At 48.5% G+C, this 224,870-nt stretch overlaps 1 protein-coding gene, 4 long non-coding RNA genes and 2 other non-coding genes across 11 annotated transcripts; 1 reads left to right on the top strand and 6 right to left on the bottom strand.

The window, feature by feature from the left end:
* Positions 1 to 38,347: 38,347 nt before the first annotated feature.
* LOC106558781 lies at positions 38,348 to 41,638 on the bottom strand. The gene is made up of 3 exons (XR_005358825.1): positions 41,578 to 41,638; positions 39,916 to 40,050; positions 38,348 to 39,014 (listed from the first exon to the last, which is right to left on the bottom strand). It is a non-coding gene; the product is annotated as an uncharacterized LOC106558781 (long non-coding RNA).
* Positions 41,639 to 53,249: 11,611 nt separating this feature from the next.
* LOC102152937 lies at positions 53,250 to 55,063 on the bottom strand. 2 transcript variants are annotated; one of them, XR_005358823.1, is made up of 5 exons: positions 54,794 to 55,063; positions 54,398 to 54,503; positions 54,004 to 54,155; positions 53,426 to 53,585; positions 53,250 to 53,321 (listed from the first exon to the last, which is right to left on the bottom strand). It is a non-coding gene; the product is annotated as an uncharacterized LOC102152937 (long non-coding RNA). The 2 variants fall into 2 exon arrangements; XR_005358824.1 differs by lacking the exons at positions 53,250 to 53,321; positions 53,426 to 53,585 and having other exon boundaries at positions 53,898 to 54,155; positions 54,794 to 55,059.
* A 10,579-nt stretch (positions 55,064 to 65,642) lies between these two features.
* LOC111095785 lies at positions 65,643 to 87,801 on the bottom strand. The gene is made up of 2 exons (XR_005359055.1): positions 86,135 to 87,801; positions 65,643 to 67,172 (listed from the first exon to the last, which is right to left on the bottom strand). It is a non-coding gene; the product is annotated as a WAS/WASL-interacting protein family member 1-like (transcript).
* Positions 78,809 to 201,564, top strand: FLI1 (Fli-1 proto-oncogene, ETS transcription factor). 4 transcript variants are annotated; one of them, XM_038535664.1, is made up of 10 exons: positions 78,809 to 79,045; positions 80,320 to 80,399; positions 149,453 to 149,664; positions 159,228 to 159,382; positions 163,357 to 163,560; positions 172,025 to 172,090; positions 194,408 to 194,470; positions 196,348 to 196,407; positions 198,283 to 198,330; positions 199,544 to 201,564. In XM_038535664.1, the coding sequence occupies exons 2-10, from the start codon at positions 80,361 to 80,363 to the stop codon at positions 200,071 to 200,073; spliced, it is 1,377 nt and encodes a 458-aa protein (XP_038391592.1). In that variant the 5' UTR covers positions 78,809 to 79,045; positions 80,320 to 80,360; the 3' UTR covers positions 200,074 to 201,564. The 4 variants fall into 4 exon arrangements, with proteins under 4 accessions (XP_038391592.1, XP_038391590.1, XP_038391593.1 ...); XM_038535662.1 differs by lacking the exons at positions 78,809 to 79,045; positions 80,320 to 80,399 and adding exons at positions 87,453 to 87,822; positions 140,345 to 140,398; XM_038535665.1 differs by lacking the exons at positions 78,809 to 79,045; positions 80,320 to 80,399 and adding an exon at positions 87,454 to 87,822.
* On the bottom strand, positions 158,176 to 158,248 carry TRNAK-CUU. Its single transcript has one exon. It is a non-coding gene; the product is annotated as a tRNA-Lys (tRNA).
* Positions 159,871 to 162,224, bottom strand: LOC119871782. Its single transcript, XR_005359057.1, has 4 exons — positions 161,934 to 162,224; positions 161,616 to 161,690; positions 161,152 to 161,441; positions 159,871 to 160,103 (listed from the first exon to the last, which is right to left on the bottom strand). It is a non-coding gene; the product is annotated as an uncharacterized LOC119871782 (long non-coding RNA).
* On the bottom strand, positions 179,347 to 193,814 carry LOC111095784. Its single transcript, XR_005359056.1, has 5 exons — positions 193,723 to 193,814; positions 190,330 to 191,135; positions 184,586 to 184,724; positions 182,363 to 182,854; positions 179,347 to 181,674 (listed from the first exon to the last, which is right to left on the bottom strand). It is a non-coding gene; the product is annotated as an uncharacterized LOC111095784 (long non-coding RNA).
* Positions 201,565 to 224,870: the final 23,306 nt, after the last annotated feature.

Below are 224,870 nucleotides of genomic sequence, written 5' to 3'. Positions count from 1 at the left end.
CACCACTCCCTACTGCTGCCTAGGCTCCTAGCAGGTCTTTTCTCATTGAGATGTTGAAAAATAAAATGAGATAATAGAGACAGAAAATGCTTTGAAAGTCAAATGCTTTGCATATGAAAGGGATTAGAGATTTTGTTTATGATAACTCTGATGAATCCTGCCTTGTCTCATTGCAGCAGTCTGTTATAATATTTCATTGTTAGAACTGAAATTGCCCCATAATAGACAAGTGTCATAGAACTTGAATCAGTAGATAAACATTAAGGGAAGCATATTTCAGATCAAAATGATGAAGTGCTTTTGAACATTTAGAGAGCTTTTGAACATTTGGAGCCATTCAAAAAAGAAATGAGTGCCTGGAAAAGCACTGGATAAGTTGATATAGAGCTGTAGAACCAACCAGCAGGGATGCTGTAGAGAAGTTTCTTGCATTGTACCAGACAGCTAACGTTCCATCCGGCTCAGAGAATCTATGAAGCCACTATTTTGATATTGGCTATCTCTACTGCTATTTTTAAATATGTAAAGGGCTGTAATAGAGAAGAGGGAGTGTTTTGCTTCAGGAACATCAAGCTAAGGCCTGATTGATAGAAGTTAAAAGAAGCTGAGCTTTGGCACAACAGAGAAACAATATCCAAGCATTTGTAGGTAATTAATTGATTCAAAATTGAGTAGCTGTGACTATGGACAAGTCGTCTGACCAAAGCTAACCCCCCAGTTCTGGCTCACAAACTCCTGATGTTTAGCTCAGCTCTGGGTTCCTGTCTCACACCTCCTCTAGTCCAAAACTACAATACTTGGAAATCTCGTATTTTAAAAATCAGAGGATAGCCATGTGTTGGTGACCACTACGCTAAGAGTCCTTTCATGGTCCTGCTGCCTTATAACCCCTTCCTCTCTTAGAATCTCCCTCTCTCCAAGGGAATAATTAAGTTAATGTGCTTGTGCTACTTTCAGACCTCCAGAAACTAGATTTAACTAAGTAAAAACTCTTGATGGGAATTTTCTATTTGTTGTTAGGTGTTTGTGTGGTAACTACCATTTGAAATGCCCCCATAACACAATCATTTGATTGTCAACTCCTCTTCTCTCTGAATCTTCCCTGCCTGACTTTACCTTCTCACCACAGCAGCACTGTGGGATCAGGTATTCACATTCTCAATTCACATTTTCAATTTCTTTGTACATAAATCCAATGTATTTGCTGCCTTACACATTAGTTATTTGTTTACATCCAGGGCAAGGATGGTGACTTATCTATCTTTGTGTCTCCAGCATCTCACCTGGTGCTTGGCCCTCAGGAGCCTCTCAGTATTAGCTTAATTGGTTGAAAATATTCACAGGTTTTAATTTATATTAGAGCCTAGGAGGTTAGTAGCAAATGGATCCTGTGGCAGCCTCCAAAGCAACAAAATATGAGTATCTTAAAATTTTAGATATAGTTAGGAATCTCCCAAAATGCCTTTTTGATCCACTATAGAAAGAGCAAGAAAATTGCTACCTCAGCACCCTTTCCACTTGTTCTTTCTGCTACAGTTCTATGTAGCTGCTCCTGCGACTACATACATGTCACATGGCAATATTAACTTATCAGTGAAGTCTTGCTTGATTATCCTATATAAAATAAAACCAACTAGGATGCCTGGGTGGCTCAGTGGTAGAGTGTCTGCCTTTGGCTCAGGACATGATCCTGGAGTCCCAGGATTGAGTCCCACATCGGGCTTCCTGAGTGGAGCCTGCTTCTCCCTCTGCCTGTGTCTCTGCCTCCGTCTCTCTCTCTCTCTCTGTGTGTGTCTCTCATGAATAAATAAATAAATCTTTAAAAAATAAAATAAATAAAATAATAAAATAAAATAAAACAGAACCAACTATTCCCATCCTCAGTACTCATCATCCACCTTACTCTTTTTTTTCTTCATAGCACTTATTTATTCTGTATCTACTCATTCATTTGTTAATTGTTTGCCTCTTTTCTCATCAAAAGGATACATGCTTTGTAGGTTTTGTTCATTGCTGTATCCCATAGAAGAATGCTTGCTCAGTATGTGTTTACTAAACAAGTGAATGATGAATGAATGAATGAATGAGCTGTTGAAAATTTAAAAAAATATATGATTTCCCAATAAAAATGTAACAACATGCCTGGAAAAAAAGTCCAAGAGCTCTCTTGGAACAAAGAGCAAAATGTAAAGAGATGCAAAATTTTGAATAATATAAGTTTAGAGACATGGAAGATCAATCCAGGATATCCATCATTCACCTCAAGAGGTTTCCCAAAAGAGAAGAGAAAAAATAAAGGATAGAATATATCAGAAGAGAATTTATGAGAGCTGAAGAAAGTCACAATCTCTTTTCTTTAATTTTAATTTTTACTTATTTTTTAAATAATCTCTACACCCAACATGGAGCTCAAAGAGATCAAGAGTCGCATGCTCAACTGACTGATCTAGCCAGGTGCTCTGAAAGTCACCAATCTTAAAACTGAAGTTCCATTCAAGGATAAGATAAGAGTCAAAAAGCTTTTAGAAAGAAAGTAGCAAGTCATTTACAAAAGAATGAGAGTAAGATTGGCATCAGGCTTCAAATTACCAACAGGATGCTAAAGGATAATAAAGTCATGTCTTCAAGGTTTTGAAGAAAAATTATTCTGAAACTGAAAGTCTATATCTAAACTATCAAGCAAGTATTATAACAAAATAAAATGTTTCAGGCATACGAAGAATTTGAAAAGTTACCTTCCATAAAGCTTTTCTGAAATTAAAAATAAGATGTACTTTAGCAAAATAAAAATAGAAACACAGAAAGAGGTGAAAATAAGATCCAAGAAACAGTGGACCTTATCCAGGAGACAGGTTTACGGTAGATTTTCAAAGCAATCATAGAACAGGAAAATGTCTTTAAAAGAAGATAGATTCCTTTGGAACATACAATTAATAAAAAGTTGGGTGAGAGGTGAAAACATAAACTGCTTTAATTAAGAGGGAAGAAAAGCAATCAGAAACAGCAGGAAAAACAAAAAGCTATGTAACAAAGTCACATGATGAAAAATAGAATGTGATCTGATTTTAACGGATTTATGGAATCTAAGAAGAAGAATTCATTTGATCTTAAAATTTGGCATGTGGCATTGGCACACATGTGTATGACATGGGATTATACCTCATTCTATAAAGTCTAATTACACAGTTTGGTTCTGTGGTGAACCATCTTAATACAAATACATTTTAATTTTTAGAATCAATGTGCAGACAAAGCATGACTGACTTAATTGTGGTTACAAAATTGAATGCAAATGTAACTTTGATGATATGAGGAGGTGGAAAGTATATAGAAAGGGAGAGAGAAACAAGAGTTCTAATTTCCTCATTTCAAATGACATGACATCAGAGATGTTTTCTAAATATGATGCATCAAGAAATAAAAATTTACAATGATAACTAAAAAAAACCCTAAAAACTGAAAAATCACTTAAAGATTAGGAAGCTGATGGGGTTGGGTATAGTGTAAGCCAGTTACATATTTCATGTTTTGTATTGATGGTTAATTAGCATGGATTAAAGTGATTAAGTCAAGAAATAACAGAATTATATTGCAAAAAATATGGAATTAACTACCAAAATATTAAAAATAGAAATAGCTCAAGTGGTACCTTTTGGGAGTGTGACTCGCTGTGAAATGGGAATGTCGACTTTCTCTTCTCGTTTCATAATGTCTGTTCTGTTTGACTTTTCATTATCTCATAAATATATGTCATATATTTAAAAACTCTGCTTTTTAAAAGAGACCATTTGTATTGGAAGATACTGGCCTGTAATCTTTTCACTTACGACATTTGCTGTGTCCGCATGAGATAAGCCTGACCAAGAAAATCCTAAAAATATTTTATTTTACTTCTGATTTGGTTTACAAATGCTATGAGGGCCTTTGGAAAGACAATAGAATTTAGTATATATAAAAAAAAAAAACAGGAATCTTAGACACATCTCTTTTTTTTATTTTTTTAATTTATTTTTTTTAAGACACATCTCTTAATAAATTTCTATGTCTTCATCTTCTCATCCTTCAATGGAGTCCTTGCTGATGTTTTTTTACTCCTCTATTCAGTGTTCCAAGGAGATGAGAAGTTCAAATCCTAAACTCTAGGAAGCACTGCTTGTGGTTGTTTTCAGACTATGTGAACCACGAATTGTGGAAAAGAGCAGTGCAGTTTTTACGAATTTTCAGCATGCAAATGAATGTGCCAAATGTTGTTTAAATTACTCCGTATGATTTCTAAGTCAACAGCTTCCATGCTCCCTGTGGCATAATCAAATTTCTACATGAAGAGAGCTGACTTACTGAACATCCTGCAGCCAGCCACCCACCCAACTCACAGCACATCTCAAAAACTCTCAGGTGGGGTGGGGTGGTGGATGGAGAATGTTCTTCACAGAGACCTGCAGCCGGCCTCATCCTCCTATCTCAAAGACCTGGATTTTTGACATTTTTCAACAGACTCTGGATAACCATCCATTCTACTGCATCAGGCTCCGATAGGACAGTGGAAGGTGCCCTGCAAAATTCCTCTCTCCCCTGCTCACATGCATGGCTTTCCTTTCTCTTAAACAAAGGGCTCTCCAGTTACTCTTTCCACAGTGGTGGTGTTTCCAAGGGGTACATTGGGTTGGGGTGGGGGTGGACAGGAAATCTACAGAAAATAGAAAACAAAAATGATTTGTGCAAATTCTCATCTGGGAAGCCGGCATTCCTGGTTGCCTGCATTTATAATATTAAGGGGGAAATTACAAATAAGGCAGTCAATGAGTTAGTATGAATCAGATCTTTGTTCTTTGGCAAACCCTGCCTGGAAAGCTGAGTTCAGGCTTCTCATTGACTTGCAGCATCAATATTATAGAAATGGCTTCAAAATGTGCCCAACGCCCATTCTCCTCCCACCAGGCCAGAAAGAGTAGGAGAGGGTGGCCACACAGCTGGATCTCCTGTGGTCTGGCTTATGAAAGGGGCAAACTCTATGCAGTGCCTATGTACTCCTCAAAAATTTGGAAAGGAGATGAGAAAATGGTCCCATGGAGGGACCTAAGAACAGAGAAAGGGAGCCAATAAGACTAATAATTCTCCTGGCTCAGTTATGTGCCACCCACATCCATGGGCTAGAACTTTCTCTGAATGCCAAAACTGCCCTTCCCAGTCAACCTGCCGCCAAAATGTTGCTTGAGAAGGCAGCCAGAAAATGCTACAACCCAGGCAAGCAAAAGAGTTTGACTATGTACAAGACCGGGGGTTGAAAGAGAGAAAGGTAAATCATTTCATACATGTGTAGATCCCTTTTGAAGTTCAAAATGCTTGCACTTTTAACTCATTTGTCCTCCAGATAAATTTGTGGGGCAAGTTGATTTTCCCCATTTAATAAATATTGAAATCGAAGCCCAGACCTGATTTGGATCATAGCCATCCCGCGCAGAGAGGACTACTCTTTTCCTTGACCTTGTTGTTTTATGGTCTTTTTCCCAGAGCATATTACCAGTAGATGTCATTATCTGACCAGCAGATACGTGCTTGCCAATAGAAATGCTAGCCACTTCGTAGGAAGGTAACTTTGCTAGAACTGGAGAGGTTTGAGACCTTCCTTCTTCTCTAAACAGAGCTGGAAGACTAGATCTCATATGATCTCCCAACACCTTCTTATTTCTCTTCCTTCCTTCCTTTCTTTCTTTCTTTCTTTCTTTCTTTCTTTCTTTCTTTCTTTCTTTCTTCTTTCTTTCTTCCCTTTTTTACAGACACTCAGTGACACCTCAGTGACACTCAGATCTCCTATCTTGTTGAAGCCCCGCTACCACAAAAATAGACGTGTTGGCCCACATGTTTTCCCTCCAGATATAAGATATAATTCCAAGGGGTTTATTTTTATGTTGTTGTTACTTATCCTCTCTGGTCATGAGTCCTAGAACAGGTGGGTTCGTATATCTTCCATTCTAATTTTAATTTCTACATGAACGGAATAAACATGGCTGCCTTGATATCTCATTTTCCTGTGCTGATGGAAATTAAAATTCAGCCTTTCTCTCACTGGACAGCTTGCTGTTTTGATGCTCCTGCCATTATTAACATGGCAGCTGTCATAGCAGTTAGCCATGGAAAGACCCATTAGCTCATCTGATCCCATCTCCCTGCCAGCACAGGATATAGGCCCTAAAAATGCTTCCTGGTCTAATGACTGCTTCAGGGTTTATTTATCCTAGGTTACAGCAAACATGGCTTCAAAAAACAGGAAATAAAGTCTCATCTTAGTTAATTATGATACCAGTTATAACAACATAGTGGAGGCTTTCTGGAAGCAAAACTTGCACTTCCATACAAGGCTGTGCTGCAACGTCGGCTACTATCAGAGAGCTGGAGTGTGCAGCTGTGATAACTCTAATAGGACCTTGGGAATATTGCATATTCCTACTGTTACATTTCAGAGGGCATCAGAAATAAAGAAAATTATATCTGTCTGTGAAATTCTGAAATTGGTCCTAATTTACTGAGCTCCCTGTGGGTAAATTAAATGTCTCCTTTGCCTCTGATTGTGGCCAACACTTAAGAAATGCTCAATAAAATTTTAGTTGGTTAAGACTGATTGAAAAGTAGCCCAGGTTTATCAGAGAAGAGGAGAAAGAGAAAGTGCACAAGATCCTGGGTTCCTTTGTATGGGAGAAGCCTGGGTGGATAATAGCTCAAAACCAAGAATCATCTTCCCTACTTACCACTACATTGTTAACAAGAAAATGAATAAACCCTTACTGCATACTTATTGTCCAGCACTGAACTAAACATGTGACATGTATTATCTCAGTTAACAACCCTAAAGGGAGGCAGTATTATTATTTTTATTTTGCTGAAAGAAAAGAAAATAAGGCCACAAGAAGTTAAATCATTTGCCTGAAGTCACATACAAGTAAATCTGAATTCAAGTTCAAGTCGATCTGACTGTTGAAGCCCATATTAGTGACCACAGTGTCATACTACCTTTCTGCTCTTGGTTTATTTTTGGACAGCCCATGCTTTCAGAGAAGAGAAGTGAGAGGCCATACCTTTGTTGTTATTCATGAGATAATTTTAACTCTTCCTCCATTTCTGAGAGGAGGTTGTTTACATTTTCTACCCTTCTTGGTCCCCAACTGATACTCACTATGTCTCCCATTGCTCTACTTTTCCACTTTCTCCTTTTTGCCTCTGTCCTATTACAACCCTACATGATAGGTAAACTAGGAAGCTCAGTCATGGTCAATAACCTTGGCTAACTCCACTTTCTTTCCATTTGTGCCTCAAGCTCGGGAGAGGAAACCATCTCTTGGGTGCCACCTTCCATGATTGAGGGTCTAGTAACAAATAATTTTTGTTCATCCAGCACCTCAGCTCTCAATTGTCTTATTTAATGTGCAAGACAACATATGAATTGGGTCAGGCAGGATTATTAACCTATTTTACAGATAACCAAACTGAAGCTCAGAAATCCAACTGTGTCAAATCTAATTTCAAATTTCATCTCTTTGCCCGAAAACTATTCTCTAATGAGAACCAAGGCTGCCTGTTCATGCCGTCCTAAGAAATGATCTGCTCAATCTGGGACTTCAAGGTCCAACCCAGGAAGCACTGATGTCCTTCATGTAGGCAAGGTTTTCTTGGTAAATAAAGGTTTTCTATGAGATCTCACTTTATGTTGGGCATTGTATCACTCTTCTCCTTGCACATAAATCACATTAATTTGATTTCCTTTAGTTGTTTCCATGTTGCTTTAAACATTGTCTTGATATAAAGGGAAAAATATAAAGTCTTAGGTATCAGTACAAAGCTTATCAGCATGTCTAAAAGGAAATATGCTCCTCATTGCAGAGCATAAAGGGCAGTGAAATATGAGTCAAAAGACCTGGATTCTAGCATAGATGAATTCTATGAAGACATCGGGAGGGTCCCTCAGGCTCTCCAAAACTCAATTTCTGCAAAGGTAAAAACAATGATGGGATCAAGGATTCATATTGAGCCTTGGCATTAAAAAAAAAAATCTATGTTTTTAGGATTCTTGGCCGTGCTGACCCTGATCTAAGCAGGGGAAGTGTATTCGTTCTCAACATTGCTATTGTAGAAGACCAGGGTGTTTCCTTTATGAAGTGGCCAGGCCAAAAAAGGTACAGACGAGATATCCAAGAAACAGAACACGTGCTGAGCCAGAGTGGGCTGGTCTGTCGGGGGAGAACAGAAGTGTTGAGACCCTTCACTGAGGGGAGTGCTTTGAGCCCAGTCCATGATGCTGGTGACTCTCCATGGGTGGTCTGCAAACTCTCTTTCTTCTAAGAAACCTGTTACAAAATGGGCTTAGCAGGATTAACTCATCCAAACAACGTGTAATAAGCCCTTCTGTGTTCCAGATATTTGATAAGAGCTAAAAATAAAAGATAAAGCAATATCTGTTCTTAGAGCTTACAGTTTATCAGGGAACAAGTAACTGAGATGATCTACATTTTTAGTGGAGGCTTCTTAAGTGTTAGATGAGGGAAGAGTTAGGGAAACTAAATCTGATGATCTCTGAGGATCCTTTCATCTCCAAAATTTGTGTAATTACTCTTTCTATTTGAACATCACACTATCTAGGGCATTTTTTGCAGATGAGATTCTCCTCACTTGCCTCCTCACAGCTTGAAACACTGTATTTGAAATCCTACTATTCCTTTCTTTGTGGTTCAACGGGACACATTATTTTATAGCAACTCACCCTGTTCTTCTACCACTGGATGTATGGCAAGTCTTCATTCCCCATCTATATAAACAACTCCTTGAGAGCAGGATCAGGACTCTTGTTTATTTTGTTTGTTCCACAATGCCTAACCCAATAGTAAGCACATCAAATCTGTTCTCCTTCCCCAGTCTGGGCATGTGATAGAATCTCACTTCCCTGTGCCCTTGAAATTGGGAGTAGAATTAGGACTTGCTTTCACTGATGAAATTAGAGCAGTTCTAGCAGAAGCTTGGAGAGCCCATGCACAGTTTCAACCATTCTGTTTTTCTCTCTGGCATGTGTCAGGTGACAGCTGCTTATCAATCCTGGGGCCCAGAGTCACTTGGATGCTATTGAACCTAACTCCCTCACCACCACCACCACCACCACCATCACCCTGTGATGTTCACGTCGCGATGCTGATGAGTAAGAAGTGTTGCTTCAAGCCACTGAGGTTTGGCGTTTGTCTCCACAGCATAACTGAGTTCAGACTGACTGGCCCAGAAGTGCTCAGCAAATATTTGCTGAGCTCTGTACCACTGGCTTCATTGTAGCAGATAAGTAAGAGGTAAATAAATCATGTTGGCAATGTCCTGGGGAAAAGCCCCCCTCCATTGGAAACCATTCTGCTAGCTCTCTCTAATATGCTGTTGCTTTTGTTTCTAGAAAAGTATTGACAGTTCATATCTCTTGACATTTCTTTCATTTTGAGTCCACTTCACCTTAGCAGGAAATGTCTGTCTTTGCCTCTGAGACGTTCACTTAATCTGTCTGCCCTTTACAGTTTCCTCATCTGGAAGCCAAGGGTAAGCCTAGAACTCCGTTCTTAGGGTTACTGAGGATATAAAAAGCTAATGTTCCTTAATAATAAGGAAGCTTCTTTATATCATGTGCTTCTAAAATAGCTTAAAGATAAGTGAGATCGTTTTCTCAGGCACTTAGCACGGTAACTGCAACATAATAAGTCTCCAAAAAGAAAGATAACTCTAAGAAAATAAAAGGATATGGAAGCATTTACTAAGGGCGATGGAACATAAAAGGGAACTCTGCCTGGGTTCAGCTTCCAGGAAACTCTAAAGTGCTTGCCCAGAGCTCAGTGATGCAGCCATTGGCCCTCACCCACCCCATGATGATTCATTCTCCAGATAGCAGAACTTGCCTAAACCTCAGCCAGTTAAAAGTGCTCTCTGAAAAGTGCTCAAGTATGTTCTTGAGAAGCCCAGGAGACCATGAAGTGTGAGCGATCAAATGAAGCGAGAACTTCATTTTTCCTGGGTTGGGTTGCAGGGATATTCAGAATGTTGGAGGTGATTGGCTTTTGTTGTCCTCACCTTACTTTGGGACACTGGCCAGAGGCCCCAGGACAAGAAAGAACACAGAAGGTCTGTGGTCCATCTTCAATGGGGGTGACCACCCTTGTCGTCTTATTGTTCCAAGATGTGGCCTCAAGAAAAGTGGTGAAGGATGAAAGGCTTGCTCCCAGGGTCCCCCACCTCCATCCTTCTGGGCCCTCTCCCTCACCAGGGCTTTTACTTCGGCCCGCACACCCAATGCTTCCTTAACTTTCTGCCCCTGAGAAAACTATTCTCCCTGGCAGACTAAAGAAAACAAAAGTTTTGGAATAAAATACCTGAAGCTGAATGCTCTCACATCAACTTCTTAAGATTTTATTTATTTATTCATGAGAGACACAGAGAGAGAGGCAGAGACACAGGCAGAGGGAGAAGCAGGCTCCATGTACGGAGCCCAATGCGGAACCCGATCCCGGGACCCTGAGCCAAAGGCAGATGCTCAACCACTGAGCCACCCAGGCGTCCCATTCTCACATCAACTTTTAAGTATTGTCTCAAATAACCATCACTTTATTATCTTCTAGCAGAACAGATTTGGGGTAGATTCGAACAGCAGAGACAGAGACAGATTCATTTCTGCTCTTGCAGGTGGAGTAAAATTTAGCTGGATAAAAGTCCCTAACCTGCCTGTTCCACTGATTTTTCCTCAACCCTTTCACTCAATACATTGATTCTGTGCCAACAACTGTACTAAACAGCACTAGTAAGGATCACGAAAAGGTCCTTAACGCAGAGTCCCCAACCTCATCGTGTTTAAGACCTAAGGAAGGGGCCAGCGGCAGAAATAGACTGTGAGGCAAAGCAGCAAATGCAACATTTGAAATATGGCCAGTGTATTTACAAAGGAAGAGCACCAATTCACTCTAGAGAATTCAGGGAAGGCTTCGTGGGGGAGGAGATGCCCGAGCCCGAGCGTGAACCGTGGCCAAGAGGGCTACAGGGAAAAGAGGCAGGAGGCAAGGCCAGCAGGGATGGGGTTAGCGGGGCACAGGTTAATTCAGGCAAAGAGAGGCAAGAAAGGGAGGTGGGCAAGGAGACAAAGCACTTCCCTTTTGCAGCAACATTTAGTAGGAGGTGGAGAATCAGGAAAAATAGAGATGTTCCTTTGCACCCGGCAAACTTTCATTTTAGAAAGGAAATTCTAAAGCGAAGGCCTCCTCCCTGGAGCCACCTCTACATCCTGTCCTCCTCAGATTCCCAGGTACATTTAATCCACACTGAAAATGGAAAGAAGAACAAAGTGCCATCATCGAAATGTTCAGAGCTTCCTCCAAGTCTCTCTCTCTCTCTCTGTCTCTCTCCCTCCTTCCTTCTCCCTCCCTCCCTCCTCCCTCTCCTGTTTTTTGTCCCTTTTGTGAGCACCAAACCTCCAATGGTAGGAAGCATTTGTCTAAAAATAGCCCTTCTAAAAGACCCAATCTTTTCTGAGTTTCATAAAACATCTGCTGAACAGTTTCCTATAACTGTTTTTGGCCATTAAATCAAAGCCCGGAGAAACAATGTTCTGTTTCTGCCTTTAAAGCAAAGAATTGCCATCAGACCTTCCTCTCAGCCCCCAACGACAATGGGGCCCGAAATAGCCACGGGAGGCTTTGAAACACCTTGAGGCCCCCGGGGCCAAGAAGCGGGGTTACTAGTGTCTTGTTTTTCTTTCTTTTTAAAGAGGCTGTTCATCTCCCAAGAGCAGAAAAGAAACTTGGATAGGCAAAACCTCACGGGAGAGGCCAGCCTCCCCCATGCAAATCCGCACCTGCAGGGCCGCGGCGGGGGGAGCGTGAGCTGCGGGCACCGGGCCACACCTGTGCCCGTCCTCACCCTCGGTTCTGGGCTGCTCCTGCATCCTCGGGGGGCACCCACGGCTCGGGAGGTACCAGTTTGCACCCACCAGAAAGCATCTGCCACAACCGATGATGCTGACCTTGCTCAACCCTGGGAAAGCTTGTGACCAGAGGGACTGGCTGATTGTCTAGCAAAACGAACTCCTCATTAGTTGCCTCTTGCAATGGCATCACCGCCCGCCTCTGGCCAGGGCACACACGATCCCGTTATGTTTGCTGGTCTACGGGGAAAGCTCGCAGACCCAAGGTCTAGAGACCGAGTGGGTACTGTGCAGTCTCTGCTTCCAGCCAGCTGAGGGCCACTGGCAAGGTGTCCCCCTTCCCTGCCCCTGGGAACCCCGCGAGCCGCAGGCCGCCCTGCTGCAAGTGAACTCTGCACGCAAATCGCTGGGCCTCGCCACCAAGGTGGATGGCAGCAGGAGGACGTGGGGTGATGCAGCCTGGAAAGCTGCCCGGGGCCAGGCTTGGCGCTGCCCAGCATCAGAGAGGTCAGTGCGGTGCTAAACGGCGGCCGAGGGGCCGATGTGGGCAGAGCCAGCGTCAGCAGCAGCGCTGGGAGCTGAGACATCACGTACAAGACCCAGTCAGGGGCTGGGCATCCACAAATGCTGGGTCCAGTCCCCCAGAAGGCGTCCCAGGGCTTCTCTAGGACTTGCCTTCAGTCTGTGTGGCTGACTTGAAGGTTAGGTGAAAAAAAGTTAAGACACGAGAGAGTGACACATGACACCAAGACACGAGAGAGTGACACATGACACCAAGATCACATGACACCAAGATCACAAAGGACTCCTGCACGGCTGGTATCAAAGGCCCTACACGACACATGATTTAGGCCTCAAGAGAGTGTTATCTTAAAAGGGGTAATGAAGGGACAGCCTGGGTGGCTCAGTGGTTGAGCATCTGCCTTCCACCCAGGGCATGATCCCGGGGTCCTGGGATCGAGTCCCACATTGGGCTCCCTGCACGGAGCCTGCTTCTCCCTCTGCCTATGTCTCTGCCTCTCTCTCTCTCCCTCTGTCTCTCATGAATAAATGAATAAAATCTTTTTTTTTTTAAAAAAGGGGGTGAGGGATCCCTGGGTGACGCAGCGGTTTAGCGCCTGCCTTTGGCCCAGGGCGCAATCCTGGAGACCCGGGATCGAATCCCACGTCGGGCTCCCGGTGCATGGAGCCTGCTTCTCCCTCTGCCTATGTCTCTGCCTCTCTCTCTCTCTGTGTGTGACCATCATAAATAAATAAAAATTAAAAAAATAAATAAAAAATGAAAAAAGGGGGTGATGAAGCCAAATTCACAACATACTATGTGCCATCATCAGGCAGAGGGGGGCCCCAGGACCCACAGGTGTGAACAGGGGACATGGGTAAACAATAGTGCAAGGCTGACACAGAGCTGGACCTAATGAGCAACCCTCTCTCTGATGCTCTGTGGTGTCTCTCTGTTTGTAAAAATGACCCTGGCAGGTTCTGGTGGAAACGGTTTCCATGGTCCATGTCCATGGGGTCCATGATAATCTGTGATTGAATCAGAAGGCTACAGAGGCTAGCCCATCTAATCTGTGGGCACAGTTGGGGGATCCCATCTGTGATCGTGAGGGCGGAACCAGAAGTGAGAGCTGGTGGGTGCTCTCCGTTGTTCATTGTCTTGCCCTGAACACAGACAATCAGGATGGTCATGCTGGGAGAGACATGGGGTCACTGCCTTTCTGGCTCCTTCCTCTTCCCTCCCTTCCTCTTTTCCTCCCTCCCTCCCTCCCTCCCTTCCTTCCTTCCTTCCTTCCTTCCTTCCTTCCTTCCTTCCTTCCTTCCTTCCTTCCCCCTCTCTCTTTTCCTCCCTCTCTCTGTCTAGATGCCAGGTGGTATTTGTAGTGCTCTAAGAAGTATTTAATAATAATAAAGAAAAGATATAGAGTCATAGTTTAAGAAAAACAATGAAACCAAAACCATTTAAGATGAAGGAACAATCCTAATACAGTTATGAAACCCTCCCCCAAATCTGCCCGAAAGCCCACAATCCAGGAGATACCTACAACATCCAAGCAAATGATGCAGAGCAAGCCAACTTTTTAGCACATTTATAAAATCATTTCTGTACACTTGCCACTTTTTGAAGCAGAATGCAAAAGTCTATTTATAGATCTGCATCTACTTGATGGAATAGCAACAGCATCGAATGGGCTGCTTTAGGGTTTGCCTGTTGCAAATTGTGTGTGTGTGTATGTGTGTGTGTGTGCATGTGTGTGTGTGTGCACGCCAAGCTGGGAAGCACTGAGGAATGGCTCAGGCTGTGCTCACGGCTCCCCAGTCCCCAGGCCACCCTCACTGGTTCCCAGCCACCGCACACAGAAGCCCAGTCCTGGGGCTCGGCCCTCTGTACCGTTGCCAGTGAGCAAAGTGTGCCTCCTGCTAGTGAAACAAAACCACACGCAAATAGAAACAGGAAAGTAGCCGAACCCCAGTGGGTCATGACGGTCGTGTCTGATACTATAACTGTGGATAAAAGCATCATAGATAATTTTTTTAATGATTCCACTCTATTTTCCATCTTAGTCTTAGCCTGCCTGCCCGGGGAGGCCAACGATAAGCCCTCTGCTTCCGTAACCCGGGCAGGGCTCCCGCGGTGGGACAGCGGCCCGCAGGTCCCCAGGAGTGCTGTCGCAGCCCGGCCCCTGGAGCCCGTGTGCGCAGCATCACAGACATGGTCCCTCACAGGGGACCTGCTTGGAGCCATCCCTGACCTCGCAGGGGGCAGGCCAGAGCCGCTCTGGGGGTGCTGCCAGCTACGCGGCTAGAACAGGGTCACACTCAGGCACCAGGTGAGGAGCTGGCCCTCCCTTGCCCGTCCCCATCAGCGAGCTCAGGGCATACTCCAGCCCCCTCCAGGGGCTCAGAAGCGTGGCCCCTATTTCTCGCCTTCTGCTTTTATTTATTTATTTATTTATTTAAAGATTTTATTTATTTATTCATGAGAGATACAGAGAGAGAGAGAAGCAGAGACCCAGACAGAGGGAGAAGCAGGCTCCATGAAGGGAGCCCAACATGGGACTCGATCCCAGGACTCCAGGATCACACCCTGGGCCGAAGGCAGGCGCTAAATCACTGAGCCACCCAGGGATCCCCTCGCCTTCTGCTTTTAAAGAGCACCTTGTTTTGCTTCCTCTTTCCCCTTCCCTTCCTGCAGAAAAACCCAGCATATTCCTCGTGGGATGCAGATGTGAGCACAACACCTGCTCTGGGTGGGAGCGACGTGGGAACCGCTGGGCCCCTTCAGCTGTGCCCACAGCAGGCAGGCGGTACTGAGCAGGCCGGTGCAGGTGGCTCCTGCCGGGTGGTGGCATCTGGACACGCGTGATCCTGTGCTCGGAGGGGGTTCCGGGGGCTGCCCAGCAGTGTGCAGAATTGCCCAAGGCCGTGCGCTCTGTGCCCACAGAGACAGCACTTTGGGGCCCCTTGTTCCCCAAGAAGCCACGGACTTGGTAGGCAGTCAGGGGACCTCACAGTGCTGGGCCGTGGGGCTCAGAGGAGGTTTCTTGAGGATGAAGAGGCTTCAAGAGTAGAGGGGCCTCTTACGGCAGCATTTAATGTGACGAGGTGACAGAGATTGCAGCTGGGACAGCCGCCCATACAGAGGGAGCAGCTGCCTGCACAGGCCAATACTGGAAAGAGAACGTGGATCCAGATACACTCGTGCACACACACATGCACATACATACATCCATACGACCTAGGTTCAAGGTCGGCTCCCCCTCCTAGCTTTGTGTCTATGTGCCAATTATTCAACCTCCCTGAGCCTCAAATCCTTTGTGCAAGATAGATAGATAGACAGACAGATAGACAGATATTGTAATAATTAAGCGTGTACACTCTGTAGGCCTCTGCCAGATAAGAGGAACGCCATGGAAAACAAAGCAAACACACTGTTGATGTGGCTACAGTCCAGGGAGAGACAGATCACAAACAAGCAAAGACCCAAGTAAATATGCATTTGCAAATTGGGAGGATCCTGACAGAGAGCAACAGGGAGGGGTGGAGGCCCCCATTCTATCTGGGATGGTGTTGAGGCCACAGTCCAAGGGTGAGAAGAAACCAACCTGCAAGCACGCTGATGCTCTGTCCATTTCAGAGCACCTGTGAGGTGTCACCGGGCTCTTGGGACACAAAGACAAAGGTCTCTGCCCTCGTGGAGCTTACAGCTGGTGAAGGAAGCCAGCTGGGAAACAGAGAGCCTAAGAAATAATGACATGAGCACCATGGGGCCGAACAAAACCGGGCCATAGGGTGGGGTGGAGGGGGTGTTGTTCATAAAGAATGCTCAGAGCAGAATCGATGGCAGAAGGGAAGTTCGGCTAGCCCTGAGGAAGGTGGGGGAAGAAGAGAACCGTGGCCTGTGCACTCTGGCTCCTCGTGAGGCAAACTGCCAATAGGTCAGCACAGACAGGGTGCGGGGACCGGGGAGGAAGCCATTGCGAAGCTCCAGCGAGACATGACGTGGCTCCAACTGGGTGGGTGGCAATGCAGGGGACAGGAAGCAGCTGGATACTGGATATAGTTTAAAAGTAGAGCCAACAGGATTTGTCGACAGGCTGGATGCGGTTGTAAGAAACAGAGGCGTCAAGCACCACTCCAAGGATCTGGGCCTCAGAAACTGGAAGCGAGGAAGCACAGTGGCGGGGACAAGGCTGGCATTAGGCGACCCGTTGTGGCCATGTGAATTCCAATGTGTCTGCTCTGCGGGTGCCCCATGTGTGTCTGGAGTCAGAAGGGAGTTTGGGCTGGAGATGCAAGCACAAGGTTGACCTCCTACATCCCCGCCTCCTGAAGCCACAAGACTGGATGAGTTCACCAGTGAGGAAAGAATAACGCAGAACCCAGAGCCAAGGACTCTCCAGGGTTGAGGTAGTGGGAAAGCGAGGGGCCAACAGAAGGGGTCACATGGAGACCGGGGAGTAGGGGCAAAGCCCAAAAGAGGGCCTTCCAGAAGGCTGGACTCGGAAAGCCTCACAAGGAGGGAGGGATGATTGTGTCCCCTGCTGCTTGAGAGGGAAACTAACCCAAGGACAGACGATTAACAATCTTACCTCTGAGTGACCTGAAGGAGTGTCCAAGGCCTCATCCCCCCAGACAGTTTCCCTTCCTGCCCCCAGCCTGGACCCCGGCCTAGAATGCCCCCTGGGGACAGAGCAACAAAGGCCAAGGCATCCTCTAGTCTGGGGCAGGGGGGTCGCCACAGCAGAACGGTCTGTTCCCCAAGCAGCAACCAGCCTAACCCACAGATTCATAAGTACCTGAGTGGGAGGAACAGACGGGTGGGTCTAGGCACCGAACCCTGACAGAAGGCCGATGACAAAGGGCTCTTCTGGTAGGAATGATGTGGTGAACGGAGACTACGGACCGCTCTCAATATTCACACTCCCTGAACACTTTTGAAATTTCCCCCCGATCCCTAAGCCCCTCTCCGCTGAAAGCGTGGGCAGCTAGAGGCAGCTGGACACAAGGGGTGGCCCTGCTGCAGCATCTGAGGTCAGTGGGGGCGACGAGGGACAGCGCCAGGGCAGCCTCATCTGCAGGCCCCGGAGCAACCTTCCCGTCCCCTACTCAGCGGTGTTTATGGATAGGAAGGCAGCAGGGCTGGGCCACAGAGAGGAAAGCCAAAGCCCTGGTCTGCTTGCTGCTGATAAGTGATTCTACAAGACAAGCAGAAGGAATCCAGACAGAGATCTAAGAACATCCAGATGCTCGGCACAGCGGCCGGTTCCTGAGGTATGACAGGCTTTCATGTGCGCCCAGCTCCTGGGGAGAGGGGCCTGGCTGCTGGCCTCTTCGATCTCCAGCCCAGACCCAGGCCCCCCAGGCAGGGGAGGGGACCAGGTCTGTAAGCAGATCTCCCCGCTGCTTCTTCCCTGCACCCCCTAAAGGCAAGGTCCAGGCTCTGTGCAAATGAGGTGTTTGGCCTGTGCTTGATAATGGAAATGAGAAGTGTGCATCCGGCACCGTGCCAGGTCCTTTAGATATTTTAATAGACTCAATCCTCACAGATGATCTAGGAAGTAATTATTATTTTGTCTCCACTTGACAAAGGAGAAAATGAGGCTCAGAAAGATGAAGTGACTTCCCCAAGATCGCACAGCTAATAAATGGTCATGCTGTGGCTCACAGTCACCCCGTGTAATTCCCATGGTAGGTCTGTGCTTGAGAACTTAGCAGGCCACTGAGCCCAGCTTCCTTGATGATCAGAGGTGAAAGACCACTCATATCCGACATGTACTTTTTCTACTCCTAGGGTATCTGACATCAGGAAAGAAAGGGAAGGAGGGAGGATTTAATGAAAGCTAGGTACCCTGTACCCGACACTCCTGGGTCCTCCCTTCTCCAGAAAAGGAAAAGTAAATAGCCTAGTTCCTTTTCCCCTGAGTTTCACAGAACAAAGAAACATAGGACAAAAGCAGGGAAGAATGAGATGACAGGCATAAAATTGTGGCCAATCGACTTGGCCCATATCAAAAGACGGTAATTGAAACAAGATCTTTCTATGTGGTTGGGGAAAAGGATGAGCTGACCTCAGAGAGAGGCTCTCCTTCCTACCTTCTGATCACTTGCCATCCTGCCAGACTGATGGGATAAAAACACCAGGAAGGAGGGCAGAACTGGAGAGAAGAAGGGGCAATGGTGAAGAAGGGAAAAGACATAATCAATGTGACAGACAGATGGATCTAGAAAGAGCCAGAAGACCAAAGGACTGGGCACAATTACTTTTAAGGTCCAAGTCTGTGAGATCTGGTGGTTTGCGGGGATGACCCAGAACCTGAGCCTTCAGAGTCTCCACTGGAAAAAGCCAAGCACAAAAGAAGAGGAAAACTCTTAGACTGTCAAAGCTCACAATAATCAGAAACCAAAGATCGACAAGGACCAGCAGAGAGAGAACACAGAAAGCAAACAGGGATGTAAAAAATGAGAGTGGAGTCAAGCTGAGTAAAGAAAGAAAAGTCATTGAGTGGGAGAGTCAGGCTGGGGTTAGACAAGGAGTTCCCATAGAGGACTGGGAAATTTTTTTGTTTGTTTGTTTGTTTGTTTTTTTGTTTTTGAGGACTGGGAAATTTAAGCCAGAGATTGATTTTTTTTTTTTAATTGCAAGGAATGGAAGAAAATGCGGTAGGGCAGGGATGTCCTCTCCAGGCTGACCATGGGCTTAACACAAAATGAAAACATGAACAACTTCCACAGGGTGTTTGGGAGGTAGACTCCTTGGGTTCTGTACCAACTGGCTTCTAACTCCAAGTCAGATCCAAAGTCTGTCTTCTACAAACATATCCCGCCGCGAGCCAAGCAACTGTGTAATACTCAGTGTCAGGAACAAAGCAGAAAATAATACATACTAGATCGCTCTCCAAATGGGAGGGACACCTGGGCCACTGCAGAAAGTGTGTCAGTAAGGCACTAACGGTATGATTCCAGGTGCAATAAGCACCATGAAAGAAAAGCATGAGAGCCCATTATAGGCCAATCCATTTCAGTCAGGAAAGTGTCCCCTTATAAAGTGACACTTAGTGTCCCCCTAGGAAGTGAAAGAGGAGTAGGAGCGATTCTGTTAAAGATGGTGGAAAGGGATAGCAATTATGGAAGCCCTGGTTGGAAATAGCCTGTCATGTTTCAGGGACAAAGAGGCCAGGATAGCCGCAGTGCAGTGGAGAAGAATGTGTCCAGGTCACTCCACAGAGGATGGGAAAATAGGAAGTTTGGGGACACTACATTCTTGCTTGTAGAGTCAAGGCTCCAAATACTGACAGTCTTACAAAGCAATAGATTGGCCTATCTGTAAAGTCCAGGCCTGTACCCACCTGAGAGACTTGTGGCTCAAGGACAAGGTGAGTCTGCCTAAGAGGCCCTTAGGGGGTTGGGCACAACAGACTCAGGTGGGGGAGGGGCACTTTTAATTGAAGACTTTTTTTTTATTTTTGGAGGAGGGGAGGGGCAGAGGGAGAAAGAGGATCTCAAGCAGACTCTGCCGCCAGCTCGGAGCCCGATGTGGAGCTTGATCTCATGACCCTGAGATCATGACCTGAGCTGAAATCAAGAGTCAGACTTGAGCCCCCCACCCCGCAGTGCCCCTAATTGGGGACATTTTAAATTTTGGCAAAGATGGGTTCAACCTAAAAGTCAACGGTTGTCCAGTGTAGTTTAAGCAGCAAACAAAATCTTAGGAGGAACCTCACACGTACGGTAGACTGCAAGGGAGATGCTCTGGTGTACAAGTAGGCTTGCCTGGAGCCCGGCGCTCAGCACCCCTCCACTCGCCTCTCAGGTCCTCGGGGCTCCTCGGGATTGGATGGGAAGCCCACTGCTATGGAAGGTTGAAGATACTGGCCAAACTCGGATGAGAGATTAGAGTCAGAGATGAAGGTTTGGGGTTCCCAGTATAGACCTGATAAGTGGAGACATTCACGGCACCTCTCAGGAGGAGAGAGCAGGGGGGTCGCCCTCGGGTAGGGACAGGGAGAGCAGCTGGTGACCTTGGACCAAGCCTCCAGACCATCTCTGCTATTTCAAATATTAAATTCCCGCTCGTAGTCATGTGTGCAATAGAGACGTCTCCTCTCCAGGACTCTCCTTCCTCTGTCTCTTTGGTCCTGCATCAAGGCATGTCTCTGGCCCAACGTCCATTCCCCTCCCCCCTTTTCTCCTCTTCCCCCCACCCCGGCTCTCCATCCTCCAGCTCCCCTGGCATCCTTCCGTCTCCTGTCTCCCTGCCCTCGGCTCTCTCAAGTTCTTCTTCACCCCCCACCCCACCGCTCCTCACTGGGGTCTGTTCGGTCATGGTTTATTTTTAGCCCCCGTGCCATCCTGAGGATGTGAACAATATTCCTGAGTCATGGTTTTACAAGGAAGCAGAAACAGCTCCCTCAACATCTCTCAAGATCACTTATCAACCTCTGGCCAGGCCTGCAGCGGAGAGAGCATAGCCGGCCAGTTCCTCTTCTGGAAGGAACCCCCCCACCTCAGCGTCTTAGAGAAGCAGCTGCTTCTGCTGGTCGCAGAGAAGCAACCTGAGCTCATCTCATTACGTCCACATCACATCCTCCGCAAAGCCCGTTTCGGGAGCAAGGACCGTGCTGCAGCCTCTGCTGTCTGCGTGATTGAAAGCAGAGAAGAAGCCTGTTCAGAAAAGGTGCAGGTGAAATCAACTCCAAAGAGCCCTGAATTTGAGTCCAGAGACGTGAGTGTTAGGGCCCTGCAGAGCTTGGCAAGTCTACTCATCTAGTGTTTACAGAGTCCCTCCCCCTGAGAAGAGTCAGTCTGCTTTCTAGATTCTCCCGACAAAACTAGAGAATCACACTACATCATAAGAAGGGCTTCTATCGGGGCGCCTGGGTGGCTCAGTCTGTTGGGCGTCTGCCTTCGGCTCCGGTCATGGTCTCGGGATCCTGGGTTCCAACCCCAGGTCGGGCTCCCTGCTCAGTGGGAGCTTCTCCCTCCCCCTCTGTCCCTGCCTATGCTCCCTCTTGCTATCTCTCACTCCCTCAAGCAAACAAATAAAAAGAAGAAGAAGAAGGAAGAGGAGGAGGAGTTTCTATCTTTCGAACAATGACCATATGCAGTGCTGTATATGAGATCCTCAGTCACTCTGACCCATAGGGAGAAGCTGAATCTCAAAGGACTTTTTTTAAGAAAAAGATTTTATTTATTTATTTGAGGGTGTGAGAGAAAGAGAGTGCACAAGCGTGGGGGGGGGGTGGAGAGGGACAATTCTATAATCCAGACATCTATAATGTTCACGCAATATCAAATGCAGCAGAATTATTAATTATAATATTACAATAGTAAGCCTTAGAGACCTGGCTTCTCCCTGGCCATTTTCTTTCCACATTCTTCTGTCTCTGTCTCTGTCTCTGTCTCTGTCTCTGTCTCTGTCTCTGTCTCCATCTGTGTGTGTGTGTGTGTCTTTCCCTTTTTCATTCTCTCTCTCTCCTTTCTTTGCAACCCTCCTCTCCTCCCAACCCAACACACACATACCTTTGGCTGCAGCTTGAGTATCACTGCTTGCCTTTTAGACGCTTTGGGATTTCCCAAAAGAAAATGTAAAACGATGTGTAAATCGCAGGCTGGGTGAGAGGTGGGAAGAGAAATAAGCCCTGAACCAGACTCAGAAGCAAGTTTCTTCCAGATGGACATGAACATTCCCAGGGGTGCTGCTCAAAGGGGGGCTGGGCTGCTGACCCCGCTGCAAGTCCTGGGACCCAAACGATCCCTGTAGGATATTAGTCACTCTATAAAACCTCTAGGCCAGTTTCCCAGGCTGTGGGGCCCTATAGGCGATCTCCCATAGGGTCTCAGAGCCTGAGAACCTATGCATCTCACTGCTTGGCGGAAGGTTCACGTTGCATCGGATGTGATTTCTTTTAAAACATGACTTAGCAAATGTCCCAAGACAAAGCTGTAAACTTTCTCGACTTCTCTCGCAGAGGGAGCTCTGAGACCCACAAGGTCACCCTCCTGGCACTGAGCTTTTCGGAGCCTGGGGGAATCCAGAGTCCTTGCCACATGTGTTTCCAACAAGACACAGACTGGGAGTCCCAGAGATGGTCTTGGGACAGACGAGGTGGCCGCTAAGAGCTGGGAGAAGAAAGTCCGCTCCCCAGGATACCTCGGAGAAGCACAGGAAGCCCAGATGCTGGTGGCAGCCCTCAAAGACGACCCAGCATGAATCCTCCCACAACATCCCATTCTTAGATTTGTTTGCATCTTGGCTCAGGCTTCTCTCCCCCCTCCCCGGCAACCAATTTCATTTCTGGATTCCTTTCAATGTTACTACATTTTTTTTTTCTGTCGCTGATGATCAAATAAAGCAGTAGCAGAGATTTCTCACCAGTGACAGAGCACATTCATTCATTCCCTGCTCCATCTCTCAGGCCGGGGCAGGGGGGCGGGGGTGGTGTCTCATGTCCACAGAAAGAATTCAGACTTAGGAGAGGAAACAAGATCAGAATGAGCAAACACTGGGAGACGAGAGGAAGGAGTAGGGGATGTGGCTGGATGACCGACAAGGAGGGCGGAGGTATCCCAGGTGGATGTTGGGGTGCGCAGGGAGGTAGCTCGGGCCTGGCTCCCATGCCTGACGTAGGTGTTCAGCACATCCAGATGCCCTGCAGGAATGATTCCCGAGCCACACTCCTTTCTTTCTGCCCCACTCCCCAGCCACCTGAGTACCTGCATCTGTGTCTTATCTACCCCAAAATGACGCTAGCCGCTTAAGATGAAGCCCAAAGCGTTCCTCTGAAAAAGCAAAAGTGCTATTCTATGGTATTTTCACTCTAGATGATGACATACATGAATGCACCGCTTCGGCCATAAGGGCCATAGCATCAACCCAATAACAGGGAAACCACAGCAGATTCCAGAATCCAAGGCCTCATCCTTTATTCCAACCCGCACGCGCAACTGCCCACCTGCAGAGCACACGTGCTCGTCCGGGCCGTGGGAGGGCTCTGCAGACCCACCACCGTCCTTCCTTCAAAGTCTCGCCCAAGAAGCAAGAATCTGAACCCCAAGCTGAGGGGGAGGGAGGGCAGTAAGAGAAATCTGGAAGCCTGGAAGAGGACAAAAGGGCAGTGGCTGGGCCCTGGAGAGGCCTAACTTGCCAAGTCTTGAAGTGACTTTCTGAGCACTAATGAAATCCAAACCCCTGGGTGTGGGGGCTGATTTACACTGGCCCGAGGTGATTTCCTGTTTTTGAAGAAAAGAGGTGGGAAGGAGCTCAGAGACGTGTCCTGGGCACCAGGCAGCTTTGACAAAACAGTCCTCTCCTGCCTTGAGCATTACGGGGGCAGATAGGGCAAGATAGAGTTACTCCCTGCGCCAGAAGTTTTACAAACCAGCCGGGCGGGCTCCATTCTTGGGAGAGGGGAAGATGCCAGCTTGGGGGCCGGGCTCTGGGGGCCTGAGAGGGGCGGGCATCGGCACCTAATGAGCTCGCAGGCTGCCTTGTCTCCGCACCAAACAAAGCGAGCAGCCACGAGAGTGACAAGAGAGCCAGAGACAAGTGCCAGCTGCTGCTGCTGCTGGGGCCTGGCTTTCCCGCTCCCTATCCCTTGTTTACTCCCCGGGAAAAGCCTAACGGTGCGGAGGCAGCTGAGCAGGTGCCACGGGGCCCGAGTGCACCAGCAGGTCAGTAGAACCACAGCCCGCCCGGGATTTTCCGGGCGAGGCTCGGTTTCACGTCGCCGATCCAAAGGTGTCGGTAAGTAGAACCTAGCTGTCAGGCCACGTGCCCTCCTGCAGCAGCGCATCAGGGTCACTGTAACCAGGGACCTGGCCTGGGATCGGGCATGTCCCCTGTTCGCCGAGACCTTCCCTGACCGCCCTGCACGAGGCAGCTTGCCGGCTCCAGCATCGTTCCCTCCACCTCGAGCTCTTGTTCGGGGTAACAGCGACCGTCACCACCTGACATGTCCTTTGTTCCCTGGCCTTCCCCCATCTCACCCTCAAAACATAGTGAAGCAGTTGATAAGTCGTGTTTTTATTTTTTTTAATTTTTATTTATTTATGATAGTCACACAGAGAGAGAGAGAGGCAGAGACACAGGAGGAGGGAGAAGCAGGCTCCATGCACCGGGAGCTTGACGTGGGATTTGATCCCGGGTCTCCAGGATCGCACCCTGGGCCAAAGGCAGGTGCCAAACCGCTGCACCACCCAGGGATCCCCGATAGCGATAAGTCGTGTTTAAAAGAGCGAGCACCTGAGGGATCTCTCATGCATCCCTTCTCAGCCTGAGCTTCCTAGGAACAGGGCTGTGTCTTACAGTTCTGCACCTCTGTAGGGCCTCGTGAAGAGCAGGTGCTCCCATAAACGTACACTGACCAGTTCTAGTGGATTCCATCTCTGGAAGAAAGGACAGAAGGCTAGAGGGTGGGAGGCCTGACAACGGGCTCTGCTGAGGACCATCCAGAATGCACACGTCGTCGGAGCCTACATCTTGGGTGCTCACTCAGCAGCCCCTGCCTGGGTCTCCTCTTGCTCCAGCCCTCGGCCTGCTGCACCCTGATATGCCCCCTCCCCTCCCCTGTGGGTTTCCATTGTCCTCTAAAGCCCTGTTTACGTAGTCTTTCCACCCTACCACTCAGTGTTACCTGGTCACTCAGGGTCTCTAAACATCTCTATACCCAAACCAACCAGACCCATCTCTGCCTGACTCCAGTTTTAAAGACAAAAAAATCCCTGGTCTTACCTAGCAACCCAGAATCATGACAGCTGACTTTCCCCAGGGATGAATTTCTCTGGCCAGGAAAGCACAGTAAATTCAGGATGGGATAGGAAATAAGAGCAGGGAAGGGTGTAAAACTCTTTGTTACCTTCCTTTTTTTTATTTGGAATGCCTGCTAATTGCAGACAATTTACTATGAACCTATTGCACTTAGCAGCCACCTGGAGGATGGCATTTAGCACTTCTATTTCCACCTTATACACAGATAAGGGAGGTGGAAAAAAGTCAGGCGCTCACAGGGAGCTTCAGGGAGAACCAAATTCTGGGCCCAGGTCCTCTGGCCCTGCATGCACACACCCAGCCACCGTGCAGGTGCTTAGGGGTGACACAAAAGAGCCCAGGCTGCGGGGCCAGAGGGGCCGGAGCACGAATAATACCATTTGCTAGCAGTGTGACCTTGAGAAAAACAACTGGAATTCATTGAGCCTCAGTCTATGTCACGTGAAGATGATAACATCGCATTTAACTCACTGGGTGGTGTGCTACGTAAGTAAGACAGCAGACATAAGGTACCCGGTCAGCGTCCAGGTATAAATGTGATAAGCCCAAAATTAGCAAGCGAACCTTTTATTTTGGGGAGAATTCCAGGTACCATACAGGCCCAGCAGCGATTTCAGAAATAATATTGTCAAAAAAAAAAAAAAGAAATAATATTACCAGCTACTTAGAAAGCAGAGAAAGAGATGGGAGAGGAGAAGGAAGACAGGAAGAGGGACAAGAAGAATTAAGAGTGGTTAGCACTCTTCCAAAGAGTGGAAGTAATAATGACAGTAATAGTGAGCCAGCAGCAGCTATTTGGATGGCAGAAGGGGGCCCATTTGAGACGGGGGGAGACTCTTCATATAGGATGGCCTCACACAGTCAAAATGAACAAGAAGATCCAACAGGGAGGCAGAAAGGCATTTCAGGCAGAAGGAATCACAGTGCTAAAGCACCCAGGTGAAAGCCGGCCCCCTGGAGGCTACGCCATGGAGCGCACAGGGGAAGCAACAAGAAATGAGACCAAAGAGGCAGACGAGGCCAGACTGGGAAGGCCTCAGTTTGCCCGACTGGGTAGTGGGACTTTATCTGAGTCCCCCAGGATGTCTGCGGGAGGTGGTGCTGGAGACGTGTCCAGATTTGCTTCAGAAAGTTGACCCAGGTGGCTGTGTGTGTGTTGGGGGTGGTGGTGTCACAGATGAAGAGAAGCTGGACCAGGGAGACCCTTAGTAGGCGCCCCTAATAGGAAAGCATACACCCCAAAGATGGCCCCATCTGGCAAAGCACTATAACCTCCAAAGCCAAAGGTGAAGTCCAGAGTCACTAAAATCGAAAATGTGAGTTTGGGTTGCTCAGCGTGGTCTGTTTCTCCCGCTCTGTGTGAAAGTCACTATAAACCCTATCTCTGCTTCCCAGCTGCTTCGTCATCCCAGAGATAAAGGTGAGTAATCCAAAGGAAAGGGCCCCCAAAACCAAAGGGAATATTTATTTTAAGGAGTTTGACGTCTGTAGGAAGGGGAAAAAAAAAAAAAAAAAACCCTGCCAAGGCCTGAATGGAGAAGCATGACATTCACATAGCCCTGCCATTGTATAAAGAGAAAAAGTCCTCAAGATCGTGTTTGTCCAAGAAATCAGACAGTTTACGGTCCCTGAGTCAAAACACTCAAGGATTGGAAGCCAGAGTTTCCTGGGCTGAACCCAGTTACTAAATAAAATGAAAAGGAAAGAGCAATTAGATGCCATGAATTGTTGTTAGGCGGGCAGGGTAGGTTGCCAAGGCTCTAATCCAACAGATGCGACAGAAAAAAATCCAGGAACAAGGCACTTGGGTTTGCCAACCCCCCGCCCCCACCTCCCCTCAGCCCGCCTCCCCAGCCCAACTGGTGCTGCTGGTGCTGCTGGTGCTGCTGGTGCTGCTGGTGCGCCATGGGGAGACCTACTGGGATCTGGAAATGCCCTGGGACCCAGTGGAGGCTGCGAGCCTGGTCATGGCTCAAAGGCCAGCCGGCCTAGCACCCGGCCCATCCCAGAAATCAAAAGAAATTTCGGCCCTTCTTGCTAATTGAGTAGCAGCCTTCACTAGTGTCCGGCAAGGAATGACTCCCAGGAGTCTCCTGTCCTCCTTTAACCTGATTGAAAAAGCTCTGGGTGGGGGGGGGGGGGGGCTTTATCACCTCTGGGGGGAGGGGTTAGCAAGGAAAGCCACCCACAAGGGAGTAGTGAGAAGGAAAGAGGGGGGAAGGAGAGAGAAGTGTGAACTGGGGAGGGAGGCTGCCCCAGAACGTTCTGGAGCCTACCCACTTCCGCCTGCAGCCCCTCTCCCCTGCAGCCCCCACTGGACACGCAGGCTGTAAGGGAAGAGCTCTCTATTGGCAACCGAGCTCTTATCAGGACCACCCTGGCTGAGCACTCAGGGAAGAACGAGGGACAGTGATGAGGAAAGAGTGTGCTTGACATTGTAATGCCTCATCTGCGCTGCAAGTCACTGAAAGCGACCTGTTTGTCCTAAGTTAGAATCCAGCTGCCTCCTGCCTGGGGAGAAAAATACACCAGGCACTTCTGGCCAGGCTGTGTGTGTTTGGGGTTGCCCAGTGACCCTGGACATTGCTCAGATGTCTCACACATGGTCACACCTCCGTGGCCCACAGAGGGGTATGCTTTCCGAATCGGGGTCGCCGGTGGAGTGCAAACTGCTGCTGGAAGATTCTCCGGGACTGAAGTCCTAATGATTGCATTTGATGAGAGATCCTTCAGCCCGGGCATCCCGAGTCATGACGCAGTCGGAGGGAGGTGTGAAAGCTCTCCTAGGCGAAGAGCAGAAACATTTCATAAACACATGGAAGAGGGAAAACCCCCAGCCAAAGTCTGTAAACTGTGAACCGTATCTTGGTTTATCTCAAAAAAGTTAGGTGGACTGGACTTGCTTGTAAAAAAATAATAAAATAAATAAAATAAAATAAAATAAAATAAAAAAATAAAATGAAAAAAGTAAAGGGATAATTTTTTTTTTCTTTAAAGTCTTTTTTTAGGGAAACTCCATGTCTTTTCTGGGAACAGGACTGGGTGTTTCCTGGAGGGGAGGCTGGTCCTGCCAGCATCATCAAGGTGTGCGGGGATCAGCCACACGGCGTGGCAGGGACGGCCCGGCCGACCCACCGCACACAGGCCATCAGAGCGTGGGGAGGGCCTACAGTTCATACCCGTCTCAGGTCTCCACCTTCCTCTGTGGAGCTCTGCTTACTTGGGTGGGTGTGGAGGGTGGGACCCGTGTTTTGAAACCAGCAGCAACACCCTGGCACCTCATTTTATCCAGGGTGGTGTCAGAACCCTGCACTCAGGCCCGGGCGGGGTCCTGCAAGGCAGCAGCACCTCGTCCCTTCTTCTTTTTTTTTTTTTTCCCCTAACTCTCCTGCTTCTGCTCCCACTCCTAGGGGTTTTTTTCTTTATCTTTTTATCTTTTCTCTTCTCTTCTCTTCTCTTCTTGCTTTGCTTTGCTTTGCTTTGTTTTTTTTTCTTTTCTTTTCTTTTTTTCTGCCAAAGAAAGGAGCTGTAAACTAGATCATAGTCAGACATTAGGGACTAAATTAGGCATCCCTAAGAGAGGTGTTTGTGTTTTACACAGCAGAAGGTTCTGGAGCGGAGCTGCGGAGGGGATGGTGAACACTGAGCCAGGAAGATCAGAATGGGGGGCGCCGCGGTGGGACGGGGGTGTCTGGCAAAGCCTTCTGAGTACACCTTCAAGGCCACCACATTGGCCCTGACAGTCAGGCCAGAAGTAAAGACCTTTCTTGATAAAGATGACCTTTAGAGACTCGGCCTGGGGGCTGGGTGGGGGAGGGGGAGACAGAGCAAAAGGTGATCTTATCGCACTCCCCTGGGCAGCCCTGCAGACTGCAGCCAGGGAGGGGACAGGGCCAGCAGGGCGGGGTGGATTTGATCATCAGGCCGGCTGCCACTCGGCCAAAGCTGAGGATCTGGTCGTTGAAAGGCCGGGGGACTGACATCAAAAGAGCCGGGACCTCCGCAAAGCCCCTCTGAGTAGCCGTGTGACATTGAGGCCACTTTCCTGCTCGGTCTCCTGTAAGACACAGAGCATCCCCGGAGAGGGCTGGTGGGGAAAGGGGCCTATCCCCTTGCAGATGCCTCCAGTTAGGGCCGCGTTGCCAAATGCGCTACAGAAGCCCTAGAATTGGAGGCTCCTTCTCCCTCCCGCACCCCGCGTCGGCCCCGGGGAAGGAGCATCCTTGAGCGCGCACGGTGGGCGGTGGACGGGACCAGGCGCAGGTGTCCGGGGGCGCAGGTGCCCCGGGGGCGCGGCCCCGAGTGAGCGCAGGGAGCCCAGGGGACGTCGGGGCAGGGCCGGGGCAGCGGACATCGGGCCCTTGCGCTTCCCTGCTGAGAGCTTTCGGGGAAGCCACCCACTTTGGAGCCTCAGATGTGGCACATAAGCAAAGGGAACACGGGTCCCCTAATCCAGACGCAGACATCTGGGTTGCTGGGTGCAAGGGCAGCCCGGCTGCAGCGCGGCCAGGCGGGGAGGGGAGGGGAGGGCGCACCGGGTCGGGTCGGCGGTGCCGCGGCCTCCAGGTGCGCGTGCCCGGGTCAAGGCAGCTTTGGGGGTCCCTTTCTCAAGTAAGGGGAGCAAAGAAAGAAACAGCACACGTTGCCCTCACCTTGGCTTCTGAGAAGTTCTCCCATTCCTGCTGGGCAGCAAATTTTTTTAAAAATTTTTTAAGAGCTGTTTCTGCGTAAGGACAAAAGTTTTTAGCAGTTTGGATTTCAGCTTTTGGGGTTTTTCTTTTCCTTTCCCTGGTATGAAATTTCAAAACGCCTGAACTTGGTGAATACGGCTCAATGGCGCCCCCCGAAGGCCCAAGGGGAGGGATGCAGGGGAAGAGGATGCGGACAGGGATCTGGAGGCCCGTCCCCTCCCCGCCCTGGACGGTCCAGCTCTGACACCAACAAGCTGTTTACACCTGTGCCCACCCAGAGGAACAGAGACTGAGCTTCGGCCTAAAACAGGCCTCCGGTTGCATTCCAGCCAAGATGAGCTCTTGTGTCCCTCTGACTTGGTTTCCCTTTCCGTAGGATACGGAACACAGAGCGACATTTTTTGGTTGCTGACTGAGTGGCAGGCCCTGTTCTGAGTGCTTACTTAGCCCGTGGGAACCCATTTAATGCTCACAAACACCCCATGACTTATGTGCTGTTATCCGTGCTATGCAAAAGAGGAAACTGAGGCACAGAGGGGGTTACAAGCCCTCCCGGCTGGCCCTTGGGCAGAACCAGGTTTGCAACCTCGTGGTGTGATCAGGAGCCCGGACTCATCAGGCATCTCCTGGCCTCCTGGACCTCTCCCGCTGGGCCCCTGGAGGATGGAGAAGAGAACGGCCACAAAAGAAATGCTCAACAAACAGTAGCTCTAATCAGATTCTCTTTCTCAGTCAACCACTTCCAAATGCATGACTGGAGGCAAAATAGTGTCACTTCTCTGTGCTTTAGTTTTCCCATATGGGTAATAGGTCTGTGGACATGTCCTCCAGGTGCTGTTGAGAAGATATTTCATGCTAACCTATGAGTCTCAGAGAATTTACCAGATAAATCAGTCACTTCACCCCTCAGGACATTTCTTCGTCCATGGATAGAAGTGGTCAGTGATCCTTCAGAGCACCAGTGGTGTCACTGGACCCCATCCTGGTTCAAAGACTGTGAAGCCATTCCTGTTAACCATTGAGAGAGACCAAGAATGTTGTGGACTGTAGGCATGAGAGCCAAGACCCGTGGGATCCCGCTCAGCTCTATGACAGAAAGGCTGGCTGAGTCTTTACAGTGTGATCAGCAAACAGGCTTGGGGGCAGAGAGAGAGACCGAAGGCTCTCTGGTGTTGCGACGCACCCTTTGGGCTCATTGTCCACCCAGTGACACAACGTGCATGACCTCTACCTCGCTCAATTAGAAACAGCGCAAGAAGAAAGGATGCATGTGGGGTACAATGGGGCTCTAATTCGCTGTGCTGAGTTCTACTCCCCACTGTCAGGTGGGAGAGAATCCAAAAGGGTCTAGCACCTAGCAGCAAAAATCACCATCCGTGCAGGGAACTGGTTAAAAGAGACAACTAAGAGGATGCTTGTTGTATTTTAAAACTCGATTAGATCTCACGTTTCTGCCTCATTTCACCCCGTGTAACGTCCTCCAGGTTCATCCATGTTGTCACATATCACAGAATTTCCCTCTTTTTGGAGGCTGAACGATTCTCCATCGTATATCTGTATAAGCCTCCTTTTCTTCGTCCATTCATCTGCCAGTGGACACGGAGGTTGTTTCCAGATCTTGGCTACTGAGGCCAGTGCTGCCGTGAATGTGGGAGCGCAGCTATCTCTCAAAGGTCCTGATATCAATTCTTTTGCATAAATGCTTAGAAGTGGGATTGCTGGCCCCCGGGGGTAATTATTCTATTTTTAATTTTTTGAGGTGCCTTCGCACTGTTTTCCATGGCAGCTGCACCCTTTTGCGTTCCCACCAACAGTGTGCGAGGGTTCCCAGTTTCTCCAGGTCCTCGCCGATGTTGCTGCCTTTTTTTTTTTCATAAGAGCCATCCTGACAGATGTGAGGTGATACCTCATTGTGCGGACAACAGGGAAATGCGTTGTCACACTAGTGGGTAAAGAAACCAGTAAGTACCACAGGGGACGTAGGCACACCACGTCAGAAAATCAATTACGTACCTATCAAATCGTCCAATTAACTCTCACTTTAAATTCTAAGTCTTCGCATTGTTATTAATTTCTGACGATAGAAAGATTGAGCTCAGGGATGACTTCCCAATTATTTCTGTTACACGCACAGCACACGTGCACACGCACATGCACAAGCACACAATGTTATTATGCAAAGAAACTCCTTGTCTGCATTTCTAAGGAAAAGGACGCATGAATCTAGAGGTAAGAGGGGGGAAGAGAGAAGCTGTGTCCTACAGGGAGGGGAGCCCAAGCTTAGGGGTATTTCTTTGGAGAACGAAGGACTGAGTCTCTCCCAATACAAGCCTGAGCCGGATTTCAAGGGAGTCTGGCTTCTGTCCCTAGAAGATGCCCTTCTCAGCGCTTCCCTGGCCTGCAGCGTGGGGGACCTGGGCTCTGCGACTAGAGAGACCCCTTCTGCTCAAAGGCTGCTGGTGCAAGGCTGGTGCAAGACTAGGAGACCTCATAGGAGCTGCGGGGGAGCAGGAGCTGCCCCAACCCGCCTGCACTCTGCACCCCCCAGTCAGAGCACCCCCCTGCCCCTCGCCGAGCACCCCCACCCCCAGGGCCCGTGTCATCCAGCCAGCTCTTCCCGCTCCCGTGCCGGAGGCCAGGCCCTGCGCTGACGGCTGGGAGGGACAGAGGTGAGGCACTCTGAGCCCGCTGCAGGAGAGAGCTGGCACTAGAATGTGGTGGAGGGTCTTTAATGTGGGTGGAGGGTCTTTACTACCTCAGGAGAGAGCTGGCACTATAATGTGGGTGCAGCAAGGCAGCGGTGACCCTTTTGTAGGAACACACAGAACCTTCTCAGAGGCCTGGCACTGTGGGACCCCCGGGGTTGTTTTTTTTTTTTTCCCCAGGGCTGGGGCATGCAGTGGGCGGTGGGGGGGGGGGGGGGCGGTGCAGCAGGAGAAAGCCAATGCTGGAAAGGAAGGATGAGGGGTTGGGGAAGGATCCTGTGTGTCCCACTGAGGGTTTATGATTTGTCCTATAAGCAATGTGTGACCTTTTAGGATGTTAGTGGATGCTGAAGGTTTAGAAGGGAAACCGGGGACTCTTCCAGGATGCACACCTGGCTTGGGCTGGGAATGACACAGGGATGAAGTGACAGGACAGTGGCCCCCCAAGGAGCCAAAGACATCTTCCCTCACTTAGCTCAGTTTTTCAGCCTAAATGTCATTATCACCTCTTTCCTAAGGACAGTATGATGCATGGATGACCAGAGGGGTTGGCTACGGAGGCGCACACCAATTCCTAATTTAAAGCACATAAGCACAACAACAAAAAAAGCCCCTATCCCTCCATGGGGCTTCCGAGCAACTAGATCCTAACTTAGAGGAAGTTTGCAATAAAGCAGGGGTAAAGGGGCCCCTGGGTGGCTCAGCTGGTTGGGCATCTGCCTTCAGCTCAGGTCATGATCCCCGGGTCCTAGGATCGAGCCCAGCATCAGGCTCTCTGCTCGGCGGGGAGCCTGCTTCTCCTTCTCCCTCTGCCTGCCCTTCACCTGCATGTTCTCTCTCTCTCTCTCTCTCTCTCTCTCTCTCATTCAAATAAGTAAATAAGTCTTTTAATAAGGTAAATAAAGTAAATAAGTAAATAAAGTCTTTAAAAGTAAATAAAGTCTTAAAAAAAAGTAAAGCCAGGGTAAAGAGATGAAAAAATATCTGTAAAAAATATATAAGAAAGAAAGGCATCACTAAATTCAGTTTTAGAGTGCATGAGTTTTTTAAGAAAGATAAATCTTGTCACTGGATGACCCTGGTGATGGGAGAGGTTAGTAAGGAAATAATTCGTGTCCCAAATGGCCCAGACCTCTAGGATCTCTGCAAATTTTTTTAAATGCCCCTAAAGACAATGATCCCTACAAGGCCCAAGGAGAATAACTGACCAGAAGCCAGAAGCCTGAATTGCTCTTCAAGGAGAGCCTGGCCCTAGGTGGCTCCCGGGTCAGACACCTGGGGCTGCCCTGGGTTCTGGGCTCCACCTCCTGCCGCTGGGAGTGGGGGGTTGTCCTGGGTACAGAGAGGTGAGAAGTCCACTTGGCAACAAGGAGTAAACGGAGGGATTGCGCTGTGGATCCAGAGAGCAGCACCGGTCTCCTGGAGCCCCTGAGGCTTCTGAACAGATCCCAGGCCCAGGGCCCATCCCAAAGCCTAGGGCTTGGCCCGAAAACTCATCAAGCGTCCTGTCCCCAAGGCCGCAGCGCAGTGATGGGCTCCCCAACTCCTATTACCAACCCGGGGGTGGGGGGCAAGTCAGGGAACACGATCCCCCTCTGGGGCCCACCCCAGGGCTTTCTTACAACCCTGCTGCCCAGGGCACACAGACTCAAGAGCTGCTGACAGTCATCCTTGGGGAAAGGAGCAAGAAGTGGGGCTCCCTGAGATCCTGGAGGCGTCCCTCCTCCGACCGCAGAGACTGGCAGCTTCACGGCGGCCCCCAGGGTGAGAGAAGTCCAGGGCAGGGGCCCGCCTTGTGGATCCCTAGCCGTCCTGCCCCGCACACTTGAAGGCATTCAACAGGTGCTCAATCATTGTTTGCCGAGCGCCCTGGTTGGCAGCTGAACTCGGTCTCCTTCATCCCCCGCTTCCCCATCATCACTGCTGTCACCCACAGGGCAGCACAACAGCCGCAGTAGCGCTTCCGGCCTCCCCACCTACGTGTCCAGTGACCCCATGAGCTGGACACCATCATCGTCCCATTTCCCAGATTGGGGGGGGGGGCACCAGCAGTGCTGGGTGCCCCCCAGGCCTGGCCCACAGCACCTGCGCAGGTCGCTGCCCCTCAGAGACACCTTCTCCTTGTGGGTCTCCAGCCCCCAGAGGCCCTGAGACAGCACCCCAAGAACGGCCTCCTTCCCAGACAAGGGGGTGACAGCCAGAAGGGCATTTCTCCCCATTTGCAGCCCTGGGAAATCACGTTGGCATTGTCGTCTTTTCCAGCTTCGTCTTGTATTCACTCAGCACAGAATTTTCGGGTCCCTGCAGTGTGGTCCACTAGGCAGGTGAGGCAAACAGTGACCAGGACACCGGTGGGTCTGTGTGGGTGAGCGTGTGTCCCAGTGAGGCCAGTGCGGGGTGAGGACGGAAGGCGGGGATGAGTGGGAGTTACAACAAGCAGAAATCCTCTGCATCTGGTCTCCCTGCCTCTGTCTTCTGCTTTCACAACCGACACTCACCGCCCCCCCCAAAAGCCTGCCTTTCTAGAAGGCACCTGCTGTCAGCCCCTCCCTGCTGGCATTGAGCTATGGGGAAAGCATAGATGTTAGAACAAATATTATTTTTTTAAAGATACTTATTTATTAGAGAGAGAGAATGAGGACGAGCAGCAGAGAAGGGCAGAGGCAGAGGGAGAAGCAGACTCCCCGCTGAGCAGGGAGCAATGCCGGACTCGATCCCAGGACCCTGGGGTCCTGACCTGAGCTGAAGGCAGACACTTAGCCAACTGAGCCACCCGGGCGCCCTGATATTAGAACAAATAAAACCTAAGTCTGAATTTCACTTTCACCGCTCCCTCACGGATGACTCTGTTGAGACTCGGTTCACAGCTGTAAGATAATTTTCCCTTCGGGGCTCCTGGGCCGGGTGGCACCAGTTGGGGCAAGATCCGTTTGGGATGCGGGGCCAGGGAGTAAATGTCAGGTGGGGCAATGGGGACAGCAAATGAAAACTTGCTCTGGGGAAGTTTGCCCGGAGAGAGAAAGAGAAATGTGGTGGTAGGTGGGAGTGGGAGTGTGGCTGAGAGAGGCGGGTTTAAGGATGCAAGGAGTGCCACACCTTTGTAAGCTTAGGAGAGCAAGTCACAGAGAGAGGCTGAGACCCAGGGAGAGGAAGTGTGACTCGGGAGATTCAGGAACCAGCAGGCCGACAGCGGGGAGGTTAGGGGGGAGTGGGTTGGCCCCTCTGCTCAGCGCCAAGTGGGAGGAGGGAGGTACAGGTGTAGACAGGTATAGAGAAGCACGTAAATAGCCAGTGGACACATGGGAATGGTAATTCCTCATGGTGTCCCCCTTTTATTCTATGAAATTGGTGTAAGAAAAAGAAAAAGAAATTGGTGTAAGAGCCTCTGTGAGGACCAAGGAGTGAAAGATTTAAATGAAGCCTGAGATGAGAGAGGGAGATCTGAGGTTTGAACCCCAAATTATGGGGTCATGGAAAGGAGGTGATTAAAAGCAAGTAAGAGCTGATAGGAAAGTCTGAGTTCTAGCTGAGGTAGGAAACCACTAAGTTTAGTTGTAAAATTACACTTAAAAATAAAATGTGGTTTAAAAATGGGAGAGGATGATGAAAAGTCATCCGGAGAGCTCCTGGGGCTGCACCGGGTGTCGGGAGGAAGGTAGGGGGAGCAGGGAAGTGATGGGACAAGAGGGAAAATGGGCAGAGGGGCAGGGAGGGGTGCCCTTGCGATGACCCAGTGCCATGGGCGTCGGCAGCATGGCTGGATGTCGCTGATCTCAAATACCTGAACCTCGGTCCAAACTGGTTTGGAGCCAAAACTGACCTCAGATCCAAGACAAAATTCAGCCCGGCCTCGGGGAAGCAAGAGTCAGTCACTCGGGAACGTTCTCCCATTTTGCACAAGCTCTATCTCCTAGGATCTGTCCCTGATGAGCTAGCTCCCTGTTGGGAGCCGCAGTGAGGGACCAGGGCAGGGGCTGGGCAAGCCAGGTGCCCAGGGCATAAAGGACAAGGAGTACACACTCTGGGTGGTGCGCAAGGTGGGTTATTGCGGGCCACTACCCTGCAAAAATGACCGCCCTCAGCTTGGCTGCGCACCACGGTGCAAAAAGAATAAAAAAAACATACATGCTGCCCAATCCCGAACTTGCAGGCTAGCTTTGGGAGCATTTTAGAAACAGGCAAAAAAAAGAAAGAAAGAAAGAAAGAAGAAAGAAGAAAGAAGAAGAAAGAAAGAAAGAAAGAAAGAAAGAAAGAAAGAAAGAAAGAAAGAAAAAGGCAAAAAAAACCAACCAAACTCTTTAAAAAAATAAATAATTAAACAGAATTAGCACGGTGCAAACGTCCTGTTTTTGCAAGGGGATCCCTTATGAGTCCAGGACATTCACATCCATCCACCCTCAGCTGGGGGAGGGGGGTCAGGATCTATTCTAGAATCTGCTCCCAACACCACTGACATGCAGGTGCCGAACACGCCCGGGGGGGGGCCAGGCAGCGTAATCCATCCAGGGTCCAGGGTTTCTGGAAGGTTTCCGTTGGGCGGGTGGAGCCCGGGCAGCCCAGCAGCCTGGGCCTCGGCCTGTCGCCCGGGAGCCCGCCGCCTGGTGGCCGCCGGCTCGCCCGCACCGCGCAGAGCTGTCACCCAGGGAGCCCGCGGCGCCCCTCCCACGCTGCTCCCCTTCCTTTCTGCTTCTGCCCACCTGCTTCCACCGATTAGAAGCCACTGCCCTGTACAAGTCGATAAACTACAGATCCTAGCAGGGACGACCAAAGAAGCCGAGAGAGCCACTGCGCGGCCCCTTGGCCTTCCTGGCCACCTGAGCAGCCAGGCAGCTTGGAATCTCACCCTGGAGGGGCCCAAAGCAGCAGGAGCCGCCGACCACAAATACGTGGACTTCTCCCCCTCCCTTTCCCGCTGGATGATTTTCCCATCACCTCCAGCTTTCAGGGGTATTTGCAGGGGGCGCCTGGCAAGCAGGGCCTGCTGGCCACTCCGGAGATCCACAGGCCTGGGCCACACTCCCACACGCCTCAAGTAGGCCCATGGAAGACCCTCCGGGTTCTCTCATTAAAAAAAAAAAATCTATGGTGTCTTAAGGAAAATGGGACAGGGAAGGACGAGCCCCCCAGATGGGCCTCGGCACCCTCTGCAGCTCTGGCCACTGGAAGGACCTCTCGGCTCCCTAAGGAGGCTAAGACTGCTACAGGCAGCCGATGGGAAAGGAGGCTCTGGCAAGTGATGATTTCATTCCACCATTGTCAAAGCCAAACAGGAAAATCCAAGAGAAATAAAGTGTGAGGGGGATCCCTGGGTGGCTCAGCGGTTTAGTGTCTGCCTTTGGCCCAGGGGGTGACCCCGGAGTCCAGGGATCGAGTCCCACGTCGGGCTCCCTGCATGGAACCTGCTTCTCCCTCTGCCTGTGTCTCTGCCTCTCTTTCTCTGTCTCTCATGAATAAATAAAATCTTAAAAAAAAAAAAAAAGAAATAAAGTGTGAGTTACTGGATCTGGGTTTTAATGATCAAGTTGACTACGTGTTCCCTATTTGTCATGTTTTCACTCTATGCATTGCTAGGTTCGCATAGCCACAGGCTGGAAGGACAGGTGCTCAGCAGAGGGAGGAGGGAGGGATGGAGGGAGGAAGAAAGGAAGGGAGGGAGGGAGGGAGGGAGGAAGGAAGGAAGGAAGGAAGGAAGGAAGGAAGGAAGGAAGGAAGGAAGGAAGGAGGAAAGAGGGAGGAAGGGAGGGAGGGAGGGAATTGGGCTGACTCCATTTTCAGATAGGGAAAGCCCACGTCAGCTCCCTACCGTGGCACATAACGCTCTACCCCCCACTCTCCAGGTTTCTTAGCTCCTATAAAAGTCACATGTCTGGGGGCTCCTGCCTGTAGGACGCCTGGGGGAGCAGAGAGGCTAATGCATACTGCGGTACCAAAGAGGAATAGCTACCTCCTCTCATCTAACCTTTGGAGTTCCAGCAGCCTTTATTGCCCTGACCCCGGTGCATGAGGGTTATGAAACGGCGATGGCTCTCCCGGGGGATGTATTTGTAGGGCAGAAAGGAGAGTTGAGAGCTCTTTAATTACCTACAGATTTTATACTGCTCGTGTGACTGGGCCAACGTCAGGGCTTTACCCGGAGCCGAAGGAGGCCCATGAGGGTCCTGCTCAAACACAGGCCCCCGAGCTCCCGGCCTCTGAAATCATCCTTTGGAATCTACAGAGGAAGTCTGAGGATTTGGAGCAAGAGGGGACTGGAGCAGAGATAAGAGAAAAGAAGGAAGCCAGTGAAAAGGGGGAAAAGAGAACTCCTTTGGGAAGCATTCGATGCGATTTGACTCTCCTGGTGCACACGCTTCATCCATGAGCCGGAAGTCTCCACAGGATGTGTTGGTTCTGATGGAAACAGGAAACTTGTGAAGAAGTATCTAGAAGAGGAAGACATGTTTCAAAAGATAAATCAATACCCTGTAAACCCAGTGATGGTGGTCGTTCGGACGCAAGCTAAGACAAACAGGACACCAAATGATCCTTAAAACAGAGAGCCTGGCAGCTCACAAATGGGGACCCCAAGGCTGTGGTCTGGATGGCTGTTGCCACCAGTCAGGAATGCTGACCCCCTCCACCCACAATTGCTTTTCCTTAAATACCTGGGATTTCAAGCAAACACCATCTAATGCCATCATAACCTCAGTGGATCTTGATTCCTCACTTCCCTTTATGAGCATAAAGCGTTTCTATCAGTCTCGACTCCACTTTTTTAGGAAATAATTTCGGACTGCCCAACACTGGGGCAGAGATCTCTCCTGCATGTCCCCAGTTTCCAGAACCATGTTATAAAATAAGCTGTTCTGTGATTACCTGATTGCTTACCCGAACCCCTTTCCGTATAACCAAAGAAGGCAGTGACTCAGTCCTCTTGACTCTGACATTCACAGTTAAGCACAATGCCTGGCACGTGATCGACCCACATGTGGCCTCCATCAGCCAGGCACAGGCCAGATCCTCACTTAATGTAGAATCGAATCTCACGGTAGCCCCTCCTTAATAAGAGGAGCACATGTCTATCTAGCACCTGCTGATCTGTATACTTTGAACGTATTAACCCATTTAACTTATCATACCCCTCTGAGGTACGTGCTAGTATTCTCCAGATCAGAGAACTGACACCCAAGGAAATGAAGTTTCTGCCCTGGGACACCCAGGAACTCCATGTCACAACAAGGCTCTGGACCCAAGGCAGTCTGTCTCCGGAACCCCTGCTCTCTCCACTGCACGACACTGCCTCTGGCCACACTTAGGGGAACTTTCAATTCAACGAACACTTACTTGACATCAACTACTCCACACCTGGAGGTAGAGAGACGAGCAAACCATGATGCCGGTCAGGAACTGACAGGAACATCTCACGTTAAGCAGGGTCAGGGTTACTCCAAATCATTTGTCAGCGAACCTTCTCAAACACTGGAAAGAGCATGTTGAGTAATGTGCTAGCAAAAAGGCTCTGTGGACATGAAGGGCCACGGTGATTCCTCATTAATTCAGATTTTCCCCCACTATTTAAGGGTTTCTCCTTTTTCCAACTTTGTGCTGAAACTTTTCTTTTCACAATGGGAAGAAATGAACAGTATAAATATAATCTCCATGTTACAGGAGCAAAATGATTCCTACCATGTCAAGAATGCAGATATATATTATAATCCTTTACCACGGGAATTACTAATAGGTTTCAATTAAAAAATGCTCACTTAAACAGGTTCCCTCTGACATAATACTAAAAGCACAGTGGCAGCTAAGCTCTGAGCAACGGGTCCAGGTCAAATGTGGAAGCCAACATAGCATAGGCCTAAATATTTAAAAGTTTAAATATTTAAAGGGACGCCTGGGTGGCTCAGTGGTTGAGCCAGTGGTTGAGCATCTGCCTTTGGCTCAGGTCGTGATCCAGGGGTCCTGGGATCGAATCCCACATTGGGCTCCCTGCAGGGAACCTGCTTCTCCCTCTGCCTGTGTGTGTGTGTGTGTGTGTGTGTGTGTGTGTCTCATGAATAAATAAATGAAATCTTTGAAAAAAATAAGTAAAAGTTTAACTCAGGCTTATATACTGGTAAATATATATGTTCTATCCTCCTGGCTTGATAAATAAAACTTTACAGTGACAACATGTTTTTTTTTTTTTTTAAATGTGTAAAGCTATGATCTTTTTTGTTTTTTTTTTAAGATTTTATTCATTTATTTATTTGAGAGCAAGAGTGAGAGAGAGAGAGAGAGAAGGAGCACCAGCGGGGGGGTGGGCAGAGGGAGAGGGAGGAGCAGACCACCCACTGAACAGGGAGCCCAGTATGATGTGGAGCTTGATCTTAGGACCCTGGGATCATGACCTGGGTGGAAGGCAAACACCTAGCCAACTGAGCCACGCAGGTGCCCCAAGCTATGGTCTTTATAATACTGAAAGTCAGCAAAATATCAAAGACATCTGAATTTAGTTATTATTTCAAAGGCTTGACTGATGAAATGAAACAACAATGTTTGGGTGAGAATAAAATCAAGACATATAAATAATAAATTGTTCTGTATTTACTCCATAAACTTTGCTACTCATAGCTACATTTTGGTCGAATTATTAATTATATTGTTATAATTAGAATTTTCTTTTTTCTTTTTTATTTTTTTAATAATAAATTTATTTTTTATTGGTGTTCAATTTGCCAACATACAGAATAACACCCAGTGCTCATCCCGTCAAGTGCCTGCCTCCCAGTCACCCCTATCCCCTGCCCTCTTCTCTTTCCACCACCCCTAGTTCGTTTCCCAGAGTTAAGAGTCTTCCATCTTCTGTTTCCCTTTCTGGTATTTCCCACTTATTTTTTCTCCTTTACCGTTTATTCCCTTTCACTATTATTTATATTCCCCAAATGAATGAGACCATATAATGTTTTCAAATAATTTATGTCCTACCTACAATGCTAACCTAAAGAAAAAAGGTAGTTGTACCTAAGGCACCTGGGTGGTTCAGTTGGTAAGCACCTGACTTTCGATCTCAGCTCAGGTCTTGGTCTCAGAGACATGAGTTCAAGCCCCACTTTGGGCTCTCCACACCCAGCATGGAGCCTACTTTAAAAAAAAAAAAAAAAAAAAGGTAATTGTACTCACAGCGTAAACATTTTGAATGTAGCTTATCAAAACCCTAAATTAAAGTGAATGCTAAAAGGAGAAAGTCAATTAGTGTTTTTCTTTTCCCAGCACCCTCATCTGGCATCTTTGTCATCATATCAGTCAAAACACCAACAATTTCTCTTGCCAACATGGCCTTTTCCCCTACTTCTCTCCAAGTTCCCATATGGGATATTTGAAACATTTTCCTTCCCCTTACTCCTCTTTACCCCAAAAGTTATTTTTATGATGTTTTTCCTTCCCCATTTTACCAGCTCATTTTGTTAAGATTTAGTTTCAGGATGTTGTTAAAATGCACCTTGCAATCAGTATGATCTATACTTTCTTTTCTGAATCCTTATTTAGCATGTACTGTACATGACCAGAAAGAAGACTTTTAATCCAGGTGGGTTCTGCTCAGATTTGTTATTGTTGGGTTATTTGACCACCTCCTAAGGTCCGTTGGTATAGATAAGAAGTCAGATGTGAGTCTGATTGCTTCTCACTTAATGTATAATGTGTTCTTTTCATTTGGAAATCAATACATTTTCTCCTTTACTTTGAAGTTCTGTAATTTTAATTTTACCTAATTTTATAATTAGGTGCTGAGCACCTAATATTTATTGAGCACCTACTATATGCTGGGCACTAATCTAAACAGCTTTCATGTATTAAATCATTTAATACTTACAACAACATTTTGAAGTAAATGTTATTGTTATTTCCATTTTACATATGGGAAAATTGAGGCCCAGTGATGAAGTGGATGGCCTAAATTCAAACATCACATAAATGGTGGAGCCAGACTTCAAAGGCAAATAAACAATCTGGCTGTAGAACTGCTCAACGCATGTGTGCCTTTTTTAAGGTACTTGGAGGAACCTGGTGGCTCAGTTGGTTGAGCGGCTGACTCTTGGTTTCAGCTCAGGTCATGATCTCAGGGTCATGGGATTGAGCTCCATATCGGGCTCCGTGCTTGGTGGGAAGTCTGCTTGAGATTCTTTCTCTCCCTCTCCCTCTGCCCTTACCCACTGCTTGCTCTCTTTCTCATAAATAAATAAATAAATAAATAATAAATAAATAAATAGTTAAAAAAATTTAACTTGAGTGGATCTGGGTGCCTCCTTTGATTTTGCAGATTTAGGGCTTCTTTCAACTCAAGAATATATTCTTCAATAATAGAACTTTTAAAAGTATCAACTCTCTCCTATGTGTGCTTTTCTCTTTCTAGAGTTTATGCATCACTTTTTTCAGCAATTTACTGAGATTAATTCAACAGTCCCCTCCTGGGGACTGCAGGTTGCTTAAGGGCAGAGAATGTATCATGTTGACTGTTGTATCCCCAATACCTATTTCAGTGCCTGATACATGGTAGGTTCTCAGTAAATATTGGCTACTATTAAATCAATGGAATAGGCTCTGACTTCTAAATACTCTTGGTGTTTCTCGCAAATATTCTGGCAAGACCTCCAGGCAACTCCCTTCTGTTGATCCATAGGTATTTCTAACAGGGAGCCAGCAAAGCCTATGCAATGTCTGGAAGGCACCCATTTGTCTTATTCAGGCACACCCAAGGGTCTCAGTCTGCCAGCACCCTCTCTTCTAACTTCTTCCCACACAATTAGATGCTGCTGCACTCCTTTTTTTCTTTCTTTCTTTCTTTCTTTCTTTCTTTCTTTCTTTCTTTCTTTCTTTCTTTCTTTCTTTTCTTCTTTCCTTCTTCTTTCTTTCTTTCTTTTCCTTTCTTTCCTTCTTTTATTAGTTTCAAAGGTAAAGCTTAGTGATTCATCAGTTGCATACAACACCCAATGCTCAACACATTCCTTAATGTCCATCACCCAGTGACCCCCATTCCCCCACCCCCACCCCTCCAGGAACCCTCAGTTTGTTTCCTAGAGTTAAGAGACTTTTATAGTTTGTCTCCCTCTCTGATTTCCTTTTATTTTATTTTTCCCTCCCTGCCCCTGTGTTCATCCATTTTATTTCTTAAATTCCACATATGAGTGAAATCATATGGTATTTGTCTTTCTTTGACTGACTCATTCTGCTTAGCATAATACCCTTTTGCTCCAACCACATTGTAGCAAACGGTAACACTTCATTCTCTTTGATATATATATCACATCTTCTTTATCCATCCATCTGTCGATGGACATCTGGGCTCTTCCCACAGCTTGGCTCTTATGGACATTGCTGCTGTAAACACTGGGGTACAGGTGCCCCTTCATATCACTACATTTGTATCTTTGGGGTAAATACCCAGCAGTGCAATTACTGGGTCATATGGTAGCTCTACTTTCAACTTTTTGGAGAACCTCTATACCATTTTCCAGAGTGGTTGCAGCATTCATATGTCGATGGACATCTGGGCTCCTTCCATAGTGTGGCTATTGTGGACTTGCTGCTATAAACACTGGGCTGTAACACTCATTTCTAAGCATTCTACTAGAAGGAATGGAATAGTTTTAGGAGATGGACGAGGTCTCAGAATCCCCCAGAAAGGAGAGATCTACAGTCTAAGAGGTGCAAGAGAGTCTGGAATAGTACGTCCTTCAGAGTGCAGCAAAAAGAAATGTTGATCCCATGCTGAGGGGCACAGTCCACAAGCCACCTGCTGCATATCATCAGGCTGGCTCTCACCATGTCCTCACCTTTGCCCAAAGCTTTCATCTTACTTGATTAAGATTTATTTCTATGGTACCACCACTCAAATTGTAAAAGAAAAGTACAAAATGACATCTGGCCTCAATTTAAGTCCCTCAATGAAAACTTTGCCAGCCTCCCATTTAACATTCATATTAAGAGAGAAAAAGACAAAAATTCACGATACCAACATTTAAGACTATTGATCAATCTGAAGAGACCCACTGTCTACAGACCCTATAGAACTCGGCTGATGAAAGCAGTCCACAGGGCGGGGAACAAGTCAAATCCATCTGCTCATCACTCCACTTTGCTTCAGGGTTACAAGATCAGGATCAGTAGGGAAGCCAGTGAGCTGCCCCCCTCTGTCATGCAGCACTTTCCTCCCTAAGTGTGTCACTTCCCCAGCTCCCCCCCCACACACACACTCAAGGACTTGCTTACACAACTACTTAGAGGTTGCAAATCTGAAAAAAATAAAAAAAAAGGTGACAAGCTGGGTGTGAGGACTAGAAGCAGCCCATTGCCTTCTGTGAGACCTGAGCCTCAGAAGAAAAGCCCAGTGAGGGAACATAGACAAGCAAAGCGAGCCCCCATGGCCTCACCTGCTGGACCTTAAAGGGGTTCACACAGCCTCTGTGTTCAGCTTGGCAGAGAAAAGTAAACTATGGGCACTGGAAGATGCTCTCTCATGCCAGTTAAGGAAGCTGGCTGAGGAACTAGCAGACATTGAGTCTATACCAGCCTGACACATATACCTGTTGAAATAAACAGGGAATTGAACACATGCCTAAGGATACAAAGGGCATACACAGGCAATCTGCATACTGAATATTGGCAAACATTTTGTTTGGTTAGCCACGGGTCTTGTGGGGGGGAAAAAAGTTACAGAGCACAAGAAAAGGTACACCATCATAAAGGCTCTGAAACATTGCAAACCTCTAACATGGTGGCTTCAGTAGAATGCCAGAAGATACAGTCTCTTTGACAGAGTAACAGTGCACCCAAGGAGAGACAACAAATGATTTTGGAACGAAAACAAAAAGATTAAGAGGACATGATTCAGAATACAGAAGATTGCAAACTAATGAAAAATATAGTCTCAGAATTACATTGAAGGCAAGAAAATGGAGAGTGGAAATTACAGGAAAAAGAATTAGTAACTGGAGAATGAACTTGAAAAGTTCTTTCAGACTGCTAAGGAAAATGGTCAACTGAAAACAGAGAAAAAATAAGAGACGCAGATGACAAAGGGTGATGACTGTGTCTAAGGCTGACAGTGACCCCCAAGGAATAAACCCAAACTGCTGGAATGAGAGTTGGAATTGGAATTGGAATCTTGACTAAAGAACACTTTTTTTTTTTTTTTAGGAGGTTCAAATGTCCTTGAAACCAAAAGTGTTCACCATGTCCCAAGCAAAATCTACAAAAAAGAGACATGTCCTGGGAATTTATTATAAACATAAGATAACAGGAAAACACTCTGTAGGTACATATAGGTAGAAAACCAAGCTACCTAGAGTGGAACAGTAAACAATATTGGCAGAGTATTTGTGGAGAATGTTGAAATACAAAAATCCCATGCTCACTGCTGTTGTCTTTCACTTGTGAAGGTAATAAGAAATATTTTCAGTTATTCAAGAGTTCAGAAAATACCATGCTGTATGCCTTTTTTAAAACAAACATACCAAATGAGGGAGGGATTTCAAAACCCAGGAGTGGGGATGTCATAAAAGCATCACACCAGCACGCAGCATTTTAACAAACTACATATAGAGTTAACTCTAAACAATTGCCTTAAACCACGGTTGCAGAACTAAATGCAAATGTCAGAAGAGGTTTTTAAAAAGGAACGTGCAGGATGTAAAAAAAATAATGATTTTGCAACCATTATTTGGCTTAAAAACTCAGGAAAAGGAAGAAAAGGTGTATGGAAAATGCTTAGCTGCATTATTTCCTATAGGAAGTGCTTCAGAAAGCAACTTTACTCTTGACTTTGGGTAATTAAAGAAATGCAGATTAAAATATTTTTCTAAATGTCAAGGTAACCAATGGTGCAGTTAAAAGCATAACACATTCCACTGTGGCCGTGTTTCTTTCCCCTGCAGCTCAGGATTACACACACAACGGTGCCTTCTCTTCCCTCCCACCTGGACCCCTCCTATCAACAATTAAGCACGTTCGAGTCCCTGCAAATCCTTAAAATAGATTTGTATATCATTTCAACCCCACAACTCCTTTTAACCTGGTAATTGCCAATTTGGGTTGCACATTAGAGCCACCTGGGAGCTTTATGAACTGTCCCAGTGCTTGGGTCCAACTCCCAGAGATTCCAGTTTAGTTGGTCTGGAGAATGACCTTGGCATTGGGGTTTTTAAAAGCATTTCACATAATTCTAGTGTACAGGCAAGGCTGAGAACCACATTAGCCCTAACTCTCCGCTCCACTTCTCAGTAAAATTACTAAGAAGTTTTTCATGAAATGTGCTTCCATTCCTTTTTCTCCTAACCTTTTCTCAAATCACAACCAGGCTTCTGCCCCCATAATGTCCCTGAAATAGGTCTTGCTAAAGTCACTAAAAGCCCAAATGCCACAATATCCAACAGCATGTTTCAGTACGCATCTCTGCCGACCTCTCTGCTACTCTAGGTGTTTATTAGGACCTTGCATCTCTTGACACACTCTCTTCCTTTCAATACCGAGACTCCGCACTGTTCAGCTTATTCTTGGACTTCTCTGCTGCTTCTTGGAGATTTATCCTCCCCATCCAGCCATCAAAAGTTGATGTTCTTGAGCAACCCAAGCGTCCACTGATAGATAAGTGAACAAAATGAGTACGTGCGTGCGCACGTGCACACACACACACACACACACACACACAGGAATATTACTCAGCCATAAAAAAGTTTGAGATCTTACCACTTGTTACAATGTGGATGAACCTAGAGGATATTCTGCTAAGTAAATTAAGTCAGACAAAGATAAACCAATGCCATGAGTTTGTTTATATGTGGAATCAAAAAACAAAACCAACAAAACCAAAACAGAAAACAGACTTGTAAATACAGAGAACAAATTGGTGGATGTCACAGAGGGAGCAGCTGGGAAGGGGAATGGGTGAAACAGATGAAGGAGATACAAACTCCCAGTTATAAAATCAGTAAGTCATTGGGATGAAAAGTAATATAGTGACAAGTCAGTTACACCATAATAACTGTTTGGTGACAGATGGTAACTACACTTACCATGGCGATACTTTTGTAATGTGTATAAATGTTGGATCACTATGTTGTATACCTGAAACTAATATTGTATGTCAGCTATACTTCAGTTAAAAAAAAAAAAAAAGTTGGTGCTACTGAAGACCTACCTTAAACCATTTTGTGATTAGGAATCTCACTTACATTCTCCTTCATAAAAGACAATCTCCTCCATGCCCATGATTGCAATTTCGATCTTGTTTTTGATGATTTACAATGTGTTTCTCCAGCCTAGACCTTTCTAGAGCTACAAGCCACACGGCCCATGATAGCTCCACTGCCTCAGCCTCTTCTGGTCCACACTATACTTGTGACCTTCTCTCTTAGTGCACCCCTCCATCCATTTCCATGAACCCAGAAACAAGGTGTCTCTTCCACTCATCACATCCACCTGTCACCAGGCCCTCTCCATAAGAATCAACATCTCCTACCCACAACTTCTCCTCCACCACTTGCCCAAACCAGCAGCTACATCTCTCTCAAAGGTGGTAGAGCTCACCACCAGTAACCTCCCACCTACCGTGTCATCAATAAGCTTTGCAAGCCCCATATCAATACTATCAGTTCCCCACAAAAGTCTTTGAAGACTCCCGCTTGTCTCAGTCAGGATAAAACAAAATAAAATTAATTTTTTTTTATTTTTTAAAAAAGATTTTATTTATTTACTTAAGAGAGAGAGAGTGAGACTGAGTGGGAGAGAGCATAAGTGAGGGGAGGAGCAGAGGGAGGGGGAGAAGCAGGCTCCTCAGTGAGCAGGAAGCCCAATGCGGGGCTCCATCCCAGGACCCCTGGGATCATGACCTGAGCTGAAGGCAGACACCTAACCAACTGAGCCATCCATGTGCCCCAGAAAAAAAAATTAAGAGAAAAGAGAAGGTCCTTCCTGGTCGGGTCCCTGCCCTCCTATCAACTTCTCTTCCACTCTTCCTCTCAGCCTCACCCTCCCCATATACCTCCTCTCGGCCTCACCCCCATCCTCCCTTATCAGCCTCACCACCACTTTCCCTTCTCAGCCTTACCTCATTCTTCTCTCTCAGCCTCACCCTCCTCTCCCATCCCTACATTTCAACGATCTTGACCTTCCTGTTCCTCAAATGTGCTTACCTACCTCCTGACACATGACCTTTACCCACTGTGTTTTCCTCTGTGGAGAAGAGTCTCCCCTATCCCATTCCCCTCCCTCATTCTAGCTTTCTTTGCCTAATCCACTCAACCTGATTTCAGCCTGGAGCACTTCCCTTCACTTCACACCCCTCCTTCTTCTCTATCCACAGGCCTACCTGTATTCTACACCATTCTAACATCATGCACATTTCCTCTCCTTTAACATAAGCCTCACTGTGTAATAATGAATTTATCTTTGTGGTTTCTGATAGATGCCTGCCTCCCCGCCACTCTGACGGTGAGCCCTATGAGGGCAGGAATTAGCCCCACAGCCTATCCCTGGCATGTAGTAAGTGTCCAATAAATGATTGTGTAATGAAAACTAAATCTATCTTATATAACACAAGTGAGAAAAAGTGAAATTGAGGACATTACAAAGGAGTATGCAAAACTAAGTTCCGTTTCAACAACTTTGAAAAATTATATCAATGGTTGGAATATGATGCCATTTAAAAAAAATTTGTAATGATTACATAGGATTGTGTAAATTTTCATGTAATGTTTGGGAAAAAAATAAGCAATAAAGCTTTTCTGTATAATAATCTTAATTTCTAATTTCTTCTCAATAAAAACTGAAAAGAAATCCCCAAAATGTTAATAATAATTGTTCTGGGTTGTGCAATTAGGGTGATTTTTATTTTCTTCCTTATATTTTTCAGAATTTTCTGAATTATTTGTAAGAAAAATATATTAATCAGCAAAAGTTGTGTCAGTCAATTATGCTCTGTGTTATAGGTGACAGAAAACCTAAAAGTGGTTCCGAAATGACAGGAATCTATGAGTAACATAACTGAGAATGTTTGATTATGGTTTAACGAAGGCCTTGGCTTCATTTCCTGCAAGCATTTTGTGTTTGGTCTATTTCTCTGTTTAGCTTCCTCCCCAGATTGACTTCCCTCATGATGGTGAAATGACTGCAGTGACAATCACAAATTTAGGGCCATTGGAAATGGACAAAGAGGGAATGAACAGTTGATGGACATGTCTGTTGTAAACATTTAAAAATGAAATACTTGCTTACCTAATTTAAAAGATTAAAAGGCACTACAATGCAGGGAAAGGGGCATTGAGGCAAGACAAGGATGTTCCCTTCTCACCACTTCTTTGCAACATCATACTGGATACAATACTCATGCAATAAAAAAGGAAAAGGTATAAGATTGGGAAGCAAGACATAAAACTATCTTTGTTCCTAGATGACATGCTTGTCTATGTAGAATATCCAAAAGAATCAAGGGGAAAACTCCTGGAACTAATAAGAGATTAGATAGCAAGATTGTAGGATACACGGTTATTATACAAAAGTCAATTGTTTTCCTGTATACCAACAACAAACAAGTTGGATTTAAATTAGAAACACCAATCATTTACACTCGCACCCAATGAACTAAAACACTTTGGTATAAGTCTGACATATATATTAGATATCTATGAGGAAAACTACAAAACTCTGATGAATAAAGCCAAAGAACAAAATAAATGGAGAAATATCCGTGAATAGGAAGACTCAGCATTGCCAAGATGTCAAACCTTCCTAACTTGACCTCTAGATTCAAGGCAATCCCAATCAAAATCTCAGCAGGTTATTTTATAGATATCAACCGATTGATTCCCAGGGAGAGGCAAAAGACCCAGAATAGCCAACATAATATGGAAGGAAAAGAACAAAGTTAGAAAGAAGACTGACATTGCTCAACTTTAAGACTTACTATAAAGCTACAGTAATCAAAACAGTGTGGTAATGGCAAAAGAATAGACAAATCATCAATGGGACAGAATAGCCCAAAAATAAACCCATAGAAGTATAATGATGTAAACTTCGACAAAGGCACAAAGGGAATACAATGGGGCAAAAACAGTCTTGCCAACAATGGTGCTAGAACAAGTGGTTATCCACACGTCAAACAGCGAATCTAGACACAGACTTCGCACCCTTCACAAAAATTAACTCAAAATGGATCATAGGCTTAAATGCAAAACTATAAACATGTAGAAAATAACACAGGAAAAAAAAAATAAAATAACACAGGAGAAAACCTAAACGACCTTGGGTATGGTGATGCCTTTTTAGATACAGCACAATGGTGTAATGTATGAAAGAGATAATTGGTAACCTGGGCTTCATTAAAATTAAAACTTTCTGCTCTGTGAAAGCCCGTATCAAAAGAATGAGAAGACAAGTGCCAGACTGGGAGAAAATATTGGCAAAAGACACACCTGATAAAGGACTATTATCTAATATCTACAAATAACTCTTAAAACTCAACAAGGAGAAAACAAACAGCCTGATTTTAAAAATGGGCCAAAGACTCTAACAGACACCTCACCAAAGAAGACATGCAGATGGCAAATATGCATATGAAGAGATGCTCCACTTCATAAGTCATCAGAGAAATGCAAATGAAAAAAAAAACAAAAAAATAAAAATAAAAAACGATACAACTACAGACCTGTTAGAATGACCAGATCAAGAACACTGACAAAACCTAATGCTGCCAAGGATGTGGACTAAATAGGAACTCTCATTAATTGCTAATGGGGAAAAAAATTGCTAATGGGTATGCAAAATAGTACAGAACTTTGGAAGATACTTGGGCAGTTTCTAACAAAACCAAATGTACTCTTACCATGCAGTCCAGCAGTTGTGCTCTTTGGTATTTACCCAAAAAAGTTGAAAACCTGTGTCCACACAACAACCTGCCCAGATGTTTGTAGTAGCTTTGTCATAATTACTAAGCTTGGAAGCAACCAAGATACCCTTCAGTAGATGGACAGATAAACTGCGATATATCCAGACAATGGAACATCATTTAGCTCTAAAAAGAAATGACTGTAGGCAATGGAAAGACACAAAGGAACCTTAAATGTATATTTCTAGGTGAAAGAAGCCAATCCGAGAAGGCCACATACCGTGATTCCAACTATATGACATCTGAAAAAGGCAAAACTATGGAGACAATAAAAGATCAGTGGTTGCCTGAAAGTGGAGGTGGAGATGAATTAGGCAGAGCACAGAGGATTTTCAGGGCAATGATAATAGTCTATAGAACATTATAACAATAGATACATGTTATTATATGTTAGTCCCAACACAATGAATATACAATATCAAGAATGAGCCCTTAGGTAAATTATGGACTCTGAGTGATTACGTGTCAATGAAGGTTCATCTTTGCCTTTAAAAAAAAAAATAAAATTACCATTTGGTAAGTGATGCCAATAATTGTGGGAGCAGGAGCCATATGGGAAATCATTTTACCTTTCTCTCAATTTATTATAAATCTAAAACTGTTCTTAAAAAAATAAAGTCTATTAAAAAATGAAAGGAGGGAGAAGTGCACTGAGACCAAAAATCAGGCGATGTGAGTTCAAATCCTACCACCACCTTTTACTTCCTATAAGATATTCGACAGTTCTCCAGGTCATTCCACACGTTTCCTGCCCTGTAAAATAGCTACTTAAAGACTTGTCATAAGAAGGAAGAGGGGTGACATGGAGGCAGATATAGGATGCAGATTTGGTGGCAGGAAGTGAAAGGTGTTCCCAGCTTGATGGCTTCCATTGTCTCGGTGGAAAGAGATATAGATCACCTATAGAGCAGGAGGTGATGTGGGGGCACTAGAAGTGCAGGAGGGGCAGACAAGGCTTAAAATCATTATGGCAAAAGCGGGAGAGGAACGTAGTAAGATCATCCTCACAAGCTAGTAACTCAGTAAATATCTCCAAATGAAGCAAGAACAGCTTTAAAAATTGTAAATCCGCTTTCTGTGATGAAAACAAAAGTGAGCTATGAGAATGAATGCGCTATTCAAATATAAAACAAGATTACGATTGAAGTTAGTGGCTAATGAAAGAAGTCACTTCCCAGACATTTGCTTCGGATTTTCTCAAATACAGATGTTCTATTTCGGTAAGACCTCTTCAGAGGACTAAACTCTGTAAGTATTCTCACATGGATTACCACTCTTCTAGACAATTTGGACTCATGGCTGGGTAGCGTGGTAATTCAGCTAACTTGACCATCATCAGGACTAAGCGATTGCTACATTTAACTCAACCTGGAAAAGGTGAGAGAAGTTATAAAAAAAAAAAAAAAAAAAAGGCAAGGTGGCATTTTCCTGGAGTCAACAAGGGAGACTGTAAGACAATGACACCGGGAGGGAAAATGCAATTACGGACAGTTTATGTTCTGTTTATGTCATGTAGGGGTCCTAAGGGAGGGAGCTCTCTGCATAGGATGTAGGCAAGCCTATTGCTAAATCCTCTTTTGTCCCTAAGACCAGGCAGGGCAGGGCTAGGTGAGGTGCCATCAGGCTTTCCTTCAAAGGCTCCGAGAGCTCACCCTCTTGGGCCCTCATCTTCATCCCAGTGACAACTGTGCCTGGCATCCCAGCATCAGGGGAATTAACCTTAGGGGAAAAAAAAAAATAATTTCTTACTTCTTACCCCAACTCTCAACAAGAATACCGTCGCTGTTTCTTGTGAGCCTTGCAGTCTTGTTTGACAATATAATGAGATCTGGTGAAACAGATGAAAAATGCCTTAACCTGACTGTTTATCTCAACCCTGCCAAAGCTTTCAGCCCCCCAGGCACTCCCTTCTCTGCAGAGAGGGTCAAGAACCTTTAGTTGCAGCCCATGGCTCTGAGCTGGCGTCTTGCTACACCAAGCCACTTTTGCAATAGCAGAAGGCCGGGGTTTCTGTCAGTTTGAATTTCCTGAAGTGTACTGGCCTGTGTCATGATCTCAATGGTGTCTGAAGGCAGTTTGCTCTGTCAAGTTTCTGGAGTAGAATGGGAAGGGAAAGGAGAAAGCGAGCGTTAGAAGCGGCTGAAAAGCAGGTTGGTAAGTGACACTCAACAGTGCTCGGCCAGGGCCAGGCTGGGTGTGGGGGGGCTGGGACCCCACAAATGAATAAACCCAAGAAAGCACCCTCTCAAGGTTCTAGAAGACCAAGTACATAGCCCAGAAGGGGTCTGTAATCCAGCTGACTCACTGATCACCGTTTTAAAGCCAAGTCTATGAAGAAGAAAGTAGTGAAGAGGTATTGAGAAATTTTCCAATTATTGTAAGTAAATTATGCAGCCAATCAAGATAGTTTTGAATGAGAATGCAATTTATTGTTTGAATAATTAGTGTGAGAATTTCTCTGACCTATCGGATGATGGTCACCCACCCACCTTGGGGTTTTGCGCCCTAACCTGATGGTTCTCTCCTGCTAGTCTCTAGCACGGATCCTGAACACCACCGTGCTGTCCTGGTGTATTTACGTGGATTTCCTCCACCTGCCGGAGCTCCTCAAAAGCAAGGGATTGTTTTCTCCCCTCACATCTTCATTCCTAGAAGGTGCTCTCTAAACAGACAGTAGTAGAATTAACCAATTAATGAATGAATAAAATAAGGTCGTAAGAGAAAGAACATACACACACACACACACACACACACACACACACAATGCCTTGAGGGTAACACTGTGGGTCTCTGGGAGCCAGATTACCACAGACCTTTACCCTTACCCACCATCCTCCAAGTGAAGGGATTATCTTTCATCTCAATACCATCGCCCCAGCTGCCTCAGAGAGAAATCAGCCTCACCTCCACTTCCTGTTCTAGTGCTGGGCAGCACTGCCATTCAGCCACCCATGCTTGCACCATGGAGACTTGATTTTCACGAACGATCAAGTGATTTCCAGAAAGTCTCCTGAAGGGATAGAAAGATATCAATACATCTAGATATCCAAGAATTTCGTAGGATATTTAGGCAAGTTATCTTTACCTGGAATTTCTTTTTTTTTGCAGTGGTTCACTTTATTTTTTTATTATATTTATAATATTTATATATTATGCTGTAGTCTGATCTAGGCTACTATTGATTTCCATGTGGACTCTAAGCTCCTTGAAGACAAGGAAGGGCCTTGACTTTTTACCTACCACGTGCTTGGCCCATGGTCATTACTCAATATTTGAAGAATAAAGAAATTAAAAACTTACTTGAGAATGAGCCCAAAGGGATCCAAGATATAGCTCTCATTGACATCTGGCTTTGCCTCCCTTGGAGGGGGATACTGTTGCTCTCTCTTACTCTTGATGATGCCGAGCATCGTAATTTAGACGTAGAGGAAAACCATAGGCCCTTCGTGCCTTGTGTGAAGTTCTTGTGTGTATCTATTTGGGGGTTTTACTTTCTCTTTTAAGGCTGTGTAAGTGAAATGAACACCAAGTAGTCTGCATTGCACAAACCGCCTACCCCAAATGGTAGTTTGCCCAACACCCAAGGAAGTCAGATCTTAAAAAGAAAAGGAAAGCCCACAGTGGGGAACGTGATGCCGTAAGGAGAGAAGGGAGACCGAACAGTGGAGCCGAGCGGGGCAAAAGGCAAAGCTGGCAGGAACAAAGGAGGTGTTGTCACCGTTTTCCCCTTCGGATTGTTTCCACAAGGTTAGAACCGAAATAAAGCGGCATGTTCCTCAGAAAATTAAGATGTCCCTTTTAAAAATGATCTCTCCAGTTATCATCAGGGCAGCCTGTGTCCTGAGGGTCGTTAACCTTCTGCCCTCCATCCCTAACCCTAGGGCGCTGGGGGTATCTGTCTAAGAGACCGGCTTCTAGAGGGGGTCAGTATTCCCTCTGAAGAGCCCCCCCTCCCCCGAGCAAATGACTGAACAGATTAGGACGGATTAGACAAACAACAACTCAGACCCTTTTACAAGCACATTTTTCACTCGACACTCAAATTCCCTTCTGTGCCCCACAGTGTCACACAACCCAACGACTGGATAGTATTACTGAAATATCTTTGCGCCAGCCGAGTGCGTGGAACTGTGCAAAGCCAGATGTTCCTGTAACCGTGTTTTACTGAGTTATTTATATCCATATAATATTTGACATTTCCTGTGTTGTTAAAGAGTTGGGGGCCTTGACGTATTTTTAAGAGAACAGTGCCGACTTTTTATTTTTTTCTTTGATGCCCAGCACCAGAAATAAGTAATAGAGAAGAAGGACTGAATTAAACAGATGCTTAGCTATCTAAAGTCTACCTTATTTTAATGCCTTTCATCTTAAATGATCTTCATGAACGGCAAGATCCTAGAGTCATCTAGACTGAGCGTATGAATTAAGCCTACCATGCAATAAAAGCACATGCCCATGGACTTAAAATAAGTCAGCCCATAGACAAAAAATTTTAATAAATATTGAAAATATAATCCACATTTCTAGGACTAGACTTTATGGCGTATTGATACATGAATTATATCATCCCTTTGAACTTGATAGATATGGAAAGGGCTAGTTAAAATATTTTCAGGCTTAGTAAAATATTAGCTGGCAGATTTCTCTGGTTAAGTGAAATAATGGAAACTTTACAGAGCTGAAAGTATTTGGTTGATTCTAAGTGGTAAGAATATTTAAACTGTACATGAAATTTTATATCACAAAAGATAATCATTCTGCTTTCTTTATTTATTGTAAAGATTCACTCGCAAATTATTGTTTATTTTTAAGATTTCCAAATTTGAAAAAAAAAAGCCTTTCCCTCTATAGGATGACAAAAGTAGGGGTCCTGGTTTACAGTCCATATTTGATATCTCTGGCTGAGACACTGAAAGTAAGGATTTTGGAAAAACAAATAAGATGCAAATTATTTATGGAAATTTTGCTCTTCAGAGTTGCTCCATAAACTTTTTCTTTTTTCTATTTTTTTAAGATTTTATTTATTTATTCATGAGACACAGAGAGAGAGAGAGAGAGAGAATGGCAGAGACACAGGCAGAGGAAGAAGCAGGCTCCATGCGGGGAGCCTGACGTGGGACTCAATCCCGGGTCTCCAGGATCACGCCCTGGGCTGAAGGCAGCGCTAAACCACTGAGCCACCCGGGCTGCCCAACTTTTTCTTTTTAAAATTTATTTATTTGAGAGACAGAGAGTGGAGTGGTGGGCAGAGGGGGAGCAAAGGGAGAGAGAGAGAGAGAGAGAATCCCAAGCAGTTTCCCCACCGGGCACAGAGCCTGATGTGGGGCTCGATCCCACAACCCTGAGATCATGACCTGAGTCAGAATCACGAGCCCAGCGCTCAGCCGACTGAGCCATCTAGGTGTCCTATTTCATAAACTTTTTCAAAACTCCTTATGCTAATTTTTTTCCTTAAGATAAGTTTCTTTTCCCAAAAACAGAAGAGGTATGCTCACGACATTGTACAGAGAAATTTCCAGGCTTCCACCGTCTGCCTTATTCCTATTCATTCCACTCTATATCCCTTCCCATTCTCTGAAGCTGAGGACCCTCCTGACAAATCAAATCCTTCCCCTTAGTTTAAGAAAAGATGTCACGGCCCAGTGGTGCCCATCTGAGCACAGTAAGCCTGCCCACTCCATCCAGCCGTCAAATCCCTTGCAAATCCTCTAAGCTGTGATAAGTCTCCAGTCTTCAAATAACGGAGATATCCTCTTAGAGCATAGAGGTCAGGAGAGCCCCCAGGACACAGGCTCCTTTGTACCACCAATTCCCCAGCCTTTTATCACTGATCGTAATCAGATTCTGCACTGAATCGTGCCAGAGTTGCTCCACTGTAACAATTGGGATGGGGGGTAGTATCTGGAAGGCCAGCAGAATCCGAACCACTGACAAGGGTTTTTTTCTGGATCTGCATCTCCCAGATTTTTCCAGACCCTCGCTAAACCACTGGCCTCTGGCCCCTGAGTCAAGATTTTTTCCTATCTCCTGAAACTTAAGACTTTTCCTTCTACTAATATTCAACCCCCTACTCTTTCCTTTGAAAGACTAGATTTTCGTTTCCCTCGACATTTGTCATCCAACTTTGCTTCTTTCCTATTGACCTCAGAACTTTCTCGCTACTCCCACTAACAATGTCGGTCTAACACCAGATAATCTCCCATCAGGAGCCCCCTATAGTTTCCTGTGACAATTGTCCCACAGTATTTGGGAAGAAATAGAATTCTGTTCACAATCTTCTTCCACCGGCCTTCATTTTTTTTTAAAGATTTTATTTATTTATTTATTCATGAGAGACACACAGAGAGAGGTAGAGACACAGGAAGAGGGAGAAGCAGGCTCCCTGTGGGGAGTCTGATATGGGGCTTGATCCCAAGACCCCAGGATCACGCCCTGAGCCAAAGGCAGATGCTCAACCGCTGAGCCACCCAGGTGCCCCTTCCACCAGCCTTCAAATACACACACCCAGTATATTCTCATGGCAGCATTTCCTTTCCTGAAGTATAAATTTACACACCAAATACAAAGACTCGAGTCCAAAAGATATTTCCTCTGAAAGATCTGGCCCTTTCTTCAAAAATATCAATTGATTCACCTAGCCAGTCTGGAGTGTATGAAGCAAAGGTCCCACGTTTTGACTTTGGGGTGGGCAAGTTCATTTCACATAAAGACTTTCACAGTCACTGGTAATACCATTAACCCAGCAGAACTGGACTAATGGATGTGGATACATTAAGACAATCCATTGACACCACATGGACAATGAACAAACAAAAAATATTCTACTGGCTTGGGTAACATAAAATTCCCAAATGTGAGAACTGTACATTGAAGTCTAAAGAATGATATCCACCTCAAAAAAAAATGGAGACAAAGAATGTTGAAAAGTCTAGAAGAGTTAGGGAGCCATTTCTACCAGACATCACAGATTCTAGCTTCTGAAAACTGAATATTAATAAGAAAACATAAGCAGAGCATCTAGTACAGTGCCTGTTGTATAATAGGCACTCTGTACATTATTGCTACAATCATTATGGTTATTATACTAGGGATGGATAGAGTCCTGTCTTCAAAATAAAAAAAAAAAAAATAGAGGCACAGAGGGGGAAGAGCTACCTTCCACCAGGCCAAACCTACCTCTCCTGCCCCTAATCTCCATGCTCAAAGCAAATGCTGCCTATTAGAGTGGCCAGAGCAGCCACCGTTCTATTCCTGATTCCCATCTTCTGAGCCTAACATTCAGAAACACTTAGAAAACAAACATCTAGTCACCAGATGTCCCTAACATCTGGCTAAACCCATAAAACTATCCTCTACCACCACCGCCGCCTTCCTAAACTCCAAAGGGTAAGCGGGGGGGGGGGGGGGTAAGAACCTTATGAAATCTCTGATGTAGTGAAATAAGATCTTGACATGTTCATCATTGTGACTTTTTTCTTTCTTTGTTGCATGGCCCTAACTCTCTCCTCCGTTATGCAGAGGCATCCACGTGGCCTCAAGGAAAAGTCGGACTTCTATAGCAAGAGGATTAAAAGAAGAGAAATTCTAACGTTCTATTCTTTGTCAAGTTCTAACCTAAGCTCTTGTATACCCAAAGGGAAGGTCATAAGTGCAACTGGAAATCATGTGTATGCGAAGGCAAAGAAGACAGAGTAAAGGAGGAGAGGAAAATGATCATACCCTCCAGCCTACAGAGACCTGATCATGGTGACCAGGGCTGGCAGTAGAGGGGCAAACGTGCTGAGGTCAAGATTACAAGATGTCAGGGGCTGAGACAAAATAAGGAAACCTGAGCAGCTTCATTGGAAAGAAAGGAGTCCACCCAGAGACAGCCAAGCGGCCCATGAGCTCACTGCACCAGGGGCCCGGTAGAAGCAAGACGCCTGAAGAACCTTGCACATTGTTCGAGAGGTATACCAGCTGACCTCAGTTCTTTCAGGTAGAGTCTTCTGGCATCTGTTTCTGGCAAGAAACCTGTAGCTTCTCCAACAGAAGGACATCCCAGCCAAGCTCCAAGATGTCACTGAGTCTCAGTGTGGGTGTCAATCTGTGAGCATTCCAGGACCCTCACTCCAACCCCTTAGAACAAGATGGGTTGCCTGACTTCTAGCCAAACAGAATGATATAGAAAGGAAGGCTCAGCACCAGACCTTGGATAGTTTGGATCAAGATCTTTCTTTCTTTCTTTTTTTTTTTTTTTTTTTTAAGATTTTACTTATTTATTCATGAGACACACGGAGAGAGAGAGACAGAGACAGATACATAGGCAGAGAGAGAAGCAGGTTCCCTGTGGGGACTCTGATGCAGAACTCAATCCCAGGACCCCAGGATCACGACCTGAGTCGAAGGCAGATGCTCAACCACTGAGCCACCCAGGCGTCCCAGGACCGAGATCTTTCAACCTCGACCCTACTTTCATTTGGAGCTGGCTACTCCTGTGTTGTGAGGGCTGTCCTGCGTAGCGGAAGATACTTACTTAGTAGCATCCCTGGACGACAGCCACTAGGTGCCAACAGCACACCACTACTTCTTAGTTGTGACAACCAAAACATCTCCAGATGCACCTGCAGGGGGGCGGGGTGTGAACCTGTCCCCATGTGAGAACTACCGGTGTAGCCAGGAGGGAGACCCTTCCTACTTATGGTGAATCTGTCCCCTCCTTCAATATTCCAGTACAAGGTATTGCATCAGCGATATCCACTTAGAGCTGCAATCTGTGACCAGTGAGCCACTATCTCAGACGCTACCCCAATAAGTGCATTTCTTTTAATAGTCTCAAAATATTTAAAGCACTCACCACTACTATTAATATCCCAACACACTATTCTCACAACTCACACACACACACACAAACTTTCAGAAGTCTGGTGTAAACCAACGCCAACGGAAACGATTTCTTTTCCGAGGGCAATAACTAAGTTGAGTAGTTCATTCTGAAGGGGGAATTTTTATTGGCTTAAGGACTTAGGGAGCAAATGAAAGGAAGCTAGATGATGATGGCATGAGTGGTAAAACATCAAAAATGGGAACAAGTCTAATACAGAACTTGGGGCTGGTGGTAATTGCTGTGCACTGGGCATTGTTCACGTAATTGATACTATACTCAAATATAGATCACTAGATGTATAATATTGGTAAACGACGTTAATTTTTCTAATGCTTTTTATTCATCTGCCAAAAGGGCATATAATAACATACTATATGGGATTGCAATACGGATTAAATGAACTCAGTCAATAAAGTCATCAGCACAGGGCCAGATATTTAATAATGTCTTCATAGAGTTAGGCACTATTATTTTCATCATAACAGAATAACAAATGGACCTGGCAAATGGTGCTAAGAACAACGTTTGCCATGTTTTGAAGCTCTGACTTATCTGATCCTTACTCAGTCTTGTGACACAGACACAGGGATCATTACACCCCTTTGACACAGAAATCAAGGGCCGCAGGTCACGCAGACTTGCCTCCAGACACATCACAAGTACAAGGTATAGCTTAAGACTCTAGGCTAGATGCTCCCGTCCTTACCTGAGTTCTCTTACACCATGCTGAGAGTCAAAACCCTTAGGTCAGGATGATTTCAGCTGACTCAGATGGCTTAAAATTCCTTCTAATAAGGAAATTCATTTTATCATATAACTGGACATCCAGAGGTTGGGCAGATTCTAAGAACACGCACTCAGGACTCTGGCTGCATTTCCCTGAGATGCTCTCAAGCTGCCCCCACTCTGAGTATCTACTTTGTTCTCAAGGCACCTTCCATAAAACGGCCACCAGAGGAAACTGAGATGGAGAGAGAGAAAGTGCCTATTTACTGCTCCTCTTAAAAGTGAGAAAGAACATTCCCAGAAGTCTCTGCACACTTTGCCCCAAGCAGAATAAGACCACATGGCCACTCTTGAACTAAATATGCACAAGGAGAATGGCACTGCCCTGATTTATGTTGTCGAATCGTAGCCCATCCCTGGAGCCGAGGGTGGCTGAGGCATCCCTGAGAAACTGGGCAGGGCCTGAGGAGGCATGCACTGTGCCAAGATGCGCTCGGGAGGGAAGGTAGGCAGGTAGGCCGCCATCAAACCCACTGGTGTTTAGGACTTACAACTCCTAATGAGGGCATTGTCCAGCTTCCACATTTTGTGTGTGTGTGATGATCATCCAAAAAAAGAGTTCTAGATGAATCTCATAATGCCCTCAACAAGGAAGTGAGACTTAAGGAGCCTTGGAGAGAATGGGGCAGAGGGGGAGAGGGGGCTCGTACAGACCAGGAATCCTCTCAGAGGCATTTATATCTAAAACAGGAGAAGCAGCAGGTCTGAATGAAGAGAAGCTCAAGGCATGAAATCCTCAAAAAGATGAAAATCCCATGTAGTTTCATTCCAAAGCCTCAGACATCCCACCAACTGCTTCACGGTCTTCCCTGACATTTCATTTGCTCTGAGTAACAAAAAGCAGCTCTACACCTTCGGTTTGTTATTTAACACATTGCAGAGAAGTTGGCTTGTCAGCTTTTTATGAACAGTTCCTCCTCTGAAACATCATAAATCCCTAGCAGTTCAAGTGTTGGGTTCGCTCTGTGTTTCCAGATCTGAGCAGCAGCTGATTCATAGATACTGCCTCGTGCTGGCCTGAAGACGTCCCCGGAGGACAGGGATGAAGAGCTGAGAAAGCCTGGAGAACATGACTACCAGGATATGCTTTCCTCATGGGCTTGGGGCTCCTGCCCAATCCTGAGGCGCCAACCACTGCTCTGTGCATCTTGGTGGAGGCCCCAGAGGAGGGCATCCAGCGGAAGCCAGAGGCGAGCCAGCGTTCCTATAGGTCAGAGAAGAGAGAGGAAGGGAGACACACGGAATGGGTGGGGGTAGTGCTCTTGCACGACTTCCTGAGGGGTGCCCAGCTCCCTGCCCAGACCCCACGCTGGGGTGGGAAGGGATGGCTGCAAGCACAGCGGGAACCTCCCAGTCCCACCACGAGGCCCAGACCTTGGCCCTGCGTGCACCCAGTTCCCCTGCAACGTCCACCCTCGCCTTCATCCCAGCACGAGATCCCCAAGCCCTCCCGCCCTCCCAGGTGAGTCCTAAGAAAGCCACGTCACTCAGACAAGCACAGAAGCCTGAGAAGGCTGATCTCACAGCTCTGATAAGTCAGCGGCCCCTTCAATTCTACCCAAACATTCCCAAAGGACTGGCCACCACCACCCCTGCAGGCACACCCACACTTTCCAGCACCAGGTTAAGACCCATTTAACCCACATATCTGGAGCTGCAATGTCCAGAAACCCCATCACCAACTCAAAGCTCCATGAGCAGCAAAACCAAAGTTGGGGGACAGGGGAGGACAAGACCTCAAAAGAACAAAACCAAGAGCACTTGCTTGTGAGATTTCTTTTCCAAGTCAACTCTTTTTTGGGGGGGATTAGGGGAGGTGGCTGCACAGTGGGTCTGGGATCTTGGGCCGGGGCTGAGGTATGGTGATCCGTCTGCCCAAGACATGGCCCGGCCTTCAGAGCAGAGCACTCCTCCTTGCTCTACACATGTGCTCCCTGACTTATGCGACTCCAGCCTTCTGTTTCTGTTTATTTGTCTTGCGTTGTGTTGTTTTATTAACCAGAAACTTGAAAAGGAGGCTTTCTTTGTTGTATTGCCATTTGGCAGAAGACTAGAGGTTACAGTAGCAAGCGGAGCCTAAACATTTTTTTTTTTTAATCTCGATGAAAGTTTCTTCCAGAGAGAAAAACTATATCCGATTCCCTGTCTCCCATTGAACCTCTGAAGGACTTCCCACACCTTACCTTCAAATAACAGAACCCTGGCCAACGAAAATGGAAAAACATAAATTTGTGCACGTAAAATGAAAAATCAGAGGGTGCCGACAGGCCTGTGTCAACAGGGTATTTTTAGCTATCAGTGGATTTTTAGAATCAAGTTTTAAGGCATGGTTCTTTGCACATGGACATGGGATGTGTATTTTTAGGACCTCCGCTACCCTGGCTATCCTCACCTCATTTTTATCCTCATTAGGTAGAGAGTGTCCCCACTTAAAAGACTAGGAAAACAGAGGCGCAGGGCAGGGTAGGATGACTGGCTGAAGGGTAGGATTCCTGGTGACTGAGAGGCCCAGATGAATGTCTACAAGGGACAACCCCTTGGGAACTACACCTCTCCTTCCATCATGCCTCGATCTCCATTTCTCGATGTGCACTCGCTGGCCCCCTCCCTAGGATTAAATAGTGCCCTTTTATCGTGCATGACTTTCATCTCTCTCCACTACAGACTCAGCTCCTCATCTCTAAGCTCAAAGGAAAAAAAAAAAAAATTAAGCGCAGAAGGAGCTCTCCTGCAAGATTCTGCAAGATTCAGAATCTCTGTCCCAAATCCTCACCGAATGGTATTAACACAAAGGGTGACAGTGAGTGACGAGCTCTGGCTGGGGTTCAGTTACCTCGGGCCCAGCCCCTGGTGCCAGAGGAGGAGATGCAGGCAGCAGCTCAATTTTCCCTCTATTTCCCTCCACAGTCACGGGTGGCTAAGTCTCAACGATCAAGCTGTGGCCGTTAGAGGCAGGAAATGGAATCGGAGAAGAGAGACTCGAAGTCACCCACCATGGAGAGCCCAGGGTGCTATGCGTCTTCCAGGTCCCTGAGCTCCCAGCCCGGGAGCACCTGGACAAATCCTCTAGGGCTCCGATGGCCCATCGCCTTTCCTGAACTCCTGGTGAATCTGTGTCTCGGTCCCCACTGGTGGCTGTTGCTCTGTGGCTTTTGAGGAGCTGTCCTGAACTTCCTGAAAAACTGGCTCAATAGGGTCAAGTCGTGCACAACTGTCTGGGCTGAGAATCAGGTGGGGTGGCCCAATCCTTGCTCCTGAACCAAATGGAAAAATCGGATTGGAAACCGCTTCCCTTTGTCCTCAGTTTCCAGAAACTGTGACCGATCATGGATCTAAAAGTAGGATCTAGAAGTAGGACATGGTCCTCTGGAGGTGGTGATGGGGACCTCTTTTGCCAACACCTTGCATAGGGTCTTTTCTGTGGCTGCTTCTGATCAAATATCACCCGGGTCTGTATGCTCATCTACCTAAATGATGAAAATTAGGAGCATGATAGAGGCAGCTTCTCCTACAGTCATGCAGAAACAGTGAGAGAGTAGAGGATTTTTTTTTTTTAAGTAACTGTACAGGATTGTTTATAAACTGAACCAGATGAATTCCTAAAGCCAAATGTGTCTCACTTTTCAACCCACCACAAGGTGCAGGTAGGTGTGTGTGCCTACAAACTGAAGAGAGCCTTCTTACCTTGAAATTAGTTCAAGAATATTATAGATTGGGGCACCTGACTTGCTCACTTGGTGAAGTGTCTGCCTTCGGCTCAGGTCATGATCTCAGGGTCCTGGGATCGCGCCCCACATTGGGCTCCCTGCTCAGCGGGGAGTCTGCTTCTCCCTTGACCCCTCTCTGCTGCTTATGCATGCTCTCTCTCTCTCTCTCTCTCACACACACACACACACATAAATAAATAAATAAAATCTTTAAAAAGGAAAAAGAATATTCTAGACTATCAGGCTGCCTGGTTCTGTTTAAAAATCAGTCACTGATACTTTCAATTTTTCTAAAAAACAATTTTTTAAAAGATTTTATTTATTTATTCATGAGAGACACAGAGAGAGGCAGAGGGAGAAGCAGGCTCCATGCAGGGAACCCGATGTGGGACTCAATCCCAGGTCTCCAGGATCAGGCCCTGGGCTGAAGGCGGCGCTAAACCACTGAGCCACCCGGGCTGCCCTGAAAAACAATTTATGAATTTATCCCTTGTATGTAGACTGATTTCAATGGAAATAATTCAGGTATTTTTTTATTTGAAGTTTTTCTGGAGATGTTACTACATTTCAGAATAGATATACTTTTTTAAAAAGCTTTATTTATTTAAGTAATCTCTACACCCCCTGTGGGGTTTGAACTCATGACCCCAAGATCTAGAGTCACATGCCCTTCTGACTGAGCCAGCCAGGTGCCCCCAGAATAGGTACACTTTAGGATCTGTAGCTTCTGAATTCTTTAGAGTTTGGTGTAACCAAATTTCATCAGTGATAATAAAAAATATTTGAAACATTTAAGATAAAAAGCCATTTATTAGTATAGTCAGTATTTATTGGGAATCAAGTTCCAGACATTGTGCTGAGTACTTTAATACAAAAAATAAGTTGGTATTTATTAGGACTTTTTGACATATTAGAACTCTTTGTTAATGAGGAGCCATTACACAAACCTAGGTCTATTTGACCCAAAGCTGGAATCTTACCCGCTACACTATATTGCTTCATAGTACGGTTAGTGGTGGAAATCTAATTGTAATTGTGAAATCATTCTTGACAGCTCTGTTAGTCAATCAAATTTCTGAGCCCTTAATAGGTACTCAAATTTCTACATATTTGGTCTTTTCAAGGAGTTTTCCAGTAGTTAAAAAAAGAAAGTTTCTTTTTAATTGCAAATATAATAAAACTATAGGCACAAGTAAGTCTTTGTGTATGTATAGCATTGCATGATTTTTTGGAGAATTATTAGCCTAATCCCTTAATAATCAAGGGTATATTTATGTTTATATGTTTCAGTACTGAAGCATTTATGTAATGTTAAATACTGATATTTGTGGCTAATCTTAGCCACTAGTGACAAAGTTGAGCAAAAATAGTACAATCAGGTCAGATGGAGCAATGAACACCAATGTCATATAAATTCCTTAGAAAATACTTGCAAATTTCACGTTTCTTGATATTGTTAAAATGTCAGTTCCCTCTGTTTTACTATAGGTTCATCACAATCCCCAACATAACCCCAGTAGTCTTATGGAGTTCAACAAGGTGATTCTAAAATTTATTTGGAAAGACAAAGGTACTAGAGTCGCCGGAACAAACCTGCAAAAGAACAAAGTCACAGGACTCACGTTACCCATTCACACTATGATTTCCAGACTCAGTACAAAGCTACCATAGTCAAGGCAATATGGTATTGACATATAGATCAATAGAACAGAATAGAGAACTCATAAACACACAAATATAGTCAACTGATTTTTGAGACAGGTACAAACGAAATTCAATAAAGAAAAGATAGTCTTTTCAACAAACAACTCTGGAACAGTTAGATGTTTGTATGTAAAATATTAAGTAATTAAATAATGAACCATTACAAATATTGCACATCTTATACAAAAATTATTTCAAAATACGTCAGAGGCTGAAATGTAAAGTTCAAGGCTATCCAAGGTCTAAAAGATAACATAGGCGAATACCTGCTTGACTTTAGGTATGGTAAAGAGTTTTTAGATATGACAGCCAAAGCAAGACTCATAAAAGAAAAAATATAAACTAGACTTTATCAAAATTTAAAACTTTTGCTCAGAGAAAGACACGGTTAAGAGAATCAGAAGACAAGACACAAAATGGAAAAAAATATTTCCAAAGATAAATGTGACAACAGATGTGTTTCCAGAATATATGAAGAACTCCCAAAACTCAACAAGAATAAGGGGCACCTGGATGGCACAGTTGGTTAAGCGGCCAACTCTTGGTCTCACTTCAGGTCTTGGTCTCAGGGCCGTGGGTACGGGCCCCACATTGGGTCCATGCTGGGTGGAGCCTCCTTAAACAACAACAACAACAAAAAAATTAGTAAGAACTAAACAATAAAATCCTAGACAAAAGGCTTGAAACAACACTGCATCAAGGCAGATGTATATGCAAGCACACACATGGAAAGATATTCAAAATGGTTAGTTATCAGGGAAGTGCACATTACACCAAGTGCTCATGTGCTCAGAAGTATTAAAAGCAAGGGGAGCTCTCTAACTTACTGATAAGAATGCAAGTGGCACAACCACTTGGGAGAAGAGTTTGGCAGTTTCTTATAAGCTAGATGTTCATTTACTATAAAGACCAAAAATCCCACTCCTATATATTCACCCAAGCAAACTGAAAACTTACATACAACCAAAACCTTGTACACAAATATTTATAGCTTTATTCATAGTCACCAAAAATTGGAAATGGCCTAGATGTCTTTCAGTAGGTGAATGGATCACTAAAACATGGCACATCCATACAATGAGTACTACCAACAATGGAATACTACTCAGCCACAAAAAGGAACACACTACTAGGTCATACACCAACATGAATAAATCTTAAATACACTTTGCCAAGTGAAGGAAGCCAGACCTAAAGGTTACATATTGTGTGATTCCACTTATATGAGATTATGAAACAGGCAAGACTCTGGGGATGGAAAGCAAATCCCAGTGCTTGTCAGGGATTGGGGGTATAAGGAAGGGCAGGACAAGAGAATTTGGGGGTGGTGATGTGATACATCTCTCAGAATCATAGAACTATATGCCACAAAGAGTGAATTTTACAGTATGTAAATTTAAAAACTCAACCCCAGTTTCAGGAGAACCCCAGGTGGAATTCAGACCATGACAATTGAACATAACTGCATTAAAATGGTTGATATAACTATACCAAAAGGTTGAGTAAGAAAGGGGACCTAGTAACTTTGGGAAACAGTGTGTTGACCAAATACTGTAAAGCTAAAAATAAAAAGAACCATATATAAAGAGAAGCAAACCACTACATTTTAGTTGGGTGAATCTGTTTCTCCCAAGGGTATGGATTAGGAATTCCGAAGGGCTTTGTAGGTACACTATGGTTGAACAAATCAGTAAATATCCTGTAGATAATAAGTGCCACATTTCTCATTGTTGGAGACAGAGATTATAAATAAGCAAAGAGGAAATTCCGGGATGAACCCTGTGGCATTGGGTTGGCATTGGAGGTAATGGCATTAACTCAGAGTAAAATATAGAAACAGATTGTTATGGACCATATAATTCATATGTTGAAGTTGTAACCCGGAATGTGACTGTATTTGGAGAAAGGGCCTTTAAGAAGGTAACTGAAGTTAAATGAATCATAAGGATGGGGCCTTCATATAAGATGACTGTATTCTTATAGGAAAAGAGAGAGAAAGAGAGACCATGGCTGTGTGAGGCCATGGACACCTGCCACCCAGGGAGAGAAGCCTCAGAAGAAACCAACCCAGTCAACATCTTAATCCTGTACTTGCAGCTTCCAGAACTGTAAGAAATTTCTGTGTTAAGCCACCCTTTCTGTGCTATTCCATTATGACAGCACTAGCGGACTAGGGCACAGATAGATAAAGAAATATGGATATGTGTGTATATTCCCTTGTTTTGTCTGCTGAGAGGGACTAGAAGCTGTAGCCCCCAGTAGCAAATAGAGCAACTAATCCTCTAATCTTGGTTTCTAAATACATTGTCAATCCAAGGAACTGGGGATCCTTGGGGAAGCAGATAATTCCAGGGCTGGGGTGGGGAAAACAACAAGATAATCCTGAAGCATTGTGTGGTGCCTGAAAGTAAGGAGATGCTAAAGGAAAAAATTCAGACCAGGTGGGTATGGCAAAAAGGATATGGAAGTCAACTTGAAAGAGCTCCCAATGGCCCAGGTCAAACCAGTTGAAATTTGAGCTACAAAATAAATTATAGTAATAGATGGCAATTCAAATAATAAAATAAATATATGTGAGTTCATACTAATTAAAGAAAGGAGAAAGAAAGTAACAGAGAGGGAAGGAGGAAGAAGAGAGGGAGGGAGGGAGGAAGAGAGAGAGAAAGGCGAAGGAACAACTATTTTTTAAAAAAGAATTCCAATTAATAAATGTAGAAGGGATGAGTGCAATCACCATTAGAACACCACAGTAATTACTGCTTAGGGTGAATTCCACCCTAAATTAATGAGCAAAAGGGTAAGGAAAAATAAGATATTTGCATGATCTCGAAGTATTCATCAAAGAATATACTTGTTAATGACAAATATCTTCCCCACCATCAAATTCTAGTTAACTGTGAAAAGAAAAAAATGGTAACATTGTAGTGGCGTAACAGGGCCAACACCACTTCGAGCAGTGCTCAAGGACAACATTGCCAGTAATAAGGCATCAATGTCATGGACCCTCCAGGATGACACGCTGTAGAAGGCATGTCACCTCAATGGTATTATCCCCCAAAACACATAACTCTATTTAATCATGGTAAGACTTCAGATAAACCCAAATTGAGAGGCAGCCTACATCATGCCTTACCAATGCTCTTCAAAAATGTCAAAGTCATGCAATGGAAGTAAAGACCAAAGAACTACTGCAGATGGGAAGAGGCTAGGGACCCCTGACAATAAAACACATCATAGGGTCTGGACTGGACCCTGGAACAGAATAAGGATATTGCAGGAAAACCAAGGATGTATGAATAGTCTGAAGTTTAGTTAAGAGTATTGTACTAATGCTAAGTTTTCTCGTTTTTTTATAGAAAATTTTCTTCAGATTTTATTTATTTATTTATTCTTGAGAGACACAGAGAGAAAGGCAGAGACACAGGCAGAGGGAGAAACAGGCTCCCTGTCAGGTACTCAATGCCATACCTCTGGGATCACGACTTGAACGGAAAGCAGATGCTCAACCACTGAGCCACCCAGGCGTCCTCTAATGCTAGGTTTTGATAATGGTACCATGGTTCTGTAATATAGTAACATTAGGAAAGTGGGGTGCATAGGCACGAACTATCTCTCCTATCTTTGCAAGCCTTCCTCCTGGGATGAAAGAAAGGGAAATAGAAAGTAACACTAGGTGTTTTCAACATGGAAGGAGGGGGTACCTAGGGCTCAGCAAGGTTAAATACCTGCCTTCAAGTCACATCATGATCCCAGGATCATGTGATCGAGCCCTGAATCAAGCCTCACATTGGGCTCCCTGCTCTTTGGGGAGCCTGCTTCTACCTCTCTCTCTCTCCCTCTTCCCCTCCCCACTGCTCATGCTCTTTCTCTCTCTCTCTCAAAGAAATAAGTCTTTAAAACATATATAAACATAGAAGAAGAGAGAAGTGAGTCATTAAAAATCAGGGAATTGGGACTGATGTGGAGCAACCCCACCATCACTGAAAGGAGATAGAAATTTCAGGAGCCATACTGATAGAAACTCAACAGGGAAATAGAGGATTAGAAGTGCAAAGACTTGAGTCCTAGCCAGGCCCCATGGCTCCCCCTGCAAAGTTTGACCAATTATTTATATAATCATAGATAATGTCTAAAACATGTTACTTAGATAATACATGAGATGATTCTTGACAGATTCAGGTTTCTCATACATGATTCAGTTTCACCATGGAAACGATGGCGATAACAGTAATCACGTTGCTTGATGAAATAACACATTTAAATGTTGCCATGAAAAAAGAAATGATTTCTGTTTCAGATTCTGTTTCTTCATCTGGAAATTGAGCATGGATTTCCCTAGGGTCCGTCCAATCACATGTGACTGTAAGCACCACATGAAATACGTTATACAAATGTTATAATAGCAGAACGAGATGGAGCTTTCTACACACAGTCCTATCTTTCTTTGACAGAAGCAATATGAGAAATTTTTCATTAGCACAAGCAATCTTTTCAACAGCACATGTATGAAAAATGGAATAAAATTCACCCTAACGATAAATGCAAGAGGCGGGGAGAGGCGCCTCTTTACAAAAGCATTATTTGTTTATGGAATGTTTCAAAGGTGACACTGTGGAGCCTACAGGAATGCTCCCCTGCTGCATCGAAATGGAACATAGTTTTAATTTTAATATAACCGGTTTAATGGTAGTTGGTCCAGAGAGTATCGCTTTCATCACAGCAGGTCAGCTGAGCATCCACGCAACAGGCATATGCAGAAGGTGTACTTGTGTACGTGTGTTCAAACAAGCAACAACGGGTGGTTTCTGCTCTAGGTTTAGGTGTCAGAAAGCTGTATGAAAAGTGTATCAAAAAAAAAAAAAAACCCAATGACCTCCTTCGCCCTAACCCACACCCTGTCTGATCTTCCCCCTGCCCCCCGCTCCCCACAGCAGCAGCAGCAGCAGCTGCGAGGCTGAAATGAGGAAACCTGACATTAGCAGTGTGTTCCCTCCATCCCTGTCCCCAGTGGGGCAGGCAGGAAATGCCAGCCTCCTCACAGGAAAGCCTGTTGTGGTGAGATTTCCCGATTTACTTTATAAATGCAAGAAGGCCAGATACAGCAGGAGATAAGCGCTCAAGATTGCAAATGCTTATCATCGCTCAGGGTTCTGGGCCTCACAGCCATGACCAGTTTCTTCTCTAGAGATGGAAGCCAAAATTCAGTTTGCTTCCAAATCGAAAAGCCTCCCCAACTGAAACATCTGACCATCTGCCCTTGTCGGCCCTTGCGAGAAAACCATTTCAGACAGCTTGCTCAAGTTTGACCATGAGTGATGTTCTCGCCCCAGGAAGGCCTAAATAAAGAGAATCATCTAGGGGTGCAGTAAAAAAAAAAAAAAAAAAAAAAAAAAAAAAAAAAGATTGGGGTAGCTGGTTCCCCAAGCTAGTAGCTGAAGACGTGGTACCCATTGGACTCTGGTCTCAGCTGACCCAAGAAATTTCCAGTGAGAACTGCTTTTGCACTGCTGGTGCCACTTCTATACAAGGCCTAGCAGAATGAAAAGGACAGAGATCTCAGAAGCACAAGACAGCTAGCTAGCTCAGTGGCTAGCTGAGTCAGAGAAGGGACTGACGGTTCCATCTGAAAGTCAGGCATGCTCCGGTCGCCACACAGGCCGGCCCCTTCTGGGGTCAGAATTTGGAGGGAAGAGTGATAAGGATTGGAAGGGGCATTACACACTTCTTAACTATTTCTTCAAGATCCACTTCATTCCACCCCTCCCTCCCCTACTAGTCTTTTTTTTTTTTTTTCAATAGAACCAAAGCCATCACCCCCAGAAGCAGCAAGTAGGCCTCACAGAGTGGGGAACATAATTCCTTTTCCTGTTGTCCCCACATTACCAATCACGCTGAAGCAATGAGAACCTCACAGTCCAATCCTCTGCTCGTCCCTCGTGGCACTCACGGAGCTGATCTTTTAAAAAGAGAAAGGAAGATTCGGGACAGACCTATGTTCCACTTGCCCCCAGCCAAAAACCTAGGAGACACCTTCCTTCACAAAGTCTGATGTGAAAACGTGTACCGAGAAAATGAAAACACACCCTCCCTCCACTTTTGATCTCTTATCTAGGGAAAGCAGGTTCCCTGAGAGGAACTCACAAGGCCGTGAGTCCCCAGTGTTTGTTGTGTTAAGTGGGGGACATTGTTTTATGTTCAGCTATGACGTGCATTGAAGTAATAGTGAGAGACCAAGCTCTCTCTAGGACCCCACTGCGCCCGTCTATCAAAGTTGAGAGTCACCAAAATAAAAATAATAATGACACCTCAGACCAGTATCTCATCAGACCAGTATGGACACAGCATCTCTTCCATCTAGAGGCTGGAAGCACTTGGTCAAAAGCATCTCAATTCTCAAAAAAAACTATCCTTAGGGGTATTACTGGTATCCGTCCTCATTCAAACATGGCCCACACCTCACCCTGCAACTACCACCTCCATTTAAAAAATATACCCCAAAGACCTTTGTGTGGAAGCTAATTGGCATTGGCCCCGCCCCAACTTTTGTCCAGTTTTTTTTTTCCCCCTTTTTTCTTTTTAAAATTGAGGCTATGAAGGCAGGCAGGGGGCAATGAATAAAGCATCTACACTCCATATAACACGCTGCGGTGTCCTTGGTAGCCAGAGTAAGCGTACTTTTACTTCTGTGGCATTTTTCTCAACAGCAACCCAAAGAGTTATTTTGTTTTCAGCGAATACCATCATCCTCCACCTCAAAGCTGAAGCAGACACACTGTCGTCCCACTCCACACAATTATGTTTTGAATCCTTTAAGATCCCGGACTCATTGCCCCCAACACCGCGGTGGTTGTACAGGCAGCTTTGAACGTGATGGATAACATAGTCTTTGCGAACCTTTGCCTTCTCAGAGATAGCAAAGTGATGTTACTCAGGTCCTTCCCAAGACCCACCCTCCTGCCCCCGGCAAATGAATGAATGAATGAATGAATGAATACGTGAATGAATGATTCCATTCTACCAGAAAAAGCATCACCCAACTTGGAACCATACTGGAATTATTTATGAAGGATTGGCATTGGCCAACTTCGACTTCTGTCTAGGTTTTTTTCTTCTCACTTTTAAACAGGAGCAAGGAAGAACAATGTCTCCCAATAACCTAAAAAAATATATAACCGTAGATGAGACTAGTAATATGCTCTTTAAAATTACTAAAATTTAAGCCGGAACGGGGCTCAGGGATTATCTAACAAAATTAATTAATTGATATTCATGAAAAGATAACTTAAGGAAGAGAAAAACTAGCTAAGGGAGTTGAAGGAAAGAATATAATGTATATAAAAATCTTTGGTCTTAAGAGCTCCTCTTTGCCTTAATGCTCAGTCTTATTCATTCTCCAGTAACCTTACCTCTTCATCCACAGTCCTGGGATTTTTTTTTTCCTTCAGAAAGAGAGAGCACTTGAGTGGGGTAGTGGGGTGAGGAGTGGAGAGGGGCAGAGGGAGGGAGAGAATCCCAAGCAGACTCCATACTAAGCACAGGACTTGATCCCAGGATCCTGAGAGCATAACCAGAGCTGAAATCAAGAGTCAGACACTTAGCCAACTGAGCCACCCAGGCGCCCCAGTCCAAGGAAACTTTACATATGTTTGATCTGCAGGTGGAGGTGAGGGATGAATCTGTTAGCTTAGGAGAGGCCCTTTCTCATGCACCTGCTCAGATCACAGATCTCTCCATCCAGCAGTTCTCCATCCTTGCTCTGAATGCTCCTTAGTTTGAACCCCATGCTCCTGCATCCTAAGAGCCTCTGCTACATCAAGAATATGCATGAATGAGTGTGTGTGTGTGTGTGTGTGTGTGTGTGTGTGTTGGTATGTGATGGGAATCAAAGGACCAGCCCGCTCACACACGTCAGAACCCAAAGTGCCCCAGTCTGACATCTCTTCTCATGGACCCTGTTCTACTCACTGCTTCCATTTCCTGGACTTATCTCCCTGAGCAGATTTCCCACTTCTTCTCTCCTTGTAATTTCCAGGAGCTCAGTCTAGGTTTGCAGCCTGTCAAGGGCTACAAGAGGACACAAATAATGAGAGATAAGGAGCGTGACATCTTGTTGGCTACCCTTTAAAATCTGAAATTGCTTGTTGGAAGAGCAGGAAGCAACTTCCTTCCTTCCTGTCATTAAAAGCAAAAGGGATAGGAAATGTAGAGGACGTTGAAACTCAATGTGATTTAAGTCTTTACTTGGGGTGGAAAGACCAGAAGACTGCTTTATACACAAGGCTACACAGGGCGAAAAATATTGTGGATGTGCAACGAATAGATCTTGATCATCCCAGAGGGTTCCAGAAAAGTTAAATCAAGTGTTTCAGCATTGTCAAGTCTTTTACTCACTTGAGGAAACCAAATCACAGCAAAACACTATTTCCCAGTTGTATTAGTTTGCTAGGGCTGCCAAAATAAATACCAAAGTATTAGTGGCTTAAACAACAGAAATTTATTTTCTTGCTGCTCTAGAAATGAGAAATCCAAGATCGAGGTCCCAGCTGGTGTGCTCGCTCCCGAGGCCTCTCTCTTTGGCTTGCAGTTGGTAGCCTCACTGTGCCCACACGTGGTCTGTCTTCTGGGCGCCCACACTCCTGTATACTACTCTCCTGTTCTTATAAGGACACCAGTCCTACTGGATTAAGCCCCCCCCCCCACCCCATTTCACCTTATTTACCTCTTTAAAGGCCTCTTCACATGATGCATTAATGTTCTGAATTACTGTTGGGTAGGGCTTTAGCATCAGGGGGACACAGTTCAGCTCATAACACTACTCACCAGGAGCAGAACTAAAACCGGAACCCAAAGTTCCTAACTCTAGAACATTAATTTTCCATTGATCCACATCCTTTCCCAGGTTCCATACTCTCACAGAATTATGGCATATGCTTGTCAGAAGGCATCTCAGGATGATCTAACTGTAGCTCTCTCATTAGCTGGATAAGGAAGCTGGGCCCTAATGGTCTTGCTTGGGAATCATAGAACCCGTGGTGGCACCACCCAGATAAGGACCCAGTCTTCCCCACTGGGAGCCTTGCTTGGATTCCAATCTCCAGCTCTCCTCAACTCAACACCTGAGTCACGTGCTAATGACCAGGCTCTGGATTGCAAATCTATGGCCCGAGGAAGCAGCCTGGTACAGGCTGGCAAGGGAGCAATACCCTAGAGTAAGAAAGCCCCCTCCCCTTCTCCTTTGGAAGCAGTTAGAAGGATAAGCTGGCTTTAATGAGTCTTCCTGCCCCGTCCCCTTCATTCTCTCCTCTCTTAGGCTCCTCCTTATGGCAGCTGTTACCAATTTCAGCAATTTTCTCCTGGCAAATTGAAGGCTCCAGGTGACAAAGGGAGTTGGCTAATATCCTTCTAGAGGATGAGAGAGCCTGGGTCCTAATCCCATCCCACCCCTGCTCCCAGACACGGTGGTTAGGGCTGTAGGCACTCCCTGGGTGGGCATCCACAAGCCTCCCAGTGCCCTCGTGTGCACACAAACACGTCCAGCCCTGAGACCCTAGCTGAAAGGGAGTCCAGATCGGGCCTCACTGCATTCTCAGCTCCTCTGCTTTTTCCAGGACCACCAAGATTTTATTATGTGCATGATCCTTGGCGTGAATACCCCTTCTGGGTCTTAAAATTACAGGAAGAGGAAGAAATAAGGAGGCATACATGCATATGTGTGCACAGACACTGAAGAGTTTGGTACAAAACTAGCAGAGGACCCCTCCATCAGCCGACCACACCCACGGTGCTTGGGGAAGGGGATGATCTCTTGATCCCCAGTTAAACTATTTATGTAAAAAGGAAACCTATAGGTGAGCACTGATTTCCTCCAACCCTGCAAAGCAGAAAATGAATTAGTACCTGCAGGTGAAATGTTCCTGTCAGTTTTCCCTTAGTAACAACATGATGGCTTGGTTTAGTATCATAGTCCCCTCCTTCCTCATTGTTCAGAAAGAAGAGGCGGAGTTAAATAATTGTCGCACACCGCTACGTGTCTATCTGTATGGACACTGGGTGTCCAGCAGTGGGCAAAACAACCTCAACACCTGCCTTCAGGGAGCTGACACTCTAATGAAGGGAGGCAAATCTTGGGTAGATAGGTCTGCAAATAAGGATGTGATAACTCTGAAACAGAAGAAAGGGTTTGAAATCAGAAGCAGGTACTCAGAGCGATCTCCTAGAAGTCCCCTTCAAGAAGAGAAAAGAGACAGGGGGGTGAAAAGAAAACAATTTCAAATCTCCAACTATCCTGGAAAGAACCCCTCTTTTTTTTTTTTTAAGATTTTATTTATTCATGAGAGCGGCAGAGGGAGAAGTAGGCTCCCTGCGGGGAGCCTGATGCAGGACTCATCCCAGGACCCCGGGATCACACCCTGAGCCAAAGGCAGACCCACCCAGGTGTCCCAGAACTTCTCTTTTGAAAAGCATGACATGTGGGTAGGATGTATTGCCCGACAGAGGGGCACCGTCTGTTTTATTTGTGGTTGTTTGGAATAGCGTGTGTTCCCTTTGGGAGGGAAGACGATCTCTCCCCAGTCCCAGGAACAAAACCAAGGGGGCACTGGCTCCTGTACTTCAGACCCCACCCCTCCCCAAGCTGCCTTGTTTTCCTAAGCAGTGGTCAGGAATGCGCTAGGCGGGGGCGCCTGGCCGGCAGCCCCGAGCCCAGGCAGCCCCAGTCACGGTCCCAGGCTGGCCTTTCACCTCCGAGCTCTCCCGGCTGCTCTTATTAAGCAGCAAAATGTTTCAATATGTTGAGCTTTGGGGGAGGGACGGAGAGAAAAATCGGGATATTGTTGAGAAGGAAATAATGAATAACCCCGCCGCCAGTCTTCATACCCCCCACGTGGGGAGATCTGGGTGATAAGTGTGCTTTCCCCAGAAATGGAATCCTAGCAATTGCTTTTGCTCAGAAATTTCCAGAGCCGGTTGAGGGGTCGGGAGTAGGGGAGGCGGAGAAGAGGGAACAGGTACCACATTAATTTTCTAAGTGTCCAGAACCAAAGCAGTCAGGGGTCTGGGTACCCAAAAAGGAAGGACCAGGAGGGGGAAGCATGAGAAACTGAGGCAATGGGGATCCCCTGGTGGCTCAGCGGTTTAGCGCTTGTCTTGGGCCCAGGGCGTGATCCTGGAGTCCCGGGATCAAGTACCACGTCGGGCCCCCCACAGGGAGCCTGCTTCTCCCTCTGCCTGTGTTTCTGCCTCTCTCTCTCTCTCTCTCTGTCTCTCATGAATAATAAATAAATAAAATCTTTTCAAAAAAAGAAATTGAGGCAATGAATTCTCAGAGGTAACACAGCTGTGGTTTTGTTCTGATGAACTGACACATTCTCTACCCTTACCTGTCACCCCCACTTCCCCCCCAACCCAACCCAACACACTCGAGGGCTCTGGACAGGGGCCTGGTGAGCAGCCCTGGTTACAGGAGACTTGGGAGCAGGGAAGTCAAGGGTGTGAAAACCACCCGCCAGCCAGGGAGAGAGCACACAGGCAGCTCATCCGCAAGGCAAGGCAAGGCCCTGCTGTTATGTGCAGAACAGCCCTAGGATTGGGCAACTAAAACAGCAAATGTGGGCACGTTCACAGAAATCTGAGCCCCATTCGAGACTAGGTCTTGCATTGAAGAAATGAGCCAGGATTCCAAAATTTAAAACAAAACAAAACACAAACTCGAGGACCCAGAAAGGACTCTGAATGAGGGTGTTGTTAAATGTGTTTTAAAATTGAAATTCCATGACAGGGCCGCTTCTCTGACCTTTGCAAATCCCCTTGCTCTTAGAGATGCTGCCTAGAAAACATGGGTCCGAAAAGGATGTATGCCAAGGAAAGTCCAAATAAGGGAAAAAGTCACCTTTAAGTAAGATGAACCTAAGGACTTGCAAAATCAATGAGGACTTCTGTCACAGTGTTTAAGTCTGAGAAATAATTATTTGCATGGCAATCATGTAAACCTCATCAAATAAAAGAAGGCCTGGGTCTCAGTGTCTCCTCTTGGCTTCCCATTTGCGATACGTGTGTGGTTCCCTGGGTTCCTTGACATTTCCCAGCAACACCGTGAGGTTTCTGGAAAAGCAGCTAGGGGCAGATGGGTGGCTGTCTATTAGAACAATTCATCAGACGGCAGTTGAAATATTGATAAGAAAACGGAAATCAAATTAAAAGACGGGAAAAGAGAGAGGAAGGGGGAGTGGGATGAAGAGAGGCGTCACGGAGGAAAGCTGCAGGGCGCGCAGACCAACGAGTGGTTTCTACAGCCCCCCAGCTCCTGCAGGGACTGAGGCTGGCTGTCTGGATGCGCGCTGCAAAGAAAGGCACACTCGGACTCTGGGCAGCCAGCAGGTTTAATTCGGCTTCACGGATCGGATCGGGGGCTCCGGGCACAGAGAATTAGCACCCAGTGCTCCAAGATCCTGGAGCCAGCTCCTGCTGGCTGAGCAGGAAAGGGTGTCTAAGGTGAGCGCGCGAGCCGAGCGAGCGTGGGGAACCTCTGGGGGAATGCAGGGTGGTGGCAGCGCCTTTCTCTCCCCTGCCGGGCTGCCTGTTCCAGTTGCAGCCGGGAAATGCTTTCTGGGGCTCTTTCTTTCTCTCATTCTCCCCCTGGAGCTTTCTTTTCTCTCCTTTTTTTTTTTTCTTTTATCCTCTCTCTCTCACTTTCCTGGCAAAGTGCACTCCAACTTTCAAAGAAAATGGGGGACAGTCTCAGCAAGGACCTGGGGATAGAGGCAGGGCACAGGAATCTAGGAGCCCAAAGGAGCATACCTGGTCCCTGAACTCGTGGATGTGTGTTGTGGCTTCAGGAGCCAAAAAGCTGGAATTTGTTAGTGGGGAGAAAAGTGCTTTATCAGAAACACATTGGCTGCCGGAGAAGCTGCACGCTGCCACGTTAAAGATGGTTTAAAAAGAAGGAAGGGAAGAGGGGAGAGACAGCCGCCAGACTTGGCAGGGCAGGGAGAGGCTCACGCAGAGGCACCTGGCGTCCTAGGGTGGTTTTTGCACCCGCCAGCCCAAATATTCAGACTTCAGACACCATCTCCTCTGCCACTCGAAATGAGACTGCGTCATTCATTGTCTTTGTCTCTGCCATAAAACTATTTTCTTGAAGAAGCAGGGGCTGAGGGAAAGGGCCTCCCTAGATCTCCAGAACCTTCAGCCAGTCTTCTTCCCCAGGCAGTCCACCAGCAGGGAAGAGGGGGGGCAGCTGGACACTGGTGGGTTCCAGGGGTAGCAGAAGAGCCAGGCAGATCTGTGTCCTGAGAGCCTGAGCTGCAAAATATCTGTTCCCTGGGGCCTGGGGCCTGGGGCCTGGGGCTGCCTCCCAGGGGAGACCTACCTCTATCCCGGCAGCCGGCAGGGGCAGCGTTCTCTCTTCTGGCTGCGACGACCCCAGTGTCCGCAGGTGTGAAACTACCCCGGCCTGGGGGAAATGGGTGTCTCCCCCTGTGGAGAGGGGAGGGTTGCAGGTCTGTGGGAAGGAGACCCAATGACGTGAGCTGGCTCTCAACCTTCACCATCTCCTAGCCTGCGGTCTGGAGGCAGAGGCGCAGGGCGGGTGTCCAGCACCTAAACCATTCGGATCCTCCTTGCAGACCCAGGCGGAGCCCAGCCTCGCAACTCCCCGAGTCTTCTCCCTTTGAATTTCTCCTTCATCACCAACCCCCACCCCGACCCCCCACCGGCTCACCGGTGTGGGGAGGTACCGTCGGGTCACTGAGGTTTCTCCTACCCAGGTTGGTTTCGCGGCCTTCCCGACCTTCCTCACCAACCGAGGATGTTTCAGACAGTCCCCGACACATCGTCTTACGTCAAGGTAAGACATGACAGCGCCTTTAAACAGGTAATGACCCCCAGCCCCCTCTGCCATCGGGGCCTACGGGCCCTCCCCGGGGGAAAGGACGTGGAGGGTCCGCGGGCGTGTCCGGAGCCTGGGGCGCTCCCGATGGGTCGTAGGAGGGTGGCACGCAGACCCTCGGGCATCCTTGGTTGAGGAGGACCGTTTGGGAGACTGAAGGTGGGCAGGGCGCCCAGACGCCAGGCCCGGGACCGCGCGCCAGGGTGGGACTCCAGGGGCCCTGCGCTCGCGCCGCTGGCGCACGGCGGGTCTCAGGGTGGGGGCCTGTGCGCGGGTGTGCGCGGGTGTGCGCGGGTGTGCGCGGGTGTGAGCACGCCCCGCGCTTCTCCCACCGCTTCCAGGCCCCGTGCGTCCTCAGGCCCACCTTCCCTGGCCCCACCCGCCCCTCCCGAGCGCAGAGCGCGATCTCTGCCGACGGATCGGACGTGTTCTTCACTCACAACAGTTCCCAAGAATGTAAACAAGCCGGGGCCGGGACATCTGGGTTACACGTTCAAATGAAAAGCAACCCCAGGGGGCGGGGCTGGGGGTGCCCGGGGTAGGGACCCGGCGCGACCTCCCTCCTTCCGGGTAGCCCCGGGAGCGCGGCGGCTCCGAGCCTCGAGCCTCTGCAGCGGGAGGAGGAAGGGCGCGCCGAGCCGCTGCAAACCAACGGGTCGGGTCCCGGCCCCGCCCCCGCCCCGCCCCCGCCCCAAACCCCGCCCCCGGTGCCCGCGCGGAGCTCCCCCTGCGTCGGCGACCGCAGCCCCGGGTGGGGGGCACCGTGTGCCCGCACGTGGCCGCCTCCGTGGGGTGCGACCCTCCGGAAGCGCCGCTTTGGCGTGCAGCCCTCCTCCCATTTCTCTAAAGGGAAATTTGTTGACACAAGGTGGCACCCCCCCCCCACCCCCTCCCGAGGTCTAAAGGAGTTTTATAGCCACTTTGGGAGCCCGGGTCCTGGAGCCCCGGCGAGTACGAAGGGTTCCATCTGCAGTGAATCAATGAACAATAAGTGAATCAGTGTATCGGCGACAATCAGTGGATGGACGGCCGGACGGCGGCCAGGACTGGGGGACGAAGGCGCGCTGGGGTTCGTGGAGCCCAGTTTTCCCGGGAGGTTAGGCCGGGGCCCCTCCCACCCCCGCCAGTCCCAGGACCTGAAGCCAAGGGCGCTCTCGCTTCCAGCTCTGCCCCCGAGGCTGCAAGTGGCCCCGCGCGGGGAGCTGCAGTATCCCTCCCACCGCGGCCCCCCCACCCCCCCCCTGAGGTCTGCACCCACCCGGGGACCCCAAACCTCGGGGATGGCGAGCCCCAGAGGGGCACGTGGGAGCCCGGGAGACCCACCCAGGCCGAGGGTCGGGGGCAGAGCGGGCCGGCCCTGGAGAGCGGAGCGCCCGGAGTGGGCAGGAGGGCGAGGGGAGCGAGCAGTCTAGGAGCTGCCCGCGGCCAAAGGAGCCGCTCGCCGCAGGAGCTCTTTTCAAGGGGGAAAAAAGGGATTTTTCAGCAGCCACAAAGTTTGTATTGTTGCACAAAGGGGTGCATTGATGGCGGCGAAAGGTCTGCGTAGCGGGGACAATCTTGGGTCTGTTCCTCCGGCTCCCTACATCGACCATTTGCCAGAGGGGCGCAAACAGTCCCCGGCTGCCAAGCCCCTGCCGCGGCGCGTCGGGAACCCGGCTCCGAGGCTGTAGACGAACACCCCGCGGGCCCAGGCGCCCAGGCCCGGAGCCTGCAGCCAGCCGAGCGGCCCAAGCCGCCAAGGGTGCCCACTGCACGCGGCCGCGACCTGGGTTCTGAGAACCCGCAGGGGCCTCGGGGAGGTGCCCGCAGGAGGGCGCTGAGGGCGGGGCGAGGCTGGAAGGAGCAAGGGAAAGGGCCAGAGGGAACCCGGGTGACTCCAAGACAGGGACGGCGCAGCGGGTGAATAGTGGTGGCGACTTGAATTCAGGTCGCCCTCGCCCCTGCCAGGCCCTGTTCTGAGCATCGCATTTGTGCTGACTCACTTAATATTACTAACAACCCTAGGAGGTGATCCATTTTGCAGATGAGAAACTGAGGCCTTGACAGGTTAGCAGCTGGTAAGGGGCGGAGCCACGATACTATTAATAATGGCAGATTCGTGCTCAGGTTTGCGACAGCCCTGGGAGGGTTAGGTCCCCATTACAACCCCAAGGTACGGGTGAGGACACTGAGGCACAGAGAGGTCAGGGAACTCGTTTGAGGCCACGGAGCTGGGACGTGCAGAGCAGGAATTCAAACCCCAGGAGCCGTTTTCTCAGTGAGCCTTCCGACCTGGACGGTCAGCTGGCAGATATGGGGCGGAGGACGCGGGAGACCCCGCGGAGCCATCCTGGCCCCCAGAGCGAGGAGGAGCGCAAGGCGCAAGGCGGGAGGCCACGCGCGTGCCCCACCCCGCCCGGCGGGGTCCTTCACTTTCCAGACCTCTCCTCGCTCCTTCACCACCTGGCCTGCCTTCAGCCCGTGCTGAACCGGGGCGAGACACCCCTCCACCCCACACACCAGACCAAAGGAGGCTTATGGCCCTAGAATGTGCGCAGCGACACGGCCCAGGGGCAGCATCTGGCCGGCAGGTCCTGCAGCGGCGCTTCAAGGACGCAGGTCTGTACTCGGAATAAATGCCGTTTGGGGCGCCGGGAGGCCGGGCGGACGGAGAGGGGAGAGGCTGAAACTCTCCCTCCCCCGCCTGCCCCCACCCCTACCCCGGGCCGCGGGTCCAGGCGCCGCCGCCCTGGGTGAGAGTCCCAGCACCTGGCTGGTCTCCACCTCTCGTCCGCCTGCGCTCTCTGGCCGGCCCCGGGCTCCCTCGGGATCTCCCCGTCGACGCCGCGTGGTCTGGGGACCCTCGGGGCGCACGGACCCTCCCCCAGCCGGGCCCGCGGCCCCCGGCCTCCCGCCGCCGCGGCCTCCCACGTAGCGCCCTGAACCCGCTCAGCGCAGAGGCGGGAGCGAGCGTGGGGAGCGGGCAGGGCGAGCAGAGGCTCTAAATCTTCCTTCAATCTGTGAGTAGATGAAGTCTGAGAAACAAATTCAAAGCAGGCGCGCCTGCAGAGCCTTCCTGCAGAAATATTCCCCGGCATTCAAGCGCATCCAGGGGCGGCTCGAGCAGCCTTGTTTGGCTAAGGTCAGACGAGACTCGAGTTCTCCAATAAAAATAAATCTCAAATTAATTATGGCCTCGAGCGAGGGGCCAGACACTTGAAGCCGAAGTTGTGCAGTCTGGGATTTTGGCGCTCGCTCGCCCGTCCCTCCCCCGCCCCCCCTCCGCGCCCCCTCCCCCCTACTCTCTTCCCCCCCCCCCTGCACTGCCTGCACTGCCCGCGCTGGACCCGGGTTGGGGGGGCGGTGGGGAGGGATGGAAGGATCCGCCCGGGACGCTCCGCCAGGCCGGGCATCCTTCGGGGTTCCCAGTGTCGGAGTCCCGGGATCCGAGGAGGCACCCCGCGGCCTGGGCTCCGAGCGTCGCGCCCTCCCACCCCCAACCTGGGCCGAGACCAAAGCAGCCCAGGAAGTCGCGCCTGGAAAGTCTTGACCGGGTCAAAAGGGCTGACATTGAGCGAGCCAAGACACGTTTCACCCAGCCGCTCCCCTCCCGGGGGGAAGCAGGACTTCCGCGGCTTTGAAAATACTGTCAAGTGCGGACGGTGCGAGGCCAGTCGTCCCACCCAAGTCCCAGCGAAGATGCTCGACAGACGAATGTCTCCCAAACAGTCGCTTTCTGTCTGGACGTGGACGTGCTTTCTGTCTGTAGGGGACCCTACAAATGGGTCATCAGTTGGGTTCCCTCCCTACCCACCTAAGTAACTTTTGTTTTAAATGCTGGCCCGGCCCCCCCGCGGGCTGCCAGCGCTCCCTGACTTGACAGCCAGTCCCGGCTGGTGGAAGGAGCACCGGTGGCCGCAGGCACCGGCTCCCTGGTCCCCAGCCCTGCCCAGTCTGGGAAAGGCGGGCGGACAGTCTCTAGTGAGCCAGGAAAGAGGGTGTGTGCCAGTGTGTGGGCTGGGGTAACCAGTCCCCAGCTAAGCTAGGAGAAGGGAGAAGGAAGAGGGGGAGAGGGGAGAGAGAAAGGGGAGGGAGAGAGAAGGGGAGCTGTTCCACCTCCCCAACTCAAAGACAGTTTTCATTTGCAGCGGGCCTTACCACAGGCTCTCTATCAATTTGTCTCAATGCAAACATTCAAAATATTCTCTTTGGCTGCTCGTGAAAACAATGTGAGCTGCCAGGATCAAACCATCTTTCCAGATGTCTGGTGGTAACCACATGAAACAGGGCAGACTTGTTTACTGTTGTGTTTGGTTAGGGCTTTTTCCCCCTTCGGGATTTAAAATAGAAGCAGCAGCAGGAGTTGAGCGTCAAACCCAAAGTTACATAAGTGGGGCAAACTTGCCCACCAGCCGGTCAGGATGGGGTGGAGGGAGTCTCGAATCCCTCTGAGAGCTGCGGTTCCCAGTTGGGGTGGGGGGTGGGTCCTTCTTTCTGGGTGGAGGGCCATGTGAGTGGACAGGAGCTCCTCATGGTGGGGCTGGTAAATAGCAAAAGGCATGGCGCCAGTGCCAGTCAGTGAGTCACGAAGGGGTGACAGTCATGCCAATGCCAGCCTCTCCCCCCTCCCCATCTTCAAAGTTACGAAACTGTCATAGCTTTGGTTTCCCAGGGAGAAACAGAGAGTGCTATTGAGTCCCACAGCTAACACAGGACGGCAAGTGCTCATTTTAATGTAGTTTCACATTGAGCAACTCGCAATGGGAGAGGCAGCGCCTGCAAAAAGGAGTTTGGGGGTGCTCGGGGTGTGGGGGTGGCCGTACTGACCAGTGCAGTGAAGATAATAATACGCTCTTTGCCAGGCCTCATAGGAGTTGGGAAGAGAAACCTAGCCAATGTTTGTTGCTGCAGAGGTGCCTTCTCAAGCACTAGGAGGGTCGTGCAAGGAAGGGGGAGTGGAGCACTGGTGTGGGGTGGCCATTAACAACCTCAGTGTTTGCCCAGGACCAGGAAGGGGGCCTCCCGGTGGTGAAGTTGGAATCCCTTCTGCCTGAAAGAGGGGCAATGTGGCTGGGGGTGCCGGGTTTCTGGCCAGGTCCGGGTGGGAAGCGGTCTCCCCGCACCCTCCTGAAAGCCCTGTTGTCGTTTGAAGGTCGGCAGAGTCTGGGCTGAAAAGGAAACAATTTGGGGTTTGAAAGGATGTAATTCATTCTTCCTTTCCCTTTAACCTCTTTCCTCTCTGGAAAGCATGTGGAAAAGCTGAAGGGAAGAGTGAGAGGGCAGGCGGCCGGCCGCGGGGAGGAAAGGGTTAAGCCTGATTTCTTTTAATTGAACTCCAGAACTGGTGGCCCCAGGCAAAGGGGGGGACTGACCCCGCTAGCGGTAACCAGATGTGCGGTCCCAGGGGAGCCCCGGAGCAGACCCCTGGATTGAGAAGCAGACAGGAGGTGGGGGGGGGTCGGCCCGGCCCCCATCCCACCCCCCACCCCACCCCCACCCCACTCCCCCATAAGCACACCGAGTCTCAATTGCTGGCAGGCTACACCCGCCACTCCAGGTCTGGTCACGTTCAGACCCGCGTCTGTATTCGAACCCAAAATTGGAGCTGAATTGATGAGACTAATTTCGAGAGGGGGGTGGGGGGCGGGCGGGAGGGAGGCGAGCTAGCTTTCTGGCTCAATCGCTCCAGAAGAAATAAAGAATTAATAAGTCACCTTTTTTCGCTGCTGTGGACACCCTTTTGAATTTTTTTTTTTCCTTTCCAATTGATTCGGATCTCCTCTGGATTTTTTTTTTCCTCCTTCCCCGGGTGGACTCTTAAATAAAACTGAAAAAGTCCAAAGCGTGGTCTGGAGAGCGTGGACAAGGTAACCTGTTTTGGAGGTTGGGGAGAAGGGAGTCAGGCCGAGAGCGCCCGGAGGTGTGGTGGTGGTGGGGGGGGTCCCCTCGCTGAGCCCGGACTCCGGAGGCTGCCCCAGCCCGGGCGATCGGCGGCGGCGCTGCAGGGGGGCCGCGGGGAGGTCTCCGGGTGGCGGGGGCCGGCCAGGCTGGCCTCCCGGCTGGGTGGGGGTGATGGTCCCGAGCACTGACCCCGGGGGCTCACGGTGGGGGCGCAGTCTGAGTCTGTGCGGCGATCTTGCGTGCTGCGCCCTGGAGACCTGCTGACCAGTGTGGAGGCGACGTGCTGCGGTTTCTTGGGGCGCTGAGTAGCGCTGCCTGGGGGGGCTCTGGCCGGGCGCCGGGACCCGGGCCGTCTGGTCCAGGTAAAGCGCCTGGGGTCTGCCCCTAGTCGGCGCGGGTAGGTGGCCCGGGGTGCCGCGGGTCCCGGCCCTGGGCGGGCGCCGGGAGCTCTCCAGGAGCGAAGGGCCGGGACGCGCTGCCCCGGGGGCGCCCTGCTGCTAACAATGCGCGGGGAGCCGGGTCCGCGCCCCCGACGGCGGGGTCCTTCCGAAACCGCCCCGAGTCCGCGTCGGCAGCCGAGGGCCCCGGTGGAAAAACTCCCATTGGATGCTTTTCTTTTTTCTTTCTTTCTTTCTTTCTTTTTTTTTTTTTTTTTTTAATGGTTGGTTTGCTTCGGTCTGAGTCGAGATCTTCCAGGGCTGTAGGCTCCAGGTTATCCCCAGCCCGAGTAAACTCTCCCCCCCCCCAACACCCCACCCCACCCCCAATAAGTTTGCCTCCGGCTGGAAAAAGCATTAATGAACGTATCTGTGGGAAGAAACGGAAAGTGAATGAGTCAGGAGGGCCACCTTCGGCCAACGGCCCCGGGAAAAGGAAGGAGGCCAAAGGCGCTTGGTTTTGGACTTTGGGGGAAGGTGTTGGGGGCGGGTGGGTGCAGACTGCGGGAATCAGGGCGCGGGCGCCGGGCGTGGACGCCGGCATTGTTCCCAGCTCGCCCTTATCTCCCAGGAGCAAGTATCCTGTGTGCGCCGCGCATGAATGTATCTGGGCATCTCCGGGTGTATTTATATAGTGTGTGTGTGTGATGCGAAAAGCAGGACCAGCAGAGGGGAGGAAGAGGGGGTGTGGGGGGAGGGAAGACGAGGGAGAGCAGAGGGGAGAGGAGAGGAGAGCGCGAGACAGAGAGAGAGAGAGAGAGAGAGAGAGAGAGAGAGAGATAGGACTTCCTCCCCGATTCGCAAAGTGAAGTCACTTCCCAAAATTAGCTAAAAAAAAGTTTCATCCGGTTAACTGTCTCTTTTTCGCTCCGCTACAACAACAAACGTGCACAGGGGAGCGAGGGCAGGGCGCTCGTGGGGGGCACGCAGGGAGGGCCCCGGGCGCCAGGGAGGCCGCGCCGGGCTAATCCGAAGGGGCTGCGAGGTCAGGCTGTAACCGGGTCAATGTGTGGAATATTGGGGGGCTCGGCTGCAGACTTGGCCAAATGGACGGGACTATTAAGGTAAGCGATGCGGCGGCGGGCGCGGGAGCGGCGGGGCCGGCCGGGGCGGCGGGCTCGGCGCGGGGCGCGGGGCGCGGGGCGCGGGGTCCCGGAAGACGTGGCCCTCGCCCTCCCTTCCGCGCCCCGGCTTCGCGCCGGCTCCTCCCGCGCCCCGGGGGCGAGCCTCACGCGCGGGGGCGACCCTCCGGGCGCCCGGCAGACAGCGATCCCCCCACCCCCTGCACCCACCCCCCCTCCAGCCTCCACCCCCCGCACCCCTCGCCCCAAGCCGCGCCCGGTCCCCCCCCTACGCGCAGCGGGCCGGGCTGCGGGCGGGGGTCGCGCTAGCACCGGGGACCTCGGGGGCGGATCCAAGCCGGGGGCCGCAGACCTCCGGGCCGCCGCTCCCGCCGGGCGGGCTGGGCGCCTTGGCCCCGGCGCTGGGCACTGGCCGGGCGGCCGGCTTCCTCCTGCCCGAGGCCGACGGCGAGCCGGGGGCGGGAGCTGCAGCCGCCAGCAGCTCGGGGCCCCGCGGGGAGGGCCCTGGGCGGGCAGGCGGCTGGGTTGCAGGCGGGTCGGGGTGCAAGTGAGCGTGCTTGGGAGTCCGTCTGCGCGGGCTGCTCCACTTGGAAGTGCCTGTTTACATGTCAGCGCGGGCTGGTTTCCCTTCCTCTTGGTACTGGTGCTGCCGGGCTCTGCGCCTCCCCCGGACTGACGGGCCCGCCCCGGCGCTCCGCCGCGGGCAGGGGACCCCTCCGCGTCCGGCTCTGCGTCCGGCTCTGCGCCGCTGCCCCGCGCCCCGGGCCGGCTCTGCGCCCCCGGGAGCGCTCCGCGGGCTGCCCAGAGAGGGTCCCGCGCCCGGCCGAGCCCGCGGCCCCCGCGCCCGCCCTGCAAATCCACCCCCACCCCACCCCCGCATCCTCACCCCACACCTCACGCCCGGCTCTAAGGTGCAAAATGCAGCCCAGAGGGATGGATGAGGGTCTGGGTTTCGCATCAGACTCGAGGGCTGTTGCTTGCCTGGCTCCTCCTGGAAGCGGGAAGTGGGACCAGGAGCAGAGAGGAGGGACACCCCCTAAGGTGACTGACCTCCGAGGACCGAGAGGAATGAATGGGACCGGGAGTCGGCTTCCAGGCTGTCCCGCAACACCAAGCAGGGCTCAGTCTGGAAAAACTATTAGGCTGGTGAGTGGGGACCGGCCCAGCCCGCCATTCCCCAGAACCCAGAGGCATCAACGGCTCGATCGCTGGCTCGCTGGGGGCTGAGCTCAGAGGAGACTAAGATGTTGTGCTTGGAGAATTTAAGAGATTTTTATCATTCGGGTGGAGTCGTGGTTTTTATTTTCTAAGGTTTTTTTCGGAAAGTCTGAAACATGCTGACTTAGGTAAAAGGCACCAACAGAAGGAACTTGAAAATCTGGAGATGAGATAACTGATTGTACTGGGTTAAGGGGAGCCTGCGTGAGTCTGGGTTCCTCCAGTTTCAAGTGTGAGGGGGTGAGGGGCCAGCGTGCCTCTGGCCAGGGTGGAGGTGGCCACTGGCCCGTCATGCCTGTTTCTCTTGGTGCTGGTGTGTGCCTGCTGGTGGTGTCTTGTGTATCCCTGGTTTGGTAAAAGGATGCTCCGCTCTAGAAACACCCGCCCCCCACCCACACTTAGGATACTTGCCACTTACCCAGAAGCACTCCCTCTGATCCGGAAGGGTGGTAAGATGGCTCCAGGGTCTCGATGTGGACACCCTAAGGAGAAGTGAAGCAATATCTCCATGATACTCAGACCTCTAAGGCCCTGAGCAAATGGAGGAAGCTGTGGTCTGTGTACCCAGGATGTGCTAACCTCTTTAGAGACACACACAGGGATTGGCATGGCAGGCTTAGACCAGGACCCCAGCGCTTCGTGTGAGGATGGAAGTGAAGGCCTTCCTTTTCATGTGGGTGGGGGGAGCCCATGGGTCCCTCCAAACCCTGCTCAGAGCACCCCTGTCTCTCACCCAGGTGACCCCACTAGGCAGACCCAACCACAGAGCAGTGCTTTTCAAGTCCCGAGGGACTTCAGTCCCCCCAAATGCTGAAGGATTGAGTTGTTAGTGTGCACTTCGGTATTTAAATTGTGTGAAAGCCACAGTTTCCTGTCGCTGTGTGACCTTTGGATCTGGAGGTTCCTAGACCCTTTTCCTGCGATGGTTCCAACACTGTGTTTGGAGGGGACAGTGGACAAGGGGAGGCCAGTGGATGTCTAGACTCTCCCGTGAGCATGCAGAGTCCATGAAACCTGTTTGAACTTCAAAATCTTTGTACAAATGAAAGTGGGACTCAATTACCTCCACAGTGGTATCTTTCCAGTCCTCTGTTCCTAAAATACCACGCATATATGCTCTTCTAAGGACACGTACCTGCCTGTCCATGGAATCCAGTTCTGTACAGATTGAGGTCCGCAGACAGATCTAGAATGTGTTCCCAGTTTGAGTGACCTTGACAATTCATCTTTGAGTGATTCTGGAATGTGATTTTTATGTACCTGACATGTTTCTTCTTCAAATCTGAGGCATGTCTATATTTCAAAATCCCTATGGGTCTCAGCCCTCAGGAGGCATGTAGTCCAGGATGCCAGGGAGGTCTGGATTTCTTTGCAGAAGCCTTTTATTTTGTGCATAATTTGCACAACTCCGTGTGATTTCCCAATCCTAATCTTGCGGCCCTTGTTCTAAGTCCTTCTGCGTCATGTTCTCTTCTTTCCAAGAATGTCTCCTGGGAAGCCTCTGAGCATCACGTTGGCAATACCAAAATTTTCAGGAGCCATTCCCCTCTTTGTTGTTTAACCTGCGATATTAAACAACACCTACCCCACCCCTGCTCCCCACAGTGATATTATCAGTGTTGACAATCGCGTGATACTGGTTGCTGCTCCAGCGATGACCTGGTTTCAAAACCTGCATCTTAGTTCTAGGCAGTTCAATTGAGTCTAAGTATCCCATCTATCAAAGCTTGATTCAGTGCACATGGTGCCATTAAAGACGGGGAAGCAATCAGCGCAGAAGCAGACATGGTGAACGAAACAGGGACGTGCATGGTGGACTCAAGTCAGAAGACCTGAGTTCATTCTCAGCTGCTACTCAGTTGCTGTGCGTCCTCCTGCAAGACGCTTCAGCTCTTTGAATGTCAGTTTTCTCACCTGTCAAATGGGCCAGAAATCACAGTGAGGATTAAATGAACTCTGGGACCTTCGTTGAACGTGCATTGGTTGAATTTCTCCTTGGGGAATAGGGGCTTGTGGGGATCACCTGGTTAGAGCATTAGATCACATATGGTCTGGATGTGCCATAATCCGTATTTTATTAATTCAACCGATATTAATTATGTGTCTGCTATGGTCCAAGGCTCTGCTTTCTGTGTTGAGAATGAAACAGGTATCAAAGCCCTCCTGGAATATATACTCTCATAGAGGTAGCAGACACGTAAATAAATAATTCTGTGTCTGGAGCTGACACACCTTCTAAAGATCCATAAAGCAGGTTAGAGGATTAGAAAGTGATGTGCCTGTGTCAGCCAGGATGGTCAGGGAGGATGCTTCACATGGAGTCACAATGGAGCAGAGATACTATGAGTTTTCATCCTTTACCTTGGGGAGCTATACAGCACTAGACAATCCCCTAAATGATGCAAGAACAAAGGGGGAAAGAGAGTTTGAAGTCACCTCTGGGCCCTGAGAGCCAGCAGAGTGTGCGTGGCAGACAGGGCCAGGAAGGTAGATGATGGCTCACAGGACAGCGTTTATCCAGTCGGGAAACAGAGATGGTATCTGAATAGAAGGCAGCAGAGTGAGGAGCCCTGGGAGCAAAGACTCTACTCCTGTCCTCAATATAGGATGCTGCCTTTACTTTGAAGAGTGAATTGCCTCCCTTGCACACCACCTTCCCACCTTCCTACCGCCTGGACTCTTGAGAACTTCAGGCAAGGCAGCACTTTGTCAGACAGTTTCTCTGTCCCCGTGACCACATAGAACTACCTCCCTCAGGTGATTATTTATGGTGAATCGCGTTTTGTTGGCGAATTCCTATGACAATCTTCCTTCTGCTCCTGCTGCCATTCACATTCAAGCTTATGGGTTTGCAACTTGAGAACTTTAGGGATGATGGAGCTCCATATGCTCATTCTCTGGGTGGAGAAACTGAGGACCAGAGTTATTTCAATTAGACATACATAATGTATATGTATATAACTATTTCCAATAGTTATTTCTAGTTATTTCGCCTACCTAAGATGGCACAACTAACTCCTGACAGAGTCAAGAGGAGGATTCAGGAATCCTAACCCTCCGGCTAGTGTTCTTTCCACCACCCCGTGAAGATTTCACTTGCTTTTGTTAAATATCATGAATTATAGAATCCCGGAGATAATGTGTGTGAGAGATAGAGGCAGACAGGGAAGTACAGAGAGAGAAGCCTTTAAAAGAAAAGCTATAAAGAATATGGCACTTGGAACCAAAGACATTTCTGTTATTTAATGAAAAATGTGTTATTGCCATCCTGAATTATGTCCGTGGTTTTTAAAAAATTCCAAATTTTCAGGTAGCACTTTTAAAATATTTTTTAAGATTATTTATTTATTGATTCATTAGAGACCCCAGGATCACAGATCACGACCCGAGCCAAGGCAGACGCTCAACCACTGAACCACCCAGGCATCCCTCAGATAGGATTTTTACATAGCTTTTTTTTTCAAAATAAATCTTTCTTTTCCTATACACAAACAAGGTCTCTGTTACCAGAAGACAACAAAAAATACATAGTTTTACTTTAATAGCCAATAGGCCCCTCTACAGACTGGGGGCAGGTGGACTGAATTCCTATTTCAATTCCTTTAATAATTGAATATTTGACTCTTTCAGCAAAATATCTACAGATGCATTACAATATAACTTGCAGACACATCTTTCAGGCTGTGTGATAAGTAGGTCTTAAATAACAACTACCTTAAGTGAGATTTCAGATTTCAAAGTCTACTTCTATTTGGGGTCAACTAGTTAGCTTGGCATCAGGTTTTACAAAGTGATTGATTTAAACCAAGTCTGTTTTCTAGAAATGTAGCATTAGTCTAATGCTAGTACTGAGTTGCCCCAGCAAAAAAAAAAAAAAAAGTTGGGAAAATTTTTATGATGATGAATCAGCAGGCAGGATTTCTAATAGACTGAGGCCTTTATCCTACCTCAAACTTCAAAAAATATCCTCAAATTGTAAATCAATCCTCAGGCCATCCTAGTCTTCTCTGAAAAAAGTCTTATTCTTTCTGAAGCTTGATAGACAGGTTTTCAGATTAGGGACTGATTACCTAGAGTAAGAATTGAAAATCTACTATTTTCATTCATTTTAGACAATTAGCTACATTATGTATGTCTAGAATAATGTTTTTGTTTTGTTTTGAATAACATGACTTTCTTTTTTTGGCTTGTAGTTAAAACTGTCTTTCTATCTTTGGCTTGTTATTTCATGACAAATTGAGAAGGCTAAAGGACATCAGTCACCATGTACACACACACACACACACACAATTTCACAAAATCATCAACCAGAATAATAGCTTTTTTAGTAACCTCAGATCTATGCAGGTGTGTTTTCCTTGCAGAAGACTATATTCTGCTTCATTTTTCTGTTGCTTTAATGATTTATATCTATAGTGCTCATCCCATTCATGTCTCAGTTCATCGGTGGGATGGTATTACTAAGTGATGTCACTCTGATTCTTCTATTGACCTAATAGACCCAACATCAATAGCCTATGTACTTTGAGATGTTTCCCAGAGGCAATGGATGGGATTTTTCTATCCCATATTGTCACCCTTAGTGCCAATATCATGGAATTATGACAGAATTAGACAATCTATGGAATAGCCCTTTTCTGTGTGAAGCCAGCTGGCTTTATGGGGATCTATAACCTTAGCCTCATTGGCATCATAAACTGATGCCAGCCATATTAACTGATGCCAGCCATATTAATGTAACCATGCAAATCAGTAAAGTCTTTCGCATGACTGTAATGCAGGGTAACAAAGTATGGTCAAGATATAATACCAGTGTCAAAAGGGCTGCTGTTCTGGAGACAGAGCAAGAGGATAAGCCATGTGTGTGCACAGCGGAATGTAGTAAGTGTTATGCTAGCCTCAGGAAGGAAAGAGCAATTTCAACTGGAGAGACACAGAAAGACCTAACGTCAATGGTTATTTATATAGCCCCTTTTATTTACAAAGCACATCTACGTAAACCCTCGTAATTAATCCTCACAACAGTCCTATGGGAGATAATGGCATCATGGCTCCATTTTGGATGGGAGAAATGACAGTTCAGGTTGGTTAGATAAGTTATCTAAGATGACAGCTGATGGATTTTGAGCCTAGAGGCGGGTTGAGACCCCATAGTTTCCGATTCCAGAATACTTGCTTTTTCTATACCCACCCGCCACATGGCTTCTTAGCACAGGTGGACCTGGAGCCTGGCCACAAAGGATGGGCAGGACTTGCACAAGAATATATGGTTCAGGGGCTTTCTCAGAAATCGGAATACTTTGGTGAGGTGGTGGGTGGGGGATGCATATGAAGGAAAAAGTAGAAGTGAAAAGGTTGGGTACAATTGGATTCTGGAGGACCTTCAATACCGTAACAAAAAGGTATAGAAAGGAGAAATAGAATTTTGAATAGAGGGATGACCAACACAGCTGTACAAATCTCTTAGGAATGGAATCCTTCCTATCCTCATCCAACTCCTTAGGAAATGGAGAAGAGAATGGCTCCATCACTTGTCAGAGGCCTCAAGAAGTGAATAGTCAACAGGATTAGACAGCCTGTGATAGGCTCAGGCAACCAGACCATGATTTCAGCTGTCTTTAAAGATGTCTGTTTATTAAATATGGAGTCGGGGAAAGGAGGAGAAATTCCATTTTGCCAAAGCTCATAAAAATGTGATTTTCCTTTCACTCATTTAAATGTGTCTTCTGTCTCAGTGTTCTAGAAACCAGCCATCATTTCAATTGTGCACTCCATCCCGGGGTACAACTTTAGTTCCTTTTGAGAATGAGTCAGCAGATCATAATTGAGAAGAGACAAAAGGAAAGGTTGTTTCCCTGAGACTCAAATCAAATTTCAATGGAAAGTCAAACAGGTCTGACATACTTTAATAGTTTGGTTGTGCCCATCACCTCATGCTGAAATTTCACCCAGGTACATCAGAGACAGTTATCACCGTCATTCCAAGCAGGATCAGAGATGAAGCGTTCAGATGCATTTACAGATCATTCAGTTCCACTATACAGCAGCTTCCAAATCGCTTATACCTACAAAAATGAACCAAAATGCTGACATTTTTAAGATAGTTCCCATCTTTGGGGAACAGTGTATCTGCCATGTAGCTCATGATCAAAATCCCAGAGTGTGTAAATTTTTCATGTTGCCTCCTAGAGAATGTAGACTCGAAAACTGAAATGTTTTCACAACACCAGGGCCCATTTACTCAGACGGTGCTATGTGTCCAAGGTAATGAAAGACCTTATGTCACATCTCAGTGCATACATGCAAGAGGCCAGAATTACAGGTGCCATGGGAGCTCTAACCTTGCGTTTCCAGACATGTGTGGGTTTCACGTGTCTACTGAAATTTAACATTCCAGTAGCAGTTGTTGGGTCTGAATATATGGGTGTTCATTGATTTTAGGTGTGAAGGCGTCTGAGAATGAACGATTTTGCACTATTGTTCATGTTGCAGAAATGTGAAAAGTTATTATTGTAAAATTACTCAGCTTGTGAGTTGTCTTTAAGTTAATGCTGTTACAGTCCGTATGAATGCATGTAGTTAGATCTAAATGCTTATGCCTGAAGGGTCATTTTGCCTCTTAGGCATTCATCACATAATTCATATTCATTCGTTTCTTCGTTCAATCCCAGACTGAATAATACAGGCAGGCACAATTCTCAACAGAATCCCACGTAAATGAACAAGAGCAAGATGCTTATCATATTTCTTCCAAACTTCTAGAGAATAGAGCTTTCTCTGCTTTCAGATTTTAGGCTCTGATTGTTGGAGATTCCAAAAACAGCAGCACTCAATGGGAGAATCCTTATTTGTGGCTTTTTAATATAAAGAAATGTAGGCACATTTTCCCAAGGGTAATATCCAGCTTATAATTTTCACTGCCCCTTCACTCTTGGTGATACTAGTCTGTTGTATGGACATTTTTGGAAAACCAGGGCTTTGGCTAAAGAAAGGACTTCTTCTTATTCTCTCTTTCTCAGCTGTAGTACCTCTATGTATATTTTAACACAGACAAAAATACCACAAAGCAAGTGCAAAGATAAATGAGAAACTGAGGAAGAATATTTCTCAGACATAAAAGAAAAAGCAAACATCCTAGAATACTAGATTTCTTATAAGCTAATAAGAAAAAGAAAGACCAGATAGCAGAAGAAAGACCAGATAGGCAAAAATGCTATGATAGACAATGCTAGAAAAAGAAGTACAAACGGCCAATAGACATATGAAAATAATTTCAAGCATGTGCCAAACGATATTCAAATGAAAATCATGAAATCCCAACATTTATCACCTATAAGTGCAGTATAGCAAAGACTAAAACAGCTTAATAATGCCTCATGTTAGAAAGAGTAAGGGGAAATGTCACTCTCTTACCTTATGGGTGGGAGTCTAGCTTGGTACAGTCATTCTGGAGCATACGCTGACAGGAAACATCAACTGAGATCTTAAATATTTATAGAAATTAGATAACAAGTCCAATTTCTAAAAATTTAGGTTCCAGATATGTTCAGTCAGACATGAAAGATATATGCATGATGTTTATTGTACTATCCTAATGACAAAAAATTGGAAAGAATCTAAACATTCCTCAACAGGGGACCTGTTAAATACATTATGGAAGATGCTTATAATACCATGCAACTGTTTTATGGAATTAAATCAATTGTCTATACACACTGATTTAGAAATATCCTTAGGATATATTGTCACATGGAAAAAAGCAAGTTACAAAATGTGTGGTCCCATTTTTGTAAAAAAAAAAAAAAAAAAAAAGTGAAAAAACCCAAAGCACTCACATATATGTGTGATTGTGTATAGACAGTTTCTAAAAGAATATACAAGAGGCTATTGACAGTGGTTGCCTCTGGGAAGGGAGAAATAGACTTTTATTTTTTATACTATAAACTTAGGTAGTCTTTGATTTTTTAAATCACTAGTACATATTCTTTTCTAATTTTTTTTTAAAGCGGACATAAAAAAAAAAGCATTCTAACCCAAATGTGCTGATTTCAGAGACTTTTGGGTCCCACTTTATAGTAAACATAGAGAAAAATTGTCCAACCTAAGATCCAGAGACCTAATCCAGAGCTCCAGCTCTGCCGGAAATGAACAATAGGGTCTTAGGCAAGTCACTTCAGTCCTTCAGAATTCATGTAAAATTTCTCATGCTAAATGTTTTCTTGTGTATACAGTGAGGGCATAATTTCAAATTTTCCTTTCAGCAACCATGCTTATAAAACTGATCACTGGCAGTCTTTAAAAACATTTCTTATTTGGGGGCATGGATGACTGAGCCTCTCATAGAAGTTCGATCTGGGCCCATATGGCTCTTCTCCACAATCTTGGGGCTAAATTCTAGAGTGATCTTTGAGGCCAGTTGAAGCCTGGGGCTCTTAGGAGGTGCTTTGTGACTTTCTGTGAGCTGGTTGTTTTTATTACCAAGTGACACTGGAGCTGTGCTAATCCCTTTGCATTAATGAAAACTAAGAATAGGGACCTCATTCTACTATGGGGTCTTACACTCTTTTCCAAAATTTGGTCTCATTTAAAACCCAAAACACATTTGGCCCCAAGCGCCTTTCCCCTGGACTTTTAAAAAATCCTGTTTAATTGAAGGGAAATTGAATTCGTCTGGTTTTGATTCATTTACACTTAATTCTTAAAAAAACGATATTCTGAGGACTTATTTGATGTCCAAGAAGAATTTTGAGCCTCTTAATGAGTTTTCTGGAAGGCTTTTTTTTTCTTCTTCTTAAAACAGGAAGTGGTGCTATGCTATGGGCAAAAACAGTCAACCCCGAAAGGCCCCAATTCAGTTTGAAACTGTATCACCCACTATTTTACATGAACCCCAATGGCTCTACCTAAGGCCTGTCTTTCTCTACTTCTTAAGATCAAGAGCCTCTTAAGGGTAACTCATCTTCCATCTAAGGAGGGATAGCAATGAGGAGGAAGGAGGAGCAATCAGAATTATAAGAAGGAAAAAAGCTATTTCTTTAGTTCTTACTATGTGCCAATATCTGTGTGAAGCTTATAGACATACCGAACTTTGATCCTTGTACCAACCTTATGATGTATGTATCACTTCCGTTTTGGAGAGGTGGAGTAACATACCCAAGGTCATAAAGGTATAAAGTGAAAAAGCAATGATTTGAACCTAATCCTGTTTGCCTACAAAGCTCTTAGAGCTTAGCCACAGTGATACACTGCCAGATTGACACATACTTCCATGAAGTTTAGGCTTCAAATCGAACCCATCTACCATGTCGGCTTTGTTGTTGTTTGTCATGCCCTTTAGTCTAAGTTACCCCACCCTTAGCCTGCAATGGTCAGATTCATGGCATATCTCAATTCTCTACCACTCTTTGCTCAAGAAGTTCCTAAGCTCTGTATTTTCCCCAGGAAGGAGTCCCTGCCCAACTTTGCTAGCAGGTGTACTGGACAGCAGGCAAGCATAAAACCAACAGGTTTTACTGGACTTTAATAAGCTAACAAGATGATAAAAAAGAGAGTTTTGTAGCTCAGTAGAGAATAGCATATTCTTTGCCTTGACAACTCATCCTCCTTTACCCTCTCCCTTTTCTCTCTTGTTCTAACTCTTACTTTCCTTCTCATGTTCTTTCACTTATACACACATACACACATATACACAAACTATAATATGTTTAAAAAAAAAACAGATTGGGGGCTTATAGAAAACACAAAGAAGGGAATGTTTTGCAAGGTTAAAAGGAAACCATCGAAAAGGGCTAACTTGAGCTCCAGTTTCTCCTGAATAGTATTTCTTGTTATTTCAAGGCTGATTGACTTATAACTGCATCCACAGCTACCTCACATCGGTTCCTTTATCAGCCTGAGTGAGACTTCCTGTGGACTGGCCCAGCTTCCTGATTTATTTCCTTTTTCCTTTGGCAGAACAAAGAAAACCAGAGCTCCAAGGATACTTGGGACCAAACATAATTTAGCACTGAAGAAGCTGTTATTTAAAATTTTTCATTCTCAGTGCGAAGGGCCCAGGACCTGCCTTGGCAGTAAGTTTTCCATGGTGTGCTCTACAGCAGCATGATGGACTCTACATGCAAATATCAGGGGTCAACAAGCCACTTGAACTCATCCTAGTTGCAGTTTGATTTCATTCAAAGGGGGAAATGGAGCCCATTCTCCTCACTAACACTACACAAGCACCCCCCAACCCCATACACATAGGCATACCTGAAGAGTTACATGGAGCGCCTCTGTATTAAGGGTGTACTCTTTTATTAACCTAATTCAACCTAACAGGCCAACAAGGAAGCCCTCTTCTTTAGAGATTTCATTCCAGCTATGTTTGAAGTATCTGACTCTAGAAACCTGCATATAAGAAAAGAAGCTTTGAAGTACATCCAAAGGGTCATTGATGTCAGTTGAAGAAGAAATTCCAGAAATTGGGATGAAGTGTTGCTTTTCTCTCTTGTCTGGAGTATGCCGAGAGAATTGCTCCTTATCACTTGGCCTCACCACCTACTGTGCACATTATTTCTGAAAGACCGTTAGGCATAATCCAGAGAAATAGGGAACATGACTAAGGGAGGTATCTGCATCCCTGTCGTATCACCTGAGACAAAAATCACAAGTTGTCAACTTATAGTATGCCCCAGTACTCTTAGAAGATAAGAGGCCGATGCACAGAAGAGATCATTGAGGCTTCAGGATGTGATATGTCCAAAGATGAGAACAGGCAGTTCATACTCCAAGCTGAAATTGGGTATTCACATACCCAAACAACACATTTACAAAAGATAGTATTTCCAGGAGCAAAATTATCAAGACTTCATGAATTCTTGCTTTCTTTGTTTATCTAATTTCCTTACAACTGTATAATACTCCTGGGGAATATTCTGGGAAAGATGGCACTTTCCAGAGGCACCAGCTAGGCATCTAAGCAATCATCCAGCCACCCAAATATTACTAAAGTCACTGTTTTTCTTTCTTTCTTTCTTTCTTTCTTTCTTTCTTTCTTTCTTTCTTTCTTTCTTTCTTTCTTTTCAATGATCACTGATTTGAAATGAAAATCAAATTGAAACTGAAATGCACCTCCCGAGGCAAGCAACATATTTCTGAGAGGGTTAGTTCTCCATTGTTAATTTACACTGATTTCTCCCAACCCAGTCCTCCATGTAATCATCTCTAGAAGAAAATAGATTGAAAGGGTATTTCATAAAGGAAAACAACTCAGACATTATATGGCACGAGGGGAGTGTGTGAGGGTGGGTTTGGGCATGATTGGAGTGTCTTCACATCACCTACTTTGGCAATGTCAAAGGGAAAGGAGTGAGTGAACTTACATGTGTGAGCAGGAGACCTCTCTTTTCCTGGCACTGAACTTGGCCAGAAGCTCTGTACCAGGTTTGTGACCAGTCAGGAATCCTAGAACACAGATCTGTGAGTTCTCTCATGCACTTCCCCCACCCCTGATAATCTATCTCTATAAAGAACCTTATACTGACCTTGGAATTCTCCTCAATAAGAGCATATTGGGCCAAAGAGCACAGGTAACCTTGCTCAAATAGGGTCTTTGTGCAACATAGAACTTCCCCAGAGGTCAAGAACTTGAGGAGCACCTGTATTTTCTGCACTTTTCCTAGAATGGGGAGGGAGAAAGAACAGACTACTTTCCTGGACATGTCATTTCAGGAAAACTGGCATGTGGAGAGTTTTCCAGGGTGCCTCCGTGAAAGCATCCAGGTATGGCTTTACTGTTCTGGACACCACGGCCTCTGAGCCCTTCCTTCTGGAGACTGGTGGGTCTCCATATCCTTTCTGGGTCCATAGTGTGGTAAACAAGTAACGCAGCCATCCTCACTGCCTTCTTAGAGTTTGCCCTGGAAAGTGTTATAGATAAGCCTGGTCCAGGCAGTAAGACTGGGTTCAGAGCATATCAGAATTAACCGTTTCTTCCCATCACTTTGGGGTGGGTATGACCCAGACTCTTCTCTGACCCTGCACACGCACACACACACAGACACACACGGACACACACACACACACACACACACACACACACACACACCCCGCTTGATTTTTAAACCCTGTGTGCATTTCATGGGAAATTTCACACGCCTGTTTCTGATTCACTTCCAATTAAAGGCTCAAAATGCTGGTTTTGTAAGAGCTCTTTGATGATTCAGATTCATGTTGGTTCATCTTTTTTTTTCCTCCCTCCTAAAAGCCCACAGAAGTTTAACAAATTTTGCTCAGACATTTGCATGCTTAATTGTTAAAAATAATTGGAAACAGGAGGGAACGTTTGGCTAGTGTGCAGAAAACATGCACATTTACGAGGAGAAAGAGATTGATGCTCCAGTGAAGGTGAATTCCTGTGGGAAAGTAAGGGGTATCACCGGGGGTGGGCACCTAGGTGTGCCCATCACTGGGAGGAAGGGATGGCCCTGAGCTCAGGTCTTCTGGAAGGGTCAGGGGGGTGTTACATGAAACACAGGAGTCCTCCCTAATGCAGCTTGCATCGACAAGCTGTTGGTTGAGTGGTCAGTCTCATGGGAAGTGGAACAGGTGGAGTGGCATTTTCCAGATGCTAGTGTTGCTTTCAACTCCCTTCTGATTGAAGTAAGTTAGCATTCTTGAAACAGCAAGCCTCCACCCCTTCCTTGTAGACTTTACTGAGCTCTGATGATGAGCTTATCTGGGGACACCCACCTCTGCCCTAAATGCAGATGTGTCTGATGAAGTGGATCTCTGCTCCCCGGCGAAAGGCTCCCTCGCCTACCTACCTATCAGTCCCTCCAAAGTACCAAAATGGGAACCAGGGTTGGCTAATTTCAGTTCTGGCCCTCTCTAGCCTTAGGCTGGCTGGATGACATTGGGCAAGTTACTCTCCCTTTCTTAACCTCAGCTTCTCCATCTGCCCAAAAGGATTAAAACTACTAGCAGGAACCTTCTTCTCCCACGGATTTGGTAAAAATTCTGGAGTGATGAGTTGCTTTGAATTTCTTGAAGAAAGGCATTAATTAATTGCTACAATTTGACTATTGGGTGGCTCATTACATGGTTGTTCTTGTCCATTGTAAATCACGGAACAATTTCATTTCTGAGCCTTATTTGAACTTTTTACTAGGGGATCATCCTTTTCTCTTTATTGTCAGGGGCTGGTTCGTAGTACTCAGTCAGCCTGAGTTACAAAATACAACTTTGTGTTCACACAATGTAATGTGGGAATGCTGTGTGCTGTGTGGTGCTTCTTGCTTAAGAAGGGAGACACAAAAATCTTGTCAAGGCTGGCAGTGAGACACCGGAGGGTTTTGTAAATCACTATGACAGTGATGGAACGGTCCCATGAAAGCCGTGTGCCTTGTGAAGTGTGAAAATGTAGACTTAAACCCACTTATGAGTGTGTGATCTTGGGCCAGCTATTAACTTCTCCAATCCCTCCTTCTCTATCTGTGAAATAGGAGTACTAATGATAATAATAATAATAAGTAATATTAAGTTTTCCAGCTGCCTTCCCGACTAATGGTAAGAATCAAAAGAAGTCCAGAAGTCAAAGCACCTTGTAATTGCAAAGCTCTGTGTAAATGCTGGTTATTGTTGCCTTAGCTATTATTCCCACCCAAGCAGTGTTTGAACATAACAGATAATCAAGGTTGCTTAAATCGAATCTATGAGGTTGCTTCTTTCTGCCTTTAAGGATTCCCAAGACTTACTTGCGTTTGGTTAATTTTGCCAATCAGCTACTTATTCATATCTTGTTGCCTATAAAGACACTCTCGCCTCTGAATGCATCAGTACCGACCAAACATCACATATTCCTCCTTTCCCTCCCTCGTATCCGGCCATTGTTATACTCATGAAACTCCCATCCCAATCAATGGAGGTTTTACGTAAAAACTGAATTCAGGATATGAGTGCAGCCTCAGGAATTCCAGGCTTGTGCTGCTGATAAAGAGAGTGTGTCAAACTGAAAATACCAGAGAAACAAAATTCTCCTGTCCAACCTATGCTCAGGGATTTTCTTTTTTTTTTTGGCGGGGTTGGGGGGGGGGTTGTCCCTGCATTTCAAGAGTCAAGAGTCCTCCTGGAATATAAAACACATTATCTTTTACAACACTTCCTTGAGAACAGTTTCAAAATGCTCACCCAGTGAGCCAGGCCCCCACTGGCTCTCCCGTGCCCTCTCCACTCTTCTTGTCCCAGTGTCCTTGTGGTCTCCAGCTAGGGCAATAAGGGCCAGGCCTGAACTCGGTTTATTCAGAGTGGAGCTAACATTTCGGTCTTTCTATACGCTCTGCTCCACCATCCCCTTCCAGAAAGCAGAGTTTTCCAACCTGGCAGGAACTACAGAACTGAACTCCCCACTGATCAAGGGCTGTGAATATGTTTGGGTCGTGTTGGTCTGTCTTAAGTGTCAGAGCCACTAATAGGTTTCACTGATTTAAGCATGAGTGAAGGACCAGCAGGTTGAAAGTGATTTGCCTCCATAATGGCCCTCTGTTGGTGTTGAAGTCGGGAATAATCCTGGCTCTTTTCCCACGTGAGATTAGATAAAGTAGGCTTAGTCTTTATTCTCATCGTGCATCATCAACATTTTAGGAGAGGTTGTATCTCTGTCTTCTAGGCTATACCATGCAACCAAATAGGATTATGTGACCAGAAGTGAAGAAGAAGCACATTTGCCCATATTCTACCCACATTGAAGTAGCTACATAATGACATAAAGAAGGGAAAATGAAGTTGACAGTTCATTTTAAAGTACCCATTCCAGGCATTTAGGATTGAGAGTCAGAGCTTCTCCGTAAACCTTTTTTCTGAAGGTGTTGAATTATGTATTAGAGTTTTATCCCAAGCCAACAGAATTGGGATATCAAAATCCCTGGGGCTGGACATTGTGCTGCTCAGATAGTCATCTGTCGTTCTTTGGGAACCACAGTTAGCCTGAGATCAGTCCTGCTGTTTCTTTGCCCATGGAAACAAATAACCACCAAGACCTTGATGTTTACTCAAGGAGAAGTCTATGTTCTCTAGACCAAAACCACAGAGTGAAGGCAAAGAGATGAGAGAGCATCTCGAATATGTATCTCAAAATTATGAAGAACATCTCACACAATGGAAATAAATGCCACCTTGCATGAAACTCGTTTTGTTTAACAGTGGTGTCTACCTCTGTGAGGTTGGATCATGCAAAGGTTCTGGACAAACTCATCATGCTGCTGTCTTAACTATGACCTATGTCTTGCCTAAACACTTAAACATTTGAGAAGAGCTAGTGTCTAATCTTTTCCAAGTAACTCTAAATTTCTGGTCTTAAATTTGATCTGGGTAGAAGGGAGCAATATTTTCTTGGGCTGTGGAAGGTGCAAATGTCTCTCTCAGGAGTCCTAACGTGTAGGGAGCCTCCTGATAGATATGGCTCTTGTGCAGTTTTTAGGATAAGGGATTTGGGAAATGTCATCAGCAGTTCTCATCTTCCTTAGTCTTATCTCAAAGGCAGAGGAAAGTGGCAGATTTAGAGACCTGTCTTTATTAGACTTGTCCTGTAGTATTCCCTGCAAAGGTGGAATGTGCTGTTTTGCACTGTCCAATATAATATGGTAGCCAGTAGCCTGGCTATTCAAGTAGCTACTGAGCACCTGAGATGTGGCTGATGCAAGGAGGGACTAAAGTTTTAAATGCATTTCATTTGACTTGTTTTAATCTAAATTTAAATAGCCACATGCAGCTAGTGACTCCTTATCAGACAGTACACATCTATAGAATTCAGATCAAAAGCCTCTGAAAATGTGAATTCAGTCAGAGGATATATTTACCTGGATTATTCTTATTGAGTTAGCAGTGTGTTGTTTACACGGAGACTAGCACTTCCCCTTTCTCTTACGACCAACATAGAACCAAAGAAAAAATAAATGTCCTGCATTATCCAGGTACTACCCATGTTGGCCCGGAGCTGGAAGTAAGGTTATCCTGTAGTCTCCTGGCTTCTTCACCAATCCTATGCTGATCTTTAAGAATATAATGTTTTCTTTTCCTTTCAATAGAGTGGAGGCATTGGGAATGTATCACAGGGATATTCACAAATTGTGATTAAATGTATATTGGACTTGTCAAAGAGAGGTATGGGCTCTTACCATGCACCTTTTCATTGAAAAATGACTTTAACCAAAGAGAATCCTGTACAATGTTGTAATTTCGGTTTCCTCGTTTGTAAAATACTGGCATGGTGCTAAATTAGTTTGAAGATCGTTTTCAGTTGTAGTGCTTTGTGCTGCTGTGAATATACCATTTTCTATTATGTAGGACTCCATCCTCTTACCAGGTGTTTGGCTTTTCTAGTTCCCAGAGCCCTATAATTCGTTGTTGGAAGATTTCTTCTTAAGTATAAATATGAACAAACCAACTTCATTTTACGAATAACTAGCTGGGGTGGTGACCTTTGAACCCCAATTTCCCTCCATTGAGTATTTCCTAGGTTTGTACTGTTCCATGGGGACTCTCAGTTACCAAGATCCAAATGCTTGATACATCCGAGACTTGAAGCAAGTTCTCTCTTTCCTTTGTGGCCCATGGAACAGTACATGGATGGTAGGAATGACGTGCTATACCTGATGTGGCTTTGGAATTACCATGAGGAATAAATGCCCTGGCTTTTCCCAGGGGGCACCTAATGAGCAGATCGATGGTGGTTGCCTTAGAAAGTCTTCAGGTTGGCATCACCTGGAGGCCTGTGGCCTGTGTCCATCCCTGAGTCTGTGGCATGCATTTCTAGTTGAATTCTTTAAAACCAAGATGGATGGATGCCACAGAGAAAAGGCAGAGCTCCCTGAAGCCTTATGCCGCCAGATAGTTTCAGGAGTGCTGGACCAACTGTGGTCAGCTTCCACTCACACCTGCCCTACAGAAAGGCTAAAATACCCATCAATCCCCAGGCCCCAGGGGATGCCCAATTAGAGTCTCATCCTGACTACATGGCGACCACCATGAGCCCCAAATTTCTGTGGTGCATGCATTTTCAGAAAAGCATCTCTTCAGTTTGAAAACGTCCACCTTTGTTCTTTTCAGATTTTATCTGGAGTGAGGCGAGGAAGTGTGCATAGAACACAATGCTGTGACCCTGGCAATTTAGTTACTCCTGTTCCGTTGTTTTAATGAGCATCCAAGTGTGGGTTTTTAATGTCTGCCTAAGGTCCTTGGGGACACACACTCTGCCAGTTTTTCTTTGCACCTCAATGGTGGCACATGTTCATGCATTTATTGAGCACCTTCTGTAGGCTACGGTCTGGGTTACCGTAGCAAATCAAGACAGGCAAGGCTCCTGCTGCGTCACATTAGAGCAAAGGAGGGAAAACGGATACAGGGCCACTTGCTGTAAGTGCAAATAGAGTGAAAAGGGAAGTGGAGGGTGCTTCAGGGGAGCATAATACCGGGCCCTCGCCTGGTCTGAGGTCAAAGGTTTCCCTAAGGAAGTGACATTCAGGCTGAACCCTGAATGATAAGATGGAGCAAGCATGAAACAGGCCCTCTGTAAGTCTTTACAGGATGAGCGAATGAATCAAGGAGCTGCTTCCCTACCCAACAGCTCCATGGCACTAAGTTGAGCATCACAAGCTTTGTCTCTCTGTCCAGGGTCCCACCAGCATTTTCTGTGCGTCCAGGAGCCGTTTCCTTAATCCTGGTCTTCTGCAGTCAAGGCAACTAGAGCGTAATAAAGAATCTTGTGAGAGGACAATGGCCTCTGGAGCCACTAGCAGACCAGTGTTCTACTGAGTGCATAGAATACATATGTACCGGCTGGTAGACATCTGTATCCAGAAATGTCAAGGGCAAGAAGATTCTGGAAGGCTGCCTTCGCACCTTTGAGAATTCCAGTTGGTGGAATCAGCTTGGGGTCAACGGGTCTGACTCCTCACCTGCAAAGCGAGGCAGCTCTTTGGCAGCCAGAGTTCTGGGAGCCACACTCGTGGTCTGTCCCTCTGTTCAGGCCTGGGTCTCCCCATGCTGCTGCTATTTCCTCAACTGCACGACGGGGAGATACTGTGTCTGATAACTTTACCCCAAAGTGATGTTGTAATAAAGATGGCCACGAACGCACTTTGCAAGGTTAAAAAACACAACAAAATGCCTATTGGGGACGCAAGCTATCTATATCTGGTGTTTGCTAGAATGTCAGAGAAAGCGCCGTAATTAAGAGGAGGGGTTGGCTTTCAAGATCTTTTCTGGAATCACCATCGCCTTTACCTCATTATTATTTTATTTTTTTCTAAGATTTTATTTATTTATTCAGGAGAGACACAGAGAGAGAGGAAGAGACACAGGCAGAGGGAGAAGCAGGCTCCCGGTAGGGAGCGCGATGTGTGACTTGATCCCAGGACCCCGGGATCACGCCCTGAGCCAAAGGCAAACGCTCAACCTCTGAGCCACCCAGGCGCTCCCTCATTACAACCATTGGTGGGAGGTATCTGCAATGTCAACAATAATAATAATGACATTAACTGTAATAATATTTATTGAGTAGTTACCGATGAGCCAGGCACTGTCTTTATTGCATGTAAATGCATTGTAGCACTTCTTTCCCACCGCAGCTCGCAGGCTACATCTATTATTAGACACGCTTTACCGATGAGAAGGAACCGAGGCATAGAGAACTCCAGTGACTTGCCCGGAGTTATGCAGCTAGTGGGGTCTGTGTGATCCCAAAGACTTTACTCACTACATATGTGAAATATTTTCAGCTCTTCAGAATAAGAGCTCGGGGTTGCTAAGTGACTAAACATATACAATTAATTATGCCTGCCCTGGAATACAAGAGTGTTAACATTAGCAGAAGTTTATTTTTGCAATTCCTCTGGCCTTCTGGTGTTTCCACATGCCTCCACCCCTTTTCCTAACTGTATTGCTCTCCTGTTGTTTAAAGGGGGAAGGAAAAAAAAATGCAGTTTCAGACTTGTCCAAATAGAAAATGAATCGCATTCACACCAGCCAGCGCCACGGCGAGAGACTGACGTGCAGATGCCAAGCACGTTTGGGGAGAACCTTCTGTTGGCGCAGTGGGAATGTGGGATCTAGGCGCTGTTTTACTACCGAGATCTTAAACGGGGTTCAAGGGTCCTGCTATGACCTCCTCTGTCCCCCATCCCACCTCATTTACTTGGATGTGAAAGAGAGAAAACAACACTTCTACCTTCTTGAGATCGAAACAATAGACCTCGCCTGTGCTACTTTTATTTCCCCACTGGGGAATCTGGGAGCTGACCTGATTGAATTCCACTCGTAGAGGTCATGCTTTGAATTCAAGGCAGAGGAAAAAGCGAAGAAAACATTTTGCAATGATACCCCACCGGGTCCGAGCACACCGGGGCCTCTGGTCGTCCTCCCTGCTTTGTGGCCTGCTGATAAGGATAACGGGGATGACAAGCGGAACATTTCCAGGACAAAGGAAATTCCCTGTTTCATTGTTCTGAGGAAGCCACCGGTCCAGCTCGGGAGAACAGGGGTTCAGGCCCAGAGGCACAGATTTCCCGGCCCGCAGGCTGGAGACGCAGAGTAGGGCTGGTGTAGTGCGGCGGGATGGGGAGCTGCCAAGCGGCTCGCGAGCCCGTCTGTCCCTAATTTCAAGTGGGGCGTGCTGGCGTGGTTGGGAGTCAAGGAAGGGTCACTGCAGTTTATGGGGTTTGCAGGGGGGGTTAGAGAGGCAGGCATCGCAGGTCGGGAGACTCAAAAGCCTGAATCGTACAATGCGGCCCGCTGAAGAATCGCAGAAAAAGCGCCAAGAGATTTAGAGAAGTTGATCTGGTTTTGAGTTTAAATTCTGGACCTCTTTTCCTCCCCACCCCCTCCAAGCCAAAATGTCAGAAAAAGGGCCTGGTTTCCCTTTATGGAGTGCAAAATAAACAGATCTTCAGCAGCGGGAGAGGGGCCCAGTTCCCCAGCCCATAATGCCAGAGCTGGGGGTGGGGGGCCGTGGGGAAAAGCAGTTAGTCTTCTGTCTGCTTAGTATTTGGCATTGACTTTCATTTTCTCCAACCTCTGTTTTCTAGAAGCCTGCCTGTACGGGAAATTCAGGAATAAAAGAGAAGCTGATCTTGGGGGTTTTCTTGCCAGACTTCAAAGGAGGTGGATTTGGGATTTTTGATAGTTCGGAGAGGCATTTGCAAAATTAAAACCGCTTTGGGGAATTGAACCCAGAGACGGAGACCTTCGCTCTTGGGCCCGTCCCAGGGCTCTGGTCCAGTCCGGCTGGAACCCGAGCCCTCTGGGCTCCCTGCGGGCCCCTCCCAGCCCGGGGAGCGCGCCGAGCCCTGGGCACCGCGGGGTCAGCTGTGGTTAGCCTGGCCACAGGGCTCTGCATTCCTTCTGGGCTTTGCTTGGTTTGGGTGGGTGTGACCACGAGTTTACTCTGGAGAAAACTGAGACAAAGAGTCTAAATTGGGCAGGATCTCGAATCTAATGACTTGTTTACAGATCCTGTACTTTTTCCAGGGCAGGGAGGAGGAAGAGGAAAGGGCAAGCTCGTCACTGTGGGCATGGCACATTGTTGTTTTTCATTCTAAGGAGGCAGGATAGTTTCAGAAAGCAGCAGGGCATCTGCCCTGGCAGCCAGCGGGCACAGGGCGCTCTGTATAATTTTCCAAGGTGGGGAGGAAGCCGCGCAGCGGCCTGGGCCTCTGCCACCGGCTGGGCTTCCGGGGAACGTACCGCTCTGGAGAGAATGCCCGACCTGCCACATGAAAGGCCCTGTTTCCTCCTGCTGCAGCTTCGAGCGATGGGGAGAGATTACCTTCCTCACCCCTGCTCCAAGTGCGCCCCAACCCAGAGCACCCGGTGGCGAAGGTGCACCTGCGGCGAGGCTCAGGAAGCGGGGCGGGGCTGGGGCCAGGAGAGAGGAGATTCCCAGGAGGCACCCCCCCTTCCCCACGCACACACCAGAAAAGCAGACTCCCTAAGCTTGTGCCTGGAGGTGGCGTGGATTCAGTGATTGCTCAGCGTCAGGAAGGCCTCCAGAAGAAAGGATACTGCAAGTGGGAAGACTTCTTCCAGCTCCTGGCAGTTCTGCTGGGGCTCAGAGGGGCCCCCTCCCAGACGCATAGGGTCCCCAGGGTTTAATCCCCAAAGGGCAGGTGGTGGGCTGCAGGGGAGCGAGGGAAGAGCCTGCAGCCACAAGCTCCCTTTCCTCCGCACCCCAACCTGTGAGGTGTATATTGCAATTGCCCATCTCGTGATGGGGAGATTGAGGCCCAGAGACCTTAAGTCATTTACTCGAGGCCACACAGCTGCTCGAGGCATCATGCCTCATCTCCTTTGCACCCCATTTATACGGGTCTACAAGGGGAGACAGTCTCTCCCGTGTGCCTGCGCCCCCCGAACTCAGGAGGACGTGGCCCCAGGAGGCCGTCTGCTACCTCTCCTGCACTGTTTCAGTTGGGTGCGGCTGAGTTAAAGTCGTGCAGCCAGAGTGCACCCCAGTCTGTGCATGGGGAGCCCACACCACCATGCATGGAGGGGTCTTGCTATCCAGAAGTCCCCCAATGTTCCCACAGGGGTATCTAAGGTGGTGCCCGGGACCGTGGGGCGGGATGGGAGGGCGATTGTTCCCGGCAGTCTCTGAACAGGGAAGCCCCACAGATCATGGCCCCCCCAGAACACGCTCACTCTAAACCTGTCACTTAAAAACCCTAGGACCTCCCCTAAGTCATTTGACTGCTGAAATGCAGGGGGGCCAGCTATCAGAACTGGAGAAAGAGGAGGCTGCTGGGGAAGACAGGAGTTCTCATCCCAGCCCTGCCGTCAGCTAGATAGGAGGCCCCAAGCAAATCACTTCTCCTGGTCTCAGAGTTCTCATCTGCAGCCCGAGGGACTTACTCCCCATAGGCTTTGGGATACAGAGGCGACCCCCCCACCCCAGCCTGCTGGGGCTCCCCCGGAGCTGGCTGGCTGTGCGAAGCCCGGAGCTGAGCACCACCTGCCCTTCCGCTTCCCACCCGGCTGGAGTCTAACCAATGGGGAGGCTGGGTCTCTGGGAAGGAGGAGGTGGCAGGAGTCCTGTCCACTTGTTTCCGGCACCTGGAGACTAGAACAGAGGCCATTATTTGGACAACTTATTGTTTAGAGATTTTGTGCGTTTGGGTGTATTTTTTACTTTACAAAAAGGGGGCTTGCATATTTTCCAAATTTCAACTGTTCCTCCCTCTCCTGACCAAGCCAGCTCACCGCTCTGCAACGGGCCACACACCCTCGTGCTAGCAACAGATTTCACTGCTTCGCTGCACCCCACGCGGGAGGTAGAGGGTCCGTGAAATGGGAGAAGCGGCGGCACAGCTGAGCTGGGTTGGCCTCAGTGGAAAATCCAGAAGTGCAGATGTTGATCCAAATTGGGCTGAAAAATCTCATGAGATCAGGCTTTCTCGGACTTCCTGCTTTTAGCCGAAGCAATGTGTTCGACACAAACGAACTTTCGGTATTTTGAAATTTCCGCTTCTGATCTCAGAACCTGGAAGTCAAGGGCTTTTGTGAACATTTCCACAAATATTGTCATGGTTATTCTGGAGGCCAGGTCGAACCCAGTAATTACGGAGCTTTGGGACACACCACGACCACAGCAGCCTGCGGGGACAGCGACACTGGAGGGACAGAGGCGCCCTGGCGAGGAACTTGGGAGACAGGCAGGATGGGCCCGATTCTAGCTCGGCCCCTTCTGGCCCTGCGACTTACCCTCTTAGACTCTAAGTTTCCTCATCCGTTAGATGAAGAAAATATACCATTTCATAATACCATGAGGACCAGATGGGGGGTGTGCGTGCTCCATCTGTCCCCTCTTCTCATCTACACGTGTGTGCCGCGTACATCCATGTGTGTGTGTGTGTGTGTGTGTGTGTGTGTGTATCTCTGTGTGCATCTATACAAAGCACCTTTGTGTGTATCTCTTACTTACCTACAACCTGACTAAAGTCCCCCCGGGAGTCTAAGGCAGCCCATTTCTGATAGGTGCACACTTGGGAGTCGCTAACGTCTTCCTGATTAAAGGGTCAAATGGTGCTTTACACAAATCAGCGAGGTCTCTGGGTGCAGGAAGCATGAGCTCTATGGAGAGACCTCAGGCTCTCTCCGGTGACCAGTGAGACTCACACTGGACCTTGGAAGCTGAGCTGCATTCATCACAGCCGCTTCTGCTTCCAGAGCTTCTCCTGCTTCCCTCAAACAAGCCAAAAGTGATGCCAGGTAACAGGTGCCGCAGGGAAGCAAGGTGCTGTTGGAGCACCGCACGGTCACCGGTTGGGAGCAGCAGAGCTGTGCAGGGATGAGAAAGGAGGAGAGATGGAGAGCCAGGGACAGGAGGGAAGGTCCATCAAAATCCACCCAACGCTGAGAGGACTGGCTCCCTTGGTGAGCCGCCACTGCAGACGCCGCCACTTCTTTCCGTTTCTGTGTTGTGGCCTGAAATTTTCTTTTGCTCACTAAAAAGCATGGTGTTTTTTAACGTATTTTTCTTTAAAACGAAGATTTCCAATGGGATACATCAGCTTTGTATGGAATTGAGAAAATACAGTAAAATCACAAGAGAAACATGCCAAAGCACCCGCAGAAGCCCGCCAAGACCAGATTGCACAACCCAGAAACAACCTGTTCTTGTGTTTCCTTCCAGTCTCTTTAATGCAAATATATAGACATATAGGCCTTATTCTTTTAAGAAAGATTTTATTTGTTTATTTGAGAGAGAGAGAGAGCACGCAGGAGAGGGAAGAGCAGATGCCCCACCGAGCAAGAGGCCCAATGCCGGGCTCTGTCCCAGAACCCCAGGATCCTAACTCGAGCCGAAGGCAGACACTTAACTGATGGAGCCACCCAGGCGCCCCTATATATGCTTTATTTTCATATAACCAGAATCATACTGTTTTGCAACCTCATTTTATTCTCTTTTATTACTAAATTATGGATATTTCCTGCATCGTTAAACATTCTTCTACATCACTCCTCCTAATGGATGTGCATTAAATCATTAAATGAGCGTTAAATGCCAGGCTTTAAGTATATGTCACTTTGGTTCCCCCCAGTTTCTGGACCTAGGATGGCATTTTTTTTTAATATTTTATTTATTTATTCATGAAAGCCACAGAAAGAGAGAGGCAGAGACACAGGCAGAGGGAGAAGCAGGCTCCCTGCAGAGAGCCTGACGTGGGACTCGATCCCAGGACCCCAGGATCACGCCCCAGGCGGAAGGCAGATGCTCAACCACTGAGCCACCCAGGCGTTCCTGGGATGGCATTTTGTAACAGGGCTGGACTCTTTTCTTTTTTATTTCAATAACATATTCTTTACAGCCTTTAGAAAAGAAACCCACATGAAATACTGAAAGAGGGATGTTAAAAAAGTCACAGAGTCCCCCTTGAGTCATAAAACCGGAGGCAAGAGAGGCGGGGCCAGCCTGAGCTCACCTCCCTGGCCTCACCCCATGGAAGCCCATGAGACCAGATTACAGGCAAACCCAGGACCTGATCTGATAGCACAAAGACACCCACAACTCTGAATTTCCTGCTGCCACGAGGCCTCTTTTTGCATAGGCTGTTTGACTTACACATACGTGGAAAGCAACTACTAAGAATAGAAGAGTTGCCTCTTTTCTTCCGTTGTCAGACTCCCAGGTATTGCTCAGCCGGTGCGGGGCTGGTGCAGCTGCCTGCCACTCCCCGGGCCCTCCAGCAGCAGGGTCAGCAGGCTCGGCGACAGCAAGAGGCCAGTATGATTCTTTCCCCTGCTCCGTGTGTGGCAGAGGTTGGGAAGGCAGCTTTCTGAGGGCTCTTTGTCCAGCGAGGGAGCGGGACCTCTGCAGGTAGGGGGCCCTCTGGCCACCCCCCTGCGCTTCCCCCGCCACCCGGCCAACGATTTTCTTCTTCTCCAGGCTCCTCTAACCTGAGCTCGCTCAAGCAACCTTGAGAAGCTGGCACCTCCTGGCAACTTTGGTAGAATCTGCTGGGTGCTGACAAGTTTGTGAACAAGCATTCTGTGTGAGCCCCTCAGGACCAGCCCTGTGTTGGCTCCCCCGCCCCGTCCCCCCCCCCCGCCTCCCCTCCCCCCCCCCCCCCCCCCCCCCCCCCGCCCGCATGGTGCCTTGCACAGCTGGGACGGTCAAGCTCTTCACTGATTTCACTGATGCCTTGACTCATGCTGCCATTCATTCATCCCACCGATACGAACTTCGTGCCTCCCATTGCAGGCATTGTATTGGTGGTAACAGTAGGATGGGGAATAAAAACAGACAAGATCCCTGCTGTCCTGAGAGATACGAAGAATAAGAAGGAAGCAACTAGAGTGGAAGAGTGTGTGGTGGGGGGCTCAGGGGAAACACCTGCTGAGTTATAAGAGATCCTTGATGCTCTTCTGTGTGATGTCTGGCATTGGGATGCTGTCCTTAACGTATCTCCAGCCTCTCCGGGCATGGCTCTGAGCTGAAGAGAGACCATTTCTTTGTGCAAGATCAGTTACGGGCAGGGGAGCGAGCCTGGCTCAAGCACACAGCCCCAGAGACCCTTGTGGTCAGGGAATTCCTAAATGAACTCGAACTTTTGGGGGCTGGGATCTGTTTACTCTTGGCACACTGGGATTTCCTGTTTCTAAGAAAATGGGCTTAGATGCTCAGCTGCATTAACCAAACAACATGTTGACGCAAATGAATCTGAAACTTGCCAGCTCCAAATTCTCAAGAAGGTCAGCTTTAAGAAGGAAGGAATTGAATGACGTTCCAGGTCCTGAATTACAAGCCAGGTGACTCAGGCCAGGTATTTATTGGTGGATCTTCTTTCCTAACCTTCTAGCCTAAAACCCCACTAACCAGCTTTAGAGTCAGAGACTCCCTGGGTCATTCTGGACCAGGGAGAAGGTGGGAGGAAGCTTTCCCGTGACCATGGCTAGCCTTAGATGTAGGTGTCCTAGGTAGCTGTAGTGAGAGGTTCTGAAAGATTTGCCCCCAAAAAATTCCATCACCAGTATCCTACCTGCCTGATATGGTCACACTGAGCTCATTTCTTTGAGCCTCCAGGAACCTCATGTCAAAATGCAAAAGCCTCTCGTTGACATGTCTTGAGTGACTCCATTTACCACATGTGCTTAGCATAGCAAGGTCCTGTGAATGTGGCAGGCCTGGCAAGTTTTGACAGGGTGTGGGGAGGCAAGGGGAGAAGTGGAGGAGACTTTATTAAGGGATGCTTTTTAGAGAGGCTCAACCCACAGAGGGGAAGGCACCACGGTGGGCGTGCAGGAGGAGGATGTTCAGACAAGAGGCAGAACAGGCTGCAGATACCAGTTTGCTGATGGTAGACATCAAAAACCCACCTGGCCTACTTAGCTAGTAGGCCTTCACATGGAGCCTTCACCTTCTTATCTATGGTCCTGGGGTGTGAGCCAACTCTGCAGGGAAAGGCCTGCTCAGGCTCCAGGGGAGACAGCTCTCTCTGCTGGGAAGAATTCTATAGTTGTTGTCGTTGTTGTTGTTTTTGTGGGGTTTTTTTTAATCAATATTTGAACCAAGAAACGAGTGGTATGGCTTCCACAGTAAAGTGCAATGATGTGAGTCAAAGGGTGTAAATTATTGGCGATTTATTCCATCACAGAGAGTATAGTCCCTGAGATGTGGCTGATGATTGTTACTTCATCAGCAGCGAGTCAAACGAGGTAAAGTTCTCCTGGGAAAACCCAGAGTCTGGAGAGAGATGCAGAAAGTCAACGTCGGAACATCTAACACAGTCATTCATTTTGTACACTGGTCATGTATCAACTAATGGGAACCGTGGGGGAGTCTCCAGAGAATTGGGAGAAAAAAAATAATATCGGCAGAAAAAAATAATATCCATGACAACTGCCTATGAGTCCAAAACAACAGTGGAGTGAAGAGGACAGAGAAGCAAGTGAGAGATTAGGCAGCTAAAGCAAGAAAACCAAAACAAACAAAATTCAGAAGGAAAGGAAAGGGGCTGTGGGCTTGGGCTAGGGTGGGAAGTCTTCGTGGAGGAAGTACGTTGTGATTCAGGAAGGCTTGTCTTTGCTGGGCCTGCATCTTTGGGTGATAAGAGGCCTGAATAGGTATCTTTATAAATGGTGGAGGCTGCGGAGCAGGGTGGGCGGCAATGGCTACGGTCAATGTTACGGAACTCGTGCATGAGGATATAGACATTTCTATATTTCTAATGGAAATAACAGCACTGCGTTTCTAGCGCCATGTGTGGGCTGAGCGTCGGGCGGTGGCCGCGTGTGGGGCACAAGGAAAGGAGGAGGACAGGTGTGGGAAGACTCTGCTTGAGATTCCAAGGAAGAGATGAATGGAGCCCATTCCTTCTCTCAGTAATTTAGTGATCAAACGTTTACTGAGCACCTACTACCTCTGGGCCAGGTGCAGCCCTGTGAATGCAGTTGTGCAGAGGACAGGGTCGGTGCCTTGGATTAACTCAGAGTTCCCCGAAGGAAACAGGCATAAATGGATGCTCACACACTACAGACCAGAAAGTGCTTTCGAAATATGTGCAAAGCATCCCAGGAAACCAACTGAAGAACAACTAACTCTGCTGGAAAGGGCTGAGGGAGTTGGGGATGGCTTCCCAGGGTGCAGGTATCCACAGGGTTGATTTCTACAATGACCTGGCATTTACCCGACACCACAGTCCAAGGACAGGGAAGAGGCATGAGCGGGAACGTGGGAAAGAGTGTCCCACAAGTTGTGGAGGGAAGCTGGAAAATAGTTTAAAAATTTTTACACCGGACGGTAGAGAATTAGATCTTATGTTGCAGGTGACAGGAACATTATTAGCACATGTTTTTGTGAGACAGGATGACAACCAACATCCCATTCAATTCCAGTGAATAAGCATTGGTAGAGGTCCTCCTCCAAGGCAAAGCACTCGCCGTGCTGGGTAGCTCTATAGGGCATGCAAAGAGGACGCATCCCAAGCCCCCAAGAGAGCCCCCCACCAGCAAATTTGGAGAGAAGCCAGTGGAGACAGAGGGTGAGGAGAAACATGACCACAAACAATTCTGATATAAAACTGGAAAGGCTTCCTTGTTCTCGGAGAGGTGAAAACAAAGGGTTATGGAGGCAGAGAGTCTCCACAGCCCAGATTTGCCTAGGCCCTCTCAGGCCCTAAGCAGGCCTGATCTGGAGGGCCAACCCTCCCTCGTTCCTTGGTCACATGACCACGACCCTCCCTCCAACTTCATCAGGGTCCACAGAGAGCTGTGGGGTTCGAGTCCAGAGGCCAGCATAGAGAAGACACCCAAAAGCCGCCCACAGCGAGCTTGACAGCTCACCGTCCCCACAGGTCTCTGTGCTCTGCCCCGGGGTGGGGGTGGGACTCTAGGCTGTAGCTCTAGGTGTCCCGTTGCTTCAGATAAAAGCTATAATTAGCTGCCACAAGTGCAGTGACGGTGGGAGGGGCCAGGGGAGACCTGAGCGTGAAGTTTTTTGGGGATTCTTTTATTCCTGGCGCCTCTGGTTGCCTCAAGTCCGTGTTCAGCTAAATACAGCTGACCCTTGAGCAGCAGGTGTTTGAACTGCGTGGGCCCGCCTGGCCTGGGATCATTTGCAGTCCAGCAGGGCAAAAGTATTGGCTCTTCCTTGTGATTTTCTCAGGAACGTGGTCTCTTCCCCGGCTGGCTTCGTTGTAAGAACACAGTGTATAATGCATATAACACACAAAATGCGTGCTAACTGCTGTTTGTGTTCTTGGTAAGGTCAAGAGGGGGAGAGCCGAAAGCTAGGGCTGGATTTTCGGTTGGGAGCGGGGTTCCACGCCCCTAAGGTCTGCGTGATTCGCATTATTCGAGGGCCAACTGTACTTATTTTTCACGTGTAGAGTAACCCACTAGGAGAGCCTGCAGTGGATGCCTACAGAATACTCAGAAGCTCAGGCAGGGTCTCCCGGGGTCTCCCTCGCCCTCTCCTGCCCTCTGTCCCCAGCACAAGCGCGTTGTGTGTCCATGCGGGTGGGCATCTAGAAGCAGTACATGGGCCGCTGGCAAGTCGTCTCCAAATAATGACCAGGAATAGTCAGCTCCTCACGTCTCACCTGTGAGCACGGGCTGCCAGGGGCTCCAGGATAAGGAGCACCCTCCAGGGCAGCCACCTAAAGGTGTCCAAGAGCCTTTCACTAACAGAGGCCTGGGCGAGAAGGCGAAGCGAAGACGAGGCTGCCACACGGGCCTTTTGTGCATGCAAGACATGATTTACAGACATCTTTCATCCTTCCTTTTATTCTCTCTCCTTTTCTTTCTCTCTTGCTCTCTATTTGACTGAGTTCTATTTGACTGGTGGTTTCAAAACTAGCAGCTGCAAACTTATGAAGGAAAAAAAACCCAAACCGCAAAACCCTTCTTGTGAAAACTGTGTGTGCCAGTCTAAAAGCGGTAGGCCGTGCGGGAGGAGCGCCTGCGAACGTGTCAGGAAGACAGAAGCAGGGAGTGTGAGGATCACAGCCGTCTAGAGCGGAGGATTACAGCGCCTTCAGGGCGCGCAGGGGTGTAGGGGAAGGGCTGCAGAGGAGTTCGGGAGGAGGGAGGAGCCCTCACAGGCCAGGAAAGCCCTCGGAGGAATGGCTCCCTGCATCAGCTGAGCTGTCTGAAACACTCTGGCTTCCCAAATGCAAATCAGACCAGCTGTTACTACCACATTACTGGTATCTTCCCCCCAGAAGGCCCAGGATCCAGCTTCTACTCCAAGTCCACCGGGGAACTTCTGAAGCACGGAGTAACCCCTGGGTCTGGGTCCCAGCTCCTGCATCAGCCCCAATGTCCCCATCTAACACCCACTCCTACTCACCTATGTACTCACACCCTTCAGACACCACTGATCAAAAAGAAAGATATCTCCCCGCCCCCGCTCCTGTCCCAAACCCCTACTCCATTGCTACTTTCAACCCACAGGTCCATCTAAGGGAGTAGGGAGTAGGAAGGATGTGAGGAGAAATCCTAAGGCCCTTTGAGAGAGAATCAAGTTCCTGTCTGGCCCAAGACTGGAAAAGAAAGTCCTCCAAAGTTTCATTGAGTGTTAGGTCTGGAAGGGAGAATTCTCAGAGTGACATGGAACTGGCCAAAGCTCTTGGTCCTGGGTCTCTTCTTGCCCAAGCTCCTCGCCATCATCTAATCATTGGCCAGCACAAAGAGGGCACTTGAGTTGTTTGGCCAGATGGTTGAGAGCGTTTCCTTGCACGCCGCTGTGGATGGACTGGGCAAGCCGTGCACGGGCCCACAGACCCAGACAAAGGGGGCCCACCCCAACAGGCCCTGTGGACAGCACTCGTTGCCAGGTACCACGGGAAGAGTACAAAAGAGAGGGGCGAGGTAGGGCTCAATGGAGAAGACCCAGGTGGGCTCCAGTTGCAAAAAGAAGGCAGAAGAAATCTAGGTAAATTTGAGTATAAGTATGTGAGGAGAAGCAAAGTTGGTGAAGTGATCAAAACTGGGTGGGGTTAATGAGAGAAAGCTTCAAGGAGGAAGTAAGTTCTGAGTAGAGGTTGAAGGAGGGGAGGGACAACAGGCTGGGGTAGAGGAGGGGGAAGAGGAAGTGTGTCCTGTGGGGGAGGGTGCTTTGTCTTTGGGAAGGGTAATATTGATTGCATGGTGGCCCCGGGAGCTGGGCCATGCTTGAGGTCCTGCCTCCAGGCAGTGTCGTTTGGATACATTTTTAAGGAGGAAGAATAATATTATTTACTAACCGTAGTCACGTGGGGTAGTGGGAAGACTTTGGAAGGGGCCCAGGCTGGCATCAGACAGATCTGAGTTCAGATCTCAGCTCTGCCCCCTGTAAGCTGGGGAGCCTCCCACGCTTCACCTTCCTGAGCTAGCTCAGGAGGAAATGTCTTCTTAGGGCTACGGTGGGATGGAACTGGACGAGGAAAGTCAAGGTGCTCAGTTTTGTACCTGCCGAATAGTAGCTGCTCGATCCATAGTGACCGGGAGGCTATATTCTATTGCTTGCGGATTAGGAAAGCAGCCACAGGATACTGCTCCAAGCCTCCAAGGGCAACAGAATAAGGGATCGTCTCTGCAGCCAGGCCCTGTTTCAGCCCTTCAGTGCAATAAGTCCAGCAAGACCTCAACAGATTGCCGTGCTAGGTGCTAGGTGCTAGGTGCTAGGTGCTAGGTGCTAGGTCTAGGGCCGCAGTCATTTGTTTGCTTGAGAAGCGGGTACGTCCAACCCCGGGTGCTGAGAAATGTCCAACAGCCAACTCTCTGGCTTTGTGCGACGTTCCCGTTTGCATGATGTAGATACCCTGACCAGGGTGTGCCTCTAGCTCGAGAGGTGGGGTCACTGGACGTACAGCTCGGGGGAGAGGTGTGCAGCGAGCACCTGCACACCAATGCAGTGGGGGACCCGCATCCCAGGGGCTGGCCGTGGCCATCGCGGTGCAGGACGGCCCCCCGACGGCCCCGTTGGCTCCCTGATTGTTGGTCAAGTGGAAGGGTGCCGAGGCCAAGCGGCGGAGGAGCAGCATTCCGTCTGTCTTCTCCGTCCTGCGTCGGGCAGAAGTAAAGGTTCCCTCCCGGCACCCACTTCCTCTCGGGACAGTTCCATACTGACTAGCCAGGTCGCTTGCCTCTCAAGCTGAAACAGAACCAAACAGGGGCTCCTGTCGGTGGGCCTTCGGCCGAGCAGCAAGAGGAATAGGCAGAGGCATAGGGGGAGCTAGCGCCGCCCCAGACCCGCTCTTCCCAGCCTGCGCAGGGGCCACGGTTCACCCCTGTGGGCACGGGGGGACGTCGAGGCAGGGCACTTCCCCCCTTTAGGGGGCAGCAGGGTCTGGCTTCATCCTTGCTGGATTATCTGGCAGGGGCTGTCACAGACTCGTGGGTGCCAGATCCAGAGAGGTCTTAGGAATTGTGGGTGAGCCCCCTTGCCGCCCAGGGGAGGGTCCTGGGGGACAGCCCCCCCCCCCCCAAGCTGTGTCAGATCTAGAACCGGACTTCCCTTTCTTGGCTGGACGGTTCTCCTGAAAGCTGATGCTCTTACACATTTCTCACATCATCACGTCTGCAATTCCTGTGGCCCCTGTGAGTGTGAGGTCCCTCAGGCCAGCCGTGTGCCTTTCCTTTCTGGAGAATTGCTCACAGGTGCTCCGCACGGCGCCGGGCAGACGTGGGGGGCGAGCGGATAACGCAGATCTGCTCCTGTTTGTGGCGAAGGGAATGATGGCAGGAGTAGTGGGAAGAGGAGCGGAAGAGTCAGGGTGGGCCTTCCAGCAAATCCCATCTCGGGAATCCGTTCCCTCCTTCAGTTACAGGGGGTACGTCCTTTTCCGTCCCCCAGTTTTACACGCGCGGGCATCACCAACTTTTCTGGAAGAGGAGGGCACCCCGCCTTCCTCACATCATGCTCCGGGGGATCGGAAAGCATGGCAATCCAACCTCATTGGGCTAGCCCCCTGGCTCGGGGTGGGGGGCGAAGTGACAGGAACCCACAGCTCTCCACCAGCTCGACTCCAGCCCCCCAGAGAATGTGCCCTTCTGCGGGGGGCGGTCTGGTTCAAGGAGGTGACACCCACGTTGAGCCCTCACGCTGCCAACGGAGTGGGGCTCGCACCGGCCTCGGTTCCTGGAGAGCTTGCTCGGCCTCTGCGTGAATCTTAACCCTAAAGACGGGATCGCAGTCGAGTTTCATCTGCAGGGAGCACCTCTGCCTTGCGACCCTACAGACGAGGACGCTAGGGTCCCCGGGCCAGGCTCTGCCGAGAGAATCTGTTGTGCAGCGTTTAAAAGGAAAAATGTAGGGGCTCCTGGGGGGCTCAGTGGCTGAGCGTCTGCCTTTGGCTCAGGTCGTGACCCCGGGGTCCTGGGATCGAGTTCCGCATCGGGCTCCCTGTAGCCAGCCTGCTTCTCCCTCTCTGTCTCTGCCTCTCTCAGTGTCTCTCATGAAAAAATCAATCAATCAAAAAAAAAAAAAAAGTAGAAGGAGGAGACTAATGGAGTTACAGGGTGAGATCATTATATTTATAAACAATGAGCCCGTGCTAGCATTTCAGGTGTCCTGATTTATCTCGCAGGTGGGAGGGAAGAGCTGCTGGCAACCTTTCACTCAGGGCCCTGAGTTTTGGAACAGGATTTCCTCTGCAAGTTGCCGAAGATCAGATAAAAGTCTTAATCTCAGGCACACATAGCCGCAGGCTTTGGCCTCTGCCACTGTGTGCTCCGCTTTCAATAAGAGACTGAACAATGGTTTGGGACTGGGGCAGCGAAGGAGGTGGGAGAGGAAAGGAGCAGGCCGGAGGTGGAGGGGCTTCCAGGGGCGACCTGCCTTCGCCAGAGGCTGCCAGTGCCGGGCTCAGGGCACCCCGGGTCCCTTTTACTGCCTTTGGCCTCCTTGTGCCGAGGAGAAAGCATCAAAACAGACTCCAATACCTACGCCTCCGCCCCCACTTTAGATCTCTGCTTCTTGAGCTGGGTCCTCGTGAACCAGCGTCCCAGGCCTTGGCCTGGGGGAGTGCTGGGGGGTGGGGGGTGGACCGCGAGGAGGAGGAAACGTTGAAACTGCCCTCCAGATTGTTTGTGCCTATTTTTTCACAATGCATCATACGACTGTAACGTCTTTTCAGAATAGGAAGGGCCAAGACCACATTTATGAAGTGGCACTCGCTTAGAGGCTGCTCAGAGGGACGGGAGTGAGCCAAGCCCCCGAGCAGTTGCAGCCTCAGAGTAACAGTCTGTTGGTGTTGAATGAGGTGCCAACTGAGTCAGCACAAGGCGAGGGCCTTGAAATCGGGGTCCGTGCTCCCCAGGATTCTGCTCTGCAGCTCCCCCCCCCCCCCCCCCCCCCCCCCCCGGTGCATATCCTTACTACCCCAGCCCCGACTGCCAGTGGAGCATGTACTCCGTCACATGGGTACTAGGCTCACCGCTTTTACCTGGATTCTCTCCTCTCCTGCTCACAACCTCACTATTCCCATTGTACAGATGCAAACCGAAACCGGAGTCTCAGAGCCCTTTCCTAACTTGCCCCCAGGTCACCTAAGCAGGCACAAGTTAGATCAAAGCACTGAGGCCCAGCTTGGCTTTTGTGAGACCAGCATTTCAATGACCTGCTGCTCCTAAGGCAGGGGGTACAGGGTGGGTCAGAGCTGCTGAAGCCTGGCCCTGGCTCCAGAACATGCATTTCAGTCTAGAATTCCAGAAGTAAACTGGGCGCTGGGAGGAAGTCACATCCAAAGCGGTGAAGAAGGAAAGAGCTGGAATGAGGATGCTTTTCCCTTTCCTTCTGGCTTCTCTTGTTTGAGGACAGAGGTGGTCTGCGGTGCTGGGCCCTGCGAGCCGGGCGCCCACAGCCTTTCTGTTGGCTCTGCCCTGGCAGGATCCGGGGGAGCTGGACCAAGGGCCATGTGAGGGCCATACTGGGAAGGGATGGACTTCTTTATTTGCCTGGAGAATGGAAGGCGGAGGTGGGGGGAGCAAAGTCTAATTAATGCGTTTCAGGGGAAACTCAATCTACGGAATGAATGATTTTCCCAGATGGGTTGTATTCAGAGGCTCATGAAAATCCTGCATTTTTCCATTGCTGTTTCCCATCCTTTCCGAGCCTTGGCTGAATGGATCCGGAAATCCTTTGGAAAAGAAAATGCACTGGTCCGTTCACCTTGAAAAGGCCTAATGTCCCTCTTCCTTCTCAGGTGGACTGATTAATTTTACAAGCACCTCAGGAGGCCCTGCGGAAAAGGCAGATGCCATGTCCTCTCCCGCTGAAAAAGTTCATAATAATCTGTGCAAAACAGCACCTTTGGATAAACACAATGTGGCTATATATATACCCCTGGCCGTTTCCTGTTGCTCTTGTAGCTTGTGCAGACTCAAAGGTAGGGTGAGGCTGTGACCATAAGCCACACGGTGACATGTACATTAGCCATGCCCTCTGCTTCCTGTGCAGCAGACAGCCCGGGCTGCCCAGGGGGATGGAGCCCCCGAGAGCTGCCTGGGGATGTCTCCGAGCCGTGGTGCTCTCCCCTCTGGGTACAGATTCCCCGAGCTGCAGCCCGACGCCCGTGAGAAAAACACCAACGAGCCAGCCAGCATGCGTGTCCAACGGTCTGCTTGTGTAACTTTTGCACCACAAAACAACAGGTCAAGTCAGAAAGGGTGGTTAACAAACTGAGCCATCCTTTTTCTGTTAAAGGGCCAGCGTCGGTAACATACTTAAGTCACTTTGGCAGAACCCATGGGTCGCGGCCGGCCACGTGCTAGAAACCCACAGTGCCAGAAATAGTAACCATGATTCGAACTTCAGAATCACCTCTCATTTCGGGATTTCAAGCTGCTCACGGAGACAGCTCATGGTGTAGTCTTGGAGCAGCTGGTGGGACACCCACTTCACTAAGCGGCGCAGCCAGGCCCCCAAACGTGCAGGGGCTTATCCCAAAACCTAGAGTAAGTCATAAGAAACCAGAATAAAGGTCTCAGGGGCCCTCCTTTCTCCCCACCCAGCCAGAGGTCAGCCTGGTAACCTGCCACAGCCTCCTCCTGTGGGAGATGGAGCCGCAACCTTGCACCATTTAGAGGCTTTTCAGGAAACTCTGATGTGCAGATGGAGCCACTGGGAGTCTCCATTACCGGGGCCCACCTGTTCTTCGTGATTCGCAGAGTTAAAAGTCTGTAATGCACTCAGGCAACAAATATTTATTGGGTGCTTACTGCGGGCCAGGCATTGGTGCTAAGCCCTGGCTTCGAGGCTGAACTGGTGAGAGCAGACACCCTGCCCTCAGTTGGGTCTAGCAAGGTGAGACCTTCATGACACTTTTGCACAAATGAATATGTAAGCAGAAATGTGGCAGGGACAAGAAGAAAAAGTAGAGTGTCCTGAAAAAAAAGAACTCCAGGCCGGATATCATTTGGATGGGGCGAGTCACAGAAAGCACCTGTGAAGATGTGATATTTCCACATAAATGATGAAGATGGGAGGAAGGAGTATGCAACATTGCTTCCAACGCATAACTGAAGCAAGTTATGATTCTAAGAAGCAACTAGTTCCAAAAAAAAATAAAAAAAGGTCTTGAGCTTTTTTTTTTTTTTTTTTTTTTTTTTTTTTTTTTGAGCTGCCTTGGGCTCACTTCCCTCTTGCAATAGTTTGGGTGGTCTGTGGCAGGAAGAGAGAAGAAGAGTGAGCCCTGGGGAGGTAAGGTCCTCCGATGAATGACAGGTGGTAAAGGCACAATTAGGGCATTTCATTGCTTCCAAAGTATGCCTGAGGGATGTTCAGAGGTGCTTTATGCAACCAGATTCTGGGTTCAAAACAGTGTGGGAAACTCTGGGTTATGGAAACATACAAAAACCCTCAGGATTTACCAGAACCTCGCATCTGCTACTAGCTAACATATATCCTGAGCCCCCAAGCAAAGAAGAGGAATGACATCCTTCTGCAGCATCTTCCAAACAGATGTGATGGTGGAAGTTTCTTTTACTGAGCACCTCACATAGGTTCTGACGCTTGCATCTGCCTAAGACTCACTTGGGGCGTGTAAAGAGTACTGGTTCCTGGGCTCGGCTCTGAGATCCTAATTCACCAGGTCTAGCATGGTATCAGGAAGTTTTTATTTTTTGAATTAAAATACCCTCCGTCCAGGAACCATGCTTCAAGAAAAAACGAAGCAGGCTGGGAACCTGCGAACCTGAGAAGCATCTCAAGCAGCTCTACTCATTTCCCCGGCAAGCTTTTCCTGTCTTCCCCTCATTCCTGTTAACCTGGTTGGTGCTGAGCGAACAGACTCGTTGCTTATCTAGAAGAAGACAAAAAAAAAAAAAAAAGTCACAAAAACAACAATAAAAATAATAAGCAAAGTGAGTCACAGACCACAACTCCGTCTAGAATCTGTTCGGTGTCTCACGTCCACCTACAAAGACCAATGCTTGTCCTTGGGACCCGTTGGCAGGAACATCATGTATGGTGGAAACTCAAAAATCCCTGACACCGTGCAAATGCAGGATCCAGCAGAAAGTTTTCTGACATGCCCATCTGTCTTAGCCTAATTAGCCCTGTCTCTTTGGCAGCCTCCTGTCCTTTCAAATGGAACAAAAGTACCCAGAAAGACACATCTTGGTGCATTCATATGCAAAGAAGTTTGTATCTTATTTTCTCTCCCTCTCCTCCAGGCCCATCAGAATGAAAAAGCCTGGAGGAACAGGCTCTTTACAGAGAGGCGTTGGCTCCCACAAGCTCCTCCTATGTGGGGTTGCAGTCAGCATAGTGGGGGGGGTGATAGGGGGCGAGCCTAGGATTGCTATTGGAGCTGGCTGTTGAGACAGCCTGGGCTCAGATTACTCTTACTTATGCCCCAGCAGCCCCCCCCCCCCACCCAGAGCTCCGTGCTCCCCTCTGCAGACAGAAGACACCTCTGCAGTCACACACCAAAAGAATTCGTAATACCAGTCTGCCAGAGATCTGCCCGGGTTACGGACAGACAGGACGTGAGGAGGCTATATAACAAGGAGAATGTGAGAAAAAAAAAAAAAATAGCATTCTCCTGCACGCTAAAGCAGCCCAGCCTTGCCCTTCTCGGAACATTCTTCAGCCAAAACAGAGTCCTTGTGCCCAGGCGCAGAGACTGGGATTTTTGCAAATGGCAGGTCAGGGGGGCGAGTGTTGGGCAAGCATATATAGGTGCACAGTTCAACCTGTTCAAAGTTGAGGGTGACTGTCACTGAAACCAGGATGAGAGGAAGAAATGGGTGACATTTCTCCAGCGATAACTACAGATGGAATGCGTTTGTCCTGCTAGCCACGAGGTCTGCATCTTGGTGTGTTTTGCTTGGTTTGCACTAATGCTCCGGCTGGTGGTCATTTGCTCTCGGTGGCCAGTTTCATTTCCTGGTTTTGAGAAAATGGCAGTGAGGCCTGTTGCCTGGGCATGCTGTGTCACTGAAGGAAGTGTGCAGTTGTAAAATGTCAAAGCCAGCAGCCTCATGCCCAGGGCATGCCATCAATCAGCAAGTGTCTCTGGACCCCTAATGAGCCCACCACAAGTTAAAATGGTAGCTAACAGATAAAGATCTCGCCTTAGAACTGCCTAGAGTCTAACCAAGGGGGCAAGATCAAAAGACAAAGAAAAATGGCATCAATATGAAAAACAAACTGTACTCACTGCCTCTGCATTCCGGGGCAAAGAGTTGCATTAGAGAAAGGGTGGCCCCATGGAAGAGGCTGGGTATCTGGAGTCCAGGGGCCTGGGCTTGCATTCTTCTACTTAGCAGCCTTGTGACCAGGAATGAGGTCTTACCCTTGCAGAACCTTCCTTTCTTCACCAGCAAAATGGGGAAGGCGAATAATACTACCTACTTCCCCATTAATCATGGCGATTAAGTAAGATTATAGGTGTGAGAAGTCTCCTGTTAAGATTAATGTCCGAAACTGTAAAGCAGTCCAACAATCTCAGTTACTATTATTGTGATTATTGCTATAATCACAGTATGGAAGGAAATAAATCTGGAAGATACATCTTCTGCCATTATTAAAAAAAAAGAGGGGCATCTGGGTGATGTGGTTGTTTGAAGGTCCATCCAGTTCTTGGTTTTGGCTCAGGTCGTGATCTCAGGGGTCATGAGATCAAGCTGTGTGTTGGGCTCCACTCTGAGCTCAGTGTCCACTTCGGATTCCCTCTCTCTCCCTCTCCCTCTCCCTTTGCCCTTCCCACTAGTGTGGCACCCCCCCCCCCCCTAAAATAAATAAATAAATCTTTAAAAAAAAGAGAGAAAGAGACAGAGGCTGAGTGGACTTTGTTCTGGTCCCTTGTTATATACTTAAATTCCTATAATAATGTAAAGGTAATTAATAATGGTTATCACTTGTATTGAAGGATTTAAGGTAAACTTATTTCGAAGATTTGGTGAAATCCAAGATAATGAAGTACTTCTTAAGATACCATTTGGTTTTCATTTTTCGGGAGCTGACCTCTGATTTAGGAGAACTCTGTGAATGTGTCGGCGGTGCAATTCCTTGACAGATCAGTTTGATGGCTAAGAAATAATCATAGTAGGCATCAGTATTATTAGGCCTCTAGATAAGATAGGCAAATAAAAGGTCACGTGATAACACCTGTGTGATGGTGATTTACTCCATAGTTGAATGCACCAGGGGCCTGAATTTGGCTGTATTTGGGGAATAAAGTGTGAAGTGCTTCTGAATTTCATAGGTCTTTCTGAGCCATCTCTACCCTTACATGACAGGTCCCCTTGGAAATTCCTCTGATTCCTGCAAGTAGATAATAGTATTAAGAATGAGATGTTTTTAAAATTCTCCTCTGAGGGTCTCGTGTGCTGGTCTGAGAAACTGGTTAACCGGACTCTCAAGGGAGGACCTTGGAAGGAATAGGACAAAGGACAATTGAAACAAGCAGCTGGAAATGGGGAGCAGTTGATCCTGAAGTTCTTTAGTGCTAATACCTCCATCTGGTATCCAGAGGCCAAATCTCAGTTCCTCGGGCACGACCAAGGAGGCTATCTATTTGGTTTAGCATTGAGACCTTACCACTTGAAACCTTCACCGGCCCCACTAAACAGGAAATGCAAGCTGCTTGAGCTTAACATGCAACCACTCCTCGGGTACCCAACCCCCACTCCTGCCCAGCGTGAGTATATTGTTCTTCCTTTCCATTATGATGAGCTGCACACATTCATTTAATATGTGCAGGCTGGGCAGTTAGAAATTGTTAGAAAAAGAAGGCATGGTAATAATTCTTACACTCAGGAGACCTCCAACCAAAGCAGTGGGATGAGTTGATAAGCTGCAGCTTTTGATGGTGACATTAGCACTCTGGCTTCTGAAATCCTTAAGATATGAACCTGTAGCCATCTCATGCTTGCAATTCTAATTGTTGGCTTGATATCTGGACCCCCTTTGTCACTTGAGCAACTTAGAGAATGTGGGAACCTGGAGGGCTCTTGTGACATGCACCCATTTCAGACACACCCAAGACATGCCAGGTGCAGATAAAAATCTCCACTGTAGCTAAAACATCTAAAAACAGAGCTTATGGCTAATGGTCTATCAATAAACCAGGTTGTTCACTGGCTCTCCAAAGCAAATGTTTATCAAATACTGTGAAAACTAGAAAGAATGGTTATTTTTTTGATTCTGGAAGAGACAAACAGCTACCTTGTTGTCTATATGCATACTTTCTGCTATCTTACTATTTGCATAAGTTACATATTTATGGTGCAATATTTAGTAGTTTTCAAGATGCATTGTAATTTGTGGGTATTTGTGCGTATGCAGGTGTGTGTGAGGGACCATGAAAAAGACTAAGATGTCTCCCCAATGGGGAGAAGAACCTGACTCAGCACCCCAACCAGTCTAGGCCTCAGTCTGTGTTACAAAGGATGGTACTAAGCAGATGATGATACTGAGCCTTCCTCTCCATGCATCAAGCAGGCATTTTCTGAAGGATCTGTAAGTGTATTTAAAGGAGTATGGGTATCTTCCTGAGCTCAAGGGGCATGGTTCTCCAGTAGATTTAACACTTAAATGCACAAGAACTTCTGAAGACCCCTTTCAAATTGAGTTTGTTAAATCCAGCTGGCTTTGTAGCAATGATGGTGTGGGAAGGGTCCCTCTCTGGGAGCAGGAGAAAGGCCTCTCGATAGAAAACAGAAAGAGTGAGACCTGGAAGGCTAGTACAGCTCTTGCCCCTCATCTGTAAAATGAGGCTATACTCTTTGACCTACCTCGGAGTGTTATCTTCAGGACCATGCTAACTGGGAGCTGAAAAAAAACAGAACACACAGCACCAAGTAAGGTATTCCTGAATGAGACTCCTAGGAGAGACGCCAGGGGGACATGTTTCACGTCTCTCTAGATGGCCTCCAGCACACACACCTGAGCACCGGCCATCCACAATGCGGCGTCTCTCCGACGTCAGTGAATTCTACAACTCGAATGAGCCCTCTCAACCATGACCTCCACCATGAACACGATGTTCTTTTTTTAAACATGCCTTTTAAAATCGATTTTTAACTAAATGAATAACACATGAATACATTATTTTAACAAATTCAAATAGAGATTAAAGTAAGAGCCACCTTGCTTCACCATACACCCCCCTCCTCACCCCAAGTCTTACTCCCCATCCTACATGTGGCCAGTGAGGGTTTGTTGAGGTTCCTGGGACAGAGCATGTGGATGATGTATCACCTTTTCTCTCAGGAAATGATCTTTCATGCTGAATTCCAGTCACTTCTGCTCTAGTGTTACTGGGGAGGGTTTACTTTCTATCCCACGGCAGATGGCCAATATTATATATGTAGTATGGAAGGCTTGGCAATAAGGAGCAGAGTGTCTCAGGAGAAACTTGTGTGGAGATAGCTTGCTGTCTTTAGGGACATGAAGAGCCATCGATAGTTCCCTGAGCTGAAGACTCCCCCATTAGCCGTAGAACTTTGGATGTGGAAGAGATAAGTGTGGCCAGCTTCTACCCTTGAGCTTTCCATCCTAGTCTCCCAACAGTTTACCCTTAAACTGTCACTATGGTCATGTAATTTTTAGAGAGCGTGCTCCTGGGGGAGCAAACACTCCCCATGCTTCCCTCACCTTCCCTCACCCTTCTGCCTTACATACCATCTATCCCACTCCTTCATTTTATGGAAAGGAAAATGGAAAATCAGAGAAGTAATCCTTCCTTAAGAGCCCATGGCTGGTCAGTGGTAGAGCAAAAAACCAGAGCTCAGGATCCCTTGTTCCTGTTGCCCTGCTCTTTCTACCCTGTACCACTTCGCATTAGCCTCTTGCTCATATCCCCTACTAAGAAATCAGGTATAAACAACACTCTGACATATAAGACAGGCAAGTCTCTGCCTTTTTTGCCTCACTCAGGTGCTTCAAAGCTTGGGGCCTCTCGCTATCTCAGTTCATCCCCAGCCACCCAAGCTTTCCAAATGCTTCTAGGAGGGGTAACCAAGTTCAAGGCCATTTCGATTTCTGGGTATTAGTCTACCTGCTGAGCCTCTGCATGGGCTAGAATGAATGGAAAAATCTGGCTCGTACTCCTGGAACCCCCACTTCAAGCTGTGTGACACTGGACAAATCACATAACCTGGCTCAGGCTCAGTTTCTGTATGTGTGCACCGTTGGGCCTACCTTAGGGTATCGTTATGAAGGCCAGATAACACAACAGCAGTGAAAACATTATAGGAAAGAAAATGCTAGGGGCAAATTGTCCTTGTTGTCAACGCTTGGCTCATCCTCTTGTGTCTGGGACTGAAAATAGCTCCTCTGTTGACGTCGGAACAACAACAACAACAACAAAAAAATTGAACAAAGTGAAGATGCAGGGCTGTGTTTCTACTCTGGAGTCCCCTGTATTATAGTATCTACGTTGGGCTTTCCAGTGTGTAGGTCAAAACAAAACAAAACAAAAAAGAAGAAGAAAAAGCAGCAGCAAATACTGCTGGGTTTTGCATTTTCCCTTCTGTTTTCTGATTAGAGTCTCTATGGCCTGTGAGCGCAGAGAGAACCTCAAAAGATTGTGTTTGCTGCAGATAAGCACCAAACTTGATGTTTATCAGCACTTATCTCCTGCAAACTCACTCTCTGGAGGCTTCAAAGACCAGGGAGATCTCTGAGCCTGCTTCTGAGGAGAGGCAAGCTCCTGCAGGGCTCAGCAGCAGGTGTGGTCCAAGAGCCCATGCTCCATCCCTAGGAACATGGTTCTCTTGTTCCTCTCCATGCAAAAGAAGGAAGCAGAAGGTTTACTCAATGCCTGGGGATGGGTAGTGGGGTAAAGGGAGCAGCAGAAAAAAAAAGGGGGGGGGGAGTGTTTTGAAACCAGAAGGGCTGAGAAAGGAGGCAAAGTGGGGGAGGGGAAGACAGGCTGCCTACCTACCTACCCAGGGTCCCCCACCCTTCCCCATCTCGGGACTTCATCTGCCTCACAAACCCATCCCGCCTTCAAAAGGTGTTTGAATTCCCTTCATGCTCCCAGCTCACCTTCCCCGAGCATCTTTGGGTGCGCCCACGAGTCTGCATTCAGAGGGATTGTTGGCAGAGAGTGGGACAGTGGGAGGGGGAGGCTGTGGGGGGGGGGTGATGGGGGAGCCAGCATTTTATTAGGCTGTTGAATTTGATTTATTAGGGGGGAAAAATCCTTCGCTTGCTTGCCACACAGGTTATTCTCAAAGTGAAAACTCTATTTTACTTTGAAAAAAAAAAGCAGTGCAAGTGCCTACAGTTATGAATGGAGCTCTTTGTTACCTTCCAGATCGACAAGACAGACTGTTTGGTTCATGTCTGTGCACTAGCAAAGGAGTGTGGGGGCCTGGGAGACAGATGTGGCCTTAATTGCATGGAAATATTAGAAGATCGTTAAGCCATTTTGACAGGATTTTCCTCTTGCTGCAGGAGCAAAGGGCCACGTCTGAGCTGCATCAGGTCTGGCCAGACCCTCCAGCTGGGCCTCTTGTGCCCACGTGTGAGGGACACATGGGCCCTGATTCACTGGCCCCAATGTTAGAAGGAGGCAGACGCCTCCTTGCTATCAACGTCAAGGCACGTCTGCGCTCCATGAGTACAGAGAGCAATCTCCCAAGAAACCCTCAGACTCAAAGTGGTCTGAGGTTGGGAGAGAAGCTGTATATTGAAAGAAATATTTGGGAATGGGTGCTCACGTGCATACAGAGGGAGAGCAATCAGACTGTCTCTAAACTGAAGGGTGCTCTCCATAAAGCTCTTGAGGGACCCACCGAGGGCAAATGATTTATTGAAAGAGTAAATCTGTTATCACAACAAATAATGGTATTTAAAGGCAACAGTTTTCTATCTATTCACTTTTCCCTGTGGAGTTTACATCTGGTGCTTATAGGACTGGCTCCTTGGGAGGCTGGGATGAGCTCAGAGCAATCTTAGAATAGCGTTGGGTGGTCAAAGAGCAAGAGCTGGTATATATGGTCCATCAAGTCTCTCCTCGCCTGGCCTGACATGGCTCCACTACACTTTGACCCCCTCCTCTTCCCTACTGGCCCCAGTTAATTTTCTGTGTGCCTAGAGATTGCAATTTTTTTCCCCACAAAAGCCTATATTAAAATAAGTAGGAGGATTGATCTCCCAGGAGGGAAGGGGGACCCCCTCTCAAACTACAGTGTGGTGATCCCTTTGGGTTAGAACAGTGAAGGTTGTAGAGCAAGTCTGTCTCAATGAGACCAGGCCATCGAAGGTTGACAGTTGGGACCTGGAGGGAATTACTGTTACACAGCCCTCCCTTCAGAGGGGTGAGGTCATGTGAAGCATCCTAATGGTCAAGCAGGGCCCCTTCTTGGAGATGGGAGGGAAGGCCCTTGCTTAGATGATGTTTGGACCATGGCCTGGGAGGGATGGGGATAGGGTGACCAGAAAGGAAGGGAGGAGGAGAGAAGGGAGAGAATGGGCAGCAGCAAAGATCCTGTTTTCATGCAAATGTTGTTGTTCATCTAGAGGAAAAAAAGAGAAGGGCTACCAGGCAGCATTGGTGTCATCCGCTCGCCAGGCACTGGGCTTGCCAGGCACTGGGCTGTGCTAGTCACCGGCTGCTCTCCCAAGGGCTGAAGCCCTGAGAAGCACCAGGGATGTGTTATAGGGTCAGGGGCACCCAGCCTGTGAGCTCTGGTTGAATGGCCACTCAGGCCTGGGCTCTGGGCCCGAGAAGCAGAGTTTGCCTTCCAGCCAGTCGGGATGCAGGGCCACCTTACCGCAGGATCTTACCCCTGCTCCTGCAGAGCCCTGGAGACCTAGGTGCTGTTTTAGGACCCTCGGGGAGAGCCTCGGCATTGCACTCAGTGGAGGACAGTGCCCTTGGGCATAGCCTTTGTAGGTGGTGGCCAGGAGTCTACACCTCCTTCTCCCTGCTGTATGCTCTTCAGAGGATGCAACGAAATGTTTACCTGAGGTCCTAGCTGGTTATTTATGACCAGGAAAGTCCCTGCAGCAGGTTTGCTGATCATCAATGAAGTGTTAATGCCCTGCCCCTTGGCCACACTCCTGCTCAGTTCACTGCTTTCCTCTCCTCTGAAATCCCCCTGCCTTGACAGTTGGTTGTACTCTCTGTGCTTCGCGACCTGTTACCTTCTCACCAGGCACTGGCTCAGCTGCTCTCTTGCTCTCCGAGACGCTGGACGGGGGCGCCTGTGGGAGCCACTGGCCCACACTGTTTCAGGAGCTGCGGCACTTTAACAACGCAGACACCTTACACTTGCCAGAGTTTTTTCATGAGCCTTGTTTTTATTTAATCCTCACAACAGACCGTAATTCCTGCGGTCACGAGTTCAGGATCTTCCCCCCCTGCCCCCTTCTCCCTCTCTTGCCACACCTTCGTCCCCGAGAGCACACAGCAGATGTGGAGCTGCTACTGACCTGTCCGGGGTGACCCCCTTAATCAAAGAGTCATCTGCGTACTTGTTAAATATTTAGTTGACTGCAGAGATAGCGTCGGACCGGTGTGGGGGGTGGGGTTCTACAAATCTCCTAATTCTATAGAAACAATAATGCTCTTAACACTGCGATCCTATTTTTTCCATTGACATATTCCCGAATTTTATTACAGCGCCTGGCACGTAGCACAGGTCCAGTAAATGTTTGTTAAATGAATGAACGCATCAAGGAATGAATGCTTTTCTGGTGGCAGATACGTTCATGATCCCATGATGAGACAGGATGTGTCAGGGAAATAAGCCAAAGCGACTTTCGCAGGTTCTGAGTAGCACGGAGTCCGGCCACCACGCCTGAGTGTCTGGAAGCTACGCGGGTCACTGTGGTCACTACTAGTGGCTATTTATGTTGAAATGAACTATAATTCAATAAAATTTTAAAATTCAGTTCCTCAGTCACACTAGCCAACATTTCAAATGCTCGGTAGCCATGCATGGCTAGTGGCTTCTCCACTGCACAGTGCAGATTTTAGAACATTTCCTATCACAGAAATTTCTGTTGGACAGTGTTGGTCTAGACGACCAATGCGGGAGTTCAATTTCTTTCTCTGTAAAAGAATAATATGTTTGGAGAAACATTGTGTTTCTTAATTTTGATTTTATGGTAAGACTGAGGGTAAAGAGCATGTTCATGTTCTCTTCCAGAATCCTTCACATTTTCGAAGTCGTTCAGGCTGTTAGACCTGAGACCTTCACTGAGTCAGGATTAGAAGGAGCAAGGTGACCACAAGGTTCCCCCAGGGATGTTTTGCTTCCATAGCTTCCCAAGAAGTGCAGGGCTGTGGGGGGAGGGGGGTGACATCACTGGTTTTGGCCCTCTCGTGGAAATCACCAGGGCCATAATGAACGTGGGAGATCTCAACCGTGCAGAAAACTAAGTGGAAGTGGCAGTATAAGAACTCGACAGCCTTTGACAATGGAGCCCGGAGTAAAGGGAACGGGAAGGAAAAAGTTGCTGATGAAGTTTGTGCACATCTGCTCAGGGCGTCCCCACCTGGAGGGCTACTGTCCCATTTCCCCTAAGTTTTGGAGCCGTCAAGGATTAAGCCTTACCGCCACCATGACACATGTCCCTGAGAGAGACAGACAGGCTCCTACTGGTCACGGCCAATCCCTTCAGAAGCTTCCAAGAGTAGAGCTCTAAGTATCCTTTATAGAGTAACTAAATCAGCCCCAAGTCCCCAGGAACTGTCAGTGGGCTTCAGCTGGGTTTTCTGTTCTAAAGCGTTACTGAGATTGACAAAGAAAATATCTCCATGTAATCCCACTGAGATGTTTTCATTGGAAGGCCATGGCAGGACTTGTTCACAAAATATCTGCTTTTCCTATAGATGGATGCCGAGAGACAGGGGGCCCGGTGCCAGACTGCCTAGGTTTGGCACTCAAGTCAAACAAGGATGAAGGCCAACCCAGTGGGCGACCGCTTTGAGGGTGGCTGCCAACCGAAAGACCAGCTGTGTACCGGAGATGGAGCCTGAGCTCCAAGAGGAACGGATGCTTGGCTTTTTGTGTAGAGACCAGGCTGTCCTCGGTTCCCCTTACCTCCTCCCTGGAAGGGGGAGCAAGGATGACAACCAATGGTCCCATGAAGCTAAGATACACTGAGCTATCTGAGCTTGCTCATACATATAATGTGTCACCCAAACGGGAACATTCTGAGAGTGAAGGGAGGTAGTAGTTAGCATTTTCTGGAACAATAGGCATAAACTGGGACTGTCTCAGGCAAATGGGGGTGTAGGATCAATCCACTAATTGATTTTAGGATTGGAGCCCTGGAGAGGATCTGGGGTATCATCTAATTGGGTCCTTTAATGCTGTAACTTAAGAAACAGGCCCAGAGAAATGAGGTGCTTTTCTTAATAAGTTAGACTCTGAATCATATAAAGAAGATGAGGTTCCGAGATTGCTTACTATGTGCCAGGCATGAGTGAGAATACAATTATTGTCATCGCTATTTTACCGAAAAGGAAACTATGGCACAGAGAGATTTAAAAAGCCTTGCCTCAGGTCACAGAACTACCAAGAGGTAGATGTAGAATCCAGATCCTGTCAGTCTGGCTCCATAGGCGACATCTCGAAGAAGACAGTGGGGGGCCCTTTCCGTGTGTTAACTCGCCCCGTCTCAAGCGGGTGCTGTCACTGTGCCCGCTGTAGGGATGAGGGAGTCAAGGCTCTCCATCAGTGGTAATAATGTCTAGGGAAAATGGCAAAGAAGATCCGTCCCTGAGGGATTTACGGTCTCACAGAAGGTGAACCGATGAACACCTACCGCAGATGGTAGGAGCGAAGGAGAAAGCAAAGCGAGTGACCAAGCAGTCTGGAATAAAATGCTGAATGGGTGGTCGAGATAGAAGGTAGTATGGATTCAGCAGTGTAGGAGGTGACTGTGGTGGGCTGGAGGGGGCGGGAAGCTCCTGGAGGTCGTGGCACTTGACGTGTCCTGGAAGGTCATCTCAGGCACCACCTCCTCCAGGAGGCCTCCCCGAGCCCCTGCCACTGCTGTGTCTTCCCACCTCCACACGAATATCGATGTCTGGATCAGTCTTCTGCCCAGACTGGAACTTCTGGAGGACAAGTGTACAGTTTTGGGGAATCTTTATCTCTGTGCCTCGCCCAAGGCCTGACCCGTAGCAGGCCCTCCATGAGAGTTTGGTGCATCAATGAGATCTGATGGGGCAGGAGGGCTGCCGAGGTAGTGCTGTGCCGGGGTGGGAGCCAAGGGCAGAGGAAGCGGGTTTTCACCCGGGTATTTGCAGGCACCCAGGGGGCAGTAGGCGTCCCAAGGTTCGGAGGGCTGGGTCTTATGTAACCAGAGGAGAATCTATTTTAAACAGAACATTAGCATGCGGAGGAGCAGGAGGGAGAGAAGGAATGGGAGCCGGAGGCGGGCAGTGCAGAAATTCTGGGCATTTCCAGAAGGGAAATGTGAGCAGGGGGCAGGGGGTGCCAGAGGAGGGGAACAGAGGGAGGACTAAAGCCGGGATGCTGGGCAGAGATGGGGTCAGGGCTGCTGAGCCGGCCCAGAAGAGAACCCCTCCCTCCATGGACCCCCACCCTCGGGGACTCGGCCACACGTCGCTGCAATGGCGCGGTGACCACATGCCGTCAGGGCCCCAACAGAACGAAGCACCCTGGAGGGAGGATGGTTCATCCAGATGTGAGAGCTGGAAATCACGCACCCAGGACTCGTCGGGCGTGAGGTCACCAAGCGTGGCCCCTGGGGCCTGAGTCATGGGAAGGAGACAAGCCGACTGGAGCCGAAATGGGCTCAGGGGCCCCTGGTTGCCCAGCGCCCTGCGAGGAGATGAACTGATACGGAGTCTCTCCCGCTAGGCCTGGCGCCCATTGCGGTGACACGGAGTTGTCCCTGGTGGCGCCAGCCGTGGCTGGCACCCCCCGCCCAGCTCGGGCGCAGGAGGCCGGATGCCCCGCTCCCCGGGGTGGTGGTGCCCTCCCCCTGCTGCCGGGGTGCTCCACGGGCCTAGCTGCAGGGGAGACAGCGAGGGGCCCCCACCGGCGCACGTTTCCTCGTGGGCTTCCTGTGACTCGGAGGACACCGGTTGCCACGGAAACTGTCACACGAGGAAATTGTCAGATAAGATCGTAGCTTCTAGGAACAGGACCTCGAGGGGCTGTCGAGAAGGAGCGGTCAGCGGGAACGAGGAAGGGACGTGGGGCGCGGCTGTGAAGGAAAGCAGGCAAGTGTGGGGCGCCGGCTTCATCGAAGTCGCCCACAGGGCAGACACAGGACAGGAAACCCAGCCGGTGGCGGAGGGGCTGGCAGGGCATGCGGGGGCGTCGCTGCGCTTCCTCTCAGCTCTGGGGCTTTTATCCATCAGAAAAGGTCATCACTGCGTACCTACTGGGTGTCAGGAGCTGAGAGAGCAAGTAGGAGGGAAAACCGAGGGTAAGATGGGGGGGGGGGGGGGCTTCTCTCCCTGGAGGGTGCCTCCAGCAGCCGACCTGGTTTGGGAACAAAAAAGGATGGGCAAGCTCTCGTGACCCCAGGCGTCAAAGAAGCACCCGAGGGCACCTTCCTCCTCTCCCCAGGGCCTGCAAACTTTGCACAAAGTGCCATTTCCACCCCTGCTGGGCAACTGTCTGCCCCTTGGGGGAGCCCATCCTTTCAGGTCTGAACGGCCTCACTGCCCCCCATCCCGTCCTCACACAGAGTCCCCTCTTGTCGCCGCAGCCCAGGCTGAGATCCTCCCGGTCAGGCTAGTGAGCCAGACCCAAGAGACAAGGAGGCCCCGAGGACACTGCCAAGCAACGGGACGGGGCAGGAGCTGTCCCCAGCGCCCAGGCTGTTCTGCAGACCCTGCGCAGGGTGAAAGGCAGACTTGGGGGGTCCCCTGCAGCCGCTGCCCTCAGAGGACACTGCTTCCACGCTTTCAGCTGTCTGCGGGCAGGGCAGTGTGGCCGCCCATCGTCGTCAGAGAGCATGACACATTGGTAGAAGACCGTTACGATTTTCCAGGAGCCAAGCGCTTAGGTAGTTTGCCCAAATGCACTCAGCCAGGAGGGCTCCGCGTTGCCCCAGCGTGGGACCCGTGGGACTGGGGCCTTTCATTGAAACCATTTAGAAGCAGCTCCCTGTGGGGGGAGGGGAGAGCCCAAGAGGCCCATTTCCTCTGCCCCTTTGCCTTTGACCCCTTCGGGGGCAAGCGCGCTCAAGGGTCCTCGCGGGGAGAGAGACTGCTCCCAGGCCAGGCCGGATGTCAGTGGTCCTCACTGGCCACCACCTCTGCAATGAGAGACCCCCACCCTCCAGGTCAGGGTGGGTACACGTGTGCCCCGGGCCTGGGGCGCCCACCCCTGGTTTTGGAGCAGGGTCCAGGGGGACCCGCGGTGCCAATCATTGAGCTGTTGGTCGTCCCTCGGGCCAGAGGAGGGAAAGGGGCCACTGGTGTGGAAGCGTTGCGGTGTTTGTGGCGCCTGGAACTGCCAGCCCTGTGAAATGAGGCCCAATAAAGTCCCGATGCAGTTGAGGAGTGAAATCAATACACAGGGAACTGCGCTGGTACATCTGGGTGTCCGTCCCCGTCCTCCCCTGTCTGCTCCTCCCCCGTGGCGCCTGGGCTTCTGTGTTGCTGGTTGACAGCTGTCACCACCATAACCCTATCGGACCAGCGGGGGCTCAGTTTACCCCTCTCCGCCCCTTGGAACTGGCAGCAGAACGTGGGCTCCGGTTCGCAGAGGAGAACATCCAAAGCTTCCTAACCCGAGCGGCCCTCCGCTTCCCATCCCCGTCCCCAGCTACCCCTCCGACACCATGGGGTCCACCCCAGGGGCCAGGTCACCCCCTACTATGGGAGAGGAGTGGAGCTTGACCCCTGGGTGGTCAAAGGCAACCCACCCTACACCACAGGTCTTTGCTGGGCCTTCTGCTACCCCCACTGTCGTCGAGAAAATGCAGGCAGGAGAGCCGTCAGACCCATTGTAAAGAAACAGAAAGTAAAGCATACTATAAAGTGTTCCCGTCTTGGGGTTCAGACTAACCTTCTATCCCCTTCCTGTTAGTTTCCATATTCAGCACTTTTTTTCTTTTCAGCAGTAAAATCATTCTCTGTGGGAGGAGGATTTAACTTTGATGTTTAGAGATGCCCTTTAAATGTGGTTATGGTCAAAACAGTGACTGTGAAAACTCAAAGTCAACAGGCAAAGGTAGATACCATGGGAGAGCTGGAGAAGCATCTAATGGGGACCGTGATTAACACAAGGCCACAGCTCTGGATTCTGTTACACGGCATGCCTTTATAGAACACAGAGACCCTCTTCTCTGAACTCATTTAGACTCATTCCCTTAATTTATTAAACTCCATTAAATAAAGTACTTTCATCTGCAAAGGATTCTAATTCCATTTTCTAGGAACTTGGCTGGCTGCCTTTCCCTGGGTCGCCTGCTGCAGAAGCCCCCTCCCCAGTAAGTGAAGATTTAAGGGGGGGAGGGGGGAGAGAAGGAGTGGGAAGGGGGGAGGGGGGCAGAGAGTTCAATAAAATAACTTGAGAAAATGGGCGAAGCGCTCTGAGTTCCCGTGGTGGGTTTGGCTCTGTGGCACAACCGAGGACTATAGTCACGGGGCTGGAAGGAGTTTGAGGGGCGAGCGTGAGTTTTGCAGTCGGGCTACCAGTGAGCGGTTCACTAGCTGAGAGACCTAAGGCATAGTAGAACCGCTTTAAGCCTCAATTTCCTTTTTAATAATATGAGGATCCTAATGAACCTCTTAAAATGCTTAAAAGAGGTAACAGTCGTACAAGTTCCTTGTGAGCTTCAGAGTATCAAATAGTGCCTGTTCTGTTTATTCTTTTAATTAAAAAAAAAAAAAGTGGTCCTGGTTTGCTTTTTATTTGTTTGTTTTCTCGTTGTTGTTTAGGGGTCCTCGTACTAGGTGGTTATCAGGGGAGGTAGGCCCGAAGGCCGAGAGGGACTCTTCCTCACCGAGTGAACCTAGAGAGGCTCAGTTTCCCCATCTGGTTCATCCCGACGCCGATTCCCACAGCCAGGGTCAGAAACCTAGTGAAAAGGGTACGGGTTCAATCATCCTCCGCAGCCTTGGATCCGGGTTCTCTTGTTGCTGATTAAAGTGGTAGGAAATGTTCTGGTCCCTGAGGCTCCGTAAGAAGTTGTGCTGAAACTTAGCCACAGAAAACAACCATGATGCTCGTGAGCATGACCTTCATCTGAAGGCTCATCGCCCCGAGTCTGGAGGCCGATGCCGGCCGGTGGCTGGCGGCCTCGGGGTCCTCTCCGTGCGGGCCTCTCCAGGCATGTCGTTCCTCTGCGTGGGCTGGTTTGGGCTTCCTCGAGGCATGGTGGCTGCTTTCCGAGGCCTAGAGCCCCGAGACAGAACGAGAAGCAGGTGGAAGTCCTGCTGCCTTTTATCACCTGGCCTCGGAAGGCCCGCCACGTGACTCCTGCGACCTTCTGCTTGTTGAGGCAGTTATAAAGGCCCGGCTGGGCTCCAGGGGGCAGGGAAGTAGAGCCTGTCTGCTGACGGCGAGTGGCAGGGCTTGGCTATATCATCATGGCCCTTTTGGGAAAAGACAGCCCGGCAAATATGAGCGAGCACAAGGCAGCTCCAGCACCACACCGTGCACCCAGGGGTTTCCGCTTAATATCTGGTGACTGACTCATGCTTTCCATCTTCTTCTTTATTCAACCTGTCACAGAGCGTACCTTCTTTTCATTTTTTTAAAATTTATTTATTCATGAGAGACACAGAGAGAGAGGCAGAGACACAGGCAGAGGGAGAAGCAGGCTCCTTGCAGGGAGCCCGATGCGGGACTCGATCCCAGGACCCTGGGATCATGACCGGAGCCGAAGGTAGGCACTCAATCGCTGAGCCACCCAGGCATCCCAAGTTTACGTTCTTTTCATTTGGAGTTTTACCTTCTGTCCGTCTGCCCTCTGTGGGGCCGAAATAATGAGCGAGGAGTGGGTGCATGGCTGGCAATGAGAGAAGAGGCAGAGAAGCAAAAGGCTCGACCTAACTCACAGCTTTAGATATGACCACGGTACTTTAGATGTGACTGTGACGAGACCCCCCCCCTCCCCTGCCCCCACCCCGAGCTGGATGGTCCCACTGCTGCAGAGCCCGCCGATTTTCGAAAACAGAGAAGTCAGAGCATTTTGCTTCCTACCTAGAATCTTGTCTGAATTTCATATGCTGTCTGGCTGACAAGAAAAGGGACTTCATGTCATTATGCAAAGAATGTAATAAAAAGCCAAAGCTGGTGTGCTTCCCTGCGGTGACCCAGAGATTAGCTTTCCAGAGGCCCGGTCTGGGACTCCGGCGGACCCGCTGAGCAGGGCAGCAGCAGGGAACTTGGGGTGGTTGCCTTTTTTTTTTTTTTTTTGGAGGGGTGGTTGCTTTTGACGGCCCTTGCACCCACCCAGCCAAGCTCATTGGCCACAGAGACGGGTACTCTAAGGGTTCTGGGCAGGGGAGAGGGAGCGTAAGGGGGAGGACACAAAGTAGAATTAGTGCTTTTTGGGGCCCCATGTCTTGGATCATTCCCTGTGCTTAGCATAAAAACTCAACCCAGCAGTAAGAATGAGCAAAGGACAGGGTCTCCCCTCCATGGTGGCGTCTGGCGCTTTTCCTCCTCTGACTCTTCTACGTGTATTCTTCTGGGGACCGGGCCACGGCAGAAATTTCTTTCATGTATTCCCAAATAGAATGCAGAGATGATCCAGGCATCATCTTAAACTTTTTTTTTTCCTCCCGCTACTCTGGGGGTTTTTCCATCTCTGTTTCAACAAAGCTTTTTCAGAGATGCAATTGTTTGCTCATCATTAATATCAGTCAGGCCATCATGTGGCAATGCTCTGACCACATCTCCCTATCACCCAACTGACGTGCACACGGAGAGTAACATTTGTCTTAATCTAAGGAAAACAAATTTGGGAAGATACATCTGCTAGTATTTAAAGAAGAAGGAAGGAAGGAAGGAAGGAAGGAAGGAAGGAAGGAAGGAAGGAAGGAAGGAAGGAAGGAAGGAAGGAAGGAAGGAAGGAAGGAAGGAAGGAAGGAAGGAAGGAAGGAGAAAGAAAGAAATATATATATATATTTATTGTATATCTATCTATATATATATGTAGATGACAAATTCCAAAATAGGGAAGTTTTTTTATTAATGAATTCACAGACGCATATGGCATTTTTCTGATATTTCTCCCATATACGATGTACGATGTACGCGTGGCACTCCCAGTAGGTGGTAGCCACCTCTACTTTGATTAGCTCAGCACTAAATGGCTCTTCCCGTCACTTGCCTGGCTACTTAACAGAATGTTATCTGTGCCATCTAGAAGCCTGAATTCAGAAGCCAGAAAGAGAGGTTTTCGGGCTGCAATGAAACAACGTGCATGGTTTGAAAAATAGGAGTGGAAACACATTAGCGAAGCAGACTCTGTTCTCAAAACCCTCATGGAATTTGCATTTCAAAATCTTGCTATTATCTCCAAACCTGCTAATTTTGAACCTTAAGCAACTTCCGTTGAAATAACTCACCCAGGGGAGAAGAAGGTGTATCTCTGGCTTTATCTGCCTCCCCGCACCCCCCCCCCCCGCCCCCCCGCTCCATCTCATGGCTCCCATGCAGAGGTCCCAATGCCAACTCCTGGCATCCAGATTCTTTTAGATTTGACTATTTCCCATATCCTAAGAACTTTAGACACTTGCTCTGGGAAATTCACTTGCAGTATCTCATTTGACCTTTATTCAATATCTGCCAGGTGAGGCACTGTCATTACCCTCATTCTATGGATAAGGAAATGAAGTTCGGAGAGTATAAATAAATCGCAGTAGGTGACGCACTAATGAGCAACTGATGGAGCTCAGATTGGGATTCGTCTCTTCCCAGCTCCAAAAATTGGGCTCTAAATTACAATAAACTCAGGAGTTGTCCTTGAGCACTCACGGTCTCCCTGGGAGGGGACCAGGCAGCCGACCTGAATTTGAACCCCAGATCACACTCACTTGCTGTGTCACCTGAGCGAGTTCTTTCACTTCTCTGAATTGCCATGTTTCCAGCTGAAAAAAATAGAAGTAATAACAGTGCATCCCTCATAGAATTGCTAAGAGGATTAAATTAGATTACTCATATAAATAGGGCCTCACACCTAACAAATGCTACGCTAATTGTCTGCTATGACCTCTTTTCTTTTTTCTTTTTTATCAGTTCAACTTATTTATTTATTTGTTTTTTTATGAATTTATTTTTTTATTGGGGTTCAATTTGCCAACACATAGCATAACACCCAGTGCTCATCCCATCAAGTGCCCCCCTCAGTGCCCACCACCCAGTCACCCCCACCCCCCGCCCACCTCCCCTTCCACCACCCCTAGTTCGTTTCCCAGAGTTAGGAGTCTCTCATGTTCTGTCTCCCTTTCTGATATTTCCCACTCATTTTTTCTCCTTTCCCCTTTATTCCCTTTCACGATTTTTTATATTCCCCCAAATGAATATAGACCATATAATGTTTGTCCTTCTCTGATTGACTCATTTCACTCAGCATAATACCCTCCAGTTCCATCCACATCGAAGCAAATGGTGGGTATTTGTCTTTCTAATGGCTGAGTATATGACCTCTTTTAAATAATGAGACTGCAGGATATGTTAGAAGCGATGTTATAAGGCCCTTCATCCAAACTGGGTAAGGAGCATCCCATACCAAGACAGGTGCCCCATTGGCCCTATACCTCTGTTGGTTCCCTGGACCAGCAGGGGATCATGGGAAGGAAGGTTGACACAGTTTGGTCAACATTTCTGTGGGCAAATATGCCCATCCACTTAGCTCACAACTCCAGCTGCCACTCCAGGTAGTCGACCTTGTCTGAGCTCTCTGGCAAATGGGTCAAGTGGGGTGCTAATGTGCTTGGAGTCAAGGCACCGTGTGCCTCCCTCTGGGTCTAGGACTCAGTGGCTGAGGGACCAGAGCACCCTGAATTACAAGCCTCGTTGTCCCAGCAATCAGCAGAGCAAAGGAAAGATGCTTCTCAGAATATAATGATGACACCAATCCAGGGCTTCCTTTCCCAGTGACAGCTATTAGGGCAAAGAATTAACCCTGAAACAGGGGCCACACAGGGTTAGGGTGCCTATACCTTCTGTCTTCTTCACCTTGAAGCCAATTTTTATGTAGCGTGCTCAAAGCAACCCAGACTCAACCACCTTGTAAAGAATAACTTGTCTTTTGTGTCATGTCCAAAGTCAATAGAAAAAGTGAAGCTGTTCTGAACTGAAGGAACTTAGTTGCCCTAAGAATAGTTTGTGAATTTCATGAGGAAGGTCTCTCTAAACTCAGTTTCTCATCCAAAAATTAAATTCTTATCAAGTCATGAGCCAAAAGCTCTTGAAAACCGACAAGTCCTTCCTGCAAGGAGTTTTCGGTGTTAAGATTTTTATGTTTAAACTTCTAGAAGTGTTAAGAGTTTAAGTAAAAGTAAACAGCTTTATAAGACATACATAAAACAGCAAGAGCTGCACGTGTGTAAAACCTATAAGTATGTGATTGAAATGTCTGCCAGCTGAATAGCTTCTCACGTGATAAAAGCAGTAGCTTGGTGCCTACACCCACACCTGTTACCGCCCGGTGGCCCCCATGAGTCCCCAGCAGTGACATGATGTCTCACACAAGTCTGCCGGCCACAGACACCCAGGGCCATGTTCTGTGCCCGCCCCTCCCTCTTGGCCTGTCCTCCTTTACTGCGCCCAGTGGCACCAAAGCAGTTTGGAGAAGGCTCCCCATCTTAAAGACAGAAGCATACTTGCCAGGGGTGTGGTCTTGGGATTCTCCCATAGCTCCCAGCCTCCAATGACTAAAGGAGTGCTGTTTCCTTTCAGAGATGGTGAGAATGTTCTCATCCCCAATTTAATTGTCCACCAGGATCTTAAATCAGCCTGTTTGGGGTCCAGTCTGACCAAATCTATTATTCCCACTAAGTGGCCATCATCTCCGGCCTCCTGCCCTTAGGAGCTGCTCTCCTTCATCTCTCTCTTTCCAGCCTCCCCCAACCACAAATTCTTTTCTCCATGCTGTTATGGGGCAAGGGTGGGGGGAGCCCATTGCTTAGCAATTGCTTAGCAATGACTGGAAGTAGGAGAGAGAGTGAGAGTGAGAGAGAGAGAGAGAGAGGGGGCTTGTGCCTACCCAAGCAGTATTCTTACTGGGCTGTTAAAAGCTCAAATGAGTTAGAGGGAATTATCAGGGAAGGTTTCATGGGGTGAGGAAGATCTCATTTACCTTAGAAAATAGGGAGCATCAGATGCACATGCAGGTGGAAAGGACAAAGAAAGGGTGCCCACAGCCCAAGGCCAGACAAAGTGATGCAAGCCCCAACAGAGGGAGATAGTGGGAACAGGGGGCGTTGGGCAGGAGGTGCAGGAGGGGGAAAGTCATGAAACGTGAGGGTGGGTAAGGCTGTGTTGTGGGAAAGCAAGCGGCTGGCAGGAGATCTGCTGCGGTCCACATGGAGCGAGCTCTCGGAGGTTTGAGGCTGCGCCGTGGCAGGATGTATTTCCAACTTCCAAGGGAGCTGCAGCTGACCAGGGAATGTGCAAGGAGGGCTGAGGGAGGGCGGAGCGGGCCAGCGTGTAGTCGTGAGGGAAAAAGCCTGAAAAAGAAAGGCAATGGGACGCACACGTGCCTGGCCTGCTGGACGAAGACCGGTCAGGCAGGAGGGGCCAGACAGGTTCTGGAGGAAGCCAGGGTTCTCTGCTCCTGTGATATTACCACTTGGCTGGGGTCTCTTTTGATTGTGAACTATATTCCAGAATGAGTTCAAACAAGTGTTCTGCCCTTTACCACACAGCCACTTTATCCCGTCAGCTATTCGTTCTCATTTCCCCCAGAAGTCTCTCTATGGTCTGCCATCCAAGCCCCCAAATTTACCTTCTCTGTTTCTGTTGCCATCTTTGACTTGAACCTTGGTTTTGCCACCTGCTTGGTGCCCTTGGACTTGGAACCCTGCCTTCTCTTGCTTCCTGGCCCGCTCTCTTTAGGGATAGTGATGGGAGGGATCTTTCCTATTTCCTTAGGGCATCGCTATCCCCAGTCCCACCTCTTTTCCTTCAAATATTCCACCATTGCTTCCCCTGACCTCGAGGAAGGGAGATAAGATGTTCTTTAATTGGAAACTCCGAGATTTGTGCAGGATTGGCCAAGTATAAAGCCACTCTCCGCAGTAGAAGACGACACCCGATTCCTTACATGGTCTCTCTTTGCAGCAGGGTTGGTGAGCGTTCACCTTTATCATCAGAAGCACACTGATGGGTCCTAGGTGGGAATGTGTCTCTGCTCCTCATGTAGGACCCCCCTGGAATTTCAGGGACTCAGGCTCGACTCTCTGGAAGATTACAACGTCATGCTTTTCAAACTGGAACCATAACACCGAGGGCCTGGATGGCAACTCAAAACTGGTTTGGGACCTGGAGCCAGGTCTGCTCCCTAACAGGATGTGGAGGATGGGTCCAATAATGGAAAGACAGGGGTTCTAGGAAGCCCAGCTTTTATCTGAGCATGACTCAAGGACACTTAAGTGAAACATGAAGAAGGATCCCAGCATCTCTTAGGTCTGAGTCAAGGGACACCTCTGGGGGGGGGGGGGGGGAACGTGAGCCTTTCGATATTGTTCAGGCAGCTCAGCTTTGAAACTGCCATCTCTGGCCGTATCTACACCATCCAAAGCCTTCTGGTGCAAGAGCAGACTTCCTGGAGCAGGTTCCAGTAATTCTTCCTCGATCCCAGCCGGAAACAGGCACAGAAGAGCCTTTTTCTTTGAAATCTGGCTGTCCTCCTGCTGGGGTGGAGAACGACCCTGGGAGAAACAGCGACAGTCGGCTGGTAGAGCGGACTGTCATTTTACAAGGTATAAGGAGGGCTTAAGCAAAGGGGCTGTGTTACGGCTGCCATCACCAAATTCCATGGACTGGGTGGCTTTAGCAACAGATTATTCTCTCACAGTTCTGGAGGCTGGAAGTGCAAGATAGGTTGCTGGTGGGCTCTGAGGGCGCTTCTCCTTGGCTTGCAGATGGCTTGCTGCCTCTCCTCATGGTGGGCTCTGGGTGTCCAGATATCCTCTTCCTATAAGGACACCAGTCAGATTGGATCAGGGCCCACTCGAAGAGCCTCATTTCAACTGACTCACCTCCTTAAAGCCCCTTTCTCCAAATACAGCCAGATTCCGAGGTATTGGAGTTAGGGCTCTAACATGTGAATTTAAGGGAAAAGTAGCAAGTAGCCTAAGAAAACCTTCACTGGAACGCTAGGAATCATCATAGCTGACATCTGTCGGGTGGCAGTGGGTGCCAGAGACTGTTCTAAGCATTTTCTGTATATCATTCCATCTCATTTTCACAATTGCAGATTGTATAATTACCGATTATATAGATTATAAATTAATTCTGGGTTAGAGATCGTTCCCTTCTTTTCTGAAAGGCGGACAACTTACTTTGGTGTAATTATGCGATCTAGTGAACATCACACCCCAGTCTGTGGCCCGGGGCCTCTGTGATCTGATGTGAGCTGGAATAGTGGGAGCATCTTCTCGTGGTGCTTCGGCGGGTAGGAGGTCCCTGCAAAGTGCCAGGCTCCCTTGCGCAGTGCAGATCTCCGCAAGCCAGCCTTACACCAGGTGATGGGACAGGAGGCGTGGGCAGATTGAGAGTCTCTGCTGGATTCCCCCATCCACAGAGCTGGGCTTCTGCCCTCGTTCCTGGGCAAGCTGAATCATCAGAATTAAGACAGGAAGCTCTCATCTCCAGGAGCCAGGCAAGAAAGCATGACCGAGCACTGTCCCCAGGATGCAGGCAGCCTCCCAACTGAGTCACGGATGTGTAAGATGCACCGCACGTCCTGGAGAACCCCCCTGCACAGTGCGGGGCAGTTTTTCAAGCTAGACACCTGTACCAAGCCTTTTCTCATTTAACCCACCTATCAGCTCTGAAAAAGCTATTCTTATTCCTGTTTACAGATAAGGAAACTGAAATTAGAAGCAGCCACAGCCCTGGGCCCCACCCTTCCCTAGAGTGACCTTGAGTTGGATGCTTAACCTTTCTGGGTGGGTCTCGCTGGCCTCACCTATAAAATCAAGGCTCACTTTCATATCCCCCTCCAGCCCGACTGCTCCGGCAAGCACCACCAGATCTCCGCACACACGCACACCGTGGACCCACTCCTCCTGGCCCCCTGCTCCCCGCCCTCCTTCCTACAGACCCAACAGTGAACACACGCCGAAGGCCCCCCCAGCCCCACTCCGCTGCCCCAAACCCCTCCTCACCCAGGGTAACCTGCTGAGAACCCAGTGAGTTTGCATACGGGTAAACTTGCCCCGGGAGTGTGAGTCAATCAGCAAGCCGGACTGGCCGCCTGGGGTAGCCCTGGGCCACCCTGCCAGCTCAGAAGGAGACTAGGTGAAGAGTGACATGAGGTGAACTGACACTGGGCTTTCCGTCTCCCTCTCTGACCCTCCAGGAGGCTCTGTCGGTGGTGAGCGACGACCAGTCCCTCTTCGACTCTGCCTACGGAGCGGCGGCCCATCTCCCCAAGGCTGACATGACCGCCTCAGGGAGCCCTGACTATGGCCAGCCCCACAAAATCAACCCCCTCCCACCGCAGCAGGAGTGGATTAATCAGCCGGTGAGGGTCAATGTCAAGCGGGAGTATGACCACATGAATGGATCCAGGTAAGCCCGCCAGGCCTGCGCTGCTCCTAGGGGTGGGCACGGCCGGCTGCCAGGTGCGGGGCTGCGGAGGCTCCAGGCATGCTTGCTCCCCAGGTATCTGAGTCAAGCAGATCTGACCTAAGTGGCCTCTGGCCCTCAGGGTGTCTACAGCAGGTGGGAGCTCTGGTGCTGGGCTGGGGAGCCTGAGTCAGTCTCTAGAGAGTTGAGATGAAAGGCTGGGGGTTGAGCAGGGCCAGGAAAGCCCATCTGGCTCTCTGCGCCTTGGTACAGCCCTCAAAGGCCAGGTCAGAGTCAGGCTCGTGGCCCTACGAAGACACTCTGGAACGCCTATTTTGTGTCAGGCCTGGGTGGAGTCCCTCTTGGGGGTAACTTAGTGACGACATACCTTACCTGTCCTGTTGAAGATACTTGACCTCTCTGGGTCGGTCTCAAAGATGACCAAACCATCCGTGCAGTAAAAGTTGAGAAGTGAGAACAAAGACGATCACATCTACAGGCTTCCTGTGCCAGGGAGGACGCATCACACTTGGGAGGTGTATTAGAAACTGGTGGTGCCCAGGGCAGTAAGACTTTCCTCATGGAAACAGGGAGGAGAGCCCAAGCAAAGAAGCATCACAGGAGCAAGGAAGGGCACACCTGGAGGGTGGGTAGCCCACGTTTCACTCCCGGCTGTGCCCTCGGACGAGCTATTTAGCTGTCTGAGCTCCAGCTTCCTCCTTTCTGAACCGGGGGCTGGAGGATTTGCTCCTTCACGGGCCTGTTTGGTTGACTCTGATGCGGTGGAGGGAGGACCCAGGGCAGTGCCTAGGACGCAGAAAGTGCTCGAGAGTGATCTCGATCGTTCTGAGCCAAGGCTTTTTTTTTTGTTTTTTTTTGTTTTTTTTGTTTTGTTTTTTTTTTTTTCCGAGCCAAGGCTTAAAAGAGAGAAAACATGAGTCTTATTCGTGGACTATCAGGCCAGCCAATGGGCCTACAGCACAAGGAGATAAAAATGGAAATTAAAAGAGGGCTCTGGGGGATCCCTGGGTGGCTCAGCAGTTGAGCGCTTGCCTTTGCCCCAGGGTGTGATCGGGGAGACCCGGGATCGAGTCCCGCATCGGGCTTCATGCATGAGCCTGCTTCTCCCTCTGCCTGTGTCTCTGCCTCTCTCTCTCTCTCTCTCTCATGAATAAATAAAAGTTTTTTAAAAATTTTAAAAGAAAAAAAAAAAAGGGGGCTCTGAATGGCACGCTTAGAAAATACAGGATTTATTCCACATGCAGATACCGACCTGAAGCATAAACTTGACGTGTAACATCTTCAGAGCTTGGTTTACAGAGTTGTGTACAGAGGGTGGGCGGGGAAGGAAGTGTCAGAAAGAGAAGACATTAGTGAAATATCCCACTAAGAAATTATCAAGTTCTTATTCAAGTGATGGTAATGATCAGGGAAATCAGAAGGAATAGATACAAGAAGGACACAGCAAAGGGATAATGAGTGGGCCTCAGGTGGACAAATATTGAAGTCTATGGGGGAGCGGGGACAGAGGGTATATGAGAGGAGAGAGTAAAAAAAAAATGGCTTGAGCTTGCATGTTTTTGGGAAGGATGGTGCGGTTAGCCACGGGAGGTAGGAAAGGAAATGCTTTGAGAAGAGATGTCAATGTTCCCTCTGAGGTCCCTGTGAGCAATCAGTAGGACATCCAGATAAAAATGTCTACTGGGCCTTGGAAACTGAAGCGGAGATAATATTTGGGGGCTGGAACCTAGGTTTGGGCATCATCTCTAAAGAGCTGTCACTAAGGGTGGGTGAGGTCACCAAGGAACCGAGTCTAGAGGAGCCAACAGAAGGGGGTGAGCGTGCAGCTGGGAAGGAGACCTCCCCCAGACAACTCTTGGTCCCAGACCTGCCTGTGGGAACACCCAGCCCTACCACATCTCAGCCCCACTAACCAGAACCAGCCACTGGGATCCCAGCCACCGTCCCAGAGTCTAGCAGTTGACGAAGGCCTCGAGGTTCTAAGCCAGGAGCCTCTCACATGAGCGTCTCTCCACAAAGATAATAAAGATAATGAGGTCCTCACCGTGTAGGGAGGGTATCACTTGCTAAATGTTTTTCTCCATATTATCTTATCATTTGCTCCCCACTGTGATCCTAGGAGATAAATGTTGCAATTACATTTTGATGTTTAAAGGCAGAGAGGGTTTGGGGGCAGGGGGTTGGCAGACGCCTCGCGTAAGGATTTAGAGGAGGCACAGCTGGCACGGCCTCTCGGGCCCCTCCCTCCCCACCTGTACATCGTGCTTTGGGGCTCATGGTCCAGTTTCTGCCCCCACCCAACCTGGCAGTGCCTCCCAAACTGGCCCGACCCCAGGACGGACCTTCCTGATGCCTATCGAAAATCCAGATTCCACGCTTGGAGTGGGTTTGGTCTGTCGGAGCCTGAATCCCCTGCAGGCCCACCCCAAGCCAGACCAGCAGCTCCTGCCCTTCTAGGGCCACCTCAGTAGCACCCTGTTCTCCCCACTTCTGTTTGCCTTCCTGAAGTTTGTTCTTCAGACAGTGGCTAAAACCAACCCTTTTATTTTATTTTTTTATAAAGTCTTCTTTTTTCTTTTTCTTGTAAGATTATTTATTTATGAGAGAGAGAGAGCACGCACAGAGGGAGAGGGAGAAGCAGACTCCTCACTAAGAAGGGAGCCCGATGCGGGACTCGATCCCGGGACTCCGGGATGGTGACCTTAGCCGAAGGCAGATGCTCAACCAACTGAGCCTCCCAGGTGCCCCCAGAGTCAGCCTTTCAGAATATTTAACTCTTGCTCCAAATCCTTTAATAGCTTGTGACAAAATCTAAAGTCCTCCCTATGCCCGCCCCCCATCCCTATGAAACCCTTTTTATCCTTCCTGTCTCACTCCTTCCTTCTGCATCAGCCACATAAGACTCTGGACCCCAAGCACACTCCTGCCTCAGAGTCTCCTGCCTGCAGTCCTCCTTTCTGGAACATTCCTACCCTGTCTAGGCATGTGACTCTCTCTCCTGCTTGTTCCAGGTCTCTGCCTGAATGTCACCCTCCCAGAGGCCTTCCCTGACCGGGGCACCCATCACTCTGGACCTTGCTTAGATTTTTCTTAGTCCTTCCTGGTCAATCACATCCCTCTCTACCATGCAGGCAAGGCCCTATTTTGTTTACCGAGCAGTGCCCGGCACATGGTAGGTGCTCAATAAATAGTCATGAAATGAATAAGCAGATGGAGGCACGGCTACCCAGCCTCAAAGGTGAAGATGCCTGTTCAAAGCCACATAGGTCATGGGTGTATATAGTCCACCAAAGTGTGTGGACATCGCCTCGGCAAGAGCCTGGGTTTGCGCTCCGGGGAGGCTGCACTTAGGAGCTGACCGCTGTCTCCCCAGGAGAGCACTCCCCGCGTACGAATCCTGGGCAAAGAGGGCCCCCCAAGGAAAGCAGCTTTCAGAACCCGCTTGCCAGCCGTCCCTGGCTGCAGTCAGAGCAGCAGGCAGCTGGAGGAGAGCTGTGTGAACGCCCCCAGGGAGCAGATGTGGCAGTTACGTGGCTCTGGTTGCACAGAGCAGCCCCTGCTTTTGATTTGCCTGTCCTGACCCAGAGCCTCTGCAGGTGACGCGGCAGGTTCAGAAAGACAGCGCGTTCTCGCCCACCTGGGGAAACAAAGAAGACCCAGTGGGCTCTCAGAAATATTCTCCAAGAGCTCACACGTAGGCCACCGGCCTGGTGGGCAGCAGGGAGCAAGGGTTCTCAGAAAAATGACTTTGCTGAGGATGAGTCTATCATTTGGCCATACAAAAAAAAAAAAAAAAAGACACTATGAGGAAGATGCCAGGCAATTCAAATCTCTCATCGTGGACACTGTGCGTCCCCTAACCCCCTGAGTATTATTGAAATGGCCCCATTGAGTAGAAAGAATTCCTAACTTCAGGTGGGAAAACCAAAGCAGAGAATCTCTCTCATTTGGGGTCTCCTGGCTCATGGACTAGATTTGTGGCATCCAATGCAGCACACGTTGCTTGTGAGCACTTGAAATGTGGCTAATCCAAAACCGACACGTGCTCGAAATGTAGGATGCACACCGGACTTCGAAGAGTGTGGGGGGGAGAAAACAAAGTAAAATAGCTCATTGGTTATTTTCATATTGATGATGTTGAAACGATCGTTTCTTTTGGCTGCGTGATCACTTCTTTTGGATAATTTTCTTTGGGCTGTAGTGAGTTAACATACTAATATATTCTAATATATTTTAAAATTCATTTCACCTGGGTTGCTTGAAAAATGTGGCTGCTAGAAAACTGAAAATTACGTAGGTGGGCTCACATTGTGCTTCAAACTGGACGCCACCGGGCCGGGACGCTTTGGACCGTCCCACGCTTCGCGGTGCAGGTGCATCTCTCCGTGTCCTCTGATAGCTTGGGTTTCTGAGTTGGTTCATGCTTATTAGAGACCCTGTAGATATTTGTGTCTCTGGAGGAGGTATTCTCTGTACCTAAAAGCTACAAAGCCCCTCTCGCTTTTTAACCCCACTATTAAGTCACTTGGACCAGGGGCGCGGGGTCACGTGGGGAGACTGAGGTCTGGCGAGCTCAGAGAAAGCCCCGCTTGCCCATGTTGTGGGAGGCTTGCTGCCTTTCTCCAGCTCTTCGTGTCGTGGTTGAATGTGTTAGGTGAGTTGTTCTGGGAACAGCGTGGCCCAAAGGCTCTGTGATGTATGGAGACTTCAGCGACTTGACCCCAGGCTGTGGTCTGCAAATAACTCAGCTGTATCCCGCCTCGCCCTCAGGGATTGGGGAAAACATCTCGTGATAGAAAGAGTTATTATTTTGTGGGGGGGAAATGCAAGGACCCGCTCGCCTTGTGTGCCTGGCATGCAGGATCTGAGTCAGCATGGCTCTACCCCAGACCCCCTAGCACTGGGCAGCGGGCTCTGGATGTTCCTAGGGGACGTGTAGGGACTTCACAGGGCCATCAGCCCCACACACGCTGGAACTTCTGCCTCTGTGATTGCAAAGCAGCTCCCCAGGTGCGCCCTTCGGTTCTGACCTTGCAGTAAAGAGCATGTCCCGAACCACCTGGGGGGAAGCCACCCTTGGGGTTCTGGAGAAGCTGTGAGCACCTAGTATGGAAGGAGATGAAAATACCTATGGGATTAGGGCAAATGGCTATAATATGGGTGATTTTCTTTCCTTTCCTTGGTATTTGCTTTAATTTCTTGCATATTCCTCTTTTTTAAAGGTTTTGTTTATTTCAGAAAGAGAGAGAAAGAGTGTGTGTGGGGGGGAGCATGAGTAAGGGGAGGAGCAGAGGGAAAGGGAGAAGCAGGCTCCCCGCTGAGCAGGGAACCCCACCCACAGGGTTTGATCCCGGGACCCTGGGATCATGACGTGAGCCAGAGGCCGACACTTAACCAACTGAGCCACCCGGCCGCCCCGCATATTCCTTTTTAAAAACAACAAGTCATAGGCACACATCTAGTCACAGATCCTATAGAAATCTTAAAGACAACACGGATTCGCTCAGCTGATAAGTGTGTACATTGCACGGAAGACACACGTGACAGGTCCTACTGCAGCTGTGTGTCCTGGGTGGCCCTTGCGCGTTTGCGTGAGCCACGTGATTACAGGGAATCCACTGGACGCCAGCGCGGGCTGCACGCGTGTGGATCTGGGTGGCGCGTCCTGATCCCTGGGGGCTGAGAGAGGCGGTGGGGGAGACGCCTGTTAGAGGCTAACGTATCGGGGTCACCTTGGGAATGGTCTTCGTAATCTTCGCTCACCCAAATACCCACGATTTCTCACCTTGTTTTAAACTGCTGAACACTTTGCAAGGCACTCTTGGAAACCGCTGGCGGTATTTTTAAAGCAGTGCTCCCCGAACGTCCAAAAATAGAACCAGAGGAATAAAAAGCTTCCGTCGCCCCACGGTGAGAGTAGAGGAAAGCGGTGCCAGGTCCATGTGCCCTTGCTGTGGCCTCTCCTGCCGTGGCTTCCTGCGCCCGGACGGCGAGATGCCCTGAGCTACATTCTTGGAACCGGCACCTCCTCCCGCGCCCTGCGGCCGCCGCGCCCGGGCCCTTGTCACCTGTCCCGGGGCTCTCAGCTGCCCGCGGGCCCGGCCCCACACTCCCGAGTGCCCGTCTCAAGACAAACCAGCAGCAGCGCAGGCAAAGCTGAATGACAAGGCCTCTTCCCCTCCATCCGCGCTCCCCCCTCCTTGTCACTGGGCCTCTCCACGGTGCAGCTGCCTCATTAAAGCGCAGCCCTGGGGTTGGCCTTCACCTGTGCCCACCGGAGTGGTGCTGTCAGGGCGGAGGGGCCTGGGATCCCGCACTGGGCCTTATTCCAGAGGGGGGCCACCTGAGAGCAGGCGGCCGGACTCATGCCTTGGCGGCGGGGGGGCCCGGGTGCCTGCACAGGTGCTGGAGGAGGCAGAGACAGGGAACCTCCGTGGGACGGGACACGCGGGGGTGCCAGCTACCCTACGGCCCCCTGCGAGCCCTGGGCCCGACCGTGGTCCCTGTGTCCCCCTCCGGGAGCTGGCCGATCCTGTGACCTGGGCGCCCCCCTTCCCGGCAGGTGCCTGTCTCACCTTGGTGCTCGTGGCTCCTCTTTCCACCGGGTCACCCACCAGGTGGCTTTTCCCTAACGTTTCCTCTTTTCAGCCCGACCCCACTGCAGGTGCCTATGGGACAGAGACTGACTCCTCTCTGGCCGCTCCCGAGGCTCTGACCTTTCACTTCTGCATGGTGAGGGGTCAGCTTTCAGCTCAGAACCCGCCAGAGGCCCAGCGACAGGGGAAAGCATTTTCCCAATCCTGTCTCCCTGATGCTCCCAATGGGGAGCACCCCCTTTTCCGAAATCACTCCCACCTCCAGGTGGATGCCGCTCCGGTCCCTGGAAGTCTCCTCGCCCCTGCCCCAAGGCCCTTGCACTCCCGGCCTCCGCCAGAGGAAGTGTGCGCTCTGGCCACCCCACCCTCTGCCCCACGGGGTTCCGGCCAATGAAAACGCTGCTCCCTTGGTTGAAGGCCAACTTAATCCTCCAAACTCCTGCTGCACTTGGGTTGTTTCACAATGGACAAGTATGTTGGGAAGGGCTGCCAGGCCCGGACGGCGTGTGTGCGCGTGTGCATGTGCGTGTACGTGTGCATGCATGCATGTCTGTGTGGACGTGTACACACGTGTGTGCTCAGGCGTGCTCCTGCGGTTAGCAGCGAGGCGGCCGGGGGCGGGGGGCCGGGCCCAGACCCCGCAGCGGGGCTCGCCGGGCGGCCTCATGGCAGGCCAGGGCCCCCAACAGCAGAAGCCAGAGGGCCCAACTGGTGAAAAGCCCTGATGTGCTACTGCCGCCCCTCAGACTGCCATGGGGACATTAAACCTTCAACAATCTGGGGCTCTGACGGCTGGTTCTTGGTTCTCTGCCTGGAAAAACAGTAGGCGAATAGTAAAACCTTAAATTCTAACATGTGTAAGTTATACATCTTATTTTCATTTTCAGCCCATGTTCCCCTCTGTAAGACATCAGGAAAAAATTACCGTCTGACTTCTAATATCTCAGTGGACCATTTATCTCCCGGCTATGATAAGTGATCTTCAATATTTTTTTCCTTTCAGATTAAGAAACAAATTCATTTAATTGTCTTTAGTGGATGGGCTCCGGCCCCCCTGCCCGGCCTGGGCCCCCGCCACCCCCCTCCACCCCCGGGGCTGCTCCTCCCTGCCTCTGGAGGTGCCGCCACCAGCCGCGGGATGGGCGAGGCCCTATCTGGCTCACCCTGGCTCCTTAAGTCCTCATGATGGTTGGTCCCTGCCCAGAGCAGGGCCGGGAGGGCAGCAGCCAGGACTTTGGGAAGCCTGCAGTCTTTCTGTGGCCTAAGGTTGGGCCGCTGTAATCTGAACCTTATCTGAACTCCTTGGTCTGAAGGCCTGGTTTGGAGCTCTTGAGAGAACTGGCTGTCTCCCAGGTCTGATGCTTCCTGCACTGTGCAACCACGGCTGCAACCTCTCCGGGGCCTTGCAGTCGTCCCCTTTGGTCCTGCTGCTGCTGCCACCGCTGCAGTGGCTGACCAGGAGCTGGGGCAGGGAGCGATGGCACTTCCCCCAGGCCCCTGGGAGGGCCCATGACGCTGGGCTGGGGCGGATGGGGAGCGTCTTCCCAGCCTGCTCTTGTGAACCTGGTGGCCGCAAGTGGGGTGTCAGCTTAGATCCCCAGATAGCTGCTCGTGGCTGGCCCACTGCCAGGGAGCGGCCTCTGTGAACCCAGGCTGCACAGTGCCAGGTGCCAACTGGGCTACGTACATCAAGACAGGGTTGGATGATTTGTCCCTTCTGCACTTCCTTATGGTTCTTCTGTGAGTGTGGTGGCCAGGGCTGCAGTGTGCCACAAGAGCCACAACCACGCTGGCAGCCTGAAGGTCTTGAATTCTATTCCTTCTTCATGCAGCAGCCAGCTCGTTTGCATGCATGTGTGTGTGTGTGTGCATGTGTGTGTGTTTAAAGTAGACTCTCTGCCCAGCGTGGGGCTTGAACTCAGGACTCCGAGATCAAGAGTCACATGCTCTACCAACTGAGCCAGCTGGGCGTGCCTGCGTGTGTGTGTGTGTGTGTGTGTGTCTTTTTTTTTTTAAGATTTTATTTATTTATTTATGAGAGACAGAGAGAGAGAGAAAGAGAGAGGCAGAGACACAGACAGAGGGAGAAGCAGGCTCCATGCAGGGAGCCTGACTTGGGACTCAAATGTGGGTCTCCAGGATCACGCCCTGGGCCAAAGGCAGGCGCTAAACTGCTGTGCCACCCAGGGATCCCCACTGCGTGTACATGTTTTGATTAGGAAAGCTTAACACCAAAGACCCGAGTCCTGCTTCCACTTTCGCAAGCTGTGTGACCCTGGGCCAGTCACTCCCCTCCCCGTTTCCTTAAGCAGAAAGAGGAGATAGGAACCCTTGCCACGGCTACCTTGGAGGGGGTGCTGGGCAGTTCAGATAGAATGGTGTCCGAGACGTGCGTTAAAAGCCTATCCATGCAACAGACACAGTTCACTCGGCGGACCCTGATCACTCACCTCCTCTGTCGGGCACCACATAGCGCATGGAGGTTTGAAGGAGAGAGGAAACCCCCCACCCAGCCAGGGGAAGAGCCCCCGCCACCCCAACAGTCCCCCGACGTGACCCGTGCTGGAACCGAGGCAGACACAGAGCGCCGAGGGGGTGCGAGGCCTACCTGGGGGCCCTGGGGCCCCTGCGGCCCGAGTGCTTGTTGCCTGGCGACCAGGCTAAAAATGTCAGCCGCAGTCAGATTGGGAGGGCTGCGACACCATCCTGGGAAGTCCAGACTGTAGTCTGAGGCCACTGAGGAACTGCCAGAAGTTTCTGAGTGCCGTAATTATAGGATTGGGCTGGGATTTGAAGAAGACTCTGGTGGTGGCGTGGAGGAGAGAAATAAGGCGGCGGCGGCGTTACCCCGAGTGGGGCTGGGAGCCGGCGCCTCGGTCGTCTGCCCACGCTGGGCTGATGGCAGCTGCAGTGATGACTTCCTCTGGGCTTTGTGTCCTCTCGCTCCAGGGAGTCTCCGGTGGACTGCAGTGTTAGCAAATGCAGCAAGCTAGTTGGCGGAAGCGAGTCCAACGCCATGAACTACAACAGCTACATGGACGAGAAGAACGGCCCCCCTCCTCCCAACATGACCACCAACGAGAGGAGGGTCATCGTCCCTGCAGGTACTTGGGGATCCAGGCTGCCGCCTGGCACCTGTGTCCTCACTTTTCCGGGCTAGGAGTCGGAGGGCAGGCTTGTCCCAGGGGGCATCTAGACCTTTACCTGGTACCCCCTTCTCTAGGGGAGTGCTTACTTAGGAAAGCCACATCCCCCACCTTCCTTCCAACCGTCCTGCAAGGTAGCGTCCCCAGTGTCACCAGAACCCTAACGTGCAGGTACCAGAAGTCCACCCTCTAACAGGTCACGACACAGACTCTCCCCCAGGGGCCTGGGACCACAGGATGAGGCCTGCAAAGAGGGCAGAGGCAAGGCCGTCTGAATCCAAAACGAGTCCCAGGAACTCCTGACGGGCCCGCCCTCGCCTTTAAGGAGAAGAGTGGCTACCGAGGTCTGACATGTCCATCAGGCATGCACTTCCTGGCATCTGCAGGGTCCCACCTTTCCAAAATTACAGCCAGCTCTTTCAGTTTCAAAATAGAAACAACTATATTTAACAAATGGAGCGCCTTAACGTGTGCAGCAAGTTATGTCATTATGTAAAAATAGCCTATTTTTCCTAGGTATTGGTGCTGTTGGTTACAGAAAATAAAATCATTGTGTTCGAGCCTTCAGTCCACTGGCTGGATGCTCCGCCTCGGCTCAGCAGGCTCAGCAGCCTGGGCAGAAAGGGGGCTTGAAAACTGCAACGTGTGGAGTTGGTGGAGGGAGCGAGAACGTCCAAATCTGAAAGTGAATTACAGGGCAGGGATCAAAACTAATCTTACCAAAATACCATGACCAAAAAGGCAAAAGCCCTTCCCCTTGGAAAAGTGTAAATGCCGTTGTGTCCGAGGGCAAAGGATTAGACAACGCAAAGGAATTTATTTGTTGGTCTAGAAGGCATGGTTTTGCAATGAGGCTCTCCTTCCGACGCCTTGTGTATTTATGTTCCACGGGAGGCTGGGCCTCGCCACCTCCGAGGGCTGCAGCCGCGTCCCTGCGTTCTGGGCCAAATTCAAGATGGCGGTGGGGGTGCCAGGTGTGGAGCCAGTGAGGAGGGGAAGCTGGGCTCCTGGGAACTTCTCCGTGCCCTGTAGGACTTGAAAAGAATGTGGAGTTTCCTTCTTCCAGGAGCGCATGACTTCACAGTGGAAAAAGGAGAATAGCTCCCATTCCCTGAGCGCACCCTCTGGATGTCAGGCGCCACGTGCGCTCTCTACGTTACATTACTTATGTCATTTAGCGTTTGATCTCCTCCCTCCCTCAGGACAGCAGGGAGCCTTAGCTCAGGTGCATTTTTAGGGTCCAAGAAAACCAGAAAACTGTGTTTCTTCCCTCTTGTCAGAGAAGCAGACGATGAAACAGTAGTAAAGCTGACACGGTGGGAACCTCCTTGTTCTCCCCTGAGCAAAGCCAAGGCTCACCAGGCCTTCACCCATCTGGCCCCAGATGGCCCTGCTTGGCCGAACAGTGGCCAGCTTGGGAGGCAGTCATGAGCACTCAAGATTTAAGGGATCAGAGATTCTCTCTGAACCAGATGTCGATAACCATCTAATTTCCGTAGTCACTCTGGGGAGGTGAGAGGGGGCAGACATGGCCAGACTGCTCGGTTGACCCTTCAACCCTGAATCGGCGTTGAAATACTTTCAAAAGGAATATCAAAATGTCAGTCCTCAGTGGACCAAGGTAACCATGGCAGTAATCCCGATAATAGCGTAGATTCATATCAAAGGGTTTTTAAAGCATTTCTTATAAGGAGTTCACTAGCTATGGATTTACTTCATTCTCCTACCTGTGGTGAGATCTTTAAACATTATCCTCGGACATTTTGGCTTCCTCCAGGCCAGCCTCCTTGGACGTGAGGGGAAGTCTCATTTGGGCGAGTCCACAAATCAAGGCAGTAAAACATTTGTCGAACAACTGATTGAGTTTATGGTGGGATTTTAAGACAAGTATAAACGAGGGCCCTGGTTAATCACCAGTTTCAGGTTCAGATGGGAAGAAATGAGGACTAAATCATCCAGGAAATACATTTGGAAGAGTTTAGCATGATCCAGAGTGGAAGATTTACAATTCATTGTGCTGTAAAGGAAGAGAAAGAATATTGTGATAGAGCCCAAAGCAAGAGAGGAAATAATAAAACAAATTAAATATATGGTGTAAAATTGAATTCGAGGCCTCACATACTAAAAGTGAGGAATTAGGAAAAGCAAAGGAGATCAGACGACATAAAACGCTCTGTAACCCAGGCCCCACCTGTGCCATTCTTCTTTAGAATTCCAAAATGGTGCAAACTATTTCCATTTACCAATGGTCCGTGCCTCATTGTTTCTGGAAGAATAAAAGAAAAAAAAAACTAACCAAGAAATTTATCTGAGAGAGAGAGAGAGAGAGAGAGAGAGATGCATATAGACGTTAGGAGGAGCTCTGCTGTTGGGCGTAATAGCAGAGCAAGTCACAGGTGAGTTAAGGCAGGATCCTGAAAAGGTGAGAGGAGGGGCTTCAGGTCAGGGGGACCCACCCCCTCAACTAAGTGAAGTCCTAGGAAGACTTAAGTTTGAGCTAGGGACTTACCCTTTCAGAACTCCGTTTTCTGTCATGAAGTGAAGGTGAAAGCCATTTCACTGGGTTTTCTAGCTACGTGGAAAATGGGACACGTAGCTGGCACATAGTAGGCACCCCAGATCTGGACCATTAGGAGCAACCGGGTACCGGTTGTTGGCCTGACCTTCGGCAGCAGTTACCTCTTAGAAGGCGAGGGCGAGGAGGCTGAGAAGCAGCACAGATATTCCTACCAAGGAAACATGCTAATCAAGCAGGCCCAGTAGAAGCTGGGGGTTGACGGACAACAACGTACAATGTCAAGTCTCCTCCCCTCTCCCGGGAAGCCTCCCAGGACTCTCCAAGTTCACACTATTTCCCTCCGCCCCTGATTCCTTCAGCTACCACCACAAAATCTGTTGCTTAATCCTGTGGTTTCCCACCTACATGTTTCACACATGTAGATCTTTCATGTGGCCAAGAGCCATAGTTTTCCTGTAGGGTGGCCATATCTAAGGTGTTCGTTGGATTTGCTAATAATTGGTTGCCAAGGAGAGAGATGGCTTCCAGCCTGTGATACGTGATGAGATACAAGTGCTCTACCTGCTGTGGAATTTGCTGGAACTCATCACCAGCACTCAGAGTATTACACACCCCCCCTCTCCCCCCCACAACCCTCCTCCCCAGCTGAAAAGTTGCTGTGAGGGTCCGGGCTGGCAATGACCTCAATCATTCCATTATTTATGTTCACTCAAAGGCCTGAAAGGTTTTCTCCCTCCAATACTGTTTTTTTTTTTTCTTTTTAATCTTTGGGGACTTAAATATCATAAAAATGTTTTGGGGATGACCTGGTAGAAATTTCAGAGCAGCTGTCTCCACAAGGAGAAAACCCAGGTTGGATTTATGTCCGAGGCTAACGCCACTGGGTTTTCCAACCGTACAGACGGAAGAGCGTGCACATGTGTCGTCTCGTGTCACCATCCCAGAGAGCCCCGTTCCTCCGTGAAATCCTTCATGTTAAAAAAAAAAGAAAGAAATCCTTCATGTTCCGAAGATACAGATGGTTTCCCTTTCCAGAAACTTTGGTCCCCGGGCCCGTGGCACTGTGTATACTTTCATTTTGATGCCACCCTTTCTCAGGCAAAGGTTTTAATTGCCCTCCAAAAACTTTAAAGGGAACATCCTGTCAGGATGCCTAGGGAGACATCTAAGAGCCTCCCCAGAGCGCTAAGTGGTTTCGGCAGGGCCAGATGTGGAGGAGCCAGATGGGAGCTCTAGGAGGACCATCTGGGAGGGAACCCACTTTCCCACCAGGGGACAGAGGGAGGGAGGGAGCCAGAGAGGGGTGCGGGGCAGGAGGAGGGGTGGGGACAGAGAGGGTCTCCCTGGCCCTCCTGAAGTGGGGGGGCCCTCCCCGGCCAGCCGAGCCCAGGCTAACAGGTCCTCTCCTCTGCAGACCCCACGCTGTGGACTCAGGAGCACGTGCGGCAGTGGCTGGAGTGGGCCATCAAGGAGTACGGCCTGATGGAGATCGACACGTCCTTTTTCCAAAACATGGATGGCAAAGAACTGTGCAAAATGAACAAGGAGGACTTCCTCCGAGCCACCTCCCTCTACAACACCGAAGTGCTGCTGTCACATCTCAGTTATCTCAGGGAAAGTAAGTGTCCTGTCTGGGTCTGGGCCAGGGCGCCCCGCTGCCCCCCCCCACTACCCCACCCCCCGGGGGTGGGCGAAGACTCTATGAAGCCACCCCAAATGAAGACTGATTTCTCAAGGAACCAATCCAGGAAGAGGAACCTGGTTCTCCCCACCCCCCCACCCCCTGACCCTACCTCCTACCCCACCCCGCCTCCACCCCCTGCGGTCACGTTGGCTGGGTAGATGCTGCAAGAGCCCCACGTCAGGGCCCGTGAGGTTGCCAAGGTCACCTTGGCTCCAACAGACCCCGAAAGGGGGCTGACCCAGTCCCGTAGTGTCAAAGGAAGCACTGTGAGCAAGGAGCGGTGACCCAGTGGGGTCTGCCAGAAAGTAGTCACACTGTTTCCATGAGAACCCCTTTCCAGAAAGTGCCTTGCCCTGTAATTATAAATAGTTGGATACCCTGGCCGGTATTCTCCTGTGCCATGATTTCAGGCTCCTCCAGTAAACTCTAGATCCATGGATTTAGGATATAAGGTTGTGAAAATTGACACATTCACTTCCTCTTATCCTTGGGGTCACTCTGGCACACCCGAACCCCACCTTTGCTGGCTGCCAGCCGCACACCCTTGGGAGCCAAACATGGAGAGCAGCAGATGCTCCAGGTGTGCGAGGGCGTCTTGAGCTCTGTCTTCTGGCACAACGACGAGGAACAGAGCTTTGGAAAGGGAGATTTTATGAGCGAACGTATGTGTATCCGACATGAGAGCGCTCAGGCTGCAAGCTCCCGTCGATTTCATATGAATTTCATTTGATACTAAACATACGCGGAGATAGGAACAGAATGTGTTCAGGCATGCAAGAAGCTCAGCCCTGACGCTTCAGCAGAAATCCAGGCCCGGTGGTCCTGCGGGGACCCCAAGTATTGAAGGATTTGTCTGTGGCCAGAAAAGATGGTACTGTGATCGGAGTCGAAGCAACAGGGAAGCAGATGTGGGCTCTTCCTACAAGGGAGTTTTCTGCAGTCAGCCCTGAGCTGGGGGAGACCAGCGACCCCGACCTGCGGAGTGTCTGCTGTCCGTAGTTGAGGCTGCCTGGCGGCCTGGCGTCTTGCAGGAGTTAGGCTTTGGAATGAAGGAGCTTGATGATTTTTAAAAAATATTTTATTTATTCATTCATGAGAGACACAGAGAGAGAGGCAGAGACACAGGCAGAGGGAGAAGCAGGCTCCATGCAGGGAGCCCGATGTGGGACTCGATCCCAGGACTCCAGGATCATGCCCTGAGCCAAAGGCAGACGCTCAACCGCTGAGCCACCCGGGCGTCCCAGCTTGATGATTTTAAAGCCCCTTCCAAATTGAGGTCTTTGGATGCTACCTATGGGCTTCTTTTCCTGGTCTCCTGGGCTCTGGGTCGGTGAGTTCTTCATTTGCTCCCCATCGCCCAGTGGGTCTTCAAACTCACCCTCTGTGTAACCTTCCGTCTCCTTCTACAACAGTGCACGACCTGGGAGCAACACTCACTGGCTGTAACATTTAAAAATTTTCAAAATGCCTTTTGGAAGTTTCCACTGGTGCCTCCGGGCTCTCTGGTCATCTCTCCGAGGCGTCTGGTAACCAGCGAGAGTGTGGATGATGCAGTATATGTTAACACCAGAGCAGTTACCTCATGTCTGAGTCTTGCTGCAACATGAGGTCAGCCCAAGAAACAACAAGTTCAGAAAAGGGGGTGATTCTCTACCCGATTTTTCCTGAGCTCCGGAGAATTAACATTTTCTAATGATCTGTAGTTCTCAGCGTTTAACGGTTTATGGATTTTTTTTTTTTTTAAGTTTCTTTGCACAGAGTCCTCCAGCGATGCTTGCCAGGCAGGGCAGGGGGTGGGAGTGAGAAGCAGAGACCGGCCTAGCAGGAATGCCAGTGGAGCCTACCTTTCTGCTCCTTCAGGCATCATATGGTGGAGGTCCAGAAGTCATTGGCACCTTTACTTCCTTTGTGGGGAAAGAGGGGCACAGCAGTAACATGGACAGCGTTTCCGAACTCTTTCCAATAATTTGGGGTTCCATGGCAGATACCTTTGTTGGGGAAATGGTCAAGCACATTCTGACTTGATGTTGGGGGGGTGGTAGCCCATTCATGCTATGTGACTCCCCAGGCCTGCTTTCTGGCAGGTCCATAAACAACCCAGGTCCCACTAAGATTTCCTGCCATAAAAGAACCCAAGCCACAGACCCTGAAGCAAGACTATCTGTCACCTGCCCCAAAGGCCTAGTCATTTGACATGGTGGGTCCTGGTAACCACGACGGATGAGCACAGGTAACCAAGGAGCAAAGGACTGAGCAGGTCATGAGACAGCGGAGGCCAGAGTGTTGGTATTTTGGGAGTACAGGTAGCAGGGCAAGAAAAAGTGTGCATGACTCCCTTCTTTCTTTCCTTTTTTTAAAAGAGTTTATTCATTCATGAGAGACACACAGAGAGAGAGAGAGAGAGAGAGGCAGAGACCCAGGCAGAGGGAGAAGCCGGCTCTCGCAGGGAGCCCAATGTGGGACTTGATCCCAGGACCCTGGGATCACACCCTGGGCTCAAGGAAGGCGCTAAACCGCTGAGCGCTGAGCCGTCCAGGGATCCCTCACTTCTTTCTTTTAAAGGATATTTGTAGATATCAAGGAAGATGCCCCCCAGGGCATGAAGCTTCCAGAAAGGAGCTTCATAATAGAGCAAATTTCCAGAGTGGAAAGGAGATGGAACAAATATTTGTTCCATCTGCATATTTGTTAGGATGTCGAGTGAAACAGCTAAATATAAAGCACTGGGTGCATTGATATAAAAACCATGCTTACCTGCAGAAGCAAAAATTAAAATACTATACAAAGGTTCAAAAAAACTTGCCCCAACATAGTATTGTAATCGTCTAAGGGCCTTTTGAGGAATCTAGACTTAAAATGATCCACTTTCATGGGAAAAAAAAAAAAAATTGGTTCATGCTTCTTTTCAACTGGTGTCTAGCTTCAGACGGTGGCCTCTGGGACCCTCTGTGTTGGGTGGCGGGTGGTCGGCTGAGACCCCTTCCCCGGGGGTCACGTGCCCGGTGACTGTCTGCTCTCAAGATGGCTGGGAACTCCCTGGTGCTGACCAACATGCCTTCAGACGCTTTATTGTTTTTCCAGACTTACTTCCAGCGGATGTTTTGTGCTGAGGCAGGGAGGCCAGGGCTTTGGGGACAGAGGCTGGGGCAGCTAAGTTGAGGCAGGGGAAAGGGGAGCTAATTCCTTGTGCTCTGGCATCTGTCCTTTTGTTGACGAGGGGGTTGGGGTTCAGCCTTGTCCACTTGGGCAAGAGGTGAGAGGAAGGGAGCTGAGCTCCCCGACACGGAGGAGGGCCGTAGGGCTGCAAAGTCAACAGAAGGACATCGGAGGCCCTCTCATTTAGCTGGAAGTCAGAAGATCTCCAGTTAGTCGGGTCACTCCAAAGTATCTGATCTTTCTGGACTTTGGTAGAAAAAAAGAAAACCTTTGTAGGACAGGAAGCTCGGGCGTCAAATTCACACGTTCACAAAAGGTGCTTGAGTACTGATCCTGGTTGTCTGGGAGGCGAGCTATACCTTTACATGTTAGAACACCAGCCTTACATCTTAAGGTGTTATTCCCCAGGGTGGAGAAGACATAGCAATGCCCTGAGCGCCTCGAGGCCCTGTCTGATGGCCTGACATGTTGGGGTATCTCTGGCCTGACATGTTGGGGTATCTCTGGCCTGCCTGGAGGCGCGTGCTCTCCATACCTGGCTCCTGAGCTGTCCCAGATGGAGCGGGCGGGCGGGGAGGAGGGCACGGCCTCTGTAACTTCGCCCTCACCGGAAAGGGGAGGAGGATGGTGAGGACGGCCTTGGGGGAGGATGCTCATGGTAAGTGGGACCCCAGGGCTCAGGGGTGCAGCTCCCCAGGTGCCATTGGCTGTACATGGACAGGACGCCCCCTTGTGGACGTCACCTGGGCCACTCTGCGTAATGCCCATTTTAAAGCCAAAGCAACTGAGGTCTGGAGGCTTCGGGAACGGGTTCAGAGGCGGACAGCGGAGGGGGAGGCTGGTAGCGGAGGCCCAGGCCTGCCAGGCCCCGGTCCGCAGCCCGTGCTCTCTCCTTCAGAACGAGCCCCGCTCCCTGGGGCTCCCGTGCAGAGGGCCAGGCCCCTCTCCCCACTGCATTTTCTGTTTTCCTTTGCACCAAGAGATAAATGCTTTCCGAAACTTCCCCGTGGCCTCCTGGAACGAGGCAGATTAAAGCCAAACCTATCGCCACACTCACCCTGTCCCCCTCTCTTCCCGGCGCCACCCCACACCCCGGCCGCCCGCGGCCCCGCCAGTATCTGCGCCAGGCACACCCCGCCTGGCAGGGGCTGAGGGAAATGAGATTGAGCCACCCCTGGGCTCGGTGGGGACCTCCCCGCCGGCCTCAGAGGAAGTGACAGCCGCCCGGCTGGCAGTACAGACTCGGAGCCGCTGGGGGGAGTTTGGGGTTTCTGGGAGCCCAGGAGGTCCTGGGCTTGGGGTGGCCAGAGGCAGGGGGAGGAAAAGGAGTCCCTTTTCATTCGACAAAAAGTCTGTCGTGCCCTGTGTGTGTTTCTGAGTCTGACCGTGAGAAATGACAGAGAAACCGTGTTTTTGCATCACAGTGGCACAGGACAAAGAAATAAAGTGTGTGACAGGGAGACTGCAGGAAAGGTATCTATCTTGATTCCCATTTTTAATTTAAGCTTAATGGAAAACACATTCTGCGTCCTGTGGCCTCCCCCCCGCCCAGCCTCAGATGCCTGGGCAAAGGTGATGGGTCCCGGCAATTAAGCTGGTGAAGTATTATCCCTTCCAGGCCGGGGTCTGACCAGCAAGAGAGAACAGGGTTCAGACACAACAAAAGGCCAGATTTCCCCTGGACCCCGCAGTCAGCCAAGCCTGTTGGGAGGACATGGGGCCTTCCTTCCCTGCCCCCTCCTCCCACCTGCCGGGCACTTCAGCCCAGAGAAAGGGGACCCACAACCGCAGGCTGCGAGGCAGGAGACAAAGGCCTTGGCACCGGCCCCCAGACCCTTGTCTCCCCCGCTCCAGGTGTCTCAGATGAGGAGCAGGTTGGGTTGGGGGACACGGAGCTGAAGAAAGCCCCATTGTTGGGGCCCTACCTCACACCTGCAAAGCTTCACTCTATTCATTTCCATCTTCTTTCACATCCCTCGTACGATATCCTGTGACGGATGGGCTCAGAGACGGAAAATGATTTTTTTCTTCCCTCGTGCTTTCATTTGGGGGCGGGGGCACCGCATTCTCAGCAGCGCCACGGTGTGCTTCTCGGGGGCCCCGAACTGGCGGATGTACATATATGCCTGCACACGTGCCTTAAGCACAGTAAATAAGCAAGTAAATACACATTTTAATGGAAGGATACAGAATCAAGCAAAACCACGAATGCACGACTCCAGGAATTATCTACAAAGGGAATCGGCTCGCTTATATAAGCACCTGCAGCTCAAGGTCAAGGGGGAGACCAGAAGCCCCCTCGAACCCTTTCCCTGTCGCCTCCCCTTCATCCTCCTCAAAGGTAACCACCATCCCGATTCCCAACACCATACATGAGTTTTGTCTGTGTCTCAGATTTAGCCCGAAAGGCTGCGGCGTCTGCCGGCCTGAACACAGGTTCCATACACAGGATGGGACTCCAGCCTCCCGGGCTTTCTGGCTGTGTGACCCTGAGCCAATCCCTTGACTTCTCTGAAGCCTGATGTTCTCATCTATCAAAGGAGAAGCACGGATACTGGCTCGTGCGAGGATGGAGCGAGGGACTAGACGTGAAGGGCCTGGGGCCTACTGCAGGCAGAGTGTGGGCTTCCCTCCTGCCATCACGGCCTGGTCGCGGGGACGGGACGAGGTCCGGGAAGATTAGGAGCTCACATCAGCCCCACACAGGGGCCTGAAAGCAGGAGAAAAAAATCCAGAGCAGGAGGCCAGGCCCCAGGAAGGACCTCCTTGGTATCAGAACAAACTCCCATAAGAAGAGCGTGTGCGGTGCCATCCTCTGCAGCCTGAAGAACTTGTCACATGAAAGTTGGGACAGGAGAAGGGGATATCGGTCCCTGGGGAGGGAGGCCAGATGCCCCCGAGCCAGCCCCTCCTTCCAGGACTGAAACTTGAACCGGGAACGGTCTTCGGGGCAAAATCCTTTTCCTAGGTTACCATGAAATATGTATTTCATGCAAGCTTTGCAGGGGTCAAACGACCCTTTCTCTTGGCTTTCTGGGAGTTTCCTGTGGAATTCATATGTGCCCAGAGAAGAACTTTCAGCAAGGGGAAAATTTAATAAATGTGGTTTATCTAAGCTTCGTGCTCTCAGCTAAATCTGCACTAATGACTCAAGCAGTTTGCTCCTCTGAGACCATCATTTTTCTTTATTTGCTCCAGCCGTGAGGTTTCAGCCTGAGGGAGGGAATGTCGGGGACAGAGAGGCAGACATTCTTGGTCTTACTCCTGAGACTTTTTTTTTTTTTTCTATTCCCTTGGAACGTTTGGTTCCATTTCTTAACCTCCTTTCAGTCATGGAGGATTATTTCTTATTGCAGCAGAACCCATTCATAACTCCAGGTCCAGAGGACAAGGTGAGCCACTCAGCAGGCTCTTTTACAAAGGGTTTAATGTCTGTCATTGTGGTGTCTGTGGGAGAAGGGAGTAAAAATAATAATGATAACAGCTCAACACTCACTAGCAACCCGGGATCTTTTGTGAGCACTTGACGCGTAGTATTTTATTCAATCCTCGCAACACCCGTGTTAAGTAGATGTTATTATTAGCCTCTTTTTATATATAGAAGGAGCCTGTGGCTTAGCGAGACGAGGTAAACTGAGGAAAGTCACAAAGCTGGTAAGTGGGAAGAGGCCAGTCTAACCGCCAATTCTCGTTTGCAAAATGACTCTATTGAAATGAGGTTATCCCAGCCTCACCTGGTCCTTGATACTGTTGAGAGCAGACTAACCAACCAGATGCATCTGGTTCTCGGGCTGCGACATGCATGTGACTGTCTCATTTCTCAAATGGTGTGTGCACCCATCCACGCTTTGGTGTGCTGGGCTCTCAACACCGCCTTTCCCCCTCCTCTTCTTTGTTTGGAGCTGTTTCAGGCCTAGCTGGCCTGAAGTCATAGGTGCTGGGCAGCTGGGTGATTCTTACAAAATTCTCTCCCTCATCGTCTGGCCTGGAAGGGCACACATTTTCTCCGAGGCACACAACCAAACGCCCACAGCTGGGTGAGGCAGCAGCTCCACTCCGGTATCCCTGCCACGACTGGAGGCTAAAAATAGGAGCGTCTGACAGCCCGTCCCCGGTCCTCAGCCCTGGCACCCAAGTCCGCCACCCGTCTGCACAGAGAAGGGAAACTTTTCAAAGGCTTCCCTAGCCTTGAACCCCCAGGGCGGGCTTATGTTGTCCTCTGTGAAAGCGTATCCCAGACTCTCAAGGAGAATTGCAAAGCTGCCTACATTTTACAAAATAAAACTCCTGGATTCTTTTGAAACTAAGGGACAAGCTTCGTTTGAGGGGAAAGGGGGAATTTTTACATGCAACAGAAAAAAAAAAAAAAACTATCATCCCTGAAAATTCCTAGACTAGAGCCTGGTATGAGAAGTCACACATTCAGGTTTAATTTTAAGAGATTGTCTAGCAGCGCTCTGCGGTGACAGAAAATTCAGTGTACCGTGCCTCACGGTCAGGTGTATGGTCTTAGACAGTTGCAAAGGAAGACAAGAGTCACGACTGGAACTCCTGTCACCTCCACCCCTCCCCTCCACTGACAATGAGGAACATCCAAGCATCTTACCCACCAGCAAAAGGACAGGTCCATAAATCCACAGGATATCCTAGCAGGCAGGAGTCGTGCTGCTTCTCCTCCGGGGTGTGGCAAGACTGCAGACTGCAGGCCAAATCTGGCCCAAATCTGGCCAACTCTGGCCCATGGGCAAAACAAAACAAAAACAAAAAAGAATGTGCAACAGAGACTGTATTTAACCCACAAAGCCTAAAATATTTACTATCTGGTCTTTATAGGAAAAGCTTGCCAACTCCTGCCGTAGTTTAACTCCTTCCTTTTTCTGCTGAAGAAACCCAAATCTAGACTTAACCCCTGAACACATGGGGCCATTCCCAGTCCTGTGCTCCTGCCGTGACATGGCGTGGACACCCAAGAACTTCAGAGTCATAAACGTGCCAGCTGGGGAGGGCTGTGCGTGTCCCACCCACCCACAAGCATTCTGTCCTAACCTGCTCTGATGGGAACTCCAGGAATCAAATATATTCCCCCCAAGACGGGTGCCATTAACTCTCCATTTCTCTCAAGGAGCCAATGGCCCTCTGCTCTACCCCCATCTCTTCCCTCCCCATTCCTGTCTCATCCCATCTTCTACTCTCGATCTCAGAGGAACACCTTATTAAAACCTGCTTCTGCTTTGCCTTCCAGGTTCACTGTTGGCCTATAACACAACCTCCCACACAGACCAATCCTCACGACTGAGCGTCAAAGAAGGTGAGTTCCTTCTCTCATGCATTTTCTTCTGTACCAGGCTTGGCACCCTTCCGTGCAAATCTGTGCACCATGAACCTTAAAAATAAAACGTGGTTGTTTTACCAGCAAAAATGGGTTTATTTGAGAAGAGCAGAGAATAACAATGCGGGATAAACAAGTGATGGCAAAACCATAGGTCAGGCCAGCAAACAAAGGAGAGGGACATTATTTTGTGGAGAAGCTGGAGGAAGTTGGGAGGAGTCATGTTGAATGGAAGTCCATTAGAGAAAGTTAAGAGGTCAGGGTGATGACTGTCTCATCGGCTGAGGCACAGGGGTAGCAGATCTCTTATAAGAGATGCAGTGTACGTCCTTCCCTGTTGGGGCCTGTAATGGATGATTCTTTCCTGTTGGAGACTGTTCTGCTGTGGTAGGTAGTGGACACATCTGTTGAAGTCTGTAAATGACAGTTCTTCTTGCAACTGACATCTTGAGAGACACTAGCCTGCCCTCTGGGTTCCCTCTCTGGCCTCCTAACTCACTGAGGTTTCCCTTTGTTCATTTTCAAGCGCCAAATCTCTTGTTTTTTTTTCTAGCACACAAGGCAAGAAGCCAAAGCTTATCCCACTTGCACTAGCAGCAAACATAGAGCAAGGTCCTTAAAGATCTTGTAATAATACCAAAGATGGGACTTGAAGTAGGTACACCATGGAATAAATGGGGTTGCTCTCCGAGCCTTTCGAAGCTGGAAGTCAGGGCTTTCCTCTGCTGAAGATATAAAATTTTTAAGGATTTTTAAAGGATTCTTGCAATGCCACATTTTAAGCGCTTTTTTTGCCCCCTCACAAATTTTAACAATGCCAGTTCATTTTTAAAGTGGTGATTTGGGGATTTGGTCGCATTGGTTTGGTTTGGTTGAGAGAGACAGAAAACAACCTCAACAAATGATTTTCTGCCAGTGAGGATTTCATTGTAATAGCATTTCTCAGTGTCTTATTTATGGAACATCGTGAGGATTTATTGCTCCAGATACTGTGTTAGATTTAGACAAGTGAATAATTCATGGTACCTGGTTTAAAGGAGAAAAAAAAAAATAAGTGAAAAAAATCTGCCCAAGGCAAAAAAAAAAAAAAAAAAAAAATTCCATGGAAGAGGGGAATTTTGAGTGGAGGCTTAAAAAATGAATAGGAGTATGGCATCGATGCCCACCTCCTTGGCTCTCTACTTCACTACTTTTTCTTTAGCATATATCTGCTCTACTACAGGATGAATGAGGGCGGAAGTTCTCCGTACAGGGGGCATGTAGCGTAGCACGGCCTAAGATTTCAGAGAAACTTAAAGCTTTTCCAAGGGAAGAGCCTTAGAGACCATTTGATTAAGAATCCTCATGGGTTATGAAGAAGGCAGACCCAAAACACCTGGGTGTCTTGGCCACCATCACACCTTTGAGCACGTAGGATGTTGTGTTTGCTGTTAACAATTTATAATCAGACGATGACCAGAAGATGTAGTAGAGGAAATATACGACATGATGAATCTGCTTTTAAACTTTTGTGGTTTTGTTTGCTTCCTCTCCCCGCTCCCCCACCCCTGCCCCCTGGGTCGGTCCTACTTAGGCCACCGTTTTCCCTCCCAAATCAGTTTTTTTTTTTCTTTTGGATTTCGCCGTGAAAACTAAAGTTCTATTGACCCATCCTACAGTCCAACCCACGCTTTACTTGCTGACCTATTTGACACCATGTTGCAGACATCTATCGTAGAGAAAATGTACTATAGTGACAAACATTAGAAGATGCCCTGGAAGTCAGGGCATCTTTGGCTTAGTTTGGGAAAATCACTTGATGCCCTGAATCTTTGTTTCCTGTCAAATAAAAAGGACTGAACTGCATCAACAGGAGTCAAGCCCTGACTCTTGAGCTCTTGGCTTTTAGAGAGAATGTCCTAGAGCCACAGGCGAAGCTCTGACTTCATTCAGGGCCGCCCTGCTTTGATCTGGTTTATTTATTGAACGAATTTCATTCGCAGAAAGGGATCCAGTTCTTGGAAGGAAGGGGGCAAGAGGAGAGGAAGGAGGAAGGGATGGAAAAGAGATGCAAGGCGATCCTTCCAAGTTCCTTTAGTTCTACAGGCCAAAGCCTGCTGGAGACCGGTGAGGCTCTGCTCTGGGGCAGAGCCAATGAGAGAATATTTGATATTGGGCTTAAAATACAGATCGTCATTTAGAAGCAAGTCTGAGTTGAACCGCGTTGATAAGCAACTCATTACTCGTCCAGGGGTCTTAGCTTTCAGCCTCTCTCCTCTACCTACCATACGGCATTTCCTTCCCTTGGCCCTTTTGTGTGCAGGCGGCCGTGCATTTGTAATGCCACCGGGCTTATTCAGGCTTATTGCAGGAATAACTCGCTCTTGCTGGGCAACAACCCCTTTTCTGAAATAAATTAACTGTAGTATCCAGGCAAACGCACGCTGCCAGGACCTCATTCAGGTGGTGCCGGGGCATTTGTCTCCCAACATCGGTCCTGGCCTCCGGAGACCATTAAGTCTGTGCTTTGCAGGTGCATCTTTTGTCCCCAGCAAAGCTTTCCACTTGAGCTGTCTTGCTTCTGTGTTGCCTCCCCCCTTGTGAGGTGGACTGAATCTGTCTGAAAGGCCCATCATCCACAAAACAAAGTGCATTAGCAAGACAAAGCTAATCAGGCTTCTCCCTCCTTCCTTTTCACCCTCCTCCCCATTTCTCTCCCTCTCTCCCTCTCTCTCACACACACATGCATGCTTTTTCTCTAATAGCTAGCTTTATTACTTAAAATATTAAATGGAAAAATAAAGAGAAGACACCATACAACCTTGGCTCCATCTTGTTTGAATAAGACATACACTCAGCCCCACACAGCCCCAGAACCTCAAGAGCCCCGGAGCTCTGTGTGTGTGTGTGTGTGTGTGTGTGTGTGTGTGTGCATGTGTTGTGCTTCACAAAGGGCAGGTGCTGGCATCAAGCACAAAAGAAAGAAGGTGCTGGCATCAAGCACAAAGGAAAGAAGTTGAGGAGATGACGTCTATTACTACTTCTTCAATTCACTTATCAAATTAGAACGCCTTTCTTTGCTTTAAAATGGCATAATCACCCTTCCAGCTTGTCTCTTGAAAATGATTGCTCTCTGTAAAGGTTATTTGTGCCCAGGAAGTAAGACTTGATTTTAAAAATTAATTTATAACAGTCTTTAAGCCCCTTTAAATTAAGTATTCTATAGTCACGGACTTGGCCCCCATTAAAACAGTGGTGCTCTCTAGACCTTTACTTGCTGAGGTTAATGCACTTTTCAAAAATAAAGTAGGATGGAAGTGATTGTTCCCGGTTTACAATAGCAGCCACAACTGCCGTCTGGGTAGGATTTTGAAATGCCGTAGACACTTTCACATGCTTTGCCTCTGCTTTTGACCTGCAACATCCCTGAGAGGTAGCTAAGATCCTCTCCGGTTTGCAGACAGAAAAAGTGAAATTCAGCAATATTAAGTGGTTCACTGAAGAGCACACAGCTAGTCAACAGCATAGTAAAGGCTCAAAGCTGGGTTGTAGGATTCAAAATTTCCTTCCCTCAGATGGTCTCCCTAACAAATACGGCTCATTCCCTCCCGCTGGATTTCCATGCAGACAATATCTGGCCTAAATGTTGTTTCAGGAGAGAGTTGAAATTTTTCCCATTATTTTGCCCCAATTCATAATTTTCCCATCATCTCCATCCACACCTCCATCCTGTTCTCTTTTCCCAAAAATGACTTCATACGCAAGCCCTGCTTGGCACTACCTTCTGGTCTGAACTGCGCAGAGAATCACTGGGAGAGCTTTTAGAAAATACTAGTACCCTAAAACCAATATTGTACGACCCCATGCCTAGGAGGGGATTCGAGTACACAGATCCATTAAGACGAAACACAGACCGGTGGTTACTGGGGCTGGGAGGAGGGACGGGTGGGGCAGCTGTCATTGAAGGGGTACAGAGTTTCAGTTTGGAAAGATGAAGAAGTTCCGACGGTGAGAGTTACACAAGGAACGTACTTAATGCCACTGAAATGTACACCAAAAAATAGTGAACGATGGTGAATTCCGTTGGGGATGTTTTATCATCACAATAAAAAAAAATGAAACCTTTAAATTTTAAAAAAAAATCTAAAATCCTGATGCCCAGGCTGCACACATGACCAGGTAGTTCAGAATAGCTGGGAGTGACATGTGGACTTCAGGGATGGATGGTTTTGAAGCTCTCCAGGTTTCTCTCATAACCTGCAGCCAAAATCAAGAAGTGCTGTGCTAGGGTGCAGACACAAACTAGAAAGACGAGGAGACCCAGCTCAGAGCACCCCCAGGTTTTCTTAAAGATATACTGGGTGGTTGATCTTGACCTTTCCGGGCGCTTAGTGCGGGTCCTATAGGTTCAGGTTGAGTGAAGGGACCACATGATTGCCATTTGTTCTTTCTTCGATGTCATTGATGATGTTATAATTATCACTGATTTTGACACGTTTGTGTTAGTACCTCTCTTCACATCTCAGAAATTCCTCTTTCATGCCCTCATTATATGTATCTAAATAGCAGACATGGTATTGGAACCTTGATTTTATTTTGGGGAGGGCCAGAGGGAGAGGGAGAGAGAGGATCCCCAGTGGGCTCCAGGCCCAGCGACCACCCTGAGATCATGACCTGAGCCAAAATCAGGAGTCAGACACCCAACCGACTGTGCAACCCCTGGCGCCCATATAGCTTGATTTTATAATAAGGACGCTGGGGTTCTGAAAGCTAAGAGGCCTCTCCAAGTCCATGTGAGTCCTGGAGCCAGGACCACAGACTCTCCAAACCTGTTCTCTCTGCCCTCTACCCCAAGGTGGGCATGTGTTTGGGGGCGCAGGTCACAGCTCCACCTTGTCTTCGGGGCAAACCCTAGGGCCTCCCAGTGCTCTCCGCTGGCCGATGAGCATGCAGCAATCAGCCCATCTCTCCTCCAGAGCTGCTTTGCATGCCTAAACCCTCATTTCCTTAGCTCCTCATGCTGGATCTGTTTAAATACGTCTGACTCTCCAAAAGTCAGAGGATATTGAGCTCCTTGTTTATTAACTCCTGGAACTCATAAACCTGCCAAGGGCCCGCGTAGCACCGAGCTTCTTGCCCCAGCCAGGGAATCTCAGAACCTGCTGCTGAATGCAAAACCTGAACTCGGTCGGGTAGGGCGTCTGCCTGTGGAATAGTGTCTCTAGCAGTTGCCTTGGCTAATGGATAAAAAATCTGTGTGCTTACACTCTAAGTATGGGGGGGGGTGGGAAGCAACTACCTTTCCACGCCCTTTGGAGAGAAATGCCGAACTGGCTCTGAAGATCATGCTAACAAGAGCCCGGCTTCTCTCAAGGAGATTTCCAGATGGCAGGGCCCCCCCACCCCTCTACATAGCAACAGCCCCTTTTTTGCAGCCCTTTATTGTTTGCCAGGCATTTGCACATCCATTATCTCATTTGCACCTCTCCGCCATCACCGTGAGACAGCCCGCTGGTATTATTATTATTCCCATTCTGTAGATAATGAAAACAAGTCCTGAAGAGATTATAGGGTTCATGGAAGTCCCCCAGGTCTCAGGGGAGAGCAGGGCACAAACATAGGTCTCTGGGTTCTTTCCTTCTGCCAGGCTGGTCTCAACCTCTCAACATACTTAATTCAAGCATCTAAATTTAAATTAATTAAATTATTTTAAATTTAAATTAATTAAATTATTCAATTGATGTTCTAAATTTACCTAAGGCAGGTATTCCTCTCTTACTTCAACATTGTAGTGTATTGATTAAAAACTCAAGCTCTGGACTCAGCCTGTGTGACCCTGGACAAGTCACTTACTTTTGCTGCAATAGTTTCCTCCGATATAAAATGCGGGCAATTTTAATACCCCTTCAGGGCTGATAATACTACTCATAAATCACTTCGTGTGGTGTCTGACACGGCAATAAATGCTCCATGTGTTAGCTGCATGAATTAGAATAATAATTAGTATTATCATTGCAAAATAATTAGAATATTTTTGAGGGTTTATCATTTGCTGACAGCCACGCCAAAGCTTGAGAAGGTTACCTTACCATGTCGTATGGCTCGACAATACCCCAGATGAGACATCCGCGTGGCTTAAAATCTTATTAAGGAGATACACGTGGAACTCTTAAGGAGTAAGATGAAATTGCATATAACCAATTAGGAAAAATGCATGCTTATATCCAAGAAATTCTCTGAGAGTAACAGAGAAACATCATTAAACACTGAAGTTGAGCATCCTCCCCCACCCCCAAAGCTTTCATGTGACAGAAGAGATGTGAGGCCAGAGAAGACGTAGGTCCAGCCAAGACCACACAGGGAGTGAAGGGCAAGGGACAGAGCTTGAAGTCACTCAGTACCTTAGTCAGGGATGGACCAAAAGTCTGTGATTCATGCCATCCTCCGCCCTCTTCAATCATATCTTCATTTATTGAGAACCTACCATGTTTGGGACACTAGGTTGTGCCCCAGAAATATGGTGTGCCCTCAGCACCCACCATCGAGGGGCTTACAATCAGAGATACTATGGACTAGGCCAGTAAGTAGTTAAATACTGTGTGTTGGAGTCTGGGGGATATATCACCAAATATTGCCATTCCCCCTGCATTCACATCCTCTCTGGGGTGTCCTTTATGGTTGCATTTTGGAAGGTCAGAGTGGAAGATGGGAGGCCTCTGGAAATCTGCAGCCTGGTAGTCCTGGGGGTGGATATGGAGACAAGGGGAAGGTGATAGACCCCAAAGACACCAGTCAGTGTGGCTAGGCCTGTCAGATATGGATATGGAGGGGCCCACAGTGAGTGGGGGTGCATATGTGTTCAGGTTGCGTTTAGGGAGAGGGGCCCCAGGGAGCCTCTCTAGGGGTGAGCATGCCCTGGGGAAGCACCAAGGCCTCCGTGTAAGACAGGGCCGTGAGGAGGGGAGCCCTGAGTGGACTCCGGGTGGCTTACGTGAAGCTGGAAGACCGCGTCCAGTTGGGTGTCTCCCTGTAGAAGACAGGGAAGCTCCGCGAAGGAACCCAGAGCCAGGAATTTGCTTCAAAATAATGGGAGCTGAGGAGGGGAGTAGGTGGGTGTCGAGCTGAAATAAGATTGGCCATGAGGCCGTGCTGGTTAAAGCAGGATAAAGGATCTCCTCCGGGGTTCCATAGACTTTTCTCTTTGCTTTTCTATATCTCTGAATTTTTCCCTAACTTGAAAAGCTGCCTTGAGAAGTTTTGTTTTGATGGGGAAAAAAAGAAGCAGAGAGGAGTTCAGAATATTTATTCCCAAAGCTACGCACGGTGTGTATCACGTAGCGAATGAGGGTGACGTGTCTTCGAGTACAGCACTTGGGGGACGGTGGGCTTCGGGCGGCCTCCCGGGTGCAGTGTCTCTGCGGAAGGGGAGGGTGAGCGTGGTGCCGGGCACGGGCATGCCCCGGATAGGGTGGCACATGGGGGTTGGTCTGGAACACGTGTCCCCGTAGGAAAAGGCCTGTAATACTCTGAGGTAATCTCCTGTTATTTTTAGGGAGTAAATAACATCTCTTATGTAGCAGGTTATATGGTTCCACAGGCTCTGTCTGTGTCAACCAACATGCACTTAAAATTTGAGGGTATTAAGGCCTCACAGGAGGGCCCGTTAAGAACTTTGTCATTATATGTTTTTCCTTTATGATGAAATACCCCTAATCCATTTTTAGCAAAGCAGGGGTGATTGCTGAGTGTGTGTGTGAGAGAGAGAGGGAGAGCGTGTGCTGTTTCTGTGGTCCAAAGGCAAGATTTATGATTCTAGAATAGACAGTAGCTTGCTCTCTCCATTTTATTTTTTTTAAACTGTTTTTCTTTGAAATTCCAGAGTTAATGTTTTGTCTGCTTTCGATCTGACCCTCTTTGGAGAGCTACATGTTTTTGTGTGCGTACGTACGTGTGTGTGTGTGTGTGTGTTCACCAGAGAGAGATTGAAAGAGAGAGCGAGTGAGTGAGCTGGAAACAAAGAATGGTTGTCTCCAAACTGTAGCAGGCAGGAAACCCCAATCCCAAGGGAATTTAGCCAGCCAGCCCTGTCCCGGAGTCAGACTCCAGCTCTCTGAATTCAATTTGACAGCTTGTCTGGGACACTTTCTAAGTAACCATTATCCTTCCTTTCTCTTAAGTAAAAGCACTGTTATTTTTTTCCGTGGGTGTGCTGTGTGCACTGTTATCGCACATGTGTGGGTTACACACAGCGACTAGGACATGCTTTCTCTAAATTATTGGAAAAACTTAGCCTGTTTCCTAAGACAAGTGTAAATTTGTTCCAGAATAACGAGGCAAACGACTTTCCGTATTGGTCCATTGCCTGGTTGGAGGAAGGTACAGAGGAATGTCATTGGGACATATCTTTTCTTCCTTTAATTCCAATTAGGGACTTAATTCCCTTATTTGAAGGAGCTCATCTGTCACAGGAATAATCCAAATTGTATACGTTTTATTCCTTTGAGGATTTAAAAAAAATGTATTCAAGCAAAGGTATCTTCCCAGGATCATTCTCCTTGGTGTCTGTGTTTGATCGATGGATGGGTTATTTTAAAGACCTAGACCGCCATCGTCACACTGCAGGAGAGAATTCGGAGGTGCTTGCGTGTCAACCAGGAGCCCCCCAGGTTGTACGGGGCAGACACACACAACTAGAGTGACGGTCGAGAGTTCCAAGCGGGCTCTTCTCAGTCTTGTCTCCTCTAGATACTCAGATCAGTTGACTTTGCTGCCACAGCTCAGTGGGATTGTGGGGCCAAAGCCAGCCTCTCCAAGTGTGCATAGTTGAAATCTGCCCAGGTTCACCAGGCAGGGTCCACAGGCACAAGTCAGTCCCAGTACAACCTAGGTCTCTTCGGGGTGTAGGGATGTGACAGCCTTGTCCAGTGGCACATACCCTTTCTCCCCTGTCTCACCCCCAGCCCAATCTCCTCAGAAGCGACATTCTGAAATCTCCCCCCGACGCCACGCCCACCGTGGAGAACCAGTGCTGCATTTGAATATTTAATGGAGAAGAAATGTGCCTCACCCTTACGGCCCGGCTCAGACGCCATCTCCTCCATATGGTCATCCTCCCATTCCCACCGAGCTTTGCTTGGACCCACTGTCTTCCCAATTTAGCATCCAACAGATTCTATCATAATAGTCTTTGCCTTGCAAGACCTGAAGCATCTTGGAGGTGGCCACTGTGTCTTAGACGAGGCCACTGGGTGATGGATGAAAATTATAGGCTAAATGCCTCGAAGCATTCCCCAAGAGCTTAGCGTACAGCTAACCCTTCGTAGTGTTTCCCGAGCCCGAGACGAGAGCGATACTTTGGCTTCATCTGCCGCAGGGGGGCTGTGGACCTTGCCTTTTCTTCCTACCATGTGTCCCATTTCTCCTTCACTTGACCCCAAGGTGGTTCCTCCAAGAGGGAAGAGCTTGTGGGGAACAGACTCCGGTCACAAGACGATAGCTCCACTTCACCCTTTTGGAGCATTTTTGATCAGCTTAAACTCCCCTTGGGGGCCCTGCAGATCTGAGTCCTCTGGTCATGTGTTCCCCTGCAAAGAAAAGGCAGAGGAGCACCAAGTCACCAAGCCACCAAGCCAAGGAAAGGTAGTATCACCTGCTGCTCACTTGAACCTTCCCTTCCTTTCTCACCGCCTTCCCCGCTGACCATAACAGCTAGCACTTTCAGAGGGCTTTCGCATGCCAAGAACTTGCTGTTCGCTTCACTTCACAGCAACCTTATTTAGTTGGCACTATTATTATTTCTCATGTCCCACATGAGAAAACTGGGACACAGATAGGTTAACCCCAAATCCCAAAGCTGGTATGAGGCACAGCAGTTTCCACCAGGTGGTGACAAGGCTCCACAGTCTTCCTTCCAAGCCACCCCTTGGAAAGACCCGTGTCTTCCAGGCAGCTGCTGTCATCTAGCTGCTAAGAGGATGTGATGAGATTAATCAATTCCTGCTAAGGACCAAAAAATCAGAAACCTGACTCAGTGTGCTCAGTGTTTGCATTTCGAGAAACATGTGAGGTGGTTTCACAGACGTGCTTCTCATTATCGTGCTCTATAATTTACATAACATTACACATTCTTTTGTGTTCTATGATAGATTAAGTAACAGTCCGTCAATGAGGACTGTAATAAACTTAATTTTTACATCAAGGGTGGATAGACATGAGGCTAGTAAACCTAGTTGTGAAATGTCCCCCAAATTGCAAAGGCAAGCAATCCCTTACCTTTATCTTCAATGACACATGGTGCTCCAAGAGGAAGAAGATCCCAGGATGGCCTGGGGGCATTTGAAAGACGCATGCCAGGAAGCTCCAGCCACCCCACCCCACACACACCCTCCTGGATTCTTGTGTGCCTGTGCTGGATGAAGGAGCCCAGGAGCAAGTCAGAGCCCAGATTTAAGTTCTTTGAATAAGTGACTTCTGGAATCTTGTCCCCTGACGCCACCTCCACCAAGCCAGAGCTTTGTTTGAAGACTGCAGGGAGAAGAAATGTGCCTCCCTTGCTCTGCATGGGCATCCTTTCTGCAACCACAGTTTGGGCCTTTCCTTGTCCCTGTGCCCAGAAAGCACTCAGGCCCAGGTCCTGTCCTGGCTGCTTATGAGTTCTCACAACTTCGGCCTTCCTGCCCTCCCCGGGCGTGTCTTGTCTTTATGTCTTGAAGCTGTTCATAAATGCTCCTGGAGCAACCAAGACCAGAGAGGTACCAACTTGCCCTGCAACATTAATGATGTGACAAGAAATGGATGAGCCCATTAAAATGCTGCATTTGCATTTTAATAAGAGAAAATGGTTTTAAGTAAACATGGGGGTGGGGGGAGTGGGAGGAGACAGGGCAAGGCTGTGGAAAGGTATTTGGAGGCCACTTGACCTCAAGAGCACCCTTCCAATCACTCAGCCAGACACCTCCACCCCACCCCCACCAGGGAGGGGCCTCCCATGACAGTGCTGGGGCGGGGGGTGTGGCTCCTACCACTGTTAATGCCAGTTTCTCAGTAACACTTCACACTTACTAAGTGGGCCATTTGAGTTTTGAATTTCCAATTCATCTCCAGACTCTTGATTATTACTATTTTAGGCCTCTCATCTCTACCAAGTTTCACTTTGACTCAGACATTTCATCCCATTCCAGATAGCAGAGCTAAGACTCAAAGTGAAATTGGCCTAGGTTGATGTAACTCCATGTCTATTACCATGTGGTCTTGGTTTGTAATAGAAGCTAGAAGTGCCCCCTGTTGGCTGTTTTGAGTAGTGAGGTCCCAAAGCACTTGAGAAAGAAAATACTAGGTCAAGGGCTCCAGAGGACCTGCTGGTGGCTGCCTCAACATACAATATTCCAAATGCATTTGTTTTGCAAAATTTACTGATATAGTAATTATTCAGGGAGGTTGTTTGGGGGCGGTAGTCATTGGAAAGTATTTGAAAGAAGCTTGCTTTGTCTCATGCCATAAACCAAATTCTATCATCTATGTATCCCTCTATCTACCTACCTATCTCCCTTATCAATCTATCTATCTCTCTATCTGTAGAAAGAGAGAGAGAGAGAGAGAAGCTTCTTTCCTGCCAGACAGAGGTGTAGGGGTTTGGGGCATCTTCTAGCGAGAACCCAAGCCATCAATAGTGTCATCCATTACTTTAATATAAAAACCTTTCCCAAGTTGTTTTTATAAATAAATGTTGATAACTTACTCTCTTTAGAGAAGTCCCTATCATAGAAAATGAAGAACTTATTTCTCATGAATTATCCTTTTCGAGATTAGTTCTTTGAGGAAGAGATACTACAGCTAGAAACACTAACCAGGACCTGTGTGGGCTTTTCCTCTCTCATCTCAGGGATCTTTAAGCTCCCACCTGGGAGGATCAAGAAAAAGTTTAAACATGCCTCTTTGATAAAGTTCAAATTCTCGTGTCAAGTATACTCTGAAAGGAAAATGTCTAACAAAATTCAATACACCTTTCAAAGCCCAATTGAAGTCCCACTTTCTTCAAGATATTTTTTCCTTACTCTCAGAGACTACAATCTCACTACCACACTCATAAGCTGTCTATGAACCTAATTACTTAATTACAAGATTTCCTCGTAGTCTTTAATTGTGAGTTTGGTCCTGCAACCTTTCTTCCAGCCCTATAGATATCCAGTAAATAAACATTAACAGTTGATAGATTCACCAGGGAAGAGAAATCTAGTCTTTGACAATTTAAATAATTAAATATTTACTCAATCCTTCTGCTTCACTAAAGAAAGAACCGAAAGAAATTAGCTTTGGTTGACACAAGAAAGAATCACTTCCTATCTCTGATGAATTAAACTATAAAGCATTCTCACACACACATGATCTCATTTCTCCTCAGTAGAACCTGGGGGGATTAAAGGAACCATTTGGTTTTCCAAACTCTTGAATTTAGAAGAATCCCCCCCCCCCCACCTGCCCCACTCAAGTACCTACCTTTTACAGATAGGTTAACTGAGATTCAGAGGGATTAAGTCACTCGCCTTAATTCACGCAGCTGGTAACCAGCAGAGATGGGAAGCAAGGAGTTCTGAACCCCAATCCAGAGTTCTTCCCATTGCAATGAGCTGTTTCCCTGCTTGGAGTAGATTAAAGAGAAATTACGGAATTCCTTCTAGTGAAAATCTTTAGGCACCCTTGCTAACACCACAAACAGCCTTATGCTCACTAAGGTTTAGGCACCACTCTTCCAAAGAGAGGAAAATCATTCTTGGTATAATTTTGAAAAATCTTTGAGCTTAAAAAGTCTTTGGCCTGCCTGTAAAATAATTATCAGGTCCTGCCCAATATCCTAGAGGAGTTTAGAGAATGGCAGTTTTTATGCTATGAGTCATACTTTCAATTTCTATTAAAATTCTTATATGGCCACATATGCTTTCTCTCAGGCTTTGGGCCTCCAGGCCTGTGCTAATTTGCATGTCTGGTTTAGATAATGTCTGAGGTCTCTTCCAGTCTGAAAAGAAGCCTCTGATTCTGTTATATAAGTGAGATCACATTCCACCTACCAAGAATTGGTGGTTCTTTTTCTTTAACTACTGTGTTTTTGTTGTGTGGATGGAGGACTCACGGATGAAAGTATTCCACGCTTACCTACAAGGCCACAGAGATGGAGTGTTCCTTCACAATAAACTGACCTGTCCACTTTTCCTACGCTGACCCCAGAGAATCGCCCTTTCCTGCAAACTATTTCAGATGCAGGTCAGAAGACAAATCATAGGCTGTGTTGGGATTTTTAAGTTTCTTGACCTGAATGACAATCCTAAGTCAGTGGGAGGGGAAGACCTCAGAGCTGCCAATTGCCCTGATTCTAAATTTGCAGAAACTGGGCAGCCCCAGTGGTGCAGCGGTTTAGTGCTGCCTGCAGCCCAGGGCGTGATCCTGGAGACTTAGGATCGAGTCCCACATCAGGCTCCTGCATGGAGCCTCCTCCTGTGTCTCTGCCTCTCTCTCTGTCTATGTCTATCATAAATAAATAAATCTTTAAAAAATAATAATAAATAAATTTGCAGAAACTGGTGAAATCTCTTACTAGACTAGATTCATTTTGCCTCTTACTGTCCTCACCCAAACACCAAACACAGAAAAGATGCTGTCAAATTTTTTCACTGATTTTGTTGTTTTCCAACATAAAGCAATTCTCATTAAATCAAGAGCTAATGAAAGGGCATCGGGCTTTCTGATCAATGTAAGGCGAGCTGGTCACTCTTCATGAGAAAAGTATGGCACAAGGGAAAGCTCTCTTGTCACAACAGTAGACAGGTCAAGTCTTTGCTCCAATCGTGTATTTTCAGTGAGGCCCTCCCCGTCCTAGGACTGCCTGCTGCGCTTTCAGTATTTTTTCTCTTTCTTCATAGCTCTCACCAGCTTCTCATATACAATGTAGTTTACTGTTTGTTTTGAATGTAAGTCCCACAGAGCGGGCACGTGTGTCTAGCCATCATTGTGTTCTCAGCACATAGAGCAGTGTCTGGTGAGATAGTAGACATTCGATAAAAATTGGTTGAATGAATTAATGTGGAATAGGATATACTGATTCAGTCCAATAAGCTAGTAGTGGAGAAGGGAAGAATCTTGGGTGGGCGAGGGAAACAAAGATGATTTAAGACAGTCCTTGTCTCCCAAAAGATCATCACCAGGCAAAGGGAGATACGTGCACAAAGAATTACACAAGAAAACCAAGAGGGTAGAGCAATAACCATCTGACTCTCACCAGGGAGCCTTGACCCGCAGAGCTTGAAAAGAAAAGGATGCAAAAGCTGATTTGGGGAGCAGACACAGGCTTGTCTCCCTAATGCCCAGAGCGAGTGAGGACAGCTTCACTGTGAAAACGTCAGCGCCGGCCGTTCCCATCAGGGTCTTCAGCAGAGCGAAGGGAGTCAAACACAGACTGCCTCTCATTTCTCCTCAAGCCCTGTTACCTAAGGGAACTGTTAGGGTTTCTTTTTCCTACTTGGAATCCTTTTAAACCTGAGGCGGATTTGACCAAAAAGCCTGCACTTTAGTTGTGTCTACATGGCCCAATGTGGAGGGGAATTTGGGCAAACACTCAATTAATCTAGTCGGGGCGAATTGCTTTTCCACATAAGGCAGGCCCAAAAATCCCACTTTGAGGCCTTATCAAAATAAATAGGTCATTTAGACTTCTGTGTCTCTCAGAGCCCATGGGAGACACCGGGTGAAGGAAGGGACCAGGCTCTGCGGGAGCCTCGCGTGACTCTGGCCGGGTTGTGCCTGGTGAATGTGCCACTTGCTTTTCCAAACTTTTCATATTTAAAAGCCATCCATTTTTTTTTTCCAAGCATTTTTCTTCTAGGTCCTTTTTTTCCCTCTTCGCACGTATAATATCTTAAACAGTACCTCCATTATACTCCACGCAGCGGGGCTGGTTGTGAGGCTGAGGAGCTGTTTGGATTCCAGGACGAGATCCTTGAGCAAAGGAAATCTGATCCAGGATGTTTTTTTTCTGTGAGTTCCAAGTTTGAGGAAAGCCTTCCCTAGATACTTCCCTCCTCCTGAGGTCTCAGTGGAAGCCAAGATCCTCTGTTGCTCTTTGGAACATAAGATGCCACTGAGGTGAAGGCTGGGCTGCCCCTATAGAACGGGTTGAAATGAGGTGAGGCGACACAGCTCTGGGCACCGGGACGGGCTGGGCAGGGACCCGGGGCAGCCGGCAGGAGGGTGGACGCTGGATTTGTACTGCCTAAGCCTACTCTACCAGCAGGCAGCCCCGCACCGTCCTCTAGGGCCGTGTCTCTCAAACCGGGGTCCCAGCCAATCCATCTCTTGTTTGGAAAGAGAGCTGCGCATTATTCCGATTGGAGAATCACTGATTTAGCAGCGTGGGAACGGAACCATTTCTTCTCCTCTATGGCTTCTCTTCCTTTTCAAGGAAGATGAACTTTTTAACCCCAACTTACCAAGAGAACCATTTTAGAGGTGCAAGGAAGTTAGAATAAACTCCAGGTCTACAGTGTATCTTTTGAAGTTGCCGTTCATCCGACGTTCACTGAATCCTCAAGACCATCTTCTGATGCATTTGTTGTTCAGCTCTTTTAGAGAAGCAGAACCAAAAATCAGAGGAGCCTTTTGGCCAAGATGGCTCAGCAGAGCCAATGATAGAGCTGGGACCTGAACCTGGGAGGAACTGACTCTCGGTGCCATGCGTGGCTGCTGAAGGAACCCCAGGGCCTCCCACAGAGGACGGATGCCTTCACGGGGGCATCCTGTGCCTGCATACAGCGTCACCACTCAGGGGCTAGGTGCCTGTGCACAGTGTTTGAAGTGAGAGGCCAGGCTGGAAGGTCAGGCATCTTGGCGTGGTTGCTGGGAGACATTATAGTGGAGACAGTGGCAGACCAAGAAGCTGGTCCTGAGTTGGGGGTCTAGAAGGTTTAGGAAGCAGAGCAGCCTTTCACAGGTCGGGTCCAACGTCGAAGCAACATGAAGAGGAACACAGAGGAATGCAGTCTGGGTTGGGTTGTTGGCCAGTAGGGCCAGCTCCTCAGAGATGGGGCCTGTCACAAACCCAGGACCTCAGAGGGATCCCTGGAAGATCATCCGGCCTGACCTTCTACAAGAGACAAGGTCGCTCCCCTACGTGCGTCTAGGGGATGTATCTTCCTACATATATTGGGCGGGCTGGGCCTTTTCTTGGGAAGTTGGGGGCTCTGGGTCTCCTTCGGCATCCTCACTGTCTCAAGACAGGAAGTCTGGATCTGGCTGAGAAAAGCCTCTGCTCTGAGGGCGAGCAGCCTTGTCCATTCTTCAGCTGAAAGGTCTACATTCAGAAGTTGGCTTTCCAAGGATAAACAGGGTCCGGTGCTGCCAACTCTTTCAGCAGCAACCAGAAATGCGATGAGAAGTTTCAGGGAAAATTCGTCTTTTTCCATCAAGTAATTGAGAGCGCGGCCTTGTGTTGTAAGGGATCAAGAGAGAGAGGCCCTTGTGTGCTGGTGTCACTGCATCTTTGGCCTCCAGGTGAGGTCATGACGAAGTGGAGAGCTGCGTGTTCCCTGGGACATTAGGCCTTCAGACGGCCAACCGTGGGCGTCGGGGCAGAAAGAAACTTTCTTTCTTGAGTCAGTTGGCCAGATTTCTAGAACCCGTTTAAAAGCTTCACATAGAAACTGAGTTAACACTGGGATGTCTTTGAGAAGGTCATGTCCAGAAAAAGCTTTCCCTTTTCCAACAGGGACTTTTCAGAAAAAAAAAAAAAAAAAATCTCCATGCTCATATTTCTCTGCTCCGGGAGGCTCTCCTGAATCTGAGAGGCCATTTAGTGTCAAATTCAGCCACACTGAGTATCACATAATGGAGATACTGTTCAGGCTATTATATACATGAGGCTGAATTATCTACAATGCCCAGCAGTGCCCAGATTCTCCAGAACAAGCCTCCGGTCTCTCTTTGCTTTGGCAAAAATTGATCTCGGGGCTGCCCGAAACCACGGACTCCAGCCGGAGTCCTTTTGGTGACTTCTCTGAAAAGGAATCACAGGGAGATTTGTCATCTTAGTAGTCTACAAAGCCAGGGAGTGTCAGCCTTTACCAAAGTCAAAAGACAGTTCCCGAGAGTCTGAGCGAGTTTTCCACTGATAAGGCCATCTGCCACCACATAGAAGACCGTCCACCAGTCTGCTGGTCCCTCGCAGCCACTTTTTTTTTTTGAACATTGTGCTCTCTGCTGCTACCTTAAGCTTATCTTTTCAGAAGACAGTTCTCAGAAAGCAGATAGCACGCGCCGTATTTGGGGGCAGGTTGGGGGTGGAGCTCGGGGTACACTCAGGCTGCTGCTGCGTGGACCCGTCACACGCCACCAGGAAGCTCTTGCTGCACTGAGCGGCAGCGGGGATCAGGGGCTCTGACACAGCCGGGCATCAGGCCCAGGGAGGGCTGGTGTTGGCGTAGAAATGGGAGCCGCTGGGTTAACTCCCTGGTCCAGGCTTTTCCATGTTGGTTATAGACATGTTTCTGTTTGTGTGTCTGGAACTGGAGCTGCCACACTGCTGAGTTTTCACTGGCGCGACTTTTAAGTAGGAGAAAACAAACCGTCATTTGAACAACGTTATGAAGAGTATATAAAATAAAATGCAGGCACATAGATTCGTGGTGTCCACTCCTTGCCTTCCCTGTGGGGACAGGGTTTTAGCCGATGTAACATGTGCGCTGTTGTCCACTGTGTCCCGAGGGTACCCAGGGCTAATACGGCCTGCACACCTCATCACCCAGACTTAAATCACCTAAGAGACCTCAGTGGGGAGAAGTCAGGATAGGGGCCTGGAATTCTCTTCAACTAGTGAAATAGTGAACAGTAAGAGGAAGTGTGTATACTTAGCAAGAACAAAAGAATGGCCCTGTCTAGTCATTCATTCAACAAATAATTATTGTGCACCTGTTCTGTGCGGGGCACTGTTCTAGGTGCTTGGTTATATCGGGGAACAAAAGGAAGATTGCTGCCCTTGTGACCCTGGCATTCAGGTAGGAGATGCAGACCATAAGCAGCACACTTAGGTTAAATTAGGTGATAAATAGACAAATTAGTAGAGCAGATGAAGCGGGTGCAGGGAGGGGAGGGGAAGTGAACGTGTATTTGGTAGGGCCGGCGAACGTGTCTCTGGGGCTAATCATTTTTTTAGGTGTCTAATAATGATGCCAATAATAATATTACTGGCCAACACGTACCAAGGCTGACTCCGTGCTCTCACTGTGCCAGGCATTTGTTTGGCTCTCTCATTTAATCTGCAGGGCTACCCTGGTTCTTCAGGTCTCTAAGGCCGAGTGCCAGACCTTGGTTCTTGGCCTTGGTCTTCTCCAGCATCACGCTTTGTCTTTGTAACAGGACTTACTTCCGAAACGCTGGTCTTCATTAAAATGTTGCGTGTAGCTGCTGTCCCCGTGAACCCCAGGGCCCACGGAGAGCACTGGTTAACCTCCTCAGTAAATGGACCCAGGATGTCCTTTGTGAATCCAAGTACCAGTGGCAGGATTTTCCGTGCAGGTAGATGGGAACGAAAAAGCAACCGGCAGGGGCCTTGTGGTCTGTGTGGCTCCGATTTCACACACTGCCTGGGGACCGCTGGCTAAAGACACCAGCTTATGGATGGCATGGCCCATTGCTCTTCATTGCTTTGTTAGAGGCACAGTGAGGACAGAGTTCAGGCTGATTGCTGGTGGCCTCGCTGTTTCTGTCACTTCGTTTTTTACCTACTAGAGGACTTGGGGTTGGTTAGGACTTCGAAAGTCTTCTCAGCCAGGCTTTCCCCCGTGGTAGGCAAGTGGGAGAATCACATCCCCCAGAGGCCCTCCCCGGGCCTTCAGGCATGGGAGGAAAGATGAGGCTACCAAATGCTTCTCTGATGAGACATCGGCTTCAAACCAGGATTGGGTACCTGGAGTTCGAGAAGAATCCAGCCATCGCCCACCCTGTCGGTTAGAGGGAATACATCCACACATTCTATAGCCTTTATGAGCACGGTCTGATCCTGGAGCTGCCATAAAAGAACAGAAGGAAAAGTTGATAAGTCGATGGTAACCCTGGGCATGGCCATAATTAGGTCCTGAGAATGGATGTAACGTAGCTTTCAGATAGGATGGAAGCCTTCAGTAGAATAATGATTGACTAAAAAAACAATAAGTAAACTTTGAGCCAGAGATTCTATCAGTGCAAATCACACACCAAGTCAGAACTGCAGATGACACATACCAGTTCCTGGAACTAGTGGTGTGTGTGTGTGTGTGTGTGTGTGTGTGTGTGTTTTTTGCATGAACTGGTCACTTTTTATCCCACTTTCTGTTCTGTCCCTATAAGAATCGTCTCTTTCTCCAGATGCATCATCCATCCTACATTATCCCCACAAGCTCCATTCTGCACCACACGCTTGGTGATGGTAATGCTGCATGCCCATGATCTCTCTTGGTTTCCACTGCCTGCACCCAAGGTTACTGCGCTTGCCTAGCTGCCAGCTCCATGGCCTTGAACATGACCTCGGCCCTCACTTCCAGCCCTCTCTCCTCTCCCTTCCCCTCTACCTCAGTCATGGGCTCCCACCCATGGCTGTTCCCCAGATGTGACTTTCTTACCCCCTAGACACATCTGTCTTGTGCCTGCATGACTCTCTCCTCCCCAAGTAATCCCACTCAAGGCAAATGGCCCAAATTACACTCATCTCTCCCTCTTTAACATCCAGTGACCCCTTGATATCAGCACCACTCCTTTGGCACATGGCCCATATTTCCCCCACTGTCTTGCTCATCTTCTCATATTTAAATGCAAGGAAGGGGAGCTTTTTCCATATTAATCCTCATCCAGTCTATATGACCAAGCATGAGATACGACACAAGAGTCACTCCCAATTACAGTTAACCCTTGAACCACATGGAAGTTAGGGGTACTCACACTCTGCCCTGTTGAAAATTAATGTCTTAACTTTTTGGCTGTTCAAAACTCACCTACTAATAGCCTACTGTGGACTACTATTGACTAGAGGCCTTGCCCATAATATAAAGTCGTCTAACACATATTTTGTATGATTTATGTATTATATGCTGTGTTCTTCCAATAAAGTGAACTAGAGAAAAGACAAAGTTATTAAGGAAATCACAAGGAAGAGAAAATACGCATATAGTACCGTATACAATCTCCATGTAAGTGGACCCACACAATCAAGCAGAGTTGTTCAAGGGCCGACTCTAAGTTAGTGGAGGCCTAACCAGCAGTTGCTCCCTTCCCCTGCCCTCAAAGAGAAATCTTGAGGAATCTCGCCGTTGGGTTTGCTTACACCAGCATTGCGCACCCTCTGTAGACCCCCACAAGGCATCCCAGCAAATGCTTGCGAGAGCCCTCACCTCAACCCGAGGCCCCATGAACAAATTGGGATTTCTGTTTGTGTTTGTTTTGTTTTTAACCAAGAGGAAGGATCTATGTGCAGGAGAACTGTGAAAGAAAAAAGAACACCAAATAAAAATAAAAACAGACGGCTTAAAGGCACGGAGCTTTGTCTCTCTTCTGCCCCTGACTCTCCCCTTCCCCCTCCCATCCCCATTCCACTCACTTTCTGTTTTGCTTTTCATGCCAGTTGCTACAGACGGTAATTTTAAAGCTGCACTGGCTTTTCCAGAGCCAGAGGAATGTGCATCCGCACGTGGATTTTTCCACAAGAAAACTATCCCTGTCTTTTGGTTCTTCTGAGCCAGAACCGATGAGAACAGGCCATGGGCTGAGCCAGTCCATCCTCTCCGCTCTTACTCTGATTTGCTGGGGAGGCTCAGAAGGGGTGGAGGGGGCTGGTTTGCGTTCCACCCCGTCAGGCTGTTGTTTGATGAGGTTTGTGCCCCATTTGTTCGGATGGTTTTTATGGTTTCTTTGTTGTTCGTGGAAAGACTTTGAAAGTCATAATTCTGAATCCTTAAACTCTTCTGCTATTCCTGCTCAGTGTCTCAACGGGACTCACACCCCAAGAAAGGAGAAGAGGAAGTTTTCCAGCCAGTTAGTTGTGCAGTTTCTGGACATGGTTATGGAGGCATGTGGACACTCTCGGGAAAGAGCCTGGGATCACAAAGGCACAGGTTCAGTGGAAGGTTCTGCAGGGCAACTAGAGAGTGAGCCTTGAGGCCTTCCCAGGCGGGAAGCCTCGTCTCTACACCCTTCTTTCTAATCCCCCTGCTTCCAGCCACACCTCTGGCCTTCCTCCTTTCTCTGTGGTCGTCGGGCCCAACCCTTCCACTTGGGTTGGAAGAGTATGGAGAGTCTGGAATGTGCTCCTGCTTCTGAGATATCAGTGCACTGAAGCAAGGGGCCAGGGTTGGTTGCCAGGAACATCATGAGCCTGGTCTTTGAGACATTCTTCCCATGTAGTCTTTAACCTGGACATTGCCCATCTCATCAGAGCTGCTGAAAGGCCTTTGCTACCCAACTATAGACAATTTTTTGTCTTTCTAATCTTGTATTAGTTTATATTTGTAGAAAACTTTAGAAGATGCCTCACATACATTGTCTCCTTTGATTACCGCCCGTCTTAGGCTACTACAATAACAAGGTACCATAGATGGAATGGCTTAGAAACAATAGCTCTTTACCACACATCTCCAGGCTAGCTGAGATCCTGGTGCCAGCATGGTGGGGTTCTGGTGAGAGCTCTCTTCTGGGTCAGAGACTGCTGACTTCTTACTGTACACGCATGCAACAGAAAGAGGACAAGTTAGCTGTAGGGCCTCCTCTTAGAAGGGCACTGATCCCATTGATGAGAGCTCGACTCTCACCACCTAATTACCTCCCAAAGCCCACACCTCCTTGTACCATCACACCACACCGGGGAATGAAACAGCAATACATGTGAATTTGGGAGCTGGCGGGGGGAGAGGACACATAATCCTCAGTTCGAGACATTGCAGGTCAAGTTCCGTGCCCATAAGGTCACTAAACCGTATCAAGTTCCATGTCCATATTAGAAAATATTGAAACTTGGGGAAGTGTTATGATTCATCCAAAGTCCCAGAACAAATAGTGGCAGGGGCAGAGCTTGAACCAATCCTCTGATTTCAAATTCTGGTTGCTTCCCATTACCCCAGGCAGGTTGCAATCACTGTTAATGTTCATCCCACCCCGACCCCGGTCAGAGAGGACACTTCTGGAATTCAGTCATGCTTAAGAAGACATGGCTGATTAAATCGAATTTCTCCTGATCGCGGAAAGAGAATCCTCCTGGCACCCTTCTGAAAAGCTGGAGATGCTAATGTACCTCTGCTTGTTGTTTTTCATTAGACCCTTCTTATGACTCAGTCCGGAGAGGATGGGGCAATAACGTGAATTCTGGCCTCAACAAAAGTAAGTAAATGTCATACTCAAACATTTTTTCTGCAAACACGGGTGGAGAACGGGGTCATGAGCTAAAGCAGGGCAGGAGTGAGCTCACGTTGTCTTGCTTGCAGAGAGGACATCAAAATTCACTGCCAGGGTAGGACGATCCATGATACCTGTTCCCTGAAAGATGGTGAGGGGTTTTCATGCAGGCCTTTCGGTTGTGTTGCACTGCATGTGGTTTTCGCCTTTGTGAAGCTAGAAGGCTTCTCAGGACTGGGTTTTCTATATGCATGGAAGGCCACTGGATTTGGATCTTGCCATTCATGTTAGAATGACAATCCTCCATGACTTTCCTCCTCTGAGCACCGAAATTTGATCATACCAGCATCCCTGCCCTGGTATGGATATCCCTGAAGGCTGGGATATGAGGCAGTCATAGGGGTCTGACCCATCAATTTGTGTTCAAGTCCAACCCAAAATTTCCCACTAAGGGAGTAGGGAAAGAGAATGACTATACATTCCTAACCAGAGTGTGTGAAGCTTGCTATCTGTAGGAAGCACATGGGTGGTGAAGGGACTTCTTCCAAGAAGAGGTTGGGATTACAAAGTTAATGCCCAAGCAATTTCTAGGACCCCTTTCAGTACTATGTCTTTGTTGTTTGTTTATTCTGTGCCCAGGACTTGGCACTCTCGGGTTCATAAAGATGAATTAAACACAGGCCAGTCTGTCAAGCTGGGGAGAGGGTTTACACACACACACAGCTCTTTTCATCTGGGTGGTATCAAGGAAGGCCTGTGAATCTGGCATCATTTGAGTTGTGTCCAGAGGAGAGGCAGGATTTGGGCCTGCAGAGATGGGGAAGACAGGCTCTGCCGGGAGGGGTGGGCAGGGAAAGATGTCAAGGTTAACATGTCTGACAGTCAGGGACCATTCCAGGTTCCTAGAGTTTAGGATGCACAGAGGGAAAGCAGTCTGGAAAGGCAAGGAAGGGGCATGAAGAATGCTGTGAAGGTGGACCTTCCTTCTTTAGTCAGTGAGGACTCACAAAGGTGTTTGGATGGTGGAGCGAAATGGTTTAGGGAAATGAAACTGGTTAAATATCATATGATGGGACAGTGGGAAGAGAGGGGTGTAGTGAGGATATAGTCAGACTCATCCACAAACCATTCAAGAAGCTCTGTAGGTCTAGGATGGAGAAGCTAGGTGGGAGCAGAAAGGTTGCATGTGAGCAGTTTCCACGAGAGGACCTCACAAAACATGGAGACACAACAAGCAGGTGACGTTCACTCACATGTCACCATCCCATTAAGAAACTCTAAATCTCCTACTTAAAAATGCAGTTCACAGCAGCAATACCACTAGGCATGCTGTGCTGTATGCTTGTTGCAGTTTCTCGTCTCCCTGTGAAAACCTAAGTTCTTCTGGAACCGCTGGTTCATTGCTGAATGTCCAGCACCAAGAATACTGCCAGGACTAGTAGATTCTAGACAAATATTTATAAGATTTATTTATTTGAGAGAGAGAGAGAGAGCAAGTGAATGGAGGGATGAGCAGGAGAAGAGAGAGAATCTTTCAAGCCGATTCCCCACTGAACATGGAGCCCGACCCAGGGCTCGATCTCATGACCCTGAGATTATGACCTGAGCTGAAACCAAGAGTTGGATGCTCAACTGACTGAGCCATCCAGACATCTCTTTAGATAAAAATTCATAAAATAAAATAAAATAAAATAAAATAAAATAAAATAAAATAAAATAATAAAACAAAATAAAATAAGTGACTAGAGAGTGGGTGGATGAGCGAATGCGTGAGGAAGCACACTGTGGAGGGCTTTTAACAAGACATTTCTCTTCCCTCATGGACGGTGGCCCCACTCACCTTATGTCTTTCCCCACCACAGGTCCCCCACTGGCAGGAGCACAAGCAATGAGTAAGAATACTGAACAAAGGCCCCAACCAGGTACCTGTCTGGGATGGGTAATCCCTTCTTTGCTCCTTATACAGCCGTTGATTCCATGTGGTCACCTGAGGAGGACTGAATCAATATGTGGCATTTTTCTTTCACGGAGGGTCGATATTTGGCTCCCTCTACGAGCTCTGTGAATGAAAAATGGCAGGCACTAGAACCAGGGGAAGGTTTGTTAAATATCAGAGGTAAAAAGAATGTAAAGGTTAAATGTCCCCATGCCTCATTTTGTAAAATAAAGAAACTGAGGCCCAGGGAAGGAAAGTAATTTGCCAAAAACCACACAGCTGGTTTATGAGAGAGCTAGAGCTCTAACCCACAGACTCCCGAGCCGCTGTCCAAACCTTTAAGGCTCCGCAAAACCTTTCTTCTAAAACTACCCCTGTCCCATGATGGGTCTGCTTAGCAGATTAAGCAGGGGGTCTTCTAAAACCATGGAATTGGTCTCTTGGTATTGGAGTGAAACTAGGTCTGTCACATCCTTCTATGACATCTGTCCTATGATTACCTCACCTCTACATGAATATTTGTAGCAACAAAGAGTTTGCTACCTCCTTAGGCTCATTTCCACTATTGGGGCCAAAGTCCCCCTCCTTGAAACTGCCTCCTTGTAGGCTTTCTAGTTTGCCCTCTGGAAAGCCTTCCTCCCGTTCTGTGGGAAGGTCCTTCCCATATCTGACCACAGCTGCCATGTCCACTCCCAAGCCCAGCTCTGTCTTCTCTGTGTGACACAGTTGAGACTAAGTTCTGGACAAAGCCACTTGCTTTGGGACATGCTTTGGGACAGAGAAACATCATTTTCCATCTCTACTGAAGGCAAAGCAACAGAGAGTTGACCTACATGTCATCGAGACGGTTAGGAAAGCCCAGGGCTGAGTGAAACACCCAAGCCAAACAGGACTTGACAGTGGATTTAAAGAATTCCCAGTGACAACAGCATCAGACATTACCTGCCAAAAATATTTCAGTTGTCGTACTGAGTGTGTATATGGATGGGAAAGGGTTGACTAAGCAGCTTTGGGGACTTTTCAAGTTAATTCACAATGGTAAGCAGAAACCCCCAAATCATGTTGATTCTTTAAAAATGACAAGTGCAAAAATAGTAAAATTGTATCAAACATTTAACAAGCTGGCTGGATTATGATCCAGCTGTGTATCAGGATTTCCTCGCCTGAGAAGAAGAAGACCAATCTCATGGAACCAATATTGCAAAGATTCCTTTTATAATTAAATAATCACGTGAGTTTCACGGAGACAGAGATAGAAAATATAGTCATTTTATGGCCCAAATACAAAATCTGGCTAGTATTGTCATTTCAAAGTGGAAGGTGCCAGAATTTGGTACTAGTCGGGGACGGAGATTGCCCAGTGAGTTCTTTAGTTTATAACACAGCTGGGGCTCGGACCCAAGCTGTCTGATTTCGGGGCTCATGTTTTTTTACGCCCCATCTTAAAAACAGAGATGGGTACAGAGCTGTTAAGGACCAGGAGTTCGTTAGACCTTTCTTTAAACCCATTTTGATAAAACATCTTTCACCTTATCCATGAAGATTGAGTATTAGCCAGCTTCTTTCCAAATGGTTTCCATTTTAGGTAATGACAGCATTATCTACAAATTTTAGACACCGAATATGAAAAACAATGATGCTGCTAGTACCCTGTGTTTCTGCAATGATGAGGATGACCACCCGTAACTGCTCCAGATCTTTGAGGTCTGCACATAAAAGCAGTACAGTTTTCTGAAATCAGTTTTTTCCCCATGATATTGAAATAAAAGTATAAACCCCGGGGGTATTCTTATTACTAATACTGTTGGTTTTTTTATATTTTTAATAACAGTGAAGTTAATTTCCTTTTTTGCTTCCTTAGATCCATATCAGATCCTGGGCCCGACCAGCAGTCGCCTAGCCAACCCTGGTGAGTTTACTTTGGCCTGCAAGGTTTTTCTTTCCAGAATGTTCCATAGCTTTGTGAGGTCACAGATACCTGACTAGGAAGTAACATGTACTCTTTCCCTTGGAATGGTCAATATCTGCTTCTCTAGCATACAAGTGAGAGGTTGGAGCTTGTTATTAGGTGGTAGTCATGTCCATTGGCTGAGGCTGCTTCTGGAAAGCAAACATATTAGCACTGCTGCATTTCTGCACGGAGGCTTGGATTTGTAATAAATGGCACAGGTAGAAATTTTTGCAGGGAAAGATGGGGAGCAAGGGAAAGAATTCCAGTGAGTTCTCAGTGATGGCCCTCATGGAAGTCACAAGTGAATAGATGTCCCAAGGACGTTTTATTCTAGAGCCTGGAGAGTATTTCAGTTATCTAGCCTCATGAAAGAGGCATGTCCCTGAAAAGTCGCAGATAAAATAAATCTGACAATGCCATGTAAGGGTCAGTATTAAAAATAGCTCTCAAACAAGTTCTAAACCAAGACCGCCAAGCACGTGAGCTACCTGGCCCTTTGCAGTGGTAAAGCCCACACCTTCCCTTCCCAGGGAACTACCGCTGCCAGTGTCTGCAGGCCCGTTCTTTAGTGCAGAAGCCACCCAGCTCCTGCTCCTCTTATTTTTCTCTCCACCCAAGATCTTCTCTGTCAGACTTAGAGCTGAGAGCCAAGCACTAGGGTTCTGCAAAGGAACATTCCAGATCCCTTCAGCCTGGCCCCCAGGCCACACCTTCTCCCTGTAACTCTGACAGTGGTCTCCTGGCCCCGACTCCCTTTGACACCGACAGGGGACTCCCGGGTGAGAGGGAGGGACTTCATCAGTAGGTAGAGACTAGTCAGCGGTGCAGCTCTTTCTAGAAGAAGAGACTCAAAAAACAATCTTGCCAACACGGGTGGCAAGCAGCTTGCCCCGGAATCCTCCAGCTGGTTCTGGGCACCTCGTTATCCATGGGGCGTTTCACGGGGCCTCGGGGCCAATCATCTTAAGGTCTCACCTTGCTGGCTCTGGCAAGCCGGGTGGCAAACAGAAAAGCGAGTCAACAAGGAAAAGAGGGGCTGCCGGTCTAGGGAGATGCTGAACGTCAAAGGAGAGAAAGGATTTCCCCAAAGAGGGTGAGACGATCGTTGCATTGGGGGGCCCTGGGTGCTGACTTCGCCGGGCCGAGCTACTGTGTTTTCTCCCGTTTGCAGGAAGCGGGCAGATCCAGCTGTGGCAGTTCCTCCTGGAGCTTCTCTCGGACAGTGCCAACGCCAGCTGCATCACCTGGGAGGGGACCAACGGGGAGTTCAAAATGACGGACCCCGACGAGGTGGCCAGGCGCTGGGGGGAGCGGAAGAGCAAGCCCAACATGAATTATGACAAGCTGAGCCGGGCCCTGCGATACTACTACGATAAAAACATTATGACCAAAGTGCACGGCAAAAGGTATGCCTACAAATTTGACTTCCACGGCATCGCGCAGGCCCTGCAGCCGCACCCCACCGAGTCGTCCATGTACAAGTACCCTTCCGACATCCCCTACATGCCTTCCTACCACGCCCACCAACAGAAAGTGAACTTTGTCCCCCCCCACCCGACCTCCATGCCCGTCACTTCCTCCAGCTTGTTTGGAGCGGCGTCACAATACTGGACCTCCCCCACGGGGGGGATCTACCCCAACCCCAACGTGCCCCGCCACCCTAACACCCACGTGCCCTCACACTTAGGCAGCTACTACTAGAAGCTTAACCGTCGGTGGCCTTCTACCTGAAGCCCCCATTCCTCACACTTCCTGGGATACTTTGGCCTCTGAAGGACATACGTGGCCTTGAAGAGAAAACAAAACTGGATGTTCTTTCTCGTTGGATAGAACCTTTGTTCTTTAAAAACAATCCTTTATTTTTGTTTTTGTTTTTTGTTTTTGTTTTTAACGTTGGTAACTTTTGCTTCCTCTACCTTGAACCAAGAGATGGATGATTTTCTGGGCCAGTACACCAGTTTGGATTCTCAATCCGCTATCATCTTCTGAGCTGAATCTTTAGATTACTGGAATGGTTGTATCATGGTTCTAGGGAAGAAACTGTAAACGTTCTCTATGTTTTCATGACCAAAGCAGTTTCTTATCAATACACGGGTCTCATCATGGACCCTGTAGGGTTCAGTATGATAAAGAATCATGGACTTATAACCAGTTAATGCTCTGGTTTGAGACTGAGTGAAAATAGAGGCAGGAAGCTTATAATCTTATTTTAGGAGGACATATATTCAGTGGATGGCAACTGGAACATTGGTTTATAAGGCCAGTGAAGTTTTCACCCAACTGGAATTTAAAAGAAAGAACATGTGTGTGTGTATTTAAGAAGCCGTGGGCATTGCAAAATCCCTCCCAGTGGGCAATATGCACTAGGCTGACCATCCTCTCTAGAAATAGTCAAGATATGAACTAAGAAATGTTAATGCAAATGCAGACATTCCTGAAAGACAGAGAATTAAATAATTTTTTTTTTTAAAGTAATGACAGCGGGTCCCAGAACTTTGAAAAGTCTTAGGGATTTCTGAACACAAACAGATTCGCAAGCGCTGTGCGTTTGTCAGACCACCAGTCCAGGGTCAACCAATCAGAAGGCAACTTACTGTATAAATTATGCAGAGTTATTTTCCTATATCTCGCAGTATTAAAAATAGATAATTAAAAAAATAAAAAGAATAAATAAACGAGTTGACCTCGGTCACAAAGACAATTTTACTATCAAATCAGTCGTTATTTTTTTAAATGTAATTTGTACATCTTTTGTCAATCTGTACATTTGGGCTGTTTGTACGTTTTTATAGCTGGTTTTTAAAAAGCATAATGTGACTATTGCTAAAAAGAAAACAGGACGTTTGAGTCACTGACTTTACTAGAAAGAGAAGCACCACGCAGTATTTAATGGGCGTACACAGGCAGGTAAAGGCAATCCATTCAAATCTTTAATGCTTTGGAAATGTTTGTAAATAACCATAATGCAATAATCACAACTTTGGAAAGAACAAGCAAACCGTCCCTTGTGGATACGAGGGATTTTCCTGCCCTATATATGCAATATATTTTTTAGATATTAAAATATATATAATTTTGCAAGTAATCATTGACTTTTTTTAAAACTATATTAAGTGTTAAGCTGACAACTGTCAATGAAGACTATGTTGTAAAATAATTTGACTAAATAAATTGTGCCTTCTTCTCTCGGAACTGAGGACATCGTCTTCTTATTTACCCCTCATTAGGTCAAAGGGTTTTCCCAGGGGAAGTTTCCGATTGAAACTCTTGCACCAGATAGACTTTTTCACATGTGCATATACTGCTGTGCAGCAGAAAGCACAAAATCGGTGTGGTTTTTATTGCTGTCTGTATTAGTCAGTTTCTCTCCAGAGAAACAGAACCGGTAAGATGTACGGTATTTGTGGAGATTTCACAATGAACACCTGGTTCACAAGACCTCGGAGGCGGAGAAGCCCCGTGACCTGGCATCTGCCAGCTGGGGACACAGGAAAGCCAGTGATGTGTGTTCTAGTGTGAGCCTGAAGGCCCAAGAACCAGGGACGCTGATGGGAGAAATCCCAGTCCCAGGGGAGGAAAAATGTCCCACCTCAAGCAGACAGGCAGGAAGCAAAGAAGAGAATTCCTCCTTCCTGTGCCTTTTGTTCTATTCAGACCCTCCATGGATTGGGCGATGTCCTTGGGCGTTGGGGAAAGCAATCTACTTCAGGAGTCCACAGATTCAAGTGCTAATCTCATTTGGAAACACTTGCACGTACACACTCAGAAATAATGTTTAGCCCGGGCACCCAGTGGCCCAGTCAAGTGGGTACGTAAATTACTGATGACATCTGCAGGGATTTTTTTAAATGTCATTTTAAATTCTTCCTCCGGCCTAAAGGGGCTTTATAGGATGACAGCCAGGGCCACTGATAATCCGTGTCCAAGAACCAGAGCAAAGCACACCGTTCCAGTTCCATCCAGGATGGACTCCTTGTCCATTAGACTCATCCACTGCACACCTCCAACCCAAGTGGCCATCCTCTTGATATTCCAGCAGAGAATAAGATGGTCTGGCTTCCTCTGGTCTCATGTCAGGATCTTATGGCCCATGGAGATCGTTAGGTTCTTTTCTCTTTCCAAGGAAGAAACCTGCTTCAAATTGCTTCACTGTTAGGTAGCTAGGTTTCCATTTCCTTTACTTTATAATGAAAACAAGTGAGGCCTGGAAAGCCCTTGATGGTATGAGAGATGAGACTCACAATATCGGTATCTGTGTAATCTTCCCTGGGTAACACTTTGTACCTTCTAGACAACATGTCTACCTACGTGGAAATGAGGTGTGTCTCAGAATGTTGGTCTCCAATTTTTTTTTAAATTGCACCCTACCATTAAACCATGTGTTAAGTAAATATTCTCAATACATGAACATGGATTTATAAATCATATACTCCAACTGTTACAGTATTACTATCTATATTATAAAACAAATACAAAACAGAACATTTTCAAGAGCAATATAAATTCAAAAATAAATTGAAACTGAAATTCAAATGTTTTCTTCCTATTTTCTTCGTATCACTTATCTCTCACTGCTAATACTCAACAAGAAAGGTAATCTGAGGAGGAATGAGTATGCATGTGTACATCTGTAAGGGTATTCTAGTGACTTCTAAGAAAGGAGAAGGTAAAAGCCGGTGTTAGTGGCCCAAGTATAGAAAAAGAAACCATAAAGGCTCGGTATGTTTAAGAATAGCGTGGCTGGATCCTTTTGCAAATCTCCACAACAGCCAAGCAGTTTTCCAATCAGTTTTGAAATTTGCAAAGTAATCGTTAGGGAAAATAGAGGCACGTATTTTTTTGCTGCTCTGGAAAGAAAGGGATGCTCCAACCATTAGGAGTTCACCTTTTTAAGAGGTTTTCTTCATATGCCCTAACCAAACACTGGCTGAGGTCCATCACCTCCACCAAAGTCTTAGAACTTTGACCAAACCTTGCCCTTGAATTTGCTCCCCAAGATGCTTCCACATTGAGGAATTTGGTGTCTCACTAACAGGACCAAGACACCATTTCCTCCTTCTAAGCCATCTGTGCAGAATAAGGCTGGCATTCGGTCCCCTATAATGCCCAGATTTAGGGTTTACTAGCTTACTCACAGGCATCCAGCTGACTGGTGGCAGAGGACAAACAGGATCTTTGCCATCCTGGCTGCTTGTTCAGTATTTTCCCCACTCAACCATCTGTACCTGTGCCATGAAGTTCATTCAGTCGAATGCAAGGTGCAAGCCAAGCAGAGGGGAGCATAGTAAGCCCGTGAGCAGTTCTTTTTGTTTCTTTAAAAGATTTTATTTATTTATTCATGAGAGACACACAGAGAGAGCCAGAGACACAGGCAGAGGGAGGAGCAAGCTCCCTGTGGGGAACCCGATGTGGGACTCGATCCTAGGACCCCTGGGGTCACACCCTGAGTCAAAGGCAGATGCTCAACCACTGAACCAGCCAGGCATCCCCTGTGAGCAGTTCTAATGGAAATTATTCTTTCCCAAGGTTTAGCATGCTAGTCAATAGCTCTTTGGAACAGAAGGTCGTTTGGTTTGGTTTTCTTTTTTTCTTTTCTTTTCTTTCTTTCTTTTTTTTTAATTTATTTTTCTTTCTTGTTTTTTTAGTGACTAAAAGTATTGTTGACTCCCACACAAAGGAAAATATACATTCAATATCTATTGTTTTACAACATTTCTAGTGTTCAGTGACCACAGTAAATAACACCAAAAATGACCATTTAAAAAACTTAACTAGTAATATCTGCTTACAATTGAATGTGTTTATTTAGTCATGGACTAAAGTGTGGGTCACGCTAAAGTGTGGGTCCTCCGATGGGTGTATGACTAGTTTAGACCAGATGAGATCAGAAGGTTCCAGAACACCGGGCAGAAAGTAAGATCTGTCCCTCCCAAGCCTAGGGGTGGCCAGGCCAAGGCAGTGGTTAGTGAGGGCTTAGAAAGCAAAGAAAAATGAAACAAAATGCAATGTTTTCTGTAGGTGGTCTATAGACCTACATGCTCCACCTTAAGTATCTATTGAATCAACAACCATCACACGGATATGTGATCTGAAGAACTATTGAAAAGGTACCACCTTGGGGAGCAACCCTCAGGCATGGCTCTTCCGCCATCCAGCCCCGATCCAACACCTCACTGGGGATCTGCCTCCTGGAGGCTCCTCCACCATCAGCAGCAGGGCTGGGCTTGTGTCCAGCAAGCTCTCAGGAGGAGGCAGTGGGATGGTGCTCCGTATCAATGGGTGACATGAAGAGGAGAATAAAGAACTAGAGTGAGGGGGACCGGGGGACTGGGTTCTGGTAAATAAACAGAGACTTCAACTCTTCTCCAGGACGTGCTTTTTGCAAAGCCAAAAAGTACCCTGGATACCTCTCATATAGAAAGCTACTGGATTTGCCTCCGTACCCCTTCGGCCAGGGAGCCCAGCTCCAGGATTATGAAAGGTCAGCTGATTCCAGGACTACAAATCCCAGGCTCCCCTGGGAGGGGGGACGGACACTTCTGAGAGGAAGTGGTTTAGCCAGTCAAACCTCCAGGGCTTCAGCCAATTGAAAAAGGATACGGAGGGAAGCTTTTGAAAGGAATGTCGGCTCACGTGCCTGGGGTCTGTCTCCCTCTCACTCTGACTTGGCCTCCTGTCTAATTGTTTCAGTCTGTCTGAGCTGGTAAATTCCTAAGCACACAGTCAATTTACACTTCGCTTAAAAGCTCTAAGGGGAAACAGAAAAAGTTTCCAGGGAGACCACTCACTTACCTACAACTGCTCCACCAACCTTCTGGATTTTAACTGAGTTCGTTACTTCCTGTGTTTTCTTAGCAGGAGGAGGGAGGCAACTTAGGTAGATAAATGAGCAAGGATGCAATGCCAGAGGTGCTGGGTTCAAATTCTGACCCTTCCACCTACTGGGCACCTCGTTTGCACTTCCCCGACCTGGGCAGCCGAGTAACGTCTCCTGCAAGAGTTCCTGTGAGGTACTGGATGACACACGTGGAAAACCCTTTATTATTAACTACTGTACAGGAAGTATATACGCAATCACTGTTATCTGCTAGTATTTGCTAGGTTTTTCCAAGAACTTTTATTAAATCCTCGGTAACCAGTGAGCACTTTGTTCGGGGAGTTGAGCGCAGGGTAGATTTTGCTTTGTGGGCAATAAGGCATTTTCCAAATGGGTGAAAAGTGGGAGTAAATTGGATTTTCCAGAGACTCATCATGTGTCCCCCATGCCCGGCCGGCCCTCGTCGTGCCCCGCTTGGGCTCCTGCCCTCCACTGGCTCTGTGTACACCTGAAGTCTGTCGAGCACGCTGCCAAGCTGCGGGATGCTGCAAATAAAATGAGATTGTTATGAAAGAATGCTAAAAATGCCCTTTGTCAGAAATGCTGGGTTGGGTTTTTAAATCAGCTAAGAAATAGGGGCTTGGAGCTGGGATTTTATGCTTAGTAAGCTTGGCTCCGATTGTTTGCAGACCCCAAGCAGCCTGTAAGTTCCATGAGAGAAGAGACGGTGTTTTGTCTGCTGTGGTGGCAGCAGGATGCAGTAGTGGGCCAGTCGTTTACATGCTCAGAGAGCAGATAAAGGGGCGGGGAGGGGGTGGAATCAGAGAGACCTGGGTGTGAAGCCCAGCATTTCCACTATCCTCATGATGATAACATGCTGTATCTGACGCTTGATTTTCCCTTCTGCAAAGCGAAGATTATAGTCCTAACTGTACAAGGCTATCACGAGAGCTAAGTGAGATACTACAAATAAAATGTTCCACGTGTTGAAAAGAACTGTGGAAATCCAAGATACCGTCTTGGTAAGTAGCTCTCTGTTCTTCTCTGATATCATAAAATAGAGTCAAATCACACTCCTCAATTCTTATGCATGTTATGAATATACTATTCTAATTTTAAAAATTGTAAAAGCTTGAAACAGTCACAAACTAACAGAGGAGCTGCGTCTACGAAGGACATTTTTTTATCGAGCCACTCCAAAGCTGCCGACCTGATGCCCCGTCACACAAAATCCTTCAGTGTGCATTTCCTACAAACAAACAAACACAAACAGTGTGTATTTCTCCTACATAATCCAATATGATCGTGAAAAATCAGAAAATTAAGATGGGCAGACCACTCCCACGTAACCCGTAGGCACCATGTACTCTTAGCTAATTGTCCTACTATTGCCTTTTGTAGCAAAAGGATTCTGCTCGTAATTCCAATTGCATTTAGTTGTCCCATGTGTTTAGTCTGAGATGCTCCGGAGTCATTCCTTGACTTTTAGGACTTTGACGACTATGAGTATTTTGGGCCAGTTATTTTGTAGAATGGCCTTCAGTGTGGAGATGTCTGGTATTTCTTCCTTATCAGATTTAGTCTAGGAATCTCTGGTGGCAGTGACGAGTGCCTTCTCCACACACTTTATGGGTGGCACACACTTTCAATTTATCCCATTATTGATCAAGTTCATTTTGCGGTGTCTTCCAGTCTTGTCCACTGCACAGTTACTCTTTTCCCCTTTGCAGTTAACAAGTATTTTGTGGGTAGGTACTTTGAAATTATGTAAATATTCGTCTTCAAAATTCAATATATTCATTCATTTATTTTGCTAGAGACTCATGGTTTCTTATTTTATCTGCTGTTCCTATCATTGTTTGATTTGATGATGCACTTGCTCCAGTGAGAGGCCATTTAAGCTGGCTTGTGTGTCCTTTGATATGTTCCTTTGATATGTCCTTTGATCTGCTCAAGCGATCTTTGAGCACTTCCTTGTTTTTCCAGCAACGTATTTTAGGCTCCTGGTCCTAACCATGAAATCTATTGTTTCCTCTTAGGATCACTTGGAGAAAAGGCTCTTTTTAATGGGAAATGATATTTAGAACCCAATATCTCGGCGCTAGATGTGCTCATTGCTATTGTAGCATCACTGCTCCTGGACCTTTTCAGGGGACAGAGCTAGGCAACATTTGTACCTACATATACATACATCCCATAGACACAACAGAAAGAGATCTATATACACACATATCCCGTTAGGGTTCTCCAGAGAAACAAGCTGATGAGCCTGGAAAGCCAGTGATGTAATTCAATCTGAGTCAGTCCAAAGGCCAGAGAATAGGGTGGCGGGGGGGTGGGTAATGATGTAAGTCCCAAGGTGATTCTGAAAACCTGAGAACCAGGAGTGCTGGTGTCTGAGGACAGAAGAAGGTGGATGTCTCAGATGAAGCAGAGGAAGAGAATTTACCCTTTCTTCCCCTTTTTGTTCAGATTGGCCCTCAACAGACTGGATGGTGCCCACCCACACTGGTGAGGAAGATCTTTCCTCTGGTCTACTGTATCAAATGCTAATCTCTCCCAGAAACACCCTCACAGACACACCCAGAAATAATGTTTTACCAGCTATCCAGGCAACACTTCTCCCAGTCAAATTGACACATAAAAATAATCATCACATATGCTTAGACATTGGTATCTGTATTTATTTCTTTATCTATTCATATTGAAAACCCGAAGTTCACGCAGATGCAGCCATTTCTGATCTAACACCACAGGGTTCACCTAGTTTTTCCCCTTCCTTATTGTAATTCCCTTATTTGACAATGAGAAACATGGTTTCCATTAAGCAGAATATATGCACTTACTTATCAATTCTCCTGCAAGTAACCATCTCCATCTCTGCTGCCCCGCTGCCCCCCCCCCCCCGCCCCCGCTCCCAGTTCCCACTCTGGTCACCTCACCATGTGCTCCCTCCTTACCCTACACCAGGCTGTGCTTCCGTATAGATGTCCTCTTCACCCAGTCCAAGCCCTGGCACTCCAAGCCAGGTCACCCCTCTGCAAGGACACCCTCCTCATTCTGCTCAAGCCCTGCCTCTCACGACAGGTCACACCCCAGTCCCCCCAGCCACTGTCTTTCCTCCACATGGTGCCCTTCTCACCCAGGGCAGGCCCTGCTACCACTGCACTCTGATACTTGGCCTGCTCTGTTCCCCCCATATGGATTCAAGAATAAATATTTCTGGAGAGAAAGGAAATGAATGGGAAGAGAAAGGGAAAGAGAAAAGGGAACAGAAGCAGATAAAGAGAAGATCTGTAAATATACATTTCAACCCGCACATAGCTCACTGCATGTGTGTATCTTTTGGCCGTGGGGGGAGGACAAGGGGCTCCAAACCTCACTAATGTGTGGTCTCTGCCTGTCTCTGCATTCACACACACACACACACACACACGCCTACACCTCTGACACGCAGATTCTAGAGAACAGTAAGAGAAAGGAGAGAAGAGTAGAGGATTTAGCCAGAGAGACTAAGGAGCTAGTTGGGGATGGGCATAAAATGAAGCAAATAATTTTGTGCTAGGTATCCAGGGGAGAGACTGGAACGGGAGTGGGGGGAGAGATGGATACTCAGTGTGAAAAAACTATGCTCTGGGATATGTCATAAATGTTTTTTGGGAAGAATGGAATCAACTTTTTAATTACTTTTGGCTATTGAGCTGGGCTAAGACCCAGAATCTATTTTATATCTGAAGGTCTGTGTCCTCCATTAGACTATAAAGACAGGAAGGATAGGAACTGCTGGGCCTAATGTTTTCTTTTTAATTCCTCGCACCTAGCAAGTGCCTGGCTTTATAGAAGGATCTGATACATGGGTCTGTTGTTTGTCAGACTGCACCTGCCGACCAGAACGCATCGGAGCCCAGCTGCCCAGCAGGTCTGAGAGGCAGGGTGAGGTGTCTGCACCACGACTTTCTGGTTAACTCCAGAGACAAAAAGAGAAAATAAAAACATGAGAGATATGGTAAAAAGTACAAGACCAGAGCACTCTTATAATTTGCTGGCAATTTTCTTTTTTTTTTTTTTTAACCAAGTCATTGTCTGTCATTCATTGGTTTCCCCAGAAGATGTAGCATTTCCTTCCCCACTGATTCTTATATTGTCTTGAGGCTCTGACTTCCAGAAATGTTTAATCAGGCATCACATATACTCTAGCGATACTTTCCAGATACCTCAGCTTTTCCTGACAACTTTCCCTTCATTTGCTCTTTGTCTTTTTGAGGAACTTCTACTTATCTAGGGTTTTTCTGAGTAACTCAAAGTTTTGTCATTAAAAAAAAATCATAACAGAACATATGACTACTCAGAAACCACTATTCATAAGACATCCACCTTGATATCTTTAAAATGTGGAGAGTTTCAACTCTCTGTCCGAAGGAATGTAGCCGGTAGGGAAGAAATATGAACTTGCCACTGATTCTGAAAAGCAAAGTCAACTAAATTGTAGCTTAAATCCGCCTTCAAAAGTGTATCGCGGAGGATTCTCAGTCTTCTTTTTTATACACTGAATCTTTAATGAACTTTGGTGATTACCTGATCAGAATCTAAGACACAATACTCCAATGGATCCAATTTTTCAAGTGGCTTCAATCCAGCAACCAAATCCTAGACTTGCCACTCGTGCTCAAAGCCAACCCTCGAAGATTTTGGTCAGATAGGAGTGAAGACAGAGTAGCAGAAGAAAGCAAGGATTTTCATCCCCACAGCAAGCTGTGTGGCCAAAGACAGAGTCTTCCCCAAGCTGCCCTTCATGCCTAGGAGACCTGCATTCTGCTAGAAGATGCTAGCCCCTTACCTATACCTCACTCCTAGAGGAATATCCTATATTCTGAGTATTTGTTCTGCAAGGTTTCTGGAAAACTCTGGAGATGCCTCAAAAATCATTTGCATAGAATGTGCACTTAGGTTAAGTCTTACTTTGCAAGAAAGATCTAGATTTCAGGAGATCAGTTACTCAATTTGTTGAGAGTTCATTACAAATGGCTCCACAGCTTTGTCTTAGCAAATGTCCAAAAGGCAATGGAGAGAAAACTGGAGTCAAAACAAGGTCTCATAATTCACAAGCAGTAGGTCCCTGGAGGGAGTCTAGTTCACCTCCAGCACTTTGGGTAACAGAGCAGATGGACAAACGTTCTTTATAAACGTTCTTTTTACTTTATATAGGAAGTCCTGCTGGTTTTCCTGGGAGAAACTATGACAAAAAGCCAGAGGAACAGATAACTTGGCTTCTAAGACATAAGTTTAACCAGCTAAATGCAAAAATATGAGTTTACTCAGAGTCAGTCATAGCATCTTGAGAAGGTGAAAACCATCCCTCTCTAAATCCTCAACCATCTTCATCTCTGAGGAGAAAAAAAAAAAAATGGAAAGATTGGCCTAACCCTGGAATTTCCTGATCTTAGTGGATTTACGACCAAAGATCCAACGGATGACCCAGGTCATTACTGCTGGCTGCACAGAAAATTCAATTATCCTAAATTCCAGCACACCACCCTTCTTCCTGTCCCTCACCCCTTCCTTATCATAATCTTTCCGGGGCCATCCACCCCCACTGGGTTGTCTGAGCCCAAGTTTCATCTCTCAGCAAGCTCCGAGCTAACCATCAGTGCCGAGGACATCTCATCAGAGGGACAAAGCCACGTTCTTGATGAAGAGCAGTGACATAAATTCCGGCCCAGCCAGGACCAATTCCCAGCTATCTCTAAGGATGGAGAAAACAGCATTAGGACATGAGAAGTTATTTCTCGGGATGATAGCTTGGAAGCCCTTAGTAACTGATTAAAGGACAAGTCTTTTGAATGGTTTTATCTACAGAGGTTTTAATGCCATTGTGTCCATTATCTGCCTATCCCCCACCCTGGCCATATATGGTTAAGGAGCATCCTTACCTTATGTAGACAGATCTCACAGAAGGTAGGTCTTTGCGTCAGAAGGGACAGGCGCTCATTCAGAGTCCCTGAGGTACTGGGAACTCGCTCTAAAACACCCATGGCGATGAGGGAGGTGGGTGTCTGCAAAAATGTACAGACAGCCTCATGGAGCCTGGAACAAGAAAGCTACTAGAGCCCAAGGAAGTCAAGAGAAGATGTTTCTCAGTTCCCATGACCAAGATACCTTCTTCACATCCACTTTTGTGTCCTTCCACCACCACACGCCTCCATCTCTCCATATGCCCGTTAAAATGATGGAGAGGGGTGCCTGGGTGGTGCAGTTGGTTGAGCAGTTGAGCGACCAACTCTTGGTTTCACCTTGGGTGGTGATCCTGGGGTGGTGGGATGGAGCCCCTTGCCGGGCTCTGCGCTCAACACGGAGTCTGCTAAAGTTTCTCTCTGCCTCTCCCTTTGCCCCTACCCCACCCCTTCAAATAAATAAATAAATCTTTTTAAAAATTGTTTGAGAGAAGGTCTGCCGAGTTATTTACTTGCTAAGCTAATTATTGTCACTTCACTCAAAGCACCTCAAGGCTTACTTGAAGCTCATGGCTTAGCTGTCCTTGGGTCAGGGCCCCACAGTGGTGACCCAGAGAGTCACATGTTACAGAGCAGCCCTGGCTCTTCCCTGAGTGGGGCTGTGGGCATGGCAGGCACCCAGACTGGCTGGCCTAGGCCATCCCTCCTGCCAGAGTCAGGATGACACCAAGTGCGGAACGACCCAGCCCAGCGTCTCCTATGAAAGCAACCCCCGGCCTCAGCTTCCAGGACACATTTGGTTTCCATGCTCCACCTGGAATCTTAAATTATGTTATTAAAAGTCTAAAAATGCCATTTTACACCAGGATACTACATCACCACTGGACCTAAACTAAAACATGGCTTCTTGGGGAGGAAGGAAGTATCAGTGGGTGGAGTGGGTTATGGGTTTTCATCTAATCCTACAGCACCCCAGTGAGGTGGGTGTTACTGAGCTGATTTGGGGTCGAGGATTCCAAGGCTCTGAAATTACCTTAGTAGGTGGACTTGAACCCAGGCTTGCTGTTTCCACCTGAAATGTGATGGAACCCGCAGCACCTTCTGACTCTTGGGGTTGTCCACCGGCGTGCACTCATCTCCTGGGTACCTGCCACAGAGGAGACAAAGCAGCCCAGAGAGCCGTTTCCACCTCAGGGCTGAAACACAAAGCACTTTACAGTTTTCAAAGCAATCTCCGTATACTCTCTTTTTTTTTGGAATACACCTCACTCTTTGAGTATTTGGCCTTTATTGTCTGTCTCTCCCCACTGGAACCTAAGCTGCAGGAGGGCAGGGTTTTATCCATTCTGCTCCAGGCCACATCTGGCCCTCGAGCCCTGGAACCTGGAACCAGGCAGCCCCAGGTAGGTGATGAGCACGCATTCCTGCATGAACGGCTGTCCTGTGAGATGGTCTTGGCTTGATGCTCACTTTGCGAGGACGGCGCGGGAAGCCCTGCAGCTCCTCTGAGGCTGGCCAAGGTGAGGCGCCTCTGCCCAAACCCCGACTGGACAAGGAGATGCTCTTTTGGAAGGCAGGGGAAGCTGCTGTCAGAGTTTCTAGAAGCCTACCTCCGCAGCAACATTTGGCCCACCAAAGAAAGGTTTTCATTTGTTTGGAGAAACATTCCTGGAAGCTCTCCCCGCCCCCATCAGGGTCCCAGGGGAGAGGGCCACCTGGCAGCGCCCGGGCGCTAGGGCCTGACCACCCAGGTCCGCGGGGCTCCCCGGCCCCCCTCCCCCCCCAGCCGGGTCCCTCCTCCAGCCGGCTGAATCCAGCCCATTTAAAATGCCCTTTGAAAAGGTCTCTGTTTGGGTGAGCGCCGTGGGCTCTGCCTAGAGAGCGGCAGATTATCTGAAAATAGGTGTTATTGATTACAACCAGGTGGTCTTTGTGGAAAGGCGTCCACTTGAACCAAAATAAATATTTGCCGCACAAAGAACAAGCCGGGCCCTGTTGCGGGGCGGGGGGCGTGTTGGGGGGGTGCTGGGGGGTGCTGGGGGCGGGGGTGCTCGCGGCCTCTCCTGGCCTCGCCCGGGCGCGGCGGGGCAGCCCCGGATTGTGTTTCTGCAATTAGGACAGAGACGCGCAGGGGGTGGCCCTGGGGGGGCCCGGGGGAGGGGGAGGGGGAGGGCGCGGGGGGGCACAGAGGCCCCGCCGTCCAGGGCCAGGCCCGGCTGCGGCCCCCCCCGCCCCCCGCCCCGCGATTGTATTTTCTTTGGCTTTCGGGCGCGCTCCTTATTATTTATTTCTTTTCTCTGCTTTATTTTTATTTTCAAGTTGCCGGCGGGGCTGGATGCCGGCCATTCACCCCGCTGCCTTGGAGCGCGGCGCGCAGACAGCCGGAGCCGGCTCGGGCTCAGCCCCGTCCGCGGCCGCCCGCACCCCGAGGGGAGGGCGCAGGGGGAGGGGGAGGGGGAGGGGGAGGGGAGGGGGGGAGGGAGGAGGGGGCGGTGCTGCGGGGGAGGGGGAGGGGGCGGTCCTGGGGGGTGCCGCCGGCAAGGGGTGCTGCGGGGAGCAGGGGCGTCACCACAGGTGAGGGGGTGCTGCCAGTGAGGGGGTGCTGCGAGGAGCAAAGGGGGTGCTGCGGGAGAGGGGTGCTGCGGGAGAGGGGGTGCTGCCGGGAGCAGAGGGGGTGCTGCAGGTGAGGGGTTGCTGCTGGGAGCAGACCGGGTGCTGCAGGCAACGGGGTGCTGCTGGCGAGGGGGTGCTGCGGGCAGTGGGGTGCTGCAGGGAGCAGGGGGGGCACCACAGGCAAGGGGGTGCTGTGGAGAGTGGGGGGCACTGTGGGCAACAGGGTGCTGTGGGGAGCAGGGGGACACCGCAGGCAAGGGGGTGCTGTGTGCAAGGGGGTGCTGCAGGGAGTAGGGGGCTCCACAGGTGACAGGGTGCTGTGGAGAGTGGGGGGCACTGTGGGCAACGGGGTGCTGTGCATAACAGGGGGGCACCGCAGGCAACAGGGTGCTGCATGCGAGGGGGTGCTATGGGGAGCAGGGGGGGCACCACAGGCAAGGGGGTGCTGTGGAGAGTGGGGGGTGCTGCGAGCAACAGGGTGCTGTGGGGAGCAGGGGGCACCGCAGGCGACAGGGTGCTGCAGGCGAGGGGGTGCTGTGGGGAGCAAGAGGGGCACTGCAGGCAACAGGATGCTGTGGGCAAGGGGGTGCTGCAAAGATTGGGGAGCGCTGCGGGCGAGAGGGTGCTGCAGGGAGCAGGCGAGGCACATGCCAGGCTCCCCTGTCCAGACCCGGGCCCACAGGACCTGGCCAGAGGCAAGTCGCTTTCTGGAGAAGATGACCTAATTAGGGGTGAGATTTGGGGTTAGTTCAGGAGTGGCCTGAAACTTTGACACCCCCTAGGTCCCTCTGTCCCATTCTATGTGCAGACTCTGCCCTGGCCTCCTGCCCCCAGGATCGGAGTCAGACAGCCTCTCAGGGGACACCCGGGGGCTCCCACTCCCATCCCCAGGCTCTGAGCGGTCCCCTCTTGCCTCTCCAGGTCCGGAACCTGCTTCTTAGGAGCCAGGCGTGACTGGGGATGCCCAGGAGAGAAGGGAGGGCACCAGAGGCAGTTGCCCAATGCCAAGGGCGGAGGGCTGGAGGCTCGAGGCTGAAAAAGATGAGGGGACATGCGAAGCAGGAAGGACCATCCCCAGGGCGATTCTGGAAGGCAGGTAGAAAAGCTGGGGCCAGGAAGAAAGAGAGATAAGAAGGAAATCAGAGAGAGAACGATGCAGGAAACCATTCCTGTCAAGGTCAGATCCTAAGAGGGCTTAGTGCGGTGCTCACAGAGGCAGGTGAGGGATCAGAGGAGAAGCCCCCAGCTCTGAAGTCCTCCTCTTACAGACCTGGTGCTCCTCCTGGCTGAGCCAGAGGTTACCAACTCCTCAGCAACCCAGCATCCTCTTGCTTCGAGAAGACATTCCTGGTGGCTGCTACTGAGCCCGTGGGCTGTTCGCTGGCAGCGTCCCGAGGGTTGTAAAGTAGAATTTCAAGACACTTAAAAACATCCCTGCCTCTGTCTCTCTTTGGCAGCAATTCCCTCTCCTTCCCAGATCATAGCAAGAGCTGCCATTAAGTCCAACGTGGCACAAGCAACAGGCCGCAGGCCAGCCTCTGAGGGGCTAGGCTGACTTTCCAATCCCAGAGGGAACCCAGGACACGGAAGGGCATCAGTAGGCACCTCGCTACGCCCTGTGCTCTTTCCCCTGAGAGGTCACTTCTGAAGGCAAACTGCCTGCGCAGAGCCCCAGCATCACTAGTGAGGACCCGCGCATCACAGGGACCTCCCATCCCACCGCCAGGTTGCCGTGAGACCTGGGGAGCAGGAATGGCCTTGTCAAGGTAGAAACACACCAGCGAGCTCCATCAGGAGCAAAGCTGTCCCCAGATTTCAAGAAAAAGATGGCTTAGTAGTGGATGATTCGATTATTGCTTGTAGCCACACCAAATACCAAATAGGAGGTATTTTGGCCACATAGCCTATGACACATAGCCTGTGACCACATCGGGTGGCAACCAGAAGCAGAGCTTTTATAAGAGCGGAAAATCATCTTTAAGGATCTATACTTCCTCGACTCCACCGCTCATCGGAAAGCCAGTTCCGGCCTATAGGCCTTTGCCATCCCCGCAGGCACCTGAAGGTTCTAATTCCAGAGTCTGCCGTGGGGGACCCACCGCGCTTCCAATGAATGCCCTCAGGTGACTGCAGGCACAGCTCGGCCTGGCACACACGCTCCACCGTGTGCTGGTACATGCGTAACGAGCGGCTCTCTTAAAAGGGTTGGCGGTAGGGTCCTGATTTGTAGACTTTGCTGATTTCCAGGGTGTAAATACTTGCGCTATAGCCAATTTCAAGCTACCATGTGAAGACTCTGAACTCGGAGCTGGAAAGAGATGCTCCCAATTGGCTCTTGTAACTTGGACCCTCCCGAGAGACGTACGACACTGAAGTCCTCGGTCGCAGGGCCAGGACAGGAACCTAGATTCAGCCTCTGCCCACTGCCTCGCACCACGGCTCCCTGTCCTCTTAGCAGACACCAGCCCACGGGCGAGCCCCCCGCACCAGTGGCTTGGACCACAGCCAGAACGCAAGCAGGAAACAGAAAAGAAATAAACGCTTGTAGCCTGTCTTTCCTTCCTCTCCCCTTTGCAATCAAGTCCTTAAGAATGTGGTACGGCTGGAGGAAAGACCTGAGTGCCCGGCTCCTGGGGTTTGTGTTCTTTGAGGGGAAAGTGAAAGAGGCAAAGGAACGATTCTGGGAAATGTGGGCAGAGTCTTGGCAAATTTCAGAGGCCAAATAGGAGGTATTTTCGCCAGCTGGCCCTGGACGATTCTACGCAGGGCCTCAGAGACACTGTGGCGGTATCGGGATGGGGGAGGATTGCAGAGTGGTCAGGCTGGGACATAAGGAGACCAAGAGCAGGGCATGGTTCGTCTTTCCGTGGTTCATTCAGAGCCAGCATCAGAAAACCCCAGAAATCCGGTTTACGGGAAAACTGCATCAAAAAAACAAAAGAAGCATCTGATAAGATCCTCCAGAATTCTGGATGTTTAGAGACATCCTCTCGCGTGGAGTCAGGTTTCTAACTATTCAGGCCTCCGCTGGCTCTTGCTTACTCAGAGCTCCAGTTCATAGAGTCGTGGAATTGAAGAGTTCATTCTAGAAATAGGATAAACTTGAGGCCCAGAGAGGTAAGAAAATTTGCCCACGATGGCATGGCTATTGGATCAGCAGCAGTTAGAATTCAAATGTCCTAGGTCTAGGCAAGCCCTGGACCTTTATCGAGACCCCTAGATACTGTAATGCATTTGCTCTGAGTTCTCTTCTGCTTAAAATTATTGTTTAAAAAAAATGCATGGTTATAAAAGAAATGCCGCCACCCAAAGATGATCAGATAATGACCGGGAATCACTTCCACTTGCTTCCACCTAAACCAGTGGTTCTCAGCCTCACTGTATAATTAGCGGCTCCAGGAAAGCGGGTAAAAATCCCTATTAAGCGTGAAAAATCCTAATGGCCAGGTTGTCTCCCTACAGAATTAAATCCGAAAGTGGAGGTGGGGGGCGGCAAGCTTTAGTATTCTTTGAGGCTCCCCAGATGGTGCCAGTGTGTGCCCCAAGTCGAGGACCACCAGCCTGGAATATTCTCCTCTCGTGTCTTTGCATAGCTGGCTCCTCCCCGCGGGTCAGAGCAGCTCCGGGGTGCAGTCTTCATTGTCGTCTCCAGGACTGTCGGCCCTCACAGCACAGTTGGTGACTGAGTGAATGAATGAGTGGATTTGTGCTTACTTCTGAGTCTTCATGTGCATACATGCATACGTATAAATATGTGTATATACATATATGTGTGCAACAAAATTGTACATTTTTTAAAATACCTGCGACTTAAATTTTATTTTTCTTTATTATGTTTATTTTATAAATTTATTTTTTATTGGTGTTCAAAATTTGCCAACATATAGCGACTTAAATTTTAAAACACTAAAGTGTTTATCATTTTCAGTTCCCACTTCTTTCACTTGGCATTTGGGGAGCATTGTCTAAAACCATCACAGTGTTTTGTAGATGTGATTAGTAATGCGCTGTGCTCTCACGCCCTGGACTCCGGATGTAACCCAGGAGTACCCCCCCCACCCCCACCCCCACCCCCCCCCACCCCCCCATCTCCTGATCCTTGCCCTCTGCCTCCCATCATCTGGCTAACTCTTCCCCGATGCCTCGGGGTTCACCTTCTCGTCTGTTCCTTACAGGCTCTCCTGCCTCAGACGAGGTTGGGCCCCTCGTGCCCCGACTCCCCTTCGACACCTGCATTTCCTGCCGCTGCCTCTAGGACACGAGCTCCGTGATGCTCCCGGTGTATCCTGGTTTCCAGCGCACGCCCAAGGACCTCGCCGAGTGCCCAGCATGTGCTGGGGGTAGCACATTATCACACTCCAGCGTGGTCCACACTGCTTTTAACCCATTTCCCGATGGTGGCACACTTGGGTTTTTCGTCACTCCCAATAATCCGCAGACACATAGCCTTGTGTACCTCTTCCTATGATTTAAGCCGCTAGATGCCTACAGTAAAAATAATCCCATAAAAGAGAATCTTGCTTTATCATGGACACTGTTTTCTCATAGGTTTTCCCCATTGATCTTCTGTACAACTTTGTTATTATCTTCATCTTAAGAGGAGAAAGCTAAGACTCAGAGGTTCCGTCGCTTGCCAAAGTCACAAGGAGGGCCACTGGAAGAGTCGGGATCGTAACCAGCCCTCCAGGGGACAGGAGTTGGCCGGCCAGTTATTGGGGAAAGCCCATGACCCGCGCTTGTGCGCATGGGTCTTTTCTGTCTTCCAGGGTTGTTGTGAGGATGGAGTGAGCAAATATGGGGCATCTGGGGGGCTCAGCTGGTTAAGTGTTCGACTCTTGATTTCAGCTCAGGTCATGATCTCAGGGTTGTGAGATCAAGCCCTGCACTCAGCACGGACTCTGCTTCTCTCTCTCTCTCTCTCAAATAAATAAGCAAATAAATATAAGTGTGTAACACACAGGTGTGTACTAGCTTTGCCCTCAACACCCCCATGTGGACCTTGGGCAAGCCTCAGTCTTCTCATCTGTAAGATGGGGAATAATAATATGAATTCAGCTTCACTGTAGAGAAAATGTGCAGCATCTCAGCTCTAGTGGACTCTTAATAAATGACAGCTTTGGGACGCCCGGGTGGCTCAGTAGTTGAGCATTTGCCTTTGGCCCAGGGCCTGATCTTGGAGACCCAGGATCGAGTCCCACATTGGGCTCCCAGCATGGAGCCTGCTTCTCCCTCTTCCTGTGTCTCTGCCTCTCTGTCATGAATAAATAAATAAAGCCAAATAAATAAATAAATAAATAACAGCTTTCTCTAGTGCCATCCTAATCTCTCTCGTGTCATAAACTTTTATGTCACATTTTCATTTTGCAAACGAAAACGTTTTCACTGACATTTTGTCAGCCCGGCCGTGATTGGGTGACCCAGGTATCTTAGTATCTCAGTGAAATGCCCTAAACATAAGGCCTATTAAAGAGCTCCCTGGGGCCTGCCGAAGCCCCTCTCTGCCCTGAGCTGCGGAGGCCTTTCCACCGGCCGCTGTCACTTTGCCATCTGGAGGTGTATGGTGCCACCTCCTGGCCAGGGGCGCGCAGCGCTACCCTAGGACAGACCGCTGCTGTAGGGTCCCTTCCCTTCAGACCTCCTCTCTGGTCCGTTCAGTAATATCCCCTGTTTCTCCTCTCCTAGCCACATGCTGCCGCTTTCCCAGGGCCATTAAGACACGGTGAACAAGTCATCTCCTTCTGGAGCTTTTGGTTTCTCCCCCTGCAAAATAACAGGGTAGGATCAGGAACCGGATCGTGGGTCCCCCTCACTGCCAAGCCTCTAGGATTCGGTGCCTGTGCAGGGGACGCAGAAGGGAGGGATGGGAGGAAGGCGAGCTACCTCTCCTCGGTTAAGTTCAAGGCTGGGAACAGAAAGCAAAGGCTGGAATCGAAGGAGCGAGGGATGATGAGGCTCAGGCACAGGGTAAAAGGCACAGGGGTGCGGGATGGGGGTGGGGGGTACAAACCACTCCCTCCTCCTTGCGCATCATCAGCAAAGCCATCACTTACCAGCAGGCCAGCTACCGTCCAGCGGGAGCCTACAGTGGGCACTGTGCTCAGCGCTTCCCCTACTATCGCGTCACATAGCATTTCACACTATTGTCCTTCCAGTGACTCTTTAACATAGATAATAATTCCCATTATTTACAACTGGGGGAAAAAAACAGGTTCAGAAAGGTTAAGAACTAGTTTTGGATACGATGGTGGGTAAATGGGAGAGCTGAGCTTGGCCAGGTCTGTGAGCCTTCAAAGCCACCCAACTTCACGCTGCACTTCCTGCCTTCAAACTCTCTTTCGTTCTTACCTACATTTATTTTTCTTTCATGCTTTCATCAGGGCATGTCCTTAAGAGGTGGTCACAGATGCAGGTTGTGATGTGGGGAATGGACAGAGCCGTCAAGAAAATTATGGTCCCTGCCACCGAAGCCAGCGTTGCTCGGGGTCCCAGGGGCCTGCTAATTAGTGAATTGCCTACTTTTTGCTTCATTGGGATTTCTGAAGTCCCTTCTGTGACCATGGAGACAGGCCTCTCCCTGTCTTCCTCCGCTCTTTGCTCTTTGGATACCAAGTGCAAAGATGCAGGTGCCCTCTGCGTCCCCCAAGGACACAGTCCAAGTGTGTGGTGCCTTCTCTGAGGCCCAGACTCAGACTCCCTAGCCCTCTGGTCCTGACAAGCAATCCCCTGATCTCCGTTCGACCTTCCTGGGGAGCTTTCTTTCAGGAACAGTGATGCCTGGACCTGAGGGTTGGGAGTGGCCCAGGGAAGAGCACTGAACTAACTAGAAAACAGAAGCCCTGGGCTCTGCCTCTTGTTTTCCCATCTGTAGCTCGGTGACCCCAACAAGTCATAGATAGGGTCTCTGAGCATGTTTCCCCCGCACTCCCAAAAATGAGAATGGCGGCACCTCCCCCCCACCCGCCTTGAAAGCTAATTTCCACCTCTAATTTTTTCTCTCCAATCCATCCTACACCGATACCAAAGCTACATTTCTAAAATATTCATTTCTTCATGTGTTTGCCCCCCAGAGACTTCTGTGGTCGACTGATGGAGTCAAGATTCAAACTCAGGGCTGACACCAAACCTCTGACTCCTGACCATGAATTGCTACTTGCCTCCACGCTACATGCCAGTACTGCCACCGTATAAACCAGCCTGTCACCTCCCAGAAGCCCCATGCAAATGTACATCCTGTTCTCCTGTTAGCCTGGGGCTAACCTGCCCACCCGCTCACCCACCTCTCTACACCTCCCCTCCGCCTGTGTCAAATCTCTTCCACGCATTAAGCCCACTCGAGTGCCATCCTGAAGAAGCCTTCCCCTACCTCTACCTCCCTCAGGACTTTTTTCATACTTCATTTGAGCACTGTATTTATTTAATTCATTTAATTGTTTTAATTTTAATACTAATGCATGAAATTTTGCATACAAGGGTGGGTTCCATGACCCCCATCCCAACCTCCAAAGAGTCCCTGAACCCTAATCAAAAGTGATTACCCAGAATGCCTTGAGAACTGAATCCCCTCCCCCCTCACCTCCCCCCCCCCCACACCCCAGCAAAGACCCCAGACCATGTACAAGAATGAGGATGTTTTCCTTGAGGGCACCTGTTCTGACTTTCAAACCAGCCAAAATTCCAGGGGGTTTTGATCCCTAGAGAACTGTTAGTCCCAGCCAGTTTGTCCCCTGCTGAGAACCCTGCTCCTGGGGGCCCAAGCTCATAGGCAGAGTAAGCCCTGCAGGCCCTCTGCAAAGGGAGGCAGTCTTTTAGGAATGCAAAACAGGCACATCCACAATCTCTCAGGCCCAGTACTGCAGGGCTGGGGGCCTCTGGAGCAGGATTCCAACAACTTCTGCAAAAGCCAGAGAAGGAAAGTGAAGAAGAGGATCCCACCAATGTTGGTATCGTCAGCAGTTATCCTAACACAGTGACCTGAAGGATATACTGTTACGTGAACAAAACTAGAATGTGTAAGACTGGAGGGATATAAATATGTATGTTTTGCTTATTTTTTCAAAGTGAAATGGTAGCGTGATGAAACTAATAAGAACAGTTACCTTTCTGTAAGAGGAAGGGAATAGGGAGGGCACAGAAATAGCAATGAATTTTCTATACTCCATCCTATGATTTTTGAAACCATATGAATTATTTGCATGATTAATCAAACAGTTAAATCAAAAAGGGAAACAATAAACCAGCTCTAATAATTGGAAATAAAAACGTGGAACAAAAGAACCTAACTCTATGCCAAGTATGTAGTCACAGAGGGAAGAACTACTCCAAGTAATTTTATTTTTTTTAATTTTTTTTGAAGATTTTCTTTATTTATTCATGAGAGAGACGCACAGAGAGAGAGGCAGAGACACAGGCAGAGGGAGAAGTAGGCTCCGTGCAGGGAGCCCAATGCGGGACTCGATCCTGGGTCTCCAGGATCACACCCTGGGCCAAAGGCAGGCGCCAAACCGCTGAGCCACCCAGGCTGCCCTCCAAGTAACTTTAAAACCATTTGTGGGGGTGCTTGGGTGGCTCAAGGTCTGCTTTAAGCTCAGGTCATGATCCTGGGGTCCCGGGATCTACAGGGAGCCTGCTTCTCCCTCTCCCTCTGCCTGCCACTCTGCCTACTTGGGCTCTCTCTCTCTGCCAAATAAATAAATAAAATATTTAAAAAAACAAACAAAAACAAAAACAAAAAACAAAAAAACAGGGCAGCCCGGGTGGCTCAGCAGTTTAGCCCCGCCTTCAGCCCGGGGCCTGATCCTGGAGACCCGGGATCGAGTCCCGCATCGGACTCCAGGCATGGAGCCTGCTTCTCCCTCTGCCTGTGTCTCTGCCTCTCTCTCTGTGTTTCTCATGGATAAATAAATAAAATTAAAAAAAAAAAAAACAGTCTTTGACTGCATATCAGTGGCAGGACATATTATAAATAATTTTTTAATACCAATTAATTTTAAAACTAAAGTCAATAGTCTCATTGCCAACAGTCATGTCAATATCATATATGGAAACTACTATAAGCACGTGGCATCAGGCAAGAAAATCACTTTCCTCGAAATCAGCAGTCTTCCAACTCAGCTCTGGTGCATCAGAGTTGGTTTGAGGCCCTCGGGATCCTTTACAGCACCCGGAGAAACCATCCTTCCTTCCTCATTCCTGCATCCCCAGGCCCTGGCTCACAGTAGGCCGCCAGTGAGCATCTGTTGGGTTGAAGTCCCAGGCACCAGGATCCTACTCAAATTCCCCAACTCATAGCCTATCCAATAACCAGGAGGCCTTGGGCCTATTGCTTTTATCTGTTGGCTTCCCCTGGCCCCTGTCACAGCCCCCCTCCCCTCTGCTTTCTGTGTCCAGGAAGCCTCAGCCGTGGTCCACCCTGTGGACCAGTGTTTTCCCCTTCAGCTCCTCGGCTCCGAACCCATGCTCCCACCCTGTTTTGCCACGTCACTAGTCATTTGCTTTTTATAAAGGGATGCTTATGTCTACTACTTCATTTAATTCTCCCCTTCACCCTATTTCAAAGCTCAGTTTTACACATCATAAAAATTTCATCATACATGAAATTTAGCCGTCTGTCAAGGCCCCTCTGCTCATGAACGAGGTAACTTGTCAAACATCATTTGGATGGCTGTCGCTGCAAATCCACCACTAACCATATTGACTTGAGCAAATCCTTCATTCATTCATTCGCTGATTCAAAAACCACTTATTGGCCATGTGAGGCACCGTGTCGGTGCCAGAAACACAGAGGTAAGTGGAAAACGTAGACAGTGTTCTCCAGGGATAACGGAGGCTCCATGTCCCCATCTGTCAAAATGGGAATCATACCTGTCTCTACCTCCGATGAAAGACTACTGAGAGATCAAAATAAAACAACACATATATACATATATTTAGCATATATGTAGATATAGGAAGGTAGGCTGCACCAACAGGCTGGGCAGATGTTCAGGATACGCATGATATTTCCAGATGCTGACCTAGCAGATTACCCAGAGGCCCTGACTAAACGCTACCTCTTCCTAGAACGTGGTAAGTCCAGAGAGGTTTATGAAGCAATAGCCAAGGGCTAAGTAATGAGGGGTTTCTCCCAAAGCATAAGGCAGGACCAGTTGGCACATGTCAACTATCCTTGGGTTCAAGGTAAATGTCTGATGGACCTGGTGAGTCCTCTCAGATGGGGGGCCTATGGCAGGATGCTGACTTGATCAACTTTCAACACGTGGTCTTTCGAGACAGATCAGAGTTTGAATCCCAGCCCTGCTATTTCCTAGCAGGTAATTCTGGACAAGCTCCTTACCTGAGCTGCCTCAAGTGAAAAATAAATGTAAAAGTAGTACCTCATAGAATCATTGGGGAAATTAAAGAAGGTGATGTATATGAGCTCTTAGAACAAAACCTACAACATGGGAGGAACTCAATAAGTAGTCCCTGGCGTTAAATTTCTCCTGCCATAGCCCAGGTCTCTGGGTGTCTCACCAGCCTGACAGATGCCACCGTCTTGTACAACACCCCTGGCAGTCAAGGATGTATGGGCTGAAGATGCAGGAGTGACCCTCTCCAGTCCCTGGGCCCTCCAGCCCCGGTGCAGAGCTCCCTGTCTGCAGGGCTCGGCTCCAAGGAGTCCAGCTGGGTGCATCTGGCTGGGGAGATTAAATTATTTTTGAATTCCTAACTGAATGTTCTTTTAATGGAAACTCAATGACAGGCATTGAAATAGATTTCCTCCATAAGCCCTCCTCCCGCGGCGCCCCCCCACACGGCTCTGTGTTGCACTGTTCCCGATAACCTTTATTCCCTACCCCTGGACTTTTATCTCCCCAGTGACAAACAGCCCTTGCTGGACAGAAAGAGGAAATTCCAGTCATTGTTCTCAAACTTCTGGCTTCCAAAATAAAATGCTCTATCTCCCCTGTCAAGCTTTGATTGACATGCACTTCCTGGAATGGCAGACAACAACGGCCCAGGGGCGGGGTCAGGGGCTCATTTGCATCGTTTGCATCAGAGGTTTTCTAGATGGGGAAGGATCCCCCATGCTCCTCACCCAACCATCCTGTTGAGAAGCAGTGTCCCCTTTTGTGAAA

The sequence above is a fragment of the Canis lupus genome, chromosome 5, assembly GCF_011100685.1.
Source record: "Canis lupus familiaris isolate Mischka breed German Shepherd chromosome 5, alternate assembly UU_Cfam_GSD_1.0, whole genome shotgun sequence".
Classification (NCBI taxonomy): domain Eukaryota; kingdom Metazoa; phylum Chordata; class Mammalia; order Carnivora; family Canidae; genus Canis; species Canis lupus.
This window is presented reverse-complemented; position numbering and strand designations above follow the sequence as displayed.

Coding starts and splice junctions, on each gene's coding strand:
- FLI1 (XM_038535662.1), top strand. Junction 172,091..194,407: donor ACGACTGAGCGTCAAAGAAG/GTGAGTTCCTTC, acceptor GTTTTTCATTAG/ACCCTTCTTATGACTCAGTC. Junction 196,408..198,282: donor TGAACAAAGGCCCCAACCAG/GTACCTGTCTGG, acceptor TTGCTTCCTTAG/ATCCATATCAGATCCTGGGC.